General features: G+C 43.1%; 47 protein-coding genes and 1 long non-coding RNA gene across 77 annotated transcripts; 25 read left to right on the forward strand and 23 right to left on the reverse strand.

The window, feature by feature from the left end:
- Positions 1-9,466: 9,466 nt before the first annotated feature.
- LOC116801723 lies at positions 9,467-10,278 on the forward strand. Of its 3 annotated transcripts, none has more exons than XR_004362186.1 (4): positions 9,467-9,555; positions 9,632-9,783; positions 9,845-10,010; positions 10,081-10,278. XR_004362186.1 is itself a non-coding variant. In XM_032722887.1 (3 exons), exons 1-3 carry the CDS (start codon positions 9,583-9,585, stop codon positions 10,215-10,217), a joined length of 504 nt encoding a protein of 167 aa, XP_032578778.1. In that variant the 5' UTR covers positions 9,571-9,582; the 3' UTR covers positions 10,218-10,278. The 3 variants fall into 3 exon arrangements, 1 of the variants encoding a protein (XP_032578778.1); XR_004362187.1 differs by having other exon boundaries at positions 9,541-9,555; positions 9,608-9,783; XM_032722887.1 differs by lacking the exon at positions 9,467-9,555 and having other exon boundaries at positions 9,571-9,783.
- Positions 10,279-16,917: 6,639 nt separating this feature from the next.
- Positions 16,918-20,208, forward strand: LOC6620400 (S-formylglutathione hydrolase). Of its 2 annotated transcripts, none has more exons than XM_002044572.2 (2): positions 16,918-17,061; positions 19,250-20,208. In XM_002044572.2, exons 1-2 carry the CDS (start codon positions 16,933-16,935, stop codon positions 20,105-20,107), a joined length of 987 nt encoding a protein of 328 aa, XP_002044608.1. In that variant the 5' UTR covers positions 16,918-16,932; the 3' UTR covers positions 20,108-20,208. The 2 variants fall into 2 exon arrangements, with proteins under 2 accessions (XP_002044608.1, XP_032577159.1); XM_032721268.1 differs by lacking the exon at positions 16,918-17,061 and adding an exon at positions 19,095-19,183.
- On the reverse strand, positions 17,480-18,854 carry LOC6620401 (E3 ubiquitin-protein ligase RNF113A). The gene is made up of 3 exons (XM_002044573.2): positions 18,649-18,854; positions 17,864-18,590; positions 17,480-17,796 (listed from the first exon to the last, which is right to left on the reverse strand). Exons 1-3 carry the CDS (start codon positions 18,752-18,754, stop codon positions 17,559-17,561), a joined length of 1,071 nt encoding a protein of 356 aa, XP_002044609.1. The 5' UTR covers positions 18,755-18,854; the 3' UTR covers positions 17,480-17,558.
- Positions 20,209-20,260: 52 nt separating the features above from the next.
- Positions 20,261-38,351, forward strand: LOC6620387. Of its 3 annotated transcripts, XM_032721271.1 has the most exons (3): positions 20,261-20,821; positions 26,790-27,024; positions 37,117-38,349. In XM_032721271.1, the coding sequence occupies exons 2-3, from the start codon at positions 26,964-26,966 to the stop codon at positions 37,260-37,262; spliced, it is 207 nt and encodes a 68-aa protein (XP_032577162.1). In that variant the 5' UTR covers positions 20,261-20,821; positions 26,790-26,963; the 3' UTR covers positions 37,263-38,349. The 3 variants fall into 3 exon arrangements, with proteins under 3 accessions (XP_032577162.1, XP_032577160.1, XP_032577161.1); XM_032721269.1 differs by lacking the exons at positions 20,261-20,821; positions 26,790-27,024 and adding an exon at positions 36,653-36,968 and having other exon boundaries at positions 37,117-38,351; XM_032721270.1 differs by lacking the exons at positions 20,261-20,821; positions 26,790-27,024 and adding an exon at positions 36,654-36,938 and having other exon boundaries at positions 37,117-38,351.
- LOC6620384 (protein I'm not dead yet 2) lies at positions 27,919-30,855 on the reverse strand. Of its 2 annotated transcripts, none has more exons than XM_032721267.1 (13): positions 30,740-30,855; positions 30,550-30,682; positions 30,374-30,490; positions 30,159-30,307; positions 29,991-30,105; positions 29,736-29,791; positions 29,552-29,677; positions 29,154-29,489; positions 28,915-29,096; positions 28,636-28,829; positions 28,301-28,579; positions 28,063-28,235; positions 27,919-28,011 (listed from the first exon to the last, which is right to left on the reverse strand). In XM_032721267.1, the coding sequence occupies exons 1-11, from the start codon at positions 30,745-30,747 to the stop codon at positions 28,325-28,327; spliced, it is 1,671 nt and encodes a 556-aa protein (XP_032577158.1). In that variant the 5' UTR covers positions 30,748-30,855; the 3' UTR covers positions 27,919-28,011; positions 28,063-28,235; positions 28,301-28,324. The 2 variants fall into 2 exon arrangements, with proteins under 2 accessions (XP_032577158.1, XP_032577157.1); XM_032721266.1 differs by having other exon boundaries at positions 28,296-28,579.
- Positions 30,904-34,043, reverse strand: LOC6620385 (protein I'm not dead yet 2). The gene is made up of 13 exons (XM_002044558.2): positions 33,967-34,043; positions 33,797-33,908; positions 33,624-33,740; positions 33,411-33,559; positions 32,868-32,982; positions 32,730-32,785; positions 32,548-32,673; positions 32,154-32,489; positions 31,990-32,084; positions 31,845-31,931; positions 31,423-31,616; positions 31,226-31,363; positions 30,904-31,164 (listed from the first exon to the last, which is right to left on the reverse strand). The coding sequence occupies exons 1-13, from the start codon at positions 33,987-33,989 to the stop codon at positions 31,024-31,026; spliced, it is 1,689 nt and encodes a 562-aa protein (XP_002044594.1). The 5' UTR covers positions 33,990-34,043; the 3' UTR covers positions 30,904-31,023.
- A 2,430-nt stretch (positions 38,352-40,781) lies between the features above and the next one.
- On the forward strand, positions 40,782-42,548 carry LOC6620386 (endoribonuclease ZC3H12A). Its single transcript, XM_002044559.2, has one exon. The coding sequence runs from the start codon at positions 40,909-40,911 to the stop codon at positions 42,523-42,525; it is 1,617 nt and encodes a 538-aa protein (XP_002044595.2). The 5' UTR covers positions 40,782-40,908; the 3' UTR covers positions 42,526-42,548.
- LOC6620388 (zinc finger protein 347) lies at positions 42,490-44,979 on the reverse strand. Its single transcript, XM_032721711.1, has 5 exons — positions 44,689-44,979; positions 43,633-44,633; positions 43,341-43,475; positions 43,174-43,284; positions 42,490-42,778 (listed from the first exon to the last, which is right to left on the reverse strand). The coding sequence occupies exons 1-5, from the start codon at positions 44,851-44,853 to the stop codon at positions 42,631-42,633; spliced, it is 1,560 nt and encodes a 519-aa protein (XP_032577602.1). The 5' UTR covers positions 44,854-44,979; the 3' UTR covers positions 42,490-42,630.
- Positions 44,980-45,447: 468 nt separating this feature from the next.
- On the forward strand, positions 45,448-47,204 carry LOC6620389 (zinc finger protein 2). Its single transcript, XM_002044561.2, has 5 exons — positions 45,448-45,688; positions 45,749-46,509; positions 46,568-46,702; positions 46,771-46,881; positions 46,941-47,204. The coding sequence occupies exons 1-5, from the start codon at positions 45,542-45,544 to the stop codon at positions 47,089-47,091; spliced, it is 1,305 nt and encodes a 434-aa protein (XP_002044597.1). The 5' UTR covers positions 45,448-45,541; the 3' UTR covers positions 47,092-47,204.
- Positions 47,205-47,306: 102 nt separating this feature from the next.
- LOC6620390 (zinc finger protein 184) lies at positions 47,307-48,682 on the reverse strand. The gene is made up of 4 exons (XM_002044562.2): positions 48,482-48,682; positions 47,921-48,423; positions 47,722-47,856; positions 47,307-47,560 (listed from the first exon to the last, which is right to left on the reverse strand). The coding sequence occupies exons 1-4, from the start codon at positions 48,605-48,607 to the stop codon at positions 47,353-47,355; spliced, it is 972 nt and encodes a 323-aa protein (XP_002044598.1). The 5' UTR covers positions 48,608-48,682; the 3' UTR covers positions 47,307-47,352.
- A 64-nt stretch (positions 48,683-48,746) lies between these two features.
- On the forward strand, positions 48,747-50,248 carry LOC6620391 (zinc finger protein 449). The gene is made up of 5 exons (XM_002044563.2): positions 48,747-48,952; positions 49,014-49,507; positions 49,570-49,704; positions 49,798-49,908; positions 49,971-50,248. The coding sequence occupies exons 1-5, from the start codon at positions 48,803-48,805 to the stop codon at positions 50,107-50,109; spliced, it is 1,029 nt and encodes a 342-aa protein (XP_002044599.2). The 5' UTR covers positions 48,747-48,802; the 3' UTR covers positions 50,110-50,248.
- LOC6620392 (phagocyte signaling-impaired protein) lies at positions 50,232-54,976 on the reverse strand. The gene is made up of 7 exons (XM_032721008.1): positions 54,623-54,976; positions 54,309-54,533; positions 52,864-53,356; positions 52,404-52,803; positions 51,055-52,338; positions 50,793-50,991; positions 50,232-50,732 (listed from the first exon to the last, which is right to left on the reverse strand). The coding sequence occupies exons 1-7, from the start codon at positions 54,681-54,683 to the stop codon at positions 50,548-50,550; spliced, it is 2,847 nt and encodes a 948-aa protein (XP_032576899.1). The 5' UTR covers positions 54,684-54,976; the 3' UTR covers positions 50,232-50,547.
- Positions 54,977-55,434: 458 nt separating this feature from the next.
- Positions 55,435-58,184, forward strand: LOC6620393 (N-acetylglucosaminyl-phosphatidylinositol de-N-acetylase). Its single transcript, XM_002044565.2, has 4 exons — positions 55,435-56,424; positions 57,023-57,313; positions 57,460-57,553; positions 57,615-58,184. The coding sequence occupies exons 1-4, from the start codon at positions 55,875-55,877 to the stop codon at positions 57,790-57,792; spliced, it is 1,113 nt and encodes a 370-aa protein (XP_002044601.1). The 5' UTR covers positions 55,435-55,874; the 3' UTR covers positions 57,793-58,184.
- A 337-nt stretch (positions 58,185-58,521) lies between these two features.
- LOC6620394 lies at positions 58,522-62,930 on the reverse strand. Of its 4 annotated transcripts, XM_032720599.1 has the most exons (5): positions 62,753-62,929; positions 60,000-62,481; positions 59,752-59,946; positions 58,913-59,693; positions 58,522-58,856 (listed from the first exon to the last, which is right to left on the reverse strand). In XM_032720599.1, exons 1-5 carry the CDS (start codon positions 62,786-62,788, stop codon positions 58,685-58,687), a joined length of 3,666 nt encoding a protein of 1,221 aa, XP_032576490.1. In that variant the 5' UTR covers positions 62,789-62,929; the 3' UTR covers positions 58,522-58,684. The 4 variants fall into 4 exon arrangements, with proteins under 4 accessions (XP_032576490.1, XP_032576489.1, XP_032576488.1 ...); XM_032720598.1 differs by lacking the exon at positions 62,753-62,929 and having other exon boundaries at positions 60,000-62,666; XM_032720597.1 differs by lacking the exons at positions 58,522-58,856; positions 58,913-59,693 and having other exon boundaries at positions 59,851-59,942; positions 62,753-62,930.
- A 285-nt stretch (positions 62,931-63,215) lies between these two features.
- LOC6620396 lies at positions 63,216-65,055 on the forward strand. The gene is made up of 2 exons (XM_002044568.2): positions 63,216-63,376; positions 64,234-65,055. Exons 1-2 carry the CDS (start codon positions 63,317-63,319, stop codon positions 64,939-64,941), a joined length of 768 nt encoding a protein of 255 aa, XP_002044604.2. The 5' UTR covers positions 63,216-63,316; the 3' UTR covers positions 64,942-65,055.
- Positions 65,056-65,119: 64 nt separating this feature from the next.
- On the reverse strand, positions 65,120-67,846 carry LOC6620397 (mediator of RNA polymerase II transcription subunit 25). The gene has a single exon (XM_002044569.2). The coding sequence runs from the start codon at positions 67,750-67,752 to the stop codon at positions 65,182-65,184; it is 2,571 nt and encodes an 856-aa protein (XP_002044605.1). The 5' UTR covers positions 67,753-67,846; the 3' UTR covers positions 65,120-65,181.
- Positions 67,847-68,302: 456 nt separating this feature from the next.
- On the forward strand, positions 68,303-147,089 carry LOC6619013 (heparan-sulfate 6-O-sulfotransferase 2). The gene is made up of 6 exons (XM_032720637.1): positions 68,303-68,657; positions 70,157-70,581; positions 138,274-138,594; positions 138,667-139,215; positions 139,277-139,461; positions 146,262-147,089. Exons 2-6 carry the CDS (start codon positions 70,396-70,398, stop codon positions 146,395-146,397), a joined length of 1,377 nt encoding a protein of 458 aa, XP_032576528.1. The 5' UTR covers positions 68,303-68,657; positions 70,157-70,395; the 3' UTR covers positions 146,398-147,089.
- Positions 96,567-103,341, reverse strand: LOC6620399 (ATP-binding cassette sub-family A member 3). The gene is made up of 10 exons (XM_032720639.1): positions 102,913-103,341; positions 102,402-102,861; positions 100,579-102,340; positions 99,208-100,494; positions 98,872-99,081; positions 98,519-98,810; positions 97,827-98,462; positions 97,636-97,701; positions 97,081-97,563; positions 96,567-97,000 (listed from the first exon to the last, which is right to left on the reverse strand). The coding sequence occupies exons 1-9, from the start codon at positions 103,128-103,130 to the stop codon at positions 97,095-97,097; spliced, it is 5,400 nt and encodes a 1,799-aa protein (XP_032576530.1). The 5' UTR covers positions 103,131-103,341; the 3' UTR covers positions 96,567-97,000; positions 97,081-97,094.
- On the reverse strand, positions 127,771-128,289 carry LOC6619111. The gene is given in 2 exon segments (XM_032720638.1): positions 127,771-128,077; positions 128,140-128,289. Coding segments are annotated over 2 exon segments (252 nt in total). The 5' UTR covers positions 128,199-128,289; the 3' UTR covers positions 127,771-127,884.
- On the forward strand, positions 141,705-144,642 carry LOC6619014 (intracellular protein transport protein USO1). 3 transcript variants are annotated; one of them, XM_032720636.1, is made up of 2 exons: positions 141,705-143,833; positions 143,906-144,642. In XM_032720636.1, exons 1-2 carry the CDS (start codon positions 142,049-142,051, stop codon positions 144,539-144,541), a joined length of 2,421 nt encoding a protein of 806 aa, XP_032576527.1. In that variant the 5' UTR covers positions 141,705-142,048; the 3' UTR covers positions 144,542-144,642. The 3 variants fall into 3 exon arrangements, with proteins under 3 accessions (XP_032576527.1, XP_002043258.1, XP_032576526.1); XM_002043222.2 differs by having other exon boundaries at positions 143,924-144,642; XM_032720635.1 differs by having other exon boundaries at positions 141,705-144,642.
- Positions 147,090-148,137: 1,048 nt separating the features above from the next.
- Positions 148,138-150,419, forward strand: LOC6619012 (solute carrier family 22 member 3). Its single transcript, XM_002043223.2, has 4 exons — positions 148,138-148,744; positions 148,810-148,964; positions 149,061-149,687; positions 149,745-150,419. Exons 1-4 carry the CDS (start codon positions 148,179-148,181, stop codon positions 150,293-150,295), a joined length of 1,899 nt encoding a protein of 632 aa, XP_002043259.1. The 5' UTR covers positions 148,138-148,178; the 3' UTR covers positions 150,296-150,419.
- A 927-nt stretch (positions 150,420-151,346) lies between these two features.
- On the forward strand, positions 151,347-154,960 carry LOC6619015 (solute carrier family 22 member 13). Its single transcript, XM_002043224.2, has 5 exons — positions 151,347-151,641; positions 152,742-153,436; positions 153,494-154,000; positions 154,193-154,336; positions 154,394-154,960. The coding sequence occupies exons 2-5, from the start codon at positions 152,764-152,766 to the stop codon at positions 154,789-154,791; spliced, it is 1,722 nt and encodes a 573-aa protein (XP_002043260.1). The 5' UTR covers positions 151,347-151,641; positions 152,742-152,763; the 3' UTR covers positions 154,792-154,960.
- A 1,190-nt stretch (positions 154,961-156,150) lies between these two features.
- Positions 156,151-158,208, reverse strand: LOC6619017 (putative fatty acyl-CoA reductase CG5065). Its single transcript, XM_002043226.2, has 8 exons — positions 158,072-158,208; positions 157,792-158,016; positions 157,660-157,727; positions 157,506-157,601; positions 156,991-157,445; positions 156,656-156,933; positions 156,391-156,601; positions 156,151-156,268 (listed from the first exon to the last, which is right to left on the reverse strand). The coding sequence occupies exons 1-8, from the start codon at positions 158,142-158,144 to the stop codon at positions 156,202-156,204; spliced, it is 1,473 nt and encodes a 490-aa protein (XP_002043262.1). The 5' UTR covers positions 158,145-158,208; the 3' UTR covers positions 156,151-156,201.
- A 634-nt stretch (positions 158,209-158,842) lies between these two features.
- Positions 158,843-160,864, forward strand: LOC6619018 (solute carrier family 22 member 20). Its single transcript, XM_032722547.1, has 2 exons — positions 158,843-159,639; positions 159,695-160,864. The coding sequence occupies exons 1-2, from the start codon at positions 158,907-158,909 to the stop codon at positions 160,693-160,695; spliced, it is 1,734 nt and encodes a 577-aa protein (XP_032578438.1). The 5' UTR covers positions 158,843-158,906; the 3' UTR covers positions 160,696-160,864.
- Positions 160,865-161,272: 408 nt separating this feature from the next.
- Positions 161,273-161,835, forward strand: LOC6619019. 2 transcript variants are annotated; one of them, XM_032723020.1, is made up of 2 exons: positions 161,273-161,618; positions 161,683-161,773. In XM_032723020.1, exons 1-2 carry the CDS (start codon positions 161,401-161,403, stop codon positions 161,687-161,689), a joined length of 225 nt encoding a protein of 74 aa, XP_032578911.1. In that variant the 5' UTR covers positions 161,273-161,400; the 3' UTR covers positions 161,690-161,773. The 2 variants fall into 2 exon arrangements, with proteins under 2 accessions (XP_032578911.1, XP_002043264.1); XM_002043228.2 differs by having other exon boundaries at positions 161,275-161,614; positions 161,683-161,835.
- Positions 161,836-161,851: 16 nt separating this feature from the next.
- LOC6619020 lies at positions 161,852-162,307 on the forward strand. Its single transcript, XM_002043229.2, has one exon. The coding sequence runs from the start codon at positions 161,872-161,874 to the stop codon at positions 162,211-162,213; it is 342 nt and encodes a 113-aa protein (XP_002043265.1). The 5' UTR covers positions 161,852-161,871; the 3' UTR covers positions 162,214-162,307.
- Positions 162,308-162,909: 602 nt separating this feature from the next.
- Positions 162,910-171,426, reverse strand: LOC6619022 (rho GTPase-activating protein 92B). The gene is made up of 5 exons (XM_002043231.2): positions 171,229-171,426; positions 170,704-170,960; positions 168,011-168,186; positions 164,808-165,774; positions 162,910-164,383 (listed from the first exon to the last, which is right to left on the reverse strand). Exons 1-5 carry the CDS (start codon positions 171,276-171,278, stop codon positions 163,611-163,613), a joined length of 2,223 nt encoding a protein of 740 aa, XP_002043267.1. The 5' UTR covers positions 171,279-171,426; the 3' UTR covers positions 162,910-163,610.
- On the forward strand, positions 165,936-168,343 carry LOC116801749. Of its 2 annotated transcripts, none has more exons than XR_004362199.1 (4): positions 165,936-166,394; positions 166,471-166,746; positions 166,917-167,105; positions 167,165-167,475. It is a non-coding gene; the product is annotated as an uncharacterized LOC116801749 (long non-coding RNA). The 2 variants fall into 2 exon arrangements; XR_004362198.1 differs by lacking the exon at positions 165,936-166,394 and adding an exon at positions 167,894-168,343 and having other exon boundaries at positions 166,405-166,746; positions 167,165-167,814.
- Positions 171,427-171,688: 262 nt separating the features above from the next.
- Positions 171,689-172,905, forward strand: LOC6619023 (surfeit locus protein 6 homolog). The gene is made up of 2 exons (XM_002043232.2): positions 171,689-171,944; positions 171,999-172,905. Exons 1-2 carry the CDS (start codon positions 171,779-171,781, stop codon positions 172,805-172,807), a joined length of 975 nt encoding a protein of 324 aa, XP_002043268.1. The 5' UTR covers positions 171,689-171,778; the 3' UTR covers positions 172,808-172,905.
- A 225-nt stretch (positions 172,906-173,130) lies between these two features.
- Positions 173,131-177,739, forward strand: LOC6619024 (ATP-dependent Clp protease ATP-binding subunit clpX-like, mitochondrial). 2 transcript variants are annotated; one of them, XM_032723019.1, is made up of 6 exons: positions 173,131-173,442; positions 173,512-173,723; positions 174,752-176,130; positions 176,188-176,337; positions 176,465-176,686; positions 176,754-177,739. In XM_032723019.1, the coding sequence occupies exons 2-6, from the start codon at positions 173,666-173,668 to the stop codon at positions 176,964-176,966; spliced, it is 2,022 nt and encodes a 673-aa protein (XP_032578910.1). In that variant the 5' UTR covers positions 173,131-173,442; positions 173,512-173,665; the 3' UTR covers positions 176,967-177,739. The 2 variants fall into 2 exon arrangements, with proteins under 2 accessions (XP_032578910.1, XP_002043269.1); XM_002043233.2 differs by having other exon boundaries at positions 173,131-173,723.
- A 77-nt stretch (positions 177,740-177,816) lies between these two features.
- On the reverse strand, positions 177,817-185,536 carry LOC6619025. The gene is made up of 9 exons (XM_002043234.2): positions 185,040-185,536; positions 182,302-183,803; positions 182,104-182,231; positions 180,014-180,105; positions 179,721-179,954; positions 178,919-179,189; positions 178,376-178,825; positions 178,162-178,320; positions 177,817-178,091 (listed from the first exon to the last, which is right to left on the reverse strand). The coding sequence occupies exons 2-9, from the start codon at positions 183,569-183,571 to the stop codon at positions 178,026-178,028; spliced, it is 2,670 nt and encodes an 889-aa protein (XP_002043270.1). The 5' UTR covers positions 183,572-183,803; positions 185,040-185,536; the 3' UTR covers positions 177,817-178,025.
- Positions 185,537-188,133: 2,597 nt separating this feature from the next.
- Positions 188,134-190,094, forward strand: LOC6619026 (opsin Rh1). Its single transcript, XM_002043235.2, has 5 exons — positions 188,134-188,322; positions 188,387-188,947; positions 189,148-189,295; positions 189,354-189,631; positions 189,699-190,094. The coding sequence occupies exons 1-5, from the start codon at positions 188,315-188,317 to the stop codon at positions 189,823-189,825; spliced, it is 1,122 nt and encodes a 373-aa protein (XP_002043271.1). The 5' UTR covers positions 188,134-188,314; the 3' UTR covers positions 189,826-190,094.
- A 277-nt stretch (positions 190,095-190,371) lies between these two features.
- Positions 190,372-196,688, reverse strand: LOC6619027 (mitogen-activated protein kinase kinase kinase 15). The gene is made up of 10 exons (XM_002043236.2): positions 196,352-196,688; positions 196,087-196,281; positions 195,364-195,542; positions 194,036-194,933; positions 193,640-193,978; positions 192,767-193,569; positions 192,557-192,703; positions 191,318-192,217; positions 190,979-191,251; positions 190,372-190,914 (listed from the first exon to the last, which is right to left on the reverse strand). The coding sequence occupies exons 1-10, from the start codon at positions 196,481-196,483 to the stop codon at positions 190,677-190,679; spliced, it is 4,104 nt and encodes a 1,367-aa protein (XP_002043272.1). The 5' UTR covers positions 196,484-196,688; the 3' UTR covers positions 190,372-190,676.
- Positions 196,689-196,966: 278 nt separating this feature from the next.
- On the reverse strand, positions 196,967-198,588 carry LOC6621004 (short-chain specific acyl-CoA dehydrogenase, mitochondrial). Its single transcript, XM_032721534.1, has 3 exons — positions 198,389-198,588; positions 198,092-198,301; positions 196,967-198,033 (listed from the first exon to the last, which is right to left on the reverse strand). Exons 1-3 carry the CDS (start codon positions 198,420-198,422, stop codon positions 197,060-197,062), a joined length of 1,218 nt encoding a protein of 405 aa, XP_032577425.1. The 5' UTR covers positions 198,423-198,588; the 3' UTR covers positions 196,967-197,059.
- Positions 198,589-198,605: 17 nt separating this feature from the next.
- Positions 198,606-200,022, forward strand: LOC6621005. The gene is made up of 2 exons (XM_002045164.2): positions 198,606-198,975; positions 199,035-200,022. Exons 1-2 carry the CDS (start codon positions 198,900-198,902, stop codon positions 199,931-199,933), a joined length of 975 nt encoding a protein of 324 aa, XP_002045200.2. The 5' UTR covers positions 198,606-198,899; the 3' UTR covers positions 199,934-200,022.
- Positions 200,023-200,026: 4 nt separating this feature from the next.
- On the reverse strand, positions 200,027-200,756 carry LOC116801502 (mitogen-activated protein kinase kinase kinase 15-like). The gene is made up of 2 exons (XM_032721536.1): positions 200,433-200,756; positions 200,027-200,362 (listed from the first exon to the last, which is right to left on the reverse strand). Exons 1-2 carry the CDS (start codon positions 200,562-200,564, stop codon positions 200,126-200,128), a joined length of 369 nt encoding a protein of 122 aa, XP_032577427.1. The 5' UTR covers positions 200,565-200,756; the 3' UTR covers positions 200,027-200,125.
- Positions 200,757-201,046: 290 nt separating this feature from the next.
- On the reverse strand, positions 201,047-202,669 carry LOC116801500 (short-chain specific acyl-CoA dehydrogenase, mitochondrial-like). Its single transcript, XM_032721533.1, has 3 exons — positions 202,470-202,669; positions 202,173-202,382; positions 201,047-202,114 (listed from the first exon to the last, which is right to left on the reverse strand). Exons 1-3 carry the CDS (start codon positions 202,501-202,503, stop codon positions 201,141-201,143), a joined length of 1,218 nt encoding a protein of 405 aa, XP_032577424.1. The 5' UTR covers positions 202,504-202,669; the 3' UTR covers positions 201,047-201,140.
- Positions 202,670-202,686: 17 nt separating this feature from the next.
- Positions 202,687-204,103, forward strand: LOC116801501. Its single transcript, XM_032721535.1, has 2 exons — positions 202,687-203,056; positions 203,116-204,103. The coding sequence occupies exons 1-2, from the start codon at positions 202,981-202,983 to the stop codon at positions 204,012-204,014; spliced, it is 975 nt and encodes a 324-aa protein (XP_032577426.1). The 5' UTR covers positions 202,687-202,980; the 3' UTR covers positions 204,015-204,103.
- A 4-nt stretch (positions 204,104-204,107) lies between these two features.
- On the reverse strand, positions 204,108-204,837 carry LOC116801503 (mitogen-activated protein kinase kinase kinase 15-like). The gene is made up of 2 exons (XM_032721537.1): positions 204,514-204,837; positions 204,108-204,443 (listed from the first exon to the last, which is right to left on the reverse strand). Exons 1-2 carry the CDS (start codon positions 204,643-204,645, stop codon positions 204,207-204,209), a joined length of 369 nt encoding a protein of 122 aa, XP_032577428.1. The 5' UTR covers positions 204,646-204,837; the 3' UTR covers positions 204,108-204,206.
- A 287-nt stretch (positions 204,838-205,124) lies between these two features.
- LOC6619028 (short-chain specific acyl-CoA dehydrogenase, mitochondrial) lies at positions 205,125-206,661 on the reverse strand. The gene is made up of 3 exons (XM_002043237.2): positions 206,551-206,661; positions 206,254-206,463; positions 205,125-206,195 (listed from the first exon to the last, which is right to left on the reverse strand). The coding sequence occupies exons 1-3, from the start codon at positions 206,582-206,584 to the stop codon at positions 205,222-205,224; spliced, it is 1,218 nt and encodes a 405-aa protein (XP_002043273.1). The 5' UTR covers positions 206,585-206,661; the 3' UTR covers positions 205,125-205,221.
- An 86-nt stretch (positions 206,662-206,747) lies between these two features.
- Positions 206,748-208,524, forward strand: LOC6619029. The gene is made up of 2 exons (XM_002043238.2): positions 206,748-207,136; positions 207,196-208,524. Exons 1-2 carry the CDS (start codon positions 207,061-207,063, stop codon positions 208,260-208,262), a joined length of 1,143 nt encoding a protein of 380 aa, XP_002043274.2. The 5' UTR covers positions 206,748-207,060; the 3' UTR covers positions 208,263-208,524.
- Positions 208,525-209,272: 748 nt separating this feature from the next.
- LOC6619030 (probable multidrug resistance-associated protein lethal(2)03659) lies at positions 209,273-217,728 on the forward strand. Of its 2 annotated transcripts, XM_002043239.2 has the most exons (10): positions 209,274-209,374; positions 210,029-210,194; positions 210,253-210,338; positions 212,518-212,677; positions 212,750-212,946; positions 213,010-213,191; positions 213,591-215,182; positions 215,239-215,732; positions 215,812-217,007; positions 217,074-217,728. In XM_002043239.2, exons 2-10 carry the CDS (start codon positions 210,118-210,120, stop codon positions 217,110-217,112), a joined length of 4,023 nt encoding a protein of 1,340 aa, XP_002043275.1. In that variant the 5' UTR covers positions 209,274-209,374; positions 210,029-210,117; the 3' UTR covers positions 217,113-217,728. The 2 variants fall into 2 exon arrangements, with proteins under 2 accessions (XP_032578205.1, XP_002043275.1); XM_032722314.1 differs by having other exon boundaries at positions 209,273-209,374; positions 215,812-217,728.
- On the reverse strand, positions 217,715-219,715 carry LOC6619031 (transmembrane protein 256 homolog). The gene is made up of 3 exons (XM_002043240.2): positions 219,623-219,715; positions 219,254-219,559; positions 217,715-218,157 (listed from the first exon to the last, which is right to left on the reverse strand). The coding sequence occupies exons 1-3, from the start codon at positions 219,713-219,715 to the stop codon at positions 218,014-218,016; spliced, it is 543 nt and encodes a 180-aa protein (XP_002043276.1). The 3' UTR covers positions 217,715-218,013.
- Positions 219,716-220,173: 458 nt separating this feature from the next.
- Positions 220,174-222,050, forward strand: LOC6619032 (venom serine carboxypeptidase). Its single transcript, XM_002043241.2, has 2 exons — positions 220,174-220,241; positions 220,372-222,050. The coding sequence occupies exon 2, from the start codon at positions 220,393-220,395 to the stop codon at positions 221,839-221,841; it is 1,449 nt and encodes a 482-aa protein (XP_002043277.1). The 5' UTR covers positions 220,174-220,241; positions 220,372-220,392; the 3' UTR covers positions 221,842-222,050.
- LOC6619033 (rRNA methyltransferase 2, mitochondrial) lies at positions 222,040-222,967 on the reverse strand. The gene has a single exon (XM_002043242.2). It carries the CDS (start codon positions 222,939-222,941, stop codon positions 222,189-222,191), a length of 753 nt encoding a protein of 250 aa, XP_002043278.1. The 5' UTR covers positions 222,942-222,967; the 3' UTR covers positions 222,040-222,188.
- Positions 222,968-223,258: 291 nt separating this feature from the next.
- On the forward strand, positions 223,259-230,584 carry LOC6620996 (serine/threonine-protein kinase/endoribonuclease IRE1). The gene is made up of 7 exons (XM_032722315.1): positions 223,259-223,688; positions 223,813-223,927; positions 226,821-227,264; positions 227,323-227,545; positions 227,603-228,872; positions 228,939-229,103; positions 229,166-230,584. Exons 1-7 carry the CDS (start codon positions 223,560-223,562, stop codon positions 230,042-230,044), a joined length of 3,225 nt encoding a protein of 1,074 aa, XP_032578206.1. The 5' UTR covers positions 223,259-223,559; the 3' UTR covers positions 230,045-230,584.
- LOC6619035 (calcium uptake protein 3, mitochondrial) lies at positions 230,574-237,148 on the reverse strand. Of its 14 annotated transcripts, XM_032722319.1 has the most exons (12): positions 236,824-237,147; positions 234,358-234,499; positions 234,192-234,302; positions 233,675-233,722; positions 233,537-233,619; positions 233,360-233,425; positions 233,057-233,134; positions 232,540-232,626; positions 232,033-232,438; positions 231,818-231,975; positions 231,073-231,141; positions 230,574-230,935 (listed from the first exon to the last, which is right to left on the reverse strand). In XM_032722319.1, the coding sequence occupies exons 1-12, from the start codon at positions 237,079-237,081 to the stop codon at positions 230,852-230,854; spliced, it is 1,590 nt and encodes a 529-aa protein (XP_032578210.1). In that variant the 5' UTR covers positions 237,082-237,147; the 3' UTR covers positions 230,574-230,851. The 14 variants fall into 14 exon arrangements, with proteins under 14 accessions (XP_032578210.1, XP_032578208.1, XP_032578209.1 ...); XM_032722317.1 differs by having other exon boundaries at positions 230,574-231,141; positions 236,824-237,148; XM_032722318.1 differs by having other exon boundaries at positions 230,574-231,141; positions 232,033-232,435.
- A 5,228-nt stretch (positions 237,149-242,376) lies between these two features.
- LOC6619036 lies at positions 242,377-243,589 on the reverse strand. Of its 2 annotated transcripts, none has more exons than XM_032721441.1 (4): positions 243,363-243,589; positions 242,945-243,301; positions 242,771-242,884; positions 242,377-242,721 (listed from the first exon to the last, which is right to left on the reverse strand). In XM_032721441.1, exons 2-4 carry the CDS (start codon positions 243,206-243,208, stop codon positions 242,530-242,532), a joined length of 570 nt encoding a protein of 189 aa, XP_032577332.1. In that variant the 5' UTR covers positions 243,209-243,301; positions 243,363-243,589; the 3' UTR covers positions 242,377-242,529. The 2 variants fall into 2 exon arrangements, with proteins under 2 accessions (XP_032577332.1, XP_002043281.1); XM_002043245.2 differs by having other exon boundaries at positions 242,945-243,305.
- Between the last annotated feature and the right edge of the window lie 204 nt (positions 243,590-243,793).

Genomic DNA, 243,793 nt, shown 5'->3' on the forward strand with positions numbered 1-243,793 from the left:
TTGGTTTCCTCCGTACAAACAGGATATGGCCAATGCCTTTGAGCTTGCAAAGCAGATTTTCGGCTTTGTGTTTTCAAATCAATTGCCGATTCATGGATGACATGTAAGAAAGTGTGCTCTGCACTTCCAAATGTAAAAGTATGCAATTGAATAAATATTATTTTTTCTTCAACACCCAAGGCCGCACGAACTGTACTAATTTACAGAGCTTACAAAATCATATTTCCATAACAAAGCCTCACTCATTGCACACCCACTATTTTGCATACTTCGTACGAAAGGACGAAAGAACAAAATGCATACGAAGTGAAATGCAAAATACTCTTACGTACTACATAAGCACAGATGTACACATCCCGATTCGCAGCACAGATACGTTCAATAAATATGCAAAATCTCTGCTAAAATAATTTTCCTTTTAATCCCTTAAAATAGAAAATCAATATGCTGCAGTGCCACAGAGAAAGTTCGGCCAGTAATTTCCGCAATGGGGCACAGAAGTGGGGGCTAGACACAATGCCTGCATGACAAGTAGCCCCACAACTCTCATCCGAGAACGTATATATATATTCGAATCAGAGCTTCGCATATGCTGGAAAGTGTTGCCACAGTCGAGTAAAAACAATTTATTTTTATGTGTCTATGTATAAAATTAAAATTTGCATAAAGTCCACCAGTGACTGCGGCTCATCCCGGCTCTGCCGCCGGCTCAGAGTCTGGGGGATCCCAGTCTGGCCATGGGATAGTTTACAGAAACACAATCGTGACGGGAACCGAAATCGCCGTCTGTCTGCCAGACTGTCATTTCGCCAGTTTGTCATTTTGCCAGTCTGTCAGTTAGTCAGCTTGTCAGTCTGTCAGTAAGTCGCTCGAGGAGAGCCTTTTGCAGTTCAGTGTGTGACAACTGATCCGATTGTTGCTAACTCACGACTTACACTTATTTTATTTTAACACCGTGGTCTGTAATGAATAAAATTATTTGTGCGCCTAAACATCTAACGCTCAAATGGCTACTTTTCTATTTAGAACAGTGTTGAAACTACATTTTAAATAAGCTTTATTTTATAATTTTAGATATCCAAGCGAAATATCTATCTAACAGATAACTTAACTGACGGCATCCTACTTTTTTTTTTAAATATTATATATAAACACAAAATAATCATGATAATCATATATTCCTTATCAATTGTATAGCTTACTTTCTGCACTATTTTTTAGACAATTTGAGTAATATTCCCTATGGCCCCTTAAATTGTAATCCCATCCCACTGTGCACTTTAAGTGCAGTTCTGCAAATGACTTTGTGATGTCTGCTGCCGATTGTAAAGCAGATAGTCTGCTGGTGGGTCTAAAGTCGACGGATTTCGGTGGCTATGCGTTGGCTTATGGCGCATTTAAATGATTTCAATAACTTGCCACTTGGAATCATTAGCTAAGCCGCCAGCCACTTGAGTGCGGCTTTGGGAGGTGCCCACGCACACATAGAGATACCATGCCACTTCTTCCCCTTGTAAGTCAGCCTGGTAACCGGATCTGGATTTGCTGTCATTCGAATGATAAAGCCATTTGACAAAGGCACAAAAAGCACACAAGCGGACAAGTTGAGACGCGAAAAAATTCCCATGCCCATGCCCATCTTACTTTCCCCCGGAGCGATGCAGCTCACAGGACTCACAGGACTTGTCTGGGCGATAACAAAGGGCCGCAGGGGAAGGGAAGCGGATGGTGGCACTGGGGTTTCCACAGCCTGCGAAACAAAGGAGACATATCAACAAATGTTGCCGCCATAGAAGACGCGGCTTCCGTTTCAGACACACGCCTGTCAATGAAGCGACAACTACTGGGGGCACCAAAAGTGGCAGGAAGTCGCTTTTTTCTAACCTATCACTAGGATTTATTTACTTACATGTTCCGCAAATATACCGATATCTGTTAAATCCGCTTTAAAAAATGATTACAATATATATTATAATACAAATTATTATTGTTATGCTGTAAGAAAATTGGTTATCATTAAGAAAAATATAAAAAGAAATGTACAATTTAAGTATATATTTTAATTTAAAAAAAAAAATAGTGTACAAAATAATACTTATTTAGTACTATATCGAACCTTTTCTACCAGTTATACATATAGACTAAAATGTTTTGCATTCCACTTCTTATGAAGATACTAATATGCATCTAAAACTCGTTTAAACTAGTCACTGGGGTGGGGGAAAACACCACGAGGATAACAATCGAAGAACAGGACTCTGCAGGAGCATCTCCCAAATGCAAATCACACGAATACGTTAGTCGAACGTGTTTGGAGCCCCAACATTCAAATAGGAGCCAGTGGAGGGGAGTGCAGCAATGTCATGGACAACGCCACAGAAACGGACTATAAATTTATTGTTAACGTGGCTCATGCAAATTGAATCCTTTCGCTCCTTCTTGTAGACTGTCCAGGCCTTTGTTATCCTTTTCTTAGCCAACGAACGGGGTGGAATAAAACTGTTTTGCTACTTAATAGGCCACGCTCGCTCTTATCTGCCGGTTGGGATTAAATGTGACTGCTTAATGAGAGGTTCCTGCCAGAGCCATAATCGTATTTTAGAAATGAACAATTGAACGAGGATAAAATACAGGGCCCTTGGTATTTGTATTATTATTTGGAGATGGCCTTCAGTCACCTCGATAATATGTAGTAAATCCTATATTTTGTAATACAAAGTCTTAAAATACTAATATCTAACTAACAAATCCCCAGTTTAAACTTATATCTAAGATTCTTATATCTAAAATACTAATATCTAACTAACAAATCCACAGTTTTAACTTATATCTAACTAACAGATACATCAATCAAAAAATTACAAGCACAGCTGGAATAGTTTATGTTGGCGTTAGGCGATTTTTATATTTCGCTCGTATTTAAATGTTATTAAAATGCCATCAACCATCCACAACTTTTATTTAGCAATTACACTTTTGCAATGGCATAGTAAAACTAAAGTTAGCACGATCTACAGCTAAGCAAACCAAATCTATTATTGACCAAAACGCGGCGCAATGAAAACTGGAATGAAATTGCACGCCCCCAAAAAATAAACCATTAGACGAAGCTTTGATTGCCTGATCAGAAATTCCGTACTGGCAAGAGCAATTGAATAAGATTTTTATATGACAACAACACGTGACCGAATAGAATATTTTTTTCCAGCTAAATTGTGTTGTTATCCATCAAAAACGTGTCGATGATTCCGGGCTCCGCAAAGAGTACAAATCTCTAGGAACGTGGCCTGCCTCACATTTACCCAGAAATTAACATTCTATGTGGCCCCAGTCGAGTTGCCATTTGCCAACCAGTTGCCAATTTTAATGGCAGTCGCAGCACAATTGAATTAAATTATCAATCGATGGCCCAGGCACAAGGGTCGAATAGAAAGACCAGCCAACAAGAAAAAAAAAGAGCAGCACAATCAAATTGAATGTATTTACTTTGACACCAAAGCCAACAACATCCCCAATGGTCACACCTCCAAACGATCCCACACTCCTCAAACATTTTTGGGACATGGGCTTGGGTTTTGTTTTTTACCGCCTCGATTTGGCTTAAATACGGTTTTTGGCTCGTTAAGTGTAACTAACAAGTTGCCTTCGCTGGATCGTTGTGGACGCCTTTATTGTTTGCCCTCTTGTTTCAGCCTCCTTTTTGTGTGTTTTTCTTTACTTTTTCTTTCCTCTTAACTTGAAATGTTCCTCCAAGATTGAGGGTGGACACATTGCCCCGCTGTTCTTAAAGCAGATGGTCGCATTTAAATGGTATTGGTGGCATATGCAAGAGCCATAAAATCGGTCCTTCAATAAAATAATTATAGCGACTGGAGTAGGAAGCCTAACCAAAAACTAAATTGTTTTCTAAAGGCTCTTTATACCTAAGTAATCCATTTAAGAAGATCACTTATTAGGCTGAGTATGATATATTATACATTATTAATTTTTAAACCACATACCTTGGATCTATAATAAAAGTTTGGAAACTAATGAATTTATTTGGATTTTAACACAACTTTCGAAACTTAAGGATGCCTTTTTAAATTGTACCATTACTTTAAATAATTAGATTAAACGTTCATAACTTCTTAAGATTCAGCCCCAACCTCTTTATTGATCGCCGGAATGTGACAGGCATCACGTTATGGCCGCACACACTTTTTAAAGTATAGGAATAAATAAAAACAAAACAAAATAAAATAAAATGCGGGCACCATAAATAAATAAAAACATAAAATAATCATGTCACGTGCGAATTGATTGAATTTCTCCCTCGAGCGCCTTTTGTTGCTCTTCGAACGCACACTTTTTTGGTCAACGTGGGCATAACCCTTGGCAGAAATTTCGACCTCAACTGTGAGGGGTAAAAAACACGCTCCTTTGAACCAAACTCGTTTCATTTAATGGCCACAGACAAAAGGTATTTAATTTAATGCTTGCGCCACTTGGCCAGGTAATTTGAACTATGAGCATTTCACCGTACACTGCCAAAATGTGCACAGAAAAAGTGGGAAAATCGAGCTGGTAAAGCTCTCGGCGAAATTGAAAAGCCAAGAATGCCAATATTCATGCGAGTCACACGCACGCGGGCAATCGGAACAGAAGCGCGGCTTAGATCGTGACAAAAAAGCCAAAATCCTTCTGGTCATATATGGCTCTTAAGTCATAAAAAAGAGGAATTGAAAGCTGCCATCGGTCTGACAGCGGCAAAATGTTTTCTGACGAAATTTTCCAAAAATTATCTCTCACTTTTTGTGCGGCTTCGGTTTTGTTGTTTGCGTTCGCTTCGACTGAAATCTGGCCAACAGAGCAGTGCAAAAATGTTTCAAGTCAGCGTGCACACATAAGCCCACACTACAAATCCCTGAAAGGGGACTCACCCATACGAACACATATACACAGAAACACGGACACCCGTCCGCACACACACCACCGCACACACGCGACAGCCATTGTTTCACTTGCAATGAAGGTGTCATCATATTTTTTCAATTTCATGGGTATTTTTACGTCCATTCCTTGCATTTCTAGCTGCCTTATACCACTGAAATATGTGGAAATGAAAGTGTTTGGTTTGGGGTTTAATGATTACCAACTCGACTTAGCTCAGGTCATCAAGAAAGGGACCAAAACTATAAACTATATTGCAGCCAAGAAATACATTTTGATACCAGAAAGTTTAAAAATTTTGTCTATTATTTGAATCTTTTATTACGAGTTTTATATACTTAAAACAACCCTTTCTTGTGAATCCATTTACTTATAGGAAAAATAATTTTTAAGCAAACCAAATTTAAAGGGTGCACCGTACTGTTGGAAAACCCCTCCCAGCATCGTCTTTCAAAAAATGGGAAAAAATGCCGAAAAGTCAGCAAAAATATGCGCGCGTTTTCAAAAGGGCGGGGAAAAAACGAAGCTGAAAGAATGATTGTTGCAGCTTATGGGAAAAACTCCATCCGAGCTACGGTTTTCCTGGAGGCCTGGCAAAAGTGGCTGCATGTGTGGAAAAGAGAAAGTGGGCGACACTCACGCAGGGATAGAGAAACTAAAAATGCGCACACTTGCAGTAAAAGCACGAAAAAATCGTTACAAAAACTGTTAGTTTTTCAATTATAGCGCGTAGATTAGTATTTGAAAGCTACGCATGGTCTGTGTGTGCGTAAATCCCCGTTTCACTCGCTTTCTCCCACGTTCTCTCCCTCTTTCTCTCTCTCTCAATCTCTCTTTCTCTCTCTCTCCCTGTGAGCCATTATTGGATTTTGGCCGGCTACTGGCCATTTGAGAAGGTGGAGATGGGAAAAAAGGGAAACTTTCCTGACAGCAGCACAATAACTTTTGAATAAGAAAAACGTGCAACGCTTCAGAAAGGAGAAACAGGAAGTGTGGGCGGAGTTTTCGCATCGGGACCGGACTAAAGAGGTTGGAGGTTGATCCAATACAGTGACAACAAACGACAGAAAGGAACTTTTGCAGCTGCAATTTTCTATTCAACTTGAAGCTTACTCCCTCCATCGAGTGGAGGGCACAATCAGTTTAGGAAGTTAGCAGTTTTTATGAAATGCCCTCTGCCCTTCTTCTCCCGCTTATTTTTCCGATCCTCTTTCCCGGCCCAACTCCTTCCGTTTGGGCTTGTGAGAGCTTTTGCTAATTTTACAACGCACATTACGTATACGACGTGGTGGATGCAGCAAATTTCTGCTACGAATAGCAGTAATCCAAGGCGCTCATGGAGATGGGAAACAGTGATTCTGTTAAACAGCGTAATATTAATTTTAACATTTTCAGTTGAAATTCATCAACATGGCTTGGGTTTAACCTTGTTTAAACTAATAAAAGATGAATCAGAAGCTTTAAAAAAATGCCTAATCAGCTAATATTAAAATTACTTAAATTTAGACCATTGATTTTCTTTATAGCTAAGTTTGTCATAAATTTCTATAACGACATTCCAATAATTTAATTTTAATCGATAAAGGTTATTATGATAAGTCTTGAGGAAAAGAAAACATCACCCCATAAGGCTTATACCACAGCCACTGAGTTCTAGTCACATTTTACTACATTTTTTGTCAAACAATTCATTTAAAGTATAAGAAAACCACTATCAAAACCTCTCTTTGATCAAAATTATTTGGTTCCTTGAAGAACATCCTAAACAAACCCGAGAGCGAAAAGAAGTGCCTCAACTACAAGGAAAACTGAAAGGATTCTCCGTTTGAGCGCCGGCACTCAGTATATCACATTGCCATCTCTGAATTCCCGGAAAAGCCACCGCCTTGATTTTCTTTTATGGGATTTCATTGTTGGCCCTCGCCAGCTCAGTGGCCAGGTCCAGGGCATTTCCCCTGCTTTTGTAGCGTCTTTAGCGCTGCAGCAGCGTCGTTTTATTGTTGAATGAACGGACTTACGTGTGAACTAGTAGGCGACAACAACTTATGCCATTTCCGTTTCCGCTCGCATCGCCATTCAGCGCAAAAGGCGGCAATGCCAATGGGAACGGCAATGGGAATGGGTATAGCGGCTAAGGCAGAGCAGCCAAGGAACAGGAACACAATTGTGAGGTCATGTATGTGACAAACAATAAAGACGATAACTTAGTGCCTGCATGCAACAACGGGCGGAAACGGAACTGCAACTGCAACTGCCTAGCCTTGCCTTGCCTTTCTTCGCCTTTCCATGTCCTGCGAAGGTGTGTGGGTGTGAGGGTGTGTATGGCTGTTTGTTGGTGCTTTAAAAATAGAATTAAGTTTTCGTAAACTTGGACTTAATGCGCCCCTTTCTGGCTTTGGCTTCGCCATGGTTTGAAAGTTTGAAAATATATATTTGAAAAGCAAAGTTTATTCTCGTTGAAAGAAAATATGTCTGGCGTCTTTTGTATACATACAAGGTGTCCCGCCGGCAGCACAAAGCACCAGCTGCCAGTTGCACGGCAGGGTTCTGGTTCTCGTTCTGTTTCTGCTTCTGCTGCTGCATCTGGTGTTGGTCCTGGAAGTCCTGGAGGTCCTGCGGCTCCCACGCAAAGTTTTGTTTGCCCTGGCACTTAAAAAGTCGTAAAATGCACATTCAGCATAAAAACCACTGTTGGAAATTATGGCCACACTGCATATAGCCAGCATTCTATTGCTCTCCCCATCTACTTCGCCATCCACTGTTGCCTTTTGTATCATATTTTCCAGTTTGAAGTTTCCCGAGCTGTAGCGGCTTTTATCTTTAATGCATTCTACGTGCACTCTGCCCACTTTTCAAAGGACACACATACGACGAGGGAGGGGCATACGTTTCTGCTCAGTATTTATTGAATGAAAAGTTAAGCCCATTCACTTGGCACTGATTTTAAATTGAGATTTATAGCTTTGCAGGGCGTGAATTGAAAGAAATCTATTAGTTAATATTATCGTTTGCGTGCCTCAAAGAAAACACGACACCCTCATAGACTACATTTATTCGTAGCAAGGCTTAACAACCATAAAATGTTATAAATTATTCTTAAATTATGCTATATAAGCATCCATATATAAAATCACAATATTCCACAAAGTACACACTTTATAAATAAACTAAAAGATTAGCTATCAAAACATTCATACACATGTACATACATAATTTATATACACAATACGACCGAGGCGTTATCAGAAAAAAAACATATGTTTTAACTTATAAATCATTACTCATACATTAATGCTCGAGATGCATTAGATTTGACAAATTAAGCTTTGTAGAAACTAAACAAAGTTGTACAGATCACAGAACTGCAGCCCGCCACTGGCACTCTACGTCCACCCGATAAACACTCGGTACTCTAGGCACCCCGTGTTTTTTGACACCCTACTTGCGGCAACACAAAATACTCGAGTGTTTTACCAACGTGGTGTTATTGTTACGAGTAAAAAAACCACCCGAGGCCTGCTGCGCAATAACCGTTTGGGTGAGTGGACGCACAGTCAAAGATCGGCAGCACGTCATTTTTTGTACGCGGGCTGCAGTTCTCTGGTCATTTTTTGTACGCCTAAAATTTGTATGGGTGGAAGCGTGACGGGTATAAGAAATGAAGGGTAAAAGGGAATACCAAAGAAAATTTTCGTGCTCATGTCTTTGCTCTTTAATGGACTCAATGTGTGCCACCCGTTTTGAATTATTGCCTTGTAATTTTTCACACGTCGCTAGCTGAATACTCTAATGAAAAATATTCTTACATAAAGTCATTTTTGAAATGAATTTTGTGACATTATGTACATAGATTCGGCTATTAGCATTATTACTAATACTATTATTTTTACTATAATCTATATTTAAATTATTAATAATAATATTTATTATTATTATTATTAATTAATTAATTTTATTATTTATTATTAATAATTAAATTATATATATATATATATATATATTAATAATATATAATATAATAATATATAATATAATATATAATAATAATAATGTATAATAATAAGATGAAGGGCATATTATACAACGTATTTGGCAAAGTCTAGAGCCACGCCGAAAGAATAGTGTGTAAACGTATGAAGTGTAAAACGTATGGAGTTACGCATCTTGTCTTTGACTCGACTATCTGTGAGACCACCCGAGTATTTTTGGAAACACCCGAGTATTTTTGGAAACACCCATGTGTTTAACGGTAATGTGACCGAGTGTGATCGGCACCCGCGACGCAGAGCACCGTATTGATTCGGGTGCGCGCACAACGGGGTGTCTTGTCTGCATGTTCAGATTTATACTGTGTGTTTGTAAGTACCCGCGATGTGCGTGGCGGGTAGCACCCGCACACAAAATTGTAGGGTGTGAGTCGAGTGGCAAAAAATGCCACCCTTGCAGTTCTCTGGTACAGATCGGTGAATTTCAGGAAATGTATAAGTTATAAATAAAACCGCCGACAGATGGAGCTCGTGTGCAATTCACTTCGCTTATCTCCAGTGTAGAGCTCATTCTTCTTTTACCACTTAAATGGAAGCTTTGGCTGAGCTAAGTATCAGTTCTGCTCAAGAGTTCATGGTGAGAGTTTCAATTTATAACACCGGAATGGCAAAAATTCTTTTGATTCTAGTTTGCTTCTTTTTCGCCTCTACAGAGGCTTTAAGTTTACCAAGCCACAATTGCTCGGACTATTTCACATACGGCATAGATGCCAACGGGAGTTACATTGGCATTTTTACTGCCGATCAAGCAGGCGTTCAAAAATTGAACTTTTATGCTACGTTTGTATTCCATGGCGCTAAAAAAGTGAGTAAGGACCAAAAGATTGAACGTTACTGGTGCTACGAAGTCCTGTTTCTCCTTGCAGCAAGTCAGTACTATTAAGCCTTACCCAACCACCACGGATGCTATTCGTAACATTATAAATGGATATCGTGGTCAGGCGTTTGTTCAATTCACTAATAGTACCAGTGAGCTGCCTACACTGTTTGCGTTTGTCTGGAATGGGAAGGTTTTGTGTAGATCTTCGATTGGTGAGTAATTGTAGTTCTCAAATAAGGTTTTTGGAAACAGTTAATTTATTTACTACTTTCCCTTTTCCAGTCACTTTTCGTAAGCCTTTTTACGCAATGGGAACCGAAATAACAATAAAAACTTCCCAGCCTATACGAAAACTTAAAGACACTCGGCCAATAATGCACCCAATCTTTCCCCAAATTGAGCCCAAAATAATCGTATAATGCAGAAATAATATATATAACACGATTAACAAATACAAATCAATATATATGATTCATGGAATTACCTTTTTGCTCTTCTTAAACATATGTGTTAAATGGAAAATACACAGAAGATAAAAAAAATTGGTTTCTACCAGAGCGAGTAAGACTCGTTTTAATTCCAAATCGTCTTCAACTTGGAAAATAAATATTAACCAGATGTCAATATACTATTTAGTATGCAATTAATTAGCAACCATTTCTTTTTTACAAATTATAATAAAAACTAACGGGCTCAAATAAGCATGATAAGTACTTACCTTTCGTCCCAAAGCTGAGGGCAGTCAGCCAAGAGAAAAGGGCCGAAATCCGTTGGCCAAAAAAGAAATGTAGACGAACCGCAAATGAGTGGAGCCAGCGAAGAAACACCGAGAAGGCCACTAGGAAACCACCTACTTTGTATCAACAGATAAAAGTAAAGTTTTTCAACATCATTTACTCAGGGCCAGAATCGTAGCACTCCTGCAGACTGACTTAGTTTCAGGCTCGGCAGGTGAATCCGAAACGAAATACATAAAAGTGTCTTCTGAATTTTTTTTTTTTTTTGCAAGGAAGGCGCGCTCGATTGCGGTTTAAAAGTGTGGTAGTACGAGGTAGTACAACCTGTTGTCGGAGTTCAACTGCCAGCGCAAACTTTTTTAATACGTTACAAAATCTTCGCACACCGCAGCCACTTTTTTGGCCACCGAACTTACTTCACTTCGGGCTCCATTAAGGTAACGAAAACTTTACTTTCGACTGCTGTCTAACGGTAATGCTGGAGCATAAGCCATGATTGAGAGGTGCAGACATATACTCACTCCCCTTTTTCGTGGAAGGTGTATAAATATTTTGACCGCAGGGTCGCCATCTTTCCTTTACTTCCTCATTTAACTTCCACCCTGCGGTTGTTATTGTTATTGCGCCCGATATTAGCAGGACATTATTGAAATTATTTACCTTTCCACCCCGCTCAGCAATTTCCTTCATCCTCACCTCCATCCTCACTCCATAGCTCCTGTTTTGGAAAACCCCCAACTACCAGCGAAAAAGTTGCATAAATTGTTTTGTTATTAATCCCGGGCTGGGCCATTGAGCGCTGAAACGACTGACAGGTGTTTAAATTTCAAAACTTTTAATGGCAGCGCCAGCCACAGCCATGATTATTATTATTATAATTATAATGGGAAACAATAAGTTTTGATTGGATGGTTATTCAAATAACTTAGGGAGCGGAAATCAATGGGAAATTAAGCTAAAATGAGCCGACAATGTGGCACAAAACACTTTATAAAGAGATCGTAGCTGGATTTAAGTAAATTAATTTATATTTAATTGACTCGCTAAAACAATAAATATATTTTCTAGTTGCATTATCCAATTAACATATAACACATATTAATATACAAGCAACTAAATTTGCTGTGTTAACTTATCTAAACAATTATCGAACAATTAATTTTAGGAGAATGCCTTTAATTTTCTCCTAAAGTAACACACTAAAATCCTTATTTTTTTCGAGAAGCTTAACACATAAGAAAATATAAAAAAATAAGCTCGCAAACACCAAGTTTCTTGAAGGCGAGCAATTAAAAATTTTCGTTTGTCTCCTTGCTTCCCACTATCAACTTTCAATGGACTCCTTAAGCTGCCCCTATCAACGCCTGGCACATTGTCAATTTGTCAAGTTCTCAGTGTCTTGTCCACACATTCTCGCTTTCTCGGGCTCAATGCCATTCTCAAGTCCATTCCCACACCCATTCCCATACCCATTGTGATGCCCCTGCCCATTCGCCGTCTCATAATCGCACTCATCTGGGGTCGAGTGGGAGTCAACTATCAGCCATCGAGTTAGAGTCGGAAAGGAAGCCTCGGTCACTTTCCACAAAGACCGGGAACATATTGTAGCACGATTTTTAAAATAAAATTAACTTGAATTTGCTCTCTGCGCCGGCGGAGTGAGAGAAAGAATGTCCTGTCCCCTTTGGCATGATGTCCTTGGCTGTCACACAATCACCCGCAGACTGGAGCACAATGTGGAGGAAAGTTCTCCTTCGGCGCAGGAGGCGAAAGTGCAAAAAGCCAAGTCAGTAAGTAGCAAAGAATTTTCAACACAAGAAAAGCCACGTATATGTTTTCCTTTGTATGGGGAAAAGGCGCCGCAATAGACAGTCTGGTGGGTGAAAAAAAAAATATGCCACAATTGCAACATAACTTTGCAGCTTATTATTTTTTATTGCAGCTAATAAGCTTGACTTGCCAGTTAATGGCGCATTTCCGTTTCCGTTCAGCGACACAAAGTCACAGCCACACACATACACGTACACATTTAGAGGGGAAAACCTGTCGCAAAGTTTATAATGAAAATATTTTCAGCTTAGCAACGACCAAAGAAAGTCCGGAAAACGGCAAATGGCAACTTGTTGTTGTTGAAAAGTCTTGCAAAACTGTCAAAAGCAAAAACCCCTTGACACACCCTAATACACATTCGCTTAAAAACATTTTACTTTTTGTCTTACCATTCTTGAGCTTATTAAAGTTACATTTTTCCGACACTTTTCATTTATTTTATTTGTCCATATTTCCTTATTGAAACTTTTCATGGACTGGACAATGGCTTTCCTTCCGACCACACCGCCCTCACAGGCTTATCCCGGCAAAATGGCCTCATTTGCTTAGACTGAAAAGGACATGGAGACCAGTCAACCATTCTATTGTTGTCTTAGTGCCTGCTCATTGCAGGCATTTTGCCATTTTGTGGCTGCAAATGTATTTTGTAGCTCATTTGTGTGTTTGCCCGGATGTTGTAACTGTGCACAGGATACGATGAGTGCCCCGATTTCACACGAGAGCGGCAGGACCCACAACATTCGTGCCGGACATTCACGGGCAAGGTGCAAACATTGTATGTGGCCTGGATGTTTTAATGTTTCTGCTTTTGGGACAATTACTTTTGGCCTGGTTATTTAATTGACCGCTATTTGCCGAAAGCATAACTTGGATAATCCGTTTTACTGCCTTTACTAAGCGTTTGGCCATGAAACAACAATGTTTTTTGTAGGGAATATTAAATTATACAAACCTTTCTTACTGGAATTTACCTCTAAAAATGAGAACTGCATGTGACGAAACACAGTTCTAATTTAATTTTCAGTTAAACTTTGGTCCTTATTTTGACAATTCCTTACTAACTACTAACACTAAAGACTAACTAAACTAAGAGGCAGGCTGAATTCAACTAAATTGCTTTCTTCTTGGAATAAAATATTTTTATATACAAGAGCAAAACTTCCGGGGAATTTCAATTAAAAAAAATCCAGTGATAAGAGAATTACTCTGATAACAGCAATAATTCTAAGAAAAACACTTTGAAAAGCTACGCAAATATATTGTTTCGCAGTTTTAGTCTTAACTACCGCCTAAGGCAGGGTATCTTATATCCTAACCCACAATAACTTAAATTTATTTCTGTTATTTGATTAACATTCATCCATTTTAACACATCAGTAAAGAAAATATTGATTTTGCAACAACTTTTCACGCAATCGACAAGATGCCAGATGAAATGCCGCAAACTTTTGTTACCTTCTTATTATATTTTTGTTTTCTTCGGTTTATTTTTATTTTTTTGAATATTTTTTATGTTACGAGTACAATAAACATCAATATGTTGGTAACAGCGGACATGAGGCATCTGCTCCTTGGCTTCCATAAACCAAGGGCGACAAACAAAGCGAAAGCCGAGCTGACAAAAGTTTGCGCAAAAATCATAAAGTGCAGGCAAAAGTTTTTGGCCAAAAGCGGGAAACACTCACAAAGTCGTAAACCAGAAAAGCGGAGGGCGAGTGCCAGCTATTCCGGGGGATCCCAAGAAATCGACCAACATCAATTCGAAAATGGCGCAAAAGTAGCAGCGATTTGTTTGCCTGCTGTAGCCATGGCCATTGTGGCCATCAAGCATCCTCGCTGCTGCATTTGGCCAGCTGCATTTGGCCAGTTTTTGCCCACTTTGCATTTTATCTTTATTTGCATTGCGGCTAACCAGCGACAAGCATTCTTGTGGCCGGACATGTCGAGTGGTTTTTGTTTTGAAGAAAATTTTCTTTCTTTCTTTCTGTGTTTTCTTTTCTTTTCATTTCGCTCTGTCGTTTTTCCTGGATATCTGCCAGCGCAGTGCGAGTGTCAAAGATTCCTCGCAATCGGAAAAGCCCCACCAACAGAGTGTTTGTTATAAATTAAAGCTGCGGTCGTGGCTGCAGGGGCATGAACCTTTATCAGAGGCACAGATTTGTGGCCCATAACTTGTGGGGCTCGCACGCACATGGAAATGTATGTTTACGCTTAGAAATGTGTTTTATATTTCAATTGATGAATTTCATAAATTTTATCTCTTTAAAATTGGCTTTTAATTGGTCGGCTGGGGCCAGTGTGCAATTGTGCTGTTTAATTATTCGGGACTATTAAGTGAAAGATTAATGAGCCTGGGGTTTTTGCGGTGCCATAATATAGCTGTTGTGTATTATTAACGGCCTGCAGTTCAGCGAGCTTCATTTACACAGTAATTATGGCGCGCTCTTAATTGTTCGATTTGAAACTAAAGTTAATCCTTAACGATACATACCTATAGCTACTCGAAAACGAGCGAAACTTAACAGTGAATGGGCGATAAATTATTGGGAGTCAAAGCGTAAACTACGCATGGCAAAGTTTGGCCAACTTTAAGAATGCCGGGCCAGCAAGTCCTCGGAGTCCTGGTGATGGAACGCACAGGCAATAACAATTTATATGGCCCGGTCTGACATTTCAACATGGCCAGGACACGTACTGAAAGTTCGGAGCTGGCTCAGGTCGCTCCACGAGCTGTATCATTCAAAAAGGTGCTGCAACCTTGGTGCGGACAGGAGGGCATTTAGAAATTAATGATAATTGACACAATAAGCGACAAGTTGAGCCCGAGTCCAGGGAGCAAATCCAGGGTAGGGAACGGCACTTCTGCCCTTACCATCCCATCCAGACGCTGGGATAATATAATAGTCAATGACATTAGAAGCCAATAAATAAAAGCGAATGAAAACAAACAGCGTGCAGCCCAACAAACGTGCAGATGGATGCTCTTGGGTACATACATATGTACATATGCACTGGAAAAAATGAAATCTGTAATTATTTACTCATTATTATACACAATTATACAGACAAATTTGAAAAAACTGTTTTTCAAACTTTCTTCTTTGGAAACTGCAATGCGAAGTATTTCCGGCTTAAGAATATTTTGAATATCTTTAGGAAAATATGACATAAATCCCAAATCACTCAATTACTCAGACTCTCTTTAGCTGAAAGGAGAATATGTGATAATCAGAATCCTTCAGCATTCCTTCTTATGTATCTCAACTTTCAGGTGGCAATATAATTTAAGTATAACTGAGATAATTGCAATGTTTATGGATAAAAACTTAAGTAGGCTTGTATTTAATTTAGTATCATTGCTAGCGAGCATACAAAGCCTAATGTAAACAACATCAAGATGATGTTTCGGAAACGAAGCCATGTTCGCCGAATTCTGGAGGCGTCAAACTCATTTAACGCCTAATTACTTTGGGGCCGAGACGCAATCGTGTGAGCAACCGCACACAAATTTCTATATCCTAATTAGGCGGAAAAACTACCCATCCTGCCCGGAAAAGCAACCCAAATCCCCTGCCTACTTATTGCGCTTTGGCAATCAAAGCCGCCAACAGAAACTATAAAATTTCAGAGTTCACGTCTGCCGCTCACTTTCGCATTCATGGAAATAATTAAAACTGATTTGCAGGTCGAAACAATCGTTGCCTCCCCCTCAATTAAGTTACGTTCATCATGCACGACTCTTTCATTCAATTAACCATTGCGCTGCCAATAAGTGAGTGGCACATAAAATGTGAGAAAATACGAACGTGACCTAATAGCCGTGAGCTAGCTTGATGATTGTTATCCTTGGAAAAATCCGCAGGAGAGGAAAATTTCCCTACGCTGCAGTAGGGAATCTGAATCTGTAGCTGTCTTAAAGAAATGTGAATGCTGTAAACAAGCAAGGTACAAATATTATACGTTATCAGGGGAACATAAACCCCGTAGTTTTCCTCCAATAAAATCGGCTCGACATTGTGGCAGCTAGGATCCTGGAAAATAGAACTTTTATCCTTTTTGCTCATCCTGGGCAGCTGGCCTGCTTTTAAAGGCTTATGTGCTCATATTTTGCATGCTCGGAGCCGGGGGAAAAGGGTGGACAGAGAAGCCGGATGGATTTTGGAATTTGTGGCTAAGCATCGATTCGTTACCACTGGCCAATATTTCGGCTTTGTGCTGTGAAACAATGCGGCCTAGAAGTTTGGCAGGAGGTTTTGATTTTAGCGGGCAAAAGTCAAACGAATTCGCTTCCGTACAAGTTTGGCCCGCTTAAACTACGTTTCCTAGCTTCCATTACGATTCCCCTACTTTCTATTGTGCCTGTGGTTTCTGATGCGAGCGAAACCGGAAATGAAAATGCTGACAATTAAATTATGGCTATAAGATTGCGCCCAAATTTCGCCGCTCCTAGAAGGCAGTAGTTTCAGTTGCTTGCCAAATTTAAATTTGGTCAAAGTTGGCCTTTGATCGTTTCAAACGTCTAGCAATACTCGATCGAAATCACAAAGTTATTGCAGCTCCCTTGGGAATGGGAAGAAATTTCCTTCGTCTGCCCAGTGTGAGTGGTAGAAGCTCGTTCGTATACTCCATAGTCGCCTGTTCAAATCTTCCCAAGCGACGAAGCATTGTGCTCAGTTTTGGCCACATTATGACCGAGGTGAGTAAGGCTTTTAGGTCCTGCGGACTAAACATTATTATAAAATCCAAGCCTCGTTGTGATTAATTTAAAAAGTATCTATGTGTCAAATTATCCAAAGAAATATAAATAATTCATACATATGTATATTACGTAGTGAAACAACTTATAGATGAAATGCTGTGCATAATTTGTATGTTAACCAATAATAATAATTAGCCAAAAATAAGAAAAGGCAGCTTACAATTTTGTATAAATATCTAAATAATACATAATTAATAATAAATAGGATTTTTAACTGCAATTCAATCTGAGGCAAAGGTTTTTACAATTGCTTACACGCCACCTATCGGTGGCTTACACCTTACATTACATTCTACACTTATGCGGCAAATGTGCTGTAAAATGGATTTTATGTGAAGCATTTAATCAAACCGTATTTGTGTTATAACTGAGTACACATTCGTAAAAATGTCCTTATTTATTTTCACAACCTGTACATATGATTTGAAAATATATTAATCACTATCATCCGAAGAAATCTCTTGAGCTTCCTCCCCTGGTCCCGCTTTATCATCCTTTTTCCCAAAGTCCTCCTCATCGCTGTCTGAGTTTTCCATTGGGTTTGTTTTGAGGCGAGCTATGAGCTCTTTGGCGGGATTGAAAATACCATTTGTTTGCTGGGAACAGATGATGCAGCGCTGTGACTTTTTGTACTGGGCCAAGGCGCACTTTTCACAGAAATAGTGCTTGCACCTGGAAAGAAAATTAATATGTTATTTATTTAGTAAATGCAGTTTAGAAATGGTTGTCATCATCATACTTTGTTACCACGGGATTGACGAAACTCTGTCGGCAGATGTGGCACTTGAAAGGCAGTGTTTCTTCATCGGAGTGAATCTCATACTTGCCATCATCGCCATCGGAGTCTACATCACCCGTTCGCTGATTCTCGTGATCCATTTCTAATTGCCAGCCAGCTTTGTAATCACTGCGATCGTGCAGAAACTTACAGCTGTCGCCAAAGCCGCAGTATCCCGTTTCCTTGTAGTCCTTGCAGATATCCGGCTGGTAATCCCACCTGACAGTGGCTCTAAGATGGGCAGGAGCCCTAATTGGGCCACTTCGTACCATTCCGGAGCTGGCATTCCCTGCCGCTGTATCCTGCTTCTTGTAGTACTGCGCATAGTTGTTGATTCCGCGGTAGATTTTATCGTCCGCCTTGCCCTCCAGCTCCTCGTTGATTTTCAATGCACGCGCATGAATTGCCTGCGCATCTCGATCTAATTCTGTGTCTATTTCGTTAATCGATGTAGCTCCCTGGTCTTGGGGACCACTGGGCAGCGCCTCGCGCTTGGATTTGTACGCAATGCCCAATTTATCATTGTCTGAGGCGGATGATGAGCCGTCTTCGCCCGTTACTCCCGCCTGTCTCTTTGCTTTGCTCATTGTCTTGGTGCTCTGGAAGTTGGGATTCGTGCGCTTTCGACGGTTCTCGGCTCGCACTAGAGCACTGGCTTTGCCTTTGGTCTCTTCCTCGCTGCTTTTTTCTGGAATATCAATAAAATTTGCCTATTTACTTTATTGTCGGTAAAATTAAGTTCTTACCAGATTCATCACTGCTGGTTTCCTTTTTGCGACGAATTCCGGCTCCCTTCTTGAGGTTCCGCTTCTTGAATCCAAAGGACGAGGTGCTAGCCGCTTCTTCCGACATTCTCCGGCCTCTTAATCGGGGTACTTATCTAGTAATTCACGTTAACAATAATTAACAATAGCAATTTCGCTAACTGGCGCTTCTTCTTTCCGGCTAGTGATGGTACCTGCGTAACAATCGTTATGGAGTCAGTATTTTTTGTATTAAACGGGCACATTACAATCCAATGTTTACTTATGAGGAATATGTTCATTTCTTAGAATTGCAATAATTAAAAATGTAATACATCAAAAATATCTTTAGTTTTTAACGGTTTTATATTAATATAAAGAATTCTACAAAATATATATTACGGACTCTTGTCTAATCTTCTAATCATCGATACTATCGATATTTTCCAAGATATTCTGAAAGCTTCCCACTTTTGGCGCTCTGCACGCGGCCACACTGTTTTTTATCGTTTGTTATTTTTAGAACCTTAAAAAACAGGTGCGTTTTGTAAATTAATATATTGCAGTTTTAGTTTGCAAATTATTTACTCCGTTTCACCCGCAGAACATGACGCTCGAACAGCTGTCCGCAAACAAGTGCTTCGAAGGCGAGCAACGCGTGTATCGCCATCGCTCCGACACCTTGAAGTGCGACATGACCTTTGGCGTCTTCCTGCCGCCGGCCGCTTTGGAGGGCAAACCGTGTCCGGTGCTGTTTTTCCTCAGCGGACTGACCTGCACGCATGAGAACTTCATCCAGAAGAGCGGCTTCCAGCAGCCCGCCGCCCGACACAACCTGATCGTCGTCAATCCGGACACTTCGCCCAGGGGCGTGGAAATCGCCGGCCAGGATGACGCATACGACTTTGGAAGCGGTGCTGGATTCTATGTGGATGCGAAGGAGGAGCCGTGGTCGAAGCACTACAAGATGTACAGCTATGTGACCCAGGAGCTGGTGGATGTGGTCAATGCCAATCTGCCCGTTGTTCCCGGTAGACGGGGTATATTCGGCCACAGTATGGGCGGCCACGGAGCCCTGATCAGCGCCCTCAAGAATCCCGGGCTGTACCAGTCGGTGTCCGCTTTTGCGCCGATTGCCAATCCCACCGAGTGCCCGTGGGGTAAGAAGGCCTTTGCCGGCTATCTGGGCTCCAATCCGGATGACTGGGCCCTGTGGGATGCGACGCATCTGGTGTCGCAGTACGAGAGCACACCGCAGGAGCTCTTCATCGACCAAGGTGCAGCAGACAATTTCTTGGCCGGCAAGCAGTTGCTGCCGGAGAACCTGCTGGCTGCCGCCGATGGGAACGACCACATCCAGACCATCTTCAAGCAGCGCGAGGGATACGATCACAGCTACTTCTACATCGCCACCTTCGTCGCCGAACACATCGCCTACCACGCCGCCCTGCTCACCGCTTGATGATATTCCGCTTGTACTTAATCGTTGGTTTCCGCCGAAACCCTAATTCAACGTAAATTTGCCAGTAAATAAACCAATTTCCACGGAGCTTCTAAAATGTATACTTACATTCTTGACTTTAAACTTTGAACTTGGACTTTGAAAAGCAAATATTTTGATTTCAGCAATTTCTTTTCACGAACAAAAACGGAAGTAATGGGTATTCCGAATTCGTCGAATGTTTAAGGACTTTTTCCCGGACTTGTGGTAAGGGTAAAAGCTCGCAACGTAGTAAAAGCTTTCCGGCTGTTGGTCCACGGCATGCTGGGAACTTTCCGCGTCCTGGCATCCTGCGAAGGATTCATTCATCAGTAGAACAACCGCCGTCTGATGGAATAGATGTGCTAGTGACACAGAGGGAACCGAACCGAACGGAGGCTCTAAAAGGCGACATTCTCGACTCGTTTGGCGCCACATTTACTAGGACCAATCGGAGTCGCCAGCTCTGTATTTGCGTGACTGCGTGTGTGCGCGAGATAGTCCTGTTTTTTGGACGCCCCCTTTGTGTAACTTCGCGCGCTTTTGTGTCTTATATACCAACGGGTCGGAAAATCGGGTACCCAAAAAAAGGATTTGAAAAGGCGTGAGATTTGCGGCCAGCTGCTGGACGACTGCCAGCGGACTGAAATCTTAATTAGCCATTTAATGGCTGTTGGCACACAACAAAGCCCGATGGTAAGCCCCCAGCCATATGGCCCATGTAAATCAATTTCAAACCGAGCTCAGATCTTGCCAGTCTGTCAGCAAGTCACCCAGTCAGCTAGTTAGCCGTTCAGCTAGTCAGGTGTGGCATTGGTAGCACCTTCCCCAATTTTTATGAGCAACTGTACGACATGTTTTATGGCCGACGTTTTACTGCACTTTGGCATTTTTACACTTCCATCAGCACTCCATTTTTCACAGTTCAGAGTCAAGTTCACGCTCCGTATCCCTTCACCATCCATCAAGTTTGTCGATTCCGCCACGGGTGCTGGTCTTCAAACTTATTTAAAGTATTTAAGCCTTGTATTCACTGGCCATCATTTGCATATTATGATTTAGCTATTGAATTTTATGGTTTTATTATCAAAGAACTTTGCTGAACTGCTTTGGGCTCTTCTTAGACTTAGAATTGTTATTCCACTCGTTATAAATTTTCCATTATTACTTTTGGAGCAATCGTACTTTTGAGCGAGAATTAAGCTTCAAGAAAAACAGTCTTGGTTTCTCATTACCAGAGCTTCCTTTAAATTTCAAACACTTTGTTGGCGGATGGGATTGTGGGGACTCAAACGCAAAAAGCCATGAACTTGATCTTTCAAAAGAGGTTGCAAAATGCTTTTGGCAGCTACGAAAACGTTCCTCTCTGTTCCTTGACTGTCAAGCAAGCATAGATTACAACGAATTTTCCACTTTATTTTCGTTTGACAAACGTTAAATTAAACGTTAAGCAAAGAAAATCTTGTTTTCCGTTCAAATATTCTCAGGCTAAGAAACATGGTCAAAGGCTTAAGATATCACAATTTCATATAGCTTAAATGTGTCATAAAATGAAATAAAAATCTACACACGCACATTTAAAAATTTGTATATTAGGATAAATCATAATAATTCTCGCAAGTCCCATTCAAAATTAGCATTACAGAACCATATTTCAAGTTTTATATGACTACTAAAGTATAAACTCAGTACAGTTTATTATCCAGCTAACCAAATTGCTTTAAATTATGACAAGCATTTCGCTCAACGTTTTTATTATTTATAAACTGAATTTTTTAATTATTATTCAACACATATTTGACACGTTTCTTAATTGACTTTTGGACAATAAAACGAAATAGAACCCAACAAAATTCAGTGCATACGTGAAAATCATTTATGCGACCAGCCTGGAATTTAAAATTTGTACTGCCAAAATTACTTTTATTTTTTATCGCCATTCTCCTCCTTTCATTTTTTAGTTTATTACGAGTGGATTAATTTTCTTTGCCGGATTTTAACTTTAAGTTATTTAAGTATAAACGCTCTTAAACTTGCAAGAAGCGGTAATAAAACCACCTCGTTTGCTGGCTTCCCATTAAAAAAACTTTAATAAAAAAGAAAATTTAAATTTCTTCAACCCATGAAAATATGAACTTCTGAAAAGTTCGGTGTCGTGCATTAAACAGCATTTAACTATTAAACGCGTCCTATTAAAATCTTGCGTAAGAATCGTTTTCGCTCATATAAAATGCCATATTTCCATTTTTATAGTACTCACTGATGCTTGAGGCACTCGAGCCACTTTTTATTTTTCCATTATTCAAGCAAAAGCCGCGCAAAGACAGTAAAAGCGTCGATTTCCCTTGAATCCCTTGCAATTGGAAAAGGTGATGCTGGGGAGTTTTTCGGCTTAAATTTGTTGGCCCACACTTGTACAGTTATTAAACATCGTGGTGGAGAAGTTTTCCCCGGCCTAATTACTGGTAAGCCACTTCGACCACTGCACCAAATCCCCGGAAGATCGAAATATTGTGTACTGAGGTGGGCAAATACTAAGGTGGGCAAATAAAAGTGTTTACCTGAGCAGTTCAAGGGGAAAACAGATTTGTTTGGTAAGACGCTAAAAGGGAAATTTCCAATAAACTGAACGTAAAATCAATAAAAGCCAATATAAGAAAAGCAAAAGGAAGAAAGATGTCATTTGTTTGCGAAAACGTAAGTTTGGAAGAATACGATTTATCTATTTGAGGAAAAATATTCGCTTATTTGTCAAAGTTGCTCGTTTGGTGAAAAAGATATTTTTTCACATTAAGTCTTTATTAAATTGAAGTACATTTGCTGACTATATACAAAAAAGTGTGTACTTGAACTACAGAGTATACCGACGCCAAGTTGAAAGTATTTGTAGCCATTTCCCAATTAAATGCCATCGGCACAATATAAATAAGAGTCGTTCTAAAATAAAGCATCCATTAGCACATCAATTAACTTTATGTACATATTGAACCTGGAAAACCACTCACACAGCACGTGCGTTCTAGTGTGGACCTTATTCGAACGTTTATCACGCATACGCAGTGTTGACACATATTATTAAATTCCCGTGCTTGTTGTGCGTCAAATGTTACTGTCACACTCTAATAAGCGGATTAGATTTTCAAACAAATATGTATGGCCTTTATGAATATATAATGTTTACATTGTTTTCCACATATGAGTTTCCAATAATTTATGAGAACGTAATGGCTAAGTTGAGTGCATTTCATTTAGATTTTATCAGCCAACTTATCAATGTTTTAAGATCTTATATACACTTTAGATAGATCTTTAAAATTCTAAGCTCGTTTTAGTTGCTTTTCCTAACAATTCACACTATAAAATCTTATTTAAGCACAAGAATTCTTAATTTTTCCATATCCTTTTAAATGTCAAGGCTACAGTGACTTTTAAAAGTCCATCCCAGAACCCACACACTTTGTGCAAATGTGTATGCAGTTCTTCATGTGATAAGAGAAAATGGAGAGATCGAATCGGTTTTCCATTGAAACAAGACGTGGGTGTGGGTGTCTCTGACCCGACTGACAATTAGGCCAATCATGAGGAATCACTTGCGATGACAAACGCCCGGGCCACGTGCATACGAGCAAATTGATGTATTGTTTTTGGGACGCCGAGTGGCCCATCAGAAGCCATCAGAGGACTCTCGGCAAAGAGCTGGGTGCTGGGAGAGAAGTAGGCTCCATGGTCGTAGGGACTGCGGTGCTGGGCACGCAAATTCAACGGAAGCGTACGCCATCCAAATAATTTAGACAATGGCACTCGTGCGCACACGCCATGCCCAGGAAACAGGATGAGGCGTACTCCACACACACACACTCAGCCAAAGCATCGAAAACCATCAGCACACACACGCAAACGCCACCATAAAGCAACACAGATACACCAGCAAGGACACTCACTCACGCACACACACACAGAGCCAGACAAACCTGAATGAATGCGGAGAAACAGAGGCGACAATTTTAGTGCTATTTTCGGTCATCACTTGGCTTTACAGCGGGTCAGAGCCCAGGAGCGGAACCTATTGGGACCCGACATGGAAGCCATCACTCCGGACAGCCTCCGCGTTCCCATATCCGTTCTCTCGAACCCCATTCCCCACTGCTCCATGCTCCACCCCGCGACGCCATTCGTACTCCTATTATTTCTTATGCGCTGGTGTGTATCTGCTGTCCAACATATGTTCTCACTTAGACTGCGGTCTTCTTCCTTTGGCTTGGGTTCCAAACAGCTGCAACTACACTTGGGGAAAATGAAACAACGGGTGGAGGGAAACAAGAGAGAAATGTGTTCACTGAGAGAAATATGTGGGAAATAATCAGGTCTAAAACTAGATCTAGACAAGAAATCTCCATAACTCTTCAAGTATAAGATATATGTCCTCTCTTTATGTATGATTACGTCAATAACTTAAATTACCTAAGTGTCTCCAGTTTAAGTTGATATCTTTGCTTACTTCTTTATTCTATTTAAATGCCATAAAGTATCTTTTAAGATACCAGATAATCTTTTTTCTTTAAGCGTGTTGTTTTCGAGTGTGACACAACATGGCTGTGGAAAATACAAAGCACACAAACAGCAGAGCGGAAAAACTTCTGCTACTATTTGCTTGCCACCTTGCGGAAAACCAGGACCAACATTCCCGCCTTTAAGAGACACAAGAGGAATGGCTTTTTGAAGGTGTAATTGAGTTTTCACGCAGTACGTGCAGGAAATTCTTAAAACTGATCCGGTGAAAACTTTTCGTTATAATCAAATTTGCTGGCCCCAAAAAAGATGCAAAAGGATGCGTCGTTTAATTTGAATAACTTTACGGATACAACATATTGGTGAGCGTGGGAGTCGATAAATTTCATTATGCCAGGAAAACTGGCCAACAAAAAAGTTTGCCAGCCCCGAGTTCGTCTCGATTGGAAGGAATCTAATAGCTCCAGACACAAATAGATTGCTCCTAAGTGAGTGATGAGATCTCGTACACAGATTAGCTGCCCCTGGAGTTTGGACTGCGTTCAAACTTTCCAAGCTATTTAGCCAGACGGCTGAACTTGCCCTGATTGATGATGTTTTATGGTATAAGTTGGTAGTTGAAATCGAACAGTTTTAGAAAGGGTTGCACCATATTAACTAACATATAATAAAATTAATATAAGACCACCTTTCTCTTTGTTAGTTTTGTTGAAATATGTATAATGGCGCATAAAGAGGTATTTAGCTATAAAAAGAAAATTATAGTTAATTTACTAAGCTGTTTTATCTAGTTTGAGTTAAGTACTGCTTATTTTCTGCCCTTTGTCTCGTGAAATTGCCAAAAATAAATTGTTTCGACTTAACAGGCTTTTAAACTATCCGATAACACAGTTCTGCCACTTGATGCCGACAGCTTTAGTTGAGTTTTTAATTAACTTATAGCCACACTTTGCGTACCAGACACAAAGGAAATCCAATTTGCACTAAGCCCTGCTTTCAACTCGAAATTTATCGTCAGCAAATTGCAATGGCAAATCGCAGAGCTCATTTGGTTCGCCCCGTTGTTCTGTGGGATCTGTATTCTGGGTTCTGAATTCTGGGTTCCCATCGTTACCCGCAAAGCACAGTAAATGGAGCGGACTAACTAGGAAAGTGCATCAGGCATGAACCGCACAGCCCCCCACCTGTAACCCCCGTGATCACTTGGCATGCAATTTCCAAATTGCTTTCTCTAAGCTGGGGAAACAATTTATGTGTGTTAAATTGGCCCCGCCCATCGGCACACACAGACACAATACCACATACTCACGCCCATTCACCTTTGGCAGGCAAAGCTTCTTACACTAATTACACAAATTGAACACAATTTATTGTTGCCATGGGAGCAGAGAACTCGATGGTTACTCCTGCTGTTGCCGTTGGCGACACGCTTCAAGTGGCGGCAATTTGGTTAATATTAAATAAGTACTTGCATATTAATTATATGCATAATTACACGACCAGACGAGGCGAGCCCTCCTGTTTGGGTGTTTGCTGTAATTAAAACATGCTGACATGGCGTATACGTAACGTGACTGGCGGCTAAGCTGGCGTGTTCTCAACAACGAATTCTATTAAAGGCGAACAAAGCTCGAAAGATATTTTTGCATGAGAGAGCCATCCCTCTTTTATGACTTAAATTAAAATTTTTTTGCTGTTTGAGGTGCAAGCAAAATATCACCTATACGCAACGTTGCCAATACTTACGTTGATAGAATTAAAAAGAATATATACATTTAAAGAACCTTTATTTTGAAATCCTTCCTCTAAGTTGCACTTTCTTAATTTTTACACTAACAAAATATACACATTTATTTCAAGCTATTCTTAGGCATTTCTTATTTTCAATACACCAAATGCTTAAGAATATAATTTGTTAGTTCTGAACGCTCATTTGAATTGCTTGGCCACTTCCAGAACACTACGTCTTACTTTCATATCCTGTTTCCGGTTTCAGTGCCGTAGGCATACAAACGTTGTCCCTTGTGTGTGTGTGATTTCTGATTTCTGTTTCATACCCAAGTTGATTATGCTTCTGACAGAGTCATTAACAATTTGCCGGTTTTGATTTACCCAGATTTTATTTGCATTCCTTTCTGCCACTCTCCGCCAGCAGCAGCAGCATTTGCAGCCGGAATTGTAGCCCATCCAAAGCCGATCAGCTTGAGTGTTTTATGGTGGTCCCGAAGTGGCAGCTACAGCCCTAACATACAACTAACAAGCACACAACATCGGCTTAGGGCATCAGGAAGTATAAACAGTAGCCAAGGAAACAAAGCAATCTATAAAGATGGCCGGCGGGGGCAGGACAGCCGGCAAATACGGATATTCGGACAACAATTATTACAGTGGTGAGTAGATAAGTATAATGTTCGATCCAGATAAAGCTTCATGCTCATGATATAATCTTATCATAATAACCAATGCTTTATCTTAATGTATCGTCATTATATTTATAATTTGTTGTTTTTCAATAATTCGTAAAATCCATTCACCTGCCTGCCTGCCACACAGAAGCGAAACGAACTCGAATAAAAGACCATGTTGTACCGAATTATATTCAATGAAATATTATTGGTGTATGAATAAATTACGAGTCTCATTGTTATTTCGTCCCCTAACCACTGTACATTCGCCCCAGGAACTTTGGGGGTGGTGAATGGGCGGCTCGTTCTCCGCACTGTCGCCCATTTGGCGGGCTTATGTCGGCCCCCTCCGATGGCGTCGTCCTGGCGTCCTGGAGTCCTGCTGATGAAGTCCTGCCGCATGCCTCACCGTAATCAGTGTTGAAAAGCGTGTTTTTATTCGAGTCTTGATTACGTATGTATATTCCGCTTGTCACGGTTTTTATTACATTTATTTCGGTGCGTTTCTTATACACATGAGCACTCGCACACACAGGCATTTTTCTCGGCAGTGTACATTTTTTATTTGTTTGTGTGTCGGCTGGAGATTTGTGCGCTACTGATGGCTGTTCGAGTGCTCAGCATATCATTCACGCATGAAAGCAATATAACTCAGTTGCTCAGGGTAAGGATGTTTTTCCCCGATTATATCCTTCCAAACCATACCTGCGAATGTGAATGAGTTTGGGTGAAGGACCAGCCATAGGAACTTATTGCTGTGTTTGCATACAACTTTTGTTTTCCCTCGTGCCAAATTGTCTGCTAAGTGAGTTTGAACGCCCACCCGTAGGCTAGACTTTCGCCCACCCCAAAATTCTAAAGCTTAGACATTGAGATGGCTTCTGTACTTTTAAACAAGTTTTATTGCCGGAAATTGTTGGCTTTTTATTTATTAGTCATCAAACAAGGGCAGTAATGTGAGCACACCTAAAACTGAAGCGAGCAAATTATTAAAGGTCAGTTTACAAGTAATATGATACCCACATTTTGCCAAACGCGGCATGCAACTCAACAAAATTGCTGCCAAAAGAAAGATCCAGTTCATTTGACTTCAAAGCCCTTTGATTTGACAGAAATTTTATTGGGGATACCAGAAATTTTTCATATGTTCCATCTTGAGTCTAGGAGTTTGTGTATGTCTGTAGATATAGATTGTCCTGTCGGAAAAGTATGTTATTAAAAAATCTCCATTCGATAACCTTGGTGTGGCATCTAACCCCACTTCGTAGGCACTTCATAATTGGAGCTAAACAGCCCACGAGGGGAATTCCGTCGTCCCCGGATAGATCAGCATGGTCCACACGGTTCCGGTGAACAGCAGGCATAGGAAGGCCCAAAATGTGGGCAAAAGCCCAGCGATAACCATGTACTTTGTCTTCAAACCCGTAAAGCCGGATATAATTGCATTAGGCGGAGTGCTTACGGGCAGATGGAAAGCCAAGCTGCAGGCCAGGGCAGCCGGAAATGTCAGTTTCATGGGATGAACTTTGATGGCCAGGGCCTAATGGATAAATGCTGAAGATACTTGAGGGCTGCCGCGGGACGGGATCAACTTACCATTTCCGAGAAGATCGGGATCAGAATATTGCAGATGGCCACGTTGGAAGCGAATGCAGTGCAGAATAGGGAGATTATAATACACATGGATATAACGAGGACGGAGTGCATTTCACCAGCGAATGCTAAGGACTCGCCCAGCATTTTGGCCATTCCGCTTACCCTGCTGCCCTCGGCCAAAGCAAATCCACCTCCTGCCAGGGAAATGAAATGAAAATGAATCAAATATGATTAATTTAGTGCAAGATTATGTTGAAGATGGATTGCAAAGCTACTTACCCAACAGAAAGGCCAGGCCAAAGGGGGTATACTTTTGGCAATAGACCCACGAGAGGCAGGCATCCAAAGTTTGTCCAGGGAAAGGAGCCTTTCCGCAGCAGTACTTGAAGAAGGTGTACTGTGTGGGCAGCGCGAAGAGCAGAACTGTTGCGAAAAATACTGGAGGACCACTGCCAATGGCTCTAGAAAGAAAAAAATTAAGCTAGACGTGCAGAGAGATCATTGGTAAACAAACGAACTTGGCATTCAGAAAGTCAGCCCATCCCGAAAAGAAACCAGGTTTACGGGTGAAGAGCAGGAAAATCATCAGCACGAAGAGCAGACCCACTTGAATCTCGTGGCAGCTCATCGGTCCCAGCTCTGCCTTGCGCTGCTTGATCACATCCTTGACAACGTCCTGGCTCTCGGCGCCCTTCTTCACCTCCTGACCAATTTTGCTATTCGGCCGGAAGAGACCCATGTGGGTGACTTGTAGCGAGAAGTACGTGAGAAAGACAAGCACGAGCACTGCGAACGGAACGGAGTAAGCCATGAAGATGGGGAAGTCAATCTTCTCTTCGGAGTTGGGAAAACGTCTATGGGTTTAATCAGCTGCATACGATCAAAATGACCGGCAAACTCAACATATCGTCCTTACGTATCGTATAAGCCCTTATAAGTCAGATTCGTCCCAGTTCCAATCAAGGTGCCACAACCACCGATTGACGAAGAGTACGCGATGCCAAAGTAGAAGGCCATCGAGATTGTTGACGGATGCGGGGGGCTGCAAGTAAATTACCGTGTTTGTAATACAGATGGAAATCCATCTATTTTCCACATACTCGCCCTCTTCCACTGGTTCCTCTTCCTGCGACTTGTAAATGGCAAAAATGTTTTGCTAAAAGTGAAAGTTTACACGAGTTAATTACACAAACTATTTAATATGGCGATGTGTGTGATAGACTAGAAGGGACCAGACAACCTTACAACCTATCCGGCTTAAAGAATCACTCGGTTGTTTACTAGTAATTTTCAAAAATTATTATAACCTTACATTTTTTGAAACATGTTACCATAGTTAAAAGGTATCTACTCACAGTTTCCATTTCATTGAGCACTGCTTTGACTATGGGACACATCATAGCAGTGGCAGCTGAGTTTGAAATCCAAAGCGATATGAAGCAAGTCACCATGACCAATCCGAAGTGCAAGCTGGTCGAAGAGAGCTGCCTTAGTTTTGAAATAGCTTTTAGACGGAACCTTACCGCCTCGGACTGCAGCCCACTATTAGAATAGTGTTGAGTGCGATGCGCTGATGGAGATTGCTGTATTCTATGGCCAGAGCAATAAGCAGTCCCCCAATGAACATAACCACGGTGTCACTAAAGTAAAAGCTGCACACCTTTTCCGAAGTCTGTTTTCGGTAGGGCGAAACTAATTAAGATATAAAACTTTACCCTGGGCAAACAAAATAACGTACCAAAATGCCAAACAGTGGCAGAAAAACCACTGGAAACAGAGCTGTCAAATATAGAGGAATGGCTTCCGTGATCCAGAAGAGCGCCATATTGGCCACCAGATACATGCATTGATATGCCTGCGGTTAGGTATAAGATAAGATATAGACTAGGGGATGTTTCCTCGACCTTAACTTGCCAAATTATTCTCCAAGACCCCATAGATCATAAGCGGCAATGTGATGAGAGGAATCATGACGGTCGCCTTGCCCCTCCAATGGAAGCCGCAACATCTCTTTACGGCCTGACCACCTGCAAGTTTTCCATCAGCACTGAAAGAGAAGGTCTAAAATCGTTTGGTCCTTAAAATTGATTTATAAAAGTCTTACTCTCCCATTTTGCTTGGCTTCCAATACGATTGTTTTATTTTTTTGATTTTAAATGAACCAATTTATCATTGCCTACTCTTTAGAATGAAGTTCAAATAAATGAATACAAATGTTTTTTGATAAAATTTTGTATTTAGGAGTGAAAAATGCATGAAGGGGCGTGATCAAGAATTCATTTGAATTTATATACTTTCTACGTTCCAAAACATAATTTTTAAATTATATATAACAAGATTTGAAAACCCTTTAGCTGTACAAGTTACAGGGTATATGTATATGTTCCATCATATTTTTGTTTCATTCTTGATTTTCATTGCCCAATCTGGAAAGCTTTTCGTTTCTGGAAATATTATCAATCCCCAGGTATTCGTGTTCACCAGAGCCACAGAAATCCCGATAATGGTGGGCAATATACCGCAACAGGCCTAGAAAATAAAATATTTTGATGCGGGAATTAATTATTATTATTGTAAAGCTTTTACTTACAAAGTATTTGGTCTTAATATGTGCATATTGGGTAACAATTGCATTTGGTGGCGTGCTCACGGGTAAAAAGTAGACCATGCTAATTCCCAAGCAAGCTGGCAGAGTTAAAATCAAAGGATGTAAATCCAGAGCGAGAGACTTCATGTAAAAAAGAAACAAACAAGTAATTATTAAATTAATAGTTATAGACACCTTACCATTTCACATAAAATTGGTAGCACAATGTTCGCCACAACAACGTTAGCGTTGAAAGCTGACAATAAATTGGCCGATATAAACGTGATCGACTGCACCAAGATATTTGGCAATCCGACGAGAACTTGCATGGCATTGGAGATCATTACGTTCAAACCACTTTCCTTGCTGGCCACGGCCAAGGCAAAGCCACCACCTGCAAGTAAACCAAGGGTGGACGCTATAGTCGACTAACAGATACCCGCGAAACTTGAGAAGTAAATGGATTTACGGTTACAACATGACTGATAAATTGCAATTGATGGCCAAGTGTTGATAGACAAACCATGCATCATTGTTACATGATTTTCAACGAATCTAGTATACCCTCCTTTTTCGATACGAGTAATTCGAGTATTTCAAATGTGTGAAAGAAGATACCTACCCAGCAGAAATAATAGGCCCCAGGGAATGTTGCGTAGAACATATTCCCACGATAATAACGCATCGATCGCCTGGGCGGTAAACGGACCTGCAATGCAAGGTGCTAGATGAGACTGTCTTTAATATAGGTAATAATGAAAACCCACCTTTACCGCAACAGTACTTGAAGAACGTATATTGGGTGGGCAAGGCAAAAATTAGTAGAACAATAAATGACACTCCCGCTGAACTTCCCACTACCCTGAAATGGTACAGTAATAATATAATGGATATTTTTCAGACACAGAGACCTATATAAATGGATACACACTTTGCGTCGATCAAATCGCTCCAGCCCGTAAAGAAACTCGGCTTGCGGGTAATTAGGAGCACTATCATAAAAGCAAAGACGATGGCCATTTGAATTTCATGACAGCTCATTGGGCCCAAATCAATATGGCGCTGTCGCAAAACATCCTCCATCAGTTTCCTGTTTGTGTTGGCCTCCGAAATGATTTTACCGGTTTTACTATTTGGCCGAAACAGTCCCATGTGCGTGATGAGGAAACCTATGATAACCAGCGAAATGTTTACAAACACCATCAAGGGAATCGAGTAGAACATGAAGTTGGCAAATGTAATCTCCACCGTAGAAGTGGGAAATCGCCTGCGAAACACACATGTATTAAATTTGGTATATAGCTTTCCAAAACCCATTCTATTACTCCGAGTATATGCCCTTAAAGACCAGATTCGTTCCTGTGCCAATTAGTGTTCCCAGTCCCCCAATGCTGGCGGCGTAGGCTATGCCAGCGTAAAAGGCTATTGTTATCTTGGACGGATGTGGTGGGCTGCACAAGATTAAAATTAAAGATTTTCGGATCTATAAATAATGGCATACTCTTACTCTCCCTCCTCTACTGGTTCCTCCTCTTGCGTCATATAAACGGGAAATATTTTGTTCTTGGAATTGTAGAATGTTGTACGCAGTGTAAAAATATTTATATTAGGCTTAAATTACTATAATATTGATCTAAGAACTCACGGCATCCAATTCATTGACAAGCGCTTTGACAATAGGGCACATCATGGCCGTTCCGGCTGAGTTGGATATCCACAATCCCAAAAACGTGCTCACGCTCATCATGCCTATGAACAAGCTGAAAGGTTTTTCCAATTAAGTTAAAATATAGCTATAATGATGAATTAATACAATAGTTGATTCTGTAAAACTGACGAGTCTTGAAGTCTAACAAGAAAAAAACATTTAACCGAGTTCCTCGACTATCATAATATTGGTACAAATTAGCAAGATTCGGCGATCTAGTATACCCTATTCTCTTTGGTGTAATAAGTGAAGGATACAGCTAACTAAATACTTTACGAAAGAGATGGCAATATGCTAGCAGTAATGTGAACATGGTGCCTTGTAGCACAATCTCTAAAGTGCGAGGAAGACGACTAGATCCAATCGTCTGTAGTGCAGACACTAATAATGTATATATTCACATAAGTTTTAACATAGTTTTGACATACTGCACTTAAAATCTGTAGGTCTTATAGCATGAGTGACTAAAATAGGACATACCGTCTAGGACTTCCGCCGACAATCCGAATAACCCTCAGGGCAATTCTGATGTGTAGATTACTGTACTCAATTCCCAAGGCCACAATAAGCCCACCTAGGAATACCACAATGGTGTCGGTGAAGTACTGCTTGCAGACTATAGAGGCATTCTGAAGAGACAGTTTAGTTTATTTAAATTGTGTTTTCATTTAATTAGGACATTTTTAAACTCACCACAAGACCAAGGAGCGGGCAAAAGACAAGGGGAAACAATGCCGTGACATATATCGGTAGGGTTTCGGTGATCCACAGCAGGGCCATGGTAACAATAAGCCACATGCACTTGAACTCCTAAGAGATTACTTTGATCCAGATTGTGATATCTGAATAATATATTGTGCACTTACGGCCATGTCGTTTTGTAAGCCATGAATAAGAATCGGCAGTGTGATCAAGGGTATTATTATTGAAGCCTTACCGCGCCAGTGGAAAATACAACAGCGTCCCAATACGAATTTTCTTAAGGAATTCAATACATGAGCTGGAAAATACTTGCCAAAACAAATGCGAAACCCACCGTTGTTCTCCTGGATCTGCCATCTTGTTTAGTTAACAGACCTAAGTTAATTTACAATGTATATTTAGGGGTGGAAAGCTTATGTGTGACTGGATCTGAGAACGGACTACTAGATCATTTAGCAGTATTTTGAACAAAAATCTTTAGTTGGAAGAACAATCAGTGTCAACTTAAAAGGGACCCTTTAATCTAAACCCACTTTGATGTCATCTAATTGATAATTTCCCCAAACAATTCTACGCTATGTAAAGGTCTAATTCAGCTTAACAAAACCTGCACTGAACGAAATATTGTAACGACAGTTAGCATTCAAACTCAAATATTTAATATTTAATTTAATTTAATAGACGGTTTTATCGAAGAAATCAAAATCAATGTTTATATCCATTTTTAAGTGTCAGATCTCCGATTTGGCGTTTAAATTATTACGATATTTGTCTCGGTATGTTATTAAATATTTACTGCCAGCGGTCGTAGTGTTCCAGGAGTGTTCAAGGAGTCCTGCTACAATCTGGCCCAAATGAAATTCCTCAATGCTGGCCAAATCCTTGTGGCCACAAAACATTTGGGGAGATGTCAGACACAGGACACACAGGATACACACACACACATACTTTGGCGGAGGATATTACATAATGCCAGATGAATGTGCGACCCAAACTCATCCATGCTTTTATTTTTATTGTGCTCTGTCTATTCACATAATCTGTCAAATGACTTTATTGACTGTATTTTTGTGCGGAAAGCGAACAATAAATGAAATTTAATACATATCGGCTGGCAGGACATGTGTCCTTGGGTGGATTCCCGACTACAGTTAGGCTCATCCGCTCGTGAACCTTAATAATTTACGCTCAGTTTAGCCCAGTTTTTGCCCATGGGCTACCCGAAATCCATTTCAGTTTTCAATTTGCGGCGAAGGAGATGGTGCCTTGCATTCGTTTTGCATATTTCACGCTATCATAACTTTCATTTTGACAGCCTGCACTTTGTCAGACGTCCGGAATAGGCATTTCTGTGAATTATTATTTGATATGGCAAACTTTTCTGTGCGCTTTTGATGTTTTAAGCAACCGCAAATTCGTGGTCTTCAAATAGAACTTACAAACGCCTGAGAAACCCCAAGAAGTGTGTACGTTGCAGGGGCCAGAGAAATTTGACCGCACTCGAAGGCCATTGAAAACTTTTGCAAAACAGCAAAGTGGCTAATGATACAATTGTTGGCTGAAAGTTAATCCTAATTGGTATATTATAGCACTAAACTCCGGCAAATGCCATTATCCCGGAACTCTGGTGCGACATTTAAATGATGACAGTCATTTGATTTCAACTATTTAAAGCAACTTATTCAATTAGCATATAGAATATATAGTTCAGAAAATTAAGAACCAAATTTAAATACGTTCTGTATCTGCAGCTTTAAAGCAATTTGCCTGGAGTTCTGCCATTCTACTCCTACTGAAAATGCATTCCATATGCTGGTAGCAAAATATTTGAAAAACTTGTTAGCAATGAGGTGCAGGAATATTTAAATTGGCCAAGGAAAATCGCAACACCTCGCTTTTAAAACGAATGAATAATGTATCTTGTAGTATCTTATGTATCTTGTATTTATAACTTGGGGAATATAAATCAGCCATAAATCTCATTTTATCTGCTGGAGTTTTGCACAATATTTTGTGCATCCATTTGTGTTTTATGGCCAGCATAGCAGCAGGTGAGCCATTTGGCCAGCAAAAAGCAATCGAAATGATTATCTATTTATCTGGGCTGAGTGGCCGTGAACTGTGAACTATGGAGAACACTCAACGCCTTGATGCCGACAATCAAGCACATTAACCGCACAGACACTCGAATGTTAAGCCGTGCATATGTACTATACTTTCTATACATAATATACGGAATATGAGATTTATGTAGTACCATAGCTTTGGGCCATGGGCCACGGGCCATTCGGCTCTGAGAACTCGTAATACGAGCCCACTAATTAACAAATCTCTGGCGGCGTCGGCTTGACTGCCAGTGAACAAGATTTGAATCTGTTTGATGTGTGCCGCCGAGTGAATGCTCGGCATCGATTATGTGTTAAATTACCCATAAAACAAACATCTGGCCCAAATGGAGCCGAACAATGCGAGCCTATTTGCAAAGTTGGTAGCGTGCAAATGGGCTCTGGTTACGCCAAATTGAAATTCTGGCAACCTCGTTTTAAATTAATGCTTTAAATTCGCAAATGCCCCGCTCGCAAATAAATGAAATCAAGCCCCAAAGCTAATGACATTGCAAATTATCTAACCGCAATGCGACTTTTTAAACAAATTATACGAGAAATCAGATTTAATTTAGCGCGGTTTAAATTTATACGATGGCAATTGCTGCACAGAGAGGATATTTTATACCTTGCAGAGGGTATAACGATTTATATTAATTTTTAATAATATTTTAATTTGGATACATAAATCTTTTTAGATTTAATTCTCTTTAGAAGTGCATTGTGCGGGTTTCAAAGAAACTATTTTTAAGTTTTTTTGTACTGATATTTTTAAAATTTAAAGTTTAAATAAAATACGTTGTGATGAGAACCATCTGGCATATATTTATATTTAATAAATGTAAATACCTTCAATTTTTTGTTGCCAAACAAAAAAGAAAAACTTAAATCAAGCTTAAAACTTAATCCCTGAAATATTTTTTCAGTTTGTTTCGCCAATTATTGCGTTAATAAACCAATTCATATAAATCGAAATTGTATAAAATTGGAACATCTGCGGATGTAAAAATGCGAGTTGCAAATCCAATTTTCGTATTATTTTTGTTTATTACGAGTTTTTATGGCCGCTCTGTGTGTGCGTGGGTTGTCATCCAGATTGCCTGTGGCACATGGTCGTCGTTTATTCTTTACAGCAATGCATTTGTCATGGTCCGGCTAATATTTTTTTTTGTTTTGTTCCCATTGTTTGAATATGCACGGAGTGAGTCCTTAAAAACCGAACTGGGATTTGGTGAGTGTCAGTGGGGAGACAAGGGGTTCACCTCCTCCTGCCATCCACTTCACCCACCTGACAAGAATAATTGCCTGTAATTTGTCTGCGAGGCCTCTAAATCGTGTTTCCTCTGGTTATCCCTGCCTTTTTTTTTTTTGTTTTACAGGTCACTCGTACAAGAGCATCAACGATGAGATTATACTGGTCAGCATCATAATGGGCATCACCATACTGGTCCTCATCACCATCGCCCTGTGCTACATTGCGTACGAGAAGTGCCAGAAGAAGCGGGAGTACTATATCAACGCCTAGAGGTTGTCCCCACCGGAATTCGAGAAGCCCCGGAATGGGGCTTCGTCCTTCGCTTCGTCCTGTGTTTTTGTTATCCTGTGCAGTGAGGAGGCGGTGCAAGGCCAAATGTCAACACGGTCGGCGACAATGTTGACGTTGACGATTTAGTTGGCCAACAAAAATAACCCAGAGTGGCTGCACCCAACCGCCGGCTTGCGTTTTTTCTCCTTGCAACCCAACCCAACTTCAACCCGAATACCCGGCAGGCACGTACCCAAATCGGAAACCAGTGGCATTTTTGTGCTGCTTAAACGTTTCGCCATCTCCGTTCGCTTGCCACAGTTGCAGTTTCTCGAGTGCCGGGAAACATGGCTCCTTTGTTCGGATTGTTTGCCCACTGTGCACAGTGGGTGCCAGCACTTGCCACTTGCCACTTGACATTTGACCAGCCAATTAGGCGTTTTCTATTTTCCCATTTTGTATTTTCTTCTCTGCAGTCTCGTTCCGAAAACATGGCCAACACAAGTGTAATGGCATGGTACTTTTTAAATTCGCATGCTGCTGCAGGAAGAGACGACTTTTTAAGACATTCATAAATTCGGGTTTTTATGCAGCATCCAGGCATTTCAATTTAAAATGCAGTTCACTCGAATTCCACCATGCAGCAACCTTTTGTTTGTCAAACCGAGCTGGAATAATAAAAAAAGCAACCTCACACCACGGAATAATGGCAGCGAAAGAAATATAAGCGATACTCTTTCAGTGCGCTCCGTCGATATGGTTGCTCCGAACTGAATGCTGGATACATTGTGCATATGTGCACTGAGAGAAAAGTGTGATGATGTCAGGCAAAATCACAAACAAACGACACTTCACATGAGTCGTAATTTTAAACCTACAAAAGCTTTATTTAATTAATATTTATAACAATAAAATTATTGATGATGCATAATCCAAAAATTATCCAAAAATGGATCACCTAAAAAGTTCCATAAATTCCCAAATGGAAATTTAATATTAAATATGAATTCAAAACCAACGATACTAAGACACCTCAAAATAAATATACTAACACGGTTTTTTATTTCTTATATGAATTATATTTTATATTTAATGTAAACCAGTTTTTTTCTCAGTAAAATATTATATTTTATAGTATTTTTTTTCATAGTATAGTTTTTTTTTAGTGATTTCAAGATTTTTATTATTGTGATAGTTTTAATAACTCCAATTTATGGCAGACTGTTTTCTGTGTGCTCTTACTACACACATTCCAATTTCGAGTACCATCCAATGGAGAAGGGAAAAAAGGACCCCACCAGCTAGTGAGCGACTTTTCTTATATCCTTTTTTGTTGGCCTTATTCCCTGATGCTCTGTGGGATCTGCTTTTTTTGGGATTGGGTTCAAGACCGTGGCCCGAGGCCGTAATAATAAAAACAGTAGCGGAAACTGGGTGCAGTGCACACGAACAAAGCGTTGAGAAACAATAAGGGAAATCGCCCAGCGATTCCGTGGTAGCAAAGTGATTCCAAGGGAAATAAGCTGAAGATAAAGGCCAGAAAGAGTTGGCATTAAACTAGAGCAAAATGGACCACATTTAAAGGCCCTTAACGGCAAACGTAGCTGTAAGCATAAATTAAAGCTCATGTCAGGCGGAAGGCCCCACAGAAATAACCATCTCACATCCTGAAATCGACAAAAAAAAATCCAACACACATCCGCCTTTTGCCAATGTGTCGGGAACTCATGGTTAATCAGCTTAGACAACCTCCGTCATCGGGTTCGAGGCATTTTGTTGTTTCGCCTGCTTTTTTGGGCACATCAAGAGGCCTAAGAGCAAACAAATAACTCGAGTTCGGTGGCCAAGGGGGCTTTATCCCCTGGAAATGCTTTTAAAAATTAAACAACTGATAAATGACAAAGTTCGTTGGACCAGAAATTATCGTTTGACAAATTGGCAGGCCCTGATGGGAGCTCATCTATTGCCTGGCAACCACGTGGTGAGCGAGTCCTTCGCAGATCCTGCGGATGGAGGGTACTTATGGCAGAGCCAGAGGAATTACTTGTGACCAAATGGTTCTATTGACTTGGAAAATTAACTCGGAGAAGATTTTACGTTGAAGGATTTACGATGAACGACTTAAAGTAAGGTCGCGAATATTTTCTTTGTTCTGTGTCATATATGATTTCTTTTATAGCTCTATTATATTTTCCAAGATGTTCTTTGTTCACTTGCGCTGGTATTCAAGTTTCTTTAACCTCTTTTATTGTTACGCTCTGCAACACAAAACTTTGACCACAAACCCGAACACAAAAGTTAACTTGACACTCAACCACCGAAATGTAGTTAAATAGTGCATCATCAAAAGAATAGACATGGATTCAGAGCACGGGAAGGAAAAGGACTTTACTAATTATCCGTTAAGCAGGAAAAATGCCAGCATAAAAATCCAAGCACGCTCAAAGAGCAACAATAAATTTTACGACGACCATAATAAAAAAAGATTGGAGCACAAATTTTAGCACTTGTCGTGTGTCTGAGTCAGGAAAAATGGAGTTTCGCAAGGACTCTCCTCTCAAAATGCATCCTTATCCTCACTCACTTTCCCTGCGTGCGAAGAGAATGACTCTTTGCTTTTTAAGCGGACCCATATATTATATATAACCACCCCAAAAAGAATCCTCCCATGGCACACGTAGCGAACTTTACGTCCAGTTTTATAGTTTTTTTATGTAGCGCTGTCCCACTAATTGCCACATGACTTGGCCAAAGATGACAGGACGCTGCAGGACGAAAGGAAATTAATGAAATTACTTTAGTGTCGCCGGAAGGAGGGGACGTATTGCGTATTGTATATGCATTTATCCAATTGCACTTCGATCGTAGCATATAGATATCTATGTAACCATGATAGATGTGACCACTTATACCTAGTAAACTATTGAATTTGTGGCCAAATCGAGGCAGTGCATCCTTTTTGTCATGAAAAGGGGGACCAAACGTACAATGAAACAAAGAATTCAATACGAAAAACGTGTACTTTATTTTAACTAATTAAATCAAACTAAGTGAGATCTATAAATGTTGATAGTAGAAATTGTTAAAACTATATTCGAAATACTTTATGTACAATAAATACAATAAAGAAATGTTTATGCATGTTACTAAATCGAAGCTGGTGTATTATTTAAAAGTTGGATAGTGTAAGGTTGAAGCTAGCAAGTATCATAATAAAATAAATATAAATTTTATATATTTAAATATTTCTATATGTTTTTGTATGGAACACGTATGTAAATACGTTTTATTTGAAAGATAGTCTGGCAAAGATTAATGATTAAAGATTCTATATTACATATTATACATATTTGCGGGCATTTTAAATCTGAATAAGAGGAAGATGAATCCGTTTCCTATTCTCCAAATTAGCGATGAGCGTTTCTTATGGCGCCTAGCTCTGTTACTATCGATACCAAGGCAACATTGTTGTTTCGCTGACCGAAAAGTTCGATAAAGCATCGATAGCACCGCGAATGGGCAACCCATCTCTAGTCTGTAAATGTAAATAGACGGAACTTGCTGCAGAGAACAGCTAAAAACGCAAAGAATCGGGCACAACAAGCAGCAGGAGCATCCGAGGGAAAGCCAGCCGCTGGTCAGTTAGATGCGCATCAATATGGATTGCGAAGTGCATGAGCAACACAAACAGCAGCAACAACAACAGCAGGTACACCAGCAACAACAACAACACGGCAGCAGCAACAAGTTGCCAGTGAGAAAGCAGGAAAGCTGCTCCGACGACGATGAGAGCCAGAGTCCCAGCCACACGACGGAGCGCCAGAACCTGGAGTTCGCCAAGAAGCTGGGCTACAGCGAACAATCTATCCATTCAGCGCTGACGCGCCTCGGCTCGGAAGCCAAGCAGAACGAGCTTCTGGCGGAGCTGATCAAGCTGACGGCCGATGCACCGCGGCCCGCCCACATCGGCGGCAGTCCATCCGCCATGACCAACACTCTATCCTCCCCGACCAGCGTTAACAACAGCTCTGGCTTGCGACACATCGTAATCGACGGCAGTAATGTGGCGCTTTCGCACGGCAACAACCTGGTATTCTCCTGTCGTGGCATTCGCATCTGTGTGGACTGGTTCCGTCAGCGTGGCCATCGCGACATCACCGCTTTCGTGCCCAACTGGCGCAAGGAGATGGCGAACAACAACATAGCCGACCAGGAGCTGCTCTACGAGCTGGAGCACGAAAGATACCTGGTGTTCACGCCATCGCGACATCTGGATGGAAAGCGTGTGTCCTGCTACGATGATCGCTTCATACTCAAGCTGGCAGTGGAAACCGACGGCATTGTGGTGTCCAACGACAACTACAGGGATCTGATCCTGGAGAGCAACGAGTTCAGGCGCGTGGTGCAGGAGCGCCTGTTGATGTACTCGTTCGTAAATGACATCTTCATGCCACCCGACGATCCGCTGGGCAGATCGGGTCCAAATCTGGACCTCTTCCTGTGCTCGCAGACGCAGCAGAAAATGGCGGATGCGCAGCAGTTGTGTCCGTACGGCAAGAAATGTACCTACGGGCAGAAGTGCAAGTTCCGGCATCACAATCAGACGCCACTGCTGCAGCGCCTCCCGCTGCAGGCCTCCCACAGCGCGCCCCTGCACACGAACGGTGGCCAACAGATGATCAGTCCGGGTGGCAATAATAACAATGTTAAGATCAACTCACTGATTAGCCGGGAACCACTGGGACGCACCAAGTCCAATACCATCGAACAGGTATGTCAGGGCTTCTCCGCACAAATGGACCTTTCGGACGGTTCCGTGGAATCCAGCCAGCCCAACCGCCACAAGAAGCTGCAGCGCCAACAACCGCCGCCCGCCTACCACCTGCTGGTGCCCACCTACAGTGCTCCCCTCCAGCAACAACAACACCAGGCACAGCCGCCGCATCAACAGTCCAACTCCAGCACCAACTATCACCACCAGTATCTGACGCGCACGCCATCCGCCCCGGTCACGGATCAGGGACTGCGTCTGCCACTGCCCGCTCACAACTTCGCCCATCTATCCGCCTCCGATTCGCGCATCAACGAGGAGCTGCACGCCTCGCAGCAGCTTCCGCGGGAGGAGCAGCGCCGATTGCTGCGCTATCACCTGGGCAGCCTGTTCCCGCCGCACCAGGTGCACGCCGTACTGCAGCTCTATCCGGAGGAGACCGACTCCAAGACCATATGCGCGGCTATACTTAATTTATTTCCGCATAATTAGGCTAGGCTTAAATTTCACAATATAATTAGATGTGTAATTACACGCGTGTTTCTGCTTAAAGTGTAAAGTGTCGCTTTGGGACGACGTGGAGTCCTCGCTAGAAATTTACATATCCAGACCAACGATGTTGGCCGTGTCGTAGGGCAGCAGCCCGGGCACGGATTCCCGTGCGGACTGGCCGCGCCTCTCGTGGATGACCCGGTGATTACGCAGTTTGTACGCCTGGGGGAATCCCTTGCCGCACACATCGCAGCTAAAGAAAGAGAGCAAACGTGTTTTAAATTGATTAGAATCCTTGATTAATTTATGTCTTCCTTATAACATATAATATTTAAACACTAATCCTTCATTCCCTGTTTATCTAATGATATTTACGCCTCAGACACCTAATAAACAATCAGCTAAACTCGAAATATTAATATACTATATATAAACAACAATCTTTTGAAACAGCATGGCTCTTTCAAAATAGTTTCCACTGTGAATTGTACATTCTTATAGAATAAAAAGTATATTTTTATAAACCATTTCCATCTCTCTATGTCAAAAAACTCAATCTGCTTCTGAAGCTAATGTCTGCATAAACAATTTGTGAAAGTTCGTGCTAGAGAATACGGACTGTAACCGCTGGGGGAAAGCGGAACTTACACGTGCGGCTTCTCTCCCGTATGAATCATTTTGTGGAACTTCAAGGTGTTGGTGTAAGTAAATGTCTTGTGGCAAACGTCGCACTCGTAGGGTCGCTCGTTGGTGTGGATTCTGCAAAGGGTAAATGTTCGACCAAATCGGGTTTGGTTTGGAGCTCACCAACTTACCTGTGGTGCTTGTTTCGTGTGGACAAGTCGGCGAAGGCTGCTGGGCAATAGCTGCATTTGTACGGCCGATTTCCGGTGTGGGTGTTCATGTGCCGTGCCAGCTGCTGAGCCTGGGCGAAGCAATGACCACAGATCCTGAAAAAAGAAGAATTTTAGTTAAAGAAGGCTTACTGAAAATGAATAATTCCTTCCACACAATCATTATACCCGAATAAGACGGATATACGAGCTAAAATCGTAATAACTCTCCAAAGAACATAGTGAACACAGTTAAGACTACGAAGTTACTTACTCGCACTCGTGGGGCTTCACGCCGGAGTGGACCTTGATGTGCTCGGTAAGGCGACTCTGGGAGGGATACATGTTGCCGCAGACATCGCAGATGTACTTGAACTCCTTCTTGTCGCCAACAAGGATCTTGTGGCCGCCCTTGGTCTTGATGCCGGCATGCTTGCGCGCCAGCACCTCGCCAATAGAGATGTCCTTCTCGGATTTGACGCCCATTTTGCTGCCAACCGAATCACTGTTACCCCGCCGTATCTTAAGTGGATTTCCGCGGTCAGCTGTCTTGGAGGTACCCGATTCCATAGCCGCCGAGGCCGTCGATGTAGCTGACCTGCGGGGATTCACTCTCCGCTTGGTGGCAATCCGCGCATTGATGGACGCGCGAACGCTTTTTGAGGGAACGAACTCCTCTTCGGTTGAGTTCAGGTCGACATCCGCATCATCCTCGTGGGCACTTTCGGTCAACTGATCATGCTCGACCTGATCCAGGTATTCGATTTCGGCAGATAACTCGGACAGGGCTTGATCGGCCATCTCATGGTCATAGCCTTGATCTGGGATGAGGTCGCCCTCGTACGTCTCGTACACGTCATAAACCTCCTCGATTATGCCGTCCTCCTCCACCTGCTCGCTCTTCACATGCACAATGCGATCCTTTTCCAGCTCCACGAGGATGCCATCCTCCATCTCGTCCTGGAAGACACCACCCTGCGTTTCGGCGGCATCCTCCGCCTCGGCATAGTTGCTTTCGTCCAGGTCCACATCCTCGTCTTCGTCGTCATGCTCTGGCTCCTGATCCGTCTCATCGGGATCGGCATCCGGCTCCAGCTTGGTGGCTGGCTCCGCGCCCTTCTTCTCCGGTGTTCGCTGCTCCACCTCTACGGGTCCAACGAACTGCCGCAGATGGCCGTACGATCTTTGGCAGGTCTCTCGGAACTTAAATGACATTTTCAGCACCTTGAAGCACTTCTCGCATATCTTATCCGGATAGTGATCGAACTGTTTGATCTGCCAAGGAAATTGCATTGTTAAATAGTTCGGTGGTCCAACGGGACAAACTTACGGGCACTCCGCCGCACTCGCGTATCATGTGGGTCAGATCCTTTTCCGAATCGTCGTTGAAAATGCTGGCCATGGGCTCCTTGGGCTGCTGCAGGCAAACCCGGCAAACGATCCACTTCTGCGTTGCCGCCGCCGCCGGACTCGCATGTGCCGCCGAGTCTCTCATTGTCTCGAATAGGAGATGGATCTCTTCCAGGAGGCTACTTACTCTCCGCTCTAATATTTCGATTAACACGCTCGCTGGACGAAGACGACGCCAAAAAAAATAGATTGTAGTCTGGAGCAAAGTGCACGCGTTGCAATGCGAATGACGCCATACAGGGTGAACACTGTCGACGTAAAGGGTATTCCATTCGCTACTTCAAATATTAAATATATAAATACGAATGCATTTTGTGGGCAAATAAATCAGTAAAATAGGAATTCAATCTTTTTACACAGAAAATACATAAAAACCAGCTCATTTAAGCAGTTTAATACAAAGCTATATATTTGTCAAATTCATGTAAAGTTCCATCGTTTCCTAAGTCCCTACTGTACCGAAACAAAACTATTTATTTCCTATTTATTTTAAAATCATTTTCTTTAAATACAATCAGAGAGGCATGTAATGAAATTTCGCAAATTTGTATATTATTATCTACCAAAACAAATTATTTAAAACATTTGTTTGGTAAAAAGTGCACTTACAGCTATGTAATCTGTACGCTCCATGCATTTCGTTCATAACGTGCATTCACCGTATCAGCTTTGGCGGGCGCGTTTCGCTGTGAATGCTCACTGGCCGCGGACGCTGGAATTCAGCTGTTTGATTCGTTTGCAACAACCGAAGTGATTGTTTTATAGAATTTGCCATGAAAACTGAGTCCAACGAGAAGTGGGTGGTGTGCCGCGTTTGCTTGAACAATCCTACCGAGGGCGATGAGCTGCTCCACGACATATTCAGCGAAACGGCCAGCACGCGCCTGGACCAAATGCTGCATATTTGCGCAGGCATTCCAGTAAGTGGGAATCCTGCTCGATTTGCGTATTTTAAATATCAATTATTCCAACCCATACAGGTCAGCCTAGATGACAAGTTCCCGGACAAGATGTGCAGCAAGTGCGTGCGCTGCCTGCGACTCTGCTACAAGTTCCGTCTGACATGCCAGCGATCCCATCAGCACATTATGGACATGCTGGACCGGGAGGCCAGCAATGCTAATGCCGCCGGCGAAGGGGATTTGCTTAGCATCGCGGAGGACCTTTCGGTGGAGAGCGTGCTGAAGTCATGGGAGGACTACGCCAGTCAGCTGGATGGTGGCATGAAAGTGGAGGGCGAGGAGGATCAGCAAGATGAGGTTATCACCTATGTCGTGGAGGATGGTGACGCTGACGATACCAATATGTTCGATGTGCACGATAGCACGCAGCCGGTGCCGACTGAGATCGAGGAGGCTGAAACCTATGCTGAATACGAGGAATACGAACTGCTCACCAACGAAAACTCGCCGGAAATCGCACAGGAAAAGGGATCCACCGGCACAGAGGTTGCCACAAAGGAATCGACCGAAGAAGAAATTGCTGAAGATGTACTCGACTCTGACGAAGACTATAACCCAACTCATGCTAAGCCGGAAAAACGCGTCCAATCGGGCAGGAAGCCAGTTGCATACCACAAGAATAGCCCAGAATTCGAAGCCTTCAAAAAGAAGGTGGGCAGGAAGCCGCGCAACAAGCTGAGCGCATACATCTGCGATGTATGCGGAAATATCTATCCGACTCAGGCGCGTCTCACCGAGCACATGAAATTCCATTCTAGCGTTAAACCACACGAGTGCGAGTAAGTTTAACAGCGGAAAGTAAATAGTAACTATGGATAATACAATCTCATTTTATAGGATCTGCGGAAGAGGCTTTGTGCAGAATCAACAGCTGGTGCGGCACATGAACACGCACACGGGGAACCGACCATACAAGTGCAACTACTGTCCAGCTGCCTTCGCAGATCGATCCACGAAAACCAAACATCATAGGTGATCTGACTAATGAGAAATATTCGAAACAGTTGAAAGTAAATAAAATTGACTTTATTACTCTCCAGAATTCACACCAAGGAGCGACCTTACGAGTGCGACGTTTGTTGCAGAACGTTTACCTACTCGGACAATCTGAAGTTCCACAAGATGATTCACACGGGGGAGAAGCCGCATGTGTAAGCATCAACATATTTTGCTGCTCCATTATCCTGCTATAATAGCTATTCTCTTTCAGTTGTGATCTTTGCGGCAAGGGATTTGTGAAGGCCTACAAATTGCGTTTGCATCGGGAAACGCATAATAGACGTACCACCTGGAGAGATGAGGCAGAAGCGGGCACCAAAAAAGATGTCAAGGGGGAAACGCCGGAGTTTCTCAGAGAGTGACTTGATCTTATTAGTTTTAATGCAAAGTTTAGACTAAGCATATAGTAAGCTATTAAAACAATAGCTTCTTTCATTAAGCAAATAAATGTAGACAGGATATATTTTTTGTCAAATTTGTTTTATTTTTCTTACAAATTAAAATGGATAAAATTAGACATTTTAATGGCGGTACCCTACTATAGCTTAGAACCTATACACCAATATATTGTACAATATTTAACGAGAAACTTTTGTAATTTGCACTTTAATGTTTCGTCTTAGTCACTGACATGTTTTCATCCCTTTCGTCCTTTTGTGTGACTTTTCGTGGGTGTTTTTGTGGTGCAGCTGGGAGAAGGACTTCTGGCAGAACTGGCAGCTAAATGGTCGTTCACCCGTATGGGTTTTCAGATGAACCCGGAGGACGTTGGAGTAGCCGAAGGACCTGCTGCAGAACTCGCATTTGTACGGTCGTTCGTTGGTGTGGATCCTAAAATAAATTTAACGTTAGAAAATTCCTTGCATGACTTAAGTTTTAGATTTGAAGTAACTTTTATCAAGACTTGTTAACAATTAATTGACGTTGAAGCTGATTAACAGAAATCTATCACATTTATTCCAGTTGTGACCGCCCTATATGTTTTTACCTACCTCTGATGCTTAATGCGAGTGGAGGGATCGGCGAACCTGGAGTCGCAGTAGTCACATTTGTAGGGGCGATTACCGGTGTGCGTGTTCATGTGCCTCGCCAGCTGCGGAGTCTGGCGGAAACGTTTGTGGCAGATTCTAGAAGATAATGGGATTATACGATTATAGAATACGATGAAGCCAAATCCAAATCCCTGCTTACTCGCATTCGTGTGGCTTCTCCGCACTGTGGACCTTCATGTGGTTGGTCAACTTTACGCGCTCTGAGTAGACATTGTTGCATATGCTGCAGCTGAAGGAAGCAGCCTGTCCACAGTCCTCGTCCTCAAAAGTTACCGGTTTGGGACTGAGTGAACAGACAGATTCCTCTGGAGCAGAGATGGCAGGCTCTATGCTGACCAATTCATCGGCACTATAGGCCACATCCTCGCTGTTCTCCAGCGTTACATCGTATGACTCTAGGTACTCGTACTCTAACTCGCTGTCGCTACCGTTAGCCTCATTCTTGGACAGGTCTCTTGATTCACTTTTCTTCTTGTTCGTCTCCTGCTCATCGTGAACAATCTCTATGTTAATCTCCTGCAGCTTCTGCTCCTTCAGGTCCTTCTCCGTCTGCTGGCAAAGGGATCTGAGTTTGAGGGCCGCTCTGAGCAGCAGGGCGCAGCTGGTGCAGATGCGATTGGGCCAGTCGGGACTCTCGCTCAACTGTGGGTAGGTTTTAAAGGGGTAATATATATCATAATAAAAATATTCAAAAACCCACTTCAACTCCCGTGCAGCGTTTGATTTGATCTGGAAAATCTGGCTCCGTGGGCATGAGAGACTCATCCTTAGGCTGCACCAAGCAGATGCGACACTTTAGGTCCCTGCTATCCACGTTGGTATGCATTCTTCTGTTATTGTATGTACAAATTCCGAAATATTTAATTTTTGTTTGTTTACCGACCAAACAATTAAAATTTGTGCGGCTTCGGGGCGAATGGCAATCGGCCCTCCGATAAATATCGGTGAATGGCGAAATCAGCGAAGAGGAAGCAGAGTTATTTTGATCGTTAATTTTTGTCGGCCAACTCGCTTGGTTCAAATGGAGATACGATTGAACATGATGACCCTTTGTAGGACTTGCCTGCAGGATGGCGATGCTCACATGGTGTCCATTTTCCAGATGGCGGACGATAGGCTGTCTGGTGGCGTATCCCTTTGCGACAAAATCGAAAGTTTGAGTGGAATTCAGGTGGGATCCCTTTGTTTTCCTTGATCTTTCTAATTAAATTCAAGTATTCTCTCATCCACAGATAAGGGCAACGGAGGAGGAAGTGCTGCCGACCAGAATCTGTCTCAGATGCAAGGCATTTCTAACGCTGGCCCACAAATTCCGACAGATTTGCCAACGCTCCAATGAATTTCTCAGAGAATATGTGGTAAAGGATGCAGTCGAGCAAGTGGTGGTCAAGGAGGTGGTGCAACGAGTGGGTCCTTCAACTCCGCCACCAATCGAGACTGAGCAGCTTGAATCACCAGAGGATGAGGTACTTGAAGAGGGAGTTTGGTCTACGGATGATCCCATTGAGGAAACGCCACCCGAACCGGCGGAAAAGGAAAGGCCCACAGTTCTAACGGTGCAAACGCTTCCTGCTCCCTATCCTGCTTCTGTCCCTGAACCTGCTCCTGCTCCTGCTGTCACTGCTAAATTACATGTGTGCGAGATCTGCGGCAATGGATATCCCAGGAAAAGCACGCTGGACACCCACATGCGAAGACACAACGATGAGCGACCTTACGAGTGCGAGTAGGTGTACTTTTACCAGTTTCTTGTATATATAAATGTCTCAGTCATGCGGTTCTTTTTAGGATCTGCCACAAGAGCTTCCACGTCAACTACCAGCTGAAGCGCCACATCCGCCAGCACACGGGAGCCAAACCATATACCTGCCAATATTGCCAACGCAACTTCGCGGATCGCACTTCCCTCGTTAAGCATGAAAGGTAAGCAAAGAATACATAATTACTTAGCTATTCCAGCAAAAGCATTTTTGTATCATTTGGAACCTCTACTAATTATTTGTAATTCCTCAACAGAACCCATCGAAATGAGCGTCCTTATGCCTGCAAGACCTGCGGAAAGAAGTTCACATACGCCAGTGTCCTTAAAATGCATTACAAGACGCACACAGGCGAGAAACCCCACATGTATGTGGTTTCAAAATCAACTAACTAAACTAAAACTAATCACGTTTCTTTTATTTCTTTAGATGCCAACTCTGCAACAAAAGCTTCGCTCGCATTCACAATCTCGTGGCGCATCTGCAAACCCAACAGCATCTAAATGATCCACGACTGACTAGCTATCTTAGTACCTTCAAAGTGGGGATTACTGTAGCCAATGCTTAATTTAATAAGATCGCGACATTTTACCTTTGCTGAATGCTTAAAACTCTGTATATACGACCTTTGTTATATAAAGTTTGCTAGAAAGATTTCACAAAACTAAGAAACATTCTAAAAAAAAAAAATTTTTACATTTTTACAATTTCTTCTTTTATTTGACTTACTTGCAAAGCGGTACGCAATCTTTTTTCTTTGTTTTGTTCTTTTCTAACTTTTGTTTTAAAAATTTTACAACTTCTATGTGTTGTACGGGGGAAATGCCGAAAAGTGATTGATAAGTGCTGACTTGGCGCTGGTGTTCGAGATAATTGTAGTGTAGAAGGATTATGAGGTCGGTTGTATCCGTTAACAAAATTAAATAACAAACTATGAACTTGGATTGTGTGGGGGCAACGATGACCGGACTGGCTGGCTGATGGCCTTTGCACAGCAAAGAAGCATCTACTTGGCCACCATGCGTATCTTGTCCTTGAGCAGATTGCGCAGCTCGGTGACCATCAGCTCGTGGGAGTCCTTGAAGGTAGCCGAAACATCGCCGATGAGCGTGGCTTCCACCTCCGGCTTCAGCGACATGTCAGACATGAAGGAGCTGATGTCTCGTGGCAGCACGGGCGCCTTCCAGGAGCCTAGGGATTGGAGAATTCAACCTTAGCTTATCTTTGCGCGATTTGTTTACAGTCACTTACGTATAGCCGTGTCGCAGGCCTCAAGCTTGTGCTTCAGCTGTCGCATCAGCTCCTGCAACATCTGGCTGCGCTCCTTCTCGCTGATCGGCTGCGGTCCATCCACCTTGTTTTCCACCGGCTTCTTCTTGGTCTTGGTCTTTGAGCTGACCTGCAGCTTGTCGTTCAACACGGACAGCAGGAAGGCGTACAGCGATAGCATCTGGAAAAGTTATAAGCCCATAGGTGAATATAAGATTATCTGCCTTCACAACCAACAAGTTACCTCTAAACTGGCTGCCACTCTCTGCTGCTGACCTCGCCGCTTCCACAGACCGTCCATGCCGTTGCTTTCGTTGCTATCGTTGATGGTCTGCACGCACAGCTCCATAGTCGCAATAACGTTGTCACCCACCCGCTTGCACTGCTCGGCCAGCTTTGCCGACCCGCTCTGCAAGTCGAGGACCAACTGGGCGAGGTCGTCAAAGAAACGTTCGTATGGCATGTCGAGTAGCAGGTGAAGGCGTGTCGGCAGCAGATTGACTAGAAATTTTTGCGCCAACGGCTTGTAGTTCATCAAGCGCAATCTCTGGAATAATCCCGTCCAGGACTCCCGCAGGAGCTCCAAGGTGGTCGTCTCCGCTCCCGCTGCCGAATCCTTTAAGCCCGCGCCGTGGTACAAGTCGATGAAAGAGGCAAAGAGTCGAAGCATCAGCGAGCGTATTTGTAGCACCTCGACTTCCTGGTCAAATGACTGCCTGCGCTCCTCCGCTGCGTCTACATCATGTAGCGGATCCCATCGGATAATGGCCCCTAAGTCGCGATTGTCGCTCAACTCATGCCAAGCGATCCGGTCCTCCGCCGGCTCAATACTCATCGCCACATATGCGGATAGATTCTGCGTGATATTGCCATAGCAACTGACCAAGTCACAGATCTGCGCCTCCACCGAGCAGGCCACGTACTGCAAGCTGTTGGTTAACCGCTCCTTGAAGTTCATGAACTCCTCCATCTTTGAAAACGTGCAAAAGCGATATGTTAACGCAATGTATTCCAGCCTTTCCTTATAGCTGTTCGTAAAAAACTTTAGGGTGGCATCGTACACGTTTCGATTGCCCGAGAAGCGACCTCCAAGAGGCAACAGTTGGCAGTGCACATAGCCCATGGAGTCCAGCTGAATCTGCTTAATGTCCAGATACTCGTACATCTCCTGTGCGCCCACTTGGCAGCCAAACAGATGGTAGATCTTTAGACTCAGCAGCTTCACGTGGAAGTTACTCGTACTGTTTCGCAGGACATACTGCAGCAGGCACAGCGCCTCGAACAGATGATCCGACTTATTTTCCCGCCTACTCAGATCGTACATCACATTTGCCGCCAGCAGGGCGTACGCATCAGATGGTCCCATTTCCGTGGCCAGCAACTTCTTACCGAAAGTACTCCTGCCGTGCTCGTAGTGCAGCTTGAGCGCCGTGTAGAAGGCAAGCAGGTGGTCCGCAGGCAGATCCATGTGGGAGCCGCACATTCGAGAGATTTGCAGAGCGCAAAGATGTTTCTGCAACTGCTCTTTCTACAATAATCATATACCACCGATCGTTAGACTCAGGGTTGAATTTATAGTTTTCGCTTACTTACATTTTTCGGAAGTGACGTGGAGGTTACTCCGCTCTCCAACAACAACTTGCTGGCCAGCGCTTGCCTCTGGTTCATGCTGATCGAAGGCAAGAACAAGGCGATATCGTGAGTGCAGCATGATTTGTCGCCGAACAGACGGAAGTACTCAATGACCATCTCGTCAAAGTCACCGATTAGTTTTTCCGCCGGCAATTGCTCCGCTCGCATGCGCTGGTGTAGCTCCAATCGTGCCAGATAGGGTCCCCTTCTCTGGCGCTCCGAGGAGTCAATGATGCGCTGAAGGAACTCCTGACACCTGGCCAGAGAGTCCTTATCCCCGTTCTCTACGCCCTGCGGCGTAAGTTTTAGCAGCTCGAACGAGCTTTGGATATACTCCTTGTAGAAGTCCCAACGATCACGACTTTGGGATAAAAAAAACTTAGAAAACGTAGTCATACATATACTTATTGTTAAGGCTCACTCTGCGTCCAGCAGCTGCTGCAGCAGCTCATTCAACTCCCGCCAGTTTCCCAGCTCCTTGAGCAGCTCGAACTTCATGCTGACTGGAGCACCGGGGTACAGCTTCGCACACAGCTCACCAGTAAGGAATTCCCACGCCTCCTGGTACTTGTTTTGTAGCTTAAGTATGTGCAGAAAGAGGAAGGCCTCCTGTTCCGTCTCCATTTTGCCCTCCTTAATGTGCTTGTCGACCATGCGTTGCGCCAGTCCCAAGTAGATTTTCCGCTTCTCGGGCAGCGCCGACTCCGGTCCACGGATTCCCTGGAAGACTACGCTGATCACCGACCAAAAGTAGTAGGCATTTTTCGGCTGCGCCTTGTACAGCTGCAGAGCCACCGCCTGCTGCGCCTTGTAGTCCTCCACTCTCACATGCGAGATGAAGAGGTGGGCGAGCAGCTCCTCGTTGCCCGGATTCTGCTTCACAGCGTGCTGGTACAGCTCCACAATTTTGTCCACTGCAAAGAGGTGGATATTTATATATTATTAGCGATTTTAGTTTGCGCAGGTACAGGTATCTATATATTCAGATCGTTGGCACGCACTTGCCGCCCGTCGTCCGACTAAGAGAATGCGATTTTAATTAGTCGGGCGAGGTGCGCGTGCCAAGAAAATACGAAAATATGAATTGTGGCCACTTCGTGTGCGTAGCAGGGGCGTCTATAGGGGATTCACTTAGCGGATATCGCCCCACAGATGTGGCTAAGAAATATTCTTACTTAAAAATGTTGCTTTGTAAACATCAATCGATTTTAGAAATGCTCAACAAATCGTATCGTTAATATTAATATTATCTCAAAATCTAAGCTTGAAAATATTTTGTAAACTTTAATTATATTCAAAGGAATGAAATTCTTAATGATCAATGAGGATTTAACTTATGCAAAAAGAAGCTATTATTTTTTACAGAATTTAAATTCTAGCATGCCTGTAACCTTTACACATTTGAAAGAACAAAAATTCTTCCTTAATCATTATTTATACATACAATTAGTACTCGCCTCACACAAGTATTTCGTTTTTAGATTTAAAAGTGGATATTAAATTACAAAAGCTTATTCAAAACTTAACAAATTTGCCTAATAAGATAATTTCAAAAATGAAAGTAGGAATTTATAGCCTATTAAGAGTTACTTGTGATCAAATCAGGCATTTTCGATGGCTGTCGCCCTTCTTCATCGCATTAGAAAGAGGTTTTGGGTTTCCATATAAGACTAGGTTCGTGCTTTAAGAGTTTATGGCTAGTTGGTTCTAGCATACTCCTAAAGAACTTCCAGTTGAGGTAACGTTCCTCCTAGACCATTCTGAGTACGGTATCAATCTTACATTTGTCAAAACCTAATCCCCAGCAAACTGTGGCTCCACGTGGGCTCAGTACATCAACCCTGGCGATGGTTTACCCATACGTACGTTGTTCCATTTCGCGGTAGCAGAAGGACAGCACCTGCAGCGTGGAGTCGTCCGTGGGCTTCTCTTCGGCAACGGTCTGGAGGCATCCGTGGCTTTCGTCATAGCGTCCCAGTCGCAGGAGCGAAAGGCCTTTCAACGCCCGGGCGCAGAGCAGGTTGGGATGTTTGCGTAGCAACTTCTCAGATTCCTGCAGAGCCTTGCGATTGTTGCCCACCTCCAGGTTGTCTGCAGAGGATTGGGATGTTAATCTGTGAGACTGTGGACCCGGCACATGCAGCGCCCCATTCCGCCGGGGACACGGACACCACACTCACCGTAGACCGGCCGCAGTCGCCGCTCGAACAGGGCCGAGTCCATGCCCTGCTGCTGTGCCATGTTATCGTGTTATGTGGTGCTGCTTTATGCTGCTAACCTAATTACAACGTGCTGCATGCACCTCGCACTGAGACTCGCTCTCTTTTAAGGTTTGCGGCACGCTGTCGTCTGCCGTTGATCAATTTCCTGCAATCGTTTGGGGCTCTCCTTGGGTTGCCCGCGGTGTTTGGGCGGTCGGGGACGGGCGGCTGGCTCTCGGGGACTCGAATCACGCGGTCGTAGGCTAATTATATATATATTTTCATAGAAACTAGTGACTTTAAATTTTATTCAAAATAAAAAAACCTCAGACTGCATATTCGGAGAGAAGAGAGCGGCCCCTGTATTTTCTCCAGTATTTTCTGGTATTTTTCGAGGAGAGCATGCCGACACTAGGGGTGTTCGCTCAAATCACAAATTTAAGCCATCAAGATATTCTTATTGGGAAATATTTTAAGTTCCATTTAATCATTCTTCTTAGAATGTTAAGGTTAGAATGAGTATTATGTGATATCGTACAAGAGTGAATTTCTAATATGTATATATTAATAATGCACAATGTATTGATATTTTTATAAAAGTAAAAATTTTCATAACTATTATTCTTTATATTTCAGATACTATGTTAAATAAACAATAATTAATATTAGATATAAAAATTTATACCAGAATTTATAAAAACAGTGACAAGAGTACCCCTACCGCTGGGCACTTTGTCCAACAGCTGACGCCAGAGATGGACTGATATATTCTCACGAATGGTAACTTGCCAGCGAACGATGAATGGCAGAAAAGAGTTTATCAATTTATTCGAGTGCTAATTAGATAATTACAGCTTGGTAGTTGCACGGCGCACCTGACAGTCTGATTAGAAGCGTAGCGGAAATCGTGATTGAGTCAGCGTGAGTCGCGGACCTGCCACGCACCACGCCAGTTGCCCATCTCTAGCTGCTGCCCCCGAAAGTCGAAAACGCGTAAAGTTTTCGAATAAAATGCAGAGATTAGCCGATTAGGCGGCGCGCGGGCTCGTAACCAAACGTTTTCAAGTATTAAACTACCGATTAAGAAACACATCCACTTAGTGCAATAGTTTAAGTAACCGCCCGAGCACCGTTATCGCCGCTTTTCTTCGCTGCCAAATTGCGCTGCATGTCCATTTTTGGTGAAGAATTTCTCGCCAAAAATCTTGCCCTTGGCCGGACGCAATGAGCGATGAGATTTAACTGGCTGAGCGAGTACGTGGCCAGCATATCAAGCAGCATTGCATCGACATCCCCGTGGCGCCAACTGCAGCAGCAGGTGCAGCAGGTGCAGCAGCTCGTCCCCAATCCGCAGGCCATCTACTGCCGTATCAGGTCATCATCCGCCGAAGCACTGGAGCACGTACTGATCGCCTGTGCGGTGTACTTGCTAGTATGCCTGGGCCTCTACAAGCTCACCTTTTGGCTCTCCGGAGCCGCATCGGCATCAGGATCGGGACTGGACGGCCACCACAACGACAACGACACCAGCAATGCCGGGTCGGGCGAGGGGTCAGAGCTGAGCCCAAGTCCCGATGGCAATCGGAGTCCTGGCGGCCTGAAGCAGGCCCTGCAGTCTGGACTACGGCTGCGTAGCGTCCGGCTGCCCAAAACGGCGTGCATGGAGCGCGTCTTGCTGATCACCGCCCATCCGGATGACGAGTGCATGTTCTTCGGACCGCTGATCTACTCGCTGACGCAGCGCCAAGGCTGCCAGGTGTACATACTTTGCTTGTCCAACGGTGAGACCACCAGCAGTGACATCATCCCCAAACCACCAATAGATCTGGAAGCATTAAACGAAAGTACACGTTTCGAAATCAGTAGCGAATCGGATTTATCTTTATTGCTGCCATATGGGCACAGCATTCTCTTTGTGTTAGCCACCAATTGATTTCGTGCAAAATAGTCCCTATAGGAATATTTAATTCTCTTTAAATGTTATGTTCTGGCCCATTATTATTTGAATTATTGCAAAGATTCAGGGGCTACACCGATGTTATCTTTTTATAGATTATAGGTACAAGCATTGATAAAAATAATACCAAGTTGACAAATCTGATAGTAATGTAGGGCCGATTTGTCTATATATTTCTTAAAAATTTAGGCACTCATTGAAAAACCATTTAATTTCCGAATAATTGTAGTTAATTTACATTCAACTTCTATACACATCATATCATAACTTTTTAAGTTTCTCTAAAAAACTGCTTTCAATGTATTGAACATGTTGACCGATCGTACATGATTGTTTAAAGTGTGTGCTTTTGCACTTAAGATGACATCATTATTTTATCCTTTTGAAAATGATCTTTATTAATCAATTGCTTTCTCGCCCAGGCAACTTCGAGCACAAGGCGAAGGTGAGGCGTCAGGAACTGTGGCGCTCTTGCTCCAAACTGGGCATTCCCGAGTCCAACATCGTGCTGATGAATGCCACCAACCTGCCGGACGACCCATACGTGGACTGGCGCCCAGATGCGGTGGCCAGCTTGATACTGCACACGATCGAAAGCCTCGACATCCAGGCGATATTCACTTTTGATCGGGATGGCGTCAGCTCGCATCCGAACCATTGTGCTGTGTATTACGCGGCCGCCTCGCTCTGTTTGGCCAACCTTTTGCCCAAAGGTGAGGAGGCGTGTGAGTCACGCGGGCGGCGACGGATGCAAACAATGGGTGCATGTTAATTGGCGTGCCCATCGCTGCATTTGTCGCTATTAATAGCCATAGATATTATAGTATAGAGCAATTTTTTATGTACCTTCCCAATGCAGATTGTAAATTCTACACCTTGGACTCGATCAATGTGGTCAGAAAATATCTATCCATCTTGGACCTGCTGTGCACGTGCTTTATGTCTACGCATTGGTATGTGTTAGAAGTGAATCCGAATTCATATATAAATTCTAATGAGTTCTTTATTACACAGGTGCATTCTGAATTGGAAGGAAGCTGCGATTGTGAGGAGTGCGATGATGGAGCATCAGTCGCAGATGCGATGGTTTCGCTGGCTCTACATTTACTTTTCGCGCTACATGTTCATCAATTCGATGCGTCAGATAAATCTCTCGGATGTGGAGTTGGAAATGCAGATACATGACAACTAACAGGAGGAGGGCCAGCGATTGAATTGCAAAAGACAAACTACCTTCATGATCGGATGCTCCGGTTGGCAGAGCAAGTGGTTTTTAATTTAGACTCTGACGATTCTACTAGTATATATATGTATGTAACTACTACTGTTGGCCAAACGATCGATAGTAATTGGAAAGCTATATCCAAAACCACGAAGGGAACAAAGAATCAGCAAAGCGGCAGTACCATAGGCAACCGAAACCACAAAACAGTCCATTAATTAGTTCCACACTCACATATGAAATGGCATATCTTTAATTCTTATTAGTTAGCTCTAATTATTATTTATACTCAGTCCAAGCAATGTTCCAAAGTGTGCGATGTAGTCAATGCTTTAAAATTAAACATGTATGCGTTATTCTAATTGTTGTTAGCTTATGTTTTCATTTTTGTTTTGTGTACATTGATTTCCCCCGTAGCATACACACCTTTAGTGAGTCACTTTCGTTCTTGTAAAATTGTAAAATAGTTTGTTGTAAGCAGCGAAGTACAATAATAATTTTATAAAATATATTTACATAAATATATATATGAATGTATGTATACACACATAAACCAATCTCATGATGAGCCAGAGAGGATAGATTTTAGAATGCTGTTGAAAAATATTATTTATTTAAAGTATTTTAATGAGCCGCACTTTAAAATTGATTGTTTTATGGGCCCACGCAGAACTTAGTAAAATGCGAGACGATTTTTTGTTGCAATACTTAAATCTATTGTTTTATTCTAATTCCGAATTTGAAGTCGAAAACACAGAATTAACTTCAATTAGAATAAGAAGAGTTTTGTTTTTGGCCTTCACACAGTTTTTTCCACCATAAATTTATCCCATGCCGGCTCGGAACTTCTCCTCCGAATCGCCTAGACGTCCACATCTTCCGCACAGTTAACAATCACCTTGCCCAGCCCAATGTTGGACTCGTGCTGGGCAGCTCGGAAGGCCTCGTCCGCCTTGCTCAGGGGATACGTGGCCGTTATGAATTTTTGCATATGTGCTCGACCAGATTGCATGAGTTGAAGAGCAGTCGGATACCTGCGAGGATAGGAGGATAACTAAATGGTTAGACATGGAAATTCTGGTGCACCCACATATTGGCGGAACGAAAACTGGGCACTAGGCGGATGTTCTTCATTAGTACGTCCAGGGCATTGAAGCTGGCACACTCTGAATCGCACTCGGCCAGCACACACACCCCACATGGCTGCAGGGCCATGACCGCCAGATTCATTGTCATTGCAGAGATGGAGCAGTTGATTACGCAGTCCGGCCAGTCCCGGAACTTGCTGTAGATGGCTTCAAGGACCTCTCCGAACAGTGCGTTGCTATCGAACTCGACTGCTTGGAAACCGAAGTCCCGGGCGACCACATCCAGAGCCGGAGCCATACAACCGGCAATGGCCACACGCTTGGCTCCGATGGCCTTTGCGCATATGCCGGCCGCCACAGCCGTTGGGCAGGCTCCCAGGATGAGGACGTTGCTGGTGGGCGTGACATTGGCCTTGAAGCACGCCTGACAACCCAGTGCTAGTGTCTGCGTCAGGGCACCCGCCTCCAAGCTGATGGACGCAGGAAGGCGGTGACAGAGGTCGGCCGGATGCGTTTGGTAGGTGTTCAGGAAGCCGTTGTACACCAAGCCGGAGCACATGTTGTACAGGCCCTTCTTGCATAGGTCACAGATGCCGCAGGATAATGCCGATTCCATGACGACCCGGTCACCCACGTGCAGATGCTGGACGCATCGACCGAGTTCCTCCACGATGCCCGTCGCATCATGGCCCAGGGACATAGCCTCCATGTCCCGATTGCCGTTCTCAAAGACATGGATGTCCGAGTTGGAGACGGCCACTGAGCCCGTTCGAATGAGGACGTCTGTCCGCGAAAGGAGTGATCGATTATAAAGCTTTCAACTGAAGGATAAACCACTTACCAAAATCCTTTGGTCGGGGCTTGGAAAAGGGAACCACGCTGATCTCGTAGGGATTCGTTACGCGTAGCGTAAGTGCTTCATCATCCGCGGTGCGCTTTTCAGAGGGTGGATGGCAACATGGCCGCGTGCTGAATGATCTTCTCTGCGGCTGCAGCTGGACAATAGAACTCTGGACCAAGAGATTGCCTATTCTGTCTTGGGAACAGGATGAGAGAACTGAGCAACTATAAACTATCATGATTACGCACCATCCTTTTTCTTCTTGCGATCGCATTTCTTCTTCGGGAACTTGACCTTGCCGCATTTGCCGGTGCAGCTTTTCTTTGGACAGTCGCCTTCGTCGTTGAAGCAATCCTCGCGTAGTCCCGTTCGCTCCTTGATGTCCTTGCCACGATTGATGGGGTATTTGGTCTGCATTTCGCCACACTTGCCGCCGGATTTGCCCTTCTTGGCGTAGCCGCGATTGCCGTTTTGTGACATGGCTCCACCGGAGATCCTTCCCGCAAGTCCGCCGAAGCGTCTTCTCATGAGGGCCGTGTTAATGGTGAATCGGGCCGGAGCAACTGCCTTGTGTAGCAGCCGACTCGTGCAGAGCGAGCACTGGCAAGAGCTCTCAATCTTCGGAACAGGGACACGATAGTGACGGCGCACAAGAGTGGAGTAGACTTTGAAGCGGGGACCATTTGAAACAGTATTCGATTCACGGAAGGCTTGGCCCAAGGCGGTGGACAAGTGGCGCCTGCTTGCTTCCGGTAGGTTAGCAACGGTGGAGAACTTGCATTTGCTCTTGCCGCCACTACCTCCCTTCTTGAACTTGGCGCATGGATCCTTCTTTTTGTCACCTTTCTTGGCACAAGGATCCTTCTTCTTCTTGGCACAAGGATCCTTCTTCTTCTTGGCACAAGGGTCTGCCTTCTTGGCACAAGGATCCTTCTTCTTCTTGGCACAGGGATCTGCCTTCTTCTTGGCACATGGATCCTTCTTCTTGGCACAGGGATCTGCCTTCTTCTTAGCACAAGGATCCTTCTTCTTCTTGGCACAGGGATCTGCCTTCTTCTTGGCACAGGGATCTGCCTTCTTCTTGGCACAGGGATCTGCCTTCTTCTTGGCGCATGGATCCTTCTTCTCTCCAGACTTGAACTTAGCACAAGGGTCCTTTTTCTTATTGTCCTTCTTGTCACACGGATCCTTCTTCTTATCCTTGCCGCAAGCACTCTTGCCGCCGCCCTTTCCCTTGCACGTGATCTCAGTGGTATTCAACGCTTTCTTCTTGGGTGCCTTCTTCTTACCAGGCCGCTCGCAGGGATCCTCCTTGCAGGGATCTGTGATTAGGGGACATTTGCCAGGGCATTTGCGCTTGGGTTTCACGGGCGGATGCTTGCAGCCGTCTTTGTCCACGGGAACTGGCACCTCTTGCTCCTGAATGCCGGGCGTGGCACACGCTTCTTCGGTTATCTTCTGCAGGGATTCCCGCACTTGACCAACTTGATTAGCCGCCGACATATGGGAAGTATCGATGATCCTATTAGGAATAGTCTCCTCATCCTTGGTCAGTTCCAGGTCGGCAATGTAGGTATCCGAGGATTTTCCTGCGAAACCTTTCTCCAAGGCGGTACTGCATAGGTTGGCAGCCAGCGAGGTGAGGTCATCGTTGAAGCCCGGCATTTTGTCCTCCGTCAGTTGGGCGGGGCTCAACTTCTGGGTATCGATCTCCACTACGCCCGAGATCAAGGCGTTGAACCTAAGCGGCAGCGTCTTCTCCACGGTGCCAGGCGCATCCAATTCCACCTTTGTGTGCATACAGATCATGGGATCCTGCGGAGTTACGGCGTTCGTGTCCTTGCTCTCCAGAGCCTGACGCAGATTGGTCATGTCCATTTCGAAGGACAGCTCCATTGACGAAACGGCCATATCGTTGAGGCGATTGCTCAAATCCTGCGGCACATCCACACGCACCTCCTCGACGAAGTCGCTCTCTTGGTTGGCGAGCTCTTGGAGACTGGATGCCCTGGTTGAGCCATGGATGGGTTCCGTCTGGGCCATGGCCGACATGGATTTGGTGGTTTTCAGAGCGGAGTTGATAGCTGGATTACCCAAAGCGTTTTGGAGGCAACTATTGACTGCCGTCTGGCGTTGCAGCGGCATGTTTACACCCTGACCCGCATCCAGTGCAGTTCCCACAGCGTCCGCCGTTGACGTGGATGGGTAGGCCTCCCAAAATTTGCGGTCCTGGGCACCCGCCCCGGCCTTGACTTCTTTTGGCTGATCCTGATCCTGCAGGGCCTTCAAGGCACCGTATTCCTCGACCATGCTGTTGGAGAAGGTCTCGATGTGGTTGGCGTACAAGCGCAACTTGTTGATGGTTTCCAGTGTGTCCTTGAGTTCGTTGCCATCCATGCCGGACAGATCCAAGGGCACAATGACTATCTTCAGATCGTTGCCATCGCCCTTTTCCGGTGTGATCAGTCCAATGGGCATGATCTTGGGCGCATTGCCCGAGCTGCCGGAAAAGCTAATCCTTTTGCGCAGTATATCCACGTTATCGCTGACCGAGAACACATTGCTACCCTTTTGGGAGTACCTCTGCACCCGGACGCGACACGGATGACTCGTCCTCCGGCTAGACTTGGATCCGGAGGAGGCACTGGTGCAAAGTTGCCTCAACCGTTCAGCATGGAGTAGGCTGCGCGGTCGGTAAAGCGGAGCATGGTAGCTGACGCATCTAGATATCTGGAGGAGATTAGGTCCGAGACGGTTAGTCGGGAACTTCCCGAATATGCCTGGCATTTTTTTCTTTTTATGTACAAATTTTTGACTTGATTTACGAATACATAAGTTAACACACGGTAGAATTTGAGTTTTCAGAAAAGGAAAGAAACCAAAATGTTGTGTAGTGTAAGACGTAGCAAGGAAAAATGGTCTAAAAGTTAAACAAACGTCTAACGTAAAAGTAAAGGGCCTACTGATTTTGGGTTTTAGCCCCAATTCAAGTGTACTGTACCTGTAAAATGTTGGTTACTCTGCCAAATAAGCGCATACTACTGAATTTTTCACTTGTCCTGAAAGGCCCAAAAATAAAAACTTTGAATTTTGAATTTTGGTGGAATTTTTTTTGTAGTTTTACAAAAGGTTGTGTACTAGCTCTGGGCTATGTTTTCAGACTGGGCCAGTAAGCCATACGAGATTATGAACTAAAATTCGGTAGCCTACTGTTTTCCCGAAATTTCTATAAGATTCCTTAATAGATTCGTTTGGCAAGTCCTTGAAAATAAGGAAATTATTGCAACCCTTTTGCTGCAGATATGATCCCATAAATGCTGTCACTCCAAAAACCCGAAGAACCGACTTTTTTGGGGGGCCTCTAAATGCATTTTGAATTAAATTTAGGTACCACAATTGCTCCTACCGTTGCTGCATATTAATTGATTCACTGGTCACCTGGCCACCCAACCAATTGGTGCCTCAGTTCGATTTTTGCTTTTGCTGGCAGCGGTTTCAGTTTCTGTTTCGTTTCGGTTTTAGTTTCGATTTCTAGCCCAGAGCTAGATCCGTGATTCCATTGACAATGTTGCGATTGGCCAGCTCCACACTTAGTAGTTCCATATGTCTTATTGTGTTTTTTAATGTAAGCAAACACTTGGCATTGCCGATTATTAGGGAACTTGGCGATGTCTTAATTCATGGGTTTTTTTTTAAAACAAATAAGTGACTCATGAACTGTCCAAGGAAATGGCGTAGGTCATGCATAGAGTTTGATTTGCAAATTGGAGATCACCATTGTATACAATTAATTATATATCATATCCCCACAAAGCTTTGCTTAAAACTTTAATCCCATGTAACATTTGATTCTTTAGATCGAAGCTGTTGAGCCAAAGGAAATTTTGAATAACAGATTGTAAGATAATGTAACTATAATCTGCACATTAGTAAGAATATAATCAGACACTCCTGCGAGGGCTTTTTGAGCACCAAAAGCCCAAAAAAATTGAGAATGTACTCAGTGGCATTAATCATTAATCTTATGAGAAGAAACCTTCTTGATTTCGAGACGAAAACTATTTCAATTTTGATATTTTCAAAACGAAGAAGTATCCGGTTTAAGATTGTGGAAAAGAGACGTGAGGGAAAGACTGATATAATGAGAGCAAAGTCAATGGCAATCTGAGAATGGTTCGATCTCGATTTTAGTATGCTGATTCGATTTTGGCTAGGTTTTGATATCGAAATTTTCTAATCGAGATCGTTGAGAACGGTTTTTTCTCTGAGTGTAGATAGGCACATATCATAACTCCCAATCCTCATCTTTGATTTGTAAAGCCGCCATATCTTATTCAACGAATTCAAGGTCCAATGACGCGTGCGCGTTGGGATTTGAATATAGAAAGCCTTATTAACGGCCATACTCAATATTCATTAACGTACGTGCAACCGGTCATTAAGCGCCAATTATAGATTCCATTTCTCCGAATGTATCTGCAGTTTTTGTGGCTGCTGCTGCTGCTGACGACGACGACGTCCGCCAAGCCCACCAACTCCAGCGATTCTGGCTCCAGGAGTGGAATGCTGCATGTGACCAGCTTTGTGAACCAGAAACCCAAGTCGGGAGTCCGTGAAGAGTTCGATTTCGAGCAGAATGAAGCGGAGGCCACCAACTCGGCGCATCTGCAACAGCTCTTCGGCAGTTTGTTGCAACTGCCTGGCAAGGGAAACATGAGTCTGGAGCTGTCCCTGGAGACGGACGACGATCCGGTCAGCGAGCGGAACCAGTTGGAAGATGAGATGGAGGCCACTGGGGAGCAGCATGAGGGCTTCACCGAATCAGCGGACGCTTGGCATCGCATTAAGCTGAATATTCCGGTCCTGGAGCCGGTGAAGCACCTGATAAACACAGTTGGCGGTGGCGGCGTAAACGACTCCCATGTGAAGAGCAATACTCATCGGCTGATTGGACACCATGGCGTCCACGAAACTCATCACAATGGCGGGAACATCAGCTCCCCGGCCATTGAAACGGAGGAGGATCGGGAGACAGCCATCGACAGCACCGGATTCGATGTTCTGGAAACGTTGGGCAGCGCGGGAACGGTTCTGTTCAGCATATTGCAGAATCTTCGAAAGGTTTTTGCCGCCAGCGCAGGAAGTGCAAGTTCCGCATCCTCGGGGGGTGGCGGCGGTGGAGCAAACTAGAGGGCTTCCTTCGGAGATTATGTACTGTGATTAATATAAGCCTTGTGCAAATTCGGATTCCTCTTGATTCTTACTAATTAAATAAACGAAATGTTATGAAAATGGCGAAATTAAGGACGGTTGTATGTTTTAGTTTTGGAAAATAGGTTGCGGCACTACCCCAAAATAGACTTCCAGATGGATTTTATACAATATTTTACTGTCTTAATCCTGGTTTTTGATACGATACTCTTAAGTAGCCTACATGAACTCATAGTTTCCGTCGTCAAAGTTGCGGTTGCCGACCATTGGACCGCCTGCTCCCATTTGATTGGGATTCTGGCCACCCATTTGTGGCCGGAACTGATTGCCTGGCGTGGTCTGATGCTGCAAGAGCTGGCGCAGCCCCGGGTTGTTGTTGCTCATCATGGGACGCACCATGCGCTGCTGTTGCTGTTGAGCCTGCTGCTGCTGCATGGCGGCGACGTTTGGCGCCACTTGTTGCAACTGCTGCTGGAGGTTTGGATTGGGCACGCCACCGGGACCAACGCCCACACCAACACCTACGCCCAGCGGCATTCGCTGCTGCTGCATCATGTTCATCTGCATTTGATTCTGTTGCATGGGCATGCCGCCGGGACCGGGACCGGGTCCGCCGCCAGGACCTCCACCACCCATCTGCATATTAAGTTGGAACTGGTTGTAGTGTTGCTGCTGGGAGTTATCTTGTTGCATCTGTTGCTGCTGCTGCTGTTGTTGTTGTTGCTGCTGCAGCTCCATGGGCGACTTGCCCTGCTGCTGCATCATTTGCTGCTGTTGTTGCTGCTGTTGCATGTTGCCGTGCTGCTTTTGCTGTATGACTTTGCGCAGACGCTCCACAAACATTGCCTGATTGTTGGGAATGAAGCCCAGGAAAGCATTGCGATCGGGCGTGTAGAGTAGAATGAGAACCTTAAGGTCACAGGCTGGTGAGTTGGGGATGGAGGAGAAGTGAACGCAGCCAGCGTAGCCGGAGGTCATCATCTTGGCCAGCGAATCCAGTGCCTCTCCTGGAGTGGGTCGAAAAACAACCATTTTTGAATCCTTGAGAAACTGCCCACCGATATTGCCGACTAGGTGCTTGGGCATTAGCTGCATCAAAAGCTTGGGCGGCCAGTTCTCAGCCTTGATCTCGGGCTCGCCATCTTTGATGTTGGTGCACACGGTGCACTGGAGTGTATGGGGAATCTTCTGCTGATCGGATTTCGGCTTCTCTGACCACTCCAGAATTCCGGTCCAGATCTTTTCCCTCAAAGAGGCCTGCTCCTGCTGTGAATTTCCCTGCTGTTGCTGCTGCGGATTGACTTGCTGCTGGGGATTAGACTGCTGTCCCACTTGTTGTTGCTGCTGCTGCGGATTAGACATGTTGCCAGTATTGCTCGCCGGCATCATATTGTTTCCTGCATTGGGATTTCCCTGCTGCTGTTGCTGTCCTTGCTGCTGCTGCTGCTGTTGCTGGGCCAGTTGCTGTTGCTGCTGCAACTGCTGGTGGTTTAGCATCTGCTGTTGGCTCAGCATCTGCATCCTTTGTTGTTGCTGCTGTTGGGCCTGTTGTTGCTGCTGCTGCTGCGCCTGCTGCTGCTGCAGCGAGGTCACAGTTTGGTTCGGCGGCGGCGCATTAATGCGCGATATCAGAGCAGAATTTTGATTCTGTTGCATGCCACCGCCTTGGCCCACACCGCCCACATTGCCTGCTCCCTGCATGAAGGGCGGACGCGCCTGACCCGGCTGGTTGGGATACATCCATCGGTTTTGGCCGGGTCCCACGTTTTGTTGGAAGTTCGGATTTTGCATTTGATTGGAAACGAATTGATTCTGCTGCTGCTGCTGCAATAGTTGCTGTTGCTGCTGTGGATTGAGTAAACCAGCTGGCGGATTTGGACCGGGCTGCTGTTGCTGCATTGTGTTCATGTTCATGACCTGCTGCTGAGGATTTCCCTGTTGTTGCTGCTGCTGCTGTTGTTGTTGCTGCTGCTGCTGGGCTGGAGTGGTGTCCATGGGCATGCCCTGGCCTTGTTGTTGCTGACCAGCTTGATTTTGTTGCTGTTGTTGTTGCTGCTGCACTGTAGCCTGTGCCGCATTGGGAGCAGCCATTTGGGCCGCCATGCTGTTGGGACTAGGTGCTCGCTCCTTAAGACTGTATCCCTTTAGGAGCACCAGGTGTCTTATGTTCTTGGCGTAGTTTTTGCTCGTAATGGGCTGATCTCCGTCAGCCTTCATAAAAAGCTTGAACAACACCGGCATCTTGCGTGGCGCAATAATTGACAGATTGATTTTGCGCTCGTTAAAGAGTGCCGCCAGCTGCTCACATGATTTGCCCGGATACTTCCACGATTCCGTTGTGGGCATCTGGTACGGCGGACTATTGCAGATGAGAATGCAGTGCCTCTGGACGCTGGTCTGATCGAGCAGTTGGCGTCGTTCGCTGATGTCGTCAAAACAGCCGTGGGCCGCAGCAAATCCTTCGGCCATGTGGGCACAAGACTCCATTCCACCTCCCACCAATGGCAATCTTTCGATCGTCTCCATCACTTTCTGGGGCTGCATGAAGGGTCCATAGGTGGAACAAACTGGCTCCAGCAGATTGGCCGCCGTACGGTAGACCACGATACCATACAGAGTGGCAAAGCGCTCCGCAATCAGGTACTCCCGCTCGTCGATGGAGCCAGTGGTAAAGTGCTCCAATGTCGGCAGGATGTAGTTGGTCTTTAGTTCGTTGATATAGGCTCCGTTGATGGCGCTGCCCTCGATGACGAAGACCACGTCGGCCAGGGGAATCTGGTCCACCTCCATTGGACGATGGGAGTTGTCTTTAAGTTGGAAAACTTTTTGCAAAAAATGTAAACTATGTTGTCTGCTTTTCACCGCTCTTCTACTTTTTTCGTTTGTTTTGGATATCGCTCTGCTGCTATCGATAGTCAACTTATAGTTATCGCTCCGCGATTTCAAGGGCTGCAAAATAAATTAAAATTCAAAAATGCCCATACAAATGAATTTAAGTAATATACAGATTGTCTTAAAAACTTGTTTCTATTGAATTCTATATCTATGCTCACAAATAAAATAATCTTTTGGTGATTTACATGATTAACTTCAAATTGCAAAATATACACAAAAGATAACTTTAAATACGATAAGAATACCATTTTCCAGGGCTGGTATCATAGCTATAATTGTTTTATGTATTAATTTTCAGTGGAATTTTAAAGTTAATTCTTTGAATATTCGTTACCAATAGCTCATATCGATGGTTGCAAGTGCTGCCAGACTCTCGCAGTGAGTGTCCGTGCAGCAGTCTGGCAGCGCGATCAGCTGTTCCTATTGCCCAACTTGCGCAGTTCGTTTTGTTCAGTTCATTCGCCGATTTTGAAGAATACGGACGCTGACCCTGGTGCCGCGTCGTTTTGCCAAAATAATTCGTAAAAAACATACGCAAAACGCTTAAAAAGTGTAAATTAACCAAACATTAGCTGTTGAGCAGTGCAAGTGCAAGGAAAACGATCATTGGAATAACTGAAAACACACGAAAGTGCGAATTGCGGGCTTCTTTGTGGCTGTCACAGAATGTGTGGCACAAAGCGTAAAGCGCGCTAATTGAGCGTGCGAGCGCCTAAAACGCAGAGAAATGTAAATAAATAAACGTGTGACGCCGCGACAATTGTGAAAAGTGCACAAACACGCCGTTTGGCAAGTGAAAAGTGAGTGAAATCTGCTTAAATTTGATTGAATTGACCATTTCGCATTTGGCAAGAGGAACAGCTGTTGTTTGGCATCTCGCTCTGTCTGGTTGTCCTCTCTCTCATTTTGCCCTCTCTCTGTTTTTGTTGCTTCCCTTTGCTTCTGTTTTTTTTTTTACTGCAATGTTGCTAAATCGTTTGATTCTATTATTATAATTATACTCCTTGCCTTGACGTCACTGACTCGATTAACCTGATCATTTGGATAGGCAATTAGCATGGTTTAAGTATAGTTTAGAGTACAGAGAAGTGAATTAAACGGCCATGTGTGCACAGCATGCCTGCATTTTTGTTATGTTGCCTGGCAACATGTTTCGCCACATCTGCCTTTTTTATCTTGTCTCTCTTTTTTAGTCCAATTTGCCAATAAGCATCTTTTCCATTTGTTTACAACAATTGTGATCGCTACAGAAGCACCGATCGTAAAGTAAAAAGCGCCTACATAAATATAAAGCACCAGTTATGCTTGGGCGTCACTCCAACTGCCGATCGCCGGTCATTTTAGTTGGGTGTTTGTGCATTTAAATACCCTACCTGAAAGCAATTTACTCGCATGTACCCAATAACATTCAAACCCTGATATGTTACGCATTTTCCAATCTGATTTATCACATATAAACAAGAACATCGAAACCAGATAAGGCGACTTATGATAACAAACTAATTGATATCTGGGAAAGCCATACAACAAAGGCTGTTCATTCATTATATTTACCATAATATAGATAACTATTTTTATAACTGAACTACAATATGTTCTTATGAATTAAAAGTCTCTAGATAATTTAAATATATAATATGTTATTGTTGGAGTAATTGTATGTACTATCATGTAGGGATGTATGTTTTTTACTTTATATGATAAACGTATTTATTATAGTTTTTATTGATAAAGGGTATTCTGAATGCATTGCTTTCGACTCGTCTATTCACTTGTGTGTGCATATATCCCACTATTGCATCATTATTGGTTGATTTATGTATTTTACGCTATACACTTGCAGATCGCATTTGCTCGTGGAAATTTCATTTAAGATTTCCCACACAAATAAAGATAAATTTGTTATTGCACAAACGGAAATTTCACGCCCGTCTTGAATATTTACTAATAGATGTGCAATTAAAATAGCGTCAGATTAAACGATAAATCAACTTGCCGCCTGGTTATCAGTTTTTGACCCTAACAAAAAAATAAAAAGTCCAATTAACTATGTATGTATGTACGTTTTAATTGTGAACTTTTTATCAGTTTGGCATAGATTTAATTTAATTAGAACTATTTTTGATTTTCCCCCGAAGAGCTTTTAACTACTAAGTAAGTGGCTAGATAAGGGCTAGACAATTTGACAGACCGCCTTATCGGCATGGTCAAGTGGTAACTAATCGAAAACGGTGTTGCTTTGTAGTGCTCCCAAAACTAATAGGTTTCTAACCGTTTTTCACTCTTACCCTATTTGCAGGCACTGAAAGCCGATAGACAAGGAAAACCCATTTCCGCGCCAAGTGCAATGGGCGAAGGTGTTCCCATTTTCAGAGTTCTTATCGGGCAGCGACTGAAGTATGATTGAGTTGGCCTCGCCTCCGATTCGCGTCTGGTTCTCGCTGCGCTAGGCCGATACGGATACCCGCTTGGACTCCACTCGGGTGGACCCTTGTTGGACATTTAGTGCGATTTTCGAGGGAGGCCAGGGAATGGAACATGCCCGGGGATATGCATAAGAACGTATCTGTTCAAGTCGATAGTGATTTTGCCTTATTGCTGCCCAGTGGTGTTTATGAAATCAAGAAAATGGAACCGCGCTCCAAAATCCGAACAATCATTGTGTTTTGCCTCTTCCTGGCCATCGCCGGCATCATCGGATTCGGATACTTTTGTCAAGATCAGGTAAGTGCCATTTCCCCTCATTAATTCCCATTGCGTATAATTTATAATATTCTGTTTCTTGGCGCCAATGCAAATTAGCACACCCATTGGCGAAATGCTGAATTTAATCATTTATATTTGCCGTATGTGTTTTTTTATTGGAATTACCATTCATACATTTTTGGATCGCACGAAACTTGTTTTGTTACGGCGCATCAATAAATTTATTAGCTCGGCGTTTGCTGTATATTCGTATAAAAATATTTTTGTGAGCTTTAATTAGACAAAACAAAATGTTTTGTTTACAGCCTTTCGGTTGGCGCCTTCAAAACTCGGAAATTGTTTACGCAAACGCATAGGTGCCAATGAAATTCGTCCAAAAATGGAAAATATGTAACAATATGAGGTTTTGCTTCTCTGCTATTATTCATAAATCTTTGACACGCGCGCCCCGTATTGAAATTAGTCTAATCTGTAGCATAAAGTTTACAAACAACTATATATTTCTGGTTGGTATATTTGGGTCACTACTCATAATATCGCCCATAAATCTTCGGCTGATTGAAATTTGTCTAATCTGTTGGACTAATAAGGCTTTCCCCCGCGCATCTAATGAATGATTTAATGGCCGAGGTGTAAAGTGCATTTGTGGGCCATAAAACCCAAGTCGAGGCAAAACAGCACATAAAATTCTACCCTGGGGACACTTAAACCCGCACCAGACGCTATTCCTTCAATTTTTGCCGCATCGCGATGTTCATGTACGTACTTTGGATATATTTAACTATTAATCCAGCTCGTGGCAGTCACGTCTAAAATAAGCCACGATGAAAATATTTGAAGAAGGCCATAAATTGCCAATTGCAGGCGAAACAAAAATTCAATATATGTACGTACATATGTTTTGATGAGTTCTATAATATATGTGGCTGTTGAAAAATGTTTCAATTTGGTTCTGGCGGTCTTTAATTAAACGAGAAACAAATTCGTTGATGCTCCAAGAACCGAAAAAGAAGCCAAGTGGGCGTGACTTTTAGCAAGAGTTCAATGTCAAATGGCTGTGTTTATGATACAGATATATGTATTAAAATGTTTATTCTATATATATTTTCGTGCTTTTCACTTTTTGCTTTCCGCGAGTCTGTCTGCAGTGAGCATTAAACTATTTTCCAAAGTGAAATAGCTAGCCAAAATGACATTAATTGAGCGCAGTTGCCTCGCCCTCTGGTTTTCCCTGTTTTCCCTGTTTTCCGCACGCGATCTGGACAGACATAGTGACGAGCAGGGCGTGGTCACGCCCCCTGCCGATGCGTGCGTTGGAAAATTCGCCGTCTTTAAAAATAGCTTAATTAGTTGTACGCGCCATAAACGAAAAACATTCTTAAATGTATGTGTAGTGTTGTGAAAGGCAAAACATGAAAATTGGGCTCATGAGGTTGCGTGTCCAATAGAAAACAGACAGATTATTCTATTACTTCGGATGCGAGGGCGGCCCATTTCGGTGATTCTTTCAGATTTGTATCCTTAATGGGCCAAGTTGAATATAAATTACTCGGTCGCAATGGGAGTACTTTGTTCCCGGGAATACTTGAACTCTTGCTACTTGGCCTGATAAATTACAAGCTATTTTTAATTGTCCCTCTTTGCTGAACTTGAGTAGCAGTTACAGTCCTCTTTCAGATCATTAAGCCAGTAATGTTGCATTACTTGGGAGGAAAAAATGATTTAATAATATGACATGCAGATAAAAATATAAATTGATGCTGTTTGATAAACTGAATCGCATTTAATTTGGTATTAAAATGAAAACACAATTGATTGTATTGGTGGTTTTGTTCTCAAACAGCTCGGTGTATAGTTGCATATTCCTTCATTAAATCTAAAAAAATTTATTGTTTTTATGTTCTTAAAACAAAGTAAAAAGGTTTTAATTTAATGGCAAAAAATGTAATTTAAGTACTTATTGAAACTGCTAAAAGAAACAAATATTGACTGGTTAAAAGCTATTTAAATTGTGACATTGCCTTGTTTCTGACACATTTTTAAATTCCAGCTTAAATTTATTTGCCAGTAAAAGCGTAAACTTTATTTGACAGTCATCTTCGCAGTGTTTGTACCATTTCTAAAGTAGCCACAAATGTGTAAACACTATCTGCCAGTTGAACATAAACAAAATCGTTGACTCTTACTCGGAATATTTAATGCTCTGCCTTGTTGAAATGCTGTATTTTTTTCTAATTTGGTTTTATTTATTTCAATTTATGCAAATTTTAAATCACTGAATATTTATTCAGTCTTGATAAAAAGCCATTAATTAAATCCCGCGTTCAAGTTGTTTGAGTATGTTTGAGTTTTAAATAAATTGCGGCTGGAGAATTCCGTGATTGCTGTGACGTCCGATCTGCAATTGCTTACGCACATTTGAAATAAGGTCCAAAGTTCAATTACAGGTGGTATGTTTTTGTTTATGCACTCCACTTGGACTCTTTGGTTTATCTGATTGAATAAACAAAAGGCAATGTTTATTATTTCGGTACGCTTGCATATTCAGTTTTCATAATTGCTGCAGTGGTTGCTTGGATTTTGGTCCAATTCACAAAGCGCAGCTAATGAAATGAAAACTATTTATGACTTTTTCTGTTTTGTTTGGCCGAAATGTTTTCCGAAATATATACCCGCACCTCAACCACAATGAAAATGTTTTGTTTTAGGTTTTTACGGCGCCTTTTCCGCATATATGTGTATACGTTTTGTCCCCCTTTTTTTCTGGGCTTGGTTTATTTACCATATTACAGGGGAATGAACAGCATATGAAATTCCTGTATTTATATCACTGTTTTTATGTCTCTATTAAAACTGCACAACACTTGTCGTTACCAGCTAGATCGTGCCAAACTTTGGCTTCGGCTTTCGGGCCATAAAAAGTTTACTCCGTGAATACATTTTGGTTTTTGCTTACGCGTTTTATTAGCAAAGATTTGTTTGTCCGCTCTCCCTTTATTTTAATGTCTTCGTTTTATGGCAGTGTTAATCAATTTAATTGAGTGTGGGATTTCTACATTTTTATTGAGAATTTTTTGGTAGTCCACTTTATCAGATTTGTCACAAGATTATAAATCGCCGAGGGGCTTTAAATCTTTCTGGTGAAATGGAGGCCCTGCTGTGCTTTAAATGTCTCAATTACCTTTTAGTTTTTTGTGATCTCTGTGATCTCTGTGATCGTGTGCTAATGATTTAGTAGGTGATTTAATACCCCAGTCTAAGCAATTTATTGTTTCAAACGGTGTGACTTGGTGTGTGGGTTCTTCTCTTCTTGTGACCTCAAGACATTCCCCTTAATTGTTTTGGCTGCACGATCAAGATAAGTTTCAGAGCAGCCTTAACTATTTGAGGAACTTTGGCACAATCAATTAGCATTAATATACCTGCCATGTGACGTCTTCATTACGCTTCCTCAAAGACCAGAAGCTACTGGAGAAAAGCAAAAAAAAATATCTAAAAGAGGCACAAAAACAGCCAAGACGAGGGCAAACAAAAACCGCACAGCACATAAAGTCCAGGCCAATTAAACTATCAGCCATCTGAAATATATGTGCGGCTGCTGTGGCAGGGGGCATAAAGAAATTCAAGCTCCGCACATGCCGCAAAAAATCAAGAGCCGCTCATAACTCAGACCGCACATGTCATAAAGCCGGTTGTCGATGGGCAAAATCAGGGAGGGGGAGGCGTTAGGAAGTCAGGCGGCACTTTAATGTGGCATCTCTCCCTCGGACTGGGCCAAATGAATTTCCAGAGCCCAGATTCCCTAAAAAAAAAAATCCAGAGACAAAAGATCAGCTGGGCATTATTCACGCCTGTTTGAAGCTAATTCGTGCGCAAAAGATCAAAAAAGTGGTCAGCCTGCAAATCAGATGATGCTCAGATATCGAAGGATGCAGTGGCTGGAGGAGCATCGGAACCTCTGGACAAATTAGCCAGCCTCAGAGGGCCGAAATAAAACCCGTTGACTGGTTTTAGCTTTTCTTTGTGATAAAAGTTTTTTGATAGCCCAGCTTGGCGCGCCGTTCTCCCTTTTTTTCTTCTCCTCTGTCAAAAAACAGGTTTGGTAGCTCGGCAGCTTTAAATTTGGTGTACGTGCTTTTGGGTAAGGTGCTTTTCAAAATGGTTTAGTTTTTGGGTACTTTTTGAGCACTTTTCATAATTTATGAAGCAGCCATGAGCCAAATATGAATATGTTTAAAGTTATATAGATATTAAAAAGGTAAAATTATTTAATATATTTTATAATCTGTATAAAGGGCATTTAGTAGCCACCATCCATTCACCATTTACTGAGTTTCTAAAGCGAGCTCCGATGTTTTGAAAGCACTGTAAACTGATAGCCGTTTATGATCTTAAATGGCAATGCAGGTAGATAAAAGAGCCTCTATGTGTGTTGTTTCTTTTACCCTAAAGGCAGTATATCCTAATTATTTCAAACGAACAATTGTACATTTAGCATTTTCTAGCATTCCAATCGTGGTGTCGGAAATCAGAAATAATTCGAAATATGCGATGCCTGAAACTGCAAATTCAATTGTTTGAATGGAATCACTAATTTTTAGCCCAATTCTGTTCGTCAGTGGTGGTAACAGATGTGCGCCGCGGGCATTTACAAATTTTCCATTCGTCTGTTTTTCCACTCTTGGCGTTTCGAAATCCATTTAGAATTATTCATTTATGTGCAAAATCATTGTGCCGCAGCAATTGGCAATTAGAAATTCAATTCAAACGTTATGTAAAATGCAATTAGCGTTTTGTAATACTAATAGCAATCATTTCGTCGTTGCAGCAGCACGTGCATTTAAGTCCTGGCTAATTGGATTATTTTGGGCTCAGCATTATGCACTGCAAACGATAGGGAGAATAGTGAGCCAAGTTGAATTATCATTCCCGTGCAGAAAATGGTGCACTGAAATGTATGTAAGTCGGAAGGGTCGTGTACATTCAGTTTCAGCTTCTGTGGCATAAAATATGCGGATAATGGCTTTTGTTATTTGAAAGTGTTTGAACTTTTCCTTAGATAAATTCCATTCTCGTTATGATACTAGTATTAAAAGCTGTTTCACCTGCTCTTTTAGTGCGAAAAACTCACTAATATTCATTTACTTAGAAGTAAACGGTATGCATAATTGAAAAATGTGCAGAAATTTCCTTCATCTATATTGGCCTTAATAAAGCATTAAAACTCACTTTTAACATTTTTATGCCCATTTGGCTTCTAACCAACAAATACACACATACATAGCTTCTGCTAGCAAAATAAAAAAGTGTGTGGCAGAAAAGAAAACGAGCAAATTTGTGTAATAAGCATCCAATTAAAACTTTTTCACACAATGCAACCCAAGCCAAGCAACTAAAAAGTCTACGGACTACGGACTAACAATGAATGCAGAGTGTCTAAAAGGGGGAAAGAGGGTCAACTTTCCTCTCGACTGTCGCCTATTTAACGAGCTGCAAAAATGTGAGTTGGCTGGAAAAGCCAGGCCAAACCGTTAGTATTTATTATACAAGGGGTGGAGGGGGGCTGGGTGGCTACGGTGCTGGTGGGTTCAAGATGGGTGAGCGGTGGGGCATAAAGGATTTCCGCTTGGTTGACTGAAATATGAGCAGATTTTCGACAATGCTATATTCTTCTAACTACATCTACACTCTCGTAGTTGCTGTGGAAAATAAGAATAGCCAACAATTCATTGTGCTGCGTAAAATGCCTTATATTCCACTCTACAACACTGAACGTCATCGCCGCCATAATGACAGTGATAATTACAATCATTCCAATTGTCTATCCTATCCTACACATGCATATCTGTATGTATATAGATGTATATCATATGTATATAGATCAAGTTGAGCGACAATGCGAGGGGCGTGTTTAGGTTTCGCAATTGCAAAATGTTTCGCTTTATGGGTTCTATCTGTGCTTCTGCCCTCGCTTTGCTTTTTTGTACAACTTCTTCGTTTCGTTCTTTATGTGGGGTGTTTGTGAGCTGTGATAAAAATAATCCATCGGCAGACGCTGCAAACAGAAGCCAAAGATGAGAAAAATCTGAAGTCTTTGCACACTCCAACTGTTATGACGGTTGCTTTCCCTCTAAACGATACTTGGTGAGGTATGATGGGTTCCATATCATTTCAAAAGCTTCAATTTTGGATGTGGAACATTGATAAAATAGGCTGAAATAAATATCATCAGACTGTGCAAATTCTTTTAACTAATAACTGTTTGTCATAAAACCTATATACTTCTGAAAAATGGAGTCCCACAGGGTATATACTTTTTTTTGGTAACAATACATCACTTGAACACTGTTTTGCACTTGGCTTAGACGCTGTGTTTCCCTCTCACACGACACCCCTCCAAAAACACCCACTTCACCACATCCCTGACAAATTTTTCAGTTTGCTCACGTATTAATTGCTCAAGTGGAAGCGACAAGAAAAGTGAAAAAAAATGGCAGCAGTAACGTAAGGAATTGCTATTGACCGAAACATGTTTTTGATGTTTCCCATCACTTGAACTCAAGAAATACTATATATATCCTTAATAGGGTTTTTTCGTGTTGATTTATGAAGGGTTTCTGTCGGTGATTAATTGGGTGTGGCTTTCGAGAGAGGGCATATCAAATTAGCTGAAATTAATGACAGTATTGAGTCTGAAGTGTTGGAGTAATTTAATTAGTTGTGGTGTGCGAGGGGAGGGGTCGTTAGATAAGAGGCTTAATTACTAGGTTTAATTGAAGGATAGTTTTGCTGTTTTCTCGATAATATTTACGCCTAGTCATCGAGTATTCAAATTTCAATTTCCTTACTTCAAATGGTTTCCTTTTCGAAGCAAAAGCAACTTATGCCGCTTTAATCTTTAGGATTCGTTTTCATTGGAATATCTTCTCCTCATCCGCTTTGGATTTTCTTTTTGCACAAATCTATTTTCAGTCTGATAAATCAGATTAGCTTCTTCTTGGACCTCCCATACAGAATTGAGTGGGCTTCCATCACCACCACCCATCTCAAGTCAGCATTTCTTTTAACCCCATGCCCTCCCCTAAACTCACATTCTCAGTGTGCGAGAGTTGTTTGTGATATCTTTGATGGTACAGTGGAGCTTGTGCGGCGCGGAATGCCAACTCGATGATAATCCGTTTTGCTTTGTTAACTTGATTTTAAATTCTGTAAACGAATTAACATTGCAAGTAAACGGCTTTAATTTCGTATCTTTTTTTTTGAAGAAGTCCAACCCAGGAAGGCTCCTCTGTATTTTTCTTTTACCGCATGGATACTTCTTGCAATTTCAATCAATGCAGACATCCGAGACAAGAACTGCATATCAAACACGCACAGACTTCTAGACGTTTAGGTGTATGTCTGCGGATTTGTATATTTAAATCGGAGGCACTCCGTGAATGCCGATTGCATACTACTGGCCACTGAAAGTGCCTCACGGAAGTCGTAAATCGTCTCGAGAAATCGAGCTGACCGAGGACGACTAACTTCGAGGGAGCGGTGCAAAATGTCAATAGTGCGATGCTAGGGGCTATTTATATGGAAATATCAAACGATTCCCCAGATAGATACCACGGCGCAAGTGTATTTATAGTCCCAAATCCATTAATGGATCCCGAGAATCTCCCGCTCGCGCATCTGACTACGACTATCTGTTATGGTTCAATCGCATTTGCCACTCAGCGTTTCATCTTGACCGACAGGCCATCAACAGCTGCCGCACGCCAGTGCTTCAAACAATTCATCATCGCAACTTCAGAAAGTGCAGCCAACTTTCAACGCCCCATAACGAATGGGCCAATGGACCACTTTAGACAGCTCCCATAGATGCCACACATTCACCGGACGACTTTCCAGAATTGTTACAAAAATGTGTTTGCCTATTTAGCATATAGCATGTAGCATAAGCCGCTCAAGTGGCCGACAGGCAGTACGAAAACACAGGGAATTCAGTTTGAACTCATCTTATCCACTAAGATTCAATTCCAAATGCAGCAAGTTGAATTTCGGCTTCCACTCCTTTGCCTGTTGAGTTTTTCTTTCTCCTTCTCCTTCAACGATGTGATGTTTGTGTTAAAGTAATACCCTAGCTGGTTTGTGATTATGTTGAACATATGTTGACAAAATCGGAGGCAGGGGCACCAAACCGACCCAAAACCGAACATGGACCGCACATGAGAACACAGAAAGGCAATTGAGACCAAACGGAAGCAGCTTCTGTCTTTTCGTTTCGTTTCGTTTCGCTTATTCTCTGTTCTCGTATTTTCCCAAGTGAAGAATACATTATAGTTATGCGTATATCTTTTTCTATGGCCATGCAGTTTTGGGGCAATGGGAACTGGGGTACTGTTGTTTACTCACATTCATTTATGGCTAAATGATTTCTTAGCCTTCTCGTTGAACTTTGTTTATAACGAATAAAGACAGTTTTTGTCATGGATTTTCGACTTTTAAAATCAGCTTATCAGTCTCAACTAACATTTCTCTCAATTATCTAAACTGATGCGTTCAGACGCAAAAACAAGCTGCTCTTAATCTGCCACAAACAATTCCGTGTATTGGTGCCAAAAACTTTGCCCATTCAGCAAGTCGATTCGCCTTTTTCGTTTTATTTAAACAGGCACATAAATTAGAAAAAATAGCTTTTTCAGCATGGGCAACAAAAGTTCTATGGCGACTTCTACTCATATTATGGCCTCATTGTATCTCATGCAAATTGTCACATGAATATGAATGCGATTCCGTTGTGTTTGTTGCTGCACTTTTAAAATGCGTACTGGGGTTACTGGAACTGGAAATAGAGATGGAAATGGAAATGAAAGTGGGATGGAATGGGTTGGCATGGGCTCCCAGGGGTCGGGGAAACCGAGGAGGCGGAGAGCTGGACAAATGGGCGGCCAACGAGGCGTTGCGGCCCCGCAGGAGACATGCAAAATATGTAAAACACATACAACACCAAGCGAAAGGAGAGTTTAAAAAAGATCTACAGATGCAGATATCCTATAGGAAGATCATCACACTTGGAATAATATTTATTGAAGGATTATGCTCACAGATATATATTTATGATATATTTCTAGATAAGAGATGTGGTTTGTATGCCTTGATACATGAGTGTATCGGTAGATTTATGAATATTGTAAATGTTTTTCCCCTGATAATACAAAATAAACAAATTGCAATGCCTTGGATAAAATGGAAAACTTATAGGGAATAGTCGAAGTAATTATTTTCTTATATGTCTAGGGAACTTCCAAGTCCGCCGTGCCTGTAAGTATCCCATAGATAGGGTATTTCAATGAGGGGCAGAAGAATTAAATCGCCTCTATGCGTCACGCGGCATTTGAGGCAGTTTAGTGGAACGAAGAGTGAAGCTGACTCCGTTGACTCCGACTACGACTGGCATTTGGCATTCGGTCGTTTGTCGTCACTTGAGAGCTAAACGAATGCGGGTTCAGAAAAAATAAAAAAAAATAGTACAAAAAAAATATATAAAAAGGCAACCAGAGGCAAAAAAGACGAATTAAAATTGGCATGGGCTGCCAATGAATTTAGCAATGTGGCAATGTCAATGCACTTTTGGTGGGCAACAAAAATAGACAACTCGAAGATGGTGTGGTGTTAACGGGTTTCAAGAGGATCTCCATTTAAGTGGCGCTTTTTGAATGGAATAACAGCCGGTTATCTATAGCAAAAGACATTAGAAATTCTCGAACCCACCGAAACTTCAATCGTTCTGACCCTTTTGGGGGAGAATTCATAACCAAGAAATTACGTATGCCAACGACATACAGATGTGTATGGTAAAATTAACAACTTTGATTCACAAAAAGAAAAGAAGACGCCACAGGTTAATATGCCTTGAAAATTTCGGTGGAATTGAAAACAGCATTTAGAGATTTCAGTCACGCCCCGATTTCCTGTCCTCAGAACAGGGACAACAAACAACCAGCCTAATATCTATTAACACGTTCTTTTCCGTTCCCCTTCGCTTGGCCTGGGTTTTTGGATAAGATCTGCCTGAGTCCTGTGGTACGTGGCCATTGTTTGCGGGACCCACACAAGACCCTTGCAAACACACACCCTTCCGGGGCTTAGGCATTGTTTCTATTGATTTTCCCGGACCTTCTTTGTGGCCATACCTTGTTGTGTGTGCGCTCGACAATTGTGTGTGCGGAGTACATCTACAGCTACATCTACGTCTACATCTACCTGAAAGTGCAGCCGAGAAGGACATCAGCTGCCACAATGACAACGGAAGGTGTCAAATCAGGAAGGAAATATCGATTTCTATTTATCCATCGCCCATCGTCGTTCAGGGCCAAAACGGGTGTGCACATATGGCTCAAAAGTATTAGAACGTTTCATGTTCGCAGGAGCAGAAATAGAAGGAAATCGTATATAAAATGGAAGTATCTAAAATCAAATCAATTAGCATCAGTTGAAGGGAGTTGTCTTGCATCTGGGTTCATGTATGGGAATACTGATTTGGTTGCATTGAAAATATGACTTAATATTGTCTGCAATGTTATTAATAACTTGCATTATATTGAACTCAATCTCCAATGAAGTGCAGCTAATTGCAGTGTTTATGAAACATCATTGAGTTCTATGCTTACACTAGTTGAGTAAACTTAGTTGAATCTGAATCTGATATATCGAACATATCTCCCAATCTCCATCCATTTGATTCAACAATGATTTCAATCAATCAGCCAGTATTGAGTGAACTACACTTAGTTTGACCACACATCCGTTAACTCTTGACTTTATTAATATTTATTCAATTTGTGTAGCTGTGGCAGCTCGACAAAGTCACTTAACCCGCAGATCGTTAGGACTGGTAAATTATATTATGCAAATGTCGATTATCTTAATACCGCTCTCGTCGTCCAGAGTCGTCCATCAATCATGTTTGGCTGTCTGCTAGGGGCAAATGCCACTTCAACATTACCCCATCTTGTTGTCAGCATCTAGTGGGATCCAAAATGGGGCTAGTTATAGGGGTTGCGGGTGGAAGATACATATCCGCGTATGTGTACGTCAGTCGCTCCAGTGAACTCCGGGGCGATGGGAAACATTGTTCGCAGGCCAGTCAACATTAACTACACTTAATTCAAATTGCCAGCAGACATGTCACATCACAAGTTCCCGCTTGCCGCTTCTCACTGGCCGTTAACATTGCATAAATTATGCCATAAAACTGCAAATTGTCGCCAACAATTGAAAAGTGCGATGTGCTGTGAGTTAAATTGCATGAAAACTGCAACAATTATCGCATGTGTTGCATGCCTCCTAGGAGGAGGCACTTTGTGCAACAATTAATGGCAACCAAGTGATTAGAGCTCCTCAACTCGACGCCACTCCACTCCACTGCACTCCACTCAACTGAACTCCACTGAGGGGAACTGACCTGGGGCACAGTGAAGAGTTTGCATTTCCGTGGGGCGCGTTTCTTTAATTGCCGATAAGCTTTTCAGTAATTGTTCTTTATGTTTGTTTGCATTCCCTTCCCGCCTTTTCCTTTCCGGGCTTTTCCAGCCCAGCTCCGCCTTCTCGCTTCTTAGTTCTTTATTATTTGCATGCCTGGGAAGTGTTGAAGTGCAGCTGCAGCTGCTCAAGCTGACTACTCCAAGTGCTCCGGCGGCGGAGGAGTAATTACCAAGTGCTGCAACCGTTCGACTCTCAACTCAATTGAGTGTTTTGCATAGTTTATAATGATTTTACACATTTTATTGGCGTCGTTTAATAGCTCGAGCTATTGAGACTTGATGCAGTGGAAAGTAGAAATCAGAGAAACATTTTTTAGTAATTTGAAAGAAAGAAAAACGGAAGTGAATATATTGCTATACATAGCCAAACATTCATCGGATTAATGAATCATTTGTCATGACGAACTCATGATATATAATTATCTTCCTTAAGACAGCTCTAATTTGGTATAACTTATTAAAGCTACCAAAATATTTAGAATTTAAGAAGTAACACTTAACATTTGCAAACATTTCGCACCTTCCTTAAACTTTCTATCAGTGGCACACGTGTCAGCCTTTCCGCAGCAATTCAATTAACCCGTACGACATCTAGTAATTTGCGTATACGACGCACCTTTTTCGTCAGCTGCGTTTTATTACCCAGCGAGGCTGTATGCTTGGCTCACCTTTGACCTTTCTGAAACATTTCGCACATAAAACTAATTTTCTACGACTGAATATTAAAAGCAATTTTCGGCCTAAGATAAGACGAGACGACTTTTGCGGGCGTGTAATCCCAAATGAGGCAAAACTCAATCTTGGCAGGACGCTTTATTATGTAACAGTGGATTGGTTCACCTTACCCTACTTACCCAACCTTATCAATATTCATAACTTCAGCCGCTTTCGGGGGTTGCATGTATTTTTGTATCTTTGAGATACAGCTCCGTTTGGAGCTGAAAACAGCGGTACTAAACGAGATTTATGCTTAAGTTTTTCTATCCCTCGGCGAATGGTAAAATTTAACACAAATTGACTGCGGCACATAAGCCTCGAACAATTTCGGTTGCCCCTCGCGCCGTTTAATTTAACGCTACGCCCAACTTCAATCTGTGCCACTCACTCACATCGCACAACCGAAATAAATGAAGAAAACATTGAATCAGCATAAAATCTACATTATGAAGAGCTTCAGTTCCACGCTTCGAGTACGAAAATTTTATTAAAATTACCCATCCCATCTGGAATCCTGTAAAACGGCATGCGGTAGCTCGATTTTGGTCCTAGAAAATGTTACCTGGGCCGGTGATAAAATTAATAGCCTACGCCTGGTTTACGACAGCCACACAGACGACGCCAGCGAACAAAAAAAAATAGCAATGGCCTCGAAAAATGTTCAAAAAGCTTTTTTGGTGGATAATTTTCAGACCTCGAGTCCTTGTCAGGCTGAAATAGTCCTCTTGCCGCCATTCCTTCGATGGCAATCGCTAGGATTCATTTCACTGCGAGGCAGACACGAAAATATTCTAAGTAATTTTGGCTAAAATATGTGTGTTCACGATGGCCATGACTTAGCCATTTGGCTAATTTAGTTGGCTGAAACAGAGGCAGCAACAAAAATCTTAACTGTCATTCATGAGAAATATTCTATTTAGCCGGAATGTTGCCAACAGATTGTACTGATGTGGAAAAATCTGGGATAATGCTAGACTGTGCTTTAGTTGGGATATTTGAATGTTTTCCAGGATTTTTATATTATGGAATATGATTATATTAAATAATATATTTAAATTGCTTACTTATAGCACGTTTTGTTTCAAAAGGTATCACAAAGCCTAAACTTTTCAAAACAGTTAAAGAACAGAGCAAACCTTAAAAAACGAGCAGGTGACAACGCAAAGAACCTCATCCATATTTAAACGGAATTTGGTAAAAATGAAATACAAGAATAATTCATAACACAAATATTTGCGTGAACACGAAAACCGTTTTCAATATTATCCCTTCTTTCGCCATGAATGCGGCAATAAAAAATGCATATTTTTTTTTGTTACAAGTCAGTGAATCCTTATTCGGCATTCAAACGGGAAAACTGGGGGAAAACAAATTGCAATTGCATCGCAGGAGGCTCCATCCGTTCGCTGAGTTATTGCGGCGAGAGTTTTCATTTTTAATAATTTCCATTAACTAAATACTCGTTGAGGCCTGCAATGTGTTGTTTCGGTTTCGGTTCTTCTTTTACCCTGACCTCCATCGAGATGGTAAATACCAAAAAAAAAAAAGGACTGGCAGCCAACAACAAAATAGCAGAAATAAAGGAGGAATTGCGTAAGGAAAATTCGTTTTTGCTAGGAAATGCGGGCTTCAACTGAGCTGAGGCGTCGATGTAGGTCAGCGTGTATGTGTGTCCATGTGTGCATGTTGTTTGTTCACACTCACAAAAAAACACACACACACACAGAGACTTGGTAGCAAAGTCAACATGCACTTGCACCGCACGATATTACACATACGCCGCATGGTACGAAAAAGCCTGTGGAAAATGAGAAAATGGGGCGACAGGCAGTCTTTGCCAAAGCCCATTACCCACAAAAGTGTGTTCGGGTTTTTAGCGCCTTCGCCTTGCCCCAACATTTGAGTGTTTGACTTGCCCCTCACTCACTGCACTCTTTGCACTTTTCTCCTATTTTTGGTTAATTTTTGTAGTCCGTATTTTGCCGCTTTTATTTTTTATTTAACTCTTTTTTTTTTTTGTTTTTTGAGGCCACGCCAGCAAAGGGGCAAGTGCAATTGTTATAATGGCCCAGAAATATTCATGGGTGTGTGTGAGCCGGTTATTTACCTACTTTACAATGCGCCACAGTTTCCGCATAGGACTTTAATATTCCCTGGCAAACTACGTCTGCTCCGCGACTTTTTGCTTCAATTAGCGGCAGCCATAATTGCGGCTTATTTACATTCTTTTCGGGTGCAAATTTTAGTTAGCGAGCTGGGTTAATTAGACGGCTCGTAAATTATGCAGTCGATAAATGTGCAAATTTGTTGGGGCACAAACTCGAGGGAAAATTGGTGAATAGTGTTCACTTATTACCAGATAATTGGCGACAAGAAATGCGAATTACATTAGCCCAAATAAAGACGAGGCCTACAAAAAATTTGAAACAAAACCGAATTGGTGGACAATAAACGTTGCTTCTATCTAGTTTAAATATTATAATTAAATTAGAAAGGTTTGTTTGTTCAAATAATTGCAAACCAAATAATGTGCATGCGCTTTTGCGAAAACATATTTACATTTTGCGATTGAATTAGCCAAAAATATCGCGGTGGTTTGCTAAAATAATTGATAACCAAATAATATATTTATTGTATGTCAAAGAGTCACAATCACAATATTGTATTTCCCACCTTCGGGCAAATTTCCCTTACAATACCAATAGGTACACACTCCAATTGCCATTGAAAATCAGAAACATCGCTTTTGTTTTCCATTCAATATTGTGCACATTGTGGCGCCAACTGCCTAAACAATAAAAAGGCGGAGGACAAAAAGGCAAACATCCGTACACAATTTATGCTGGCGCCAGATTTTGGTTTCCATTCATTAAAATCGAATAAAAGTTGGCTAGCAAAACTCAAGTAACGCAAAAATGTGTTAAGCATATGCAAACTGTTTGTGGCGATAAAAGCGTCACAGCGACTAGACAGCAAACTTAAAAAACCACAAAAAAAGGGAAGCAGTAATAAGATAACTAAACAAAACAGCAACTCAGAATAAAGCCGCAGTGTCATTAATTATATTTCATATTCGTTATGCTCTTGCGATTGCAAAAATGATAATAAATCGCTGCGATATGCATTGATAGAATCGAGAAATCCAAACATACATATGCGATGTGATATGATAAAGAGGCGTGGGGACGCGTTAAGCGGCTTGTTGAGTTGGTTTGGCTTCGATATACATACTCGTATATATCTTGATATCTCCCGACTTTGCCGGCTAATAAATCATTTCGTTTATGACCGCCGACGTTGTCGTTGAATTATTGGCGACAATGTGGCAGCTTTTTTCGAATGATGGCGCCGACACTCCCAGCTCACTCGATTCCTTACCAACTCCCATTCTCTGTGGCGATGACGAAGTCCAATTTGAGTCTTTTGTCCGTCTTCTGATATAGTACATCTACATATGGGATTGGGCTTAGGGTGTTGGCTGTTGGCTGGCGATGACTTGCCATTCAGGACTTCGAAAAGGACCCACTCAATTAGGGAGTGCTTGTATGGTTATAAAGATTTAAAGTTGCAGAGAAGTTGTCTAGTAGAGATTGTAAAGATAACTATCCCTATTAGTGTACCAATAAAATGGTAAATGCTACCATAAAAAGATATGCTGCAATGTATACATATAGATGGAAAAGCACTTGTTAAGGAACGGAACATAAGACAACTAAGAAGTTCCCAATAATTAACTAAAATATTTCCATTTTTCCATTTTATTTTCTAATTAAGGTAGTAAGCCTGAGAGGAAATACCTTTGAACTTATTTTATGCTTACCTGGCCGACAACCCTTACAAGCCATTTGACAAAGCTGTGACCCAAAAAACCCAAATGAAAAGCAAAAACTGTAGACCCAAAAAAAAAAACTTTTCTACCTTAAGCTCTTAAGTACTTGGAAAAGTTTGACAAATCCCCATTTTACCGGTAGAACGGGGTTAGGTTGGGGATCTCGTACTTAAGTAAACTGAATTGAAATAAAACTAATTGCTAATTGAGCGGCCGGGAGTGGGAGGGAATCAAAAACCCAAACCGAATTCGGTCTAATGGCCCTGAGTCGTCGGCTGTGATGACGTGTAAGGGGTCAGTTTGGCATGGACACACGTAATTACCATGTTCTCAAACTTTGTGCCGCCATCGTCGAGTCCTTCCGCTCCCGTGGCTTCCAGTTTGGTTATTGTTTCGACTTTGGACTGTCCTACTTTAACGTTTTAAATCCTTGTCTTCCTTTTCCCAGTTGCCTGCATTACGAGTATTGCTCGCTTTTGCTTGCAACTCGCTCTTTCTGGCCATGTTGTTCGTTTGGGGTTTTCTTGTAATTTAATTTTGCGGTCAACCGACATGACACAGGAAGCAAGGAAGGCATAAAGTAGCTGGCAGCTAGCACCGCAGGCCATTGCCACAGAGCATCCTTTCCCAGCTACTTTCCTCTAATTTCATGCCGTTCTTGCTTTGGCTACTGATTTTCCTACCCATGCACCACTGACAACTATTACCCATGGGTATCTTATAGTCGTGACACTGAACTATACTGAACTGTTATACTGTTTAAAGTATTGTAATGCTAAGCAAATATGCGTCTGGTGTTGTTTCACTGTACCTGTGCCAAACAAAAAGAAAACACATTGCGCACATTTTCCAAGTCTTGCCAAATTTTCCGACAAGTGCGTCGTCGTTGCCGTCGAAACGTTGACGTTTCCGCTGATGTTGGCACGTGTAGAGGGAACAGTTTGCTTTTGTTTCACGCTTTTCATCCTTAAGGGTTTTTGAGTTTCCGACGTGGGCCGCTTAGAAAGGTCTTTGTGTGTTTTGACACTCTTTTCGCATTAATGATGGGGCACGAGCAACATTGTTGTCTACTTTCGAGGTGAATTCGATTTTCTGAGCAGCTGTGGCTGTGCCAAATATTAAAAATATTGCTTGGTAGCTACTGGTATTTTGTTTATTATTGTCAAGATCATTTGAGAATTAAACAATAATAATATTTGATTATTATGGGCTATGTACAGTAGTTGCTATTGGTAAACTATGTGTCAATATGAATATCTGAATTAAATGTCCCGTATAAGAGCATCTTTTTAACATAAGTAACTGCGAATCAAAGGATTGTTGGTACTTAAAATATACTTTGTGGACTTAAATGACCGTCGCCTACTGTATCTTTTTTTGGACAAACGGGTACTAACGTTTTAGCGCCAGCTAAGAAAAGAGGCATGAAAAATAATAAGGGTCTTCTTCGGGTTCTTTTTTTCCAGTATTTGTTTGTACAACTTTTTCCATTCTCATTTTCTCTGTTTTCCTTTCTGCATCCTTTTTGGCCTTTTTTTGAGCGAGTGGGTGTAGGACTTAATAGGCTTTTCGCTTGGTTTCGGTTTACTCGCCTTTGGGATGCAGCAAGCAAAATGACCCGAGAGAAGTCCATATTCTTCTATACTTAAAAAACATAACCCGATTTAATGACTGAAAATATTATTTTCTAATTTATATGTTCTTCTTTGTTTGTCTTTTCAGGTGAGCTATGACTTCGCATCTAATAACCATTTTAAAAGGGTAAAAAATATGAATCGGTATATATAATTTCTAAAGCCTTCTACAGAGAAAGAAATTTGTTTAAATTGTGAATGATTGCATAAATGTTCAATTTAATCAAAAGGTATTTACAACATTTTAATAGAAAGTATAAAAAAGCTAAATCAAATAAAAAATTTAGAACGATATTGCGTGGATGTAATACATATTAATATGAATTTATTTTCGTGTAACACACCATTTGTGACATCTAATGCTCTTTTTTTTACCGGAAAGTTAACCCCATTGGCGAGCACCTTAATTAAATTAAATTACAATTTCCGTTAATGAGTTCCCGCTGCGCGCTGCCTAAGTAAACTTATTCCAATAATCGAGCGGAGACAAACCAAGTAATGTGCTTGAGTGCCATGACAATTAAGAAAATCATAGAATCAATTAGGCGAGCATTGCATTTCATCTTAATGTCCACCGACTTGACAAATAAAATGGCGAAGCCAAAGTCAAACAATTTGATATGAAGGCACGCACACTACGAGACGAACACCCCATGAAACGCACACACAGGACGCACACACACATTAGCGCGAAACACACACGTGGGAGAGCGGACAAACATCTGCCCAATTAGAGCATTAAACCTAATGCCAACACGATTGCAATTAATTACCGAAGAAATTAAATTCCATGTTCAACACGTAAATGTCGAATATAAAGCGCGCTTTTCCCCAGCCTTCTAATGCTTTTCCGTTCTCCTGGTCGCTCGATGAAATGGCCCAACATTATGTGCGGTTATGGCGTCGCCCTAATGCCACGCCCCCCGCCCAGTCACCTGCTCCCTTACCCCAACCCCGCCAGCCTTCAAACAATAACGTGTTGCCACGTTAATGATGGCACATGGCAGCGGCGGACTAGACCAATCCATGATTGCACTTAACTTGTCCCGAGTTTTATGTCTTTTCGCTTTTCTCGCGTTCTATCTGCGAAACGCGAGCCACCAGCTTGGTGGCTGGGGTCACCACTCTGTATGTGTGGTGGCCAAATGGAGGGGTATACTTCCCAATCGACATTATGACATGATCGTACATTTCTGTCCTCGCAGTTTTTATGTGACTCCGCATCGGCTATCACCGGACAGCGTTAAGTTTGCCATTTGGAGCGCAATCGAAGTACTATTAAGTGTTTCGAAAATAGTTTATAAATACGAATGTATGCTTGGAAGTGTAATTCAGAATCGCATTGCCAATGCCAATGGTCAATGAAATGGATATTGTCATTAAATTCTAATTTCGATCTGGAACTTCAGTTAAATTATTCATAAGCGCGAAAAGGGTTGGATGAGCAAAAGCAGCCGTCTCTAAAATGCTATTAAAATTCAATCTATGTGATATAAGCAATTTGCAGTAAGTTGATTGCCTTACCTCTTAGTTTGATTACTATAATTACCATTTATATGGCTTCTATGTTGGAGTTCAAAGCCTTAATGTGGTAATTATGTCAAGTCCGTGCTGCATATTAGCCAAATCACAGGAAGGCGTTTACGTGATGTGTATATTTTGGTTTCGACCACGCAAGGCAAATTCCCTGTTTGTTTTCTAAATGTGTAGGTATGCCCCAACTTATTGGCTTATTGGTCAAAAGCCAACTTGTCAACAAACTCGACGAGTTCATGTGGCACAGAATCCTTGTTTTTAGGGTTATCGAACTCTAGGGGGTCACCATTTGATGTTTTCGCTTGTGTCGCGTGCTAGGTGGAATTCTTAACACTATAGGCATGTTAAAAAGAAGGGGAAAATGTTGAAAATCATTGTTATTTCAAAATTAAATATATACAAAAGTAATGTAATACCAATATAATGTACTCTGCCATATTTCTCAGGAATTAAGGCAATTAATACCCTTCGCATTTCGGAAATTTGAAACCTTTATAAGCCCATTGTCTAACCTCAAGCCGCGTCCATTATCAATGATTACGTTGATTGGAAACAAATAAGTGTGGGATTATATGGGAAAATATGGGCTAGACGTTAAAGTTTGGGGGGCAGAAGGGTTCCCGATAAGGTTTGCTACCAGCTTGATATCTTTTGACAGGCTTTGCCGTTCATTTACAGTTCATTTACTAATGAGCCAATAAGGCCACGCGACCAAAAACCATGCAAGACTATTCCCCAACCCTGTTTATGTCCAAAAGAGGCGGTGGGTGGTCCGATATTTATGTTTTGGGTAAAGCTTACCCATTGTTCTTGCCCCTGAAGGCTGGGTGGCCATTGCCGTGAATGTCTGGTGGTTGTTTGCTGGCTTTTGTTTGTTTCAACTGCATTGTGGACATGGCTCGCATTTGGCTCTTGTTCTCGTTGCTCCAAAAGTTTTCCCTGCAAGCAAATCTGATGCGGTCGCATCTGCATTCATGTTGCAAAGATTACAAGTAGAATCAACTAAAGCTGATGTGGAAAGTTGTTCTGAATGTAGACAATTACGGATCTGAAGCGTATTCTATTCATCAAGTTCGAAATCAGATACAGGAATTTTTATCTGCAAGTGTCTGTATAAATTACTTAGCTTAAAATAAATTTGAAAGCATTTTAAGCGATTGCAATTACCAATAAACCAAATGATTGTAATGATAAAATGTTGTCAAGCCTTTTTGGAATTTTCAAAACAAGTCAAACAAGAAACTTTTATGTTAATTGTAATTACAATTTCAATCAAATTAATTGCTTCGTTTTCGTCAGTTGCTATGTAAAAGCAGAATTTTATGATTTGTTCAATTAAAACTTAACCATTAAACGAAAGTCTTGAATGGGAATTTTGGTTTGCATAAGACAAGGGCAAACAATGTTTAAAAGGACATCAAAGTCAGTCTGCTAGCGTATCAAATTAGGCCCTAAATTAGGAAATACAAGAGTAAAGTTATTCAACCGGCAGATTTTAAACCAATTAGGCGGGTTGAAAAGTTTCTTTTGCATTTTCGTTAAAGGGGATTTCGTTTACTTCCGACTTTTATCTATTATTTAAGCAAGTGTTAACGTTACACCAAGGCAGGTGTGCAGCTGACAGATGTAACAAGGCGCCTTAAAAAAAAAAGAAAAACATGGAAAACATCCAGCGAAAATGGTTCCTCAGCCCCCTTTTTTTTATGGTGGGCTTTCCGCCAAATCATTTGAAAGCGCTTTAAGCTAAAAACTCGCTTAGCAGGAAGAATTTATATTTTTCCCCTTGTCAACTTATGCGAACCAGAAGAAGATGAGAGCAAGTGAAGCGTTATGAGAGGGAACTACTACCTTTACTGCATTCTTTAAAGTTTTCCCAACTTTGAAAGTTTCCATGCAGACTTTATGATGCCTACTTTTCGGGGCAACGTTGCAAATTCTTACCAAAAAAAAAAAAAATGTCTGCAATCTTGCAAGCGGTTTAAGCTTAAGCGAGTTAAGAAGATACATTTTAATAAGGCTTAAATCTAGTGAGGAGTTATATAAAATGGTTGACCAAATGCAATTACAAGTACTTGCTTTGCTGCCAAACATAAACTAAGCCTTTTTGGATTTCTTTCAAATCAATTGTGAATAAATTACGGCTGACACCTTAAGGTACTTGTGGTCGCACGGTTCAACGTTTTCCATTTGATGCGATTGGGTAATTGCAAAGTGCACAGATGACAACTGACAGGGCATGTGCACAGTCGTACCAATTTGCAAACAGATGCTAAAAGCGCATAATCACATGTCAAACCGAGAGTCTAGAAGTCGTGCTCTTTCCCCCGTCTGCCGTCTCTGTCTAGCACTCCGGCACAAGTGTAATTAATTACTAATGCGACGTGTTTGCCATGCTTAACTGAGAATACTGGCACACACGCACACCAGCAGCTGCAGAGACGTATGCTCGCCTAAACTATTCGCACTTCAAACGAAATATCCCGTCGAGTACTCCGGACTGTCTCAAGTGTCCGTGCATGTTGGACCATCCATCCTTTGGACTCCATCCACCCCTCCGACACCCCATTCCGACCCCCTTCATGTGCATTTATATGATCGTACGTACATATACGCATTCTAAACGCCTCTGACCACGCCCAGTTGTGTCAGCTCGTCTCGCCTGCAAAGTGTTAAATAACAAGTTCAAGTCAAAGTTTCCCACCCACCTCCGCTCCACTTGCAGGAAAAAACAACTTTTCGCCTTCCAGCCTTATAAATGACTCTCGAGGCTTTTGAGTTATGAAATAAGCTCCATACCTACACACCCACCCACCCACTATTCACCCACTAGTTGGCCTCCTAGTTGTCTTGGCCCACAGCTGAGGCAAAATGATAAATTGTGGCTGGGTGCGCCCCGTGAGACATTCGAAATATGCTGGTAATTATTTTGTTGAATGTCGCTCAGGTTTTAGTGCGAGAATTTATTATCTTCATTCTCACGCCGGACGACGCCCACATAGACTTGGCCATAAAAAATTTGTTCGGGTTAGTTAGCATCCTCCAGGATCGCAATTTATAAATGATTTTAACAGAAGGTTATATACTGGTTAAATTACTCTTTACTTGCAGCGAAGATATTTCTTCCGAGCAGAACTAGGATGTATACTTCACCTGTAATAAATATATGTTTTATATATGTTTAACTACAACTTTTATTACTTAACGCCTAATTTGAAACTTTTTCAATAACATTAAAGGTGATCCTCTATTCACTTCGCGGGGCACAGAGTGAAAAGCAGATTAAGTTCTTGGGGCACCTGTCAAAACGCAATTACAATTAGAATTTAGTGGTTTTGGCAGCTTACTGGGGCAACAGAATATGACAGCAAAGCCTCGTTGAATTTAGCCAAGTCAATTCAAGACAGTTACAGGCACTGTCCAGCTGGTAAGAAAAACAGCCAAGACGATTTATCCTTCCTGTGAATAATGTCAAGTGCAGGCGGGCAGAAGAGTGTCAACAAAGCCAACTGACAACGAAGGAAAAACCAGTAAGAAAAAAGACCAAACTTGAGGTGGAAATTGGGTTTTCTTGTCACTGAAAATTTGCACACCTTGGCAATAATAATATTGCGGTTTCGCTGCTCATTTATGGAACAATAGGTTTTTGTACTTTTGTCAGCAATCTGCTGTCGAATGTGATTAAAAGTATCTAGTTAAAAGGATTGTGATGCTAAGAAACCATTTAAAATGCAACTTGACAAACTGCCAATCGGAGAACTAATTTAGTAAATTAGCAAATTAAATAAAACATTTGTGGCTAGAGCAACTTCATCATTGGTGGTTGGATGAAACACTTTTGGTTGCCTACTTTTTGAATTTGCCACCTTCAAGCTGGAATGCGGTATAAGTTTTTATTTCACCCCTTCAGCCCCGAGTTCAACAAACTAGGTTTCTATTTTTTTTTTTTTTTTTTTTTTTACTTTACTAATTGCTTGTCCATTTCACGGGCTACGGATTGTGGGTGTGCGGGATTGAGATCGGGATTGGGCAGTGGCAAGAGGATGCGAGTAACTTTGAACCAGGTTGCTATGTAGGTCGCCAATTGGATTTCAGGCAATTAAAAGCGGATTAAAACTGCTGTGCGTTACGGGGCAAATGAAAAAGAAAACTCGGTTCATTTTGCATTGTTTTTTAATCTGATTGCGTTTTGTCGCTGTCGGCAAAGCTGCCTCACAGGGGATTCCCGACTTTCTGGGTTCAAAGTGGGCTCCAGTCTCTGCTTCTCTCTTGTTAGAGCATTTTTATGCGTATTAACAAGGTAATTGCAGCAGCTTTGACGGTCTTAAACGGGCGAGATATTCTTGTTTATAGAGGTGGCTGGGGGGGATTTCGGGGGATAAGACTCTGCGATGTTGGCTTCTTGTTGTTGCTCATCACATAAGAGGACTTTTGAGGGAGGGTGGAGAATGTGAGCCCACTACCATGAGTTGAAAATTATAATACCTAGGAGTGTTACTGCAAAGCTGCTTTAATAGAATATATTCCAAGAATGGAATTCCTTTTGCTTTGTGCCTTAAATAGCAAATTTAATATCCTACCGTAATTCGTATTTATATTTGTATTTATCAGGTGCTTTAATGCTTACTTTTTAATCATTTAGGAAGTATTTGTCTTGTAGTGTACAAAATTTGTAATAGAGAAACATTGAAACCTGAAATATTTCTTATTTTCAAAACATAACAATAATATTATATTACCAATTGAATACATTACTATAATATTATATTACTAATTGAATAAATTTAAGCGCACAATTCTGCTTCTATTTCTTACACAAGCCAACTTTTGTATCTACTCAAACCACACCTGCTTAGGTCTGTTGCCTCTGTGATGTTTTTCGCAGTAATTATTGAAAAGTTTTCCAGCTCCCGAGTTATTCGAGAATTAAGTAAACGTCAGACATAATTTTTATGCTTTTATAATACATAATGTGGCAGTGGTACAGCACAGAGTAGCATGGTGGGAGAGGCCAGGTTGGGGATACAGCTCCAACGGGAGCTGTGAAACGCGATCCGGGGACGAAACACGCTCAAAAGTATGCAACAAAGTTATGCAAAGTGCAGCCAGCAGTCGTGGCAAAGACAGCTCCTCTTGCCACTTGAGAAACAGAGCTGCGAAAATTCCCAAGCAGCGGGAAAAATGGTAGAAAGAAAAGAAAAGTAGTGTCACAATGCATAATGGGCCAAAAGGCAGGGGTGCGCGTCTGGTCGCTCTACGACATTTTGCCTGCCAACTGCAACAGGATGCAGGTTAAGTTCTTGACGCCACCGTCACATCCACCTCCACTTCCAACTCCACCTCCCCCTCCTTATCCAACTCCACATCCACATAAAGTGGCAAAAGTTATGCATGCGCCCGTGCTAAAAAGCAGGGCGTGGCAAGTGTCAACTTGTTTGATTTAGCTTACAAGTTGGAGCCCGAGCGTATAAAATGGTGCAAAATAATCAGCAGAGCTCTCCAAGCGGCAATTTCTCAGGCACCAATCAGTGCCTCATTACATGCAACCTGGCTGGGCTGCCACCTACCGACCCGATCCCAGATATATCAGCTTCCGCTGCCATAACATGCTGACGTGTTTCCGGAACACACACACACACACTCTACTCACTCATATGCAGCGAACATTAGAACCAAAAAAAAAAAAAAGGGCAAGAAGGGAGAAACAGTGTCGGGCGCATATATTTTCTGTGATTTATTATTTTAGCCCGACAACAGTGAAAAAACGTAAAAGTTTGAGTTAGTGCAAAAAATTTAAAAAGGCAGTCAAAATCGGTAGTGCGCCATTTGCGTTACTTTAGTAAAACAATAGCTCTTATGATGCCTTTGTAACATGGAAACATTTGATCCAAAGGATAAAAGGGTGTTTGTTCTGTTAAAGAACTAAGAGGATCATACAACAAGTTGTCCTATTATATAGTGAATGTTATTAAAAAGTTTGGCTTAAACTCTTAAATACCAAAAAAAAATTGCAAACTAACAAAACTCTAGCTGTAAATCAGATGTGCAGCAAAAAAAAGCCAGTCTTGGAAAATAAATATTTTTGGAAGCAATTTTTCCAAAAATATAGAAGAAAACTGCTGCTTTAAGTTTTATTATACAGACCCCAGCAATTTATTTGTTTCCCCGGTTGACTACAATTAATTCTGTACTTCGCACTCTTTTCTCACCGGCTAAAGCGATGGTAACAAGTTAATATATCAACATTAAGAGTCAGTGCCTTGATTTTGCGCTTGACTAATTTAAGCTTTCGCTTTTGCTGCTTTTTGGCCACCATTCTCTTTATTTTCCACATTTTCACTTTGTTTTGAAGAAAGTTTTGCGAGCGAACTCAACTCGTCCTACTTCGCATCGCGCAGTTGGGCATTTGCCGTTTCAGCGATGCCTTGCAAAATTAGTATTTGCCATCGTTGTCGTTTGGCTCGGCAGCTTTATCTTAAGCACCATTGGTTGCAGCCCAGCAACAATTTGTTTTTCGCTCCGGCAAACGCTAACTTGGCCAACATTTGATAACCGGGAAACTTTCGCCTTTCGGTTGGCATTTTTCAAAGCGATCGCCAAAAGTTGGGCTTTAATTTAAGTTTGTTTTTTCTACCCGAAACTATTTTACACTACGCACTGCTTCTTCAATCCAAACTAATCAAATCTGTGTGTTTATTATTTTTTATCGTTTCAGGTAATAACCAAAGGGTAAACGTTGCGACACCGCATTCAGAAAGGAAAATGTATTAAATTTATTTAAAAAAATGCAGTGGTAAAAGAAATGTATCATTTTAAACATATTTACGAATTTAGAAATAATATTGGTACAAATTATATCACGTTTCCGCCCCCATATACGCAATTCTTAAACACCTGCTGAGGCAATTAAGTATGCGCCATTCATATTCTGGGACTCGTCCTTGGTTTTAGCTGAGTTCTTCTTATCCTTAATTGACCCGTTGCGCCTCAATTTTCGGATGAATTTTCCTCGAGGGTTGACGCGATGGCATTTAAAATATGCAAGGCATTTGACATTTTAATCAACCGTTGCCCTCAGAAGTCAGCCAGGCACACCAAAAAGCTTAAGTGCAGGACCAAAAGGATGGGGAAAAAAAAAGCCGGAAAAACTTGCGGAAATTCCTTAATGAATACAAATACTGCTTTGCCCTCGTCTTTGGTTTGAAAGTTATGCAAGTTAAGGCGTGATAAAGTATAAATATTTCTTGAACCCTAGAAAAATATAAGGACTTACAAAATGTTCGATTTTCAATCTTGAAAAAATGTTGAAGTTTTCTTTTTTAATTTTTCGCCTTTTTCTACTTCCATTTCATCGGTATCAGTACTATCGGTTTGAGTTGCCGGTCTTCTCTTTATACTCGGTTTCCTAGTTTCGGTACTTTTTTGCGTATTTGTATCATCCTCTTCCACTTTTTTCCGTTTATCCTTTTCTTTTTGTATACCCACATCTGATGCTAAATTTGTGTCTCTCGTTGTGTCTCTCGTCGTGTCTCGTATGTCCTCTGAAACTTCGCTATTATGAGTAGAGTCTAGGCCGACGAGATTCGGATCTTCTTCATCATCCAGTATTCTGTAAATTTCGTCCAGGGATACCTGCGTTATGGAATAGTCCTCCAACAGTCCGTCATTTCGTATCTTTTCCATTTGGTAAAACAAGTTGGACAGCGTTGTAACATTAATGTTTATGTGATATATGAGACAAGTTTCAAAGGCTTCGCTTAAAATATTAAAATGGAATAGTACCTTAGGTTAGATTATATCGTTCACTACGTGATTAATTGGATCTTACTGTAATGAAGCCAACGGAAAGAGGTCTGCCATATCAGCTATAAGTTGTCGATATCTTCGTTTCAGTCTGTAAAAAATAAAAAAATTAAGAATAAATTGTATTAAATATTTACGAGTTAACAGAAAATTCATGATTTCTTTAGCGAAATAAGCAGGATGTTTCCTGATACACTTTCAAATCACGGTACTTACTCTCCCTCACTGGGATTGACCCTAAGCCTCATCACTATGGTATTAGTTACTTCTGATCGCACCTGCTGCATTGATCCGATTAACATCATCTCGCCGGCAACCAGGAAAGCCACTTTGGAGCACACTGCATTGGCCTCCTCCATGCTATGGGTGGTCAGGAGTACCGATCTGCCGCTGCTCTTTACAGCCTCCAGTTTTCGCCAAATAAACCTTTGGGTCGCGTGATCAACACTACCATTTGTCTCATCGAGACAAAGTACGGACCCGCTATCGATAGCGAGGGCAATATTCAGTTTTCTCTTCTTTCCACCACTATATGTATGAATCGGCCTGTCCAGTTGATCCTTAAAGTTGAATTCGATGGCCATTTGCTCGGACACCGCCTTGATATGCTGTTTCGGCACTCCATGGAGCAGGCAATGGATCCTAAGCAGCTGCCGACCAGTGAGATAATTGGGGGCCGTATCGCCTTGGGGACAGTAGCCGACCTCCATTTTAGCATCATTCCTGTGTTCCCTCAGACTGTGTCCTCTCACATAGATGTTGCCGTGGGACATGCAGGTCTCGCCCGCAATCATCTTGAAAATAGATGTCTTTCCAGTTCCTTGCGCACCCAGAAGGCCAAAAGTATCGCCGCTATTTATAATCATTTGGTTAAGCTGTTTGGGATATTAGTTGAATATAGTACATACGGTCGTATCGCGAATGACACTAATTGAACAGCTCTTTTTGTGCGGCAGTAGTTCTTGGTGACCTGGTCAACAATTATTGGATAATCCTCATGCTCGTACTTCGGGATTTGACCCACTCGTCTCTCTTCGTCCAGAACACGAATGTGTTTCCCATTAGTATGCCAATTCCGGTTGGATAGCTTTGGCTTAAATCTGTAGCCAATTTCGCATCCAAAGTTCGAAAGCCAAAGAAATATAAACCAAACCAAGCAGTGGACCATCAGTAGCCATATCTCTATCCAATAATGTGTGGCTGCCCAACAATAAAACAAGTTAATCAAGTAGAATGCATAATGTAAATTAAAAGTACTTACGTTTGCACGCACAGAACACGTTACAATTTCCGAATTTACAATCAAGTTCTTCGATCGGAGGAAGTACTTCACGATTGCAATATTGACGCCACGCGAGGCATTTAAATAGGCCAAAGGTGCCGACGTACATTGGAAGTATCGCAAATACTGTCGTAAAATTGACTTCCGTGATTAGGGTCAACATATACAGAAAGGAAAATAGCATTCCACCTACACAGAAAAATGAAGTTTTTATAGTTATCTAAAACAATCTACATCCCTAACCCTCAGTTGTAAAGATCGATCGTTTTATTTCATACTAATTTGTATTACCTGCTTTATGTTTTTGTTACTTACCCGTCATTACCAGAATCGTAAATATTCCAGCAAATGCCATATTAGGTCGATTAAACAATAAACTACATAGGTACACAAATGGCAGGCAGGCAAATCCAATAAGTAGGAGCATTATAATCACTTGGTACCATATTGTAAAATGATAGATTGCAATTGTTAAAGCCACCATGTAAATGGCAAATATTAGAAAATCGCCTACAAAGTGGGTTAACCAGAAGTAGAATAGGGTCACTCCGTAAATTTCTTGTTGCGTTTTAAAATGCTCCACACGCTCCTTGGTTACAAATATGGAAAATATGCTTAAAGCCAGGGCTATATACGCTGTTATTATAATTAGGGAACCGAAGAGTTGCTTCCTTTTGCCCTTTTCATTATATAATGTTGAAGCTGCTTCTAATATGGACATCTGAACCGTAATTTTATTAGCATTCCCTGGTATAGATTCATAGGGATGACCGGATGAGCTGGAGGTGTTTGGTTGCATAACAACATCATATTCCTGAATTTCATAGTCCGGATAATCCCAATATTCCGGATTATTCTGTCGTTTATACCTTTGCCTTTTACTTGTAGCGTTATTTAACCAAACGAAATCATGAAGATCACCTCGGTTTACCAAAATACTAAAATCTTGGTCTTCAAACACTGCCTTTCCCAGGGCATTATAGACCAAATTCATGGCAATGGGTGCGGAGTGTTCGAAGGCATCGCTATTGAACCAGGCCGTGATAGTTGACATATTATTAAACGAAGCACCACAGACGTATTTACGCTTAATATCACGGCGTATTATTGGCGGTGCTTTGAATAGATGCGAAAAAATTGAGTCTACGTTTTTGACCGTTGCTGGCTCCTTGACCAATTCGACGTAGGCCTGTCCTTCGCTCTTGTACAACTGCTTATCAACTTCGAGTAAGATGACCATGTCATCATAGCTATAATAGTCCAGCGACAATGCGAGCACAGGTTGTTTATCCGTTTGATGTTCACATTTTTCCGAGGCGGCAGTACTAAGTACTATGACATAATAGAAAAGTGGGATGATGAGGATTAAAATAAATATCAGTGCTCGCGAAGCAGTGTAATTTTTTTTCTTTATAAACATTGCCTGCCATTGGGCCAAACAACTCCCTTTTTCCCGATCCTTTGGCCTCCATATTGCTATTGGGTTTATGGGCGTTCTTGTTTTTTGTATCGTTTCGTTTGGGGGGTCCATTTTAAGCTGATACCTTGATACCTTCTTCGTCCGAATTGACTTGTCCGTTTGAACTCCAAACTCGGCTTTTTCTGCAAATCAAAATTTAGAACCATATAATATATGTAATTGTACCCTATGGTATGAATACAAGCGCACACTAATTCCAATCCTACCATTAACTCCTTGGTCAGCACCGCCCCTGAGTCGTAAACCCCCCTGACCATAATCCAAACTGAGATAGATCCCATCGAGGCTTGAATCGCTCACTCCAAAACTGACGACATTGAGACTTTTTTTATTCTCCTCCAGCTGTTGAAACAACTCCGGAAACCGGTCTATTTTGCTTCGTGGCAGCTTGTAGCTCACGTCAACTCCGAGGAACACCGGAGAAGTGGTGGTCATATAGAATTCAACGAGATCCGTCAGGTTGTCCGCTTTGCTATTGGGAGCCATTTGGCAGGAGAGTGTATAGCTGGTGTTTGGTAAATGTTTTAGGTATCCCAAAGTGCCATAGCACAAAACCTGTCCATCGTTCATGATAGCTATGCGGTCGGCAATGATTTCACCCTCCTCCAACTGTTGGCTTGTCATCAAGATGGTGCGTCCATGCTTCTCCTTCTGCAAAAATCGCCATAGCTCGTGCCGACCAATGGGATCCAAACCGGAGGATGGCTCGTCGCAGAGGATTACCTTTGAGCCGGCACAAAGGGCACAGGCCAGTGACAATCGTCGCTGATTACCTGGTGATAGTTTCATGGCGTCCCATTTTTGTGAATCGACCAAGCCAAGCTTGCTGATGTAGATATTCGATTCCATCAAGGCCTCTGTTTTGTTGTAGCCCTTTATGCGACTAAAGAAGTAGATGTGATCCCTGGCACTCATTCCTTTGAAAATGACACTGTGTTGGGGGCAGATTCCCAAACTACTTTTTGCTACTTTTGCTTCGGTAACTATATCGTATCCATTGATCAGGACTGTTCCCGTAGTGGGTTGCAAAATCCCGCAGAGCATCATTATGATGGTAGTTTTTCCAGAACCTTTGTGACCCACCAACGCTGTTATCTCATTTTCGTACACATTAATGAATAGATCCTTAACCACATTGCGAAATCCGAAAGTCTTGGAAAGACTTCTAATTTCTATGCCGATTTTTTTTTTTATGTTTACCCTCTGAAAATTTTCTTGGGTTCGATCATCGAGGTAGATAAACGGTTGTCCTGTTGGATTCGTTCCGGGTAAATTTCCTTCGGAATTTGTCTTTGCAAGGGGCAAAAGCGCTCCTTGGTGAAACACTGAAGACACATTTCGGAGCGGACACCAATATCTTCTTTGGAATGGATAGGTCCATGGCTGAGGCACTTCAAACTCACCAGTTCGCACCGCCTCGATATACAGGCAGATGAGCAGCTCAATCCAGCTGATGGAAATCATGATGAGCATGTGGCCCACAATGCTGAGCTTATGGCCACTAGATGCAGTATTGTGTATGGTATACCATTGCGCTCCCACCGACTGCATCTCCATTACGGCCACCGAATCCAAAATGTAGAACAGCCCAGAGTTAAGCCCAATACTGGCAGCCGTTTGGGCTGCAAGACTAGATTTCTCCGTACCCACAATCAGAAAGGGAAGAGCCGTGGCCAAGTATATCAAAATTGTGGCCACGACGGCCGATATACTTCTTGAGAAAAATGAGCTTACGAAGAAGGCAAAAAGCACAAGTGAATGGACGTATACCAGAAAAATGGTCATCAGGCAAACCAGGCTGCAAAATTCATAAATCAACCCAATAGAAAAAATAGCAATCATAATTAACAGACATAGTATCAACAGTATAATCGATTTGGTATACCAGGCTAGCCAGTGAATACTATTACTAAATCCCATTGCGGTTAGAACAGCTTTTTGCTGGCGCTCCTTTTCAGCTACTACATACTTTGCAACAAAATGAGGTTAAGGGGGTTTTATTAAAGTACTTAGTTTTTTTTTATCATACCTTGACAATTGTGATGCAGGGAAGAAAAAACGATACTAGGGTCATATATGTCATGGCTTTTGCCGACTCCGCATAATGATTGGGCACATATAAGGGGTATGGAAAATGATTCATCAGAACACTGGGAAGCTTCCCGTTTCCGGCATTCTTAAAAAATATGAATATTTTCGATATTCGCTCTTGAAGCAATAAAAAGCCCGATTCGAAATATTTGAAATCTTTTCTTTTTATGGATAACGGCATAAATATGGTTAGATTTAGCTCTTCCGGGCAGGATTTAATGTCATACCATTCACTGGGGAACGCAATACCTATTGCTTTTGTGTTGATCATCAATTGCAAGTAGAGTTCTGTGTTGGTGTCAAACACTTCGACATTTTTAAAGTCGGAAATATTTGCAAGCTGAGTAATTAATTGCTCTAGTATCCCATTGTTAGGTGTAAAATATAAGTCTTGGAATCTAAATTAAATAATGTTAGTATATGTTGACCTTAATTTAATATTTACTTACAAACTTGTGTTGACACTTTTCGGGCCGGTACTCTTTTCCATTTCTATATCGGGGGGAAAGATTGATTTTGCTACTTTTGTGCCAATAGAGAAAATTATGGGCATTAAAACTGAAAGGAAAATGATCATAACTAATTCTATCCAATTGGTAAGTTGTAGTTTGATGTCCTTCCATAGTAGTAACCGATACTTTTGAAAATATGTCAAGTTTCGATTCATTACCAACTTCCTTAGCCCCTTTGTGCCTCCACTTTTAAAATGTCGGTTTTATATTGAATATATTTAAAATAACATTTGTATATTTTTTCTGACTTAATGAGATTGGGTTGCCAAGCCAATTCTAGTATCATGGCATATCCTTCTGCTTAATTTCTTCTGAAAGCAAGATAAGGAAGGGAATTGTTAAGAAACTATAGCTGCTATTTAAACCAATTTCTTAAGATTACCAATAACGCAAAACTTCGATTTTATGAAACTTGAATTGTATTTTGATCCTTGAATTGCTGGCTTATTCCAAGTCAGTATTACATTGTGAGTGAAGCTTAAAATCAAGTGCATCCCGTTTATGCAACAGACTCTAAATCACACTTTAGTTTTGCCTTATATAATTGGGATGGTTAGAAACAGGGGATAATTTAGTTTAAAAAAACTATTAATACTTTGTTTTTTTTTTTCAACAAAATGAGAGTAGGATTCCGCAGCATTGTAGCATACTTTTTTACGCTCTTAGCTCAATTTGTGCTTTGCCAGAACGAACATTTGCTGGTCTTTTAACCGCACAACACAAACATTTTTCCGCTAGAGGGAGATACATTAATTGCGGAATTTTGTGGGTGGCAACATAACTAACGGCAATTAGCTACTTTATGCCACGGCCCACACACACATTGCCACACAGCCACACTCACACCCACACATCCACGGTCGTTTGTCAAAGCGCTTGGTCGAGTTTATGCTGGAAATTTTGTGGCTCGTGTTCGTTTTGTGGTCAATTGGGAATTGCAATTAACGTATAGTTTCATTTTTATTGCCATTTGAGTTTCTGGATTCGACGCCGTTTATCCAACACAAGTTAAATCCACTCACCTATTTTCCCATAAAAACGAATGCATAAATTATCCTGCGAACATAAAAAGAAACGGTGTTTTGCCTTGAGTTTATTGTTGGCTTTGCCGTTTATTAGTTCGAATTTATGGCAAGCCGCACTAGCTGTTTTTATAAAACCAAAGTATTTTATTCATAATTATAAGCAAAACAAAAATCAAGCAACACCTCAACGGTTAATAAAGTCCATTTATAACTATTATTAGGTCTATTTTATTTTGGTTCATATTTAAACTTGTTTTTTAGGTGTCTAATAAAAGTTTGGAGTGAATTGGATTTTATATACTCCTTCTTCATTTAAAAAAATACTAAAAAACAGCAACGGTAGTCAAAAATTAATTAGGAAATTGCTATTACATTTATTTCAACTAAGCTAATATCGTAAATAGTTGGATTACAATGGCACAGCTATTGCCATTGGGAAACAAAGTTTTAAATTGGTTTTCCTCACTTTTTTACCATTTATCTACCTCAATTTAATTAATTTGGTAACTGTGTAAAAAGTGCCCACGTGGCTAGGAGTATTAGCCAGGTAGTTTTATTACCTTAAATGACCATTACAGGTGGTGTCGAAGTGGTATTGCAGTTGAAATGGCAGCTTAACCGCACTCCCAGCCATAAAGTGGGGAAAAAATTGGCGCAGGTTTATAATTAAAACAAAATATTTTACTTTCCCGAACTTAATTAGAATTAAAGCAATGCATAGAGAAGAACAATTGCAAAGCAATTACTTTTTATCTAACGGTGGGCTTTATTTTCGCTATATTATTATAATTTATTTTAATTAGTCCCAAATGAAGAATACAAAATGTTACTAGCTTTGTTTGCTAATTAAACCGAAATATTACTTATATTTATTTTTTTTATTAAATAAAAAGCAAATGCTTAAATATAACGTTCTAGTTATCACATCATAGCCCAAGAAAAGCAGCATACAATTGGTACTTTTGTTGTGGGGAATATTTTATCCTTCTGTTGCCTTGCCTGTCTGTTGGAAAATTCTCAGATAAATACAAAAAATCGTTTGCATTTTAATAGCATCATTTGCGTTTTCCATTGCCTGGAAATAATTTTTCCATTTGCATTTAAATTCTATGCAGGCTTATGATCTTGGCAGCCCTCTGGAAAAGCTCCGCTAGAAATTTATTAACACGCATAAGAAGGCAAGGTCGATTGGCAGCGATTCATTGGAAATTCGATTTTCCGACGAATCCACTATTTTGAGTGACTGTAATTTCCTTAGCTGCGCCGGGCTCTTTTGCATTTTAATTCAATATGTCAAAACGAGTCGTTAACAACGGGAATATGCGCTCGTCAGCCATCCAGTAGTCAACAGCTGTCAGTCAAAGTCGGGGTAGGCGCTTTGTGATTCCATCCCAAAGGTGGCGAACCAATCTTCCAATCCTCCATAAGGATCTAGTGTGCGGTCGTCACTCAGTCAGTTAGTCAGTTAGTCATTTAGACAGTCAGTCAGTCTATCAGTCAGTTGTCAACTCAACCAGTCATTTAGTTAGTTGGTCGCGCCACAAAACGCGACTTCAGACATTGGCCCACAGCTCGAAGAGCGAGTGTGGCTGCCACTCATAGTGGCTGTCCTTCAAACTTGAAGCTTAATTATCTAGCTTATTCAAAGGCTTCCCTTGAATTCTCCTCGGACTGGTCTGCACCCAGTTATAGTTCTGGAAATTGTTATTTATGAACTAAAAATTATATAAGAGTAGAATAGAAAAATGTTTAATAACCCGATTTTAGTTAATACCCTAGAAACAAGAAAGTGTGCTTGTCTTATTGTTAGCAAATTAAACAATGACCGCGTTTTTATAGTCCTAAGCATTTTATTACCACCTGCAACAAACATGTAAACTGATTCCTTTGTTCAGAATATTAGGTCCCACTTCGGTTTTCGCGGTCATCATCGTGATTGTTATTTCCTGCGGTTTTTATACATATGGGCCAACAACAATACACAAAAAGTTAGCATATTAAGCCTTTAATCTGAGCAACATACGAAATTACCGATAGGTAATTGTTTTTCACTAGTTTATTCATTAATATACTTCAACTTAAACTGCTAATTAATTAGGAAATTATACCAGCCGTATTATCCAAGTTACTTACGCACCTCCAGTTCTTAGTTTCTTATCATCAACATCGATCTGCTCACGGTGCGTATGCTTAATGTTAGTATTGTATTGTTTATATTTCAATTGAAGGGGCTAATTTATCTTGTTCTACTTGGCATGGTACCATATCTTCTCATCCAATGCCCCCCGCCTGCGTTTGGAATAAAAATTTCAAGCAACTTCGGTGCGGTGGAAGTACAATTTATCACATTGACGCTGATGAATTGTTCGCTCCACACTATGACAACTTTATCGTTGACTCTGGCTGGGGTTGGTGATGGCGATGGTGATGGTGTCTTCCCCTAAATTCGAGCCCACTCCACTCACTGGTTACTACTTTCAGCTCTTGATCCTGGATTGTTTCTGTTGAATTGCTTGTAAAATGTTTTGTAACTGTCACGGCTTGCTTTCCTTAGCACCTCCCTTCCAGCTGCTGTTGTATTAGTAATGATTTAATGTCGCATGGCTCGTTGCCTCTCGAATATTGTATAAAATACCATATATATTAAAGAAATTTAAACAAATTTAAAGTTAGTCCATGCGTTCGGTTGTGTGGAAGAAGATCCTAGCCATCAACCAGCTCTTCAATTAGTAGGTTGACAAACGCTTTGCGATGATCTGACTGTATGAATAATTCAGCGCAAAATAACCACCTGGTTTTTATTTTTATTTATTTTCTTTTTTTTTCATGGGTCTGTGCCGCAGCAAGGGAAAAATCGCAATCTTGCAAACTCCAATCAGGCGTACATTTGTATTGTTGGGCGTATGCTACCCTGCGGCTGTTCCTTCCTCTCGACACACATCCGTTTTACCATGTACATATATAGTCGATCCTCCGATGATGTAGCGAAGGACTGCTTGTTTTTGGCGCTGTAAGTGCTGCCGTTATAACTGTCACTTGTCCTCGATACACTTGTCTGCCTGTCTGCCATGATGCTGCTGCTCCTCCTGGTGCTGATGTCACTCCAGCCAAGTCCTTCGGATGGGACTCCCCCCGTTTCCGGCAGACGTACGAGATTTGAATGTATGAGCAGCAAACCAAAAACTGTAGACTAGAAATTGATATTTTATGGTTATGAATTATTACCAGCGATTATCTGCCAGAGCTCTGGAGATAAAAAGAGTTTCCCATCTTTTGTTGGGGATTTCAGGTCCTGGAAGGAGACGCCCATTTCGGTTGTAAAATGCATGATGGGAGCCATCAATATAAAGCACTTTTCAAACTCTCGGCGGAAAAAGGAGGCACGCAAAGGGTGAAGTAGCCAACTTACAATGGGATTGTGTTAAAAAGTTACCAAACACAATAAATAAACACAGGCAAAAAGCCAGAAGATGCGTTACCGAGAGTCATTGCGAAATTGCATTACCCGCTGTTGAGTGTTTGAATTGCAATAATACTGCTGAGTGGCGCAATATTGGCTTAGAATGGATATTGTGCACTCGTCGGTAAACAAATAACTTTGTGTATGCATATGAAATGCGATTATAGTGCACTTGCATGGGTCTAAGCTTATGGGAATTTAGAGAATGTAGAAATAGCTAACTTACATCCTCGGCTGGTGAATAAAACAGTTGAAGGACATAAATTACGAGTCTATCATGTGCATCAACGATTGCATTTTCACTTCGTCCTTTTATTGGCTTGGACTTGTTTAATATGAAATTGATGTCAATACATTTTTGCGGAGCAACACTTGACTTGCTCCACTTAAAATTCCTCAACTTTGTGCGGTGCTTGGGCCATTTGGCCGAATGGCTTTTTGAAATTAAGCCAACTACTTGTCACACCCACTAGAGAGCACATGGGCCAAAAAGGAAAGGAGGCCAAAAGGAGACACTTAACTTGGCCCACACACACTTCTCCGCACACTTCAAACCTTCAATTGTTTGCCCACTGCGTCCCTTTGACATGTGGCGAACAAAAGCGTTATCTAAAGATAGTCTCAAAAGAGTCGGTGACCCTTGAGTTCATATATATGCACACGGTGTGGAAACAATAGGGTTTTTATTCATATTCTACGACCATGAAATTATTACATTTTATTATATATTATCCTCCAGAAATGACTTATGCGGCTCTACAACCAATTAGCAATGAAATTTAGTAAGACAAATAGTAATAATTAATAAAATAATGATTATAAAAACAGTCCAGTAAAAATCTTAAGGACAGAATACTTAAATTGAGATAAAGATATATTTTATATGTAATATAACCCTAATGTCGCAAAGTATTCAACTTTGAAAGCATAATTAGAATACTCGGTTTAGAAAAATCAACAATTCCGTTTCAATTACTTGAGTTTGAACGGACATTGACAGTTTGATGGGATCACATCCTTTCTGGCCAAGCTTATTGCTCATCACCACTGACTCCCCGGCCGGCTAAAGTTGCCTTTCTGGTCGAGAGCTCCATTCACTTCCTGCAACTCCAAGTGCAGCGGCAGTGGCAACAGCAATGGCGTCGAACAATGCAACTGCCGTCGCTCCCGAGGAGGCGCCATTGGAGTGTTTGACATCACGTGTGAGGAGCAGCAGTGGCGGCTGACAGTTGACATGCTGACAGACTCGAATGCGTCCTGCGACGCAGACACAGAGTCCTGCCACAAGCGATGCCAAGTTGGCCTTTTTCAGGCCAAACCCCTTCGCTCAAAAAGCCTGATACGTAAAGTTTGTAGCTACAAGGAATAAAAGACTGAACTATTTAGCCAAGCAATGGTTAGTAAGTAGAACCACATTTAAGATGTTACTTAAATTATCCTTTACATGATTAAATATAATATGTATGGATCTTCAAAATTTGTTTCGATTTTAAAGACGGTTTGGCTGTGATTTTACAATTCAAACATTTTGGGAATAATGTTTTCACATTCAATATTTGTTCTATATTAGTCTTAATTATAAAATTGCATTATTTGCGTTTTTGCCATCACTGCTCAGTGATATGATTTTGCTGCATGCGCCACCCCTAAATTATAATGTGTATGCTGCATTACTTTTAATAGCTGCTCTCCCCCAAACTCTTGGGGCATTCAATTTATGTCCTTTCACCAACATCTTGTACACAAGTTTTTGTGTCGTGCTTTCTGAATTTTTCATACATACATATTCTTACCCTTCGCGATTTTCGTACATAATTGCTTTCAGGGCGCTTTGCTGCTATGACTTTTTGTGTTGCGATTTGTTGAGAGCCATGATTTTATTTTAAATGAGTTTTTGATTTATGCATTAAACACATAATTGTACCAGATTTCCCATTTCTCTTTTGCCTTTCTCGCCGGCTTTCTTTCCTTTGTCCTCGGATCCTGGCGAAGGATTTGTCTGTCGCTTGGTGTGCATAATTTAATGTTTGGTTTGATTTATGCGGAGACGCTAAGGCAGCGAAACTCTCAAAAAAGGTTTTAATATAACAAATAAGTTGGGGATTTACCGAGATGGGTTCGCAAGGCATTTGATCTCTGCGGAGGATAATACGAGAAAGTGACAATTGAAGGCGAGTTTCGGAGGAGACAGGTGCACAGAGTGCCAAAGTTTTTTAAGTTTTTTCAAAATAGAGCAGCACGTATAAGTCTAAGTTAGTCCTTGGGCTAATCGTTCATTAAACGTTGACTAAGTTTTTCAGCCAACGCCCCTAAAGAAATTACTTAGTAACTTTGAAGAATGTAGAATATTTTCCATTTCCCACTTAGAAACAGTTTGTGCCCCTAAGCGCATAATTCCATTAAATGGAAACTCCCCTCAAAATCTCTCGCACAGAGCACAGAGTTCTCAAATCCTTTCGCACTCAGGACACATAAACACTGACACACACACACACACAAATGGAATTAGAGACAGACAAGCCCCAAAAAGGCGTCCTTACAGCAATTAAACTAAAAGCAATTAGATGCACTGGCAATAAAAATTTAAATATTCATATTTTCCCAGCAAATTAAATGGGGCATGTTCCAGCAGGATGTAGCGCACACCGAGATTACTTACTGCAAAATGATGTCAAATTATTGAGAGCTCGTTAAACACTTCTGCCATCCGCCACTCCATTATGCCCATCGCGCTTAATGGAGTGTAAAGTTTTAAATATATTCCCACAAACTAAAAATAAGGTTCAGTTCTTGTTTACGAGCTCGTTACTCGGGCGCATGATGTGGCTAATAAAAAGTTGGCCAAGAGGTGTTTACTTGCAGGTCAACATGTACAACTTAATGAAGATTGGGTTAAGAGCGCTGCGGTTTTTTCAGGAGCTAAAAGTATCTACGGAGCAGGGTTTTAATACGATTATGACCCTGCTGCCCTGCTCTGTAAATCAATAAGGTTGAAAGGTCAGGCCGTAGCTCTGCCAATTGCATTAGGTTTTGGACTCGTTTCCCCCCTGCTATTTACGCATGCAGGCAAAAGTGTTTGAAACATTTATACTTTATTGCTATTTTGCATGCAAAATAGGGTATCAATTCCATATCGGCGAGCTCCTCTGCGGAGCTTGCCAAGTGGGTCACGTATCTGTATCTGCATGCCCGTATACTGGCGATGCCTTTAACTACACAACTTTTGGAAGTTATGCAGCATGCTTTTCGGCTGATATATACACGCTCGTATATGTTGCGTACATATATGAAGAAGTATAATACCCCCATTCGTTTTTCTTGTTCATTGAATCGAATTTCGAACGTTTCTCTAGCGCTTTTCAGCCATGTTTTCGTTCCTTGTTTTTCCTGCACGAGATAAAAATTCAATTATGGCCTCTTTTTGTCTGCTGACTGATGCCAGTTGTTGGGCAGACTTCTAGCACTCGTTAATTTAAATTTTCGCTGTTAACAATTGCTTGGTATTTATTTAAATGCAAAACACGGCACATTAATTAACACGTACCAATTGATTTACGTTGCATTAATTGCCACACGACACATACTTACAACCTGCAAAACGTCATTCATTTAATTAATGGCAGGCCTAAAAAAAAATTGACAAAGTATTCGTTTGAAACATACCCTGTTCTTTGATTTTAATTCAACGTAATTCAGCCAAGCATTAAATATAAATTGTTGATGCAGTGAAATTAATAAGGTTAAACACATTCGAATTATCACTGACATCAAATTATCGAATCAACTGCCTGTCATGCGTAACTTCTTTCAATTATTGCACTCCCTTTATTATTAAAAAAATGTGGCCAATTTGCATAATTATAATTGATGGCCAATGTATGCATAGCATATGTGTGCTCAAATATTAACCATAAATCATTATAAATATTGAATTAAAATATTAAAAGAGGACAATGGCAGGCAAAATAAAACCCAAAATGGCCAGTTCACTTCACATATATAAATGAAATCCAAAGGAGATCGAGCCAAGCCACGAAAAGTCGCCTTCGCCTTTAGTTGGCAGTCAAGTGTGGGCCAAGTGCCACTAGAATAATGTGTCAATAATGTCCGATTATATCGACTACAATCAGCACAGCCCAGAACCACCCAACATCTAAGACCCTTAACGTCAGTCAGCCAGCCAACATATTGTGGATAGGAAAAAACGGGGAGCTCCGTGGTGGAGCAAATTGTGTGAAGTTAATAAAAAAAAGGGAATACTTGAATGGGGTTCAATGGCAAAGTGGTTCGACTTTGGCCCTTTTTATTTCTCCCATTTGCTGCCGCTGCTCATTTTATACTTTTCATATCCCTAAAAGTCACGTATTTATATTTCATTATTTTTCTTTCTGACTCCCTTGTTTTTGCTTGCGCTGTAGAAAAAATCAATTGCGCGCAAATTGAGTAAATGTCATTTAGACATCCGCTTCCATCGGCAACAAAAAACGGCTAAAGAACATATACAGCAAACGAGTGTCAAACACGAACTCAAACATATTCACATGCCTGCCACAAAGTATGCGACAATGTGGCATGTGATACCGCCGTTGCATAAATGTATATGTTGACGATTTTCAAGGCTTTAAATGACTATGTGAGTGGGTTTTAGGGTGGGTCGAAGTTGCTCCATAAACTTCATCCTTTAAACATTCACGAAAGGTTCTGGCATTACTCATACGCACTGTTGACCAGATACAAAGTAAGCAAAAGAATTTATAAGTTATTTGTAGGCGATTTAAAGTAACTAATAACATACACACATTTTATTTTTAGATCTTATAAATATATATTATAACATTTTAGTTAGTCCAGAGCATTTTTAAAGGAACAATTATATGTAGCTTGCTAACTTACTTCTTGACAGGTCCACTCTACTGCTGGTGTGTGCCTTACCACTTTAAACACAATCTAATGTCAACAGGACAGACACCGAGTGAATCATTCAGCGACAGGCATTGCACTATAGAACGTCGGTTGTTCGTACCGACTTATAAATGCAGTTTAGCTTCCATCTGGTTTAGTCATAAGTGTGTGCACAGCACACCCCCTGTCCGTATTTGCGTGTGTGTGTGTGTGGGCAAGTGTGTAAGTGGCTGCGGCTTGTGCGTATCAATGAAGCAGTTAGTCGAGTGGCACTCCATGCCGCTCGTTGACTTTATTGGATTATCAGGCAAATTTTACAGTATTCCTTGGACTCATACCACTGAACCAGCCGCCAAAGCATATTGAATATTCCCTTGAACCCGAAATGACTTTACTTCGGCAATGGGTTTCTCACAGCATATTTACTCGGAATTGATATGGGACTCAGGGTGGATAATGGCTGAAAAGTAAATATGGCGGATTCAAATTGTGAAAGTTTCGAGCACGTAAATGGACATGCGTAGAATGGAGAGTGGATATCCTTGGCTCAGATTCGCTAATACGCATAACTTTCTATTTTGATTTGCCCCCCAACGCGAGTTTACTTTTTCTCAAAGGAGAAACAGAAAAATGTGTACAATTTACTTAGCAGAAATCAGCACTCGAGGTGACAGTCTTAAGACCCATCCAATCGATTTTACTGATTGGAAGTTCTCTCGCCTTATTTTCCTCTTCAGAGTGCATTAAAAATATTGCACATCGAGAGGAGTCTGCCGTTCCTTGCAATATTTCTAATTCCCTCCAGCTTCTGATGGCTGCCAGGAATGTAGTTCACGCACAGCTGCGCTTCTGTCTTTTCTCAGCACATACTCGTAGCATCAAAAAAAATATATATACAATATACAGACCAGTTGGAAAGAACAACAAGCTCACATTTCGTACAGATTCACACGTACACATGGGCAAACACCGAACCCAAACCCACGACAACTGGGAGGACCATAGTGGTCCACGGAGCGGAATGGAGGAAAACGCTTCGTTTTAATTGTTGAACCACACAAGTGCTTACACAAGGACTTCTCAGTTCTGGCTGGGGAACTGGGCACATTTACCAATGGGCGCTGGGCATGAGCATTTCCATTTCATTTCAGCCAGACTTTGCTTAACCCACATGGAGCGAGATCAACTTGAGTTGCATTTTAATTTACACACCAAAAATTTCCAACAGCCAAGGGACATAAATAAATAAAGCTTGGGCTAGAACTAAAGCAAATACTTTCACCAGTTGCAGATACTAAAACGATGGAAACGAGTTGAACTCAATTTTCGGGCAGCAGAGCAAATTCGTTAGAGTCCTGCTGCAAGGAAAAGGTTAATAGGCAAAGAAACGCTAGGTAGTCCTGCTGCTAAATCGGCGGAAAAACAAGCGGCAGGAAGCGAACAGCATGCAAATCAGTTCGGAATGCGGCAAAAAGGTGTAACGGCAGCACAAAAAGCGAAGGAAAATGGCCAATCGAAGTTTGGGTAATCGAACACTGGAGAAGCGACCGGTGTGGCGGGGGTGGGGATGCGGCATTAAGGATACACGTGCCTCAGTTTTCCGTACTCTTGCACTTTCCTTGCTCTCCTTTAGGTTCATCCGACTGCCAGTTTCTGGTAAAAGGGCATTCTTCTGCTAAATTAAAAGTTCTTTGGCTTTCTTAATTCGGATGCTCGCTGAAAGATTCAAAAAAGAACTTGGAGAATTTGCCAGTCTATACAAATACTTTTTCAAGAACGATTGTGTCCTTACTTTCTTTGTGCCTAAACTTAACATGATTAATCTAAAAAAAGTGGTTATATATCTTTTGAATCTACAGAACTTTATAAAATGTGTGGAAAAACTTTTATACCACTTGATTTGTTCAATTCCATGTCTAGAATAGATTCGAAATAGTTCGATGAAGTAACACTAAGTTAAGAAGTCAATGGGGATTTTCTAGCTAAAAAAGGAGAAGAAGCTTATGGCAAACCAAGTTCCATGGCCGGAACTGCCGCCACAAACCGTTTTCCCCCCATAAACCTTAAAAAGGGGCCACAAGAGGACTGGAGTGAATGCAAATAGCGCAGGTTGGCGCAATAAATTTGAAACGTTTTTCCCTTGCAGTTTGACTTTTTGCCGTTCGGCATATATTTGTGCTAACAATTTTGTCGCCTGCGAACTGCAAACTGCAGACCCGACCACCACTTCCTCCCGAATTTCCAAACATTCGCTGTCATATACATATATACTTTACTTTTTTGAAAATTTGCCATGACAATTTGCTGCTCAATTGAACTCGCACGGATTGCAGGCTCACCTGCCCGCGGCTCTATCTTGCTCACTTTGTCGTCGGCTGCTCACCTGTCCCTCTGCCCTGATTTGCATAAGTTTGACAGCTTTCTCCATCCATGTACATGTGCCGCTAACGAAGTCATTCAGCGTTTGTGTCACAGCCGTTTCGTGGGGCAACCGGGGGTAGCCCACCTGGTTGCAGCTGCAACTAGCCCAAAAAGCGCGTCACGAAGCTGCGTTCATTATGTTGCCACGTTGCTGTGGCATGTGTGTTGTTGGCACACTCTATCTGAAGTAGGGTACTATTCTCTTGCTATCTCACTGATCAATTTTGATCTTATAAAGTAAAGGAACTGCTTAGTTTTTTGTATAAAGCATGTATTAATGTTCTTGAAAGCTTGAGACGCAGCCTTTTGGTACTAACTATAAACCACATGATCCATAATCCATTAGAAAATATGTGTTAAGCTTAAATTTGAAAGTTTTCCCTAATTTTAAGTTTCATTTTCTTACAGACTAAGAATAATTAATATAAATAATAGTTATTTATTTAGTCTCTGTAGGAATTATTGGTAAAATATTTACATACGTGTATTTTTTCCTGGAAAACTCCAACAAACTCATGTTTTTAAATGTTTCTTACATACTTTTTGGTTTGACATAAACCACAGCACCGTATCGTGTGTCTGGGAGGGTATTCCATGCTTTGGTATGCGATGCCTGCCCATCCTTTGCTGCTGTTTTTTTCGGGGGGAGTACTATTTTGCGGCCATCCCAACTGTCGGGCTTTCAAGCGGTGGGGATTGGGGCGGAACGAAAAAGGGGCGGGGCAGGTGTTGTGGCTGCGGCTGCGGCTGTGGAGCTGCCTGTCCTCTCTGATTTATGTTGCCAATCAGGCATTTTGCTTGCGGTTGCACTCTGTACTGCTCCGTGTTCCTCGCTCCGTTGATTTGTTACCCATACGCAGCGTAAACAAGGTTGCAAATGGATTTGGTGCGACGCCCGCAAAGTTTATGAGCTCCACTTGGCTGTACATCATCCCATTTGGTGTTTTCCGGATAAGCCGCTTACTCGGATTCAAATGGGTCGAGTGCCTGCTCCCATGAGGCAGATTATCCCAAGTCAAGCATGCTGCCGATATATATTCCCGACATCCTTAAAGGAATGCATTTGGCCAGCTGCTCATCGGATAATTTCAAATATATTGCCTACTTTTTGGGATAAATCGTTCGAAGGTCTTAGAATGTTTTACCTATAAAATATTAAATGCATTAGCAAACGCACAGATATCCCGGGCAGCAAGTAAGGAACGAAATGCAAGTCGTTGCCCATAATTCAACGTTTGCGTTAGGATACTTGCCAAGCTATCTAAATGCGAGCAGGAGCAATCTTCTCCTGAAGCTTCCTATCGCCACATTCGCTGCATTTTGCTTTTCTGGCAGGCAACTGGGCCAAAATCTTTCCACTTTGCTAGCCACCAGTTTTCATTTCATTTTTCCTTTTTGTCCTAAGTCTTACCCCAGATTGAACAAGAAAAACGCATTACGATTTCTTGCCCGAATAGGGAGAATTGTAATCTTTTCGGTGGACATTTTAAAGCGAATCTCATAAGTTTACCAAAATCGATCATATATATTTTTCCCTGTTTCTATTAAACTCCCTATACACAACATAAATGGTTCACCATCTGTCACGTTTAGTCGCATGGACGCACGTGTGATGAATACTTGGCAATTAGGGAGGCCGGTGAATCCCTGTTGACATAACCAGGAAGGAATCATTTAGGAGACGTCCTTGTCAGTTCTGGCTGACGTTTTATGCTGGGTGCTGGAAAGAGGGGCCAAAATGCCCCTACGTATATAAATATTTTATTTATTTAGACTCCTGATTTTGCTAGTCAGCTACGTGCTGGAAATGACTAAAATGATGTTCAAAATTACCTTTTGTGCATTCCATTTCCGATTTTTTGTAGGGAATTGGCTGACATATCTATGTGGAATCTTGATTGATCACTTGTGGTTTGTGTACACCTTATATAGCTTTTTTTGGTGGCTCTATGTGTCTAGGGGATATTATGGTTATATACAGAATTTATTGACATATATCTGCACATATTTAATATTTGATATTTGGAGGGTATGTTAAATTAATTAAATTAAATGTGAATTTTTCATGCGATAATTATGTACTTAATAAATTTAAAAGCATGAAAATTTTTATTTTTTATTGGAAATAAAAAAACATTTAAAATGCATTTTAGATATATGAAGCGTGCAAGTATTAGTTTCAGAAAGCCAATCAAATTTGGGATTTATCGTAAAAAAATTAAAATTAGCAATTCCGATTTATTTTAATATGAATAGTTCTATTTTATGAAAATTTAATTAAATTCATGAAATATTTGACATTCCTTTAATATTGGCTATCTATTTTATTTTTCTTTGCAGGTATGCATTCGATCCAGTGCCCTTAGTAAACAAATCTAGTTCGTGCCTCAATTCCCAATGCTTACAAAAATGTTGTGCCACAAGAGCTCTAAGCGTTTGGAATTGAAGGGTATCATTTGTGGGTTAGTTATCCACTCCCTGGGGGAAAGAGCGATGCGTTGTGGCATGGTTTGGTGCTGCACGCAGTTGTAAATTGTCAGATAATTTAATTTGTGGTTAAACGCAACCCAGACGCCAAGCATAGCCCCGAAAACATGGAGGAGCTGAAAGGGGTGCAAAAATCAAGAAGTTGTCCTGGCAAAGGGTAATTGGGGAATAGAAATAATGCCAAGCCATGGAAAACCAGAAAACGCATGGGGAAAACTGCACGATACCGAAATGCCTCCGGGGGGAATTGCTGGATGGGAATGCGAATGTGGATTTTACTCCTTCTCTGATCCACTTGCCAATCCAACATACGTACATATGTGTGTGTGTGTGTGCGTGTGTTGTTTTTGCGCCCTGGCGCTTTAGTTGCTTTTTATGAATTTTGTATTTGTGCGAGTAAATTCCCTTTTGCCGGTGCCACATGACGTATGAGTAATGGCTTTAGCCTGCCCTGCTTTTGTCTCTCACTGTCGGCGTTTTTGTTGCAGCTTCTGTTCTTGTTTATTCTGCGGTCGCGTTTACAGCCGCTCCACACTTCACCCCTTTTGGCGGTCCCTGTCCGCAATCGCATATGCATGGATTTTATCCGAAACTATGCGATATAGTACAGTACACATATCTGTTCTGCGTCGGTGGCGCTATTGTTTCTGGTGTTGCTGCTGGTATTACTGTCTGCCTCTTTCCTGCATTGTCAAATTGGTTTGTTTAAATTGAATACTTTGTAGTGTTTTGTTAAGGGAAAAAGACGTGGTTTTTTTCCCTCTAAAGCTGTCGGTCGATAAAAAATGAAATTGTTGTTCGGTTTTTGTGCAAAAAAAGAGCTGCACAAATGAGATTCAGCGAACAGTCAGAGCATTTAATTGGGTTAACACTCAAGCCAGTAATCCAGTAGGTAATTCCGATGCGATTTATTTGCCATTTATTTCTTAATGATGAACCCTTCAACACAATTCAAAAATTTCATAATCATTCATCATTTTGACGAAGGATTTCTTTGGTTTCGCCGGGACTAAATAAACTCAGAAGGCATGCACTTGGAACTTAATCTGCCGCATAATTCAAAAGCCTCTGCATCATGACAGGCCAAAACCGAAGAAACCAAGAACCCACAGAATCGGGACGAAAAAAAAATAGCATCCCAAACCGAAGAAATGGGAAGGAAAGTTCGCTTCCCTTCAAGGCGGAAAAGTTTTCCCTCCCGTTTAGCCGATTTTCACCCACGCCACTTTTTTGCCTTTGGTAACTTCATATTTATATAATAACTTTATGTTTATGTTGTAGATTTTCGTCCCTTTCGTCGGGGAAAATTTACAATAACAACGCTGGGTGGGAGGATGGAAAGCCCGCCAAGGACAAAGACTAAAACAGCAAACAAAGTGCAAAAACACACAGACTGTAGCTGTAGCATTCGGTGTGGCCATAACAAAAGGCGCGCGTTGGCGTCTAAAGTTGATTTCTTAATGTCTTCCAAGGATACACTGTTTGTCTTGATGAAGAAAATGGCAGAGCTCAGCGATGATACACCCACATATATAGTCGCAAGCCAAGTCAAAAGCCGTTGCCGTCGGCAATTTACACTGTAGTTGTTTATTTCGAAACACTTGCGAGAAGACGAAAAGTGGGCAGAGCCAATATTGAGTGAGCCACTACTTATGACAAAGGCATATCCTTGCTGCCTCTCGACACTCAACATTCTCGCAGCGGAAGCGGAAATGTGCATTATTTGATATGACTCTGTTTTTGTTACTTGTTGTTGCGATTCGCACACATGTACACTCGACTGGCTTGGCAGCAAATTCCTTGCTCTTTGACAATACGCACAGACTTCTGGAAGGGCCCCAAAGAAATCACCTCAGCTATGTGCAAAGGATAATTTAATTGAATTTGCTTGCCCATAAAGAATGGAATAAAGTACAAATTGGCCAAGCAAGAAAAGGCAGATTACGCATATCAATTCACCGCAAAAACTAAGGCTATATTGATCACAATGGCAGCCATTTCACCTTCACTGAGCTCAATTGGAAATTTTAATAGTCCCTGAAATTTTTCGCTTCGTTTGACACAAAAAAAAGTAATATCATTTTCCTTTACCTTTTCGGCAACTGCAAAGTTTTCCAAACTAGTCTTTTTCCTTTCTTCAAACTCTTGCACATTTTATTACCATATTTATTAATTTCCTTGAGATTCTCTATCCAGTTTAAGTCAATATATAATGCAATTCAAATTGTGCTTCTCAACAAGTTTCTGAACAATGAGAAAACTATTTTTTCGCTTTTCCGGCATAAATTTGCTTGGCTGTTGAATTAAAAGAATATAGTTCGCTACCCATTTATTGTTACTGGAATTTAGTGTGTGCTGGGGCAAAAGGCTTCATTCAACCGCAGGCGCTGATATTCAAAAGCGCCCAAAACTTTTTTCGAGGACATAACGGCAAAATTTGAAGTACCTTTAGTTTGGTCCAAAAGTTTCCCAGCGCCAAATAATAAAAAATAGCCCCAAAAACTACAACACTTACACTCTAGCGGAGGCTAGACGGAAAAACCAATTTTCGAAGCCTAAAAAAGGAAAAATGCACACTGCCAAAATGGAGAGAAAATATGCAGAACAAACTTTTGGCCGCGCCAGTTGCCTCTGTGGAAAATGAAATTTTAATAAACCCAAAATGGTCTTTGGATAAATCGCTTTTCCGTTTGCGGGCGTGCGGCAATGTTACGCATACGACGTGTAAGCCGCCTTGTGGTAAATTTTCATTGGCTTGTCGCGAGTTGGTTTTTTCCACAACTACAGCCGCTGCTTGATTTTGATTTTGAAAAAGAGGCATCATGATTAAAAACTTTACATAGTTTCGCACTGGTTTTGGTTTTTGGGGTTTTTGGGTTTGGTTTCGTTTGCTGTAGCTGTTTCTCATTTGTTTTTGGCATTATTGCAGCCCGGAACTTTTGTATGAGAAACTTGGCTTCAAATTGGCCACGCCCACCCATCAAGGGAAAGTTGGGCTGTTGTCGTTTCGTTCGTCGGTTGGCATGGCAGCGATTTTGTATAAGAATAGTTGGCCCATAGTCCTGCGAATCCAGGTGAAGTTTACGATTTTAATTAGTTTCGTTCGTCGCAAAGCAATTTGTTAGATAGGTCTAGCTAGCTTTAATATAAATCTTTTCCTCTAGCCTAGCGTTTAATATTGCATGTCTAGGGCGGCTTTATATAAACTTCTTTGGTTACCACTAATAGCTTGAAGTCTCTTGAGTAAAAAGATTAGTTACCAAACTTGCTAAAAACATTTGCCTTCAATTAGCAAAATAAATAATTTTTAGAACTCCAGTAAATGAACATACATACATCGCATTGCATTACATATGTAAATGGTTTTAATTACGTGATTACGCTTACTTGTGTCTCGGTAATTGAATCCCATTTCTACGCTAATGAATTTCAGTTACTTGAATAGACTTATTTGTGTAACTTATCTTATTCACTGTTAGGCAAAGTCATTATTTCTCAACGTTAGTTAATCATGTGGCCTGATATATAGGTGTCAACACTCACCACTCATTTCCCATTCACAAAACAGTGACTCCACATTGTAATTACATTTATTCACACTGAAGTCTAAGCTCCGCGGGCTTCACTTAATTTGTTGCTCTTGTTCGCAATTCCCCAGGCTTATTATTATGACTTTTCATTGGCTTCTTCACACATGCCGTGTCCTGGCGAAAGCATTTCCCCATCTGTTCTTATTTATTGGATTTGGGATTTGCTGATGTTGCTCATGCAGTATTGGGATTTATATTTTTTCCCCTCGTTTTTCGCCAGCAGCTGGTATAATTAAGTTTGCCTTTTGATATATGTACATATTCTCCCACCTGTCTCCCATCGGACTGCCATCAGTCACTTCTTATGCAAATGCTGTTGGCCAGCGTCCTCTGCACTCCACCATCCAGCAACGACTTTTGTATATGCTATCCATCTTTTATTTCATGTGTAAGCCTTGATTACTTCTAAGAACTAAACTTATCTGCTGTAAACTAGGTTCTTCTATTGATTAATAAATATATAAATATTTTGGTCAAAACGTTTTTAAAATAACCCAACATCATAACCAACCTATCATTTTTTTTAAGAGTAATAGTTCCTATTTCGTTGACGATCTGATCAACCTGCGATACTCTTTCCCGCCACGAATGTATATCGTTTACTTTCTTATTCAAAATGGCTCCCAAATGTGAAATTCCCTGGCCGTGCACGGGGACGAAATAAATTTCGAGAACTGAGACGTGGGGTCACGTGCGTGAAAAGTTGTGTGTTTGTCTGTTTGGCGGACTCCACATGCCATGAGTTGGAGGGACATGAGCATCCATGGTACATGAGCCAGCAGCTTCGCTGAGCCAGCAGCATATTCAAATGCATATTGATTCTGCGGTCCATCAGCTGTCACTGTACTGTCCCGGTGGCCCAAGTTCCCCAGTGCTGTTTGTTTACAAGTGCCGCAATCATGATACGCATCAGCAAACGAGCCACCAGCCAAGGGTCCACCTGATGGCATCGGCCAAAAAAGCAAGAAACAGCTTTGGGGGAAAAAAGAATACGGTAGAACCTGTCCACACACCCACATGGCTGCAAGGAGTCCGGAGGGCACAACATATCCCCCAGACAAGTAGACAAAAGCAGCAAAAATTTGCATGTCTTCCTGGCGATCCCGAGTGTGTTGTGTTTGCTCTTCTCTCTCATTTCTCCGTCTACTTTTGCACTTTGCAGGGCATTGCTTTCTCCTTGCTGGCCATTTTGAACTTAAATGGTAAATAGACCTTTCGGATTGTTAATGACAGCCAGGCATTGGCAGGTGGGTGGTATGTGAGTCGGAGTAAAAAGCCCAAGGACATTGGTCTTGAAGCATCCTGCGGTAATGTTCGGTTCGGTTTTGAATTAACTACAAGCAAGAGAGAGAGAATGCCTTATTCTGATTACTTCCCAAAATCGTCAATCAAAGGATAATGCTGATTTTAAAATGTTCTGCAAAGATTGTCTACTAACTGTTTTAAACTTCTTCAATTTCCTGCCTGAATTGCCTCAGTTTGGTTTAAATTGAACAGTATCCCCTTTCCCCCGTCTAATTGCTGGTTTACGTCGTTCTCCAGCATAGTACCGAAAATTTGTGGCTGTTTTGCTTGTGCGAAGAAAAAACCAGGAAAACAGAATAGAAATTTGCATGAAACAGCAGCAGAGCACAGCCACCCCGATTTGAATCCTGCAACGTGCGTTGCGATAAATCAAAAATCTGCAGCCAAGGCAAAAGAGTTACCCTGGCTTCATCCTTTTGAAGAGAAGAACAAGGGAAACGCATTGGCCATGCAAACACAGCTGATTGTGTAAACAAACTGATGATCGGGAATGGGAACGGGAATGGAAATGATGGGGAACTTGCTGCTGCACAACAATGAAATGGAATTTCAATGCCATCTCCCTTATTGTTGTCAGCCTGGGCAATAATTGTTCGGGCTCTCAGCACGTCTGCATATGTGCTGCATATACTTGAGAGTACCACTGCATTCCACGCTATTTGCCATCGATTGCATCTTGCACGGCATCCAGCAGACCAGAGCCACCCTCGAAACAACAAGGAAAACAGTCGCATCCTGGCAGACCATTATCGCCGAGAGCAGCGACAGCCGTGTTCTCCCAATCCTGCTGCTCCCAATTCCCATTTGCAGTTGCCATTGCATTTGGCATACGTGTAAATCGTAAATTTCCGTATGTGAAATGAATGGTAACCAGAAACGGAGACCCGAAAAGGAGCCACACATCCTCATCCTTTCACTGCCGGGCACAGGGCAATAGCTCATTGTTGAAAGCGAAGACAGCCACTGCTGTGCAACACCACCAGCACCACCACGACCACCAGAAAACAAAAGTCACTTCCTCGGTAATGGAATAAATATCCGTAAGGACCATCTTTCCGTGCCACGTTGCACACCCATACACACGTGTATGGGAATTGTCCAGCATTTTGCGGCTATTTATAGTTGGAAATTGAAAATAAAGGTGCCGAGACGGAATGCATTGTTGAGCGATTTATTTGCGCCAGAGATAAAATTTTAATTTCGCTACGTTTTTGTGGTCCAAGTGTCTTTAATTTAAAAACGAATTAAAGGCCACTTTTTGTGGAAATATTTGAAAAATTTCAAAAATAAACTATTAAGCGTAGCTGCAATTAAACTGAAAAAGCCTGAATAACGAAATGGAATATTTTGCTTTATTTATAAATATTTTATTTAATTTTGTAGAAATGACACTATAGTTATGCTTTGAGAGAAATTTAGTTTTTAATTGCCTTTTAGTTGCAGAAAAAGAGAGCGCTGCGTTTTTCATTTTCTTAACTTTCTATATAGAAATCTAAAATAATGGAATGCTTGTTCAGTCTGACCAGATAGTCCAGTATACACATAAACTCTACGAGTCAGAGAACTGCAGCCCGCCACTGGCACTCTACGTCCACCCGATAAACACTCGGTCTCTAGGCACCCCGTCTTTTTTGACACCCTACTTGCGGCAATACAAAATATTCGAGTGTTTTACCAACGTGGTGTTTTTGTTACGAGTAAAAAAACCACCCGAGGCCTGCTGCGCAAGAGCCGTTTGGGTGAGTGGACGCACAGTCAACGATCGGCCGCAGGTCATTTTTTGTACGCCTAAAATTTGTATGGGTGGAAGCGCGACGGGTATAAGAAATGAAGGGTAAAAGGGAATACCCAAGAAAAATTTCGTGCTCATGTCTTTGCTCTTTGATGTACTCAATGGGTGCCACCCGTTTCGAATCATTCCCTTATTAATTTTTCACACGTCGCTAGCTGAATACTCTAATTACAAATATTCTTATATAAAGTCATTTTTGAAATGAATTTTGTGACATTATGTACTATTATTTTTACTATAATCTATATTTAAATAATAATAACGTATATAATATATAATAATATATAATATAATATATATATATATATATATAATATAATAATTAAATTACATATATATATATATATTAATAATATATAATATAATATATATAATTATAATAATATATAATAATAAGATGAAGGGCATATTTTACAAAGTATTCGACAAAGTCTAGAGCCACGCCGAAAGAATAGTGTGTAAACGTATGGAGTTACGCATCTTGTCTGTGACTCGACTATCTACAAGACCACCCGAGTATTTTTAGAAACACCCGAGTATTTTTGGAAACACCCATGTGTTTAACGGGAAGCCCACAAGTGTTTTTGTCACTCATCCCTTTTTAGGCATTTGTCTTTTTCTGACTGTTTGTCTTCTCTACCCTCCGTTATGGGTGCCGAGTATGATCGGCACCCGCGACGCAGGGCACCGTATTGATTCGGGTGCGCGCACAACGGGGTGTCTTGTCTGCATGTTCAGATTTATACTGTGTGTTTTTAAGTACCCGCGATGTGCGTGGCAGGTAGCACCCGCACACAAAATTGTAGGGTGTGAGTCGAGTGTTAAAAAATGCCACCCTTGCAGTTCTCTGCTACGAGTACCGGGTATACAAATTTGTTATCCTTCGTGAAGAGTTTCAGTTTGTCTTTTATTCGTTACCTTCAGCAAGCAATCGCACTAAAGTACCGCACTCAAATAGAAGAATTTCCTCGCAAAAGTCCTTGGTTTTTCCAAAGAATCCCTGAAAAGAAGTAGAATTTAAACTTGAATGGTTCAAATTTCGCTTACTGATTTCCCAAAAATTGTTATTCAAAAAAATCCAATTTCCCTGCATCAATGCACAAGTAATACCCCGCTCGTCGTAATTTTTGTATATTTTGCATATTTGTCACCCGACCCGCAGGTCCTGCTCCTGTTTACCTGGACCCGCCGCTCACCCGACCGTTCGATTGGACCAAGGAGGAAATGCGAGACATGGAAGCCTTTATGACATTGCACTCAGTGGTGCGGATGCTGGGAGTGGATGTTCTCGCTGTCTTTTATTGTCGCCGGTGTATAATTTTCACACTCCTGGCGCAGATGCGAATGGCTGTTTGTGCTACTGTTCGACCTCCGGCGGTTTTGCCACCCCGTCTTGGCTGATTTGATTGCACTGAGCTTTGCGTCTCGGTTGTTTTATTATTTTCGTTCGTTTTCTTTGTCCTCCCCACATTTTCGTTCGTTTCGTTCAGCATTTTGATTATGTTGCAGCATTTTTGCATCATAATACTCATAAATATTTATGAGGCAAGTTGTCTAAACACGATACCGACGTAAAATACCGCATTCACAATCTTTCGCATGCATTCAAGGCAAAACCAATATCAGTGCAAATGTCTGGCTCGAAGCTTAGGCAAATGAAGTTGTATGATATGTGGTCAGAATTAAAATGTGAAATAAAAACAAAAAATCACAGCTATTGATTGCTGGTAAAACACGTTTAAACGAGCTGTTTTAATATGCAGAAAGTCATTTGGTTCACGAAAAAACTGTCGAAATAAATTGAAAATGTTGGCCAGTAAAAATTGTTCACCCGCATGGCAACGATATCAATTTGCTTTCGATATTGGCAAACAAAAAGAAGGTTAAAACTGAGATTATTTTAGTACGAATGGCCCCAAGATATATTTGATTTTTTGCCGATAAAATACGTTTTGATTTGCAGACATTTAGTTGGCAGTTGGTTTTCCCTGTTGGACGAAGTTTTTTAAACCAGAATGACAATTTGATTAGTTTGGAATAAGTTCAGTTTTTCTGGCTCTGGTGGTGCTGGAAAACTTTGCGACAGGTTTCTGGAAAATTCCAGGTCGTTTTAATGACAAGTTTGTGGGAAAAACTTTTCCAATGCCGATGCCTATGATCGAGTCAATTAGTTAGGGAAATATTTGCTACCGAATGTTTTATGTGTATGGAAAACATATTCATCAACTTAATTATATGAAAATGGTGTCGTTTGCAGTGCACTGTTATCAAGCTGCACCCTTCTTGCATTTGGCTAACATGGCGTATGCGTGATGTCGAAAAGCGTAGCACACTTTTAGGAGTCCGCATAATTTACGCTTAATATACGGGGAGACAAGTGATGAATTTAAACATAACATGCAACAGAATGCTCAAGTCTTAAAATTTCAGAGAATCCTCGCCAACTTCTTAGTTTTCTTTGGCTCAACTCTTAGCTGGATTTCGGGGATTGTCGGAAACTTGTCTTCACTTTTGACTTGCTTTTTTGTGCGAAAGCAACACTGACAGCAACTACAACAAATGACTCATTTTCCACGCACTTCATGCTTCGTTTGCAAAAGTTTTCGTCAGTCTCTGCAAAACCAAACAATGCCAACGCGCGCAGGGAGAGGATGAGCAATCAAACTGACTTCCACTTTTGACTTCCTGTTTCATACATATATACTCGTAGTTTTGCGTTCCATGTAGCTAGCAAGGATATTTATCATAAATTTGACTGCGCATTGCAATGGCATTGCTTTGATGCGGCTTCCTTTGGCTCTCCCAGTTCTCATATCTGTGGCAATCTGGAATCGCCTTGATTCATAAATTATTTGATATTTCATTTCCTCTGCGTGATGCAGCAAAAAAGTAATAATAAAAAAATAAGTGCACACTGGCTTGGCCACTGGGAAACAGTGTACAAGCAAATATACACAGAATCACAGTTCGCCTCGCCAAAAAGGACTATATTTCAGTCTCTGCCCCACGGCGATGCAATAAAATGTCTGCTTCTGCTGATTTCGTTCGGTTCTTGTCCAAGCACAGCCAAAGTAAACATAATAATAATAATAATTCCAACTGCAACTTCAATTTTCCTCTTAGGAATACTTTAACATGTCCATAGAAAATATGAAAAAAAAAATAAAAGTGATAAAACGAGGGCGAGCAGAGACAACTGAGAACAAAAAGCGAAAAATAACTTGTGCTAGCAAGAAGAGCTATCTAATAAACTTAAATTATGAACTGCAATCTATCGTTTTTATCAGATTGCATGTAATAAATTCAAGCAAACGTGTAATACTAGGTTTAAGTACGAATATTTAAAGAGTAATTTCTATTTAATTTGCTATTATTTTCTAATATAATAACAATTTAGCAATTATTTTAATGAACTACACATACTTAGGTGACAAACGAATTATTCTATAATTTTGAATTACGGTTTTAAAGTTTTTCCAATTTTGATGCATTTTGGCCACGTTCACTTTAAAGGCCATATCAAATTACAAAACCTTATGGAGACTTTTTCATGGTAGCTGATTTTTCCACCGGGTGATGGAATTATGGTCAAAGTAAGTCCATTAGGAGGCACTTGTAGCTGATAAGGCATCTACCTTTGACTTCCATTAGCTGAGTAAAAAGTACCTTATAGTCGAAGAACTTACTAAAAGTCGTAACATGTTTTGGAGCTTTTCTGATTCTTTAAGATAAATGGAAGCAAAATTTGGTTTCTTATGTTTTACATTTTTACGACTTGGACGTTAACATTCCCGATAAAGCACACAGTTATGATTAAGGTTTTTGTGTAAACGTTACGCAGATTATTTATTTTCTTGTTTTAATGAACGTTTGGGTGCAACAAATATTCAAATAGACATGGTTTGCGTTCACTTGTTGCTAAGATATTTACTCCTTTATTTGGATGCCAGTTGCACAGTAGAACCACAGATCTGTGAAGCAAACACCTCCTTGTGTCCGAGCAGCCCAATATGCATTCTGTACATTCTGAGTAACCACCTTGGGTCTGCCAGTTGGCACGAAAAACCAGAAATCTTATGTGGGATTGTACGACAGCACCTTGAGCTCCAAACTTTCGGATCTAATAAAGCTTCGAACGTATTTATTGTAGGTAATTGTAATTTGTTTAAACTAAAGAGTTACCTTTGCTGGCTGGCTGGCAGCAGCAGGATAATTGCAACTATTATGGTAGCCCAGTTCATGTCGTAGGTGTCGGACTGACTGATTGCGAATGTGAGTTATTTGTGTTCTCACCTGCTATTATTTACGAGCCACTCGAGGTTATCGCCTCGCTGTTGCCTGTTGAGTGCGATAAGGTAGTATGAAGTCGAAACAGCGCCACAAAAAAAATGTATACAAAAAACCGAAAGTTGCATGCAATGCCAAGCCAAAACGGAATAGAAATGAATTAGAGCTCACCTCCGAATTGCCTGCCAGCATGTTTTGGCCAAAAGTGAAGGATAAATTCTGCAACCAGAAACAAAGCAAATACGATTTTAAGTTCTTTTTATTTTACTTATTTTATGTTTGCAGGCTATTATGCATTCGTTTTTGCCAAAGGCGCGCATGAGCAATATCCAGTCACCTGTTACCCCTTTTTGTTAGCCAAAAAGGTAAAATTTATTGTGTAAACACTACGAATAAACACATTATGACCGTAGGACGGCTACAAAGGGGTGTTGTCTTTCCCTCTTTTTGTCCGGAATCGGGCAACTAAATAAACAAAACGAGAAATGGGAGCAAGTCAAATAATGGCCAGGAAAAGACACAGTCTATAGAATCTAGATATTCTTTGTGTGGTATATGAATGGGCAAACAATTGAGCCAAACCCAACAAGACCCCTACAATAACATCAAATACAACCGTAGACGATGGCACGTTTTGCAAATTTTTGTGCAAGCAATCATGTGAATATTTGTCCAACACTCACGCCCACAAAAGTAGAGTATCTGGCCATAAAAAAAGTCAAGTGATGTAGTTTTCCCTACGGTTTATTACTCGCAGTAAAGTTTTCATTTCCTTTCAAGGTACTGCTTTCACTGCTATTACTTTTGTTTCAAAGCGGTGAAGAGCTTTACTTTCTGGGACAATGGATTGTCATTCGTCATGATTTGGTGCGGCCTTGCATGCAATAGCATAATAAGCCAAGCGAACAGCTCAGCTCCACCCCGCCGCCCACAACTTATCCTGCTTGGGCGGCAGTCAACACTCATACGCCTCGTTGCACGGCTTGCTGCACGACTCGCTTCATTGTTGTGGCATATTGTATCACATTTTGAAACGCAGGCAACAAGCAACTGTGCACGCAGAATAATTAAAGTTCTTCAACCTATCTAAAATAGAATCCTGAAGAAAGTATTTATATTATTTTGGATTTTTCTTAGTGTTTTATACTATATATCACTTCCTTTTATGGGTAATCTAAGTATAAGTGATAAAATAAGTAGTTATGTAAGTATTATTCGCTGTTGCAATAATAGATTAAAAAGTTTACAAAAATTTTAATAAACGTGATAGATCATATACCCCCTTATCTGCCTACCAAGTGCAGCAATCTTCTGGTGTAGTAATTTGTATCTACTGACGCCAGTATTCTCCGAGTGCAACGACATCATCGGAGATCTGAGAACGTATCACAGCTAGTGCACATATTCAAAAAGGAGCAAACGTGCCAGGCATGTGCCCGGATCCACCACTACCACTAGCACGACTGCCGGGATGTGGAGATTTGAGATGCCAGACGGGATGGTATGTGTTGCGCCGGCAACTGCCGAAAATAGTGGCATATAAAGTGCTTCGAATTTAATTAAGTTCAAATTGGACACTGTGTGCAGCTGATGGCCGGACAATGTGCAGTTTAGTTTTCAGTTTCAATTACAAACAAAAACCCAATTAAGTTACGTTTTGTTGTCCGGTTATGACAACCCGGCTAAAGAGTACTTCATGGCTTTGGTTCCCGGCAACCTAATACTACCCTAATAACCTGTCATATGAGTAATTCGTTAAGTGAGTTTCGGGGTTTCACAGCGTTCCAATAATAACAACCCGATTCCCAGGGGGCAGAAAACGCTTAGCAGATTAGCCAGAGCATTATTTTTTCTTTTGATTAAAGTGCGAGAATTTGCCAACAAAACAGTGCTGGCCAACAAATGGCCGAAAGACAAATCAAATCAGATGAAAACGCGAAACAAAACGGACCGGAAACCAGAATAGAATAGGAGCGTACAAACAAAGGACTGGGAAGGAAAAATGCTGATGAAAAAAGGACAAAACCGATGTTGTTCCTTTTCCTTTTTTTTTTTTTGACATTTCAATCAGCATTTTTCAAGCGACTCACAAACACATAAAAGAAAACGTTAAGAAAATCGCATTATAGGAAAACATTTGACCATTTTTCATGTCCTGCCAAAACAAATGCCATACGAAAATTGAATTTGTGGCAAAAAGATGACAGTGCCAGAAAAGAACAGAACGCGCAGTAAAAGTTCGTATATCCGCATTATATGCTGTACACTCGGCGTATGAGTAATTTCATTGAAAAAACACTTTTTGCCCAGCCTGTTGGCGACAGAAGAGCAGCAAAATAATATTATTAATCAATTAAAAAAAACAGAAACTGAATTTGATTACAGATTGCGGTCGCATGAATGTCAAGCTATTGCTGCGTGCAATTTTTTATTCCACGCAGCTTAACCTATTTGCCTTAAATGAATTCCCTTCCCATTTAATATATACAAATTCCAATACCAGACCGCAGACAGACAGCTAGCCTCATCCGTCAGTCTCAGATCTTTAATGCCCGGGCGTTACGTATGATTCAGGGACTTCCGCTTAAAGCTTTATGTCCTGGCATCCCCGGAAATACGTAAAAAATGGCCAGGGTCCGCGGAAATGCTTAGCACTAAAACCACCAGGAAAATATGGTCTTTCATTTAAATTTACGCGCCAACTTGAGTACAATGAAAGCAAATGTGAAACAGTTGCCCCGTAACGAACAGCGGCGCCAGCAAGTAATGTAAAGTCCAAAAGTCCACTTAACAAGAAAATGGTTTTTATAAACATTTTCTTTTTTTTTTTGTTTTCCTGCTCTATGCATTAAAACCATTTTCATACCCTCGCTTATTATTAGCATTGGTCGGTGTGTGGGTGAAGGCAGCGCCATACAAAATACTTTGCACATTTTTATGACCGTAACAGTGCGACCAAGGTGCCCACGGAAACTGCTCCTGGTCTTCGTCCACGCTCCCCATCGCATTTCCCATTTTCCATTTCCAGCCTGCCAGCCATCCACCTCCATTATATGTCACACTCCTCTCCCACGCCAAGGAAAACCAAACAATTTTCCGTGGAGTTTATGAGCGTGAAAAAATGTTTACTGCTCGGAGCTTCAAAACGCTTCAACTTGTTTTTTGTTTTTCTCAATTTTTTCTTCTTTTTTTTCAAAATAAAGTCACTGTTTTATGCTCCAGGAAAAAAGGTAATTAAAATGTGGTTTTTTATGAGAAAAAAACGTCACATGTCATGGGGAGATAAAACATTTTATTTTAAGTTACAAAGTTTAATATTCTAGGATGTTATAGTGTTAAAGAATATAGTTATGTAGGTTCTCGCTTCGGTATCGAGTAATCGTAATATATCATTTCCCTCGATTGCTAGTTTCTATTTTGAAATTCATAACTCAAGGCTGAGAGATACAAAAGTGTAAAAACAAAAATACAGGCATTGATTTCGGCCTTATCCTTCGTTTCAAGCCATTTCACATCATTTACTTCCTTCGAACTGAGGCCTGGGCCAAGATTGATTTCGTTTGTGGTCTGTGTTTCAGTTTCGCTTGGGAATTGGGTGTGGGTTTGGCAACGGGAATGGGTTCGCTCGGGTGGGATCTGGGTCTTTCCTTTCGCATTAGGCATCATCAAGGTCCCCCATTCGAATGCCCATTCACCGCATCCTCATCAGTTGCGCTTCATTGTGTTTTATTCGTTGCCGCTGTTATCGCATGTTAACACTTCATGGCAAATCCTAGCCAGCCAGCCAGCCATCCTGGCCTGATGTCCTTTCTCGTCATCATTGGAATGACCTTTCGTTTTCGGGCGTGTATGGCATGTAGGACTGTGGGAATCCCGAACACGCTTAGTTAGTTTCTGCCACACGCTTTGCGTGCAAAATGTCAAAATACATTTTACTCGGATTTATGGTCACTGGTCGCCAGAAAATGCTCCTCGCACTCCGCATCCTCGTTATACTATATATACATACATGTGGGATTTGTGCTTGTCTTTGGCTATTTTTAGGGATTTACACGCTTATCACACACACACACACCCCACACACATGTTCGGGACGAAATGAAAATATTATGCTACATTTCATTAAAGAAACACTCACACAAACGCATTTCCACATCCTTGAATGCTTTACAGCCACTTAAAATAGATTAGCTTTCAACGTTTCGGTGTCTTAGGCGAAACAAAACGGACTAAAAAAAAGGCAAAATGGAAATAATAAATGGCCCAACCATAATTCAAGTAGGTTCCTGGTGGAGTTCCTTGCCTTCACATGCAACTGTCAATGATTTAATGTCTGAGATCAGAAATAGTTATACGTGACAGGTCGCAGAAATGGCAAGTTCGAGGACCCCGGACAAAACGACACTTTGATAAATGAAATGGCAAACATTCGAAAGCCAACAACTTCTCAATCATGGTGCACAAAATCGGGGAAAAGTGGTCACAATGGCATGAAGACATCAAGAAGGTGGAAAATGAAAAACCATGATAAGAGAGTACTTCCATCTCGAGGAGAATCAATTTATTTGCCTTTTTCAGCCGAAAATCTTTAAGTCCCAGCGATTATGGACCCCAAGCCCGGAGAACTACTGAAAAGGATCTGTTCACTTGATGGCCAATCCAAGCCCCTTCATATTTCATTTCATTCGCCACGGCTTCTTGAGAGTTATGGCAGCATCGGGGCCCCAATCTCACATCACATCATCGTCTACGAAAGGGCCAAACTAAAAATGCTCCTACGCCCCATGCGGCCCCATCATCGCAATCTGTGTCCTGCTGCTGCCGCAGCTATTATTGTTCCTCCAACTCGCCGTTGTTGGCCCACAAAAAAAAGGGCAAAAATATTAGCTGCCGCTCAATCGTTCTACTGAAGAAAAAATCCTTGAAAAAAAAAATAGATAGGCAACGCAGAAAAGGGGTCAATGGTGGAATGAAAAAAAGAATAACGTAAAATGGTTTATTTATGCAAATTGTCAATGGGTTTTTGCTCTTCAAAAGATAGACGAGCAGTGAGGGCCGACTGCTTTTAACCGAATTGCCTGCCAACTTAGTGACAGACCACTTTCATTCCATAGGCGTTCCCACGATGTGCAGCTAAGTCTTTAATTGAATTGTGGGCCGAAGACGAGAAGCCTCGCTGGTTGGGTCATTGTCCACCATTGGAGCAAGTTAAACAAGTGCCCTCGGTCGGCAATTGGCAGGAGCAAATGAGCAGCGCACAAAAGCAGGCAATAAAATATTTACATTGCTCGCTAATAGCGTGACTTGGCCTAAACCCACACAAGCTCAGGTGAATTGGGGTTGCTGGCTGATGCCAATACCTTAAACCCTGCCATGCCCGCAATCTGCTCGATTTTCGTTGTAAATTTTACCCGCCACCGCAATTTCAGCTGCATATTTGTTCGAATGATAATCAAATGCAGGACCCTACCCTCATTTATCATTCGGTTGGCCAGTTTGGGTAATATTTTTTACCTTTTCCGTTTTCCGAAAATCCGAATGTCCGAGGCATAGGTCATAGTTCAGCTTTATCAACGCTGCACAAGGGCTTTTGCGTTGGCTGTTTACCTCTGCTGGCCCGAATGACGGCTTGAATGGCCCTTTGGCGGGTAACTTTCTATATCTGTCTGCGGATATTTGTACGTCCGAGTGGATGTTGACCATTTTAATGGATTGGAGTGGAGTGGATGCCCGCGGCATTTTTAGCTAACCAATGACACCATTAAATGCAGCGGAATGTGGCTTTTTGCGCGTACTTACATGAAAATAATTGCTGCCAGAATATGGTTTGGCTTATAAAAATAACCAATTTGTTAGAATTAAAACGGTTCGCTGTTAAATTGTATTTTATTCGGGAAACTAAATTTTAAAAGGAAATGGCAGAAATAGTGCAAATGAAACGCCGTGTACTTTTCATACTTTTCTCTGTATATATATTTTTAAACCTATTAGTTTTTATGATCTGTATGCCGTAGCTAATTGTCCCATGAAAACGGTTTGTTTTGCCTAATGATCTAGAACGCGTGCTCTTAGTTTTATTTCTCATCTCACACAACGTCCATGTTGAATCGCCAAACAACTTTGAAGTTTTATTCGCTATTTATTCTGATGGGTAGTTCCTTAGCTTCCCCGTTGATTGAACGTAGGTGAGTGCAAGAGCTGTATACAACTGAATCACAGAAACTATGTGCCTCGAATTCTTCAGCTTGCGGGGAAAACGAGGAGCGATCCTGCATGCCCTGCACTGAGCCAAAATGCTCGCATCCTTACATCGAAGAGCCCTTCTGCGTTTTCATTAAAAAGTGTCGGCTTGGATGTGCCTGCAAATTCGGATATATTCGCCATGATCTCGAGAATCAATGTATTTCCGTACTGGACTGCAAACTCCCAGTGCGACAGCTCAATGTTCCCATTTGGTAAAGTGTATTTATTGGGATCAGTGCATTTCTTTTAGAATACTACTTCTGATTTTCTTCTGTTAACATCAAAGAATTAGAATTTACTTTACATATTTATACATTATATATATTTAATTTTTTTATTCCTTCTGTATCCTTTGATATTATTTCAAACATAAGTTAATAAAAGCGTCTGCTTCACCAAGAATTTAAATTCATTTCGAATCAAGTGCGTATTTCAAACATAAATAATTGTAAGTGCATCCCAGTTTAAATAGGATAACATTTTTAGAGAATATGTTTACACCATTGTAAATTGTAGAGACTTCAAGTTTATAGCCGATGCCCATCCTCTTTATTTCCAAAAGTCCTTGTCAATTTACATGCGACGAGATTTTTACAAACTTGTACTGCGTGCTCCATTTCTATTGCTGTTTCACCACTCAGTTGTAGCTCTCTTTTATTTTATGACAATGGCACGGAATTGTATCTTGGGAATTCAACGTTTTTAGCAGCGAAAGTTTTATTGTTGATTTTTGCGGTGCTCGAGATTTACGACTCCGTCGGTGTGTCTTGACCCCATTTCAAGGGAACTTCCTTCTGCTTTTGGCTGGATCTGGTTTTTTTGTGACCGGCCGCCAGTTCATAAAGCATACAATCTTAAATCTGTGCTGCTTCTACAACATAAATATTAATTTAGCCGCAGTTTCCTACGCTCTTTTACGTTATTTTGACTTTGGCTGGCTCTGGCTTTTGATGTGTGTCATTTGTTTGCTTGCACTTTACTTTATGAATGGAAATTATTGCCGAGCATTTTTATATTTCAACTTGTTTTTATTGCTGGCTCAAATGGCTTCATTGTTGGGTTTTATGAATGCAATCGGCAGCAAGATCACACATTTTATGAAATCAACCTGTTCAGTTGATTGTTGATGGCATGTAATTATATTAAACAAAACCGGTAATGTCCCCAAGGAATCAAATTTACATTTATGGTTAATTTTGAGGGATTATTGTAATCACATTTCAAATTACGCATAGAATATGCCCATTGTAATCTTTCAACTAGGTACGCGCACCATTCAAATTGAATTACATCCTTTCAGATTACAACAAAAAAAAGGCGCGTCCAAATTATTCAGTCATTATTAAGTGGAAACGAAATATGTATGTTTGAATACAAATGCAGTGAATTTTCGGCATTGCCGTGTCCATCAATTATTTATCATATTTTGTAAATTTCTATTGGCTCACAATTTGATTTCCCAACGGAAATGCTGAAAAAAAGTGCACACATCATTTTGCATTTCCGCTAAGCTGAATTAAATAATAATACTTCCGCTGTGTGTGCGCTCAATGCGCATAAATTTCTAACAAATTTAGCACATAATGGTTATTATTATATTATTTCACAAGACTGGGCACCGATTTTCGGGGTAATAAAAGCAATTAAAGTCTGGGCAAAGTGCTCACACGCTGCCAGACACAAAACTGTTATTATTATAATCATTTTTTCGTTGTGGAGGCTGTGGGCCTTTTGGGTGACTTCCATTTAAGTTATGCAGCCGTAGGACCGAAAATAAAATTAAATTACCCATTAGTGGTAGATTTTCGTCTCATTTTTCGACACACCAAATTGTATATTTAATGCGTATTCACGTGCTCCATATAAATTTACTGTGCTTTGAATTTATTGCTCGTCATTAAGCCGCTGGACATAATGTCTCGGATTTAATGTGCTTTGGACATGTCTCGGGAAATCGTGTTTTCAAATGCTCATTTCAAGTGCTAGTAACTGACTTGAGCCACTAAACAACTTGACAACAATATATCAGAAACAAATAAACGAAACGAGAGCCAAGGGGCGAAACCAAGGGGATTACTGTAAAGAGTCCTTGGACAGGACTGCGACGATATCCTCCAATATCCTTTCCTTTTATTCCTTTCTATATTATCGAATTGGTGCGCTGCGGTCGTGGGCACAATAAATTCAAAACTTTTCGCCCCAGCACACCTTACAACTGGGTATTTCCCCCCTTTTTCCCGTTTTCCATCACCCTTATTTTTCTGGACATTTAAATGGCCAACTTTTGTGGAAACAAGCTTACATGCACTCATGGTTCCACTCACACAGAGTTCGATGGAGCGCGGACTTGACGATTGGAAGGGAGGAAAGGAAAGGCCATGGCAACCAAGGAGCTCTTAATTCCTTATGGCCAACAGCGATTCCGCCTGCCTGCCAATTGTTTAATGAGCTGAGTTTTCCTCGCTTGTTTCTTGTTTTTCCCCGCTTTTCTTGTTGCGTGCTCTGCTCATTTCGGTTCAGCTAAGCAGCGGAAATTGTTAGATAAGAGAATTTCACAAAAGTTGCTCATTTTAATCGAGAAACTTTTGTCTAGTTTGATTGCTAAGTGTGTGTGGCAGTCCCCAGACTTGTGGACAACTGAGGTCCTGTTTTATCATCCATTCAGGCCTGGCTGTGGGGTAAAATGGACAAATAATGATAACAACAAGGCGCAAAACTTAATCTAATTATAAAGTTTTGAAATGCAAATAGTTGGCTGTCCTAAAATGCTGGAATAATTCTATAGATGACATGACAGCAGATGAGTTCTATAAAAACAAACTAAAGTTGAATAAATCTGCCATTAACTTGATCTTATAGCTTATCACAGTGTTTACGTAGTGACGAAGCGCACCAGGCGACTGTTTATATGTTATAAAATGTAGCGAACCTCGAACAACAAACTTCTTGGTTTAAATGATTGACTTATTTATTAGTTTTTATAACTACGATCTGTCATATACTAAATCTAATAAGAAAAGCCACTCAATCCAGTTGGAGACCAGGGCCACTAAATCATACAGCCGATATGAATACGCCACTTTAAAACCATCCCCTAAATTGGATCGTAATATAGTTGTCAGCCTGAAAATATGCCACAAAACTCTTACTATCCCTTAGCTCTTTGGCTGTTTACACTTTTATCCACCACCATTGATATGATGGCCAGTAAATATTAAATATCTTCAAACAGCTCATATCCAATATAATTGTTGTGAGTGCAGTGAAATGGGGATAAACCCATGTTCGATATTAATAAGCCTTGAGTACGTGCCATAAATAAAAGCACACATTCCTCCATCAAGTAAATAAAGTGCGCAGACAAAGAAAAAAAAAGGAAAATGCGAGCTGAGTGGGAAAATTTCACAAGCCTTCACTCTGCGTTAAATGAAGTTGCGTGTAGTTGGAGGACCAACCTGTGTCGAGCCAAAAATATGCATTTAATCCTGATGTGCATTTAATTAATGCGCAGAATAAACACTTCGCCACGCACACAATTCCGAACTTTTTCCGGTTTTTGCAGCCAATAAATTTACTTTAAGGCCCTTGGCGGTATTAAAAATATAAGATGAGAGGGCGTTAAATATTTTTGCACCCTGAGTGCAGTACATTGAATAAAAGTGGACTTACTCCATACATTGAAATGGGAATTAAGAGCTTTATTAAATGGGTATACGGTGTGTCGGCATTCCTTTCCATTGAACTCTGTGTAATATTTAATGTTTTCCCTCCTCGCTGTAACCGCAGGTATGCGCCCTATCCAAACGTGCCGTCATACTGCAGTCTTCGGATATCCTCGCCTATAATGAGCTCCCACTCCATCAGGCCAACAGCATTAATGGCAATGCGAACGGCAACGGCAACAGTGTGGGCGGCATCACGGCCATGGCCTCCAAGTCCTCCGCCCCGCAGAACATCATCGCCAATGCAGGGCTGAGCTACGAGGATGTGCTAAACGATGATTTCCAGTTCGACATGGATGGCCACGACGTGATGGTCTTCCTGCACATCCAGAAGACGGGCGGCACCTCGTTTGGCCGCCATTTGGTCAGGGATCTGGATCTAAAGGTGAGTTAGCTAAAGTAATTGATATATCCTAAAAAGAGCTCAGTAACTGATATGTTTTTCAATTATCTGCAGCGTCCCTGTGAGTGCCAGCGGCAAAGGAAGCGTTGCTACTGCTTCCGACCGCATCGCAATGAGAACTGGCTCTTTTCCCGCTACTCGACGGGCTGGAAGTGCGGCCTCCACGCGGACTGGACCGAGCTGACCAGCTGCGTGGACGTGGAGCTGGACAAGAACGAAGGGGAGACGGCCAAGCGGCGGTACTTCTACATTTCGCTGCTGCGACAACCCATTGCCCGCTACATGTCCGAGTATCGGCATGTACGGCGGGGCGCCACCTGGAAGGGATCACGCCACTGGTGCCTGGGCCGCCAGGCCACCGCCGCCGAGCTGCCCGCTTGCTACAAGGGCAATGACTGGCTGGACGTGGATCTCGACCAGTTCGCCGGCTGCGAGTCCAATCTGGCGGCTAACCGCCAGACCCGCATGCTGGCCGATCTCGCCCTCGTCGGCTGCTACAACAAGTCCTCGATGCCCGCGCACGAGCGGGATCGTGTGATGCTGGCCAGCGCAAAGCGCAATCTGGCTGCCATGTCCTACTTTGGACTGACTGAATATCAAAAGGTTAGTTTGTATTGTCTATTTAAAAGACTATAACTAATTTGAATTGTATTTTATATTTTAGATGTCCCAGTACATTTTCGAGGAGACTTTCAACCTGCGTTTCGCCATTCCCTTCGAGCAGCATAACACCACCATCTCGGCGACTGCTGTCCAGAATCTTCGACCCGACCAGAAGCGTCGCATCGAAAAGCTCAACAGTCTGGATATCGAGCTGTACGCCTTTGCCAAGACTTTGCTCTTTCAGCGGTGAGTACCACGCTCTGCCATCAGGATCTTTTCCTGCTCGCGACCTATGTATTGATATTTATAACACCCAGCTTAATTGGCTTATGTGCCGATAGAACATGGCTTTAGTTATGTTGTTTTCTGTGTGCTAGTTACCCCTTGCTAGTTACAGTAGGAGCTAGTTTATCTGGTCGTCAGAAACCAGATCCAAAGTCGTGGGTCCGGTTTCCTGGATCCTTTCCTGCGTAGCTTAATCGGGACGTAGCTCAAAGGTCGATGACTCAGGTCCACGTCCTCGTTTTTTAGTATCGTTTTGTATCCCATGAGGGTGCGAAACCCCTTTGATCTTCAGGGGCCAAGCCAGTCCTTTGTTACACTCACTTTGTGTTGTGATGACATTGGCTCTGGCTCAGGAATAGGAAGAATGGATCCCATGGAAACATCATTAGATCGCGTTACCTTATAGCGCGTTCAATGAATGGCAGTTATGCATGGACAGGCATGGGAAAATTATGTTGAAGGTGTCGCGGCGTAGGGTAAATGTCATTAACTTCATTAATATTACTGCGAGTCCTGCACATCATCGGATCAGCCAATTGTGAAAACCCTTTTCCGTACAATTTCCATTATTATTAGAAGAGAGTTTGGGAAAAGCAACGAAATCTAAGTGTTTCCAAAATGCAAATGTTTGTGGGAAATATTACCTCTATAAAACCAAAGGATGCTCTCGAACCTTATATGTATACATAAATATTATGTACATGCAATATATAAAATAACAAAGGTTATGAAGCACATATATCAATTAAAATGTACTTCTTAAGTATTGATATTCTATTGATTTCCAAACGATTTCCCTTGCTCTCCCTAGATTGTCTTTCCCTATGATAATTCCTTTAGTTCTTGTCTTTGGCACAGCTGTGTGTGGCTGACCCACCCAGAATTTCATGCCTGTCTGCTTTAACCTAGAATTATCACCTCCCAGTTGCTGGAATCTTCCGGCCATTGTTTGCCATCAAAGGAACAACCAGCTGATCCCAGTTGGCAGTTGTGACAAACTCACTGGAGAAAAGAAACGGAAAAATGGCAGGATGCACAGGCAGCTACCGCAGGATCAGCAGGATATCATGAGGGGGTTCTCTATTCAGATTATAGATGGCCGATTGCCCAACTGCTTGGCGATATCACATGAAAAATCAATTTTCCCGACGCATTTCCTTTTTCCATGCAATTCAATTCGCCTCAATGCCATTCAGCCCATTGCGCAGGCGCAACTCGCCCATTTCCGACGCATTTTCCTTTAATTATGCGGGCATCGGATTTCGTATCAAATTAACGATTTATACTGGCTGCCAGCTGGGTTGGAGCTAACGGATAAAGCAGCCCATCCAGCCATCAGCTCATATCCTTGTACTCGTACTCTCGAAAGCAATCGCATTTACTTGTAGTCCTCGAAGGGAAGGAGAATACCAGGCAGATGCGAGTGAGTGTGTCTCTGCTCGTCGACTACGGCACATTTCCCATATGTACTTAAGTCGGGGAATGCGGAACCCCGTCGTCGTATCTCTCCACCCCTACCCATCTTGCTACCCCCACTCCGATCTCGAACCCTCCTCGTGCTGTCTTGAACTACAATTGCAACATTTGCGCGCGCTAAAATGAAAACATTTCCTTTACATACACGAGGCCGACGTCTTGACAAAAACACAGATAAGATGACCAGGGGATCAAGAACTGTGGCACGAACTACCACCAAATAAAAAAAATTAGGAGACATACATATAACAGTGCCTACCTGAATTCTAGATACTCTTAAAAGAGGGCATTTTAGAAAATATATAATATTATATATTTAAGTTAAATTCAAAATTGGTAAAGATCAAAAGAATAATGCATTTTGCAAATGGCTTATCTAATCTTGAATTAACATTTGAATGTTTTAGAAATATGAAATTTTGTGCAGCTAAAATCTAAAAAATGCAAATCAACGTTTATTATTTCCTATGTCCACTGATTTTTATATTATATTTAGTGGTAACTAAAAAGTGTTAATAGATTAAAAAGAGAGTCCGTTTGAAGATCTCGGAAATACCCAACCTGACATGTAGGGTATATCCCACATAGATGAAGCAATGCAGGATCATTGAAGCGACCACTGCTCGAGGGTTGTTTTCTTTGCCTCCCCTGACTCTATCTCGTTCCCATACTACACCTATCCCGCTCTCGCTCGCTCTGCCAGCTGGAGGTAATGTCTGCCTCAGCGATCTTGGACAGAAGGTGAGCTCAGTTAGGTTTTGACAGCGGAACGCGTAGGTACAGTGAAACGGGTAGCAACGGGATAGCGGGTTTAGTGTAGCACAGAACGGACCACAAAGTACAGAAGAATTAAAAACGACTACAGACTACCTTATTGTTAAACAGTTTACCTAAAAATCCTAAGGAAAAGATAACCAAATTAAACCGAAAGTTAAAGTTGTGTTTATGTTTGATCGTTGAGTTATTGTTATATCGAAAGTTAAACGAGCGTTGTTAATGAGACATTGAGTCAAAATCCGAAAAGAATCGTTACCAAGTTAAACCGAAAGTCAAAAAAAAAACAAGTTCGAAAATGTCTTTCTCCAAGGCCAAGTTGAAGCGTTTCAACGACGTGGATGTGGCCATCTGCGGTTCGCCAGCTGCGTCCAACAGCTCGGCGGGATCGGCGGGCAGTGCCACGCCCACCGCGGCTTCGGCAGCCGCTGCTCCGCCCACCGTTCAACCGGAACGCAAGGAGCAGATCGAGAAGTTCTTCAAGGACGCCGTGCGTTTCGCGTCCAGCTCGAAGGAGGCCAAGGAATTCGCCATTCCCAAGGAGGACAAAAAGTCAAAGGGATTACGCCTGTTCCGTACTCCTTCGTTGCCGCAGCGCCTGCGCTTCCGTCCGACTCCCAGTCACACGGATACGGCCACCGGAAGCGGAAGTGGAGCCTCAACAGCGGCATCCACTCCTCTGCATTCGGCAGCAACCACGCCCGTAAAGGAGGCCAAGTCCGCCAGCCGTCTGAAGGGTAAGGAGGCACTACAGTACGAGATCCGTCACAAGAACGAACTGATCGAGAGCCAGTTGAGCCAACTGGACGTGCTGCGCCGCCATGTGGATCAGTTGAAGGAAGCCGAGGCCAAGTTGCGCGAGGAGCATGAGTTGGCCACCTCCAAGACAGATCAGCTCATCGAAGCCCTGACCAGTGAGAATTTGTCGCACAAAGCTCTGAACGAGCAGATGGGCCAGGAGCACGCTGCTCTTCTGGAGCGTTTGGCCGCCATGGAGCAGCAGTTGCAGCAACAGCACGAGGAGCATGAAAGCCAAGTGGTCGCGTTGGTTGCCGAGAGCGAGGCACTGCGTCTGGCCAACGAGCTGCTGCAGACAGCAAATGAAGATCGTCAAAAGGTGGAGGAGCAGCTGCAGGCACAACTCTCTGCTCTCCAGGCGGATGTGGCTCAGGCCCGCGAGCATTGCAGCCTGGAGCAGGCCAAGACCGCCGAGAACATTGAGCTGGTGGAGAATCTCCAGAAGAGCAATGCCTCCCTGCTGGCCGACGTGGTCCAGCTGAAGCAGCAGATCGAACAGGATGCCCTGTCCTACGGACAGGAGGCCAAGAGCTGCCAGGCGGAACTGGAGTGTCTGAAGGTGGAGCGCAACACCCTGAAGAATGACTTGGCCAACAAGTGCACTCTGATCCGCTCGCTGCAGGACGAGCTTCTGGACAAGAACTGCGAGATAGATGCTCACTGCGATACCATCCGCCAGCTGTGCCGGGAACAGGCTCGCCACACCGAGCAGCAGCAGGCGGTGGCCAAGGTGCAGCAGCAGGTGGAAAGCGACCTGGAGAGCGCCGTGGAGCGCGAGAAGAGCTACTGGCGCGCCGAGCTGGACAAGCGCCAGAAGCTGGCCGAGAACGAGCTGATCAAGATCGAGCTGGAGAAGCAGGACGTGATGGTGCTGCTGGAGACCACCAATGATATGCTGCGCATGCGCGACGAGAAGCTGCAGAAATGCGAGGAGCAGTTGCGCAACGGTATCGACTACTACATCCAGCTGAGCGACGCACTGCAGCAGCAGCTGGTGCAGCTGAAGCAGGACATGGCCAAGACGATCACCGAGAAGTACAACTACCAGCTGACTTTGACCAACACCCGGGCCACCGTCAACATACTGATGGAGCGACTGAAGAAGTCCGATGCGGATGTGGAGCAGTACCGTGCGGAGCTGGAATCGGTGCAGCTGGCCAAGGGAGCGCTGGAGCAGAGCTATCTGGTTTTGCAGGCGGACGCAGAGCAACTGCGCCAGCAATTGACCGAGAGCCAGGATGCGCTCAACGCACTGAGATCCTCCTCTCAGACGCTGCAGAGCGAGGTATCGTTGAAGGAGTCCTTGCTCCACGAGCTGCTCGCCGGCGAGGCGGAGACGTTGGCTAAATTCAATCAGATTGCAAACTCGTTCCAGGAGCGCATCGATGGCGACGCCCAGCTGGCCCACTACCACGAGCTGCGCCGCAAGGACGAGACGCGCGAGGCGTACATGGTGGACATGAAGAAGGCGCTCGACGAGTTCGCCACCGTGCTGCAGTTCGCCCAGTTGGAGCTGGACAACAAGGAGCAGCTGCTTGTCAAAGTACGCGAGGAGTGTGAACAGCTCAAGCTGGAGAACATTGCCCTCAAGTCCAAGCAACCGGGATCCGCCTCTCTGCTGGGAACGCCTGGCAAGGCCAACCGCTCGAACACCACCGATCTGGAGAAGATCGAGGATCTGCTGTGCGACTCGGAGCTGCGTTCCGACTGCGAGAAGATCACCTCGTGGCTGCTCAACTCCTCGGACAAGTGCGTGCGCCAGGACAGCACCAGCGAGATCAACGAGCTCCTGTCCGCCGGCAAGTCCTCGCCCCGTCCCGCCCCCCGCACACCCAAGGCGGCGCCGCACACCCCGCGCAGTCCGCGCACCCCCCGAACCCCAAGAACACCACGATCGGCGGCCAGCACTCCCAAGAAGACTGTCCTGTTCGCCGGCAAGGAGAACGTGCCCAGTCCGCCACAGAAGCAGGTGCTCAAGGCACGCAACATCTAGGCTATTCCTTTGTACCAACTACTCTATCGTACTATTATAAATTATATACCTTAGCTAAGATCCGATTCGAAATATAATCAATACACGTTGCACACAACACAGCCAGAGGTGTTTCTGAAATCTCTTTCCAGCACACTCCGACTAAATTCCAAATCTGATTGTTTTCTATCTTTCGCGATTGTGTTCTGGATATATGGGACTTAATAAATCTACATGCATTTTAAGGCATGAGATATCGTTATACTCAAAAATCCTTTGAAATTTGATATTCCTTAATAGGTATAACTTGATAGACCTTTGAAAAAAAAGGTGTCTTGAAAAAAAAAAAAAATGTCTTGCGTTTGTTCTGATCTTTATAAAGGTATTTGAATTTAAGAGACTTGTCTTTAAATGTAACGAAATTAATTTTTCTATTTACTAGCAAATTTATTATCTGTAAAAAAAGAATAAAAGGTATTCTGATCTAAAATATAGAAGTGTACAATTTCATCATTATAAAGCAGCTTAGCTGAACTGCGTTCTTATATCATATCTTGTATATGCATTCAAAAAAGCCTGTACATATAGAATCAGGAAATTGTTTACGTTTTTCATACCAACCCCATGCAACTCGTTTTTGATTTCGATGTGGTGGAATTTTCTCATGCTGAACCTCCTCGTAGAAGTATGAAAAGGTAGGGGTGAGGTCTGCCATGCAATCCGATGGATTCTTGCGACGCTGATTACGCACACGTGTCCCTTGGCACCGCCTTATACGCGATGGTTACTCGATGGGAACGCTTCCAGAGTTGCGCTGTTCCTTAGTTCCTCGAGCGAATCGGAACAGCTGCGCCTGCGCTTCCTCCTCAAGGGTGGCTCAACTCAACCGTCTTGTAAGCAGGGGCCAAAAACGAAGGGAAATACCCATGCACCACCAAGCACTGGTAGTTGCAAGCTCGCTTCATTAACTGTGACTTAAGCCTGTTGACGGGGTTTTCCCTCACCTTTCTTTGTTTTTCCGCTCCTTTTCCTTCCCCGTAAAAATCTCTGGCTGCCTGCATCCCAAGCGACCCTTTTGTCTTGGGCCGCATAATGGCCGCTTATGACCTTTGACATTTTCTGCAATGCTCACAATGCCCCGGGCAAGGTAACTGAAGAACTGGCCCAAGACATGGATTTACTCATTGTGCACATAGCTATATACAGCTGTACCTCGGGCAGCTGCATCAACAATTGAAGGTTCCCTTTTTTTATGGTGGGGTGCATATAGGAAACCATTCTATTGCGCAGAAGTAAATTGAGCAGCTTTTGTAGGATTGGAGGGCACAGTACAGAGTCGGGTCGGGTGGAAGTATTGCCAAGGAAAGCAAAGAGGAAATGCCACCACAAGTTGCAGCGTAAATCCCTGAAGAAAGTAGATTATGCATTCAGACAAATGGTGATTAAGATATTCGCCTACCTGAGGAAATACGTGAAAGCATCATGTTTTTTTCAAAGGTATTTGCATTTCAACGGATCATATAAGTAATTATAAAGGACGCCTGAGCTATATAAATTATATATACAAGAAAAAACTAGACAGAAACTCCTTTTGTGTGAACAATGCCACCAATGCAAAGTATGTGTCTAAAATGGATACTTTCAACTTAATAATTTGTTGCTTACTTACTAATTTTTAAAGACTAGCAGCATTTTAGATTAAATTATTTATTTTACTAATGACTATTGTTTTCGTTTTCAGTTTCGAACATCTGAAGGCGAAGGACACAAACTTTGAGCAGCGCTACGCCAATCTGGGCAACATCTACTTCAAGCAGGGCGTCACGGAATTCAACTGGGACAGCAACGTGGAGGATGGGCTCAGCACGGATCATTGAACTCGAAACCAAATATTACCGATTAGGAACTAGATGTAGGACACACCAACTCATAAATATGTAGCTGGGAAGGGCGGAATAGGGGGTGGTCACTAAGGTTACCGATACGCAGAAGCATCAGCATAAAAATCAACCGAAGGACTTTAAACTAGCGATTAAGCATAATGTTAATTAAGCAGACAAAAAACAACTAGCGGACTTGGCTTGTTTCATTCGAACGTAACACAACTAAAGGACAAACGAGCAAAATCTCAGAGCGCATATTATCTCCAAACCTAAACCTAAGCAAAACTATAAAATCTATGACCATAACTGTACTCCTTGCTTAAGTCGCGCACCGAAAATTTAGAAAATGTAAATACTTTGCATAATATGTTTATTTCTTAAACGCGAGTTCCCATTTCAAACATTGTGAGGTGCGAGCCCACTCGAATCCCCATTTCACCTTCACAACGCACCCACACAACTACACCGCCATAAATTAGATTAATTAATTAATTTGTAATACGTAGCTTTTCGTTTATTGTTACGCCAAGTCTCTGCAAAGCCAAATCCACACTTAGTCTAAGAGCATAGTGCTTGGAAAATGTTTTCGATCCAACAACGCATTTATTTTATTTTACTACTAGACATCACTGTAAATACTGCAGAATAAAGTTAAACGAAAAACATTTGAATTAAGAGCAATGAAATGCAATAAGTTTCGTCCTTTTTTACCTATTGTTTTCGCCAGTTGAAGTGAACATATGTAGATTTGTTAGCTGACATCATTATTTCAGACAATAACTAATTGGAGATTGATACCAAAATCGAAAAAGCAAAATTGATCAAACAAAGCCAACGAACTACACACAAAGCCAATTGCCTAATATATTATATAGAGCATTTCCCATAACAGAAGTAATGTAAAATATTTCAAATATTGATTAATTGCATTATATTCGATGGGGCACACGCATGGCCATTTTATATAGCAAGTATAAAAGAATACAATATTATTTGCGATTTCATGATTTTGGGAAACAAACAATTTTGTAGAAAGCAAACACACAATGGGAATAATATGAAAAAAACAAATGAAAGCAGGAAAATTTAATAAAAGACGAATTATTGAATATACCAAAACTGCATTTTATTTATTACTTGCATAAAAATTTGGTGAGCCAAGTCTAGAGGCATTAAAGGTATAAATTATTTGTGTTGCATTCTTTTAGGTGCTCCTATAAATAATCAAAAAGCTAGTGTTCTTTGAGGGATGAGGTGAATTTAAAAATGTAACGTTTAAAAGTTATTTATTTATGTTTTGCAAGTATTCTTATTGCAAACGTTTTTATCGCTTGACTAGAAATACAAATATTTGTTGACTTTTCGGGAGCTTTCTACTGCTCCAAATATAGATAGCGCAAAGCTTGTTGACATATATAATTAACAAAACTACTGAAATTAATTAGTACCAGGGCACCGCGCAACAATGGAAAATTTATTTCTCCGTTTTAAAGACAATTAATCTTTATTAGGCTCTAAATATAGCTTCCTCATTTTTTCAACGCCCCTACGTCATAGATGTTAAAAACGCGGAGAAAACAAACCTAATAATAAGACATCACCCAGACGGAGCGCAAAATCTCCGACTAATTTGCACCAATTTCAGGTACAACTAAACGGAAGAGCAAACATAATTTTCCCTCCAGTCATTCCAAGCCCATGGGATCGATGAAAAATTAGCAAACTCAGTACGCGTACGTACGTCGAGGTGTAAGCTCCGATCGGTTAGCACAGACATGACGGATTCCCAGTCGACGGGTAACTTTCCGAGGAAGTCCTACCCAGAACTGGACGTGGTCGAGCAGGTTAATGGCAGCTTTGGCCGCTGGCAGTTGCGCACCATCCTGCTGATATTCCTCTGCAAGATTCCAAGCGCCTGGTTCACGGCCATCATTATCTATACGGCACCGTATCCCTGGAAGGGGGAACTCGTCTGTCACCCGGCCGATTGGAATGCTAGCCGGTCGCAGGCGGAGCATGTTGATCGGAACCATCCTCTCTGGCAGGATGCACGCAGCACGGATCGACTCTTTAATGTGGACGTGTGCAATGCCTATTCCAACTCACTGGCCCGAGGATTCGTGCGCAGTCATGGCCAGGAATGGAACGCCTCGGAGTCGAAGGAACCAGGTGGCCAGTCGTCGCTGCCCTGTGAGCACGTAGAGCACCGAACTGACTACAAGTCCCTGATCAGTCAGTTCGATCTAATTTGCTCCCGTCGCGTTCTTGTGGCTCTGACGCAATCTTTTCACGCACTTGGTGCCCTGATTGGCGGACTCATGGCCTACTCAGCACTCAAGAAGTATGTATTTGTTTAAAATATTTATATTATTTCAGTGTGATCACTCTTGCTTCTTAATTCTCAAGAATCAGTCCGCGTCGCTTGATGTTGCTGGGCATGATTGGACAGATATTTTGTGGTAATCTCACCGGCTTGGTGGATACCTATCAGTTGCACATATACTTCCGCTGTCTTACTTCCATATTTTGTGCTCTCATGTACACTTCCGGGCAATTTATATGTAAGTATGGAAGTATCAACACAGTAGCTTCCATTTTAGCTTGATCTGATCACATCAAAAGACCCAAGACACGAACTTATTAATTTTTCTTTTTAGTGAACGACATCACCTCGGGAAAGGCTCGCATCATAGTGGTCACCTTATCGGAGCTCTTCTGGTCCATGGGTCTCGTCTTGCTGCCCGCCATATCGATATATTTCGACAACTGGAGCTACCTGTATGTGGCCATCTCGTCCTCCCTTATTGTGCTGGTATGGCTGCATCGTTGGATAGCTGATGCTCCTCGCTGGCTGCTCCAACATCAGCGGGTGGAGGCTGCGCTGCGTCAGCTGCTAGAATCAGCCACATACAATAACCGAAAGGTTCCACTTACCCTCGATGTGCAGCTCACGATGTACGCCAATGACCTGGACCAGAAATCCAAACAGAAGCACAGCTACTGCCAAGTTTGGGATGGCGAGACGAAGCGTAGCCAGCTCGTTTACATCCACCTGATCTGGGGTGGTGCTATGGTGCTGTACAACATCATTCTGCTGATGATTCGAAACCTGGGCGCCCAGCAAGTACATGTGAACACAGCGGCCATGGGATTTGCTGAGATGGTGGGCCTTTTTGTGGGTCTCTACCTCATCTTGTACACGCGTCGTCATTGGCGGTGGGCAGGAAATCTGATGATAATAGCTGGTCTCAGCACCTATCTGATCTGGTTGCTGCCCGAAACTGGTGAGCATCGTTACGGATATTAAATAATTACTTTCTAATGGTATACTCTTCTTACAGAACGCAATTCGCGTCGCGTGGGACTGGAACTAGTGTTCTGGCTTATATTAAAGATAGCCAACTCGGCCTCGATTGCAGTGCTGACCACCTGCACCAGTGAGATTGTGTCCAAGGAGAAGCGGGTGGTCCTCATGCTTTCCGTAATCTCATTTAGCCGCGTGTGCCTGCTCTTCTGCCCGTTTCTGAGCTGTCTCACTGTCATCCACCACCTGGTCCCCATCACCATCCTGGCCACCATGGGCTGGATTTACGGCTTGGCCCTGCGTCGCCTGAACCGCTACTACTGGAACACGGAGCAGCCCCAGATCAGCCAGGTGCCCACGCCCAACACCTATCGTCGCCAGTCGGCCATCATCCTGCGCCGCTGCAGCACTGTGAGTTCGGATTGCAGTGCCTATAGTAATGAGCTTCTCAGCAACTTCGAGCGGAACATGGCAGTTAGCATAGCCGATATTTGGCATATCAATTTCCATCCCTCCAGCGAGATCGAGTTGGAAGTGGATCAGAGTGGTCCGGAAGCTCACAGAGCGCACAGCTCGGAAACCATTTGAGAGCTTTTGCGGAGCCCGAAAGTAGGCTTTGATCGATCTTAAGATATTAAGTCATTTGTATAAAGTGTACACTCAATTATTCGGTGATTATTAAAATAAATGTTTTATTATCTATTATGTATTATATTTTTGATTTATGTTTTATTTTTTCCTTATATTTAAAATACTAATATTTAAAAATACTAATTCGAGTGATTGATGTAGACAGGTTTAGTAAGAGTAAACACGCCCACTTTTATATATATTATACGAGATGATCCAAAGACCAGATGTTTATCGAATTTCGCCATAAAAAATAAAGTCGATCATTTCACGTCATATATTGCTAATTTAATTATTTATTTCTTCTGTTTAGAGTATGCAGAAAGGTCTTAATTAGCAAACGGTGCGTAAATAATTAGTGCGAATTAAACTGATTTATAGAAAACTTATGATAATGTGATGTAGATCCTGGAAGAAAGACTTTATGTTGAATAACAGATAACATTAAGGGTATAAAGTATTAATCTATAGCTTGATATTAATGTAGGTTAATGAAGAGCAACACAATCGATGAGTAATTAGGAGCGCTAAAAAAAGCGACCTAGACAATAAAGATTAAAATAGAAATCCGCAAGGAAGGCGATGAAGAATTTGTACAAGCCCGAGTGGCAAACGGCGATAACGTAAAATAATAATGTTATGGCTCCCAAGCCATAAACCCACCTCCTCACCTGAGATAATGCACACTCGATAGGGGTAAGCTCAAACTAATAACATAAAGAGCATTGAAAGACACCCTATCGATTCGTCGTCAGCTATTCAATAAAATTAAATATTTAATAGGCAAACAAGGAAAAAATGTCTCAATAACCCAACTAAAATCCCGGCTGTGCGAAATACTTTATGAAGACTAAAAAACAATAGAAACTAAGGAGAAATGCTCGAAAAACTAACCCGTTCAATAACTTTTTATTATTTGAGCAAATTCATTAAGTAAATTAACGCCTCGAGTTTCCGAGTGGACAGCCAGTCGGCTCACTCCCTGTCTATAGCGCCCAGTGCGACATTGGCGTCAGTTGCCATTTGATTCTCGGCCGATTGAGACGCGTGTGCTCCAAGAATCCAATAAGAAAATCGAGCTGGGACGTGCAAATCGGAAAGCTGCCTTTTACGAACGCAGATCCGCGGCGTACATAGTTTTTATTGTTTAATTAATTTAAATTAATTTGTACGAAATCAAACGAACAAACAGCAAGGAGACATCGCGAGAAATAAATTGTATTCCGAAATATTTGGCTGTTTGTGGACTCAACACTGTGATTGAACCCTCAATAAACCAAGAAGTGATATTGTGCTTTATAAAGGTCGGTTAATCCTAAAAAAATATTCGTTTATTAAATAGAAAAATTATTTACTATGCATATCGATTTTAAGACTACCATTTATTGATTACCCCGTAAAAGTGCATTATCGTGTTGCAGTTTTATGCATTAAATATTAAATACACAGTGCATGTAATCCAACAAATGCACAGTGCACTTAATCATAATCTTGTCAAAAAGTCGAGCATTCCATTAATTCGAAACGAGTACCGCCTTTCCAGTGGCTCAGTTTTCCTGCCCCATAAGCAATTATTAATTTGCATTTGGGCTCGAATTGAAACAAGTTGATCTGATAGAAAGACCTACCTCCACTGTCATTGCCCAGCTGTATATCAAATGGCGAATAGGAAATTCGAATATCTAGCACCGGCACTACCAGTTTTCTGCAATTAGCACTGCCTGGAAAATTAGAAATTAAAATATTTGCGCTACCAATAGGTGGACAGACTGGAGGTGGGACCAATTGTGAGCCAGACAATCGCCAATTAGCACCTGTGAAACTGAAGCATAAAGAGTCTGTCAATACAGATGATCCAACAAAGCGAATCTGTCGCGAATTAACAAATAACAAATAAGGGCTAGCAAACAGATAAAGTCATCATTATCTTTTGCTTCTGGCTTATCGACCAAACTACGGTCAGTCGTGATTTGAGATATGATATCAGTGACAGAGTAAAGCAAACAAGAACTTCGAACTGGCTGAAGTAAATCAAGAGCTTAGCTAATTTATTAATGAGTTCAATTAAACGAGATTACAGAGTTGTTGGAAATGAAAAATGATCAAGTATGGGGTTTTAGGAAAGTTTAAAGTTAGATTTAATCTATGAATTTTGCCCAGCTGTTTATTTATGACATTTACTTGTCAATGCAGTAATGAAAGTCAGTCAAGTGAAAAGTAACCGCAGATATTTCAACAATCTCTCGTGATATTGAATGCCTTGTTCGACTGATTTCATCAGTAAACCGCTTTCAATTTACTTCAATTGGGATGGAAGGGTAAAATCTACTGAGGGGTATTATTGAAATGAAAGAAATAAAGCAAATAAATAAATGGGAAATCATCAAATATGCTTCGTTCGCAGAATGTTTCACTAAATAGACGCCATGGTCAACCCGTCGCCCGCCCGAAGTGGAGAAGCCACTGCCCCCCACATCCCCCCCAATGAGATGGAGAATGACCTGGACAAGAGGATGGCGACGCCACCTCCAGCGCCAGCCGGTACCGATGTCATCGCCGATGTTGTGGGCGACTTTGGCATTTGGCAGCTGAGAACCATCCTCATTATCTTCCTATGCAAAATCCCCGCCGCCTGGTTCATGGCCTGCATCATCTTCACCGGACCGGAACTCTATCCCGGCTCGGAGTTCACCTGCGACACCAGTTATTTGACTAGCAGCAGCAACTCCAGTTTCAGTATTTCGGATAACCAGTGCTATGTCCTCGACGAGTCCACTGGCACCAGTTCCGAGTGCGAGCAGTTCACCTACGTCTCCAGTTTCGACTCCCTGATCATGCAGTTCAATCTGGTCTGCTTGAGGGACATCTTTGTGGCCTGGACTCAGTACTGGCATCTGTTCGGAGTTCTTGTAGGCGGCGTTATGGGCACCAAGATGATGCTGGCCATCAGCCCGAGGAGCACCTATTGTGTGGGCGCTGTAGCCCAAATTTTGTGTGGAGTAGTCACTGGATACGCCAGGGATTTCAGTCTGCACTGCGCCTTCCGTTGCCTCTCCGCTGTGTGTTGTGCGATCATGTTCACAGCTGGTCAAGCCATATGTAAGTGGATTTATAACTATTCAGTATAAATATTTATAATGAAATCCAATCTGCCAGTTGCCGACATCACGGCGGGAATGCATCGCATTGGTGCCATTATCCTATACGACACTTTCTGGTCCATTGGCGTGATCCTGTTGCCAGGACTCTCCTCGTTCTTCAACAGCTGGTCCCTGATCTATGTGGGCATCACATTCCCCACTGTCATGCTGATCTTGCTGCTCTACTGGACTCCGGATTCACCTCGCTGGCTGCTCCGTCACGCTGCGGATCGCTTCTCCATTGACAATGTAGAGGAGATCGTGCGTGAGGGAGCGGCGATCAATGATCGCACGTTCAAGATCCCTCCGGACTTCCGACTGCAGCTGGAGCAACTAAGTGAGCGCTTGAAGGCCCAACCCCCACCAGCTCCTTGGACGCAGTTGTGGAAGGGAAAGCGGGCCAAGACGCACATGGTCGCTGCGCACTTGGCACTGGCTTTCTTCGTCATCAACTTCATGGGCATGCTGCTCAACATAAGATCATTTGGAAGAGACTATCTGGTGCCCAACACTATTGCCATGGGTGAGTAGGGCGTTCTTGGTACCTTCATAAAACAAAACAAGTTTAGGAACTTGGTATTGATCTAATAATTTTAGCTATAAACTAAATGACCTTTAAGCTCTTTGTTACATATCAATACTTAAATCCAAAAAACTCTCATTTGATAGAAATTATTTAATCTAATTTTATATAACCATTCTATTCCCCCTGCAGGATTTTCGGAAATCATTGGCTGCTTCCTGGCGCTCCACTTTACACTCAAGCACAACAAGTGGAAGTGGCAATGCGCAGGGGTCTTTAATATATTAGCTGGAATCCTCGGATGCATGGGCTGGATCTTCACCAATGCGGACTCAAGTAAGTTAATCTTTATAACTTCACGAATCCAATATATGGACTATGGCTATTCTTTAGTGGATGCTGATCTAAAAGTGAGCCTATGGATGATCATCGCCACCATTCCCAAGGCGGCTGTTTCGTGTGCCCAATCGATGATCCTGGCCTGCATGAACGAACTGATGCCGGCTAACAAGAAGCAACTGTTCGTCTTCTCCGTGGTCACCTGGGCCCGGGTGTGGCTCCTCTCAGCTCCGTTCTTCAATGTCCTAAGGAAGATCGACACGGCCATGTCGCTGACTTCGTATTGTGTGTTCAGCATTCTGGGCGGAATCTGCACCAGCCTGCTCCTCACGCCCAGGATAAGTGTGTCCCCGGTTGTGCCACACTTGGAGCCGAGCAACACGAAGGAGCAGTCTCCATTGAACGCCCCAGTTTGGACCGTCGAATCCGATGTGAACAATACTCGATTGTAGCCCAAGACGACAGCCTATTTTTGCCAATCAATAGTCTTTGTATTAGTCAGCTAATGAAAAAACATTCTTCTGTGATTAGGTTAAGTGAATTGTTATTTTAAATGCTTTCAGTTTTACTAAAGAATATTTGTGGGTCGAACCACTGAATAAATTTTACTTATGATATATATCTTGCTACTTAACCCATTTAAAATATTGTCCTAGGACTTGGTAACTATCAAAAAAGCACTGAAAATATTCTGCCCTAATTTTATTTAATAATCGATAACATTGATAAAAAACGATACGTTTTTTAATTATTTTTAATGGCTCTGAATTTTGTAAATGTTCCATTGTTCAAATTCTGCCATTTTTACGCTTCTCCGGATCTAAACTAAAAGATCTCTTCCGGATATTGCGCAGCTTAGCCAAAGTCGCGGTTTCCTCAGAATTCGATTGCAGACCAAGGAGACGCATCGTTTCCATCTGACTCAACGTATCCCTCCAATCGATGCTCTTCTGTTCCTTCTTTTCGTTCTCAAGATCCTTTGACAGTTCCATATATCCGAGGGTATATTTGTGGGTTTATTTTTCCGAATACCATACGATAGGTAGGAAACAGGTGACATTTTAGGCAAGGGAAACTAGTCTCTAACTTGACAGTGACAATCCTAAAACATGGACAAAATTATATTTTGCCTTTTCGATTTGGTGGACGTACTCATCAACATTTGTAAGAATTACTTGATGGCTTTCTTCTGGACTACGAACTTACGAGCTTCGAATTAATGAGGTGCATTGCAAGGCGTAGTAATTCAAATTTGTAAAAATTCCTTGATGATTTTGATTTCCATCGAGCCTATAAGAATTTTAGTTTAAGATTATGGGAACCAATGAGAACTACAGGAAAACATTGACAATCGCCTGCGACTGGACCGCATCCTGGAGCATCCCAATGAGCAAGAATATACATAACTCGAATCATCACGGAACATATGATGAAATGGCTTTCTTTAAGCATGCTGAGTGACCAAAGAAGTTTATTGCTGTTGCTTGCGATGGCGAAAAAATAAAAACCCATTACGAGAACTCAGTCCTTGATCACCTTATTGTATAAATCGTTTCCCTGACAGGTGCCTTCACCGACTCCCGCTAGAACAGATTATACACAGCCTATGGTGTATACTTTGTGTTAGCGGGTCTCGGAGAAGCCACCAGTCAGGGAACGATTTCTACAATGAAATGGACAAGTTCTAAAATAGTTTTTCCACTGGAGGGCTTTTGACCATTAACTTCTGCTCAAACGCATCTAAACGCATAAAAGATAACTATTGGAGTGGAGCTTATATTATAAATAAATATTTAAAACAACTTCCTTTACACTCATTATTAATTTACCTGCTTATCGCTAAACACTCAAAATCTACTTGACTAAAATGCAATATAGACAAGCATCATGTAGAACATCAAATGCAGGAATATCCAGAACCAATAAATCCTGTAAAAAATTTAATACTTTAATGTTTTGTTTCTGAATCCAAATCCGCATAAACGGAAAATTTAACAACAATCCTAATCTGAGCTGGATACGAAGACGGAAATGATGAACGAACGACTCACCTGGTCACCATAAACTTGTTTGAGTCAACGGTGAACTTCTCGCGGTGCAGGTACTTGTTGATTCCAATCATGTGACGCCGCACATAGTCATCGTAGTCCAGCTCCTCCAGATTCCAATAGAGAGTGGGATATGTACCATTCTCAATCATTTCCTTGAAATAGAAACGGCTCTTGTTCTTGAAGATCCACTCGTTCAGGGAAAAAAAGCTACCTGTAAGCAGTTCAATGAACGATTGTATTTGCTGAAGAGATTTTATAAAGATACCTGCTAGACAAGCCTGTCGGAATTTCTTGGCAATTGGTGTCACCAGTCGTTTCTTTTGGGCCAACAGCAGGGTTTGCAGATCCATTAGCAAGGCGGGCACAAAGTGCAGAATCCACACAGCCAACTCGTGGTTAAAAGCACTGCACCTATACTTGAAGTTGGGAAACATTATCATCCGCCGGGTGGGATAGATACGAGACCACTTCATTGTGAGCTCGCCAAGATGCGTCCAGGTGATGGGATTGGTCACTCCCGAAGTGGCGTTACAGATGCTCAAGCTATGGAATATCACCATAAGAACAAACATAATTAGGGTGTACTTAATATCCAGTTACCTTCCCAATTTCGCCTTCCCGACCATCATGATCATGGCATTGACCACGAAGTCCACTGGGATGATGTCACATATAAGATCCTTGTCCCCTAGGATGCTGCTGATGCCGCCCTTGCCAATTTCCATCATGATCCCGCTGATGGCCTGGATATTGTCAATCCATCCAGGATAGGGCTCCCTGTACGCAGCAGTGACTATCGAAGGCCTCACTATCACTATGGGAATCACATCCTTGTATGCATTAACAATCTGCTCGGCAATGGATTTGGTAAAGGTGTAGGTGTTGACATGCGGACCCTTTATATAATCGGCCAGGCGATTTAGATAGTCGTCGGGTATTTTCTGGGTGGCTGCTAGAAACTGACGCCAATCCACCGGCGGCATGGTGGGGTACACTTGCTCATCCACATACTTGCGACCCGGATTGCAGTAGGCCGTCGAGACGTACAGAAAGCTCTAGAGATTTGACCCATTACTTAGTTAAAAAGAAGGAATCTACGGACTGGAGCTCCTTACCCTCAGTTGAGGCATCTGCCTGCAGAGCTCTAGAAGATTGTATGTGGCCTGCGAATTGACTCGAGCCGACACCTTCAGACACTCATTGAATCGTACCTGGAATTTGAAGACCCCAATCAGTGGGAAAATCTTGGGGAATACCCCTCGGACTTACTGTTGCTGCACTGTGGAAAATAATGTTGACCTCAGCACACAACACCGATCTGTCGGACTCTTTTAAACCTGTTGGTGGAAAAGTCTGGCGAAGTCATGAGTTTTCATTTACAGTTTCTCTGAAAAGCCATACCGAAGTTGTCGTCCTCAATGTTGCCAGAGAAGTGAAAGATTTTCTTCAGCTGCGTTGGATGCTCCGATTTTAGGCGTTCAAAAATGGGATTCTGAAGGAATCCGCGAAATCGTTCCTCCACTGTGACTCCACCCTTGGGCCGGATGAGCATGTAGATCCGCTTGATCTGCGGAAAACTCCAGAGCAGCTTCTCCAGCAGCGATTTGCCCACAAAGCCAGTTGCTCCTATTAAAGTTAACCATCTTTGAACAGTCTTTTTTGGACATCGCCTCTGTATTACCCGTTATGAAGACCACAGCGTCTTGGTAAATATCCGTCTGGAGCTCCACAGTACTCACTTCGGCGTTGTCCATGGTGTGGCCACTTTGAAGCCACGATAGCTACTGATCCGGTGAGCTACTCACTTTCAACGCCTAACTGGCTTGGCAAAAGAAAAGCCATGGTCCTCCCGAAACAAGTTTTTCCTGAAAATGCAAGTGGAACATTCAATTGGCCAACGAAAGTAGCAACTCACACACGTAACATTTGAGCACAAACATATTACATCATATTTCGATGGGGATGTGGACAACACTAGGCCTTGGTTCACGATGATTCAAGAAGTATTGAAGTGGGAGACCCAACCCATAGCATTGGCTAAGAGTTCTAGGCCATATTCAATAATTCAAAAGCCATGAACTTGAAAACTCGGGAGTAGACTAGATAAATAAATATCTTTTATATAAAATATGGCGATATCATTAAATTAAACGAATCCAGCTGCGCAGCTTTCCAATAAGTTCGAATTCCGATGTTGTTTACCTGTCCAATTCATTAGCTTCAATCATGTCAATTGCACGCCACCGCGATCGGATTCCCCGGTAGATCCTCCCATAAGTCCGTAAGATCGACGCGAAAATAGATCGCAACTTGTCGGCCCAAATGTTTGCACAATCGGTTAGGAACGTTGCTCCGTTTATTTGGAGTGATTTGATTAGCGACGACGTCGTAGGCAGGCACCGCAAACCGGAGCCCTCGAGTTTACCTGCCCAGGTGAGGTGCTAAGCGAAGTCCCAGTCATGCTGGAGGGTCGGCACTCCCAAGACGTGGTAACAAGATTTGGCAGCTAACTAAGAATGAAGGAGGATAATCTTTATGGAGGCTGGATGCCCAATATACGCCGAAACTCACCCGCTCCTTTGGATTTGGGTCACATGGCGCACAGTTTCACCTGCACTGATCCGAAGGCCAACGAGGTATCTCCTCAAACTCCTCCCCCGAAAGCAAATAATCTAGCAGATGACAACGACGACGATGTAATCACACACATCATGGGGGACTTTGGGCCCTGGCAACTGCGCTCCCTGCTCATCCTGTTTCTCTGCAAGATTCCCGCCGCCTGGTTCATGGCCTGCATCCTGTTCACAGCGCCGGATTTGTACCCCGAGGAGGAGTACAAGTGTGATACGAGGGCTTTCGGGCCGGAGGTCAACTCCACCGTCTCGCTGGACCACTGCTATGTGATGGTCAACTACGGAGAGTCAGGATACGCCATGCGACAGTGTCGAAAGTTCCTCTACACCACGGGCTTCCACTCCCTGACCATGGAGTTCGATTTGGTGTGTCTGTGCGACTTCTTTGTGGCCTGGTCTCAGTACTGGCACCTCTTTGGCCTCCTAATCGGTGGCGTGGCGGCCACCAAGTTGATGAGTGTCCTGAGTCCCCGACAGATTTATGGAACTGGCATCTGGTGCCTGCTCATGTGCAGCCTGCTGATGGGTCTAGTCAAGGACTTCAGTCTGCACTGTGGACTCCGATGCTTGGCTGCTGTTTCGTGCTGCTTTATGATCACCTCGGGGCAGTATATATGTAAGTAAAATTGAATATTTAAGAATATTTTAAGATTAAATAATCTGTTTTCCAGTTGGTGACATAACAGCGGGCAAATATCGCGTAGGAGCTCTCCTGCTTTACGACTGCTTCTGGGCTCTGGGCTTGATCCTGCTCCCTGGCTTGGCCTCCAATGCTCCCAGCTGGCAGCACATATATCTGGGTGTAACTCTCTCCTTGCTGGTGATTGTCTTCCTGCTGCCATGGACTCCGGACTCACCGCGCTGGCAGCTGCAACACACCAAGGAAGCTCAACTGGCCATCGAGCGAACGGTGGGAGTCCTGCTAGAAGCAGCCCGTACCAATGGTAGAATGCACAAAGTGTCCAAGGAGTTACCCCAGCAGTTGGAGGAGCTGAGGGAAAGGATGTTGGAGCCAATGCCCGCAGTGCATTGGATGCACTTGTGGATGGGCCAGCGCAGGAGTACTTTCCAATTGGTGGCCGTGCACATGGCACTTGCCACCTTCATGGTGGTCAACACTGGGCTGCTGCTCCATGTGCGGTCCTTTGGCAGGGAGCACCTGGTGTCCAACACATTGGCCATGGGGCTGGCCGAGATGCTGGGTTGCTTCCTGGCCCTACACCTGACCTTCAACCTGAGTGAACGCAAGTGGCAGTGGGCGGGGGGATTTGCCATCGTGGTCGGCTGCATTGGTAGCATCTGTTGGTTTCTGGCCGAGGAGGATATGCCTGAGGTGTATGGACTGACGCTGGGCTTGCTGATGGCCTCACTTCCCCAGGCGGCTGTGGCCTGCGCCCAGTCCATGATCCTGGCCTGCCTGGGCGAACTGGTGCCAGTGGAGCAGCGTAGTTGCCTCTCCTTCTCCGCCGTCACGTGGGCGCGTGTGTGGCAGCTCTCCGCCTCTTTTCTCACGCTGCTCAGGCAGGTGAGCCCCGCCCTCTCCCTGTCCGCCTTCTGTCTGCTGGTCATCCTGGGCGGCCTCGGCACATGTTGCCTGGTCACGCGAGACAAGGAGCAGCCATCGGTCGGAGCTGCAGTAAACAAGGGACAGCAACTTATTGCGTTCACGTAATTACGTATACTTAATATATGTCTGGGCGTATATGATAAGTTAGTTTTAGTGTCTGTCAAGTATTCGCGAACAGTATTCGAATTTAGCTCATTAAACATTCGCTTATCGCGAATTGAATATGTATATTGGGTTGCATACTTTTGGGAATAAATCAAAGGTTCGGCATCTACACGTATTTTGTTTAAAATGTAAAGTTTACATTAGATTCAGATCTTATCAATGCAAATCTATTATAAACTATTTGGCAGAATAGGGCATTAAATAAATTAAAAATGGCTCGCATGATTTTGAAATAAACTTTCAGGAACCAAAGCCATTTGGGACCAATGTAAGCCCGCAACACCTGCCCACCCAACGACCACCTACCTTCATCCACCAAGCTGACACACATTTCGTGTGGCTCGTATAATAAGCACACATGCCCGGCTAAATATCCCAGCGCATTGCTCCACTAACAACATATTTCTATTTGGTCACTTGTCCCACCAATCCCACCCAGCCAAAGCGACAAGCAGAAATCGCAAATCAATAAAATGGAAACCATAAAATTGCCAGAAGCGGCGCCACGCCAATAGGCACCACAAAGAGTGTGTCATTTGCGGAGCAGCAGTTGGCGAGGAAGCACCAGTCGGAGAGCACTTCCAGGACCAACTCCAATCAAATGCAGTGCGGTGCAGGCTGACCAACTGCTGCTATCTGGATGCAATGAAGCCGAAGAAATCGGCCTTTGCCAATTCATCCACAGGATACGGAAGGAACAAGCACGGAAAAGGACACTCTGGCAAGGATAAAGTCGAGGGTGGTGGTAAGGGCAAGAGCCGAGAGGAGAAGGATAAGCATAAACATGAGCAGAAGGTGGACGAGAAGGACGACAAGGATCTAAATTCCGGCTTCGGCGACTATCTTCGCACTCCGGAGGGTCTGTAATTTTGGCTCCTTAAACATATTTAGCTCATTTAACTAATAAATATAACCCCTTTCCATCAGCATTTGAAATGATGAAACTCTTTGTCTTTGCCAATACCATAATGCTAATTGTCACCATGGCTTGGCCGCACATCAAGGAGCAATTCTACATGGTTAATCAGTGGCTTGAAAGCTTTCGCAAGGAGCATCAGCAGTAGAAACCAAAGGATCTATCGAACAAATAAGTGAATCAAGTGGAAGGTTACAAAAATGGTCGGTCCTTTCATGCAGGGCCTCTTCTTGATTGGCATCATCTACTGGTATTCCAAGGGGATGATGTCCATGATCAACGACTACTACAGAAGTGAGTTTCAGCGGAAGTTGCAGGCGGAACCAGCGAAGACGAAGGCGGAGGCACCCATCAATGTGGACAACTTTATGGATTATGTTAGGGAGCTGGACACTCCGGACGAGATGGCGAGAAGCCCGCCGGAAGGAACTGAATCCCCGCCCATAGGAGACACCTATTGCAACATACTTCTACGATTCTTGGAGATTACCGGCACTCTGCCACCTTTCGATGTTTGCCTAGTTACGAGCAACATAAGATAGCCCATCCTATAATTAATTATAAAGTATCAATTATACTTAGTGTATTTTATATGAGTTTCGTAGAATAAAGTATGGTACTAAAAACCGAATTGCATACTTATGGGTCTTGCTCTCTACATTCGAATTAAACATTGTATCCCACCATTTTGAATTACAATATAAAACATTATTCTTACTTGGGGTTTTCATATTTTTTATTTAAATATTTGCAGAATATATTCGTGTATCTCCGGCATTAGCTCACTTACCAACCTATTCACAAAACTTTATAAACATACTAATCTCTATAAATATCATGGAATATATATCGATTTGGTCTGTAAGTAAGCTCTATTCCATCCAGATCTGGTCATTGCTAGTTTATATCTGAAGCAGCTTGTGAAAATTAGTTATATGCAGATATGAAGTAGTTAGGTATATTTGACTTGGAAGTTATGCCATTAGGTTTATAATAAGTGCTGTCTACAAATCGTTTGTTTTCAGGTATTCGTTTTGTGGCACAAAGTGTGGAGTTTGAAGATACCACAAAGCTGAAGATATCTTAAGAATCATTTGATTTAAGGAGGTCAGTATGTGATTAATAGCTAGGTATTACCAATTTCATAAGAGATCCACATTCTAACATACACTACGTCCACCCACTCTTTAGCCAATTTCGTATAATTAACTTAATAATATCGAATAAAGACAAATGCCTCTCGGGTAAAATCATATTCTTCATTTTATGTATATTTTATATACACAACAGTTTATCATACATAATTTTATTATAAAATAAAAATAATAATAATTGCATTACAAATTAATAAAGCAAAGATACAAGGTAAAGTACATCGCGCATCGAAATGTTAATTCAATGAAAATGTACTTAGTGAGTTGAATAATACATTGGAATTCTACATCTGTAATTTAATCGAAATCATAACTTTTAATAAAAGAAAATCACAATGTCTTTCGTTGGAGAAGTTAACAAAATGTATTCAAGAGTAATGCAAAAAATTAAGGAAACACAAAACCTTTCTGAAGTATCACAACCTTTCAAACAAGGATTAACAATTGAGAGCTACTTGGGCTAACAAATCGAATTTTGACAATTGATTTATGGTGGCCTACTAAAGACTATATATGCATACATATAGGTTATGGATATCGCGTGATATTGTTATATATGGCTAAACACGTACAAATTAGATTGCTTATGAACAAGGCAAAAATACAAATGCATAATACGCAGAGGCTTTTCTCTCTATAATGCACAAAGTCTCCTTACCGCAAGGATCATTTCGATTTATATATATATATATATATTACTGTGCGTTCAAGTCTTAACGAGTAAACAGTAACACCTAATGACTCTGACCACGTTTCCCTTGCGCGTCCTCTCTACTCAATCTCATCTAGTCCGAGGACTTCCAATTTGTGGGCGGTGGCGGCGCTGGCACCGTTGGCCTCTTGGGCGTTTGAAATGAGTTCGGAGAGATGGGTGTCGTGACTTGGGGCTGAGCTTGCTGCTGATTTTGGTCTGCAGCCGTAGCAGGCGGATCGTGGTTGTGATTGTTTTCCTTTGTCGTCGACGATACCTCACGAGTTCCGTTCGTCTCGCCATTCTCCTGGCGCAGCTTGTCGAGAAAATGCTCCGTTTTAAATCGCACACTGCCATTGCCATTATCAATTGTTGCCTGAGTGGGCGTGGTACCGCCCTCATCGTCGCTCTTTCCATCTGCCTTAGGCGCTCCCACGCCCAGCACAGTGGGTCGCTTGGGCAGCAGAGGCTTCTGCGGCACGTCTGGCTTCAGCTTGAAGCTGCCAATGCTGTCGGTGCTCTTGCGATCGGCCGTTGGAGAGGGCAGGTTGTCCAGCCCGAAGAACTGTGTCCGCGTCATCGGAACAGGCTTGGCTAACGTTACAGGTGGCGGAGGCAGTGGTTCCAGCTGCGTCTGCGTCGGCTGACTAGCAGCTGGCGATTGAAACTGCGGCAGATTCGGCAGCGGTGGCTTGGCGGGCTTCTCCTGCTTTTCCGGCGTCTGCTGCGGGAACAGCTCCTTTGCGTGCGGTCGGTGCGAAGTCTGTGATGTGGTCATAATTGTGCCGTTTCCATTGGTGGTGGGAGGAGAAGGTGCATTAGCTTTTTGCCTGCGCAATGTACCGTATCGTGGACTCTCCATGACTTCTATAAATGGAAATGGATCGTTAAATATGATATGAGCTTTATTATAATTACTTTATAAAATGATATTTTTTTTAAGAGACTTTAAAATCGAATATGCCAATGTACAAGATCTTTAAAATTTCAAACGAGTCAAAAGATTTGGTATAAGTCAAATAAAATGTATCAAAGTTATTCCAATGACACCATGAACTTCCAAAAGTACAATACTAAATTTGGTTCCAATCCATTTTATTAAACAAAATATTACCACTAATATTGCACTTTAACAGCATCTAGGTACGTAAGAAAACATTTTGAAAAATAAAATAAGGCACAGGAAAATACTAAGCGTGGAATTGTTAAAAATATAAGAGGAAAAGTCGTCATAGGTCGAATACTGTATAGTGGCCCCTGTCATAGATGCCAGACTGTGCAGTATGCTTACCACTGTCGTTTCTATCCAGGTTCTCATTCGAGGAGTTGGATTTGCTCTTGCCCTCGACGAAGAGCTTTTGCTTCTGCAGGGTCAAATAGAACTCGACTTCGCCGGTGAAGAAGTAGTCCCACTGGCTGATTAGCAGCTCAACAATGATGTTGGCTGCCGAAGAGCTGTTCACCTGACCAATGTAGTCGGCCGGAGCGTTGCTGCTCTTGTCAATGCGTGGCCACAGCATGTTTGGTGACATCACTATGGCCAGGTTCTGCGAGCTCATCTTGTTGAGCGCCGAGCGCTGCTGCACGATGGACAGAAAGCGGGTGAGGTAGCGCAGGTTCGCGTAGTTCTCCTTGGGCAGCTTGGTCAGAATGGCCTTAATCTCCGTCTTGCGCTCGGCCTCGCTGTGCCTCTCAGCGATCCGGATGAAGTCCTTGTACAGGTTGTAGGTGAGCAGCGGCTCGGGCAGCTCACGCAAGTACAGCTTGAGTATGGAACCAATGACATGGGGATCCTGGTAGTCCAGTGGAAGCGGTGTCTTTACATGCTGCGCCTCCAGGGCGTGCTTCATGCGCCGCAATTTCGTGCTCGCGCAGCCCACGCGCAGCAGACCCTCCTCCTCCAGGCCGTGTTCTAACAGACAGCAGCAGCACAGCTCCACAATGTAGGAGATCTCGCGGTTGGTGGACGTCAGGTGCTCCTTGAGCGAGGTGCCAAAGCGGGACTTCTCTGTGCCCTGGATAGTGTCCTGGATGCGGGCCAGCGAGGCGTTTACGTGCTGCAGAGCGCGCTCGTGATAGTTTCTTTGGTTGAGTACATAGTCCCGGATGCAGCTAACGATCTCGTCCTCTTTGGCAATCAACTCTAGCATCTGGGCCGCCCAGGCATCCCGCTCTTTCTCCAGCTTCAGCTCGCACTCCTCCTGCTGGCTCTTGATGTGGTTAACCTTGGCCGCTGGTTCCTCCAGACGGATTGCCGCCTGCGAGAGTAAAGCAAAGCACTGATTAGCCCATGTCAGATAAGAACCAATGTCACGGACATCGTCACATTTCGAAAAGAGCAAAGTTCAAGCGCCAAAGTATCTTATCTCAAAATAGTTTTCCGAATGACTCATGGAAGATGCCTGTAGAGGAAAGTTTTGCGGCTCATTTAAAAATAGATCGACCTCTACCGCAGCCCAGCCAGCTGTTACCACTCTCATCACGGACTTTATTTCAGTTCACCCACTTCCGACAATGGGTTTCATTCGGGATACAGCACACACATGCGCCGCTTCATTGGGGCCACTAACTGCGGTGACTAGATCATGCAATTCCCCTGCTCTACAAAGGCTGATAAGAAACACAATAAGAGTGAAGGAGAAAGGGCCTTATCAATAACAACAAAAAACCGAACAATGCATTTCAGACTTTAATCACAAAAGCATATAGCAGGACTGTAAATTGGCAAGTTTTGAGGATGTGAAAATGTAAATTTTTTTAGATAATTTATAATCGCACTGCCTTTTCGCATTTTTTGCCCGCTAACGTTCAAAACAAAGATTCTTTAAGTGAAGTAATCCAGCGCTGAGCGTAAATAAACAAAGTTCGCGCTTATGATGTAAGTTTTGCTTACTACAGCATTACCCCTTGTGTGCAAACAAACTGGAGGTGGCATTCATCGCCCTATCCCATAGCTCCCGTTCCCGTATCATAACACCGCTAAAAATAAACAAATCGTGACAAATTGCTGTAAGTGCAGCCGACGCTATCTGCCCCGCAGAAGACAATGGCATCCACCTATCGGTTTCCCCGCCCTCTCCAACTGCCAATCGGATTGGAGTATGACTGAGTCACATCATTTCCATGAGCCGCAACCTCTCGACGACCTACATCCCAGTTGGCACCGCAAGTTACACATTCAACGCCGGGCACCGAAGTTAGCACTTCCAAAGGCAGTCGTGTGCTTATATGTACGTATTGTTTTCGGATTGGATCTATGTCAGGGAGTGCAATTAGAACAGCACCGGAGCAGCGGTGAGCGTCTGATTAGCGAATTATGGCAAGCCGACGGGCGGTTAATGGGCGATAAGATTACTGGGGAGTGTAAATAACTTGGGTTTCGAATTTTCTGATTCGCCAGTGACCAGTGGTCGTCCATTTCAATTATGATGTCACTGTCGCCAAGTCAATGAACGTCTTCCGACACCTTAAACAGACAACATACATCAACAAATACAGCGGCTAGTCATCCCCGACCGCTGCCTCCATATGGCAAACGGCGTCGTGATTTGTACAAAATACAGCGGAAGGGAAAAACGAGCGAAAAAATGTATGTATGAAGATAAGACTGAAAACAATGAAACTCGAAAAGTAAGTTTTTGTGTCCAGAAGCCGGCCATAACTGTAGACGCCAGGGGACAGAACCAATCGGGCGTCAGAAAATTGGAACACCAAAGAGCCGTTCATGCCATCTCATCTCCTCCAGCGCGCCACATCCCACTCCAGATGTGCCCACTGCTCGGCGATAAGGCAGCAGTGTCGAGTATCGGATTCGAATCATAAAAACGTAAACGACAAAATCGAAACGCACGGCAAACAAACAATACAATAGAAACTGGTGTGAGATAAAGCCCGAGCCAGTATGAAAGAAAACGCAACAACAACAATAGTAATAATAATAAATGGAAATTAAAAATTGATTGCTTCTTTGGCCGGCGCTTCTTGGCATCCGCCTCGGTACAGTGGTTGTGCATTGATTGAAAAGCGAAGGCTCGGTTTTGCTTGGTAGCTTTATGGCATTTGTGGCATTCTGGGAAGGGCCTATCCTATCGTCCGCTTTCATTCTGGGAATGCTTTCTCACGTTGTTTACTTTTCAACGAATCGCACACAAGAAATCAAACCACAGTGCACTCTGGATAAGAGGGATTCAGTTCACCAATACCGCCAACGACCGACAGTCGTTGTTATTGTTCGTTAATCAGAGACAACCTCGCGATTGGATTTCGTTGGGAAAAGGCGAATCACTTGACCAGCTGAGGTAACTTTTGGCGGCCCATTACCTCCAACGAGCAGATTTCTTAATTAATTTAACAATCTCCCATTGTCATCGTGCGCAGTTTGGCCAAAACGGAAATCCAACATTATTCACTCTCTCTATCTGGCCTGTTCACCGATTCACCCACCGAGTATACACGTAACGCCGAATCCCCGCTAGATTTATGATCACCACTCACCTCATGGCTGCGCTTCAGCGAGGTGTACTCCTGCAGGGTGCGCGACACGTTGCGCTTGAGCGTGGAGATCTCCTGTATCTCCTTGTCCAAAATGTTTTTCAGCCGCCGCACCACCTTGGCCTCGGTCTCCAGCTCGCTCTCGATAATGCACTCTGCCATCGTCTTCTCCAGCTCGCCTGCAATGGAGAAGCACACACTGACATAAGTACTGGGTATATGAAGCTGCAAAGCCTACACCACACTGACCATCATCTTAGTAGCATGCTAAATATAGTAGATAAAAAGATAAGTCTCTATTCTTTACATAAAGTGGTAATACCAGTTTCTTTGTCATCAGATTTCGAATTTTCAATTTGCTGCCCCAAAACTCCTAAATCTAAGACAAGTAAAAGCGAATCTAACTTCTAAAAGAAATAGGAATTACTATTATTATTTGCTAGCTCTATCAATCATGAAGTAAATTGATATAGTTTGCTGTGTGTATCGCGCAGCCTCTTGCCATTCCCATCTACTCGATTCTATTCCACCCGCAAGTGAGGAAGTCACTGCTTATTTAAGACCTTATCGCCAGGCGGTAGCTGCGAAGATGTTGGCGTGCCGGTTGGTTTTCAGTTGCTGGAGTAGCTCCGCTTAGATGCGGGGCGAGATTGGGCCAATCCGAGGGGAGGTGCCCGGCGAATAGGTTGACGAGCTGAGTAAGCAAAATTGTGATAATTGTGTTGAGTGCCCCGAGACTCGAGCCTCAGCAGCTGAACCCGCCATGGAGGCATAGTGGAGGCAAAAAGGTGGCACCACAGAAAGCAGAGGCAATTGCAGAGGAAGAGGGAGTAGGAGACGGAGTCCAAAGCGAAGACGACGTCGGCACTGGAGTGTAACATTCGAGATACGCTCGCTTCTAGCTCCCCTTGCTGAATGGCTTGAATTGAAGCGCATCGTGGCTAACAATAAGAGTTGCAAAGGGCGCACAGTGGGTTAAAGTGCGATGATATCTCACCGCAATTACCGACATAACACTGGCGACAAAAAGCTAATTTCGGTGCGGTAATTTTGTGTTTTCGTGGGTCTGAAGATGTAAGCTTCAACTTGTTGCCTAACATTTAAGTTGCTATGCTCGCAATTAAACATTGATATATTATTTACCAAAGAAATTAAGTTGTAAATATGACTTACAATGACATATCTCACTATAATAGGGTGTCTACTGTTTTAGTTGAAGCGCGTCTCGCGAATTTTTAAGTTAAAATTAGGAAATGAAGATAAGCGAATGAAATCGAGTTTGATTTTATAATACGTACTTTCGATTGCTCGGTTTCCGAAACTTTTGCAAATAAACAGACTATACAGTTCGCCAAACATTTGAATAGGAAACTGTGACAATGCTCAATGCTTTATAGCCCTATCGAAAAGAAACAGTTTTTGCCAAGTTTGAATCGTTTGGCGATCGATTTCCGCAGCTTGACCCAATTATGATTTCCTGAGCATTCGAATGGTGCTCCCACTTAACCCACGGACACACGTTCACTGTGGCTGCGATAGTTGCATGTGGAAGCGTTCGTGTCTAATCAGGAACGTGGGGAACTAAAAAGAAGAGGGGGGGCTCTCCAGATCCCTGGCCGTTACACAACCACTGAGATGCTCTTGAACCGCTGCGAGGTTGCAGCTGCAACTGCGGCAGAAACGGCAATTGCAATTGACGCACACGCATCTGCGAATATGTGGAATGCAGAGTGCCTGAAAGGGGGAAACAGCGAATGAAAATAATACAGGCAAATAAAAATAAAACTCGGAATGAGTAATTCGACCTAGGGGGAGCGCCCACCAAATAATAATAAATGAGCAGCGAAGAAGAAGAGATCATGACGATACGATGATGTATGAATTTGGCTCAGACTTTTACTTTTACTAGCCAAGCAGCTAGCATAATTATCATCGTTTACTGGGCTTTGTTATGCCACTTCGCGCGCGATGTGTAACAAATTTAAATGAAATGCATAGTGAATCGGACAGTGAATTGTATGGAAGCAGGGCAATAAAAGCGGGCGCCAATGGGGGCGGGCTAACTTGGCTGGCAAAACAAAAAAGGTGTATAAATAGACAATGCCGAAACCGCAAATAATAACCAATACCAATACTGCGGGCGAACGGGCTGCGAAAGAAAGCGGCGAAAAAGTCATAATAAAAATTATAATAATGATTAAAAAACGCCGTCGATGTGGATGTCGATGTTGCCGTTTGCAGTTGAGAAATGTAAATGCCACAAGGCCAAGCGACAAGGCGAGGCTGCCAATACACACAGACAAACCGAAGCCCGTGACACAGTCATCCACCGTAGTGTGTTCTCCAAGCCCCCTGCGAACCCGTACTCGTGTTCGTGTGCCATTGTGCATGTCTGGCGGCGATTATCGGATTTGGAGCGAACGACAACCACTGTGCGCCTTATCAGCAGCGACAACATGACACCCACCAGGGCCGTTGGAATGGCTGATTGGAGCTGCAAGGAGGGGCTCTCAGATGGGAACTATTTTAAGATTGTAAGAAACATCATATGGATGTTTACGCTAACATGCTAACAAACTATGATTGCTGTCTATAATCACTTGATGAAGAACAAATTGTGTAGCTTCCCCCTCTGGCAAATGCCCACCTACGCAACTGCCTGCCACACTGAAAAACCCGGTTGCCCGATAACTAACCGCAATTGGCGAGGACCTTCTGCAGCGGCATGTCCTTGGGCAGCTCTTTGGCGGACTCGTCCAGCGCCTGGGCGATCTTGTAGTGGCTGTTCTTCTTGGTCCGCTTGTCCTGCTCCTCGCTGCTCCCACTGCCACTTCCGCCCCCGCCGCTCAGCGCCGGCAGCTTGCGGACAATCTTCTCGATGGTGTCCCGGTATCTGTCCACCTGCCGCTCGATCGCCTCCAGCTCCGAGTCCTTGCTGTCCGACTTGCTCGATCTGCGAATGCGAAAAGGAGCATTTTGACACGGGTTTAGCACGGGTTAGGTCATCATCGGCAGTCCACTGTTGTTATGGCTGTCATCGCGCTTTGTTATTGATGCAGTTGCTCTGTGGTCGCTTCTCTGCTGCTTTTGTTGTTTTTGCTGCTACCGTTGCTGTTGCTTTCGTGATGAGGCAACACACCTGTCCGTCCACCTGGAGCGCACTTACACAAACACACACCCACAGACATCCGACCGACTGACTGGCTGGCCTTTGAACTTACCTTGACAGATTTTCGGCTGCTATTTTGATTTTGGCAAACTGCCTCTTCATCTTGGCTGATTCGCTGGTGCCGCTCGCGTCTCCAACTTGAACTGAACTGCTGTGTGTTTGTTTGCGATGTGCAATTAGCTGGGCATTGAGTAAATACTTAAAACAGGCAAATTAGTCATTCTTCAACAATGTTTTACGGAAAAGTGAGGCGGGTGTGACCGCAGCGAGAGCGCTGGGAAATGACAAAAGGCTGGAGAGCACCTTTTTCAAAAATTCGTATTTGGTCACACTGTTTGATAAATGCCTAGAGAGATTTCTCAGAGCTTGAGCTAGAATTATGAATTTAAGCAGTGGTTAATTAATGTTTATAAAATGTCGTCAGCCCCCTTCATTCTAAAACCAATGCTTAAATTCGCTGAATAGGGGAATACCCCCAACTTCTTGTAGCGGTACCATTCCACGCGCATTCTGTGTGGTCACACTGTACTCGACCGACCGCCTTGCTTTGCTGCACGTGTGCGTGCGTAAATAATAGTTTTATTGTTATTTTACTCTCCAAAATGAGCCAGGAGGAGATCGTGAAATCTCTGCGGGAGGAGTGCGAAATCGCGCACAGCCAGGATCAGAAACCGAAGAAGGAGGACCTGGTCGTCATCACCAAAAAGTTTTATCAGCGTGTCTTGGAACTGCTGACCACTCACAAAGTACCCTACTCCAAACAAGAAGGTGAAACCATTAATGAAAAACCTTGAATCTTAAACTTTATCGTATTTCCTACAGATGATGAGACATACGAAGAGTACCTGCTTTCGGACACGGAGGAATCGGGAAACAAGAAAAAGAAACAACAGGGAAAACTGAAAAACCAAGACTCCGACAACGAGGATGTAGAGGCACGCATTGCCTCCATCAAGAACAAGCTGCGCCAGAAGAAGGGTCCCACCACGGAACGCCAACAGAAGCGACGCGAATCCAAAAAACTGAAGCGCAGCAAGGGCGTCCAGAAACTGCTCCTCTCCTCGGCCAAAAACCTCAAGAACGAGAACGTCAAGCACCAGAAACTGAAGAATGGCGTGGTAAAATCGGAACAGGAGACGGAGGACAGCAAGGAACAGATCCAGCCGGTCAAGGTGCAGCCGGTTTACAACCAGGAGGCCAAGATCGTCTACTCCAAGGTGGACTTTGCCGCCAATCCAGGAGTCAAAGCCAAGAAGTCACACCAAAACCCCAAGGAGATTCTGAAAAAGCTGCGCGACACCAAGAAGCAACTAACCGAGCTGCGCGAACAGGGCGAAACGGACAAGGCGGCGGAGATCCAGACGGACATCGCCTGGCGCAACGCATTCGACAAGGTCGAGGGCAAGAAGGTCAAGGACGACACCAAGCTGCTGCAAAAGGCCATCAAGAAGCGGCGCGTAGAGAAGAAGAAGTCCAAGACCAAGTGGACGGAACGCAAGCAGAAGGTTGAGCACGACAAGGAGAAGAGGCAGAAGAAGCGACAGGAGAACCTGGAGAAGCGCAGCAAGGACAAGAAGAACCGGAAACTAAAGACGGCCAGCAAGAGGGGTCGCATCATACCCGGCTATTAACTATAGTTACTATAGCCCTTAAGTGTAAAGTAGTATAAATGTATGCCACGTTGAAATTTAACTCAGAATGCTTTAGAAAAAAAGTGATCTTTCAGAAATTTACGTTTTTATATTTTCGTGTTAGAAATTTACTTTTCCGGCCTCGACACAGTCAAAATTCCAGTAGACAGCTAAATTCCCAGTTCCAAGCCACAGTATTTGGCTCCTCGTTTTTGTCCACTTTATGTCACTTTGTGTTCCACTGTGCGTTGCGCGACCTCACCGAAGATTGGCAAGAAGAACGGCGAACAGCTGAGACCGATAACAACAATCGATTAATATCGTAATCGTTTAGTTGGATTGCTGCGATTTTTCCAGATTTTCCGAGTACTTACAAGAGACAAAAAGTGGATCAGATAATGCTGGAGACCCTAGAAATTAGCGGATCTTTTAATACAGTATAGCCACCGAATTGGCAAGAAGAAGCAGAGCGAGTGGGGCAGCCAAAACAACGAGAATCACACGCACGCACACAGCCACAAAAATTACGTGCAGAGCGCAATCTATTCCCCCCATTTTCCACCGAAAATACAGCAAGGCAGTCGGAAAATCATCCAAATTGCGACCCATTTTGGCGAGCGACGGATAACCAACAAGTGAATATAGAAAAGGAATCCCTGCAACGCGAGGCATCCCCAGCAGGAGTCACAACAATAACTTTGCAGATCAGCAGAGCAAGAAGAAGAAGCGGCGGCCAGCTGAGTAGCAAAGCGAAGCAAAGCAGGGGCGCAGGGGAATCCGAGTCCAGGAGTAACTGCAGCGGGCGCGGAGGAAGCGGTACACGGAACAGAGGCACAGAGGCGGCGGGCAGCAGCCACCATGAGCATGGTGCGGCGGATTATCCTGCTGGGCCCCAAATACAGTTTGTGGGCAAAGGGTAAGTGCTGTGCCGTCTTGTTGTTGTGCTGCCAATCGCATACGTAACTGCGTCATTAGCCGTGAATCGACAACAACTGGCAATGGCCACTAAAACAGCCTTCAGTTTACCAATCCGCATCGGAATCCCAACCCTCCCCCCGCCATTTGGCTTATCAGAATTTTCTAGCTTCGGTGCTCGCTGAACTTTTCTTGTCTAGTGTCAAACAACCAAAACACTAAGTGAAGGTCGTCTTCTTTTGATACTAAAAAGCTGCTGCTCGCGGTCAACGGGCCACAGTGGCGTCTCTGAAAAGGGGTTTCGCCCAACTGATTTTACATTCACGCACTCACACGCATCTGATTGGAGGCCACCCCCCTTGCAGTTTCCAATCAGACAAGCGTGGCTTGGACCAACTGAACTTGAATTGTTTTATAAGGCCCGAATGGCCAGTTAGCGCAATTACTGCTATTGCCGCTCTGACGCAATGATTTTTTGTTTTATCATTACATGTCTGTAGTGGAGCAATTTCTTACACATTTTTAATGGCCCACAGTTGGTTATTATATTTGCTGGCCTGCAGGTTAGGAAAGCGAGAGCCGGAAGTTTACCCAACACATTTCACTGAAAGAAACTAGCTGAGATTGTTTTCGGCTGTCCATTTTACAGCACCTGTGAATTCCGAGATTAGCTATTATGAATTCCCTGCTCGATTGGCACTACTGCGAAAAAGGTGCGAGTCATCTGCGATATCGGAAGATACTAATTGCCCTTGGCCTCCACTTGCTAGTTTGTTTTTGTGGGCCAATCTAGAGACTCTGTTCCGCGGATTACCTTTGTTGTTATCAATTGCCTGTGCTTTGGAAAGCATTAACCCCGCATGAGGGGTCGATGCTTCCATTTTGTCTGCTTTATGCACGAGACACAATTTAAATCTTTTGAATCCATGCACAGTGGCTAAAGATCTCAGATGACTTCCAATTTTTATGTACATTTGTATGCCATTGAACACAGATTCCAATACTTATACTTGTACTTTCTATTTCCAGGAAGCGGAGCTGGTCAAACACAGGGCTCGGCAAGATGCGTTATCCTAAGCGCAGGTCCTGCGGAGAACAGGAACTGTGGCGTAAGACGCTTCCACCTGGCAACGCGGAACTGCGCGAGGAATCGACTGATGAGACTGGAGCCCGCGATGGCAATACCGGCGTATATTGATGTAACCAACGCCCACTCAAGAACGCCGGAGGACACCAGCGAAAGTGGGAGCGGCGGCGAAGGTGGAGCTAGTGCGTCGGGGGGTAGTGGAGCGAAGAGCCCCGGCGGTGCGGCTGGGTCTGGAGCAAGTTCGACCAGTGGTGCCGATCCACCAGGCGGTGGCAGTGACAAGTTCCTCTCGTGCCCAAAGTGCGGTAGCGCCTGCACACAGGTTGAGACTTTTGTCAGCTCGACGCGGTTCGTTAAGTGCGCCAAGTGCAACTACTTCTTCGTGGTGCTCTCAGAGGTGGAGACTAAGCAGCGCACCAAGGACGAGCCCAAGAACCAGCGCAAGCCGCCACCTCCGCCACAGAAGATCATGGAGTACCTGGACAAACACGTGGTGGGCCAAGATTTTGCTAAAAAGGTGCTGGCGGTGGCCGTCTACAACCACTATAAGCGCATCCACCACAATCTGCCGCAACTGCAAAACCAGGGAGCGGGTGCCAGCAATGGAGCCGGTGGCGGCCTAGATGGTATTCCTCGGCCCGATCTGCTACACATCACCGGTATTGGTCATACGCTGAACAGCTCCCCGGGCAACGAACTGCCTCCTAAGTCGCCGACTCAAATGGGCATGGGCGGAGGAATGGGAGGACCTGGACTTGGAGCAGGACTAACCGGCGCATCATCCAGCAATGCTCGTGGAGGTAGCGACAACCGATCCGGATCAGAAATACTTGACCGCCAGTCCACCGATGTCAAGCTGGAGAAGAGTAACATAATCATGTTGGGTCCCACGGGATCTGGTAAGACGCTGATCGCCCAGACGATCGCCAAGTGCCTGGATGTGCCCTTCGCCATTTGCGACTGTACCACGTTAACACAGGCGGGCTATGTGGGCGAGGACATCGAAAGCGTAATTTCAAAGCTTCTGCAAGATGCCAACTACAATGTAGAGCGCGCACAGACGGGTATTGTTTTCCTCGACGAGGTGGACAAAATCGGTGCCGTCCCCGGAATCCATCAGCTTCGTGACGTTGGCGGCGAGGGCGTCCAGCAGGGCATGCTGAAAATGCTCGAAGGCACAGTGGTCAACGTGCCGGAGCGCAACTCCCCGCGCAAGCTGCGTGGCGAGACGGTCCAGGTGGACACCACAAATATCCTTTTCGTGGCCTCTGGTGCCTACACAGGACTGGACAGGCTTATCGCACGTCGTCTCAACGAAAAGGTAAGTTAGTGATAGTTATTCAGACTTCGCGTACTAATTCCATCTTAATGCTTCCAGTATTTGGGTTTCGGCATGCCATCGACCAGCGGATCTGGCCGTCGAGCAGCTCAATCAGCCGCCAGTCCCATGGACAACGACCAGGAGGAGCGTGATAAATGCCTGACCAAAGTGCAGGCTCGTGATCTCGTTGAGTTCGGCATGATACCGGTAAGTAATTGGACGTTCAAATATTACTTGGTGGTCATGTTCGCATAGAAAAATATATTGTAAATTAGCAAATTTTATTATATTAATTACTCATTTTGATTATTTTAAAACCCAAATTGTTGTGCAGGAATTCGTTGGACGTTTCCCGGTCATCGTTCCCTTCCACAGTTTGAACGTTAGCATGCTGGTGCGCATCCTAACCGAGCCGCGAAACGCTCTTGTGCCGCAATATAAGGCACTGTTGGGACTTGATGAGGTGGATCTTACATTCACCGAGGATGCTGTGAAGTCGATAGCCCAGCTGGCGATGGAAAGGCACACGGGAGCTCGTGGACTGCGCTCCATAATGGTAAGACATTGAATTTGTGAGACGCAGAAGGCATATACCTAAAACATGTTTATAATATCCCATCCAGGAACAACTGCTGCTGGATCCCATGTTCATAGTGCCCGGTTCAGACATTAGGGGTGTTCACATAACCGCCGACTATGTTAAGGGCAGCGCCACCCCCGAGTACAGCCGCGATGCAGACGCCCCGGCATCTGGGACTGTTGCCACGGATTCCGATACCACAACCGATAATGATAAGAACTTTGAGAATAGTGAGAAAGTACGACTAAAACAGTAAATCAAACAGAGATACCCACATCCAAAGCCAACCAAAACAGAAATCGAGACAACACTTGAACAAAAGAGAAAACATTCAATTCGCAACGCTTTCCGAATTGCTTCTTCTTTGCAAATTCTTTTGTCTTCTATCCACTACTGTTCAGCTTGTTAAACTTGTCCAGCTGCTTAATTTCGAATCGTCAGCGCTAATTTTTCGCATAAACACAATTTAATGTTGAACCCTTATGATACTTTCATTTGCCCACTCTAACATGTATAATTTTTTAGTCTGGTTTAAATGGTAAATTGATTGGTGCGTCGTAGATCCCTTCCTCGAACCCATCACTCTGTAAAATATGAACCGCTGAGGAGTGTATACATTTATAAATAATGTCCTCAATCCCCACATGCATCTGTGATTCATAAACGACGAGCAGCGCAATCTTTTGAGCCCGAAGCAATTGTAAGTGGAACAACAAATCCTTAAGGGATATTTGAATAAATGCCACAGTTTCTTAAACAACACTATTTTACACAAATATCGGAAATCTGCAGTGTTGGCATTGATGTGGTCCATTGGCGCTAGGATCCTCTCTTGCATATACCAATTATATATACAAACGTAAACGTATATTTAGGCAAATTTTTGCATAGTCTAAATTGAGTTTCTAAATGAGTTCTTGTAGCGTTGTAACGATGACAAGCGAGAAGCACGTTCTACTTTTAACTAATTTAAGTTGAAAAACTAATTTTTAAAACAAAAAATAAATAAAAAAAATGAAAAAATTTAAAGCTGGATGCTAATGTTTTGAGAAATCTGTACTCAAAGGGTTTTTTCGTTTCCGTTCTAAAGTAAATAACATGGCAAATTTTAATTTTTAGTTTTCGTTCATTTTATTTTATTCATCATTCAAATTCAACTAAGTCTGCAGAACTCATAATAAATAATTTGAATTTATTGCACATAATGGACTAATGGTAGTTCCTTCTTTTTGTTTGTTTTTACGTTTCCTTTTCATCTCGTAGTGTATAAATTTGTATAAAAATTTGTAAGTTAATAAATATCTTTTGACGACCCTTAATCGTTTTCCTCGGATATGAGCAGTTCGTATTCCTGTGCCGCAAAGCGATCCCAATCGGAGGTCTGCGAAATAGATAATAACATAATTATAATTATATTATATTAATTAATAATTATTCTAAGAACCACTTACATATTCGTCCCGCTGTGAGGCAAACGGATCTCGTTGTTCGTGATCCAGATACTTCTCCAGATTGAAGAATGTATCGAAAAAGACGTGCGTCATTTTGCAGCGTTTCAAATCGCCCAGGGTGATACAGTCCCGATTGGCTGGCTTGATCATATCTAGCATCTAATACAACAAAATTAGACTATCTTCCAAACGGAATTGAATATCCAATTCTCACCTGGCACAGGCAGTCCTCGAAAGGCAGGCACTCAATGCCGATTCCCTCCATCCTCTGCTGCTGCTCCTCGTAGAAGTATTCCAGTTCGTACATGGACAGCACTCCATCTCCGTCGACGTCCATACATCTAAACCAGTACTCGATGGCCGTCGGCGTCCGTTTGTCCTCCTCCGAGAGAATGAACCACACAAAGTCCGTGTAGGACATCTTGGCCTCATCTTCCGGCGCCTTTTTGTTATCGCTGCGCGTTACACATCCCGAGAAGATTCGCTCCACGATGCGCGATGACAGGGCATGATCACTGTGCTTGGCCAGGTCCTCCTGGTTGATCAGCAGGTCGTGGTCCTTGTCCAGTTCCCAAAACTTGCAGTAAATCACGTAGAAGTGCTCGTAGCTAAAGAAGGCCATTATCTGATTGATGTCCTCTTCTTCCTCCAGCAGACTGATCATCTGTGGGCGGGTTTTCAAATGTACATTATGTATTTCACAACAACATTGTTATATTTATATTTTTCAGATAGATCATTGATATACTTTTCTCACCTCCAGCAGATCGGATCGTTTTAGTTCGGCTATTGTGATCTTGCCGCTCCAACTGCGGTTTACCGAATAGAAAATGCGCGCGATGACTGTGTGCACGTATCTGGAATGGAACTCGGTGGCTTCCTTGAGAAAGGCCAGGCCGGGGTGTGTGTCGACCACATCCTGCACCATGGGCACCAGGTCCTCGGGCACGATGTACGAACGGAATCTCTGGCCACGCGACAGAATGTACACGAATCTCGAGGCCGCCTCATGGCAATAAACATTCATTCTGCATTAAACGGGGTTTTATTTAAATATGTGTACATATAGTATAGACCATGTCTTGAAAGATTTACAAAATACAATATGTAAATTTATGTAAATATGTATGTGGCCAAATGTAAAGTAAGCCATATATCTTATTTATATGTAATATTACATCTGGCTTATAAAATATGTGAACGAGCGCACATTCCAACGCCCACGAATGAATTTGTATCTTATATTTATTTTGAGTTGTAATATCAAGGTGAAATATTTGTAAATAGTGAAAGAATCAAATTAAAACCAAAATTGGGATGAAAAGATTTTTATGTTCCTTGTTTTACAATTGGAATACTGGAGCGTTTGGATTGTTAAAATTGAATAGATAAGCCAGAATGTATAGTGCTGTTTATTGAAATGTTTGTAAATATTACTATTTAAGAATCAGATTAAGGTTTGAACCAAAATCAAAACTATATGAGTAAAACTTGTATGATATGTCAGGATATGACGCTGGCAATATTGAAGGACCTTTTAGGATCTAGGGAAGACTTACTGTTTCCAGAACTCGACGAACCGCTGGCGCTCGACGAGACCCGTGCTGGCCGACTGGCAGAAGACCATCACCGGCATGCGCCAGTAGAAGGGCAGGCCGCAGATCTTGAGGATGCGCGGCAGCTCGTCCTTGGTCACCTGGTTGTTGGGAAAGCTGTCGAAGGCGGAGAGAATGCCGCGCACCACGCGCTCCATAGCGATGTTGGGCTGGGGCTTGCCGTGTGGAAAGTAGAATCTGCCGGATGATAGACGGGTAATGCACACGGTGGAAACCAAATCAATGGATCCGCTCACCTGGGTATGTAGACGCTCTTTGTGGAGCGGATCTCCTTCTGCAGCAAATTCTGCTCCTGGGGCGGCGGGGGCGGTGTGGCATGTAGCTTGACCTGCCGACACGAATATAAATGCGAAAATGAATTTCACTCACTAATTATTTACATTCCCTTGTTTTGGCTGCCAAAGCGCCACTCAATAAAATGTGCAATTTATTCTAGAATATTTGGCTTTGTTTACGTTTTTCCCGAAATTTTTTCTCACTCTCGCCCCAAAAAGCCGCAGACTGCCACGCCCATATCGACGTAGATTCGCCCTTTACCTTTGAATTTATTATTAAATGTTTGCCATTCAAATAAACATCAACAAATCGTTGGCTAATTTAAGCGGTGAGTGTAGGCGAAAGAGTAAATATTTTTTGTTTAAATTACCTAGCTGCTATTTGGTAAATAATGGAAACATATTTGCTACGTGGAAATTTTATGTTTGCGATTTTTCGTGGAATAAATGCATTGAATTCCAAATCGTGGCAGCAAAAATAAAGAGGAAGCAAATTAAATTAAAGAAAACACAAACAAATTATTGAGCTATGCTGATTAAAACAGATTTAACTTTTAAATTCAGTTCAACTAAATCCATTGTTTTGCTATGTTTTTCACTTCAACGTGAAATGACTTTATTTGGTTTTTATTCGTGTGAGAACTATTTATCCATCGAATATAATTCATGATTCAGGCCATTCATGATTTTAAAACTGTCAACGGCGACATAAATATTAATCTCCTCACTCGTCACCACGTCGAGAAGCCTCCTCTACCAGTGAGAAAACAATTCATTGGCATGTGCGCACATTACGTATACGCCCGGCTACACATCGTTTATAGTCAAATATTACGCATACGCACTGTTGCCCAATTTGTAGACAAAGAGCAAAGAGGCCAACAAGCACCAGCATATCGAACTTCTGTCTGCCGCCTGCTTAAAACTCAATTGCAAATAGTTGTTTTTGTATTCTCTCAGAATTATTGCTATTTTTAGCCGATTTATTTGCTTTGATCAGACGCTTGGCAGGCAGTGGGGAATTTCACAGACAATCGTAGTAAAGCAAAGTTCAATTGAGCTAGGAGAGATTTTTGGCTTGGTAAGCCATTCATAGAAAAAACAACCAACCGAATATGCCGCGCCCGCCCGCACATGTAATTAAGCAATTAAACAATTCGGAAACGAAAACCCCCGACCAAAGCAACAATCAGCACCAAAGGCTGAAAGCAAAGCGAATTGCACTTCGAAGTGCTCAAAAGTGCTGATGATCGTGTGCTGCTGGGTGTTGTATTGATTTCGGTTTGGTTGTTGTTTAGTTTATTTTTGTTGCTTTACTTATGCACGATTGTGCTGATCGCAAATGCTTGATTTGATTGTTTATATACGAAAATATGCACACAACACCCGCGGCAAGCGGGGGACCACTATGAATACCCAACAAACCCTGCGGAGCAGATGAGTAGTCAACAGGTTCTCTCAAATAAATTAAAACAGGAATGCTATTGGGACTTAATGAATGATAGCTATCAGTCTGAACACGATGGTCACCTAAAGTTTCTAACTCTTTCGGATTAAAATATGATTTTATTCTATTATGTAAGTTATATATCCTTAAGGCATGATTACTAAACATTCTTGTCTGAAAATATAGAAGTCTTGTCCTTTCATTGAAATAAATTAATGAAGTAATACTAAAACTCTTTAAGCCTTTTGATACAATATCTTTGTTTTCGGTTGTTCACATTGTTTCACTGCCTGCAAAATGAAACCCTTCTAGATCAGAGAACCTCTTTCACTCGGCGCTCCTATGGCCGATACGCCGATCTTCGCCAGCCTCTTGGCAAACGTTTCCCGCATGGCGTCTTGGGGTAACCTTAAATCAATCAATGATGCACTGCGCTCGCACCGATAAGAGCAGCCCACAAAAAGTCGAACGAAAACAAATGGGCGATTGCAATTGGTTCGATTTCTTTTGCACATTGTCTTCTGGCATTTTCAACTATTAGATAACACCACGAGAACTTCGGCCGCAGAAAATGCAGATTTCCGACCAGTTTTTCATAACTCACCTTCATGAGACTCTTGGGCGGAGGATCCGTCTGGGGCCGTTTGATGTTGAGGAAGGCGTGCCGCACATCCGGACACTTCTCGAACATGAGCACGCGCTCGGCCACGGAGCCGCGGGTGAGGAGATTCACTGGAAGTAGAGACCGATATCGGGATAGCTAGCGCACTACTATATATGGGATTCATGTCGAGGGTATTACTTTTGTCCTGGCCATTGGCGAGCGCCGCCCGCGCCCCGCTGGTCGGTTTGACTTTATTCAGCGTTGGCATCGTTGTGCTGGCCGCCGTTGCTGGCGTTGCATCCATCGATGTTGCTGTTGCTGCCGATGTTGCCGCTGCTGCCGATGTTGCCGCTGTCGCTGCCGCAATGTTGCCGGCGTTATCAGAGGCGATGCGACTTGTTGACTTGCGTGCGTTGGCTACTGTGGCCACAGCTGTGGGCTTTTCTTTGGTTGCCGGCTTCGAATCGGCGCTAGTTTCTTTGGTTTTGCTCGACCTGCGACTGCTGGTGGCCGCTGGCTCGCCGCCCTTATCACTCACTGCCGTGCTATTGGCCATTCTCGCCGCCGATGGCCCATCGACGACATCGAGGCTAACAGCAGCCGATCCGATCCTGGTGCTTCCGCTGCTCCCGCTGCTGTTGGCCTTGCTCTGTTTTTTGGTGGGCTGCTCGGAGGCTGTTAGCTTGTTGCTGCTGGCCGAGTTGCCGATGTGGTTGCTGCTGCTGCTGCTGCTACTGCTGTTGGCCTTGCTGTTCTGTCGCTTTTTGCCCACTGGCACGTCCTTCTGCTGCTGGATAAGCTCGCTGATCTTCAGGAGGTTCTGGGTTTGCTGCGAGGAGAGGTTATTTACGTCCAGGTCCAAGCTGATGTCGTAGTTGAGATTGACATCGGGCAGGGGCTTGCTGACGGTAACGGCCGCCACTTTTTTGGGAGATTGCAGTGCCTGATCTGGCACTGGACTAAAACTGGAGACCGCTGGCTTTTTCACCTTGCCATTGGCCGTTATGTCGGACTTCTTCAGGGAGTTGGTCTTGCCACGCTGCTCCTTGTCCTTGTTGACGAAGCTGGTGACCATTTTCTGGAGTCCCTCGGCGTCGGCGGTGGGCGCAGCCACGTCCGCAAGGTCGCCGGAGGCTGCGGCGCTTGTGTACATAGTCAGGAGTTCCGTCGGCGGGATGCCTTGGCTCTTCCACGTGTGATAGATGGCGTCGGCATGATCGTTGATCTTCTTGGTCAACTCGGCTATTTCCGCATTCGAGTCGCTGGCGCCTGTAGTGATGTTCGTCGCTCCCTGGGCTTTCGACGCCTTGGAGCTGACTCCAGCGCCCGCTGGCTTACGTGTCGTGGTGGTGGTTTTGATGGCACTCGTGACCGCCACTGAACTGATCATGTTGGTCCCCGTGCCGCTACTTAGCTTCTTGGTCTTGGTGGTCGTTGTTGTGGTGGTGGTGCTCGAATTGGCTTGCATTTTGATTTAGTATCTCGAAAAATGTGTATTCTTCCTCTTCACTGTTTGGGTATTCACATTTTCACTGCTCACATTTTCATTTAAATAATTTATTGAAATCGTAATTGGGTTTTTATTGAATTTGCCCGGCTTTGTTGCGTCTTTTGGCACTGCGAGATTCACATGCGTTTCATTCACTTTTTACATTTTCAGCGTTTTCAACGTTTTCTCCGTAGACTGCGTATGGCGAAATCTATTTATATAAAGGAAAATACCAAAATTTCCTATTTCGTTTATTTCAGACGCCGAATCCGAAAGATTCGAAACACAGACGCACCACACGAAAGAAAATATACGGATACGTATTCGGACCACGCATCGCATCGCATCGGCATAGGAATATCGAGCAGATACGTAAGACGCGTACACGGCGGGCACAGTGGTCGGAGAACCATTGAAAACCAGGTTCCAAAAATAGACATCCAACTGCCAGAAGCAATTATCATATCGGGGGTTTAATTAATGGCCCACACCTTTGGCGCCAAAAACGTGAACGATTATTGTGTCACTTTGAATCATCTCGACATTCCATCTGGTTATGTTTGTGCAAAAACAAACAATTAATCAATTGAATTAAATAAATCATTTTTTACGGGTCAAAAATAAGCGGAAACCCACGGTGCGTGCGTAAGAAATAGACAAGAGCGGTCAAAATTTTAGCACCAAGTGATCTTAGAAGTTTTCATTCAGTAATCGAATAATTAGTAATAAAAAATATTAAATAAAGCTTCAACAAAATATGTTATTTTGAAATAAGTGAAAAAATCTGCGATTATTTGAAAATCATTTTAGTATCTTATTTTGCTTAGGCAATTAATATATTTTAAATAAAATTATAATGTGGTTTCGTGTGGATAAATCTTAATTAACAAAATGTCTCATTTAGAATTATCGTCATAAAAGTTATTTTGTTGACTTGGACCTCGCATTGACGTACGGAACTGACCTACAAATTTAATTATTTTGAGTCAGTTTTTATTTACAAAAACTGTGATAAGCCTTTTTGCTTTTAATTTTAGTCACTGTCGAATGAATTGCCTAAAAAAACCATTGAGCAAAACAAAGTTCTTAGATGGGCAAAGAGGAAACACGTTTGCAAATCCATTTAGCGATGCTATTGTCTTGACCGCAGCTGTTGGTTGTACTATTTCGCCGTTTTTACGTGGGGTTCCAATGGGATAGGAATGGGTATGGGGAGGGGGTTGGGGTTGGGAAAGCGGACGAGATGAAACCGGGAGCTGCGATGCGTTTGCGACTGCGGCTGCTGCTTCTTCAACTTTGTACTATTTATTCGAAAATAAATTTCGAAGTAGTTGCCGCTCACAGACACACGTGCACGCACACTGGCCGAATGCACTTTGCATACACTTTACGAGCCAGAGTGCGCGCGTGTGTGTGTGGTTGGTGGGGTGTATGGTGCATGACGTACATATAGTTTGATATTTGTCTGCCTTTATTAATGATTTAATTGCATTTGGGCCCGGAGGGCGCGTGCTGAGAACAACGGCGACACCGAGAGATTCCGTCATTAATTAATTAACCAAGCCGAACCGAAAGCGAAACCGACCAGAGGTTAATCGAAATATTCGCGGCACGACATTTTTGCCATGCGCTCTTCTTTTGGCGAAATGCGCGAAATATTAACAAACGGGGGAAAACACACGCGGCAGCGGGATATTTTGGAAAACTCTGGCAAGCTTCCGCTTGGCGAGTCTAAAATTAACAGCAAACAGAACCGAAAACAGAGCAGAATAGAACACAGAATCCACAGATCTGAAAATCCGAGTCCGAAATCGGAAAACCGTCGTATATCCGAGCGACTAGCGGTGCACGCGATGCTGCTAAGGTCCGTGTTGTTACTGTAAATCTTCGGCCGCTGAAAATAACATCAGCCTCCGTTCTGCGAGCGATCCAATCGGTCGGTCCGCAGAGACGACGAGCCAACGGAGCGGATGAGCGAGAGTGCTACGCGGTGATCTCAGCTGTTGCTGCTGCTGCGGCTGCTGCTGCTCCTACTGCCGCTGCAACTACGCTAATGACACTCGCAGCCCCCAAGAACGAGCGCTCCCACACACGAGCGACCTGCGATCGAATCAGAGCTGAGCCGATCGACGGAAAAAGACGCTGACTAATCGGCTGGGAAATCCGACAGATCGGCTTAAGCTCATTTCGAAGGGAGCGGCAAAACTGGACCGTAGGGTTCAAGGTCTCGGCTGTGAAAATATAATTTTCCCTTCATTATGTATCATCATTTGCTTGGGAAAAGAGACATTTACACAAATGGTGTTATTTTGTTATGAAAGATATTTACATCAGGGCGAAAGCTATTTTAAATTATTTTTAGTAGTTAGTTAATTTTCATTGTTATAAAAAATACTATATATACAACAAATTTATATCTACATACATAGGTGTATATGTTATATTACATTTAGTTTTAATTCTACATAATAAAAGCTATAAAATAGCTAAAAGTGCAGCTCAGCCGCAGTGAGTGAATAAGAGAGCGGCGCCCGAAAAGATCCATTACTTTGGCGTTCTTTGAGCAGCAGCTCCACCATCCTCTCGCTCTCTCTCTCTCTCTCTCTGCGCGCTCACCAACCCCCACACGACGGCGCAGCGGCAGCGACGTCGGCAGAACACTTGCCGCCGTTTACCCACTCACACGCACACTCACACACGCGTCACTCACACTGGCGAGCGCCAATCCATTGTCGAACATAAAAATACAAAAATCAAATCATAGGTGTTTGTTAATTATACATGTGCCCTGGAGCCAGGGTGTCACGGTTCGTTTGAGAAGTTTGGACATGTCTTGTAAATACCAGGTATTATACTAAAACGCTATTATTTGAATATAATAATAATATAATATTATAAGCAGTATCTTTATTCTAGGACAATAATGTTAACTTAATTATTAAATTCGTGGAATAAATAGAGCATACTTTCAGGTGCATACACCCCAAACCCAAATCTTTATCGTTATCCGTTATCAATACACGATCAACAGAAATGTATATTATTTCAAAAACAAAATGTCTTATTAAATACAATAGAATGCTTAACTTCGTATTAGATATTTCAGAGAAGGGCATTCAAAGTGCCGGATAAGTTTGGTTCTGCCTCTCCAGTTTCAAATTTGCCCGCCTCATTGAGCAGGAAAACAACAAATTCCCCAACAATAACAACGTCCGCGGATCGCAGCGTTTATCTCGCTTATTTGCTAATGCTAAATGATCGTCTTCTTCCCCGCCTTCGGCGGCCTTCTTTCACTTCACATCGCAATGTTTGTTGCAAGATGGCTTGTCCATATGTCTCTGTTGTTGCTATAACCATTTCGTTTCTTGGCTTTTATGTTTGGGCCATCTAGCAGGTGGGCGGTTGACTTTTGTTTGCTTAGCGAAACCCGAAAATGCCGAATAAATTGAAATGCGATTCATGTTTTGGTTTATACTCAGATTATTTGTATATATGTATGCATACACAGACTTGTAGGTGAATACGTAAGTATGGGAACCGCAAGTGCGGCTAACGATGACGCCAATAAAATGATCATGATGATCAAATCGTTCGTAATGATAATGGCGATATGAGCGCAGCTTCCGGTTTTGCGCCTCGGTATTTTTGTTAGTTTTTTGCGCTGGCTAACTTCAGATGAGTATTTATTACCAGAGTTTTTTTTTGTATTATTTTGCGGTGTGTAATTGATTTAAACCGAAAGATCTGCCGACATGTGTCGACTGTCACCACCAGCTGACAGTTATTTCGGTTTAGTTCCATATTTGGGTTGGGCATCCCATTTGGCCATTTGGATTAGCCTAAAACTTGACCCAATTCAAGCTAATGTGTTGAGCCATCGCACAAAGGCGAACAAAAGGCTTTTATGCCAAAGCTGGACTGACAAAATAAAATCCAAGCTGCCCACACCAAAAAAAAATAGAAACAAAACATGTGCGGAAAATTCAAAGGAGGTGCGAAAAGATCAATCAGCACACAAAATCCATAAGCAGCTTAGCGTTTGGGAGAATAGAATAGATTATTTATGTATTACTTTCAAAAGCTGACATTCTTTTTAATATAATCCAAGATTAGCAGAGCCCTCAAGATGTGCCTTCATCGGCGCACACACTGCGTATACTTGATTGCGCATACGCACTGGTGTCGCATATGAACGAAACTGGCATTTCTTCTGCTGCAATATGTTTTCATGCTTTTCTTCAAATTTGTCTAGGCATTGACACATTAAATCGCTGACTTTCGCCATTGCTTTCTGCACAATCTAGGCACAAGCCTAATGCTCGGCCAGAACCCCCCGTGGAAACCCTTGAAATGCCTTTAACTATTGACATTGGCCCATTGCGATGTGCGCCTGCTTTCGTTATGGCTATTATGATTATAAGCCAAAAGCTGTCGACACTTTCTTCTGCACATTGCACACATATTTTTAGGCTAGCCTAATTGAATTTCAAGAGCAGGGGTTACACGAGCACCGGGAAAACTATAAAAGCCACGCGGCAGAATGCAGACAATGCAGGTTTCCAACGACCAATCGCCGCGAATAGTCCGCCCCAGTGAAATATTCAGAATCCAGGAACCCTTTATGTAAAAAGTGTTAGAAATATTGTTAGTGAATTTGCAGCTTTTTATGTAGACAGTGTGATATAGGCGGGATATAGTGACGCAGCCAGTAATCAAAACACAATGGAGAGGTACGGATGCGCGGATCCACTGGATGTTCTGGTTAGCAATTTAACATTTGCTTCGGTGTTGCAGCTTTGCAGTAGCAGCCGCGCAACTGGGGCCACACTTTGCCCCCCTGTCCAATGGATCGGTGGTGGACAAGGTCACGCCCGACATGGCCCACCTGATCAGCCCGTACTGGAATCAGTTCCCCGCCATGGACCCCATTTGGGCCAAAATCCTGACCGCCTACATGATCATGATCGGCATGATTTCCTGGTGCGGAAATGGCGTGGTGATCTACATATTCGCCACCACCAAATCACTGCGCACGCCCGCTAACCTGCTGGTCATCAACCTGGCCATCTCCGACTTTGGCATCATGATCACCAACACGCCCATGATGGGCATCAATCTGTATTTCGAGACCTGGGTGCTCGGACCCATGATGTGCGACATCTACGCCGGACTGGGCTCGGCCTTTGGCTGCAGCTCCATCTGGTCCATGTGCATGATCTCCCTGGATCGCTACCAAGTGATCGTCAAGGGCATGGCCGGTCGGCCGATGACCATTCCGCTGGCCCTGGGCAAGATTGCCTACATCTGGTTCATGTCGAGCATTTGGTGCCTGGCGCCCGCCTTCGGCTGGAGCAGGTGAGTCCTCGAACTGGTAGACCTTCTGGGAACCTATTTATTTCAGTCTGTTTAGTTGAAATCCAAAATTATCAAAGCTATATACAAACTGAAATTACAAGATAATGCGCCCAAGTCCAAACAAGAGGTTTACAAATTACACTTTTATTTATATTATTCCCACCTAACATTATCGTATCCTATATATTCTTTTGTAAAAGGTATGTGCCGGAGGGTAACCTGACCTCGTGCGGTATTGACTACTTGGAACGCGACTGGAACCCACGCTCATACCTGATATTCTACTCCATCTTCGTGTACTATATTCCGTTGTTCCTGATCTGCTACTCTTACTGGTTCATCATTGCTGTAAGTGGCGACGAGACTCACAGATCCTAGTGACTTAATCCGATATATCCTCCCACAGGCTGTCTCCGCCCACGAGAAGGCCATGCGCGAGCAGGCCAAGAAGATGAATGTCAAGTCCCTCCGCTCCTCTGAGGATGCCGAGAAGAGCGCCGAGGGCAAGCTGGCCAAGGTGGCTCTGGTCACCATCACCCTGTGGTTCATGGCGTGGACACCATACCTGGTCATCAACTGCATGGGACTGTTCAAGTTCGAGGGTCTCACACCACTGAACACCATTTGGGGAGCTTGCTTCGCCAAGTCGGCCGCCTGCTACAATCCAATTGTATACGGCATCAGGTGGGTTATTGGCTATGAAAGGTATATCCCTTAATATTTAACCAATTTGCATTTTGATTCCGTACAGCCATCCCAAATACCGCGTAGCCCTCAAGGAAAAGTGTCCTTGCTGCGTCTTTGGCAAGGTCGACGATGGCAAATCGAGCGATGCCCAATCCCAGGCCACCGCCAGCGAGGCAGAGTCCAAGGCATAAATTCTTTGTCGCAACAACCAGAACAGCAACAACAAAAACAACATCTAACTACTTACAACAGCAACAACAACAGCAAGAACAACTGCAGCAACAGAACGAAACGCTTTCGAATAACATCAAAAACTTCAAGAATAATGAAAAAATTATGCAACTTTCTTACATAACAAAAAGCAATGTAAACTCAGTTATTAAATTTCCTGCAATGTCAGTTAAGGACAACAAAAACTAAACAAAAAAAATAAATGCAAACGAACTAGAAAAGTTATAAATTAAAAAGAGCCTTTTGAAAAAAAATTATATCTAAGAAAATCAGCTTTTAGCGTGGAAAAACTCTAGTGACGATCGCACCCTTAACATACAAAAGTTCTGATATCAAATTTTTGTTATTTTTCGCCTTTAAAGTTTGGAGAACCACAACAGATTTGCGTCCATGCTTATATAGAAGACTTCTCCGCACACTTTCGCGTCGCTCTTCGTTACTACGCAAGCTCCCGTCCACAGTGATTTAAAAGCTTGAATTCCTTTCCAGTTAATAAGAACTACCAATTTGTTTGCAAAGCACTTCACAATATATTATCTATTTCAGTTTTTTTTTTCTTTTGTTTTAAATTAAAGGCACTTATGTAAATTCCATTTTTATAAGTTAACATGCAATCGTTAAAACTGAACACACAGACAACGTCTTTTCGAACTCAAAGTTGAAAAGACACGAGTCAGCATGGGAGAACTTAACCCAGGGCTGCTGGAAACTCATTGAGCTGAGCCTCGCAGAGGTTAGTAGCACATGGAGAACATTAACAATTAATCAGTAGTATCTGTAAAGGCACAGCTCAGCAAGCATTCAATTCCAGTCACTCGCTGCACGAATCGTACTCGCTTTCGCTTTTCTTGATTTTCGTTTTGATGCCCGGCGTTCCGGGAGTTGTGGTTGTGGGTGATGGTAGCGTATTGTTGTTGTCAATAAGCGCAAAAGAGCTATTGCCTCCAATGGGTTTGTGGTAAGTGCTTGGTGGACTGTCCACACAATCGGACGAGGTACACACACGTTCCTGTATAATGAGTTTCCACAAACGCACTTCGATGCCAACGCTGCAAAATACCAAACGTTAGTTGAGCATGGATTAACGTACTTTCCTAATAAGCTTCAACGCACCGCAGTCCCAGCCTCATGAGGTCCAGCTTTTCCATGTTATAGATAAAGTCGTCAAATGTGAAACCTTCATTCAGGATGAGCGTCTTTGAGAACTCGTCTATTTCCTGCTGGGTCAACCACTGCTCCAGCTGTTCGTCTATTTCGTGAAGACCAAAGTGATGCTTGTTTAGCTGCCTCCTGGGATTGCCCGCTATATTTGGACGGACTCCGGACGTTCCGCCCACACTGGTACTCATTCTATGGCACTTTTTGTTAAAGCCGTTTATTGTGCGTCTGTTGTGATAGAATTATAAATTATAAAGAAATTTATAATACCAAAAACCAAGTAGGTTTACCCACCTTAATCTCTTCCTGCCGCCCATGTAAATGTGAGCCAGCTCCTGACTGATATTATGCAGGGCCCTCATGCTCTGCCGCTGCTGCTCAAGGAGCTGGCGTTGCAGCTTCTGTTGATTGTCACGGATGTCTCTCAGGATGCGCGCGCACTCCATCGAACTGGACAGGGCATCCCCGCCCGATTCCGCAGGCGTTAATCCCACACCTTCGCGAGTGTTGCTCGTGGCAGGCACCTTTTCCAGGCTCTGCTTCTCCTGGCTCTCGGTGGAACCCTTCTGCATTAGACTTGTACGCAAGCTTTCATCATCATTTCCAGACAGGTCCTTGTCTGCCAGATTGGCGCCCAGTTCAGGGGAGAAAATCGTGACCGCCGCCTGGACGGCCCGCTTAACCAGATTATCCAATGCGAACATCCAATGAGGTTTGATGCAGTGGTACCGCAGTACGCAGACCACGGCGTCCTGAAAGGAGTACAGCGCCAAATGAAGATGGTCTAGAGCAACTGCGTCGTTGTTCAGCTTTTGTTTGAGCTCGTTGATAGTCGCTTCCAAATGCTTTTCGTTTTCGTTCATAATGTAGTCCCGCAGTCCTCGGATTAGAACCTCCAAATCGCTTTTCCTAATCGCAATCGAGTTCTGATCAGCGTCGACCTTCTTCAGCCAAATATCGCAGATCTTGGATTCGTCTAGTGCCAGCACCTTGGAAAGCGTTGTCCGCCGCTGCGAATCCTTTTTAAGCCTGTAAAAACCGTCAGTCTCGCTCGTCTCACTGATGCTGGTACGCAAGGACGGCGTGGAGGGTTCAATCTCTGGCGAGAGCAAAAATCCATGGGAATTTCGCCGTTCAAGCATAAACTGGTTGCTGGGCAGTTCGTCAATGTCCACCGAGGATGAATGCGTTATGCTGAAATAGGAAAAACATAGTAAAATATAAAATTACGTTTATTTTACAATACATCGAGTGCCCTGCTCAGTATCAAAATCCGAGTGCGCATTTTCCAATCATTAAATATGCACTTAACTGATAGCAACAATCAATGAGTTAACTACACGATAATAGCAAAGGCACTTGTTATTCTTATAATAGTAGACGATATGGGAAAATATAGAGAAGCACGGAAAAATGTTTATATACATTCAAATTAGCAAAATATAAATGATAATTTTTGAACAGATAAGATAACCTCTGCTTGTAATTGAGGAAGGTCAAACATGATAAGAATAGTCGCAGCGTTTAACTTACTCCAATTCCGGCGTTGTGGGCGTATTGCAGGTTGTGTTGTAGCTCAGCGGCGGTGTGGTTTTGTGCACGAACCGATCAGCCGGCACCGAAATACTGCGTCCGAACTCAGTATTGATGGGCAGGGCTGGGCGCACCTTGCGTGGTTTACTTATTGGGAAAATTAAAAGAGCAATTAGATAGGGATTAGACAAAACAATTAAGCAAACTCACTCTTGTAAGAAGGGATCTTCCAGGAGCTGCGAGGCGGAGGGTCTGTCCATCACGCTGATGGCAAAGCAACGCAGAATAAAGTTCTTTGCGTTGGCGGACAGCTCCTCGGGTATGTTCGGATGCTTCTTGTGGAAGCCCACCTTGAACATGGCCGCATGGGCGCTACCCAGCTCGATGAACGGTGGCTTGCCCGTGGCCATCTCAACGTTTGTGCATCCAAAGGACCAGATGTCAGCCGCCGGGCCATAGCCGCGCACTCCCTGGTCAATCACCTCCGGCGCCATGTACTGCAAGGTGCCCGTAAAGGTCTCCGTCATCGGGTTGATGCGGGCCAGCCGCTTGGAGGTGCCGAAATCGGAGATCTTCACCACGCCGCTATACGTGTTAACCAGCACGTTGTCACCCTTAATATCGCGATGAACAATGTCCTGCTCGTGAAGGTACTTTAGCCCCTCGAGGATCTGCTTGGAGTAGAAGGCCATGGTGGACTCGTTGTCCTTGAGCGGACCCCATTTGGTCTCCAAGAGGTCGGATAGCGAGCCTCCCGGCACCTGCTCCATGAAGATCTTGAAGAAGCCGTTCTCCGAGCACGATCCCAAGTAGCGAACTATGTTGCGATGTCGCAGCTGAGAGTGTAACTTAATCTCCTCGTGCAGTGGCTGCACATCCTGCGAGTTCTTTTCCGGCACCTCCTTGATGGCGATTCGCACCTGCGTCTGCTTGTCCCTGGCGGCGTATACGGTGCCATAAGTGCCTTTGCCCAGCACCATTTTACGATTCTGCTCATCGTAGTCGTACTCGTACTGCAATTAATAATAGTAAGCAAAAGTGGCAGGGATATACATATGTATGTAGGAATAATAAATAACTCACCTCGATATTAGCGTCATCATTGCTGAGATTGACAAACACCACCTGATCTGCGGTCATCTCCAGGATCATATCGTAGAACTTTTGTCGTCGTTCAGTGGAGGGAAAATATATTTGAAAATCATCTGAGTTGTGATGGACGTACAAGTAGGCACAACGATCATCCCGCTTGTAAAGGCTGACGGACTTGATCTTCGATGCCACGAAAAGGAAGTCGTGGATTTTCTTACACGCATTCTTTGCGTGAGCCAGACAGATGTTTACAATCTGAATGGACTTCTCATCCGCATCCATGTTTATAGTCACATAACTGGGCATATAAATCTTCTGCGGCTCGAGGATCTGAAATTTGTTTTTGAGTTAACAATAAAGCATAAACTGCAGATCAGGGGCACCAACCAGAATCGGAAAGCGAATGCTGTTCTTAACCTCCTCGGTGTTGGTGGCCTCCAGAAAGAAGTCCATCCAGAACTGGAACACCTGCTCCTCGATGGGCGGCTGGCGCTCCTCGGGCTTCTTTCGAAACCGATGTATAAGAGAGATATTTCCGATGGTGGACTTCAGATACCAGTTGGGTGGCTTTAGCTTGAACATGCACTCGGCAGCTTGAATCGCCTTGGCGTAGTCCTTGGCCAAAACGGAGATCTCGAAGAAGGTGGCCACATCCCAATACTCACTCAGCGAAGATAGGCTGCCCTTTTTACCGATTAAATTGTTCAAGGTCATGCCGATGTGCTGCAACTCCTCCGTATTCGTAAACTCCTTGCCCTCGATAACCAGCAGAGTGGCCAGATTGATGCCTGCATACTCATTCGGCTGTACCTCAAAGCTTTGGCGGTACCACTTGATGGCGTGCGCCAAACTGGTGGCGTCCGTGTAATCGGATTCCACGAAGATGTCCTTGTAGATGCGGCCGCACAGACACAGCATGTCCGGAAAGTGGTTCTCCTTTTTTTCCAGCGCCTTCAGCGAAGATTCCAGAGCCTTTTCACGGTCTCCTTTTCGATTTCTGCGGTTCAGGGCGAAGGCGTACAGGAAACTCATGTTGCCCGTCTCCACGTACTTCCGGGTGTTGGGTATGTTCTTCAGGTCATTGACCAGCCGCACCATGGCATCGTAGTCCTGCACATCCCTCAGCGAGCACATGAAGCTGTGTACCACTTCGCCGGACAGGACGTGCGGGTCGTCCAGCCGCTTTCGCATCTCGTGCAAGATACTCTGCAGCTTGGCGCCGTTGGTGGCGTACGTGTCCCGCGCCGTTCGCATATCACTCAGAAATTTCTCACGCATGTGGGCTCTGTAAATAACCGAAAATAGCTTCGTTTAGTTTGTAGGTACATAAATAATGCATAATAGGAACAGTGTTTCGTGCTCTGGCTGAAAGACTAATTAACTTAGCATCTATCTGGAACACCAAATTTAAGATTTGATTTCGCAGTAGCTTCAATTCGATAGTCCAGTACTTGTTAACCCGTAAACTAGAGTTCGGACTAATTTCAATGGAAAGGACCATCATGAAACTATAAAGAGACTCTAGAATTCTCAGCGATTAATGATATTTTATATGCAATTCCAAGGCCAGCACAATAAATCGGTCTGATTCATCTTAGAAGCAGGGCGTGACTTATGCAGCTAATCTGCCGCAGGGGATGTTATAAATAGTGTTCCGATATGCAATCACCGTGCATGACTTACTGCAAAGAGGACTCCCCCAAGATTGTACTCACTTCGACTGGATCTCCACATCTTGCAGCTTCCGCTTGAGGCGCCACTGCAATGTGGGCACTCGTCCTTCGGCATTGGGTTCCTTGCTGTTGTTTCCGCTGTTGGGCTGGCTGGTCAGGTGGCAGGAATTGGTCTCCGCATTCCGCTTGTAGCTGAGAAACAGGTAGTTGGCACACGAGAGCTGCAAGGGGAGTAGAATGTACCTAATTTAGTGACCCCCACTGTGAATGCAGGCCACGCTGCGTTGGTGTACGCCGCGTTGTAAGTGTGTGCGTGCCTCTTTGAGTGTTTGCGTGGGCGTGCTCGCATTTGTTATTGTTATTGGGCCAATGCTTTTGTTGCTTTATGGCCGCAGCCAAAACAAAAATAACGAAAACGATTCGACGGAAATACAGTCGAACTTCCATAGTTCAAATTATTGTCTGCCATATGGGAAAGAGATTTTTGTGTTTGACCTCTTTTTCTTTTTCAATTTGCAAAAGCAACACTAGAATCATTTTTAAATATTTTCAGAAGAAATTTGTCTAAGCACCTAGGTTAGAAACTTGGAATAAAGTTAGTTCGCGTTGTGGAAGCTCGACTGTAGAAAGATCAGCAAGAGCAACTAGTCCAGGAGTCCACGCTGTTGCTGGTCATAGCATTTATCTTATCGGAAGCGGATTCCCGATCACGCCCGCAGATGTTTGGTCAGGCACGCCTGGCCAGGTAAACACTTCCGAACGCACCTTGAGACTGAGCGTCTGCTTCGAATCGATGTCGTTGTAGGTGAGGATGTTCTCCTTCATCCCGAAGCTCTCCCTCACGCCGTAGTGATAGGAGAGCGGTCGCTGCTGGGTGAGGATGCTCAGGTCAATGATGGCCACATCGGCGTTGTAGAACGTCTCCAGCACATTCGTCTCACCGAAGTCCAGGCGCTCGAACTGCAAGGATGCCAAGTGGGGGATGTAAGTCAAGTCACCCATATGCCATTGTATAACCGAGCTGGCGCACCTGAACCCGCTGAAAGTTGGCGCCCGCCGACTGCACCGCCTGCTTTATCTCCTCCAGCGCACATTGGCGGTCATCCAGATGGTCGCCCACCGCCGTATCCATTACACACACCACATCCATCGCTGTTTCCATTGCAGCTATTCTTGGCACTTTTCTGCTCTTGGACGGATTTCGCACACTTCGCGCGATTTCTGCACTTTCTGGACGGCCGACGCGCGCAGCTCAGTGGCAAAAACGTTCATTACCACGTTCCTGCTGCACTTGCATCGCGTTAATTACCGCGTAACGAATAATTATCAAATAAATAAAGAAACTTTTTTGCTTTTGCTGTGTGACCGTTCCACAGCTAGCAGCAATATACCGAACGGAGCCACAAATATACCACAGAATATATACTAACCGGGAAAAACTTGTGCAGTTTTGGCGCCAAGTTCACACTTTTTGAGTCGTTTAAAATTTGGTTTAAAAGATATAATTTAATGCATATAAAGTTTCACTTATTTTACTTAACTTTTTGAACGAAGATGATTTATAAATTGTTTTGCAAACCTTTCCAAAGTAATTTAAATGTTGTTCGTGTATTACTACCTATTATAAACAATTATACCAACTCAATAGAAGCAACATAATAATAGTATATTAAAAAAAACGTACACACACAAGTACACATTACAATGTTGATGATAGTACGGATATATAACTTTGATCTTAACTAGCATACTCCTTGAGAATGGAGCCCGCGATAACCAGTCGCTGGATTTCCGAGGTGCCCTCGTAGATCTCAGTGATGCGGGCGTCCCTGTAGTGACGCTCGGCCGCCATGTCGGTCACGTAGCCCATTCCGCCAAGGATCTGAATGCACTGGTGGGAGCACAAGGTGGCCGCCTCCGAGGCAGCCAGCTTGGCCATGGCAGCTTCTTTGGTGTAGGGCTGCTTTTGGTCCTTCAGCCAGGCGGCGCGCCAGGTGAGCAGACGTGCCGACTCCATGGCCAAAGACATGTCCGCGATCTTTTGCTGGATGGACTGGAGCTTGGCAATGGGCTTGCCGAAGGCCTGTCGCTTCTGGGCGTAGTCCACGGCCAGTTCCAAGGCAGCCTGACCAATGCCCAGCGCCTGGCTAGCGATTCCTATGCGGCCGGCGTCTAGCGTCTGCATGGCAATCTTGAAACCGAAGCCCGGCTCGCCCAGCATGTTCTCCTTAGGCACCACGCAGTCTTCGAAAATTAGCTGGCACGTCGAGGATCCTCGAATGCCCAGCTTATCCTCCTTCTTGCCCAGGGAGAAGCCCTTGGTGGCCTTGGGCACAATGAATGCGGAGATGCCCTTGTGCTTCAGCTGCTTGTTGGTGGTGGCGAACACAATGGCTGCCTCGGCCTCGAAGGCATTGGTGATCCAGGCCTTTGTGCCATTCACCACAAAGTGATCGCCCTTATCGGTGGCTATGGTGGAAGCAGCTCCAGCATCGGATCCGTTTCCAGGCTCAGAGAGCGCGAAGCAGCCCACTCGTTCGCCGGTGGTAAACGGGGTGATGTAGTCCTTCTTCTGGGCATCGTTTCCAAAGGAGAGAAGTGGTCCCAGATACAGGGAGTTGTTCACCGACATGATGACGCCAGCAGAGGCACATCCCCTTGAGATTTCCTCCATGGCAATGGCGTAGGCCACATAATCCAGTCCAGTGCCGCCTGATTAACAATGAAGAGATATTATGAGGAGGGATGAGGTAGGCGTAATATAAATTACCCAGTTCCTCGGGAATCGCTACTGCCATCACGCCCAGTTCACCCATCTGGCGGATCTGTTTCTCTGGATAAAGGTGCTCCCGATCGAACTTGGCTGCGTTTCCACTGAGCTCATTGTTGGCAAAGTCCCGGCAGGACTTTTGCAGCATCTGGTGCGTCTCCGAAAGCGCCGACAATGAGGCAATTTGCCGAGCATTTAAAGATCTGCGGGCTGAACAGCAATATCTGGTTTAGGATCTTGCTTATAGAGAACTTTTAAATGGCTGGGGCTCAAAGTCCACACATTAGTTGGTCTTACCAACGCTTAACGAGCGGGTGAGTACGGATTGCATGTTTGTTTAGGATTGCTTCTTACTACTATTAATTAAATATATATATATATAAAAGATATATATATATATAAAAAACGGATAAAATGTTATTTTAAAAAACTCGACTATTGTAAAAAAAATTAAAAATGGACAGTGTGACCAGAGCCGGTCACCGGCTGCATCTGCATGTAACAAGTGGTTCTTGCAGGGTGACTTTTGTCCCGAAATTAAAAACTCTTCCTTTTACTAATTATAAATTAAAAATTGCTAATTGCTAACATATATGTAAGCTGATGATCTTTTTGTGTACTTTTAAAATGAAATATACATAATGCGTAAAGTGCACTGAAATAAGATAAAACATGCCGCCTGAAAAATACTAAATTCCTAAATTCGAGCGGGCAATCTACATTTTCCAGCTTGATAATGTTGGTACCATCAAATAATTGTTGATTTGTTTAGTTATTATTACAAAAACGCGGACGAATAGAGGCAAATATGCCGCAGACGTGCCAGGGAACGGAAACCCTGACGATAGAGGCTCTAGATTTCATCTACGAGAACGAAATGAAATGTGAGTACCGAAGAATACCTAAATGCCGGTTGAACTAAGATTGATTCCGCATTTTACAGACTTGCACTGCAAACAAGCGCCCAGAAAAGAGGAGCAAGTCAAGGCGGTAAAGATAAAGCGACTGACTTGCAACATAAACGGCTGCACTTACTCCACGGACCGGAGGAGAGACTTGAGGCGCCACAGGCGCTCGCAGAAGCACATGCTGCTGGAGTCCTACTCTGACTCCGAGTCCGAGGTGGAATCGTCGCTGTTCTCGTGCAACGTCTGCGGCTACAAGACCGCCAAGCGGTATTGCTTCGACCGGCACAAGGAGTCGCGGCGCCACATCATGAAGGAGCAGGAGGAGTGCGAGAAGCTGATGGACGAGGCGGAGAGGGCGGAACAGCCGGTAAAACGAGTGAAAAGAGTGGAGGAGCCATCGCCCTCGGATGCGGAGGAAACACGATACGCGGAAGACAACCTGCACACGTGCACGACATTTGACACCACTCGAAAATCTCAACTCAAGATGCAAGCAAAAAGCCAGGCGCAAATTGAGGTTGTGCAAAGCCAGTTGATGCCGAATGAATACATACAGTATCTGCCCCACGAGCAGAAACAGATGGTGGAGCTATCTGTGGAGTCTGGGGAGACCGAGGACGAATACCTCGCCTACAAGAAAGAGTGCAGCTCCACCATGGAGTGCAAGCCCTGCGAATACAGAACTGCCAGGAGATTCTGCTTCGTTCGCCACATGCGATCGGAAAGGCACCTGGCCAAGATTCAAGCTGAACTTGATGGCCTGGAGGAAACTGAAGCTCTTGAGCCGGTAGATTACTTGGAAGCGGAAAATGAGCTGGAGGAGATTGATCACAGAGAGGAGAGAACGGTTGTGGAGGGAAAGAGGTTCTCATATGGGAAAGAGATTTTTGTGTTTGACCTCTTTTTCTTTTTCAATTTGCAAAAGCAACACTAGAATCATTTTTAAATATTTTCAGAAGAAATTTGTCTAAGCACCTAGGTTAGAAACTTGGAATAAAGTTAGTTCGCGTTGTGGAAGCTCGACTGTAAAAAGATCAGCAAGAGCAACTAGTCCAGGAGTCCACGCTGTTGCTGGTCGTAGCATTTATCTTATCGGAAGCGGATTCCCGATCACGCCCGCAGATGCTTAGTCAGGCACGCCTGGCCAGGTAAACACTTCCGAAAGCACCTTGAGACTGAGCGTCTGCTTCGAATCGATGTCGTTGTAGGTGAGGATGTTCTCCTTCATCCCGAAGCTCTCCCTCACGCCGTAGTGATAGGAGAGCGGTCGCTGCTGGGTGAGGATGCTCAGGTCAATGATGGCCACATCGGCGTTGTAGAACGTCTCCAGCACATTCGTCTCACCGAAGTCCAGGCGCTCGAACTGCAAGGATGCCAAGTGGGGGATGTAAGTCAAGTCACCCATATGCCATTGTATAACCGAGCTGGCGCACCTGAACCCGCTGAAAGTTGGCGCCCGCCGACTGCACCGCCTGCTTTATCTCCTCCAGCGCACATTGGCGGTCATCCAGATGGTCGCCCACCGCCGTATCCATTACACACACCACATCCATCGCTGTTTCCATTGCAGCTATTCTTGGCACTTTTCTGCTCTTGGACGGATTTCGCACACTTCGCGCGATTTCTGCACTTTCTGGACGGCCGACGCGCGCAGCTCAGTGGCAAAAACGTTCATTACCACGTTCCTGCTGCACTTGCATCGCGTTAATTACCGCGTAACGAATAATTATCAAATAAATAAAGAAACTTTTTTGCTTTTGCTGTGTGACCGTTCCACAGCTAGCAGCAATATACCGAACGGAGCCACAAATATACCACAGAATATATACTAACCGGGAAAAACTTGTGCAGTTTTGGCGCCAAGTTCACACTTTTTGAGTCGTTTAAAATTTGGTTTAAAAGATATAATTTAATGCATATAAAGTTTCACTTATTTTACTTAGCTTTTTGAACGAAGATGATTTATAAATTGTTTTGCAAACCTTTCCAAAGTAATTTAAATGTTGTTTGTGTATTACTACCTATTATAAACAATTATACCAACTCAATAGAAGCAACATAATAATAGTATATTAAAAAAAACGTACACACACAAGTACACATTACAATGTTGATGATAGTACGGATATATAACTTTGATCTTAACTAGCATACTCCTTGAGAATGGAGCCCGCGATAACCAGTCGCTGGATTTCCGAGGTGCCCTCGTAGATCTCAGTGATGCGGGCGTCCCTGTAGTGACGCTCGGCCGCCATGTCGGTCACGTAGCCCATTCCGCCAAGGATCTGAATGCACTGGTGGGAGCACAAGGTGGCCGCCTCCGAGGCAGCCAGCTTGGCCATGGCAGCTTCTTTGGTGTAGGGCTGCTTTTGGTCCTTCAGCCAGGCGGCGCGCCAGGTGAGCAGACGTGCCGACTCCATGGCCAAAGACATGTCCGCGATCTTTTGCTGGATGGACTGGAGCTTGGCAATGGGCTTGCCGAAGGCCTGTCGCTTCTGGGCGTAGTCCACGGCCAGTTCCAAGGCAGCCTGACCAATGCCCAGCGCCTGGCTAGCGATTCCTATGCGGCCGGCGTCTAGCGTCTGCATGGCAATCTTGAAACCGAAGCCCGGCTCGCCCAGCATGTTCTCCTTAGGCACCACGCAGTCTTCGAAAATTAGCTGGCACGTCGAGGATCCTCGAATGCCCAGCTTATCCTCCTTCTTGCCCAGGGAGAAGCCCTTGGTGGCCTTGGGCACAATGAATGCGGAGATGCCCTTGTGCTTCAGCTGCTTGTTGGTGGTGGCGAACACAATGGCTGCCTCGGCCTCGAAGGCATTGGTGATCCAGGCCTTTGTGCCATTCACCACAAAGTGATCGCCCTTATCGGTGGCTATGGTGGAAGCAGCTCCAGCATCGGATCCGTTTCCAGGCTCAGAGAGCGCGAAGCAGCCCACTCGTTCGCCGGTGGTAAACGGGGTGATGTAGTCCTTCTTCTGGGCATCGTTTCCAAAGGAGAGAAGTGGTCCCAGATACAGGGAGTTGTTCACCGACATGATGACGCCAGCAGAGGCACATCCCCTTGAGATTTCCTCCATGGCAATGGCGTAGGCCACATAATCCAGTCCAGTGCCGCCTGATTAACAATGAAGAGATATTATGAGGAGGGATGAGGTAGGCGTAATATAAATTACCCAGTTCCTCGGGAATCGCTACTGCCATCACGCCCAGTTCACCCATCTGGCGGATCTGTTTCTCTGGATAAAGGTGCTCCCGATCGAACTTGGCTGCGTTTCCACTGAGCTCATTGTTGGCAAAGTCCCGGCAGGACTTTTGCAGCATCTGGTGCGTCTCCGAAAGCGCCGACAATGAGGCAATTTGCCGAGCATTTAAAGATCTGCGGGCTGAACAGCAATATCTGGTTTAGGATCTTGCTTATAGAGAACTTTTAAATGGCTGGGGCTCAAAGTCCACACATTAGTTGGTCTTACCAACGCTTAACGAGCGGGTGAGTACGGATTGCATGTTTGTTTAGGATTGCTTCTTACTACTATTAATTAAATATATATATATATAAAAGATATATATATATATAAAAAACGGATAAAATGTTATTTTAAAAAACTCGACTATTGTAAAAAAAATTAAAAATGGACAGTGTGACCAGAGCCGGTCACCGGCTGCATCTGCATGTAACAAGTGGTTCTTGCAGGGTGACTTTTGTCCCGAAATTAAAAACTCTTCCTTTTACTAATTATAAATTAAAAATTGCTAATTGCTAACATATATGTAAGCTGATGATCTTTTTGTGTACTTTTAAAATGAAATATACATAATGCGTAAAGTGCACTGAAATAAGATAAAACATGCCGCCTGAAAAATACTAAATTCCTAAATTCGAGCGGGCAATCTACATTTTCCAGCTTGATAATGTTGGTACCATCAAATAATTGTTGATTTGTTTAGTTATTATTACAAAAACGCGGACGAATAGAGGCAAATATGCCGCAGACGTGCCAGGGAACGGAAACCCTGACGATAGAGGCTCTAGATTTCATCTACGAGAACGAAATGAAATGTGAGTACCGAAGAATACCTAAATGCCGGTTGAACTAAGATTGATTCCGCATTTTACAGACTTGCACTGCAAACAAGCGCCCAGAAAAGAGGAGCAAGTCAAGGCGGTAAAGATAAAGCGACTGACTTGCAACATAAACGGCTGCACTTACTCCACGGACCGGAGGAGAGACTTGAGGCGCCACAGGCGCTCGCAGAAGCACATGCTGCTGGAGTCCTACTCTGACTCCGAGTCCGAGGTGGAATCGTCGCTGTTCTCGTGCAACGTCTGCGGCTACAAGACCGCCAAGCGGTATTGCTTCGACCGGCACAAGGAGTCGCGGCGCCACATCATGAAGGAGCAGGAGGAGTGCGAGAAGCTGATGGACGAGGCGGAGAGGGCGGAACAGCCGGTAAAACGAGTGAAAAGAGTGGAGGAGCCATCGCCCTCGGATGCGGAGGAAACACGATACGCGGAAGACAACCTGCACACGTGCACGACATTTGACACCACTCGAAAATCTCAACTCAAGATGCAAGCAAAAAGCCAGGCGCAAATTGAGGTTGTGCAAAGCCAGTTGATGCCGAATGAATACATACAGTATCTGCCCCACGAGCAGAAACAGATGGTGGAGCTATCTGTGGAGTCTGGGGAGACCGAGGACGAATACCTCGCCTACAAGAAAGAGTGCAGCTCCACCATGGAGTGCAAGCCCTGCGAATACAGAACTGCCAGGAGATTCTGCTTCGTTCGCCACATGCGATCGGAAAGGCACCTGGCCAAGATTCAAGCTGAACTTGATGGCCTGGAGGAAACTGAAGCTCTTGAGCCGGTAGATTACTTGGAAGCGGAAAATGAGCTGGAGGAGATTGATCACAGAGAGGAGAGAACGGTTGTGGAGGGAAAGAGGTTCTCATATGGGAAAGAGATTTTTGTGTTTGACCTCTTTTTCTTTTTCAATTTGCAAAAGCAACACTAGAATCATTTTTAAATATTTTCAGAAGAAATTTGTCTAAGCACCTAGGTTAGAAACTTGGAATAAAGTTAGTTCGCGTTGTGGAAGCTCGACTGTAAAAAGATCAGCAAGAGCAACTAGTCCAGGAGTCCACGCTGTTGCTGGTCGTAGCATTTATCTTATCGGAAGCGGATTCCCGATCACGCCCGCAGATGCTTAGTCAGGCACGCCTGGCCAGGTAAACACTTCCGAAAGCACCTTGAGACTGAGCGTCTGCTTCGAATCGATGTCGTTGTAGGTGAGGATGTTCTCCTTCATCCCGAAGCTCTCCCTCACGCCGTAGTGATAGGAGAGCGGTCGCTGCTGGGTGAGGATGCTCAGGTCAATGATGGCCACATCGGCGTTGTAGAACGTCTCCAGCACATTCGTCTCACCGAAGTCCAGGCGCTCGAACTGCAAGGATGCCAAGTGGGGGATGTAAGTCAAGTCACCCATATGCCATTGTATAACCGAGCTGGCGCACCTGAACCCGCTGAAAGTTGGCGCCCGCCGACTGCACCGCCTGCTTTATCTCCTCCAGCGCACATTGGCGGTCATCCAGATGGTCGCCCACCGCCGTATCCATTACACACACCACATCCATCGCTGTTTCCATTGCAGCTATTCTTGGCACTTTTCTGCTCTTGGACGGATTTCGCACACTTCGCGCGATTTCTGCACTTTCTGGACGGCCGACGCGCGCAGCTCAGTGGCAAAAACGTTCATTACCACGTTCCTGCTGCACTTGCATCGCGTTAATTACCGCGTAACGAATAATTATCAAATAAATAAAGAAACTTTTTTGCTTTTGCTGTGTGACCGTTCCACAGCTAGCAGCAATATACCGAACGGAGCCACAAATATACCACAGAATATATACTAACCGGGAAAAACTTGTGCAGTTTTGGCGCCAAGTTCACACTTTTTGAGTCGTTTAAAATTTGGTTTAAAAGATATAATTTAATGCATATAAAGTTTCACTTATTTTACTTAGCTTTTTGAACGAAGATGATTTATAAATTGTTTTGCAAACCTTTCCAAAGTAATTTAAATGTTGTTTGTGTATTACTACCTATTATAAACAATTATACCAACTCAATAGAAGCAACATAATAATAGTATATTAAAAAAAACGTACACACACAAGTACACATTACAATGTTGATGATAGTACGGATATATAACTTTGATCTTAACTAGCATACTCCTTGAGAATGGAGCCCGCGATAACCAGTCGCTGGATTTCCGAGGTGCCCTCGTAGATCTCAGTGATGCGGGCGTCCCTGTAGTGACGCTCGGCCGCCATGTCGGTCACGTAGCCCATTCCGCCAAGGATCTGAATGCACTGGTGGGAGCACAAGGTGGCCGCCTCCGAGGCAGCCAGCTTGGCCATGGCAGCTTCTTTGGTGTAGGGCTGCTTTTGGTCCTTCAGCCAGGCGGCGCGCCAGGTGAGCAGACGTGCCGACTCCATGGCCAAAGACATGTCCGCGATCTTTTGCTGGATGGACTGGAGCTTGGCAATGGGCTTGCCGAAGGCCTGTCGCTTCTGGGCGTAGTCCACGGCCAGTTCCAAGGCAGCCTGACCAATGCCCAGCGCCTGGCTAGCGATTCCTATGCGGCCGGCGTCTAGCGTCTGCATGGCAATCTTGAAACCGAAGCCCGGCTCGCCCAGCATGTTCTCCTTAGGCACCACGCAGTCTTCGAAAATTAGCTGGCACGTCGAGGATCCTCGAATGCCCAGCTTATCCTCCTTCTTGCCCAGGGAGAAGCCCTTGGTGGCCTTGGGCACAATGAATGCGGAGATGCCCTTGTGCTTCAGCTGCTTGTTGGTGGTGGCGAACACAATGGCTGCCTCGGCCTCGAAGGCATTGGTGATCCAGGCCTTTGTGCCATTCACCACAAAGTGATCGCCCTTATCGGTGGCTATGGTGGAAGCAGCTCCAGCATCGGATCCGTTTCCAGGCTCAGAGAGCGCGAAGCAGCCCACTCGTTCGCCGGTGGTAAACGGGGTGATGTAGTCCTTCTTCTGGGCATCGTTTCCAAAGGAGAGAAGTGGTCCCAGATACAGGGAGTTGTTCACCGACATGATGACGCCAGCAGAGGCACATCCCCTTGAGATTTCCTCCATGGCAATGGCGTAGGCCACATAATCCAGTCCAGTGCCGCCTGATTAACAATGAAGAGATATTATGAGGAGGGATGAGGTAGGCGTAATATAAATTACCCAGTTCCTCGGGAATCGCTACTGCCATCACGCCCAGTTCACCCATCTGGCGGATCTGTTTCTCTGGATAAAGGTGCTCCCGATCGAACTTGGCTGCGTTTCCACTGAGCTCATTGTTGGCAAAGTCCCGGCAGGACTTTTGCAGCATCTGGTGCGTCTCCGAAAGCGCCGACAATGAGGCAATTTGCCGAGCATTTAAAGATCTGCGGGCTGAACAGCAATATCTGGTTTAGGATCTTGCTTATAGAGAACTTTTAAATGGCTGGGGCTCAAAGTCCACACATTAGTTGGTCTTACCAACGCTTAACGAGCGGGTGAGTACGGATTGCATGTTTGTTTAGGATTGCTTCTTACTACTATTAATTAAATATATATATATATATAAGATATATATATATATAAAAGACGGATAAAATGTTATTTTAAAAACTCGACTATTGTAAAAAAAATTAAAAATGGACAGTGTGACCAGAGCCGGTCACCGGCTGCATCTGCATGTAACAAGTGGTTCTTGCAGGGTGACTTTTGTCCCGAAATTAAAAACTCTTCCTTTTACTAATTATAAATTAAAAATTGCTAATTGCTAACATATATGTAAGCTGATGATCTTTTTGTGTACTTTTAAAATGAAATATACATAATGCGTAAAGTGCACTGAAATAAGATAAAACATGCCGCCTGAAAAATACTAAATTCCTAAATTCGAGCGGGCAATCTACATTTTCCAGCTTGATAATGTTGGTACCATCAAATAATTGTTGATTTGTTTAGTTATTATTACAAAAACGCGGACGAATAGAGGCAAATATGCCGCAGACGTGCCAGGGAACGGAAACCCTGACGATAGAGGCTCTAGATTTCATCTACGAGAACGAAATGAAATGTGAGTACCGAAGAATACCTAAATGCCGGTTGAACTAAGATTGATTCCGCATTTTACAGACTTGCACTGCAAACAAGCGCCCAGAAAAGAGGAGCAAGTCAAGGCGGTAAAGATAAAGCGACTGACTTGCAACATAAACGGCTGCACTTACTCCACGGACCGGAGGAGAGACTTGAGGCGCCACAGGCGCTCGCAGAAGCACATGCTGCTGGAGTCCTACTCTGACTCCGAGTCCGAGGTGGAATCGTCGCTGTTCTCGTGCAACGTCTGCGGCTACAAGACCGCCAAGCGGTATTGCTTCGACCGGCACAAGGAGTCGCGGCGCCACATCATGAAGGAGCAGGAGGAGTGCGAGAAGCTGATGGACGAGGCGGAGAGGGCGGAACAGCCGGTAAAACGAGTGAAAAGAGTGGAGGAGCCATCGCCCTCGGATGCGGAGGAAACACGATACGCGGAAGACAACCTGCACACGTGCACGACATTTGACACCACTCGAAAATCTCAACTCAAGATGCAAGCAAAAAGCCAGGCGCAAATTGAGGTTGTGCAAAGCCAGTTGATGCCGAATGAATACATACAGTATCTGCCCCACGAGCAGGAACAGATGGTGGAGCTATCTGTGGAGTCTGGTGAGACCGAGGACGAATACCTCGCCTACAAGAAAGAGTGCAGCTCCACCATGGAGTGCAAGCCCTGCGAATACAGAACTGCCAGGAGATTCTGCTTCGTTCGCCACATGCGATCGGAAAGGCACCTGGCCAAGATTCAAGCTGAACTTGATGGACTGGAGGAAACTGAAGCTCTTGAGCCGGTAGATTACTTGGAAGCGGAAAATGAGCTGGAGGAGATTGATCACAGAGAGGAGAGTACGGTTGTGGAGGTGCTTGATATGCATGCTATGGAAGAGTCAGATATTGTGGAGGATATACAGTTACTAGAGGAGCCAACCGGACTGGAAGAGATCGACAATCTAGTGGAGATCGACGGGGTGGTTCAAATAGAGCCCGGCTTCGAAGTGATAGAATATACAACTGCCGAAGAAAACGTTTACGAGGAGATCGTGTACCTGACCACCGAAGACAGTCCGGAGGATATTTCCTACTTCATCGCGCTGGACAATGAATAGATTTGCCATTTTCTCAACACTTTTGGTACTTTTACTTAGGTCGAAAGCCACCGAATGGTTAAATTACAATCAATGCAATGACCAAACTTTAGATATTAATAAACTTTATAAAAGTTTTTGACTCTTGATAAGCCAAAAATTCTTGAATTGTTAAAGTTCTAAGAAACATTTAAAATTGAAAGAATTGAAGAGCTACGAAAATGTTTCGTAAATATATTATTAGTTACTGAGAATAAAGTATTTTGATTTTGAAATTTGGAAATTTTGAGTATTATTAATGTTATATGTACATATGTTTATGTGTGAGTATCTTTGGAATTGTGTCGAAGTTTTGATGCTGCACAGCACTACAAATTTTTTACCGTTAAAAATTGCTTATACCAATTTTCAAGCACTGAACAGCTTTATTGTTTTTAGTATAATTTTATGCTTCCATGGAAAGAGTATTAAAACGGAATGGTTTCTTATTTTATAATAGTTTAAGCAGCAATCAAACTCTTCAATTCGCGTGCACGTGCGAATACTTTTGCTCGCCACTGTGCATCTGGCAGTTTTCCGTTCTGGTTTTGACAGCCCGCTTTTCATCTCTGCGCAGATTCGACGCGCACGCACTGGAACTTGTTTAACGTTTTTATGTTTTTCACTGCACAACTTTGTAAAATCAGCACACGATATTTAAATAAGCGCACAATTATTTCCGTGTGTCCTGCGGGAGTGGAAGGACACGTTCACATTCATCAGCACGGAGCAGAGGAAGAGCACCCCAGTAGGAGTCCCGTTTGTTGTCCTATTGATTTGCCCCCACTTTTTGGAGTTTTTCGTTGTTCCTTGCACACCATTTTCGGCATCCACCGCCACCGCCCCCGCTGCGCCCCCGAAAGACAGGTAAAAACAAAGTGCAAGTGCTCCCTGTGTAAATATAAACAAAAGAGGTGAGATGTGATAACGCTCGCTCTCTTTTTCTCTCTCTTCGGCGATCTCTCGATAATGCCGCGTGCACTGGTGTGCGTGGGTGTTCATCCAGGCGCCTATATAAAGGGCCGTTCATTCACGGCGAGCCCATTAAGTTTGAACGAGAAGCTGCCGCCGGATCCGCCAGGTGTAAAAGTACCGTGAGTCTTCGCCTCTAGGATTTTCCCATTTGTTAAAAGTGACGCGTGTGGAAAGCTAGTGACTTTGGTATCACTTACAGGAAGTTGTAAAAAACAAGTGCCATAAAAGTGATCTGAGCCAGTAAAAGTCTTAGATTATTGGTTACAGAACAACAAAATATAAACTTCTCTAAGAAGGATACACATTGAATTAAATAAAGTGCATTTAGCCAAAATTGGATATTTAAAAAAGGAATCCTCGTAACTAACAATAGAATTCAGAAAAAATAGTTTTCATATTTGTTTTGAAAATATTTCAAATATCAATTGCTTTTAATATGTGTAACCCTGTAGAACGGGAGAAGTATGTCAAAATCATTTGTAATATCGATGTGCTTTAATTTGTATTTGGTATTTGAATCCTATAACTGTCAGAAACTAGGAATTGAATTTAAACTTATGCGCTACAATTGTATTTTAAACAAACATTTATGGGTCAAGTTTACCACTTTGCTTTTATCGCTGCCAAACAAACCGCTCGTGAAAAGTGCTCAAATAATAAAAGAACCAAAAGAGCGCAATCATCATGCGTCCACAATCTTTAGATTCGGCGTATTAAGTGGCACCCGATTGGGATAGGAACTAATAATAGTTTTAGTTGTAATCCCATTACAGCGGCACCTGTACAGGATACACGTACACCCCGACCAATGACCTGGCATCTGAAGCTAGGAAATCGATAGAATTAGACCAAACCGACCAAGATGCAGTCAATGAAAGCCGATGAACTGCCGGAGAATCCACGCGAGAAGTCCAACATCTTCTCATCCCTGATGTTCTGGTAAGTTTGCACACCCAAATCGCATAGAATCCTGTCTAATTCGTAATCCCATCCTCAGCTTTGCCATGCCCACATTCTTTAAGGGACGCAAAAAGACACTGGATGAGAATGATTTGTACCGCGCCCTACAGGAGCACAGATCAGGTGAGTTCTGGTAGGATATGGGTAAAGTGCAAAAGTACCAAAAATGAATCCCCCACATGCCTTGCATAATAAATGGGCTCGAATTCGGGGCAAGATAATTTATGGACATATCTGCGGACCAGTCGATAAGCAAATTAATTGAATTATTATAAAGAAATCGGCCGACGCGTCAGATAAGCTGATTTAAAGTCAAGGAGTTTTGAATGAGAGAAGAATTTCTTATCAGCACGTACCCAGATTAAGCCATACGTGACGTCATGAGGCAATAGATTGGGTTTTACTAGGTGACCACATCTGGCCATGTATTATCTATTAGTCACCTAGTAAAAGTGCTTTACACCATGGACAGGCCAGTTCCATTCCTTGTGGCAATCATGAGTGGATTTTCGATTTCATCGCCCTTTGCCCAGCTGTTTTTGGAGTGCTTCCTGGTGGAGATGGGCATTAGTCGCGTGTGAAATCCCTGGGTGCCCGACGTGTCTCGAATGCTTCCTTGCACCCGCCCCCACTCCACCTGCATGGAGTATATAATTTATATAATCAACTAAACCGCATATTTACCACACTATCTCCGGCATTCAGACACCACCCGAATGAAGTGCGAAGTGCCAGGGAAACACTTCAAGTCACCCGACGATTACGATTAGATAGAGTTTAGCATGCGCCCACTCTTTGTGGTTGTAAAGCCTTTCGGTTATTCCGCCGGTTCGAAGGATCAGCGAGCATTGAAGGGCTCTTCTCTAAAGGGGAAGTTTAGATTAGATATCTGCACTGGCCTATTGCTGCTTGCACCATATATGTATGTACACACCACTATTTCATTGAGATCATTTGGCGGAACTACGGCCGAGTCTAATCCGGACGATAAGATAGCCCTTGGATACGCGCTTTCTGCACCATCACTCATTCTCATTGAATTATACGATCGGCGGAGATAGCGGTATCCAATCTGGCACTTTCAGACCTTTGATTTCCTCGCACAAAAACTTTCGAGGAGCCCCGAAAAGTGACAAACGTGATATCTTTGACAACGTCCGCTGGCCACAATTAATTGAATTTACTGCCCAACATAGTTGATAACGCCTTTTCAACACCCCCGATATTGCACGCAATTAGGCACTCAGGCTTATTTACTTACTTATTATAAATGGGCTCCAAAAGATACAGTATTGAGTGGGGATCGTGCCTAGGGGGAAGGGCTTATGCAATGCCAACCATAATGGCTCATATCTGGCCAAATATGCGCAGATGATGAGAACCATATCTAATGCGAGAGGCTTTTGTTTTGCAATTCCCAATCGGTGTGCAATCTAAGGCCACTCGAGCCAAACATAAGCCTTGCGGAAGTGCCGGAATCTGAATCCCCATATGGAGGGTAGTTGGCTAGGAAATCTGCCCGTCGATAAGATCGATTGGAGGCAATGCAGCTGGTCGGGATTTGCTTTGTTGCCAGCCATAATTCACACTTAAAGCAAAGCACTAGAATGACAATTTACTGGATTTATTGGCCGCGGTTACGGTCGAATTGATAGCCATTCCTACTGCTCATTAAGGCCCTCAAATACAGAAGCTAGCGATCGATAAGCACTATTGTTTATTCCCGGACATGGCATTCCCTTGAATAATATTCTATAATCGATTGTTTTTTATTTAGTTAAGATACATTTCAAATTAGCTTAAACCCAGTGAAATCTTGAATTGTAATGCCATATTAGGCCTTTTAAACTTTAGATAAAGAGGTGTCTATCATTTAGATAACATATACTTTACGGCGGTCGGTATGAAAATCTAATTATCATTCATATTTTCCAACTTGACAATTTGAAGGGTTTATACAATGATAAGTTCCGTAACATAGTCAATTTAAATGATGATAAGCTCAAAAATAGATCTGGCATATATGTATGTATTGTCATATGCCTGAGTGCAAACGTACAAACGGATGAGTAAAAAATCAATAAATTTTTTTATTACCGTGATGAGTAAATATTGAAAACTGCATTACTTACAAGAGCAACTTAATGGGTGTTTATACTTTGGAGGCTTCTTTAAACAGCAAAGTGCCATCTGCCAATTATATGCCAACATGGCTCGTTAGTCAGTCAGGATAAATATATACAGTACAACAAGTCCGCGGGTGGAGTGCACCTTGTTGATATCTCAATGCCTTTGTTTCCAGATCACCTGGGCAGCAAGCTGAGCGAGGCGTGGGAGAAGGAGGTCGAGAAGAAGCGCAAAAAGAAGAAGACCCCCAGCCTGCTGAAGGCCTCGATGAACGTGTTTGGCTGGCGCCTGGCCGGTCTAGGCCTGGTCCTCTTCATCTTGGAGATCGGTTTCCGGTAAGCTGCCTGCGCCACGCCCAACACCCGACAGCCGGCTGATTTATAACCCGTAACCCATACTCTTCTCAGAGTCACCCAGCCGCTGTTCCTGGGCGGTCTGGTGGCCTACTATGCGGACGCGAGCAACCAGGAAGGCGATAACCAGACGAAGGCATACCTCTACGCCCTGGGCGTGATCTTGACAAGCGCCTGCAACGTGCTCTTCATGCATCCCTACATGTTGGGCATGTTCCACATCGGCATGAAGGCCAGAATAGCCATGACAAGTGAGTTGGGATGGGGATGGGGATGGCTCCCTTTGTGACACATGAATAACGATCGCCCTGCAGGCATGATATATCGGAAGGCGCTGCGCTTGAGTCGAACGGCGCTGGGCGATACCACAATTGGTCAGGTGGTCAATCTCATCTCGAACGATGTGGGCCGTCTGGACGTCTCGGTCATCCACATGAACTATTTATGGCTGGGTCCGGTGGAGATTGGCATTATCACGTACCTCATGTACAGGGAGGTATGTAATCACAAATAGTTTGGATTGCTGTTGAAATCATAATTAAGTTAAGTTCTTTGGTTACTTTTTCATTGTGTAATTATTTTATTTAAATTTATCCTAGAAGATTAAATCTAATATAGAATAAATTTAATATATAATATTAAAAAAGTTTTATTGGGGTAGGTCCTTATATAGACTTTCTGAATTTTATTGGCATTTTAAAAGTTAAAACATAAAATCAAAACCATAAATTAACTTTAACAAACATATTCGATTAGAATTTAAAAGTTATACAAGTTCCATTGAAATACAAAAGTTGTCTCAAAATTCTGGGACTCTTTTTTGAGTGCAGTAGATATTAATATCTAAATATGAAACTTTTGAAAGTCAGCCTAGTAACATCCACTTATCCCACAGATTGGTATCTCCGCCTTCTTCGGCGTGGCGGTGATGTTGCTGTTTATACCCCTGCAAGCATATCTGGGCAAGAAGACCTCTGTGCTGCGATTGAAAACGGCTCTGCGGACGGATGAGCGTGTGCGCATGATGAACGAGATCATTTCGGGCATCCAGGTGATCAAGATGTACGCGTGGGAGATTCCCTTCAGCAAGATGATCAACTATGTGCGCACCAAGGAGATGAACGCCATCCGCAACGTGAACTACATCCGAGGCACGCTGCAAAGTTTCATCATGTTCGTAACGAGGATATCGGTGTTCGTGAGCTTGGTGGGATTCGTGCTGCTTGGAAAGCTTCTGACCGCCGAGAAGGCCTTCGTTATCACCGCCTACTACAATATCCTGCGTAACACCATGACCGTCTACTTCCCCATGGGAATATCCCAGTTTGCCGAGCTCTTGGTCTCGATCCGCCGTATCCAGACTTTCATGCTGCACGAGGAGACAAAGGTGCGTGACAAGTCGGAGGACCTGGTCGAGCAGAAGCTGGGCAAGGCGGGTCTAATTGCTGAACCCACCGTGGCCCAGACCACTGGTGTACTGAAGCCAAGCAGTCGTCGCACCAGCGAAGCGGAGCACAGTATCGTCATAAGCAAGCTGAAGGCCAAGTGGGATCAGAAGAGCACGGACAACACGCTGGACAACATTTCGCTAAAGTTCAAGCCGCGCCAACTTGTGGCCGTCATTGGGCCAGTGGGCTCCGGAAAATCCAGCTTGATTCAGGCTGTGCTTGGAGAACTGAATCCCGATTCTGGTTCGGTCAAAGTCAACGGCACTCTCTCGTACGCCTCCCAGGAGCCTTGGCTCTTCACCGGCACTGTGCGCCAGAACATCCTCTTCGGACTGCCTATGGACAAGCATCGCTACCGCACTGTGGTCAAAAGGTGCGCCCTGGAGCGGGACTTCGAGCTGTTGCCCTATGCTGACAAGACTATTGTGGGTGAGAGAGGAGCATCTCTCTCCGGAGGACAAAAGGCGCGTATCAGTTTGGCCAGAGCTGTTTACCGGAAGGCTGACATCTACCTGTTGGACGATCCCCTTAGTGCCGTGGACACCCATGTCGGACGTCATTTGTTTGATCAGTGCATGCGTGGATTCCTGCGTGAGGAAATCGTACTGCTTGTGACCCATCAACTGCAGTTCTTGGAACAGGCCGATGTTATTGTGATCATGGACAAGGGCAAGATCAGCGCTATAGGCACCTACGAGTCCATGGCCAAGAGCGGTCTGGACTTCGCGCAGATGCTGACAGATCCCAGCAAGAAGGATGAGGGTGCCGGCGATGCCCCAGACAAGAAGAGCCTCTCGCGGCAGAACAGTAAATTGCGCGACCGACACGGTAGCATCTCCTCCATGGAATCTGCTGCCGAATCCTTGGCGGCGGAGTCTCCCATGCAGACGCAGGAAGGCCGCGTCGAGGGACGCATTGGAATGAAGCTATACAAGAAGTACTTTGGAGCGAATGGCTATGGACTGTTTATCGTATTTGCGTTCTTCTGCATTGGTGCCCAGGTGCTGGCCTCTGGTGGTGATATCTTCCTGTCCTACTGGTAAGTTAGATACCCGAAAGATATGGATTTTCCTAATCGTTTGATTGCTTATCTAGGGTGAACAAAAATGGTGAAGCGGAGCGTGACACGTTTATGGCCAGATTGAGACGCGCTTTCCCCGAAACCCGCATCAACGCCGATACCGATCCTGTGGACATCTACTACTTCACCGGCATCAATGTGTCTGTGATCATCTTCTCGCTGGTGCGGAGCATGCTCTTCTTCTACCTGGCAATGCGCAGTTCCACGACCCTGCACAACACCATGTTCCAAGGTGTGACCCGAGCTGCGATGCACTTCTTCAACACCAACCCCTCCGGACGCATCCTCAACCGCTTCTCCAAGGACTTGGGTCAAGTGGACGAGATTCTTCCCTCCGTGATGATGGACGTAATGCAGATCTTCCTCGCCATCGTGGGCATCGTAGTCGTCCTGTGTATCGTTAACGTTTGGTACATCCTGGCCACGGTGTTCCTTGTCATTGTTTTCTACCTCCTGCGTGTCTTCTATCTGAGCACATCCAGAGACGTAAAGCGACTCGAAGCTGTCAGTAAGTGGATTTGATATTATATGCACTTACGATTTTAGTATAATCACATTTCTTAAATCAATATTTTTTATATCAACAGCACGGTCCCCCATTTACTCTCACTTGAGTGCTTCCCTTAATGGCCTGGCCACCATTCGTGCATTTGGAGCGCAGAAGGAACTGATTGCCGAGTTCGACAACTACCAGGATATGCACAGCTCAGGCTACTATATGTTCCTTGCCACGAGTCGAGCCTTTGGATACTGGCTGGACTGCGTTTGTGTTGTCTACATCGCTGTAATCACATTGAGCTTCTTCCTCTTCTCCCCGGAGAACGGAGGTGACGTCGGTCTGGCCATAACACAAGCCATGGGCATGACCGGTATGGTCCAGTGGGGAATGAGACAATCGGCCGAGCTGGAAAACACAATGACGGCAGTGGAGAGAGTGGTGGAATACGAGGATCTTGAACCGGAGGGTGACTTCGAGTCCAAGCCAAATAAGAAGCCGCCAAAGGATTGGCCAGAGGATGGAAAGATCGTGTTCGACGACCTTTCGCTGAAGTACTTCCCCGACAAGGCGGCCGACTACGTGCTGCGATCCCTGAACATTGCTATCGAGGGTTGCGAAAAGGTGGGCATTGTGGGACGCACTGGTGCCGGCAAATCTTCGCTGATCAACGCTCTGTTCCGTCTGTCCTACAACGAGGGAGCCATCCTGATCGACAGGCGCGACACCAACGACCTGGGACTGCACGATCTGCGCAGCAAGATTTCCATTATTCCTCAGGAGCCGGTGCTGTTTTCGGGCACCATGCGTTACAATCTGGATCCCTTCGATGAGTATAGCGACGCCAAGCTGTGGGAGTCTCTGGAGGAGGTAAAGCTTAAGCATGTGGTGGCTGATCTTCCCAGTGGCTTACAGAGCAAGATATCCGAAGGAGGCACCAACTTCAGCGTGGGACAGCGCCAGCTGGTGTGTCTAGCTAGAGCCATTCTCCGAGAGAATCGCATTCTGGTGATGGACGAGGCAACGGCTAACGTGGATCCGCAGACGGATGCTCTTATCCAGACGACGATTAGGAACAAATTTAAGGACTGCACAGTGCTCACGATTGCCCATCGTTTGCATACGGTTATGGACTCGGACAAGGTGCTGGTAATGGACGCAGGAAAAGCGGTGGAGTTCGGATCTCCGTTCGAGCTGCTCACAACCAGCGAGAAGAAGGTGTTCCACAGCATGGTGAAGCAGACGGGAGACTCCACTTTCGATGCCCTGCTGAAGGTTGCCCAAAAGGTGGGATTGCGTTTAAAGATTCAATGTAACTTGTCCACATGCCTAAGCTCTTTTTCTTCCTTTCAGGCCCATGATGACAACCTGCGGCTCAAGAAGGATTCTTGACATTTCGCCGTTCCGAAGGCTTTTAAAGACTACATACTTAAGATACTGGAACCAATTACGAATCATCCGGCGGCCAATGCGGGCATTCAAAAGACCTTCCTCTTTGCGGAAGCCTCCAAGCAGAAGTTGTTAGGATAGCAAACCATCAGCGGCGCCAGCAGACATCACCACTGAGCTGCCGCTGAGGAACTTTTTACAATACGTGTACAAATCAAAATAATTGTTAGTCAGGTGTATAAAACTAGGAAACTGAAGGGAAATCAAACAGCAAGACAATAAGCTGATGCTAGAGGAGCGTAGGGAGTAAATGTTTTTGTACCTTAAAAAAAGAAAGATTGATATAAAATGCAAATTGTGCAATAATTAATTTTAGCTGAACTTTGTGCATTGGCCTTCAAAAGGTCGCATTGCATTTGTATTATGTGTTCCAGTAAAACGACAATAACAACCTTAATGAAAAAAAAAAACCCAATGAAAAACCCCAAAAAAAGATAAAACTAAAAGAGAATTCTATGAAATGTTACGCCTAGTATAAATATATGAGTGTTTTTATAGTAATTTATTAATGTACAGGTATACAATAAATGTAACAGCTCGGTTGGTTCTTTTGTTAAAACGGTTTTATTTGTTTTATTTCATTATATCGACTTAGCGACTTACATTTGCCACTAAGAGATTGTACGCATTTAACTTAAAAGTATCTTCCATTAGCTGCAAGGCCCTCACTATAATTATTGTAAATAACGGCTAAAAGCGGATAAAGAAACTCATATTTAGCTGATGTTGTATTATGTTAGATGATGTATGTTAGAGTTGGCTTAGCTTTATTTGCCTCTGCACTAAATTGCATTTCAGCATGTGCTACATGGAAAATAGATAGTTGGCCTCCCCTCCGCGCATCCTATAGGACCAGCGACAGCCACGCGGCCATCAGGCAGAATCCTCCGACGGTCGCGTACGGCTGCAGCCGCTTCTCGCCAGTCAAAGCGCGGTAGTACATGCAGCCGCTGAAGAGCATCATGCCCGTAATCATCAAAGTGCCAGTCTGCGGGAGGAAATAAACCAATTACTTTAAGTAACCACAGTCATTTGGGCCTGTTCCGAACCCCACTGTTCTCGAAACCTATAATCACGGCTAAGCACTACTATTGTAACCAAACGATTTTAGGATGCAAAGAATTTATAGCATTTAAATGTTCAGTCAGGAATCAAGATATACATATGTAAGAAATTCCAAATTGCAAATAGTTTACCCAAAGTTTATGTAACATTATCTAAATGCATTTACATTTTTTAATCAGTAAACTTAAAAACGGAACAGGCCCTATAGTTTATAGTCTAGGAGTAGAAGTTAGCGAAGACGGCCAGCGTTTTGAGTGCATATTTGGTGTTAGCTTTAGTTGTTAGCTTTAAAACGTCGACAAAACGGAGCTCGATAAAGCCCAGATTTTACTTATCAAATAAGGCTGATGACAACAAATACCAATTACAAGATAACAGCAAAAACGAGAGAATCTATGCCTTTTTGGTACATTTTTAACATACGATTGTAATTATGAAGAGAGTAAATCAAGAAATTCCTACCCAAGACCCCGAACCCATATCAGCTATGAACCTGCTCATATCACAAACCTAAGAGTTATCCGAATTAACGCAATTATTATACAAGTATCGTGTGTGGTATTGAAAATTACTTTGTAAGCTGCAATTAGTGGTTGTTGAACATTTAGCTTTAGCTTTGGAAACATTTCATATACAACATACCTATATTATAAAGAAGTAACTTGGAGGATGCGCTTGGCCCAAACCAATATTCATTCATAGCTCAATTTTGTAATGTCAATCAGCGCATTAGACTAGCTAAGCAGAGAGTCAATTATTCGAGTATCAATGTTGGAGTTTCGATTCGAGAGTACCGCGAGTTGTTATAAATTCCGTTCAGAGATCTAACTTTACACAGAGTTTATGTAAACGACAAACCGACAAAGAAAGCTTTACAAATAAACCAAATACACGATCGAGATCGATACTGATAAATGGTTTCCTTGGAGTCAGTGACTAAGGATGGGCCTGGCGGAGGTAGGACTTAACCAGACATCTTCAGGGGAATTCAAATTTGGACTGCTCCCATTTAAACTTACGAATACGGGATAGTGGGCCAGAGGCATGGCCATCATGGCAAAGGAATGCAGGAAGTGTATGCGATTGGCCACATCAGCAAAGGCCTGCGAGTCCACCTGCTCCTTGGGATCGCTGACGTCCTTCAGGACGTACTTGCAGTAGGCGCCCATAAAGATGGCCGACGCGCCGCCGATCCCGGCCAGCCGAATGAAGTGGTAGTGGCTGCCGGCCAGTCGGTAGAGCGATCCGTGTGAATGCGCGTAGTTCGCGGCAGGGATCAGCGCCATACTCGTCTCCTGCACCGGCACTTTCTTGGGACGCAGACCCTGCAGAAAAACAGTTAAGGATTAACAATCCGGAACTTCGTCTAGGAAAAGTCGATTAGTTACAAGCGTGCGGAGCAGGGCAGATGCGGACGAGGCTACCATTTTGCTGACAGGATTGCCCAGGGTCACGTATTCGATGGTGTCGGCGACTGACATTGTGTATTGTTTGCTCAAACTTCGTTTGGCGATGGAAAATCAAATCAGCTGCGGCGCTACTACAAATTTTGACGCAAAATGCCCTGGCCTTGCCGGACTGGCGTTCAATTCAATGTTGCCAATTGTTTGGATTCTGGAAATATGAATGCCTCGGGAAAGAGAATTTCTTAACGTTTGAAGTGAGAAGAAATGGTGATATAAGCAAAACAAACTGAACATATATACTTTTGAGACGACTTTTGTATCCCGGGTTAAACCTTTCAAGTTCCAGCTGTCGTTTAATTGCTAAAGAATTTTACCAATATAGAGTTAGTTGATGGATAAGTGATTATATTCAATAATTCCGACAAAAAAAAAGGAACAACTTGCAGTCCATTACTCAGATGTCGCTCTTACTAAAAATCACAGTTAATAAATTCGCTTCACTTGACAACCCTAACGTTTGACCGGTGCGGATACACTGAAATATAAGTTCTCAATTGGAAAAGTTACATATTCGCCGGCTCTGCGAATAAAAGAAAGCAAGGCAAGTGAGAGAACTGATTAAAACCCCCTTATCGACCGAACCGTGAGCAGGTCGGGGCGAAATCATATATATATATACATATATAAGCTGTCCAAGCGACGCAACCACTGACAATTCGATCGCTTTTCAGTCGAATCAGCGCAGTTGAACAATGAAAACTGCAACTCATTGCGCATTTCTAATTATCGCGACTATAGTCGCAGTAAGCGGAGCAAAAGGAGTCGAGGGAGAACGCCCCTACAGACGGAGCTTCATCAATCCGTATCCGCGCTACCAGTTCTTCGACGATGGTGTCGATCCCGGGGAGCCCCTGTTCCTGACGCCTCTGATCAACAATGCTTCGATGAGCAAGCAAGAGGTTCAGAAGCTGGCCCGCGTCGTGGGCTCCCAGTTCCATGGAGTTGAGAGCTACTCCGGCTATTTGACCGTGGACCCCGGCTTCAAATCCAACATGTTCTTCTGGTACTTCCCCGCCGAGCAGGAGCCTGAATATGCGCCAGTGGTTCTGTGGCTTCAGGGTGGACCAGGTGCCTCCTCCCTGTTCGGCTTGTTCACGGAGAATGGCCCACTGGAGTTGGACGGTTATGGAAAGCTTCAGAAACGCAACTATACCTGGAGCAAGACACACAATCTCATCTACATAGACAATCCCGTGGGCACTGGCTTCAGTTTTACAGAGAACGATGCCGGCTATGCTAGGAACGAGAAGGATGTCGGCCGCAATCTGCACGAGGCCGTGATGCAGCTGTACGAACTCTTCAAATGGCGCAACTCCTCCGGCTTCTGGGTCACCGGCGAGTCCTATGCCGGAAAATACGTGCCCGCCCTCGCTTACCACATCCACAAGGTACAAAATGCCATAGAGACCCGCGTCTACGTGCCGCTCAAGGGCGTGGCCATCGGAAATGGTCTCTCGGATCCTCTGCATCAGCTAAAGTACGGTGACTATCTCTACCAGCTGGGCCTGATCGACGAGCACGGACTGAATAGTTTCCACGATGCCGAGGCGAAGGGAGCTGAATGCATCAAGAGTCACGACATGGAGTGCGCCTTCGACGTATTCGATTCCCTAATCAACGGGGACCTCACCAATGGCTCACTGTTCAGCAACCTTACTGGATACAGCTGGTACTACAACTACTTGAAGACGCATGATGATGATGGCGCCAACTTGGGCGAATTTCTGCAGGCGGGAGCCACTCGGCGGGCAATACATGTGGGCAACAAGCCATTCCATGATCTGGACAAGGAGAACAAGGTGGAACTTCACCTGAAGAAGGATGTCATGGACTCCGTGGCCCCGTGGATAGCTGAACTGCTGGCCCACTATACTGTGTGCATCTACAGCGGGCAGCTGGACATTATTGTGGCCTATCCACTGACGCGCAATTATCTCAACAAACTTAAGTTCCCCGGCTCGGACAAGTACAAGTTGGCTCCCCGCGAAGTGTGGCGCGTTGATGGCGAAGTGGCCGGCTATGTCAAACACGCCGGACATCTGGTGGAGATCATGGTGCGCAATGCCGGGCACATGGCTCCTCACGATCAGCCCAAGTGGCTGTACATGATAATTGATCACCTTACTCATTACAAGCACTAGGAAATGCGTACCTAAACTATTCAATACAATTTGAAGACCAAATTTAAATCACTTTTTATAAAATTAATCATGAACAATTTGGTGTGAGTTATAAATGCATAAATATGTTGATGAGAGCATGGTTTTGTTAATACTCAACTAAATTCATTAATATGTTAAAGAACTATATATAACAAAGTTTAAAAAAAATTCCTCTCGTAAATAGTCAACAGTCATTTTTTATTTAAACAAATATTTTGGGATGAAATGAATCCCAGGTTACTTCCCTTTAGTTATCCTATTCAATATAAACTAGAGTCCATTAACAATGCTTTTAATTCAACTAGTCGAAAAAACGCAGTTAATAATTAACTATCCGTTGCTCCCTTAAAGTTCCTGGCCACCAGAAAGTGCTCGGCGGAATCTCCGCGGCTAGCGCGCGGTTTTACTCTCTTCACTTTCTCATAAAACCTAAGCATATCCCGCTCCAGCTTGGGGACGTCCCCATTATCCCACACCTTGACCACCAGATGGGCCTGCGGAGCAGACATGGCTAGGGCAAAGCGCAGCACCTCGTAGCAGAGGTTTGTGATGCTCTCCTGGTCCAGCATCCTCACTCCGGTGGCGTTGGGTGCCATGTCAGACAGCACGCAGTTGACCTTTCTGTGTTGTACCGCTTCCCTCAGCCGCTTTTGTGCCAGGGACGTAGTGAAATCCATGCCGCCAAAGATTGTGGCACCCGGCACAGCATGAAAATGCAACAGGTCGATGCTAAAGACGGCTCCCTGCGGCGCCCGCTCCTGCTTTCCGTTGGCATTGGTCCGCTCCACGGCCACCTGGGTCCAGCTGCCGGGAGCAGCTCCGCATTCCAAAACTGTGTCTCCGGGCTGCAGGATTCCGTATTTGTCGTCGATCTCCAGTAACTTGAAGGCACTCCGGCAGCGATAGTTCATCATGCGGGCCTTCTCCACATACGGATCCGTCAGTTGTCGCGTAAGCCACTCCTGGGAGCTCTTGCTCCGACCCTTGAGGTTCCGCGGATGCTGTTTGGCATACTTTCCGCCTATTTCCGTGTGCAGCAGGCGCTTAAAAACACAATTAGCCGTAAAAACAAGCCGCATTGTGTAATATCGAATTCAGATTGCTTATCGATTTGTCGATACAAGTTCTGGGACGTTTACACTGCATACGCAGCAACTGCAAAGATCACATTATATTACCACGCATATCTTACAATTTTCTCCATGTTGGACTGAAAAGATCTGTCCTCACATTTAAAAAGCTTTCATGGCAACAGAATTGGGTAACAATATGATTTCCATTGCTGCAATCTCAAGCGCCAGTCTGAATGGGGTATTATTTCGTTGCACATTTCGCAGGTTGTGTGCGCCCTGGTCACACTGCAAACCTGCACGGTCTTTTCCCAATTATCCGCCCACTGTCACTCTACTCCGCTCACTCGACGAACTCTCAACCCAACAATGGCGAACGTAATTGTAAAAGATTGAACGCGAGTGCGAAAAAAATGTGAAATTTAGCACAGCCAGAGCTGCAACAGTGTTTGGAGATTGAAAAGTTATGAAAAAGAGGCGATAATATGCCACAAACAAGAAACCAAAACTGACTAAACGTGCAAACTGAATACGGATCGGAAATCGCAGAAATTAGTTCCCTCTCTCTCTCGCTCTCTCTTCTCTTTTAATACCCCCGCCCCGCGCCCTACCGGTTGCAAAAACAAAATGAGATTCTGCGTTGTTGTTTGTTGCGTGTTATTTTTGCTGGCCAGCGGGCCTATTGCATCAGCTACAGCAAAATCACAACAGGGCGACTCGGCAGAAGTCGTCAGCAGCGGCGAGGATGAGAAGACGGTAAGTGGGGGCGGCACTGGGCCGTATGACCCACTAAGGGTTAACACTGGACTACCAATGAATATTTCATCACCTTGCCCGATATTTTGTTCATAAGTTTCAAACGCTCTTCCTCAACCCGCAGGACTGCACGGACCTCGCCCGCGACGAGGAGGCGCTGATGGTGTTCTCCACACTGGGCGGCGGACTGACGGCCATCGATCCGGTGACCAGCGAAATACGCTGGACAATAGCAGATGGTAATTACGCGGGCACTCCGCTGTCCTCCACACTCACTGCACCCCTATTTTCCGGCCACAAGTGTGGGACTCGAAACATATGATGGGGCAAAGAAGGGTCCTTATTATCAAAAGTGGGAATTTTCCAGCATATATGGCTGTTTTTTTTTTTGAGAAACAAAATGGTTTTTTTATTAAGAACATTCGAACTGGAAGCATTAAGATCTCTCATAAATGCAAAGTCAGAAAAATTGAATTTTTACCGAATGCCACATTAAGAATATTTTTGTTTTGTTTATTGTTTTGCTCATTGAAATGTGATGATGTTTCTTTAGACCATTTAAAAGATAAATTTAAATCGTTTTATATGTGCTTATTGTTGCTTTTAAGCTAAATCTGGAAGTCTTTTGTTAGGGAAATTCCCGCTGTATTTGCATAGTAGATTTAAAGATCTTAAGAGACCTAGTATATTATTATCGTTTTCCCATGTTGTCACCTCCCCTCCTGGAAAATTACCACTTCACCAGGCTGTTGCACTCGCCGTTTGAAGTGCAAAATGCGTAGCACATGCATGCGCTCGATGAGCTCATCGCAGTTTTCGTATCTGCCACATGTAAGAGCCTAGGATAGATCTTTCCACCGCCATTCGTGCTCTATTATTTTCACTCTCGCCATTAATGTTTTGTATTGTGCTGTGGCCTGATAAGGTACCGCGTATAGCGCAATCTCGACAAGCGTTCTCGGCACACAATTCCACCAATTAAGTTGCCAGCCAGTGCGCCATACCACCAGTTGCTGTTCGCCCATACCCTTTCCGCAGTGGGTGGTTGGGACTTTGAGCCATTTTCCCTTCGGTTCATTGAATATTCCCATGATTTATCAGCGTGACGTATTGATTTTCGGTGGCTCAAGTGCGTTAATCTTGCGGTCATTTGGCTGCTTCGTATTAACCTCTTAGATTAGCTGGCAGTTGGAGAGCTCTATATATGAGTCACCAGGAGAAAGAAGTTTGTAAAGGGGTTAATGTGCATAACTTTCGTTTGGATTGGTGCACATTAGTATTATTATGTTTGCTTAATGTGTATAGCATAGCAATAGATCATCAAAATGGGGCTTCACTTATCAAATTAATAAAAGTGAGGGCATTCCCAATTCGAATTATAAACCTGGTGATATTTTTAGTACCACTGGCTTTGTGATTGATTTTCCACTTCAGAGCATTCATATTCTCCTGATAAGTAATGCTTCAAGAACTTCCTTTAATTATTCCCCAGCTAAGTATTGGAGTTATGCCAAATGACTCTCTGGACAATACGCCCTCCACATGTTTGTTTAATTTCTGAAATAAAAAACCCACGCCCCGTGAAGATTATTTTATGTGATAGCTGCAATACAGATGTATGTCCATTCGTATTATTAGAAATTTCATGCTGCCCGCTTGTCGCCCGGCTTCGTGGAACTGCAAATGATTGAAAATTCAGGGAGATAAACATGTGGACAGCATCTGACCAGCGGTTTCCTGGCAAAGCGCACTATTTGGACTGTATTTTTCCGAGTCATTCAAGCCAATAATATGTTTTTGATTCGCGGTAATTACACCGTTTCGCCGGCTCTAACACAGCAGATCTGTGTACCGATTTTGGTAGGTTCTATTACCTCATCACGAGACGGAATCAGGTTTTGTCTACGACTACCGCTAGCCAATTAGAATGCTCATGCTAATGAAAGTGCCGCGGCGAGTTAAATGACCTGCCTCAGAAATTGTGGCAACACTCGGTTAATGCCGGGAATGTGTTTGGGGTTGCAACTAATTACTGATAAGAATGGACAGTACTTCGAATTGTTTGCTTTCATAACTCGATATTGGTTGGCGACGATCATGCCTGGCAATAGTTGAGTTTTGTTTAAACCATTCCATGCAATGATGGTGGTCTCCATTTGCATTCGCCAATGTCAGAATTTAACGCTGTTGCCTCGAGCGAATTGTTGGCGATAACAGAAATTGTCAACACGACTGGCGTAAACATTTTGGATTTGATCAGCCAGACCATGGGTCCCCCAGGTCTATTTCGTATTTACCCAACTGCTATTTGCTTTGGCTTTGTCTCCCGCGCCAAAAAGCCGCTTAATTTATTCGGGCTTTTTGGTGGAAAGTGTTCACGTTCTTTAATGTGCACCAGAAAATGTGCGTTTTGCTTCGGATGGGGTTAATGTATAGATTACAATTTCGTTCCCTTCGGTATAAGTATGTACATACATCGGGAGATAAGCGTTATCGAGAACAGGTTCTGGTTATAATTTATTATATTTCCCCTTACTTTACTCCACGTTAGTTGCACCGATATCAGGAACTTTTTATTGGAATTTGTTTGCTGTGCACACTTAAAATAATTTACTGCAAAATGGGTTCATCATTGTAAATTGAAAAGATAATAATAATAAATGTACTATTTTTAACAAACATCTATATTATCTAGAACTGAGTATTGAATAATAATCTGGAATTCAGAAGCTTCTGGTTAAATATGTGATGTTTTTCGTTTCATCTTAAATTCGTCAAAAATAGGCATGAAATGTTCATTACTCATGAATACTGGGTAATAAATAGAAAAAAAAGAAGCAAAATACAACTAAAAATATTGTTATTGCCGGCTAGTCAAATGTGTTTTTGGCGCGGAGTATATACATACAAATATCTTGTCGTAACAAAACAACTTATAATGAATTCGATGCAGTATGGGATTTAAAAGTTTAACAGCACTTGGAATACATTTAGTGTAATTTTGCATATATTGTGCTTGTACATGGATGCAAAGGAATTAGATTTTATCACGACTTCGAATATGAAATCATATTTATTACTATGTAATTCTTTTATGATTCAACTATTAAGCTATAATTGTATTTCTTTTAGATCCTCCTATAGTAGCAGATCACCAGGAGAATGTTCAGGTTCCGCACTTTTTGCCCGATCCTCGAGATGGCAGCATTTACCAGCTGGGTCAGATGGGCAGTCTCAAGAAGTTACCGTACACCATTCCCCAACTGGTGGCCAATGCCCCCTGTCGCTCCTCCGATGGAATCCTGTACTCAGGGAAAAAGAGCGACACCTGGTATATGGTGGATCCCAAGACGGGCAGACGCGAAAAGGTCATGGGCTTTGGTGATGCTACAATGGATGGCAAGGAGGGCGAGCAGATCGGCTGGGCCACTTCGCGGGCCATCTATCTGGGCCGGACTCAGTACACGGTCATGATGTACGACAGCCTGGCCAAGAACAAGGATGCGAAGCCATGGAATATCACATTTTACGACTACAATGCTGTTAGTGCTCCTCCAGAGCTGGCCAAGGAATATGGTAAGTGCATCTCATAATATATGATTGTATACCGTTGCTTATGATCTCCCGCACGCAGAGTATATACACCTGACCACCACCACCAATGGACAAATCGTGACTCTGGATCGGAAGCAGGGTAAATTTCTGTGGCAGCGCGATCTGAGCAGCCCAGTGGTGGCCGCTTTCCTTTTGGGACCAGACGGGCTACTCAGTGTGCCATTCACCACGGTCTCCGATGAAGCTTATCACGCTATCCTCGAGGAGTCGAAAACAGGAAATGTGAACACCGTGAAGCTATTGTAAGGGACACACGACATACGTCCTTAATTCCATATTAATTGTAATATTTTCAACAGCCAATCCCTTTATGTGGGCGAACATCAAAAGGGCTTGTATGCCCTGCCTTCGCTGGTGGACAAGAACACGCCTCGTATTTCCACAACACCACCCATAAAACTTCTGGATGGACCTACAGGAGACCAGAACACCAACCAAGAGACAGATCCGCGTACCATTTACATTAACGATGTGCTGCAAGAGCATCCAGGAATTATGTTGGGGCACTACAACATGCCCAATGAGGGTAATGGTAATCTGCAGCTGTCACCGACGACAGCCAGCAGCAAGGTGGTTCAGAGTCTGGCCACCATTCACAACTATAACGATGGCTACGGCCTGTTGGCCAATAATGAAAAGAACGCCGCCGACATTGGCGTGCAAACGGATCCCGAGCTGGTTGAAATTGGCATTGATGAGCGGACGAATGGGAACACCATTAATCGGACGAAGACAATAATACTGCAGAACAGCAATAAGGTGCAGGCGTTTATCAACGAGTGGTTCATGGAGCATCCCAGCGGAAAGGTGCATCAGATTCTGATTGTTATCGTTCTGGGCATGATTGCCTTGTTTTGGTACACCTGCAGCACAATGAGGGAGCTGCAAAAGCAGAGCGAGAATGGTTCAAAAACCTTTGCCATTGCCCAGAATGGATCCAATGGAAGCACTGGCAGCAATGGTAGCAATGCTAACGCTGAAGACCTAGTGGACTTGGGTAATGGACAAGTGCGCGTGGGCAAGATCAGCTTCAGCACAAATGAGGTGCTGGGAAAGGGCTGCGAGGGTACTTTTGTCTTTAAGGGCACATTCGAGGAACGTTTCGTAGCCGTGAAACGGCTGCTGCCTGAATGCTTCACCTTTGCTGATCGCGAGGTGGCCCTATTGCGGGAATCGGACGCCCACGAAAATGTGGTGCGCTACTTCTGCACCGAACAGGATCGCCAGTTCCGCTACATAGCCGTCGAACTGTGCGCGGCCACTCTGCAGGACTACACCGAAGGAGATCGCTCGCTGAAACTTCAAAATCACATCGATGTTTGGCAAGTGTTGAGCCAGGCTGCATCTGGACTGAGTCATCTTCACTCCCTCGACATTGTGCATCGCGACATCAAGCCTCAGAATGTTCTCATTTCGCTGCCAGACGCCAAGGGCAAAGTACGTGTCATGATCTCCGATTTTGGGCTGTGCAAGAAGCTGAATTTTGGCAAGACTAGTTTCTCACGCCGATCGGGTGTAACAGGCACCGATGGATGGATAGCGCCAGAAATGATGAGATCACAGCGAACGGTATGAAATGATCATTATTATCTTCACAAGAACTTTCTAAAATCGATGTCTTCAATTTACTTACAGACAACTGCTGTGGATATCTTTTCTCTGGGCTGCGTTTATTATTATGTTTTGAGTGGCGGTCACCACGCCTTTGGTGACAATCTAAAGCGCCAGGCCAACATACTTTCCCATGAGTACAATCTGGCCAAGCTGCGCACAGAGGACGATAGTGAGGACAGCCGAATTGTAGGTTATCTTCACCTAAAAGTTATAGCTAGTTATTCTAATTACCTTATTTTTTTCCAAAGATCCTTGCTGAGCAATTAATATCGGATATGATACACAAGGATCCGCAATCGCGACCTCCAGCTCGTTGTATCGGAAATCATCCGCTCTTTTGGGATGAGCCTAAAATGCTCTCGTTCCTTCAGGATGTCAGCGATCGTGTGGAGAAGTTGCAATTCCATGCCGAGCCGCTTAAGTCGCTGGAGAAGAACGGGCGGATAGTTGTTTTAGACGATTGGAATGTCCATCTGGACCCCATGATCACGGATGATTTGAGGAAGTACCGTGGATATATGGGCGCCAGTGTAAGAGATTTGCTCCGTGCTCTGCGCAATAAGAAGCATCATTATCACGAGCTAACGCCAGCCGCCCAGGAGATGCTGGGCTGCATTCCGCACGAGTTCACCAACTACTGGGTGGATCGTTTCCCGCAGCTCATTTCACACGCCTACCACGCGTTCAGTATTTGCTCAAATGAGCCGATCTTCAAGCCGTACTACAGTGCCGGCTATCTTTTTTCACGTCCGTGGTACTTTGATGCGGACGATGCGCTGTTCCCCATGCTCATGCGGGATCCCAAGCCCCTGCCCAAGACTGGAAGTCCTAAAAAGACACCTTCGCCGGCAAACAGCCAAGCTCAGCAGTTGAAGCAAAGAAAAGGGCTTTACAACTTCCGTAAGCCCAGCGATGAGCTGCCGATTCCTGGCGTTGGTCTGCAGCGTAATCTTGAGCTAGATGGACAATCACTGGAGCCCGATGGCAAGCGGGATGTGTTTGCCAACTTTAAGTTTCGGCGCTACTCGAAGCCGGGAAACAATCGCAATTACAACGGTGGGCACAAGGACACACAGGAGAAGGAAAAGAACGTAAGCTGGACGCTGCCCCCTTCAACGCAGGATTAGGGCATAGACCCAACCAGATCAGATTAGACGAGCTTTAGTTGTAATCATTTATTAAGTTATTATTATTTAATCGTGCAATTTGTGTACATGCAACTATTCCAAAATGATTCCCAATTCAGTTCTTAGCAAAAATATTCAACGATAAGTAATCAAATGAAACTATTTTGTATACCAAGTAAGAATAATGTAGTGTGTCTTCTGTCGAATGCACGCAATTTAACTGTGATAATTTTTGATTTTGTTCAATGCCCAAGTGCAAGTTGATCTAGACAAATAGTTCGAGTTTTATAAATAGTACCTAGACTTATTGTATATTTATGCATTAGTTAAGACACACCTATCCCAACACTCCTCCCATTCGTGGAGATCCTTGACAAGCAAAGTTTTTAGTTTTTATATCTATTATAAAAGCACTTAGTTTTAAAGTTCAATAATGGAATGTTTCAGTTGATGGATAACTTGATGCTTGGTAACGAGCTGCATTTTCTAAGAAATTTTAATCTTTAACAAAATGAAAACTAAATAAAAATTTAAAGCAAATTTTACAAAAAAATTTTATTTGCACTACACATTTATAAAAACAATGGCATTCAAGAGCCGATTTTAAAAATGTTCTCAATATTTTGGCTACAAGAGATGAGTGCTTAGTTCAATAACAAATTCATAAATAACAAATATAAAGGCTATAGCTATACACGAGATTTTGGTTCTTTATAAGAAAACTTTGTAACTAGAACTTTGTTTCACTTTGGCTTCACTTCCTTTATTTCCCTTCGTTGTTTGTGCACGTTCGTTTCATTGTCCAAATTAGTTGGCCGACTTCATCATTGTTTTCATCTCGTTGCGCACACAGTACTTGAAAGCATCCCAGCCCTCCGACTTGGCCACGGACTGTAAGGCAATACGTTTGGGATTAGTAGTGGTCAGGATTTTGGAGATCATTGTGAAAATGAAAGAGGAGGGGAGGCACAAAAGTGATGATAAGCAGCAAGAAAGCAAAGACTTTGTGGGTTCCTTCGACCACTGACCTCTTCTCCATTCGGTTGGACTACCTCAATGGCAACCATTAGACGCTCACCGGGGTCTACGACATCTTGCTAGGGGAAAAAAGTACAACTCATTGCTAATCAGCTGATGCTGGACTTTTAACCTGGACAAAAAAGCCCAGTTCGCGGCACAGTTCGTTGTTAGACATGTGGTGAGTCACAAAAAACAGACCTTCGACGAGCAATGCGATCTAAATGATATGGTTCCATATGGGTCTCAAAATAAACAACGCTTTCAATAAACTTAAAATAAATCTTAATAGTTAAAACGGCTGTCCTTTACATTTCAATGATGTTTTGTGGGACATACAAGGTGCAACAAATAAAAAACCAATTCTGTGTATATTTCAGGGTTTAATGGTTATATGGCCAATTCAAATTAAAGCAAATTTTAATCATAATAAATGTCATTGAATCGAGTTAATATCTTTAAAACTAAATTATAAGTTAGAGCTTAAAGCAAAAAAACGCTTACAGGCGAGACAAAAACGAAATGAACACAGACATTCAATGGGACAAAAGCGGCAAACAGAACGAGGTATTCATTAAATGACTTAAAATAAATTAAGTTAAACTAAATAATCAGTAATCAGTGCCAAAGCGCATCGCTGTCTATGAAGTAATCCAGGTGGCGGCACACCCGATGTCGCCAGGCGACAAACAGCGGATAATCGGGCTCATCATAGGCGTCCAGAGCTTCGTTGTAATCAAAGAAACGACCACTTACTTTGAAGCCGCGATGCAGGCGATCCTTCATGATGGCAATGAACTCCTTGTAGGACAGCAGGCCATCGCCATCCGCGTCGAAGATGGCGAACACGGTATCGATCAAGTGGGGACTGAGCTTATAGCCGGTGCAGATCTTCACAGCGCGTGAGAATTCATCTACAAATTCGAGATATATGTATTTAATATTTATATCAACTATGATAATCTACTCACCCTTTGAAATGGCCCTATCCGCCAGCGTATACATGCGCATGGCGATCGTGAAGTCATCCAGATTGTTGAGGAAGTGACAAAAGTCGCGGAAATCGTGAAAGGATATGCCCTTCTCATCCTTGACCCGCTCGAGCAGGCGCTCCAGGAAGACATCATACTCGTCGGTGGCCAAGTACGTGTACCGCAGCAGGATTTTGGCAAAGTCCAGCTCGCTGATGACGCTGTTGCCCTTGGAGAACTCGTGGAACTCCAGCTCGAGCACCTCCGTCTGCAGGTTGTCCATGAAGCGGTAGAAGTTATCGTAGTTGATCACCCCAGTGCCCCGCTTGCCGAAAAAGTGCAGCTGCAGGGTGGTGGGCACCATGTGGCGTCGCTGCAGACCCTCGCCATCGTTCACATAGTTCTGCTGGAAGGCATTCAACGTAGTGCGGATTAGTGACTCTTCGAGGTGGATCACCCATTAGTTAGTTACACCAGGCTCATGCTTGGGACTCGGGATGACCTTACCTCGAGGGGAGTGGGCGTTGCGAGCTCCTCTTCCGGCTCTTGCTCGCCGTGCTTCTCCTTCCAAGCGCCACTGAAAATGCGCTCCATCTGGGATTTTATTTACATGCCAGTTTCGGGGTACGGGTTTTTGTTTGTGCAGGATTGGGGGTTAGGTGGGAGAGAAGAGAAGTTAGGTGGTTTAGTACGGGTCAACGCAGTGGTGGAGCGTTTCTAGGGTGTAGGCCTGTTTTCGATACCAAAAAACAAAGCGACAGGAACAAAACTCAACAAAACAAAAGCTTGTAACGTAAATAAAAATAGTAACTAAATAACTCTTAGATAGTAATACTAAATGGTCTAAAGAACAAAAGCAAAGCCACTAGGGTAACGTATCCGTCGTAAAGAGAACAAAACACAACGCAACTTAGCGTAGCTTCTACAATATGCTCCTGGCACATGTCGAGTTCTGTACAATTTGAGCGGAGTTTTCGCGAAGCAAAGCCAATACTTTTTGGGAACTCTGGTGGCTAACACTTACTAGACCCCTCTTCGCCTGAGGCACTGCCATGGGTTTCGTCATTTCGCTTTGCTCATCGTAGGACACTAAACGCGAGAGCTGCCATCGAAATCGTTATCCCAACGATTTGTGACCCCGTTCACAAATTAAATAAATTATGTAAAAATCAGAAGACGTAAATTGAATTGTAAAAAAACTAAGGGGTAAGTGTGTTGTTTGTGCAGCTTACTTCAGTGCCCTAGGGCCAGCTATTTCGAATGAGTTGTCGTTATTCATAAATTATACGATTAAATTATGGCTTAACTTAATAAATGAAATGCTTACAATTCGCTTGGTTTGTGGATCGACATTTTGAGTGTCTTTTAAAGCGCCGGCCAAAATGGAAATTATCTAATAATAAACATTTTTCGAAAATTATATTAAATCATAAGCAAACAAAATCAATTCGAGGATCCCATAGGAATTATGAGCATATGATGGGCACACAGATTCCCTATTTACCACTAGAAACTCGTCCTTGTCAACGCGCTGATTTCCATCCGTGTCGAACATGTTGAAGGCAATGCGGAATCCAGATTTGGGCTCTAAAAGGAATCGAAACTTTAGTAGAATCCACCTTAATTCCGTTGTACCACTTACTTGTTAGAATGGAGAGCAAAAACAAATATTCCGTGTAGGAGACAATGCCTGAAAGGAAAATTAATAGTCTACATTAACATTATCGTACAGATTTATTTGAAAAATGGAAATCGTCGAGATTCTTATCAATACAAAATAGTACGTAAGCATTTGTAATAGTACACCAATCCATAAATTAATTTAAAGTGCTGCCGTTATCAGATCTTGTCTGCTAATTGAATTTATTGAAATGGCCAGGTAAACAAACATAACTGCTTGGATATTCTAATTTATTCGAAAGCGTATGATAAGTGACTTGATTCTGTGCAGAAAACAACTAAAATTATCCCAGTTAAAGTGATATATTTGTAAGATTTTCTTAAAATACTATCTAAATTGATTGAAATGTATAAATAATTGCAATTGTCGTATTCTTATAATCATTCATTGGATATAAAATGGAATACAATTTCAATTTATTATTTTAAATCTTATTTAAAATATTTATAAACATTTAGCAATATATAAGATATCTTACCCTTGTCCCTTAGGTTGCGAAACAGACGAGTGGAACCCTTCTTCAAAGCAGGCGTGTTCTCCTTGTATTTATCCACCTCATCGCTGGACAACTGGCGTCGTTTCAAGCGAGCTGCAGTATGAATTAGGATTTTGAAGATACCAAGTAATTAGATCATCCCACTTACGTCTGGGTTCCTGCTCCACAACGGAGTCTAGGAAGTCCTGCGGTGTCATGTAGAGCTGGTCATCGTACTCCACGGATGCAAACTTGATGAAGCGGCGCTCGCGGGCCGTCAGTTTCACGTTCTCCAGCTCGCTATCGTCGCGCTGCGGGATCGAAGATGGAGGATGTGTTGGAAGAGATTAATCAGGCCATCGATGGATGGTAACTTAATATGCCGCTGTGCGTATTTGGTGGGGACCATTATTGAAATAAATCAGCGAACGAACGATTGGATCGCGGGCAGACGAATTTCCGCCTGTTGGTTGGTCACAAAGGCAAACCGACGCGGACAAAAAAAAGCTGGGCCAGAAATCTTGAGTCTGGACGGGTTTGATCTGGTGACGTTTTGATTAATGCCCGGCCATGGCACCTCGCACCGCGATCAGAAATATTAATTTGATCCGGTTTGCGCCGTACATCGAGAATTACATGTATGATCTGCATTTAATTCGAAATGCGAATTTTTGACTGGCGGCCAGGCAGGATTATTCCCACGTTGGTCATTTGGCAAATAAAGTGTTTAATTGATTTGAGAACATGTTGTGACCGGTGATCCGCCATAAATCTGACATTTAATGCCACCCACAACCGGCAATCATTTTTCCCGCATTCTCGTAGACAGGGCGAATGACTCAATTGTATTTTATTAGTGGTGCAAAGACAACTCCCAGGCCATAACTCTCGATCTGGGGACACAGCAGAAACCCTGCCTGCCTCCCTATTGCCTGTTCCCAAAAAATTGGATCCGAACAAAGGCCACTTTGAATGTTAGACATGTGCAGTCAGCCAGAGTGGGCCACGCCCACTCCCACGCCCTAAGAAATCTCGAGGGGCTGGGGACAATTCCTCATAAAAGCAAAGCTGACATCATTCTGACTGCAGCAGAGGCTACAGTAGTTCGGTTTATAATTGAATGTGAATAAATTAATTGTCCTAAAAATTTCAATCTGGCGCTGAAGGAAAAGGAGTTAAGGATATTGAAACAGTTGGCTGAGAGATATTAGTAACGCCTTGTGGTTTGAGTAAGTAAACTGCATAGTTTGAGTAAAGGAGTTTACTATTTCGTTACTTTTACTTGAAAATCGAATTCTTAGTTAGAATAGACTGATATAGAATAAATAGATTTATAGATGATATATAGAATAGACTGATATTTGACCAAACAAAACCACTGTGCTGGAACCCTGCGCCCAGAACAAGGAGATTCGAAGTGGCTGCAGGCGCTGGATTTATAGGCAACAATTAAACCTCATTCATCATCATCAGGCGCAGTTGTCATAACACATGTCAGGGCCAGGCCAACACCACAACCGAAACCAAACCAAAATCCGAAACCAGGTCCCAAACTCCGGCTCATACTGCAACTGAAATGGAAGCCACGCCCGCGTCTGGCATTGGGCATTATGGCTGCCTCCGATATTGGTGGGTGTATCAAATCGGCAACCAGATCGATTGATAGATAAATTTTCAGTAACTGGCATTCTGTCAGCGTTCGGGGGAGTATCATTTGACGCCTGCAGGTGCGTGGGCGTTCCGGAGTCGGACTAACTAATTTGCCACTTAATCATGCTAGTTTCAAGGTGTGTGGCACTGGCGCTGGAATTCAATCCAAATGGCTGCAGCCTTGGGAGCTTACATATTTTCCGATGCCAAGATATGCAAATCATAGATGAAGATTAGCCATCGGGGGAGAGGATGTACTTAATGTACTTAAGGAATTTGGAAGAGTGCATGATGAAGATGGGAGATAATCGATCATTTATATTGAATTACATGAACCTATTAAACTATAGAATATTTTTGTACCTTGTAGCGCCGCTAAACAAAAAGTTATGGGTTACTCCCAACCTTTTAGGTGTAATCCCTGATAGGCACTTGCCGAAAATCCCCATGTAAATATTTATACTTCACACCCTGAATCACTCGCAGCGAAATGCTTATCAGCCTGCCACTCAAGTCAACATGTTTTCCATTTTTTTTAGGTCTACCTCCAGAGACAATGTCAACAGGTTGACAAATAGTTGTAGCTGTTGCTATTTCATTGAACTTGGACACGCACGACAACGAAGCTCAATTTACATCATTGATAACGACCCTGAACTGAATTTGTTGGTCTCTTGTTGTTGTTTTTGATTTGTAATCAATCAGAATGCATGTGTATTTAATACATTTGATGGGCTAGTTAAACGCCTATTTGGTAGTAAAAACAATAATAGTGCAGCGAATGAGCGGAGCACAACAAAACGCTGCAAAACAGCTGATAAGATATCACTTCCGTTGCGTTACGTAGTAACGTAGTGTTGTGACGTAGTCACTGACATGCCACAAGCTAAAAATAGCTGCGCAGGTCTTTTTTCCATCCAATTATTGACTTTTCCACACCAAACAATTGGCACACTTGTTAACGCTTCCCACGCTATTAATTTACCATGCGCCTTTTTAGGCTAACTGCATTCACAGGGTTTTCCGCGGACCGTAGTTTAATGAAAGCCGCCAGGGCGGCCATAGAAACAGCACTACCGCCCACAAAAGTCAGCAATCGTCGAGTTTTGTGTCCCGGAATTCCGCCCATCTGTGACGTACTGCTGGAAAATCTGGCCGATCGACCGACACCGACGACCACACTCGACCTCTGTGCGATTATTGTGCCATTTTTAACTGTTAATCTAGCCACTATACCCGCCATTTCGACCGAGTTTTAAAGAGGAAAAAACTAAACTAGTGACAAATAGAACTACGTGAAGCGCGCGACGTAAGACTTGGTATGCGAAGCGTATTAGGGTTGCCAGGTGGACTTTTTCATAATGGATATCGCTTTAGTGTGATTTATGCGATAGTTTGGTTGGCTGCGGTACATTTAAGATATTTCGTAACTGTCTATTAACATAAGTAAAAGAAAAGCAAAGTGGAGAGCGATTTATTCTGAATATGGCCGAAAAAGCGTTTAACATATTTGTTGTTGCCTTGAGATAATTTTCACGTTGTATTTATAATATATATTTACCACGCTGCATTATTAAAGAAAAAACATTGATAAGTAAAAGTAGCTGAAACACGCCAAAACTAGTCACGTAGTTTATGGGGAGTTGCCAGATCAACACTATTGCCTGCAGCTATTTGGCGGGCATTTGAATTAATAGTGAAATGGGAAATCTTTATATATGAGAAATTCATTATTGTCTTAACGTTTTATAAATTAAAATGTAGAGAGTGAGAAAGTGTTTTCTTTCTTTTCAAATATTGAATGTAATTTAATGTTTAATATATATTAAGTTTTTATTTAAGTGAAATTATTAGAAGTCTGAGGCACTACTTTGTTATGGATTTCGTTAAGTATTATTTCTGTAAGATAAAGCACACTTTTTAATTTCAAATCAATTAGATCACACGTCAGCATACTAGCTGTAAAATTCAAATATGACTAAGAGTTGTCACACCTGACCGGGATTTCCAAAATTATTTCCGCATAACTGACAGTACCATTAAAAATTATTAACTATTGCCAATTTTGAGTCACTCAAAAAGGGGACACAGATCCGTCCAGAAACTAATTAAAAATCCTGCCGACGCAAATTTCTGCGGCGAGCTCTTGACGCAGAAGTATGTATATATTTGACCTTAAACTATTGGGGATTTTTATTGGGCATGCCCAAAATCCGCATGTGACGCGTCTCTATCTACGCAAAAATCGAGAACAAATAAACTTATTGACCGTCAAACGTTCTGAGTTCCAATGACTCATTTGGCTGCAACGGCGGGCAGAAATGAAATATGACAAAAATGCAACTAGAATGCAATAAAAATGTCGAAATATTTTATGGGAAAACAAATGTCCCCATTGAAAGACGATAAAATGATCGAAAGAAACCTGTTGCCCTCCCCCTAACGTGTGTAAATTCAATAGAAATGTTATCTGCTTTCCGTTTTCGAATAGGGAAAATATCAATTTCACTCGATTTTCCGCTGTCGCGCGAAACCCAAGACGCAGTCCGTCCTTTTCCCATTTTCTCAGCTCGATTCAGGTGAAGTTCATAACCCAGGATAGTTGACACTTTGGGGCTTTGCTCCACTAACTCGATCTTGGGGTCGCCAAGGAGTAGCCCTTTTTCAGCTGGTTTCGTTTACTCCCCAGTTATGAGCTCGTAAATTATTAGTTTCGATTTTAAGCGGCGCATTGTGTTTCCTTTTTCCAATCCATTTCCTGCGAAAGTTGTAAAAGAAGAAGGCGCCAACCGATTCCAAAAGAAGATCCGATGGTCCACCAGATCCGTTGGCACATAAAAATGCGTGTGTTGACGCCTCCACGGGTTCGCCTTGTAAAACTGCCCAAGGGCACAACTCGAATCCACAAAACACAGATCGTTTTATAAATGCACAATATTTCGGTCTTCTTTCGGTAGTAATAAAGTCGTTTAAATCGCAATGCGAATTTGGTTTTCTTTTCCGTCCCACCTTTCTTCTGGAAGTAATAAAGTCGTTTCAATTAGTGCTCGCAAGTCCCAAAAAAAGCGAGGTTCAAAAATGTTGGTTAGCGCCAGCCCTTAGGGTTTTATTTTTATAATTCATGCCGTTTTTTTCGCTTTGCTGTTTAATTATTCTGACATTAAATGCGATTCGCAGGAACCAAAAGTGCACAAGGAAAAAAATTCTGTAATATCACAAATTTTAGGAAACTGCATATAAATAACATATATATTTAACATTAATGTGATACGTAATTAAAATGTCAAGAACATGTTAAGTCATTTTATTTTTCTCGGTGACCTGAAGATGAAGTTGATTCCAATCCGACTTGGGTTGGGTCTTGGGTCTTTAGGCCGTGTGATTAGGTAATATTTTAAGGGGTAGGGTTGCCGCAGAGCACATTCCTCGGGCTTGCCGCATCATTTAACGGTAAAATTAAAATTGATATACGAGCCGACATTCAAAATTCAAAAATAAAAAAACAAAAATCCCTGAGCGGGGCCAGATACGAAATCAGATTTTTAATTTCGCTGGAACCGTGTACATGCGATGATATCACTGTCTGATCAAATAAAAAGTTCAATGTCAATGCTTGATGGGCGGCTCAATCAGTTTAAGAGCACTTTGTGTCAGGTGAGAGAAAGGGGCCCACCTGTTGCGCCGGTTCACTCGAAGTTCATTGAGTTGTAATTAAAAAAAATAAACAGAACACCAAACTCAAATAATGGAATACAACAAAATATTAAGGGGATGGGGACCACACGCAATCCGCTGCCTGCCATACACATAAATCTCAATGGCAAATGCGGGACTTTCGGGTGTAACTCCACCTCTGGGAGCTGATGCATCACCATAACCTCCGGAAAAGAATCTTAAAGAAAAAAGGGTGCCAAGGGGTCTTGGCCAAGGATGCTGGACAAGCCGGTTTTTGGTTTTTGGGTACGTGTGCTATATGCGTAGCAAGTTCGTAGGCCCCTCTAACATGGTTATTTATGAGAGCCCAGGAAACCAGGCTGCCGGCCAACTGGCAGTGGCCAGCAAATAGAAGCCGCTCCAATTACATCACTCAAACCACAGTTAAGGTGACCAAAAAAACACTGCCCGAGGAACTGGAACTCCGCGCGACTGTCACATTAGGCTGTTATAATCAGACAGAGAGCCAAGTTTATCGCCGGACAAGATCTTCGCAGGATTACCAGTCTAGACTTGGGATCTCTGCCTAGATCTTCGATCAGGGTCTCCTCTCTCTGTGATCTTGCCTGTGTTAACGGTCCATCTGTTGTTGGCCAACAGCCGGTTTGGCCAACTTTACGATCGGCGCTATATGCTGCTTCCTAGCCCATCGAAAATAAGGTGAAAATACCAAAATAAGGTGAGTCAAAACAAGAGATAAGTACACTTGGAAAATATTATTTATTATTTATTTAGAAGTATTCACCTAAATATAAATGGGGAGTGCATATAAGAAAAAGTAATATATGAGTTTCCAAAATAAAATAATATTTTTTATTGTCAACAGAAATATTCTACGTTTAGTCTTTTAAAAGTTGTCATGATTGTAAGACAATGTAAAATAAGATTAATATTTATTCCAATCCACTTACCTTTAAAATTATTATTCCTTTAGACAATGTAAAATAAGATTAATATTTATTCCAATCCACTTACCTTTAAAATTATTATTCCTTTGTAAGAAAACTAGTGTTTACAATGCATTTATAATTAATTCTTTTCTTCCAGTGCATACAACGTTAGAAAACTTCTCAATGCTCTTTTGTTCTCCATGCTTTGATTAAGTTCTGATACCAATTTCCATAGGAGGGGGACTTATAAAGTAACCCGAGCTCTGGCCACCAAGTTTGCAGCCAGACTCGAGTCTTTCTTTTAATTTTATTAATTGTTATTGCCGTAAAGTTACATAAATTTGACCAATGCATGGCGATAGATAGCCGTTCCACTGATTTGGTTAATAGCCGCGATATCGATATCGATTTCGTTGGCAGGCAGGCACAATAAGAATTGCTCACATTTATGTATATTGTGGAAGAAAGGCGATCTATTGAGTGTCTCCGACATTCTTATGGGACAGCTTGACTGATTGTGGGAGAGCCGGTGGAGGAATCTCATCCAGATCCAGCAGCTAAAAGACTAGAAGCTTTTCGAAATCCGTATTCAGTGAGATAAGATGGTAAGGTTGTCTTTTAGAAATGTGAATAGAAATCGATGAAATCTGAAAGACCATCGATCTACCTAATGGTTCTATTCGAATTAGTGAGTCAAACTTTTTCTTAAATCAGAGCTATCTACTCAGTTCATGTTTTCATCTAAAGTGATGCTTAAGTATTTTCTTTGAAATAAATAATAATTTTCTTTGAAATAAATTAATAATTTGAAAATAAAAGTAACAAAAATATTTTGTTTTGCGTGTATTATGTACTGGCGTTTCCTATAATGTTATGTCTTTCTATATCGCCTCGGGGTACATATTACCTCAGTGTTCGGATATTTGAAGGCAACACCCCTAGTACTGATCCGAAAATAGTGCCCCGAATGTCACCCTAATCCCTAGTTTCAATACCAATGCCATTACCTAGTTCAGGGTCTTGCGTGTGCTCAAGGTGCCCTTCACTTGGGCGCAGGCCAGATGATGCCATCAATTGCTCAACACTTCTCCAGCCGTACCCAATTAAATTAAAGCAAATTTATTAAATTGCCATCGATGGCTGCCAAATTAAAATGTCAACGGCTTGCTGAAACCGAAACCAGAGGGCGGGGCAGGAGGTGGGCGCAAAAAAGTGTCATAAACTTGTTTGACAGATTTCTTTTGATTCATGGAACCCATAAATATAGCTCGCCAAATCTTTGGGCGTGGCCCAAAACGCCGAAAGCCCCAAAGAAACTGCAGCGAAATCAAAGTCAATGCGAACGATGCATAAATATTTTGGCAAACCAAATGAGATTCATTTGCCTGTCATCGTCATGTGGTAAGCACCCGCGCCAAGGAATGCAGAGCATAACCACTCCGATCTCGACCAGATCTGATCCTCCGACGACCATTGCATGTGTCGCCCCCATAATTCTTCAACGATTTGGACCACTTGATGATGACATTCATTGCTTCGGTGGAAGGCGCCATCCAACTTACCCATAAATCGGGTACCAACCACAATCGAAACGTCGAAACTACATCATGGTGCAAAAAACCAACAGTCCAAGCACCTGCCTCCCATTTCGCGTACGGATTTAGTGCCCACCTAGCAGATCATAACTTGTAACTGGTTCTTCGCGGTGATTCCATCTATCAGTTAATTCCTGGATAGACTTCTTTATGTCGCCAGCCACACCTTCGATACGGAGTGACCACTAAATTCAAGTGCAATGGCATAGAGACAAGTTTCGAAATCAGCTAGCTGCACCGCTTGATCTTGAGATAGTTTAAGTTTCTATGATACAATATCGAAATTGAAATTTTATAATACTTTACTATTATTCTGTACGTATATTGGAAATATTTTCAAACTTATCAGATTTGAACATATAAAAAATGTTAGTCCTAACAGTTATTTATTGAAAATATTCGTTTCAGTGTATAAGACCTTCATAGATGCTGGTTACCTATCTTTTTAATGTTTATGTTGCCTATTTACGCATACCTTTTTTGGAGGATTTCTCAGTTATTGTAATCCATTTGCTCGCCCATATACATCCCGGATTCGGCGGCTCTGAGCAGGAAGTCTACCAGGGCATTGTTAATATGTTGAAAAAATTCGCGAATGTCAATCAGCTCCATGGCAGCCGATGTGGTCATATAGTTGGGACTATAGCCATGGCTACAAATGGCCAAGTTAGCGTGCTTGCAAAGCTAAAGGAAGTAACATAAAATATCAGTGCAATTTAAGCTAAGATCATACCTTTTTAATCGCCTGGCCAAAGTAACACGTGAGCACCACGATTGGTGGACTTGATTCCTCGTCATCGTAGAACCCCAACAGCGAATGGCAAAGGACCGATGATCCGCAGCTCATCTTTTAGATGGTTGGTATTCATATAAGCTATTTTAAATGTGTAAAATATATAGGATTCACCTGCATACTGGCTGCCACTAGAGCGGGCCAGCACCTCTGCCACCAACCGCCCCACTGAACTTGAAGAACCTGCCAGGCATTCAACATCAGCGGGCGGTTTTGGAGTCGCCGACGATGTATCATGTCACTCGAAGGGCTTATGTCGGGCTCATGGCTCACCGTCTTGGGAGCTGGAAACCTTGGCCTGGCGAAATACTCCTTGAGTTCTGAGGCACTCACATTTTGGACGCTTTCTTCGCTGGTGGAAAAATGATTCCTACGCATATGTTTCGAACCGAGAATACTTTTAAATACTCTGCGACGTCGTTTACCAATTTTTTTCAACGCATTGTAAGCTGGATACTTTTGGGGATAAATCTGACTATGAAAAGAAATCAAAATTTTCCTCTTCTACATATTTTGAGATACAATTAATTACTTTTCGGGTCCGAAGCAGCGGCGCAATCCATGGTAAATGTTGTCCATAACAGAAAATATTTCCTGTACTGGCATCCTGTTGAAATGCTTCACTACCAATTTTGTCTTTCAATTTCAGTGTGACTTTCGAATTTGAAAAATGTTCAGAAGCCCAAAAAGGGGGTTAAAATTTATATTCACAAGTTTCCCACCATTTTGAGAACTGTCAGGTGTCAACGCCTGCCAAGAATTACAAATATGCTACAAAGAAAGGTTGGTAATAATTTATATTCAATCATTTTTCCCTATAAGAAAGAGCTTTCCAATAACTTGCACTACCTGCAAAAAATAAATTATAGTACAAAAAGGCCAGAATTAGATAGAAATTTGTACGAAATAAGACAATATTTTTCTAAATTGAAGAAACAAAGAGCTGTATGATTTTCCGTGTGC

The sequence above is a fragment of the Drosophila sechellia genome, chromosome 3R, assembly GCF_004382195.2.
Source record: "Drosophila sechellia strain sech25 chromosome 3R, ASM438219v1, whole genome shotgun sequence".
NCBI classification, from domain to species: domain Eukaryota; kingdom Metazoa; phylum Arthropoda; class Insecta; order Diptera; family Drosophilidae; genus Drosophila; species Drosophila sechellia.

What these genes read in the sequence shown, in the direction of transcription:
- LOC6619013 (XM_032720637.1), top strand. Translation starts at nt 70,396, where the DNA reads ATGCCCGGGGATATGCATAAGAACGTATCTGTTCAAGTCGATAGTGAT. An exon ending in GATACTTTTGTCAAGATCAG is followed by an intron (nt 70,582 to 138,273) that starts GTAAGTGCCATT and finishes CTGTAACCGCAG; the next exon opens with GTATGCGCCCTATCCAAACG. An exon ending in TCAGGGATCTGGATCTAAAG is followed by an intron (nt 138,595 to 138,666) that starts GTGAGTTAGCTA and finishes AATTATCTGCAG; the next exon opens with CGTCCCTGTGAGTGCCAGCG.
- LOC6619031 (XM_002043240.2), bottom strand. Translation starts at nt 219,715, where the DNA reads ATGTCAGTCGCCGACACCATCGAATACGTGACCCTGGGCAATCCTGTC. An exon ending in CTGCCCTGCTCCGCACGCTT is followed by an intron (nt 219,560 to 219,622) that starts GTAACTAATCGA and finishes GTTTTTCTGCAG; the next exon opens with GGTCTGCGTCCCAAGAAAGT. An exon ending in TGGCCCACTATCCCGTATTC is followed by an intron (nt 218,158 to 219,253) that starts GTAAGTTTAAAT and finishes TTCCTCCCGCAG; the next exon opens with ACTGGCACTTTGATGATTAC.
- LOC6620399 (XM_032720639.1), bottom strand. Translation starts at nt 103,130, where the DNA reads ATGAATCGAAACTTGACATATTTTCAAAAGTATCGGTTACTACTATGG. An exon ending in TACGATTCTGGTAATGACGG is followed by an intron (nt 99,082 to 99,207) that starts GTAAGTAACAAA and finishes TTTTCTGTGTAG; the next exon opens with GTGGAATGCTATTTTCCTTT. An exon ending in CGTGTTCTGTGCGTGCAAAC is followed by an intron (nt 98,811 to 98,871) that starts GTAAGTACTTTT and finishes ATTGTTGGGCAG; the next exon opens with CCACACATTATTGGATAGAG.
- LOC116801503 (XM_032721537.1), bottom strand. Translation starts at nt 204,645, where the DNA reads ATGGAAACAGCGATGGATGTGGTGTGTGTAATGGATACGGCGGTGGGC. An exon ending in CCAACTTTCAGCGGGTTCAG is followed by an intron (nt 204,444 to 204,513) that starts GTGCGCCAGCTC and finishes GCATCCTTGCAG; the next exon opens with TTCGAGCGCCTGGACTTCGG.
- LOC6619032 (XM_002043241.2), top strand. Translation starts at nt 220,393, where the DNA reads ATGAAAACTGCAACTCATTGCGCATTTCTAATTATCGCGACTATAGTC.
- LOC116801501 (XM_032721535.1), top strand. Translation starts at nt 202,981, where the DNA reads ATGCCGCAGACGTGCCAGGGAACGGAAACCCTGACGATAGAGGCTCTA. An exon ending in CTACGAGAACGAAATGAAAT is followed by an intron (nt 203,057 to 203,115) that starts GTGAGTACCGAA and finishes CGCATTTTACAG; the next exon opens with ACTTGCACTGCAAACAAGCG.
- LOC6620396 (XM_002044568.2), top strand. Translation starts at nt 63,317, where the DNA reads ATGTTGCGATTGGCCAGCTCCACACTTAGTAGTTCCATATGTCTTATT. An exon ending in GTCTTATTGTGTTTTTTAAT is followed by an intron (nt 63,377 to 64,233) that starts GTAAGCAAACAC and finishes ATGTATCTGCAG; the next exon opens with TTTTTGTGGCTGCTGCTGCT.
- LOC116801723 (XM_032722887.1), top strand. Translation starts at nt 9,583, where the DNA reads ATGGCAAAAATTCTTTTGATTCTAGTTTGCTTCTTTTTCGCCTCTACA. An exon ending in TATTCCATGGCGCTAAAAAA is followed by an intron (nt 9,784 to 9,844) that starts GTGAGTAAGGAC and finishes TTCTCCTTGCAG; the next exon opens with CAAGTCAGTACTATTAAGCC. An exon ending in TTTGTGTAGATCTTCGATTG is followed by an intron (nt 10,011 to 10,080) that starts GTGAGTAATTGT and finishes TCCCTTTTCCAG; the next exon opens with TCACTTTTCGTAAGCCTTTT.
- LOC6620389 (XM_002044561.2), top strand. Translation starts at nt 45,542, where the DNA reads ATGAAAACTGAGTCCAACGAGAAGTGGGTGGTGTGCCGCGTTTGCTTG. An exon ending in ATATTTGCGCAGGCATTCCA is followed by an intron (nt 45,689 to 45,748) that starts GTAAGTGGGAAT and finishes CAACCCATACAG; the next exon opens with GTCAGCCTAGATGACAAGTT. An exon ending in ACGAAAACCAAACATCATAG is followed by an intron (nt 46,703 to 46,770) that starts GTGATCTGACTA and finishes ATTACTCTCCAG; the next exon opens with AATTCACACCAAGGAGCGAC.
- LOC6619017 (XM_002043226.2), bottom strand. Translation starts at nt 158,144, where the DNA reads ATGGACAACGCCGAAGTGAGTACTGTGGAGCTCCAGACGGATATTTAC. An exon ending in TTTTCCACAGTGCAGCAACA is followed by an intron (nt 157,602 to 157,659) that starts GTAAGTCCGAGG and finishes TTCAAATTCCAG; the next exon opens with GTACGATTCAATGAGTGTCT. An exon ending in GGGAAGGCGAAATTGGGAAG is followed by an intron (nt 156,934 to 156,990) that starts GTAACTGGATAT and finishes GATATTCCATAG; the next exon opens with CTTGAGCATCTGTAACGCCA.
- LOC6619030 (XM_032722314.1), top strand. Translation starts at nt 210,118, where the DNA reads ATGCAGTCAATGAAAGCCGATGAACTGCCGGAGAATCCACGCGAGAAG. An exon ending in CGTACCTCATGTACAGGGAG is followed by an intron (nt 213,192 to 213,590) that starts GTATGTAATCAC and finishes CTTATCCCACAG; the next exon opens with ATTGGTATCTCCGCCTTCTT. An exon ending in GATATCTTCCTGTCCTACTG is followed by an intron (nt 215,183 to 215,238) that starts GTAAGTTAGATA and finishes TTGCTTATCTAG; the next exon opens with GGTGAACAAAAATGGTGAAG.
- LOC6620400 (XM_002044572.2), top strand. Translation starts at nt 16,933, where the DNA reads ATGGGAAGAAATTTCCTTCGTCTGCCCAGTGTGAGTGGTAGAAGCTCG. An exon ending in TTGGCCACATTATGACCGAG is followed by an intron (nt 17,062 to 19,249) that starts GTGAGTAAGGCT and finishes TTTCACCCGCAG; the next exon opens with AACATGACGCTCGAACAGCT.
- LOC6621005 (XM_002045164.2), top strand. Translation starts at nt 198,900, where the DNA reads ATGCCGCAGACGTGCCAGGGAACGGAAACCCTGACGATAGAGGCTCTA. An exon ending in CTACGAGAACGAAATGAAAT is followed by an intron (nt 198,976 to 199,034) that starts GTGAGTACCGAA and finishes CGCATTTTACAG; the next exon opens with ACTTGCACTGCAAACAAGCG.
- LOC6619026 (XM_002043235.2), top strand. An exon ending in CCCGCCTTCGGCTGGAGCAG is followed by an intron (nt 188,948 to 189,147) that starts GTGAGTCCTCGA and finishes CTTTTGTAAAAG; the next exon opens with GTATGTGCCGGAGGGTAACC. An exon ending in CCAATTGTATACGGCATCAG is followed by an intron (nt 189,632 to 189,698) that starts GTGGGTTATTGG and finishes GATTCCGTACAG; the next exon opens with CCATCCCAAATACCGCGTAG.
- LOC6619019 (XM_002043228.2), top strand. Translation starts at nt 161,401, where the DNA reads ATGAAGCCGAAGAAATCGGCCTTTGCCAATTCATCCACAGGATACGGA. An exon ending in CTATCTTCGCACTCCGGAGG is followed by an intron (nt 161,615 to 161,682) that starts GTCTGTAATTTT and finishes CCTTTCCATCAG; the next exon opens with CATTTGAAATGATGAAACTC.
- LOC6619028 (XM_002043237.2), bottom strand. Translation starts at nt 206,584, where the DNA reads ATGCAATCCGTACTCACCCGCTCGTTAAGCGTTG. An exon ending in CACCCGCTCGTTAAGCGTTG is followed by an intron (nt 206,464 to 206,550) that starts GTAAGACCAACT and finishes ATTGCTGTTCAG; the next exon opens with CCCGCAGATCTTTAAATGCT. An exon ending in AGCGATTCCCGAGGAACTGG is followed by an intron (nt 206,196 to 206,253) that starts GTAATTTATATT and finishes ATTGTTAATCAG; the next exon opens with GCGGCACTGGACTGGATTAT.
- LOC6620385 (XM_002044558.2), bottom strand. Translation starts at nt 33,989, where the DNA reads ATGGCAGATCCAGGAGAACAACG. An exon ending in GCTTACAAAACGACATGGCC is followed by an intron (nt 33,741 to 33,796) that starts GTAAGTGCACAA and finishes GTAATCTCTTAG; the next exon opens with GAGTTCAAGTGCATGTGGCT. An exon ending in ATATTAAGACCAAATACTTT is followed by an intron (nt 31,165 to 31,225) that starts GTAAGTAAAAGC and finishes TTTATTTTCTAG; the next exon opens with GCCTGTTGCGGTATATTGCC.
- LOC6619015 (XM_002043224.2), top strand. Translation starts at nt 152,764, where the DNA reads ATGGTCAACCCGTCGCCCGCCCGAAGTGGAGAAGCCACTGCCCCCCAC. An exon ending in CACAGCTGGTCAAGCCATAT is followed by an intron (nt 153,437 to 153,493) that starts GTAAGTGGATTT and finishes CCAATCTGCCAG; the next exon opens with TTGCCGACATCACGGCGGGA. An exon ending in GCCCAACACTATTGCCATGG is followed by an intron (nt 154,001 to 154,192) that starts GTGAGTAGGGCG and finishes TTCCCCCTGCAG; the next exon opens with GATTTTCGGAAATCATTGGC.
- LOC6620384 (XM_032721267.1), bottom strand. An exon ending in GAACCAGTGGAAGAGGGCGA is followed by an intron (nt 29,678 to 29,735) that starts GTATGTGGAAAA and finishes ATTTACTTGCAG; the next exon opens with CCCCCCGCATCCGTCAACAA. An exon ending in GCTGACTTTCTGAATGCCAA is followed by an intron (nt 29,097 to 29,153) that starts GTTCGTTTGTTT and finishes TTTTCTTTCTAG; the next exon opens with AGCCATTGGCAGTGGTCCTC.
- LOC6619035 (XM_032722317.1), bottom strand. Translation starts at nt 237,081, where the DNA reads ATGGCGGGTATAGTGGCTAGATTAACAGTTAAAAATGGCACAATAATC. An exon ending in CAACGCCCACTCCCCTCGAG is followed by an intron (nt 232,439 to 232,539) that starts GTAAGGTCATCC and finishes AATGCCTTCCAG; the next exon opens with CAGAACTATGTGAACGATGG. An exon ending in GGATAGGGCCATTTCAAAGG is followed by an intron (nt 231,976 to 232,032) that starts GTGAGTAGATTA and finishes TCGAATTTGTAG; the next exon opens with ATGAATTCTCACGCGCTGTG.
- LOC6619020 (XM_002043229.2), top strand. Translation starts at nt 161,872, where the DNA reads ATGGTCGGTCCTTTCATGCAGGGCCTCTTCTTGATTGGCATCATCTAC.
- LOC6619012 (XM_002043223.2), top strand. Translation starts at nt 148,179, where the DNA reads ATGACGGATTCCCAGTCGACGGGTAACTTTCCGAGGAAGTCCTACCCA. An exon ending in GCCTACTCAGCACTCAAGAA is followed by an intron (nt 148,745 to 148,809) that starts GTATGTATTTGT and finishes TTAATTCTCAAG; the next exon opens with AATCAGTCCGCGTCGCTTGA. An exon ending in CTGGTTGCTGCCCGAAACTG is followed by an intron (nt 149,688 to 149,744) that starts GTGAGCATCGTT and finishes CTCTTCTTACAG; the next exon opens with AACGCAATTCGCGTCGCGTG.
- LOC6620387 (XM_032721269.1), top strand. Translation starts at nt 36,746, where the DNA reads ATGCGAGTTGCAAATCCAATTTTCGTATTATTTTTGTTTATTACGAGT. An exon ending in AAAAACCGAACTGGGATTTG is followed by an intron (nt 36,969 to 37,116) that starts GTGAGTGTCAGT and finishes TTTGTTTTACAG; the next exon opens with GTCACTCGTACAAGAGCATC.
- LOC6619027 (XM_002043236.2), bottom strand. Translation starts at nt 196,483, where the DNA reads ATGGAAACAGCGATGGATGTGGTGTGTGTAATGGATACGGCGGTGGGC. An exon ending in GCATTCGCTTTCCGATTCTG is followed by an intron (nt 193,979 to 194,035) that starts GTTGGTGCCCCT and finishes AACAAATTTCAG; the next exon opens with ATCCTCGAGCCGCAGAAGAT. An exon ending in CCCACAACGCCGGAATTGGA is followed by an intron (nt 192,218 to 192,556) that starts GTAAGTTAAACG and finishes TTCCTATTTCAG; the next exon opens with CATAACGCATTCATCCTCGG.
- LOC6620386 (XM_002044559.2), top strand. Translation starts at nt 40,909, where the DNA reads ATGCGCATCAATATGGATTGCGAAGTGCATGAGCAACACAAACAGCAG.
- LOC6619024 (XM_002043233.2), top strand. Translation starts at nt 173,666, where the DNA reads ATGAGCATGGTGCGGCGGATTATCCTGCTGGGCCCCAAATACAGTTTG. An exon ending in ATACAGTTTGTGGGCAAAGG is followed by an intron (nt 173,724 to 174,751) that starts GTAAGTGCTGTG and finishes TTCTATTTCCAG; the next exon opens with GAAGCGGAGCTGGTCAAACA. An exon ending in GTGGACTGCGCTCCATAATG is followed by an intron (nt 176,687 to 176,753) that starts GTAAGACATTGA and finishes TATCCCATCCAG; the next exon opens with GAACAACTGCTGCTGGATCC.
- LOC6620996 (XM_032722315.1), top strand. Translation starts at nt 223,560, where the DNA reads ATGAGATTCTGCGTTGTTGTTTGTTGCGTGTTATTTTTGCTGGCCAGC. An exon ending in ACGCTGGACAATAGCAGATG is followed by an intron (nt 223,928 to 226,820) that starts GTAATTACGCGG and finishes TATTTCTTTTAG; the next exon opens with ATCCTCCTATAGTAGCAGAT. An exon ending in TGATGAGATCACAGCGAACG is followed by an intron (nt 228,873 to 228,938) that starts GTATGAAATGAT and finishes ATTTACTTACAG; the next exon opens with ACAACTGCTGTGGATATCTT.
- LOC116801502 (XM_032721536.1), bottom strand. Translation starts at nt 200,564, where the DNA reads ATGGAAACAGCGATGGATGTGGTGTGTGTAATGGATACGGCGGTGGGC. An exon ending in CCAACTTTCAGCGGGTTCAG is followed by an intron (nt 200,363 to 200,432) that starts GTGCGCCAGCTC and finishes GCATCCTTGCAG; the next exon opens with TTCGAGCGCCTGGACTTCGG.
- LOC6619025 (XM_002043234.2), bottom strand. Translation starts at nt 183,571, where the DNA reads ATGCAAGCCAATTCGAGCACCACCACCACAACAACGACCACCAAGACC. An exon ending in TTCGTCGAGTTCTGGAAACA is followed by an intron (nt 179,190 to 179,720) that starts GTAAGTCTTCCC and finishes CGTTTAATGCAG; the next exon opens with AATGAATGTTTATTGCCATG. An exon ending in TCGAGGACTGCCTGTGCCAG is followed by an intron (nt 178,321 to 178,375) that starts GTGAGAATTGGA and finishes TTGTTGTATTAG; the next exon opens with ATGCTAGATATGATCAAGCC.
- LOC6620391 (XM_002044563.2), top strand. Translation starts at nt 48,803, where the DNA reads ATGGAGATACGATTGAACATGATGACCCTTTGTAGGACTTGCCTGCAG. An exon ending in GAGCGACCTTACGAGTGCGA is followed by an intron (nt 49,508 to 49,569) that starts GTAGGTGTACTT and finishes GGTTCTTTTTAG; the next exon opens with GATCTGCCACAAGAGCTTCC. An exon ending in TCCCTCGTTAAGCATGAAAG is followed by an intron (nt 49,705 to 49,797) that starts GTAAGCAAAGAA and finishes ATTCCTCAACAG; the next exon opens with AACCCATCGAAATGAGCGTC.
- LOC6620390 (XM_002044562.2), bottom strand. Translation starts at nt 48,607, where the DNA reads ATGCATACCAACGTGGATAGCAGGGACCTAAAGTGTCGCATCTGCTTG. An exon ending in AACGCTGCACGGGAGTTGAA is followed by an intron (nt 48,424 to 48,481) that starts GTGGGTTTTTGA and finishes ACCTACCCACAG; the next exon opens with TTGAGCGAGAGTCCCGACTG. An exon ending in ACTCGCATTAAGCATCAGAG is followed by an intron (nt 47,561 to 47,721) that starts GTAGGTAAAAAC and finishes AATTTATTTTAG; the next exon opens with GATCCACACCAACGAACGAC.
- LOC6620393 (XM_002044565.2), top strand. Translation starts at nt 55,875, where the DNA reads ATGAGATTTAACTGGCTGAGCGAGTACGTGGCCAGCATATCAAGCAGC. An exon ending in GGCCAACCTTTTGCCCAAAG is followed by an intron (nt 57,314 to 57,459) that starts GTGAGGAGGCGT and finishes TTCCCAATGCAG; the next exon opens with ATTGTAAATTCTACACCTTG. An exon ending in TGCTTTATGTCTACGCATTG is followed by an intron (nt 57,554 to 57,614) that starts GTATGTGTTAGA and finishes TTTATTACACAG; the next exon opens with GTGCATTCTGAATTGGAAGG.
- LOC6619014 (XM_032720635.1), top strand. Translation starts at nt 142,049, where the DNA reads ATGTCTTTCTCCAAGGCCAAGTTGAAGCGTTTCAACGACGTGGATGTG.
- LOC116801500 (XM_032721533.1), bottom strand. Translation starts at nt 202,503, where the DNA reads ATGCAATCCGTACTCACCCGCTCGTTAAGCGTTG. An exon ending in CACCCGCTCGTTAAGCGTTG is followed by an intron (nt 202,383 to 202,469) that starts GTAAGACCAACT and finishes ATTGCTGTTCAG; the next exon opens with CCCGCAGATCTTTAAATGCT. An exon ending in AGCGATTCCCGAGGAACTGG is followed by an intron (nt 202,115 to 202,172) that starts GTAATTTATATT and finishes ATTGTTAATCAG; the next exon opens with GCGGCACTGGACTGGATTAT.
- LOC6619029 (XM_002043238.2), top strand. Translation starts at nt 207,061, where the DNA reads ATGCCGCAGACGTGCCAGGGAACGGAAACCCTGACGATAGAGGCTCTA. An exon ending in CTACGAGAACGAAATGAAAT is followed by an intron (nt 207,137 to 207,195) that starts GTGAGTACCGAA and finishes CGCATTTTACAG; the next exon opens with ACTTGCACTGCAAACAAGCG.
- LOC6621004 (XM_032721534.1), bottom strand. Translation starts at nt 198,422, where the DNA reads ATGCAATCCGTACTCACCCGCTCGTTAAGCGTTG. An exon ending in CACCCGCTCGTTAAGCGTTG is followed by an intron (nt 198,302 to 198,388) that starts GTAAGACCAACT and finishes ATTGCTGTTCAG; the next exon opens with CCCGCAGATCTTTAAATGCT. An exon ending in AGCGATTCCCGAGGAACTGG is followed by an intron (nt 198,034 to 198,091) that starts GTAATTTATATT and finishes ATTGTTAATCAG; the next exon opens with GCGGCACTGGACTGGATTAT.
- LOC6619036 (XM_002043245.2), bottom strand. Translation starts at nt 243,436, where the DNA reads ATGCCAGTACAGGAAATATTTTCTGTTATGGACAACATTTACCATGGA. An exon ending in CGCTGCTTCGGACCCGAAAA is followed by an intron (nt 243,306 to 243,362) that starts GTAATTAATTGT and finishes TTCTTTTCATAG; the next exon opens with TCAGATTTATCCCCAAAAGT. An exon ending in TAGTGGCAGCCAGTATGCAG is followed by an intron (nt 242,885 to 242,944) that starts GTGAATCCTATA and finishes ACCATCTAAAAG; the next exon opens with ATGAGCTGCGGATCATCGGT.
- LOC6619033 (XM_002043242.2), bottom strand. Translation starts at nt 222,941, where the DNA reads ATGCGGCTTGTTTTTACGGCTAATTGTGTTTTTAAGCGCCTGCTGCAC.
- LOC6619018 (XM_032722547.1), top strand. Translation starts at nt 158,907, where the DNA reads ATGAAGGAGGATAATCTTTATGGAGGCTGGATGCCCAATATACGCCGA. An exon ending in CACCTCGGGGCAGTATATAT is followed by an intron (nt 159,640 to 159,694) that starts GTAAGTAAAATT and finishes TCTGTTTTCCAG; the next exon opens with TTGGTGACATAACAGCGGGC.
- LOC6620388 (XM_032721711.1), bottom strand. Translation starts at nt 44,853, where the DNA reads ATGAGAGACTCGGCGGCACATGCGAGTCCGGCGGCGGCGGCAACGCAG. An exon ending in GCGAGTGCGGCGGAGTGCCC is followed by an intron (nt 44,634 to 44,688) that starts GTAAGTTTGTCC and finishes TTTCCTTGGCAG; the next exon opens with ATCAAACAGTTCGATCACTA. An exon ending in ACGGGAGAGAAGCCGCACGT is followed by an intron (nt 42,779 to 43,173) that starts GTAAGTTCCGCT and finishes CTCTTTCTTTAG; the next exon opens with CTGCGATGTGTGCGGCAAGG.
- LOC6620397 (XM_002044569.2), bottom strand. Translation starts at nt 67,752, where the DNA reads ATGGAGGTGGACCAGATTCCCCTGGCCGACGTGGTCTTCGTCATCGAG.
- LOC6620401 (XM_002044573.2), bottom strand. Translation starts at nt 18,754, where the DNA reads ATGTCGGAAGAAGCGGCTAGCACCTCGTCCTTTGGATTCAAGAAGCGG. An exon ending in AACCAGCAGTGATGAATCTG is followed by an intron (nt 18,591 to 18,648) that starts GTAAGAACTTAA and finishes TTGATATTCCAG; the next exon opens with AAAAAAGCAGCGAGGAAGAG. An exon ending in GTCAATCCCGTGGTAACAAA is followed by an intron (nt 17,797 to 17,863) that starts GTATGATGATGA and finishes TTTTCTTTCCAG; the next exon opens with GTGCAAGCACTATTTCTGTG.
- LOC6620392 (XM_032721008.1), bottom strand. Translation starts at nt 54,683, where the DNA reads ATGGCACAGCAGCAGGGCATGGACTCGGCCCTGTTCGAGCGGCGACTG. An exon ending in GCGACTGCGGCCGGTCTACG is followed by an intron (nt 54,534 to 54,622) that starts GTGAGTGTGGTG and finishes AATCCTCTGCAG; the next exon opens with ACAACCTGGAGGTGGGCAAC. An exon ending in CAGCAGCTGCTGGACGCAGA is followed by an intron (nt 52,804 to 52,863) that starts GTGAGCCTTAAC and finishes TTTATCCCAAAG; the next exon opens with TCGTGATCGTTGGGACTTCT.
- LOC6619022 (XM_002043231.2), bottom strand. Translation starts at nt 171,278, where the DNA reads ATGAAGAGGCAGTTTGCCAAAATCAAAATAGCAGCCGAAAATCTGTCA. An exon ending in GCAGCCGAAAATCTGTCAAG is followed by an intron (nt 170,961 to 171,228) that starts GTAAGTTCAAAG and finishes TCGCATTCGCAG; the next exon opens with ATCGAGCAAGTCGGACAGCA. An exon ending in GAAGGTCCTCGCCAATTGCG is followed by an intron (nt 168,187 to 170,703) that starts GTTAGTTATCGG and finishes TCTCCATTGCAG; the next exon opens with GCGAGCTGGAGAAGACGATG.
- LOC6619023 (XM_002043232.2), top strand. Translation starts at nt 171,779, where the DNA reads ATGAGCCAGGAGGAGATCGTGAAATCTCTGCGGGAGGAGTGCGAAATC. An exon ending in ACCCTACTCCAAACAAGAAG is followed by an intron (nt 171,945 to 171,998) that starts GTGAAACCATTA and finishes TATTTCCTACAG; the next exon opens with ATGATGAGACATACGAAGAG.
- LOC6620394 (XM_032720598.1), bottom strand. Translation starts at nt 62,538, where the DNA reads ATGCCAGGCATATTCGGGAAGTTCCCGACTAACCGTCTCGGACCTAAT. An exon ending in TCGCAAGAAGAAAAAGGATG is followed by an intron (nt 59,947 to 59,999) that starts GTGCGTAATCAT and finishes CCTGTTCCCAAG; the next exon opens with ACAGAATAGGCAATCTCTTG. An exon ending in GCCCCGACCAAAGGATTTTG is followed by an intron (nt 59,694 to 59,751) that starts GTAAGTGGTTTA and finishes TTTCGCGGACAG; the next exon opens with ACGTCCTCATTCGAACGGGC.